Genomic DNA, 201,864 nt, shown 5'->3' on the forward strand with positions numbered 1-201,864 from the left:
AAAAAAAGTGAAATGAATTTTCCTTAAAGACACTTAGAAAAAAAAGTACCTCCTCCCCCCACTTTTTTTTTTAACTTGAAATCTGCCGGCCAGGCAGGGTTTTTGAGGTTAATCTGCTTCTGTTTATCCTCGGTTGCAGCCACTACGGTTCTTCCCTGACACTAGGGAGAAACATCCCTTCTAGAAGGCACCTCTGATACACAGGGGCCGGGCCTTCAGGGAAACCCACCCAAAGCAGAAGCAGAAAGCCTGCGCAACCAACAGCGCGTGGTAACCATCGTAAATAAATTAACCGGGCACAAAAACACAGAAGGCCCCAGTGGTCCCGGTGGTGTGGCCGGCTCTTCGGGAGGGACCAGGCCCTGGGGGGGAGGGGCGCGGGAGCGAACAACACATTTTTTGGTCGTGAGAAACTGGACTCACCATCCGCGCCCTGCACACTCAATCCATTTAGACTTTCTCGTGAATCTTTTCCACTTTCACAAACAACCTATCCAGGTCATTCCTCAGGTCCTCTAGCAAACTTCTGGCTGACTCCAAGTTGTTCTCGTTGGTCTCAATCTTCACTGAGTACGCGACCAAACTGTCCACGGCAGTCCTGAGCATTTTCAAGTCCGACTCCACCTGGCCCACGGAGGCTCTGAGGTTGTCCAGAGAGGAGAGTCTGTCCAGCAGGTCCTGGGGGGGCGCGGCGGCGTCGCGGCTGAGCAGTGTGCGGACCTGCTCCTGCACCTTCTGCAGCGCCTCCACGGCGCCGGGAAGCTCGGCCACGCGACGCTTCAGTTCGTCCACGTCTCCGACCAGGGAGAGCTGGGCCTCACCGAGGCCGCGCACCCTGGCCGCCAGGCCGCCGGCGTCGGCGTCAGCGTCTGCGTCGGGGGCGGGGCCCAGGCCGGCCACGCGCTCCTGCAGGTCCGCCAGGTGCCGCGCCTGCTCCTCGCTCTGCGAGCGCAGCGCCTCCAGCGTCTCACGATGGTGCTCCCAGGCCGCCCGCGCCGCCTGCACCCCATCTTCCACGCTCTGCAGCCTTGAGTCCAAGCCCTGGCTCTCCTTCTGAAGCGTTTCGAAGGCCTCGGAGGGTCTGAAGACCCCGTCTTCTTCCGGCCTGAGGGCTGCGGCCTTCAGCTGGCCGAGCTCCTCCTCGAGTCTCCGGATCTCCTCGGGGAGGCGCGCGGCCGACTCCTCCGCCCGGAGGACCTTGTCCATGAGCGCCTGCAGGGTGTCGTGCTCCGAATCAGCCGCTTCCTTGAACCTCTGCTGCTCCTGTTTGAGGCTCACCAGCTCTTTGACCTCCGTGTAGACATCAGACTCCATGGTCTGGACTGTGCTTCTCAGGGCCTCAATGTCCTTCTCTTTGGACTTCACCGAGGTTTGTATTTCCTTCACCGCTTCCTTCAAGGCTTTCAAATCCTGCTTGTATCCCTCCGAGTCTTCCAGAGAGGCGACCTTGGCCTTCACGTCATTTATTTCCTTCTGGCTCCTCTTCTGGACCTCGGTGAAGATGGCAATGTTGTCATTGATGGACTTGGTGAGCTCGGTCAGCCTTTCCTCCACCGTGTTCTCCAGGGACGTGAAGTCCCGCTCCCGAGCGTCCTTGACCACGTGGATCCCATCCGAGAGGTCTTTGAGGATCTCATTCTGGAGTTTTTGTAGAACTTCACTGATGCGGTTGATCTCGCTCTCTCCTTGCTTCACGGCTTTCTCTGTGAGATCTTGTTTATGTTGGGAGCTTCTCACGAAGGACTCAAAAGTCCCGAACGTGGCTTGCAGAGACTGCACCTGTAACCAAAATCCAGATGTCAACCACGGAGAAGGGCTGATGGGTTTTATGCAATTCAGCTGTATTTCTTTTCGTTTGCCCAGCTTACAGGTCCCTCCTCCTCCAGAACAGTACCATAATTTTTCCTTTAGGGAATCATCCTTGCACACAGCCCATGTGGTTTGGGGGACCAACCCCAAGGCCGGCTCCAAGTGCTCCAGGCCTGACCAATCAATGCTTTCCGTCCACCCACTTCCCCACCCGCTCCTGGAACCCGTGGATGGGCATGTGGCCTAAACCAGACCAACAAATCGATTCCAAAACTTCTCTTAAAACTATTGGGAAAGGAAACCTCTTTCTACTGGGATTGCTAGCTATAGGATGAGGGAAGCCTGGAACAGCTCAGACCAGCACATGACCAACGCCTGCCTTCAAAGCCAGCCAGCACAGAGGTAAGCAGAACTAAGAGATGGCAAGGTCAAGTTCTGAAGACACAATTTAAATCCCTGGATACAGCTATACTGAAGGAACCTACTCTGGAACTTTTATGTTCGAGCCAATAAATTCTTTCCCTTCCTCCATCTCTGTTTATGCCAGTTTAAGCTGAATTTTTAGCTCTTGCAACTGAAAGAGTCTCAAGTTTTCATAGAAACAAAGTTGAGGCACATAGGAGACACTGGGCAGGGAGGCAAGAGACAAGGTTCAGGTCTGTGCTCACCACCCGTAGCTGTACGGCCCTGAACAAATCATTGTCCTCACCTGAAAATGTGATCAGTGGACCAGTGACCCTTAGCATTTTCAGGCTTTGTGAACACATTATGATCCTATTTGCCACTACACCTTCATTCTAAATAAATTCTACCCTAAACAGGGGCTGAGCTGGGAACCACCCCCAGGAGCAGGTTTAATGTACTGAGAGGCTGAGTATGATGATTAATGGCCTGGGCTTCATCCTGATGTGGCACATGGTACCACCTAAAATGCTTTCTTGCCAAAAAAAAAAAAAGAGAGAGAGAGAGAAGAAAAAAGAATCCAAATCTGTCAAGTTTCTAGCTCTAACCACCAATTCACAGAAAACATACAAGAGTGAAACATGCCATGAGGATACAGTCAAATCCACAATGTAGAAAATTCTGCAGGACAAAAATAATCAGGATCTTCAACAAATAAATGGCATATTTAAAGGAGGAAATATAAGAAACTATTACAGATTAAAAGAAACAAGAGATTTCTCAATTAAATGTAATGTGTGGACTTATATGGATCCTGCTTCAAACAAACCAACTGTAAAAGAGACATTTTTGAGAAAGGGAAATCTGATTTTGGACTGGGTATTAGGTGATAATCAAGAATTACTGTTAACTTGTTAGGTGTAATATACTGTGTTTTGCCAAAAGAAACAAGCAAAGGAGAGGAAAAGGAAAGACCGGAAAGGAACTCTTCATTTGTTAGAAATAAATCCCAGAATACTTTGGGTCAACTAATGTGTCAGTCAAAATTAAAAATAGATCACTATCCACGGGGTCTACCAGGGCAACAAGGGCCCTTCAGAGGGTCTAGAATTGAACTGACAATATTTTCTGAAGCCCTGAACCCACTTGTGCCCACTGAGTCTTCCAGGGAAGGACAGGCCAGCTTCTCTGCCCATGCTTAAGCCATACAGCAGACCTGGGCCATTTCCAAATACCGAGAGCATCAGAGCATCTGAGAACAAGACAACCAGGTGTGCACCCAACACGGTGGTGTAGAGTGCTTCAGACCCATACTGCTCCACCTCCAGCCCAAAAAGAGCACAACAAAATGGGAGGAGGAAGGGCTGGTGAGGGGATGAAATTAAAATAGCAAAAAATTGATAATTATTGAAAATAGTGTTCCCTATATTGATCTCTTCTTTTGTTTATGCTTGAACATTTCCATGATGGACAGCTAAAAAAATAAAGTAGCATGGGTTCTGGAACCAGACTGCCCATGTTCAAATCCTAGCTTGGACACTTCCTATCTGTGAGATCTTGGGCAAGTTATTTAGCGTATCTGTGCCTTGGTTTCCTCACCCACAGGATGGAAACAGAGAGTACTGTACCTAAGTCATAGGCCTGTCCTGTGAGGATTAAGTGAGCTTAATCCACTTTACATATTAATATGTAAAGTGCTTAAATTGTGCCTAACACATAATGATCAATAAACAGTAACTGTCACCTTCATTATCATTTAATCTTTCTTCTGGAGTAGCTCAGAAGTCTGGAGATTCCTAGCCCACCCTTGGCCCAATGCCAAAGGGCAAATGCTACAGGTATGTGAACAGGACCCCAGGCTCTAGTTCCAGCACCACCAATAACCAGCTCTGTGAGCACAAGTAAGTCACACTCATATTCCAAGTCCCGAGCTCCTCATCTATTAACAAATAGGTTTCTAAAGTCCTTTCTGGCTTCCACTGGTCTGTGATTTTAAGAGAGATTAGAATAAGATTCTCAAGGACTCCAGAATACTAGACGATTTCCCTGCTTAACCAAATATAACCTAGAGCTCACCTCTGAAATTAGGTTATTCAATCACAGAACCTGCCTGTTCTGAGCACAGCATTCAGAACAAAGGTGTGAACAGGTAGGCACACTACCTGCAACATGGCAGGTGTTCATCACTGTTTTCTGAATGAATCAAAGAATGAACGCATTTACAGAGAAAGGCCTGATGAAGACGGAGCTGGTCCATTTCCCCCAACCCCTGACTGTCACTCCTAACCTGGGCTGGCTCTTTACAAATGGCTAGGAAGGGAACTAGATCAGAAATTATGGATGAAACCAAACAAATCAACCCGTGACACTGAAAAGAGCACAAGAAGTGTCTCCCTATGATGGTGTTGTGAGCTGTTCACCTTCACATGCAAAGACCTCATTATAATCAATATGCAGGGGACTTCCCTGGTGGCGCAGCGGATAAGACTCCACGCTCCCAATGCAGGGGGATCCCTGGCCAGGGAACTAGATCCCACAGGCAGGCCACAACTAAGGAGCCGGCAAGCCACAACTAAGGAGCCGGCGAGCCACAACTAAGGAGCCCACCTGCCGCAACTAAGGAGCCCACGAGCCGCAACTAACACCCAGCGCAAGCAAATAAATATTAAAAAATAATAATAATCAATATGCAGTGGATACATGTTTCCCCAACATATGGGGGATACCCACTAAGTGGTGGAAAAGATGCCAGAGCAAAGTAACGCTAAGACAGGTTCCCTGTCATCAAGGAGCTCACAGCAGGGGGCAGGAGAAGAGAACAGTGGTGGCTCACATTCAACAGGACACTTGATGTATACCAGTGATTATGCAGAGCACTTCAGAGACATCATCCCAATCCACCCTGATAATAATCTCATGAGTTGGTAGCTCCTGTTAATCCCCATTTTACAAAGCAGGAGCCTGGGAAGTGGTAGAGCTGAGCATCAAAATCCAAGAATGTGTGACTTTAGAACCTGCGCTCTTAGCCTCCAGTGATACGCTCAGGCAGAAGCATGTCCAAAGTGCACTGAGTGCCTGGAGGAGATGCTGCTTCAGCCTCAAGCCTTGACTCCTAGCCCAGAGTCAAGATGAGAAAACAAAGAAATACGGCCAGAGAACTCAATCGTCCACAAACAGCTTTTAGTCTCATTAAACTGTCCCCACCAGGCCTAAGCCTACTCCTATACTCTACGCCACCCTGGATCTGCCAGAGAAACCCAGGCCCTTCAGAGGGCCTAGAGCTGAACTACCAACATTTTCTGAAGCCCTGCACCCACGTGTGCCTGCTGAATCTTCAGGGTAAGAACAGACCAGCCTCTTGGCCCATTCAGCAGACCTGGGCCGTGTCCCAATACCAAGAGCATCTGAGAACAAGAGAGACCAGGTGGGCATCCAAAAGGGCAGTGGAGTAGCATGTTTCAGAGTCACACTGCTCTGACTCCAGCCCCATCTCCACCGCTGAGGGTCTGCACGTCCCTGAATGAGTAACACAACCGCTCCAGGCTCAGCTGGCCCATCTACGAAATGGCGCTAACGCCTCAGAGGGTGGCTGGGAATGCCTGGCCCACAGTGAAGACTAATTATGAACAAAATAATACAGTAAGAATATGTCCCTGTGAAGAAGCAAACCCCAGCCCCCAACAAAACTCACAGAGAGGGCTGTGAGAGGCTCAAACTTAGGTTGTCAGAGGGCCCATCCATCACTACTCACTCCTCAATGCAGAATAACATTTCCTGGCCACCCCGGAGGTGCAGAGGGAAGTGACCACACGCTGTGGAAGATCCTGTGTGCCAAACGCCCCCGTTCTGGGCATGTTCTGAGTTCCAAGTCAATGAAGTAAGCATTAATTGAACACCTACTAGGTAGCAGGCAAGGCATGGGAAAGATAGCACAATGAACAGGCGACTGGTTAGGAGTGTTCTCGGAGTTCACTGCGGTTTGAGTCCTAGCCCTGCCACCTGCTAGGTGCGTAACCACGCAGAGTTCCTTAGCCACCTTGTGCTCACTTTCCTCATCTGTGAAAGGGGGATCATAACAGTCCGTACCTGTTGGGCTTGTGACAGTCAAAAGAGAATGAGTGCACAGTAAATATGAGGCATTAATTATTAGCTTGATTACACCACTAAATTAAAAGAAAGGTCATGATTTCAATCGTTTACAGCCAGGTGGACTCTTAAAAATCTGGACAGAGCCCTCCCCTTAACGTGGACATGGGAAAACTGAGTCTCCAAAAGGAAAGGAATCTGTACAAAGCTGTGATGGAGGAGGGGTGAGAACCCGCAAGGAGAATAAGGGAGGGGCAGGGAAGAAGCAGAGAGAATAAAGTTCAATTTCTTCCACCTCAGTTCAAGACCTCCACCATCTTGGCCTCGACCTCCGCCTCCCCCTCACAGCTTCCTACAGGTTCCTCTGCTACAGGCAGGGTAGCCACGTGCTGTGCCCCAAACAAAGCTGTCTGTTCCTCACTCCTCTCAACAGTTATCCATTACCACCTAGATCTAGACTGGCACTACCCTGGCCACCAGGATACGGGCCTGGGCAAACTCCACCCTCTCTCTCTTCTGAACTCGCACAGCAGTTACCCTCAACTGAAACCTACCTGTGTGCTGCTTCACAAATAGGATTTGTCTTTTGCACCTTCGCACCCTCCGCAGGGCCTACGAGGAGCCATATGACCATCAGACTTCACCAAATATTATGATTGATTGGTAAGTGGGTGGATCGAAGAGAGGAAACTGAGAGGCTAGTGATTATACTCCAGCAGTATGTCTACTTTTTAAGAATGATTTGACATTCAGGATAGGCAAAGCAGCACTGCCTACTTAATTCCCTTCGAAAAGTCACCTCCCTTGGCCTGCAGCATGGAGTGAGATGACTCACTCCAGTTGCTCTGCCAGTCTTAAGAGGAAATTCCTAGTCCTGCATATTCCACACAAGTCGATAGAAACTTGGCAGGGCAGGCAGCATGCTGGGAAAAGAAGGCAGCAGTTCCGGGCTCAGAAGTGGTGGCGGGATTTTTTGTTTCGATCATGCAACCAACTTTCATTGAGCAATGACATTAGGGGAGGACGCAGGAATAACGCTGAGGGAGCTGCACTTGGTGTAGGAGGGAAACAGAAAGGGTGGAACCTAAGCAACTTCATGTTGAAAGGGAGGTCCATCCATACCTGAAATAGGCCCCTGTGGACCCTGCACTCCGCAGTGGCCTAGACACTGTTATGCAGTCTGCCACTCAAGAGCTGGGGTCTTTATCAATTCACTTAACCTTTAAACCTCAATTTTCTGGTCTGGAAAATGGAGTCAAAACTGCCAGTCGTCCCTCTCAGGGTTGCTATGAGAATTAGATAATAAGTGAGTAAGCCCTCTAAACGCCATATAAATGTGGTATTATTCACCAGTATGACCTAGTATTTTTGGCCTTTCCTTTCCTCTAAAGCTGAAATATGCTACTTCCAAGGCCCACATAGGTACACTGGTCCAATAAAGGGCAAGGAGCCTAAAGAGATGAGCTATTTCATTAGAACTACACAAATGAGTAAGACTACTAGCTTTTCTTTCCCCAGGCTCCAGGTCTATTAAAATCTGGCTCAGATGTCTCCCACTGGGAGAGCAGAGGTGCGGCCTTGCCCGAGGCTTCCAGGGATGCGCTGGCTTCCCTTCCAACCTCCTCTTAGACAACTCTGCCCATTCAGCGATTCCTAATCCAAAAAGAATGGGCTTCCCAGAGCCTGCCGGCTTCCTTACAGGTCACCGCTAATGTCCTGTGACAGGCCCTTGGCCCACCCTCCCGAGCCGGCCAGACCATCCTCGAAGCGGTCCATCCCTCGGGGCCGATTCCTCCGCGGCCATTAACAAAGAGGGTCTGGGGACTGCTTCGGAACTAGGGGGCCGGGGCGGGGGCACCCCGGGCCGCTGGCGGGCCTAGGCTGGAGGGCACGAGGGGGCCCGGCCGTGGGTGCGTGGGCAAGACGCCGGGCGCACGGGGTTTGGGGGGCCGGGGTACCCACCTTCTGCTCGACGCCCTGCAAGCCCTGACCCAGCTCCTCCCTCTGCCGGGAGAAGTCCTGGTGGCTTCGCCGGACCTGCTGGACCTCCTCCAGGACGTGGTGGACACACCAGCCCGAGAAGGCGGCCGCCGCCACCAGGGCGAGGTAGAAGAGAAAGTTGAGCACCCGGCCGAGCCTGCGCGAGCAGGACGCGGAGGACGAGGCGGCGGCGGCGGCGGCAGCGGCGGAGGACTTGCCGCCGCGGTGGCCGCCCTTGCCGTGCGCCTGGTTCTGCGGATGCTGCGGCGGGTGCTGCTGCGGGTGCGGCGCGGGCGGCGGCGGCGGCGGGTGCTGCTGCGGCGCCGGCGGCGGCTTCTTCGCCACGTCATCCGCGCCGCCCGACGGGTGGGCGCCCTTCTCCGAGGGGCTCGCGGCGCCGTGGCCGCCCTTGGAGCCCCTTTGTTTGGCCGAGGGCATGGCGGGCGCGGCGGCGAGTGAAGCCGCGGGCTGCGAGGCGAGCGAGCGGGGCGCGCGGCCCAGGAAACTTCCTCGGGTTCCCCCGGGGCTGGGCGAGCGGCACGAGGGCGCTGCTGGCGTCGGAGCGGCAGGGAGAGAGAGAGAGAGAGAGAGAGCGAGCGGGCGGGCGAGGAAGGAGGCCGGACGAGCGAGGAAGGAGGAGGGGGGCCTGCCTGCGCCGCCGCCGCCGCCGCCGCCGCGGCGCCGACCCCGCCTCCCGGGAAGGGAGGCCGGCAGAGCAGAGCCGGGAGCGCCTGCCACGCACGCTGGGGCCGGCGGGCGGCCCCTCCCCCTGCCGCCACGACCCCAAAGAGGGAGGGCCGAGCGGGGGGCGGCTCCGCAGGGTCTAGGGGGCTGGACCAAGTCTGGGGGAAGGGGGCGGTCGAGGGAAAGGTGGCGGCCTAGCGGGGTGTACGGGAGCCGGGGTGGCCGAAGGGAGAGGGACGGCCCAGCAGGGTCCGGGGGTCGGGGGTTGGGGATTCGGCGGAGGGGAGGGTAGTGGCCGAGCGGGGTCTACTGGGGCCCGGGGAGGGCGGGGAGGGGCGAGGATGGCGTCCCAGCCGGGTCACCGGAGGTCGGAGCAGGCGGCTGAGGTGGGAGGGGGCAGGAGGCAGCCGAGGTGAGGAGCGACCGGGCTGGGTCAACGGAGGCGGGAACCGGCGCCGAGTGGCCGAAGAGAGTGGGCGGAGGACTGGCTCGACTGGGACCGGGACTGGCGACTGAGCTGAGGCCACGGGGGCCCCGGGGATAGGCGGCCGAGATGGGGGTGGCTAGGCGGGTCGGAGAGCGGAGAGCGGGGGAAGACCCGGTGCAGGGGGCCACGTGGGAACCCCGCTCCTTTCTGGACCTGTGCGGAGAGAGGAAATGAAGGGGGGCGCCCCAGGAGCCCTGCCCCTTGGAGTGGGAGCAAAGGGGCGGGAACACAACCCCCCATTCCTTTCTGCTGGGAGTTGGGGAAATCCCCACCCCCATCCCACCCTCCAAGCTTCCGCTGGTTGGACCTTGTCCCTTTCCTGGGGTTTGAAGGCGGAGGCAGAAAGGGCTTTCTGAAAACCAGTTGGCTCCAGGGGCATGTTTAAGGGAAGTTAGCAAAGATTCTCGGTCTGCGTGAAGACTGTTCAAGAGAAGACTTGAGCGGCCCACTTAGCCCAGCCAGTCCGCCGTCGACGCTGTTGACCTTTTTCTGAAGGCCTTTCAGCTCAGTTTTCTCTTTGGGGGCCCACGCTCTGGCCTCAGCCCCTACCACGGACAGGCTCTGGGCTGCGCGCTGGGAAACCAGCAGCGGCTGCAATGAGAGGGAGGCAGATCAGGGTCACCCCTACTTTGGTAGAAGGAGATAGAATAATGCCGGCTCTGTGCTTAGCAACTTACATATATATTCTCCAGACCTCACTGATAGCTTCTAAGGTAGGAATTATTTTACCCACTTTATAGGAAGGAAACTGAGGCTGAGCCCCGCCCCAACTGATTGGCTCAAGGTCTCACCCACCGTGATATGAACCTTGGTCTGCTCCTTTCAGAGCCCTGTGCCCTTTAATGGGCCCCAGAGAAATTAAGCAATTTGCCCACTCTCAATAAGGCTAGTTAGTGCTGTGGCAGGGACAGAGCTCCACTCTACAAGCTACTTCACCCCTGAACCTGGTGTCTGTGTGTGCCTGTGCGTTAGGAACCCCGTTTCTTCTGCCTGGAAACTTCTCCCAATTCCTTCTTTTTAAAAAAAATATTCCCGGGGTTCCCTGGTGGCGCAGTGGTTAAGAATCCGCCTGCCAATGCAGGGGACACGGGTTCGAGCCCTGGTCCGGGAAGATCCCACATGCCAAGGAGCTACTAAGCCCGTGCGCCACAACTACTGAGCCTGCGCTCTAGAGCCCGTGCTCCGCAACAAGAGAAGCCACCGCACTGAGAAACCCACTCGCGGTAACGAAGACCCACTGCAGCCAAAAATAAAATATAAATAAATATATATATTTTTAAAAAATCACTCGTGAATGAATGAACACATGTGCCTGCCCTCAAGGGGCCTGCATTACATTTGGAGAAATGTGCAAAAACATTTCGAAGACTAAATTGTGTAGTTGAGAATATAAATGTAAAGGGAACTTGGAAAGCAAACCACTGGGCAGCACGTGGGGAAGTCTTCTGAGGCGGAAAGTTCTTGAGCAAAGCCTTGAAGAATGGACTTGCATAGGAGGAGCAGGGGGATATTTCTGTGGCGGAAATGGGGTGAGCCCAGGACACCTGTCTGACACGAAGGGTGTGAGCTGCGATTAGGAAAGAGAGAGTTGAGCTGGGTGGAGAGGGTCCAGATGGCAGAGGTTCACAGAAGCCAGCCAGGCAGGCGGAAGAGTCGCTATTCGTGTGGGAGGCCAGAGTAGATTATAGCAGGTTCTGGACTAGAAATATAATCATTTGCCCCAGACAGAGAGGAATGTTCCCACTCCTGCTAAATACCAGGAGCTCTTGTAGAAAATGCATAGCTCTGACCTAGAAGGGGGGAAAGGAGATGGCAGAGGAAATCAGAAAACTAACTCATCATGAAGCTGCTAGAAGAGCCTTGTTTAAAACCTTCGGCTAGGGCTTCCCTGGTGGTGCAGTGGTTGAGAATCCACCTGCCAGTACAGGGGACACGGGTTCGAGCCCTGGTCCCGGAAGATCCCACATGCCACAGAGCAACTAAGCCCGTGCACCACAAGTACTGAGCCTGCACTCTAGAGCCTGTGAGCCACAACTACTGAAGCCCGCGAGCCTACAACCCGTGCTTCGCAACAAGAGAAGCCACTGGAATGAGAAGCCCACGCACAGCAACGAAGAGTAGAACCCCGCCCACCGCAACTAGAGAAAGCCTTTGCACGGCAACAAAGACCCAGCGCAGCCAAAAATAAATAAATAAAAATTAAAAAAAAAACAATTTCAGCTGAATTCAGATTGTGTTTCAAAATATCTAGTGCAAAAAAAGTAACCATCCTCCTTCAAGCAGTCATCCGTGTTAGGGCAGAGGTAGTGATAACTTGCAAAGCGGCTTTGGGGGCCCAGACAAGCTCTGGCCTGGGAGGCAGGTGCCCTGCTTTTTACCCTTAGTTCTGGCACCAAACTAACTCTGTGACCTTGAGAAGTGTACTTAACCTCCTCTCTGGATTTCAAGGTCACCACTTCTGTATCTCTAAAGGCCTTTCTTATTATTAATCTATTTCTTAGAGAAAATAGTCATCTGATTATTATGAGAAATAATTAAATTTTTAAAAGTTGATTCAGAACATAGGCCAGATATAAGAATGACAGGTTTCTCAACTTCCTGCCTCTACTGAGCCCTGGAAGAATGAAGGGAGGGGGGAACGCACTGTGACTATCATCAGTGTTTCCCTCTTGCCCTTTTCCTTTGGGAGCTAGTGAAATATAATGGTTAAGACACAGGCTCTGGGATAGACTGACACGTTCAAATTCACCTCCATGACTGACTGGGGAATGTGACCTCTCTGAACCTCTGTGTCTTCATCTGTGAGATGGGGGTAATAAAACATACTTCACCTGGTTGTTGTGAGGGTTAAATGAGAGACACCATATGATACTGGGCCCATAGCAGGGCTCAGTGAATAAAGGGTAGTTAATACAATTTTCAGAGTCACTGAAAGTCTAGCTGTACAGAGCTTCTATGTCTAGATTTCAACGATTTTCTTTCATCATTATTTCTTGGAGCTCCCAGCACCATATGCGGCTTATAGACCACAGGCTTTATGTGTTTAACTTGAAAAAGCAGCACTGTTTCCCCCTGGAGTGCGGTTCCACTGTGGTGTTCGGCTACACCCAGAGAAGGAGGTTGGTAAGTAGTCGTGGAAACGCACCTTCTAGGGCAGGAAGGCTCCAACGGTCCTTCTTGGAGATTACCATTCTTCTACCCCATTTTCTGAGTCAGCACAACAAGCATTTAGAGGAAGTTCCCTTCTTTTCCTCCTGATTTCTTCTCTTCTATCCCTTTTCCATTTCATCCTCCCTAAAGTGTGTTCGATGGTCAGGAATGCAGGTGGAAAAGAGAAGGAGCCAGAGACATCTCTTCCTTTCCCCCAGCTTATGCAAAGATGCTTCTGAACACCCTTGAACTACATGAATCTTAAACTACATGGAGCTTTGTAAGCCTGCAGCCCTCTTGGTTTTCTGCATTTCAGTTAGAAGGTCTAAATAGAAAGCCCCTATTACTTCAATTGCTTCTTCTCTGTTCCAGGTTAACAAGACCCCCAGAGGCCAAGGCATGAGCCCAAATGCCCCACAAACAGGGCCTGTGTTAGCCTCAACGGTTCCCAGTCCCAGGAGTCCCCCCGCTCCAAACCCTGAGCTCCATGCAGTAGGGGAATTCTTTCTTGGAACTCCCAGCACCATACGAGGCTTCACCTCACTCACTGAGCCCCAGTCTTTATGGCAGAAAACCATAGTCCCTACCTTACAGAGGCAATGTGAATACTCACTTGATTTTCTCCTCCACTCATAGTCTTCCTCATCCCAGCACATGCCAAGAACATCTGTCCAGTTGCTCAGGAATCATCCTCAACTCCTCTCCTTCTCTCACCCATCCCCCCCACACCCAATACACTATGTTAGCATATCTTGTTGACTTTACCTTCAAAATATATCCAGCATCTCTGACTTCTTGCAACCTGCACCATTATCCCACAGATCCAAGTCACCAGCCAACTCACACTTGAGTTATTGAAATAATTTCATACTGGCCTCCCTGCTTAAGCACTTGCTGCTGCGCTGTGGTCTTTTTTCAATACAAAAACCAGAGCAATCCCTGAAAATATGTCAGATCATGTCACACCTCTTTCCAAAACCCTCCAATGACTTTTCAAGACAGTCGGAGTCAAAGGCAGTTTCTACAATGACCTCCATGGTCCCCGTGTCCTGGCTCCCTACTGCCTCTCTGAACCCATCCCTTCTTACTTGCCCCCTTGGTCACTGCCATCCAGCCACACTGGCCTCCCATTGCTCCTCAATATGCCAGGTATGTCCCTACCTTGGGGGCCTTGGTCATTTTGTCCCCTGTGCCCAGTGAACTTTACCCCCAGGTATCCATGAGGTGGTGTTCTTCACTTCCTCAATTCAAATGTCACCTCTAGGCAGGCTTTTCCCTGACCATCTTATATAAAATAACAACTGCCCAACCTGAGACACTGTCAATCCCTCTTTTCCTGATTTTTTTCCTCTGACCTACTATATATTTGCTTATTTAATTATTACTGCCTGTTTCTTCTCATTAGACTGTAAGTTCCCTGATTGGGAACTTTATTTAGCTCACTCTTGTATCCCCAGTACCTAGAACAATGTCTGGCACATAGTAGGAGCTCAATGAATATGATGAATCTCGCATTATTTAAAATTTATCTACGTAGGGCCTTCTCTTTCATGAGATAACCACAGTGTCTTATGAAAGGAAGGACAGTGGAGGGGAGGAACCCAGTGAGAAATGACCTCCTAGAACTTCGATATCAAGATGATGATGATGATGATGATGATGATGATGATGGCAACAATGATGGGGAAGGAGATGACAAAGAGAGGATGACTGCTAACACTGCGAGGCTGTAGGGGAACTGCAGTATCACAGTCAGCTGACATTTACTGCTCACTCACTCCAGGCACTATGCCAGGAGTTTCACATGCTTTACCTCCTTCCATGCTCAGTGAGTCTTTGATGTAGGCACCACAGTGGTACTGATCCAGTTTACCGATGAGGGGGAACCACTCTTACACAAGGTGACACATCTTGAGAATGGTGGGAGTCAGGCTAGAATCCAGGCGATTGATCCTGGAGCTCATACCCTCAACCAACACATGAATGTGTAGACCAATAAGAAGACAAAGCCTAGTATGATGAGGTAATTTGTCCACGGCTAGCCAGCCTTCTGATGAAATCCAGACTCTTAATAAGCACCATGAATCTCAGACCGGGAAGGACAGGGGAGGGCTGTATCTCAACCTGACACTGGCGATTTACCTCCACAACTGTTTCTTCTCACCATGCTGCTGATGGACCTATTGTTCACCCCTCAGGAGTGCTGTAGGAAAAAAAGAATTATGAGAACCACTGCCTTAGCATGGCATAAAAAAATCCTTCATAATCTGGCCCCTGCTTCTCTCTCTCTAGCCTCATGTCTTCCTCAAATCTCTTCCTACCCTATGTTTAGCCAGGCTCAACTTTCCTATTGTTGCCCCAATTTGCCATATTCTCTCAAGAACTCAGCTTCCTTGACCCTTTTCCTGTCCCACCCCCGGTCTGGATAAGATGTCCCTCCCTGGTACTATCCCAGCTCCCAGATGGGTCATAGCACTTACTATGATGTACTATAATTGCCTGTTTGCTTACTGTCATTCACACTGAATCTTTCAGGGAAGAGACTGTCATCTGTTCCTTTTTCTCATGCCTAGTGCCAGGCAGTTTGCCTGGATTGAGGAGGTGCTCAGTCCACAGTGGATTGTTCATTGAATGGATACAACACTGTGTGACTTAGAATGCCAGACTTCTGATTCTCAGCATTCCCCCTTTCAGGGTACCCACTCTTTAGTGGGTGGGGGTGTTGGGAAAGTCCCAAAGTTTTGAAAGTTTAGAAGTGGGTACTATGTGGACATGCAATGTCTTGTGATAGGTTCAGATAATTTGTTAATTTAACCCAAAAACCAGAAGAGGTGTGTGGAGATGATGGATTCCTCAGTGAATGGAATGGAGAGGTAGCTGCAAAAACTGTGCTCTTCAGAGACCATTTTCATCCTGCCCCTGCCTTGCTCAAGAATCTCCCAAGTCTCCTTATTAGAGTCAAACCACAATGGCCAGGAGTGTGTTGGGGGGATGGGGCTGTGAGAACTAAGCCTCCCCACTCACCAAGGATTCTACTCAACCTGCCTCTCCCTGACCTACAGCCGCCTGCAAGCCTTCACGCTTTGTTCCAGCTCTTCTCTCCAGCCCTTCCGCCTGGAAGTCCCAACTGCCTCCTTCTCTAGGAAAATCTAGTCCGTGACCACCTCCTCCCACCACCCCAGTCAGTCCCTCCATCATGTAGGTTGTTCAGAATGAGGAAGGGTGGTAAGGATACAGATTGGGTTTGATGCTATCTGGTTGTGTCGCTCTGGAAGGTTGTTTAACTTCTCTAGTCCTCATTTATTGTGTAGGATGAATACTTCACAGGATTCATGGGAAGTAATGAGTATGAAGAAGACCATTATAACTGTAAGTTACATGTACATAATTATCACTAATGTGTGCCAACTAGATAAATCCAGTCCCTCTATAATTCAGAGCCTATCTGTGTATTTTCAGCTAGAAAAAAAAAAATAGCATCCGTAAGCTGTGGCTAATAGTACCAATGGCCTAAGGTTGTGGTGAGGTTTCAGGGAAATAATATCAGTAAAGCACCCAGCATGCACTATTTCAGCAGAATGGAGATTACTTTGTGATTAGTGTGATATCTTATCCCCACTAGGCCATGGACCTCTAGAGGGCAAAGACTTTGCCTCATCCACTGCATTATCTTTAGTGCTTATTGTTGTGTGGATAATTGACACTAAGAAAGCATTTCATGTGATTCATGCATTGGGCAAATTTGAGCATCTGACCTAGGCAAGGAGGCCAGAGCAGTGAACAAAGCCATCCAAAGTCCCTGCCCTCATGGAGCTTTCATGCCAGCAAGGGAGACCAGACAAATAACACATTAATAACTATAGCATGCTGGATAGTACTAAGTGCTAAAGGCAAAAAGTGTAGTGAGGAAAGGGGAGCAGGATGGCCATGGGATTGGGAGGGGGGTTGCAACTTTAGATTAGGTGGTCAGGGAGGTCCCACTGAGAAGGTGACATTTGAGTCAAGACCTGAAGGAAGCGAGGGGGCCAGCCATGCAAACACCGGGAAGAAGAGTCTTCCAAGTAGAGAAAAGAGTGAATGCAAAGTCCCTGAGATGAATCTGGGGAGCAGAGAGGAGGCCAGTGTAGCTGGAGCAAGTGACTAGTTCAGTCAACAAGTATTTATGGAGCTCCCAATTTTTTTTTTTTTTGGCAGTACGCAGGCCTCTCACTGCTGCGGCCTCTCCCGTTGCGGAGCACAGGCTCCGGACGCACAGGCTCAGCGGCCATGGCTCACGGGCCCAGCCGCTCCATGGCACGTGGGATCTTCCCGGACCGGGGCACGAACCCGTGTCCCCTGCATCGGCAGGCAGACTCTCAACCACTGCGCCACCAGGGAAGCCCGAGCCCCTACTATTTATTGAATAAATGAATACATGAGCACAATGCCTGGGACGTGGTCAGCTCTCAGCATGTGTTGCTGTTATTATCATCACTGTCATCATCACTCTTATCTCTAGGTCACTCCCACCACCACCCAGGACCCAGCCCTCGACCTGGCACCTAGTAAGAGCTCAGTGAACTGAATCTCACTATGTCCCTAACCATTAACACCTGGTTATCCCTTGAAGTTTAGCTTCATTGGAGATATTGTTTCCCGACAGCTGACGTTTCGCTCTGAAAATCCTTAGGTTTTAAAGTAATACCAGAATTGTATGTAAGTGCAGTATTGTATCACTTGGGTTGAATTCCTCAACCTTCAAAAAGGTAGACAGGGCAGTCTACAGTTCAGATTCTGTGACTTCTGATTAGTCCTGGGCCTCTTCGTTTTATAGGGACAAACAGCAACTGTCTGGGCTCTGGGCCCAGCATCCCCATCAGATTTGGGATATCACCTGGAACTCAGTGGCCAGAATGAGCAGCCTGTTGTCCGCAACTCAGATTAGCCTCTGAAAAGGTTTCTGCCTAAAAGGGGGTGGATGAGAGTGAGGGAACTAGGAGTTCACCAGGAAACTTTCAAACACAGCGACGATCCTCACGGTGATTTGGGAGGCTTGTCCAGTGATGTGGAAATGATGTAGAAGAGCTTAAGAGTCACTAATGAACAAACGAACTCCTCTCTGAGTCTCTGCCAGCTGGGAGATTTCAAATCACTTAAGAAGGAGACTTCCCGCCTGCCGATGCAGGGGACACGAGTTTGTGCCCCGGTCTGGGAAGATCCCACATGCCGCGGAGCGGCTTGGCCCGTGAGCCATGGCCGCTGAGCCTGCACGTCCGGAGCCTTTGCTCCGCAACGGGAGAGGGCACAGCAGTGAGAGACCCGCTTACCGCAAAAAATAAAATAAAATAAAATAAAGGAGACTTCTTGGTGAGGTAGGATAATCTCGTACTTTTCTCACAGCCAGGAAGTCAGTATTACTAATTTAAGCCCCTGTTGCTTCAATAAGCCTAGGTCCCCTTGTTCTCTCTTCAACTGAAAAAAATACCACCCCTCTCTTGGTCTATTTCTCTGACGTCCAATGAAGGCGAAGCAGACCTCTAATTATAGGAAGCTGGCAATTCAGTGCAACGTCAGTCTTAATGCTTCATCCCTTCTGCAGCTCAAGCCCCTCCAGGGACTTCCAAGACCCCTGTTCTAAAGTGGACTGTGACCAGGGGGCAGAAGGGCCCTTCTTTTGCTGTCCCAATGTTTTCTCTTATTGTTCCCAAGCACACCCACCCCGTAGGCAGCTGACCTCTTTCTCTCTCCTCTCTGGTACCACACAAGATCCTGCCTTCTAGAATGAATGAATTCATTCCTCATCTCCACCCAAGAAAATGCAGTTCTTCCAAGAAGAGAGCACTGGCTTTAGAGCAAAGAAGACATTCTCATTTTAAAGAAAACTAAGACTGGGGCCCAGAATGTTTTAGCGATTGGCCTAAAGTCACACAGCTCGTCCCTATAAAGAGTCAGGGTTTGAACCACGTGTGTCTTATTCCAAACCCCTCTCCCTTTCCACCAGTCCCCACTGCCTCTTGGATGAATGACCTCCAAGGAATACTGATTAGCACCCAATCCCAAAATAAATATTTGGTGTCAATTTGAAATGCAGGGAAGCATGGAAAACTGGTTTAAATGAGTACTATGTAGAGAACAGAAGTGATATCAAACAGAAGTGATATCAATAAATATTTGTCAAACCACTGAATGAATATCAATGAAATGAAGTTAAGGCAGGTGGATCTTCTGAGAAGGAATGGCGTTTTCCATCCTCGAGAAAGGAGCTTCTTTGCACTGTAAACAGGTCTGCCTGAGAAGTTTTCTTTAAATGACTACGCCTGTGTTATTTTCACAACAGCTGTCCTTGGTTTACAGGCTAAGCTGCCCAGGAGCTGGGATTATCTGTGCCACTGAGTAGAGGTGGCCTGCAGTGGAGCCAGATTTTGCCTTTGCCTAGTTTATGAAGGCAAGGCCTTGGTAAAGTTCAAAGCATCTCTCCATTTCTCTAAGGGAGAAGGGCTCCTTTCCTAAAAGGTACAGCCTCTCTGAAGGTTTCTGAAATCTCTGGGATCAAAGGACGACCTGGACCTCTTTCCGTTTCTCATCCTGACATGTATTTGCATGTTTTCTCTGGAAATGTCTTGCATCAGTTCATCCTGAAGCAGCCCTGCGCGAGCCGAAGATTCATTCAAGAGGAAGAAGGGAGAATTGATTAATGTGTCAGGTGCCGAGCCAGGCATTTTATACCTAATTTCCCATTGAATCATCACAACCCTATTAGGTAAATGTTATTAAGTCTGTTTAGGGCAAAAAAATAAGAAGACTCAGTGCGGACAAACGATCTGCCCAGATAACAAAGTCTGCAAGTGGCAAAAATAGGATTGAAGCCTACATCTGCCTGAGTCCAAAGTCCACCCCGCTCTTTCTACTTCTTCCCCAGAGGCTTCCTGGACGTGCAACTGAATTCAGCTTGGCATTGACAGCTCTCTCGATCAGCTACCTACTTATCCAGTTAGCTTTATTCTCCACAGTTTTCTACATCATCAGTGCCCAGGGAGTTTTTAAAAACTAGACGAACCCCGACCACATATCAAAACTGCTAATGGCTGGCACCTTGATCTTGGACTTCTCAGCCTCCAGAACAGTGAGGAATTTCTGTTTACAAGACACCCAGATTATGGTATTCTGTTCTAGCAGCCTGAGTGGACTAAGGCACTCTTCATATTCTTCCTCAATTTTCACAAAGAGAAAACATTTATTATTTGAAGGGAGATTTACTCCAAGTGTGCAGACGTATATTAAGATGTGGTTACGAGGCAGAAGACTTGACTTTCTTCATGTCCTGGGCAAAAAAGCTACTCATTTCCTACTGTATCAGCTTGTTCCCAAAGAACAGCCTTGCAACCTGCAAGATTCAAGATTTCCATACAAATACCTAGATTCAGAAAATCTCCCTATTGTTCACACATACTTGAGAGTTGCAATATTAAGCATGAAAGTTATATGTAAATGGTAATCATGTTTGTCACTGTAAAATAAGAGTGGGGATTTGCATGATTTGCTATATCGGATGTACAATGGAGGCAAAATCTTTGGGCAATGCATCTTTTTAAAATAAATTTATTTATTTTTGGCTGTGTTGGGTCTTTCTCTAGTTGCAGCAAGCGTGGGCTACTCTTCATTGCGGTGGGCTGGCTTCTCATCACGATGGCTTCTCTTGTTGTGGAGCATGGGCTCTAGGTGTGCGGGCTTCAGTAGTTGTGGCACACAGGCTCAATAGCTGTGGCTCACGGGCTCTAGAGTGCAGGCTCAGTAGTTGTGGTGCATGGGCTTAGTTGCTCCGTGACATGTGGGATTTTCCAGAACCAGGGCTCGAACTTGTGTCACCTGCATTGGCAGGCGGATTCTTTCTTTTCTTTTAAATTAATTAATTAATTAATTAATTAATTTATTTATTTATTTATAGCTGTGTTGGGTCTTTGTTGCAGTGCGCGGGCTTCTCACTGCGGTGGCTTCTCTTGTTGTGGAGCACGGGCTCTAGGCGTGCGGGCTTCAGGAGTTGCAGAGCACGGGCTCTAGGTGCATGGGCTTCGGTATTGGTGGCACACAGGCTCAGTAGTTGTGGCGCACGGGCTTAGTTGCTCCTTGGCATGTGGGATCTTCCCGGACCAGGGCTTGAAACTGTGTCCCCTGCATTGGCAGGCAGATTCTTAACCATTGTGCCACCAGGGAAGTCCCTGGGCGATGCATTTTTAATTAACACAGTTGAAAAGAAAGAAGCCGACCTGTTGAAGGTTAGTAAGAAATTATTTTTTTTAATGTTTCCACTTCTTATCTTCTAAAAAATAATCCAAAAAAATACCCCATAAAGCTGCTAAGGACCAAGGCATGAGTACTTCTTTAAATCTTCACAGGCAATAGGTATGTCCATCCCTGGTTAAGAATCACTACAACATATGGACCCTTTATTCCAGACAAACCCCCATTAGTGCCTTATATTTCTTCCCTTCCTCACCATTTCCCATGCAAGTTCCCTAAACTGAGCAATTCCAGTTGTCCTTCAACAACCCCTACGTCACCTCTCCATCAATCACAATTCTGTCTGTCATTTTTACAAATCAGTCAAGAAGACTTCAGTAAGTGTTAAATGTTTGGGAAAAAATGACCAATTTTGATGCTCAGATCACCCATACACTGTGACAAGCTACAAATGAATTAAATCATTAAATACAAAAGTTTCAACTTTAGGCAAATAGAAAATAAAGTGAATCATATCTTAAGATTTTGGTGAGGAAATGGAATTTAAACATGGAAGAAAAAGGTTTTATTAAAAGGGGAGAGTGGATCAGATTTAACTACACGAATACATAAGACTACTATATTAAAGAATAAGGAAAAAATATAGGAAAAATATTTGTTGTAAATATGGCAAGCAAATGTTAGTATATTATTATCTAAAAAGGTCATACAAATAGGGTAAGTGCTCTGAAGACTGGAACCCTATCTTGTTTGCTATTGTATTTCCTAAATCTATAGATGCTTGCCCTACAATAACGGATCAGTAAATATTGGTCGAATGAAGAGATTTTTTTAGAAACCTTAAAACCCCAGGAGATAAGTGAGAAAGACATGAGAATAATTCACAAAAGAAATACGATTACTCAACACATAGGAGCATATTGCTAACCTCACTTGCGATATAAGAAATAAAAGTATTTAAAATACTAATGGGTTACTATTTTTGCCTATGAAATTAGCTGAGATTTTTTTTTAAACCAAGGCAGGCTCCTTCATGCTGTCATTGATTCGGCTGCTTTGGAGGCTAGTAGAAACGGGGTCCAGGTTCTAATGGTATTGAGATGATCACTTTAACGGGAATCATTGGTTGTATCTGACCTCAACCCTCCATCCCCCTCTTCTGATAGACCCTACGATGCTCAGGCAGTGCACCTACCTTCTGAGTCAAGGGGAAAGGACAAGATTAAGGGCTGCTTGACCCTTTGCTGGGACTTGCACACCAGCGCTGGCTGGGAGAGAAGCCCTTCCTTTTCTCTGCTTGTGATTCAGTGAAGATGTGACTCTGGAAGCCGCCAGCAGTCATGTCTGTTGAAGCATGCCGAGAGTATATCTGTAGTAGAAAAAAACCCAAAGATTGGTTTGCAGAAAGAATCCGATTGGCACTAGATTCCCTGGTTCCCATCATTCCTGAGGTCATTTCTGTGTCCTTGCCCTCCCCACATGTTGTTGACATGAGCCAATCAACCCCCTCCCTTAGTGTACACCAGAGTGGGCTCCTTCTGGCTTGCAAGAGCCTATTGTTAAATGTTTAGGAATTTTGCGAACAGGTTGTTAAACAGTTAGAACTTGAAACCAGCCCTGTTAGAAGTATTTACTCTATAGCCACAGGGGAGTTTCCAGCCCATGGAAATCTGCAAACACTGCAAATCAGGATTTTTTTTTTTTTTTCTGGAGAGGCAGTTGTTAAACATTTACCAGCACACCACTCTCTGTAAGCTACCTGAGCTGGATTTCTCTAGCAATCCAGAGAACTTCGGGCAATGCAGCCAGAGATGCTGACAGCACCCAAATCCCACCTGAAACTTTTATTATCCCCAGTTTACAAATAAAGAAACCACCCCAGGCAGTCCCCAAAGGAGGCAAAACCCCAAGGGGGAGTTTTATTTTTAGCTGGGCTTTAGGATCTGCACCTCAGAGCAGAACTCTGATGCATGACTGTTTAACAAGGTCACAGCTAGACACCTAAGGGGGCAGCCTTCTCCCCTGACCTGAATTCTGGGTCAGCCATTTGCAAGGAAAGGTGATACAATGCACATCCATCAGTGCTGGGTGAGATGGAACCACAGAGAAAGAGCTCTCAAGAAAATGTGCGTTTGCCTCTGAGCCTGGCAGGGAGCCCTGGCAGGACCAGGGTGGGCCCCAGGCCTGCTTGACATATGAGAGTTTTGAGAGCAAACGAAATTCCCTGGCATCCTTCGGGAGTTCATGCTCTGGGTCACCTGTTCTCTCAGACTGCATTCAACAGATCGGCAGGAAAAAGAGAAACTGTACCCATCTCCAGACTTTGTTCTGCCTGGTGATTCTGCCCACTGGCAAAGATGACCCAATGAGTGCCTGGGCATCTGGTTAATCACTTCCCTCCTCTTCCACCTCCTCTTGGAAAAGAGGCAAAAAAGAGGGCTGTAAGGAAAGAACCTGGAGATAGGAACCCCTTCTCCAAATGCCCTCAGAATTCTCTTGACAAGTAGGAACATTAAAACTAGTCATACCTTCTACAGCAGGGATTTCATTTCTAGAAATCATTTCTAAAGAAACAATACAAAAAAACAGAAAAGGTTTGTGCACAGACTTGTTTATTATTGAGTTTTTTTTTTTTTTTTTTTTCTTTTTGCGGTATGCGGGCCTCTCACTGTTGTGGCCTCTCCCGTTGCGGAGCACAGGCTCCGGACGCGCAGGCCCAGCGGCCATGGCTCACGGGCCCAGCCGCTCCGCGGCATATGGGATCCTCCCAGACCGGGGCACGAACCCGCATCCCCTGCATCGGCAGGTGGACTCTCAACCACTGCGCCACCAGGGAGGCCCTGAAGAGATTATAATAAGATGAAAAAAATTCTTATGTTAACTAAATAAAAATTAGGGTTTAAATTTTATATTTGGAATGACTGGCAATATAAAAAGAAAAGAAAAAAGCTATCTAAACTATGTATTAATTGAAAACTGGAAAGGCATACTCCAAAATGTTAACTGTAGTTTTCTCCTTTGGGTGGTGGAACTATTGATGGTTTTCAGTTCTTCTTTCCTCTGTATTTTCCAAATTGCATTCAATAAATGTACATAAAAATGGATACCATATATTGAGTATTACTGAGTATTTACCTTGTGCCAGGCCCTATGCTAAGTACTTTTCATAGATTATTTTATTTAAATCTCCCAGCAAGCCTATGAGGTGGGTACTTTTAGTGTCTCCAGTTTACAAACTGAGGCTCAGAGAGCTTAAGTAACTTGCCCACAGTCACACAGCTGATAGCCAGGATTTAGAGCCTGGCCTGTTTGATTTCAGAACCAAAGCTCACTATGCACCCCACCTGCCCCAGTAAGAGAAGAAAATAGATAAATACTTTATATATAACCATATATATAAAGTAAGCTTCTTTTAAGCAGTAGATCCGCCCTTCAAGGCTAATCCAAGGCCCACCTCTTTTGTGAGAACTTCTGTTCCTGTCCCTAACTCTGGCACTGACGTTTGCTCCCTTCTTTGACTCTTACATTGCTGGCTATCTTTTCTTCTCACTCTTATTCTTTCCTTCTTTTCTTCCTCTCCTCCCTTTTGCATCCTAGATGTCGCCTGCAGTGTCTCTGCACCATAAGGTAAAATGAGTTAGATGCTCCCAAATTCATGTCCTAAGGGAAGTTTAAAAGCCTTACCCAAATATATGTGTTCTAAAAAAAAAAAAAAGTGGTTCTGACGAACCTAGGGGCAGGACAGAAATAAAGACACAGACGTAGAGAATGGACTTGAGGACATGGGGAGGGGGAAGTATAAGCTGGGATGAAGTGAGAGAGTGGCATGGACATATATACACTATCAAATGTAAAATAGATAGGTAGTGGGAAGCAGCCCCATAGCACAGGGAGATCAGCTTGGTGCTTTGTGACCACCTAGAGGGGTGGGATAGGGAGGGTGGGAGGGAGATGCAAGAGGGAGGGGATATGGGGATATATGTATACGTATAGCTGATTCACTTTGTTATAAAGCAGAAACTAACACAACAATGTAAAGCAATTATACTCCAATAAAGATGTTAGGGAAAAAAAAGAAAAAAAAATCTTTACCCAAGATTTCAGCAAATTCCCCGGGAGCCTCCTTTCTTAAGATTATTTTCTTAAGACTGTTTCTGCCTCTAACTTCTGACTCCATTGAACTAGTTCATTCAGGAAATGGTCTCACCTTTCTGTCCCTGACCCAGATGGAAACTCAGCTCCTTCCTCGGTTTCTATAGAAAACCTACTCTACCAGGTGATCTGAACATGTAGACTTTATCAAAGGCATTGGAGGGCGAGGAGAGGTTTACACAGCTGAAACTCAAACAACTTCAATGGGAATACTTTTCCTGTGAAAACAAAACAAAACAAAACACAACCCTCTGGCTCCCAGGCCCTGGAGAGAATATATTATTTATTGGCTGCTTTGCTCTCTGACTATCTTATTGGCTCATCCCCCCCTGCCTCCCTCCCTCCCTCCCATTGCCCTCCTGTCCCGCCCACACCTCACAGCCAGCCCTAACTCTCTCTCCAGAATGCACAGAACACGCAAGCCCCAACCCCCAGACTCAGCTCCTGACCCTTCCAGGTGCCCAACTGAACAAAAGGACCTTTCATCGAAGCCGAATCCACTCCTTACAAGGCAGTTGTAGTGGTGACTTCTTCTGTTACTCTTAAATATGTAAATATAATTGAGAACGTGCTTTGTGCCAGATGTTGGAGATATACAAAACTGGAAAAATACACAAGCAACAGTTCTAAGAATTTAATCATTAAGTTCCTTAGAACTCACAGCTTATGGAACAAGTAATCCCCATACCAGGTCATTGGTGCTATAACAAAGATGGGGGCAAAGTGCCGTGGGACTTGAGAGGATGGAGCAGCCTGTAGATTGGGGCCCCTTAGAGATTCAAGGCTGAGACCCCCAGGAGTCTTGACTTCTGAGTTCCTTTCTCAAGCCATGGTTTCAGCTGGTGTTCCTCATGTTTCTCTTCTAAAAGCTTCTCTTTGGCTGTGGCTGCCAAGGTTCTTTCCATTGTATTACACAATATACAGCATTTATGACTGACAATCACCCCAATTTGAAACGCGCAGAACATTAGCTCTGCACTAGCGCCGTACCACCCTACAGGGTACCGTGAACGTCTGCAAGTCTATTTGGTGGGTTGAGCAACAGAGGATATTGAGGGTTCTCCAAGGAAGTCAACGTGTGCTAAGATACTCAATAAAGTCCATTTTCAACCTAAGTTTCCTGTTTTCGCTCCCCCGCTTTCAAAACCAAGCGCAAACCAGAGCTCTTTTGTCAGGTTCTTTCCAAATACATGGGGGCGAGGGAGGGCTGGTGAACTCTGTTATCACAAAGGATGTTGCCTGTCTTGACACTGGTTTCAACAGTTCCTTTACAAAACACTGTGACTGTGCTTTATTTAGTTTTAGCTTGAATTTTGAGCATGGAACCATTGGTTGTCAAGACACTCAAGCTGCTTGTCTTAGAAGTTCTAATATTTGTGAAACACGTTACATGCTAGTTATTGTGTTAAATATAATATCAAATTTAATCCTTAAAATGAGCCTATGGGGTGAAGGATATGTCAGATTTAAAAAAATTAAAATAAAAAAGAAAGAAAACCGAAGCTCTGAGAATTTGCCCCAAATCACACAGCTGATAAGTAGAAGAGCTGGAGTTTGAAGCCAGGTTCATTTGAGTCTAAACCCAGGATATCTCTCAAATGCAATAATCTAGTGAAATAAAAATATTGGTTTTGAGGTCATTTCCTAGTAATTTGAGATTGGAAACCAAATATTTTACCTTTTAAGGATATAATCAGGATTTGCCTTCAGTATCATCATATACTACTATTAAGTTTGAAGTGCAGATTGTAATTATTATTGTACTCTGGATTGAGATGTTTTAAATTCATTTTATTATAAAAGAGATATACGGTTGCTATAAAATTTTTAAACGTTATGAAATATAAAGCGAAATAGAAATGTCAATAGCCCACAAAAATTTGAATAGACACTTCACCAAAGAAGAGCTACAGATGGCAAATAAGTATAGAAAAACACACATCATTAATCATTAAAGAAATGAAATTTTAAACCACCCATTAGAAGAGCTAAAAGTCTTAAAAGTCTGGTCCTGCCAAATGCTGGCAAAGATATAGAGAAACTAGAACACTCATACAGGGCTGTTGGGATGTAAAATGGTACAACCACTTTGAAAAACCAAATTTGCAGTTTCTTAAAAAGTTAAACATACACCTAACATACGATCTAGCTATTCCATTCCTAGGTATTTACAAAAGAGAAATGAAAGCACATGCAAGTACAAAGAGTGGTCCATGAATGCTCATAGGAGCTTTATTTGTAATATCCCCAAACTATTTTTTTTTAACAAATAATTTTTTTAAATTAATTTATTTTTATTTTTGCTGCCTTGGGTCTTTGTTGCTGCACGCGGGCTTTTCTCTAGTTGCGGCGAGCGGGAGCCACTCTTCTTTGCGGTTCACAGGCTTCTCATTGGGTGGCTTCTCTTGTTGCACAGCACGGGCTCTAGGCGCACGGGCTTCAGTAGTTGTGGCACTCGGGCTCAGTAGTTGTGGCGCACAGGCTTAGTTGCTCCTTGGCATGTGGGATCTTCCTGGACCAGGGCTCGAACCCGTGTCCCCTGAACTGGCAGGAGGATTCTTAACCACTGCGCCACCAGGGAAGTCTCTCCCCAAACTATTAACACTCCAAATGTCAATCAGATGAATGGATAAACAAATTGTGGTACAACCATACAAGGTAATGCTATTTAGCAATTAAAAGGAATTCATTACTGATACACTTAACAATATGGATGAATCTTAAATTAATTTCATTAAATGAAAGAAGCAAGACCAAAAAATAAGACATATTGTCTGATTCCATTTATGTAAAATTCTAGAAAATTGAAACCTTTAGTGACAGAAAGCAGGATTAGTGGTTGCCTGGAGATGGGGTCGGGGCAGGGTGGGATGGTAGAGAGGGAATACCAACAGGTGTGAGGAAACTTTTGAGGGTGATGGATATGTTCACTATTGTGATTGTGGTAACAGTTTCATAGGGGTTCATATAGGTCAGATTTTATCAAATTGTACACTTTAAATACATGCAGCTTATTGTATGCCAGTTACACCTCAATAAAACTGTTAGACACACACTGTGAGTAAGCCCAAAACCCTCTCTTGGGGCTTCCCTGGTGGCGCAGTTGTTGAGAGTCCCCCTGCTGACGCAGGGGACGTGGGTTCATGCCCCGGTCCGGGAGGATCCCGCATGCCGCGGAGCGGCTGGGCCCGTGGGCCATGGCCGCTGGGCCTGCGAGTCCAGAGCCTGTGCTCCGCAACGGGAGAGGCCACAACAGTGAGAGGCCCGCGTACTGCAAAAAAAAAAACAACAAAAAAAACCTCTCTTGAATTTACCACTGATACCAATTTTATGATCATCTTTCTGGACATTTGCACAACAGGGATCATATTATACACTATGCTAACAACTTGCTTTTTTCACTTGTATATTTTTTATGTGGTACACACAAATCCACCTCATTCCTCTAAATGGCTTACTGGTAGTCCAGTGCGTGAATGTTTTGTGATACTTAACATATCCTCCATTTGAGGACATTTAAGTGACTTCCAGTCTTTTCTGGAGAATTTTTTAAATCAGTACCATTCTTTTCTGAGTTATGGGCACCTGACTTAGAAGCTTCCTGCCGGCGAAAACAACCCCTTGCTGGTGCTTTCTCCTCTTCTTTGCCAGCAACCAAGCTGTTCTGGCTTACTTACTCCACCTGGTGGGCAGTGTGGGAAACCGCCAAAGATTTGTTATTTTTTCTGTGTGAGTGGGTCTTCTTGACACCAATTTGCCCTTGTCAAATCCATCTTGTCCCTGGATACCAGAGTGATGTTTCTAAACATAAATCTGATCCTCTCACTCTCCTGATGAAAACTCATCACCTAAAATAAACACAGAGCCCCTTACCAGAACATACAAAGTATTAATACTCTGCCCTTGCCCGGCTCTCCAGCCTCAATTTTGGTAACTCCCTTCCCGGCACTTTGTACTCCAGAAATACATAACCAGTTATAATTCTCTAAACACACAGTGCTGCTTCATACAGCCACATCTTTGTATCTGCTATTTGCCCTCCCTGGAGTGTCACTCTGCCCTCTCCTATTCCATGTTTTCCTAGTAAACTCCTATTCAGCCTTCACAACCCTACTGAAGAGTACCCTCCTCTCTGCAATGGGGTTTGGTTTTCAGTTTACAGTCTTGTCCACTTGGAGGCTACAAGGAAATTATCCTAGCAAATGGAGAGTTTCCTGACTTTTTCCCTATTTCCTCAGGAGAGAAATTGTGGAGTCATCATGACTCTCCTTTTGCCTCATTTGGGATCCAAAGGAAGATATTTCATCCTTTTACTCATTCACTCAGCAAATATTTATTTGTTTCACTGTTTCAGGCACCAATATAGGCACGTAGGATACATAAGTGAACGAAACAATGAACCCTGCAGTAATGGAGGTTAATTCTACTGGAGAAAGAAAAACAACACTAATAAACATAAGTAAGCACATTTTTTAGTATGCTAGAAGATGTTAGGGAAAAAAGAAAAAGTCAAGCAGATCAGAGGGTTCTGTCTATAAAGATATGCATATCAAAATGTACAAGCAAACAGAATATTGCTGCTGTGGGAGATGATTTCCCCTCTGTTTAAGCCAGTTTGAATTGGATTTCTGTTCCTCAAAGCCAAAAGCATCTGAACTAAACCAAGGCACCCGCCTTGGCATGCCTTCCTTAAGAGCAATGGTTGCCATCCACTAGTTCCATCTGTTCCTTTGACAAGGAAAAATTAATTACAAGGAGATGCCATAGTCTCAGATTCCATTTGGGGATTTTCCTGAGGGCCTTTGATGGCACTATGTTCTTACTCATGTACCATTCCATTATTTCCATCCCAGGTAATCTCCTTCTCACTGTCAGACATGGAATTAAGACAGCTTCACCTCAAAGGGAACTCCCAGGTCAGGATTCCAAAGGAGCATAGCCAACTGCTATTCATAGGCATGATCTGTGCAAGGGACAAGGCCACCAGCACAACCCCAGGACAACCAGCATCATCTCCAGCCTGAATCACAACCGCAGCCTCCCAACAGTTCTCCCTGCTTCCTTCTTGCTCTGGTAGGCTGTTACCTTCACTCAGTCAGGGTGACTCTTTTAAAACATCTATCACATCCTGTCCCTTCTCTCCAACCGCCTTTCATCACTTACAGGCCTTGTGTGATCTGGCCCTGGGTTACTTCCAACCTCCCACCCCCAACCTCTTCCCCACCACATTCCAGCCACCCTTGCTTCCTAGCTGTTTTTTTTAAGTATGTCAATGTGCTCCCACCCTCTTTGCACTTTTTCCCTAGCATCTCTTTTTTCTCCATTTTCCATAGGATTAAAAAAAAAGTAGATTGGTGAGTCTAACAAAGAAAAAACAACCAAATAATGTGGGATGTAGCCATTTGCCCTTGCTTTTAAAGTCTGCACACATTCCTATTTCTCACCTCTGTGCCTTTGGTCATGCTGTCTTCTTATTCAGAACACTGACTCCCTTTCTTCTTCCAGCTAACGCACTAACTCACCCATCAAGACAGCCTTAGGGCAGCTCGTTCATTCATTCACATTCACAAAATATTTATGAGGAAACAAACAATGCACCAGATACTACACCAGGCACTGGAGAGACAGCCATGAAGAATGATGCAGCCCTTACCTGCATGGGGTCCAAATGGAAGGAGGAGATTTAATAGGATATTTAATGAGACAGCGATGGTATCCGTTTCATCTGCAGCCACAAGAAAGTGGCCGACAACTACTCCCCTGTCTCTAAGAGAGATGTCAGACTACTCAGATAGGACTTACAAATGAGGCTGTCAAAAACAAGTTTTGTGACCGGTGGCTCCTCATCCACACAAAGGTAGGGAGGGCTAGACTTAGAGAGTCCAGGAGAGACACAGCACATAAATAGGGAAGTCATGGAAGGGGACGAGGGTACCTGTGGAAGAGATGTGGGCAGGTCGAGAGCAAGAGGGACAAGTCATCTAAAGGGCTCATCAGGGGAAGAAGAACCTGCAAAGACTGGGAAGGAATAGACAGAGAGGTGGGAGAGTCTGATGCACAGAAACAAAGCAAAGAATGTGCTTGAAGATGGGGAGAGTGTTTAAACTGTGACATTTACTATACAGAGGTCAAGTAGCTTGAGGACTGAGAATTCACCATTGGACTTGGCACATGGAGGTTTTCCAGGAACCTCCCCCACAATTCTCAGACTAGCCTAAATGCACTTCTTCTGTGCTCCCTTGGCATCCCGGGTGCTTTTTACTGACCACTTTTTTTTTTTTTTTTTTGCGGTATGTGGGCCTCTCACTGTTGTGGCCTCTCCCGTTGTGGAACACAGGCTCCTGACACGCAGGCTCAGCGGCCATGGCTCACGGGCCCAGCCGCTCTGCAGCATGTGGGATCTACCCAGACCGGGGCACGAACCCGTGTCCCCTGCATTGGCAGGCGGACTCTCAACCACTGCACCACCAGGGAAGCCCCCGGGTGCTTTTTAAAAACCATACTCCCGGGCTTCCCTGGTGGCGCAGTGGTTGAGAGTCCACCTGCCGATGCAGGGGACACGGGTTCATGCCCCGGTCTGGGAAGATCCCACATGCCGCGGAGCGGCTGGGCCCGTGAGCCATGGCCACCGAGCCTGCACATCCGGAGCCTGTGCGCCTCAACGGGAGAGGCCACAGCAGTGAGAGGCCCGCATACCGCAAAAAAAAAAAAAAAAAACGTACTCCCTTGAAATTATCTGTGTTATTCTCTCCCATCAGACTATAACTATTTAAATTTAAATTAGTTAAAAGGAAATAAAATTCAACATTGTGTTCCTCAGTTGCACTAGCCACATTTTAAGTTCTCGATAGCCACCCGTGGCTTGAGCACACTGAGATTATAGAATAGTTCCATCATTGCTGAAAGTTCTATTGGACAGCGTTGCTCCAATCTCGGTCACTGACCACAACAGTAGCATTTCCGAAGTATCACATCAAGTGACATTCTTAGGTCACTACTTCCCATCTTCCTTCTTCCTCCAGTGTCCCCATCCTAAGGGATATTCATTCCACAGAACCTCAAGCCCCTTGACTTTATCCGCAGAGCTGAGCCTCAGACTTCAGCTGGGGCACCCATGGAGGGGCTTAACATATCCCTTCCAGCCTCATTGTCTCCCTCTAGCACACAACCCCACCCCAATTTTCATAGCCTTAACAGGGAGCCCCTAGCAAAGGAGAAATGTAACCTGTAGGGTCTCAGCCTCAGCCTTTCCATGCATTACAAATCAGAGCACAGAAGGTGGGTTAGGGGTGAGAGTCAATCATTTAACAACTGGCTGACACCCTAACAAACCTTCCCTGACCCATTCTCCCATCCACCTCCCCCATCATGTTCAGTCCCCTTTCTGGGCATTATTTTTTCCATAGATAATTGATACCTAAAGCCATGGTACATATTTGTGATTTGTTATCCACCTTCCTTCCTAAATTGTAAGCACTTGGAGGCCTGGGCCCTTCCTTGACTATCTTGTATCTCGAATGCCTAGGATAGAGCTTGACACATGGTAATTGCTCTATAAAAGCATGCTCTATATTTATCATATGTTATGTAAATGCTATATGTGATGTATGTTACCATTAAAAATTATATTTAATAAAGGTATATAATACAGCTACATTTTTATATAGTTTATATATATTTATTACACGTTATATAATAAATGAAATGTTATACATTTATTTTATATATTGTATATATAATAAATGAAGGTATATATAATTATAATATATTATTATATATGTATATTATGCATTGATTATATTAATATACTTTTAAATTTTATATATATATATATATATATATATATATATATATATATATGTATATACTAAATGAAGTTAAAGCCAACTGTTCCAAATCTAAATAACAGCTTACTTCTCACTCTCATAAAGTCCAAATGGAATTTCCCGACTGGCAGGCATCCAGAGACCCAGGTTCCTTCCATCCTATGACTTCTATCTTCTAGGGGAGAGTGGTATCTAAGGGCCATCCTGGAAAGGGGCACCAATCCCTCCCCTCCCCTTCCATTGGCCAGAACTCGGTCACATGTTAACATCTAACCTCTGGGAGGCAGGCACCAGAAGGAAAAGGAAACACAGGTATGAGTGGCTAGCCAATCTCGGCACATATTCACATATACATACATTTCATTTTATTTTCATGGGATTTCCAAGTAGTTGGGCATTATTCTTCTCATTTTATAGATAAGATTGTTCAGACTCTGTAAGGTTAAAGTGCTTGCCTAAAATTATATAGCTAATAGGTGGTAAGGCTGGAATTCAAAACTAGATTCATTTTAATAAACCCACCTTCTTTTATGCTAATTTAATTTTTGCTAATTTCTCCCACTCCAGCTACTATCCCCCAAAGAAAAGGCTTACATTGTTATGTGTCTTCATAAATAGCTTTAGAATGGTTTGAAACACTGGTTGATCAAACACCAATTTTCACAAAGTTCTGGGTAGTCCTAAGTGATCTTTAAACTTTCTTGGCTTGCCTGGGGCTTATTTCAGCTTATCCTAGGTCCAGAAAATCTACATAGATTTTCCTCAAGAACCTCTCTGGTCAGCTCCCATGCAGTTCTGATCTTATTTAGAGAGATAGCGAGATATGTTTCCAATGTAAACAGAGATAGGGGAACGTATTTCCTTCCTAATTTCACAGCTAGCTCCCTAATCCCTCTGACTACCTTGTATATTTCCTGGTTTTCAATCAAAGCAAAAAGGAAAAGGGGAAAAAAAGTTATATTTAAAGTTGTCAGAGTTATTTCTCTTCCCTTCTCCGCTCTGCTCTGGGTTCTTGGGGACTACATTTCCCAGCCTCCTTTGCCAACTGGCTTCAGGGTTTGGCACTGGAGGGAGACAGGAGGGTAGGAAGAGGGGAGACGCACCCACTCCTGTCCCTCCTCCTCCCCTCTTCCACCCTCCACCTTTAGAAAGCCTCTCCAGCAAGGCTTATCTCCTCTATGGTTTCACCTCCTACTCCTCATTCCCTCCTTCTCTGGCCTCACTTCCCACTGGACAGTCCTGACACCCAGGCTCTGCTTTTGTCCTTTTATTCCTTTAGCACTAGGGATGGAAGTAGCTTTCCACTGATTCTATTATCTGGATTGTTTCACCAGCCCGTAACAGAACTTTTAGCTCTTCCTTCCTGTCTATAACTTCTTCTCCCGATTGAATTCCCTCTATTTAACTATATGGAACAGACTCTTGTTTTCCTGAATGGATCCTGAGTTATTGACCTAATGGGTAGAGAATAGTAATATTCACATTGATATGTCAATACTGGCTACTCTGTCAGGCTCATTCATTAGCTAAGTAAATGGCTCCTGTACCACCAACTTGATGGATTCAAATTTGTTCCTTGGCAGAATTTTAAATTATCACATGTCACAGATCTTTAAGTCACTTAGGAAACTGTTGCCCAGTTGAAACTATAAATATTAAATCAGTATATAACAAGAGTATAATAATAGTAGCTATAGTTTATTGATCCATACAATGTACGTGGCAATCTGCTCAACTTCTTATATACATTATTTCTGAATTCTCTGACGACCTATGGGGTATTTGTTCTAGTCAACATTCTTAGTGGCGAATTATAGACACCTACTTTGAATAGATATACTAGAATGCTCTTGGGTAGTTCATGGAATTAACAGGAAGGCTGGAGATCCAGGCTTGGGAAAGAACAAAAGGAAGTCAGGCATAGCTATCTTGTCACAGGGGTGATCTGCTTAGGACTCCATGCATTGGGACACCACCACTGCAGGCTCTGTGAATCATCCCTACCTGCCCGTGGTGGGCAGCATCTAATAGGTATGCTTAGGTCCCATGCCCGTGGCCCAGTGAGGGTCTGGGAAGAATGTCTTCTCTTCTTTCAGCTTCGGTAGTAAAGTATTAATGGGATTACCATATTACCCCCTTTTTGGCTTCTATAGTAAATAGTAATAATGGGAATACCATTTGGGAAGCTGGACCACCAAAATGACAAATGGCCCCCACAATATCACTATCCATATTTTATACCTATGAAGATAAAGCATATGTATCGATATAATGAGTGACACATATGAGCCCTCTGGTATGTGTGAATCCAAAACATTCCCTCTTTCCACCAGAATACATTTGTTCTTTATATACAGGTAGTTGGTACCTGAATTGATTTTCTCTTTGAAAATTTTGATCTACATATATTTGTAAAATTTTAAAAATCATTTTTAATTTACAAGTGTAATCACAATAGCCTTCTATTAAATAAAGAAATCAGCTTGAGCATTAAAATTCATTTGACCACAATTATGTTGTACCCAGATTTTCAGGATTTGCTGATTATGTAGTTAGAGGTATACTCTTAACATGAACAATCCCTATCAGGGAATTGGCCAGCAACACCTTGCTGTTTACTTGCTTCTTTACTCGAGATTTTCTTAGCAGGATTTACTTTTTTTTCTTTTTCTGACTGCTTCATATATACATATGAGAGATGCATGGACAGCTTCATATTTTAAGAGAGTTGGCACCGTTTCATTCTCCTCGCTACCTGGAAGGCACAGCCACCCCAGTACCTGGTCCAAGCACCCTTCTAGAGTAATGCAATGTGACTATAAATACTTTGGGCACTTAGTTGATACAGTGCTCGTATGCTTGTTGGCATGTTGTTATGGAAATTAAATAATAATGCCAATAGGTAATACTTCGCATGTGACTGTGTGTGCGCGTGTGTGTGTGTGTGTGTGTGTGTAGAAAAGCCACGAAATGAGCTGTGTTTTCTATTCTTTTTTTTTTTTACATCTTTATTGGAGTATAATTTCTTAACAATGGTGTGTTAGTTTCTGCTTTATAACAAATTTAATCAGTTATACATATACATATGTTCCCATATACCCTCCCTCTTGCGTCTCCCTCCCACCCTCCCTATCCCACCCCTCCAGGCGGTCACAAAGCACCAAGCTGATCTCCCTGTGCTATGCGGCTGCTTCCCACTAGCTATCTACCTTACGTTTGGTAGTGTATATATGTCCATGCCTCTCTTTCGCTTTGTCACAGCTTACCCTTCCCCCTCCCCATATCCTCAAGTCCATTCTCTAGTAGGTCTGTGTCTTTTTTTTTTTTTTTTAGTTTCTGCTTTATAACAAAGTGAATCAGTCATACATATACATCTGTTCCCACATCCCTTCCCTCCTGCGTCTCCCTCCCTCCCACCCTCCCCATCCCACCCCTCCAGGCGGTCACAAAGCATGAGCCGATCTCCCTGTGCTATGCGGCTGCTTCCCACTATCTATCTACCTTACGTTTGGTACTGTATATATGTCCATGCCTCTCTTTCGCTTTGTCACAGCTTACCCTTCCCCCTCCCCATGTCCTCAAGTCCATTCTCAAGTAGGTCTGTGTCTTTATTCCTGTTTTACCCCTAGGTTCTTCATGACATTTTTTTTTCTTAAATTCCATATATATGTGTTAGCATACGGTATTTGTCTTTCTCTTTCTGACTTACTTCACTCTGTATGACAGACTCTAGGTCTATCCACCTCATTACAAATAGCTCAGTTTTGTTTCTTTTTATGGCTGAGTAATATTCCATTGTATATATGTGCCACATCTTCTTTATCCATTCATCCGATGATGGACACTTAGGTTGTTTCCATCTCTGGGCTATTGTAAATAGGGCTGCTATGAACATTTTGGTACATGACTCTTTTTGAATTATGGTTTTCTCAGGGTATATGCCCAGTAGTGGGATTGCTGGGTAGTTCTATTTGTAGTTTTTTAAGGAACCTCCATACTGTTCCATACTTGACCAGCCAATTCAGTGAGTCACTCAATATCCCTTTGCTCAGTCATAAACCCTGTAATACCTTCTACTAGAAGCCCCTGGAACTTAAGTAAAAACTATTGTACAGACACCTGAATGTTCGGGGCTCTCAATTTTTTATCCTCAAAAAGTAATATAATTACTTAAGCCCCATACCACTTTGGTTTATCATCAAAGGAAAGAAATCCTTAGAGGTTGCAGGTGGGGCAAAACATGTTTTTAAAATGAAAGGTAACTCCATGCACCTTGACTGTCTAAGAATTGGGCTTGAAGGGAACAACTTAAAAAGTAAAGATGAGTATTCCACCACCCCAGCATAAATAATTTTGACATACCTTAGTGAAGGGCCTTTTGCAAATCTATTCCTTTCCAGAGTTTACATAAAAAGCTCCTTTCCTTATCATGACTTAAAAAAAATATGAATACAAAGGAGATGGGAAAACTATTGAGTAGTGTTAATAGCCCTCCATCACTAAGACATATTGAGGAGGACATTCAATGATAAGAGTAGTATCATTGTGAGGTCATGTGAAATTACATTAATAATGTATGAATGAATACATCCTCACTGTAAAAATAACAAGCCATTTGTATGTATATAGAATAAAGGAGGAACATCTCCCAACTTGCCTCCTTTACAGTTGGGAGGCTAACTTTTTAGTCCATTTCTATGCATGGCATGTATACAAAATACATACATGTGCTCTCTAGTGCCAGCTCTCTCTCAAGCATAAATGGTATCACCGCACAGTGATTGCTCTATAATTCATGTTTTTATGTTGAACGTTTTATGTTTTTATGTATCTGAAGAGTCACATTTCTTAATCTTTTCCTTTATGTCTTCTGGGTTTTGCCTTTAATTTTAGAAGCTCTTCCCCCACCCCGCTGGGTGTTCCAATTGATTTTTAAATTGAGGGCCGAAATCTTCATCCATGGTTGAATGAAGGACTATGAAGACATTTAGAAAACAACTGCCTGCTGGCCCAGAGGTGGGGTAGAGAGCATGGCTGTCTTGGCTGAGCTCTGAGCCATCATCTCTTTGGCCTCTCGTAGGTGTTCCTTTGAGCCTCATCTCTCCTTGGCCCCTCCCACTTCCTGCCCAGAGCTGTCCTCATTGCTAGCCCTCGCTCTCTTTTCTGGCTTTCCAAGGGACAACAGTGGTTCCCAGGTAAGTGGAGGGGGCCCATGGAGGGTGAAGGGGGGTACTAATTAAGAATGGTTTTTTTTTTAGTATGGTAGGTGTGAGGCAATTGGAATGAGAAATAATCTCCAAGTTTACACCAATTCAGTTGGGTAGAGTCAGGGGAAAAACTGGTTTTGGTGAGTTGGAAACTTGATCAAGAATCAACATTTTGATTCTCTCTCAGAACTGGTAAATGATCTAAATCTGCCTTATATTCAAGACCAAAAGAAAAAAAAAGAGACAAATCTGCCAAGAAGGTGTGGATAAATTTTGAACATTTAGTGACGGATCATCTTGTTCATATATTAGCCAAATTATTTTTCTTCCTTCTACTTTCTATTGCCCTTCCCCCCCCCCCTTTATTGCTTTTTAGTCCTTCCTAGCACGTTAAGATGGACAGGGGAGAGAAAAAGAGATGGGATTCCATTTAATCAATTTTTCTACTTACAGTGGAGTCATATATTATGTGAGGGGTTAGGTTCTAAAGAGAGATCATAAGGTCAAAATCATGTGCAATCAAAGTTATCCTTGAAACTTCCTTAAGTGGACCATAAGACCTTGGAAACACCTTTTTTCTTTTCTTTTCTTTTCTTGGCTGTTCAGCTCTCAGGATCTTAGTTTCCCTACCAGGGATTGAACCCCGGCCCTGGCAGTGAAAGCGCCGAGTCCTAACCACTGGACCACCAGGGGATTCCTGGAAACATATATGTTTCTTCACCTGAGCACTAGATAAAGTAATTGACTTGTATTCGAGGACAGATAAAGGGAAAATAAGCACCTTAAACACTAGACTCATATTCTGTGTGGTGAGATCAGAACCAGCGACATGATTTTCGAGGTCTTGTGCAAAATGAAAATGCAGAGCTTCTTGTTTAAAAAATATTGAGAATTTCAAGTTGGAAGCATCAGAGCATTAAACCTAGTATGGGGCTCTTCCAAGGTCAGGGTCTTGAGCCACTGCATGCTCACGAAACCAGCCTTGGATAAGAAGTTTGGAACATAAATGAGAAGCTTGGAAACTGAGATCAACTCAGGAAAGCGAAGCCTCACAACTCCCACAGAGAGAAGAAGGGGTTAAAATCATTGGCAGAGTTCCAGTTATGCTGCTGTGCGCCACACTCCCCATCCCATCTCTGTCTAGTTGAATTTGCATTACGCTAGATCAGCACAAGATGCAGCCCTGCTATAAAAGTTAAATGGCTGAGAGGTTGAAAATCCATATTAAAATTACATTTTGGGATTTTCTGATTTATACAAGGCTTCACTGTAATTTAAAACTCAGGTTTAAGATGTGTCAAAAGAAAAGTAGTATTTACATTTCTTTACCAAGCAAAAATTTTGATCTGTCCTTTGTCATTTGCCAAAGGTAACAGATCAAATTTAATCTATTGTGTAATTTAAACAAACTGCATTACCATGAGTTCTCTAAGTGATTCAAAACAGAAAAGTTAGAAAAATTAGGTGTGATGTCTTCTTCAAATAAAAAGCTAATTATTTTACTTACTAAAGAGGTTGCCTTTTCAGACAGTTGTTTTGGAAGGTCATGAACATAATCTAAGCAAGGAGGACTTTATTCTATGACGGCCTGAGCTCTCTGAGTAAGAATATGATACAAGGCTCTTTTTTTTAAGGAAACTACCAATATTTTACAGTGCTGTATTTCTTCAAAGTGATTTTATATACAAGCCAGGCTAAGGATAATTAGTCAGGTAATTGGCCAAAAGGTTACCAGATAGCAAGTTATTTAACGTTGATGTAATAGAAGATTGTTTTTCCAAGAGACTTTTTCTCCTTAGCATGGGTCTCTGGTTTTACCCTACCTCTTCTGCCTCAAGGTTCTCACCCCAGCATAGGCTGAAACTTGATTCATCTGCTTTGACAAAAATTGCTTCCTCGTGACTTTGAGAGTTACATATTTGAGCTTTAAAATAAGTGCCGTGCCCAGGGTCAGGCAGCTGGTGACCCAGGTAGACTGGACAACTCTCCTGATTCATGCTTACCTGCTTCACGTTATGTAATATGGCAAAACAATACTTAAGCTCCTGCAAAGCTAACAAAGGAAGCAAAGCTGCAATGTGTCATTGTCACAGTGTCCAGAAGTTTGGGGGATATTTTTAGTTAATCTTTCTATTGTGGAATCTTTGGGGTGGTGATGGCAGTTGTGTGGTGGTTGTTATTTGGCAAGAATTGAAATTAGAGGCTTCTGTCAACCTGACTTCTGATTCCAACAAACGGTATAAACAAGGTTCATAGGAAAGAACCTGGGTGGCAATGGCATTTTTTCTTTAATCTCTTGATTTGTAACAAGTTGTGTATTTTAGGAGAAGGGAGGAGAGAGTGGCATAAGGAGACACAAGTGCTACAAATTTATACGGATCACCAGCTAAGGTTGTTCAGAGTGATTTGCCAAATAGTTTCAACAACACTGATTGAGTGCTTACTGTGTACAGCTCTAAGCACTGCTTTATCTCATTTCATCCTCACAAAAACCCAATGAGACAGTTATCATGTTTCACCATTGACCAAGATCTCATAGTAGTATGAGCCCATGTTGTGACGCTGAATGATTCCATCTAGGTTAACTGGCTTTCTGCCCTCCTTTAAAATGTTGCTTGTCTGGTTCTTTTTCTATAACCAATTTTGCCTTCACAATCCAGACATGATTTCAGCACTAAATGGAAGTACTTGAGCCTATACAAAAGTCACTTACATTCTTGCATGAAACTGTCTCTCAAATAACACCAATGTACACCTGACAGAAGATACAGTGGCTTTCGTGTGTGCGGTTGGGGGAAGGGTGTTTCTGTACACTCTGAAGCACACCCACAGCAGAGCCGAACAGTAGGCCTGACCGCACCGAGCTCCCTGGGACTGCTTATTTACATTAACCACTGTCGAAACACTTCTCCGGGAGATCGATGCTGAAGAACCCTAGGGGAAGTAAGATGCTTTATCTTTTGCGTGCACACGAAGTTTACGTCTTCAGAGAGCCTGGGTGGGTGTGACTCCCAGGAGTTAATCGTCCTGTCCAGCCATATGCAAATCTGGACTCCTGCTTCTGTGGAGGTGCAGACACAAACATAGGTTGCTGACGTGCGTGGGAATGTACTTGCCCGTTTGTGGGTTGGGTTGTCTCAGTTTAGACCGTGTGATAGTGGGCACTTAACTTGGATCGCCCAGTCTAGATGAGGGGTGTTCGGGCTGTAAAAGTTCCACGCGCGGCCGGGGACCTAGCAGCATTGCTTACGGTGGTGCGCCCCGGGAGTCCGGGGTCGGGGGGGTCAATCCAGCGCTCCACAAGCACCTCCGCCCGTGGCTCCGCCCTGTCCCCAGAATCCCCGTTCCGCCCCCAGAATCCCCGCTCCGCCCCGTCCCCAGCGTCCCGACAGGCCCCGCCTCCAACACCGAGAGCTGGGGATGGCACCGCTGCCCTAGTTCCGTAAACACTTCTCTCCCCGCCCCTAGCAGTCCCCGGACCGCACCACTCTCAGCCCACGGGGGGGGGGGAACCGTTCCCTCTCGCACCCAGAACACACCCAATCCGAGCTCACCTTGGACTCTTTCATCCGAAGATGAGGGAAATGTCCTGTATTAGGTCAGATCTGTCAGAGCTCGGACATCGAAGCTGAAGTGCCCTAGATTTCCCCTTCTCCCCGATGCCGTCTTCCCCCCTCTCTCCGGTTACGTGATGGCCACGCCGTGGCTGCCTCTCTAGAGTCCCTCCCGGCCCTTTAAATGCCGCGTGGGGGTGGAGGGGGGGCCGGGGAGTCTGAGGGTTGCTGGACTCGTGGGCTTCTGAGGAGTTTGTTCCGTGCTGGGCGAGTGAACACCCAGAGACGCCTGAACAGGGCTCACTCAGTCGCCTTTCTTCTCCGCCTGTCGCCGCGCCGGAGCCGGTGCGTACCATCCCGGGGGAGGGGGTCGTGGGCTCTGAGGCGATGGGCCCGGGCCGGCGGAGAGGGACACGTCGCCCCCGGGCAGCCCGAGGGTCTCCCCCACCCCACCTCGGAGCGCCGTCCTGGGACCCGGGGGCAGGGGCGGTAAAGGCCCGCTCCTTGCTCCCCCAACCCGCCACATCACCTTGTTTGACCTCGAACCGCCGTTCCCGCGTGGGAGCGGGCCACGGTGGATGTTGGAGCGGCCGCGGGCTTCGGGCCCTGGAGGCGCCAGGGTCGGGGCCGCATGGCCTCTGCTTACATCCCCCTGGGTCCGTGCCAGCGACCGCGCCGCGAGCGGCTTCCCACCATCGGGGCTCCAGGAGGGGGCATCCTGTCGCCTGCAACCCCTGGCCCGGGTGGGCGAACTGAGTCGCTGTCGGGGCCGGGCGGGGCCCCAAGTGTGTGTTTGGGGTTTGTTGCCCGGGTTTCCTCGGTGCTCGGCTCGGCCTCCGCCGTCCCCTCCCCCAAGGGTTTGTTTTGACAGGAAACGTGCTGCTGGAGGGGAGGGGCGCCCAGAGGACGTGGGCGAGGGGTGTGCAGATGCGTCCCCACGACGGTACCCTCAGTTGCGGGGAAGAGGCGGGACATGCCCACCAGGCCCGGGCTCGAACCCCTGGGGCGGTCAGGGATGGCTTGTGCTTCCCAAGGCTGCTACTCTGTGTGGCGCCACTTCGGGTCACAGCGATGATTTGAGGTGGAACGTGGACGAACGTGGTTAAGTGTTTTCGTTAGTATTAAGAAAAACTGTTCCCTTAAGCCGAGCGACTTCACAATGATATAAAGTTTCCTTACAAACTAAGTGTATCTAAACGCAAAAATCTAGTTCAGATAAAGAGAAGTGTTTGATAGAGCACAGGTGAGGATGGAAATGTGGAAACAGGCGTGAAGAGTGGCCCTCAAGTGACTAAAGTTTATGCTGCCTTCGATGGTTATCCTGTTACTTTCACCTTGAAGAAACTAGACAAGCTGTCCTTGTCCCCAGTCGGCCCCTCGGCCCCCAAGGTCCCCTTGGTCCCGTGGGTCTCCAGCCCAGTCAGACACCTTGCTCTGTCCCACCTGCCAAACTTAATGAGGTTATGACAGTGGTTCCCACTGCAGGAAGCGCTCTGCCTGCCTTTTCCTCTTGCCTCCAGAGATTTCATCTATCACCCTGGCAGCCCGTGGAGTTTGCCTGACTTGAAGTGGCCCAGAGCTGAAGATACCCAGTCGTGTGTGGAAGCAGCTTCAATGCCATTTTGTGGAGGGTTGAGGGCCCAGAGGGGGAAACAGGTACTAAAACAGGCCAACCAGGGCTGGGAGAAGAAGTGTTTTCAAGTGTGAAAAGTGCCTAGAAATCCTTCTCCCTGACGTTGTAATGTTATGTGTGGCGTGAACATCTGCTTTTTTAGACAATGACTGGCTTTGTTGGCTTTTATCTAGCTCTTTGTTGGCTCTAATTTGATGAAGACCAGTATTCTGTAGCTGAATGGAGCAGGCACCTACCTCTCTGCCCTGTGGTTTTTGCTTTGCTGCGTGTGAATAACTTTTTAAGCGCTGCTGCTGTTTAGGACTGGTTCTAAAGGAGCACTTTGCAGAAGATGAAGATTTTTCCATATCATCTGCAGTGTTTTTTTCAGAGCCCAGTCCTACTCCTCTGACTCCCTGCCTTTTACTACAAATATATGAATGCTTGTCCTTGCAGCTGACCTTGATCTGGTCTTGAAGAATGATACCCCGCTAGATATTTCTTGAAATTTTCTCCTTTCATGACTTAACCTTAATTGAATGGGTTCCATTCTTCAGAGCCCTGCTGGATAATCTGAATAATTCACTTCAAAATGCTTTTGACTCATGCTAGCTATAAGCAATTAACCCTTTTGATAATATTTGGGTTTTAAGGAGGGATTTTGCAGTGCATAAAGAATGGCTCCCTGATAGAGGATTTTCGGTCACTCTAGTGGGGTGGTTGAGAGTAATTTTGGTCAATGGACTCTTTCAGTGATGCCCTTCACGGTATAGCACTTAAGCAGACACCCCGGGGGTAAGGTCAGCTTGTTACCACATGTGCAAGTGTCCACATGGTAGTGCGTAGATCAATGGCAGAGTGGGAGAGGAAAGAGTGAGCAGTTCACCAAATTTTCTGCAGCCATCCTAGAGCGGTAAAGAGCACAGGCTTTAAGGATCCACTGCCTGGATTAGAGTTGTGCCTCTGCCGCTGCTGTGAACCCTCGAGCACATAACTTAACCTCTCTGAGCCTCAGGTTCTTATCTATAAAACAGGGATAATGATGATACCTTAGCTAACAAGGTTATGATGAAGATTCAAGAAGATAAAACATTTTAAGCACTTATGGGGGCTGAGTCATAGTAAGTATTCAATAACTGTTAACTCCAATTGTTATTATTTGCTATCAGTTAGCATTAGGAGGTTGGGAAGGTACAATGTAAAAGTTTCTCTAAGCTCTGGGACTGTGAGTCTTTGCTAATTTGCACTGGGAATTGGAGAAGGGAGACGTAGCTTCTTCCCACAAGGAGCTTAAAATTTAGTGGCGAGGCAGATTTGCAGAAAACAACTATCGTACTTCAGATGACTGCATAATGGGCATATGAGCAGTGTGAGTGAGGCAGAGGAGAAGGGCGGCCCAAGTTGCCTTTTGAATAGAACGTGGCTTAATTTGTTCATCAGTGATGCTCACTGAGCTCCTTCTCTATCCCATGCAGTGTTCTGAGCTCTAAAATGACGAATTTAAATGGAATTAGTGGAGATATTAAGGAAGGTCACTTTGAAGTTGTAACATTTGCTTTCAAATCTGAATGACAACAAGGCTCCAACCACACAGAGATCAGGGAGAAGAACATCCCATTGGAAGAGAAAAGCAGGTACAAGTGCTCCAAAGGAGAAAGTTTGGCATGTCTCAGGAGCCCAAAGAAGGCCTTGTGTCCAGAACATGAAGGATTAGGGAGAGAGTGGTAACAGAATGAAGTGGGCAGAGGCCAGATCACAGAGGGGTTATAAACCACTGCCAAGAGACTTCTTAAGAAAAGGAAACCCACCTGGAGAAGAACGCTTAAAAAGGATGATTCTTTTTGCCTTTTCAGAAGGGCTCTGGACGATTACCTGTTTTATTCACTAGGCACTGTTTAAGAAGGACATTGGGATGGGGTTGACTGTCTAGAAGAGCTTCTGTAATAGAGTAGATCTAAGCTATTGTAGTGGTGCGGGCAATGAAGATCTGAAAACTACAGGAGACTGGGCTGTTCTGAATTAGACTTGAACTTTTGGTTCAGTACTTCTTCTCTCTTAACCTTTTGCTTGGAAATAATTTCAAACTTACAGAAAAAGTTGCAAGAACAGTACAAAGAACTCCCTATTGTCTACCTTTTACTCATATTCACCTATTAACCTTTTGCTCCATAGGCTTTATTGTTTTGTCTTTTTCTCTCTAGTTGCAGAGAAAGTTGCTTATATCCCCGGCCTTTTTTCCTACACTACTGTGGCCTCTCCCATTGCGGAGCACAGGCTCCGGACGCGCAGGCTCAGCGGCCATGGCTCACGGGCCCAGCTGCTCTGCGGCATGTGGGATCTTCCCAGACCGGGGCACGAACCCGTGTCCCCTGCATCGGCAGGCAGACTTTCAACCACTGCGCCACGAGGGAAGCCCTAATAGTGTTCTTTATAGCATTATTTTCTTTGGTACAGGATGCAATCTAGGATCATTTATTGCATTCGGTTGTCAAGTCCTCTTTCATCTGGAACATATCCTCAACCTTTCCTTGTTTTTTATGACATTGACATTTTTTTAAATTCATGACTTCCTCTAATAAGAATAAAATAATAATTGATATCTGTCGAGCACCTAGTAGGAGTTTAAGTACTTGACATAGACTGTTTCAATTAATCTTCACAACAATTCTACAAGGTAGATAATAGTATTGTCCCCAGTTCATAACTGGTAAGTTCCCTGTCTCCAGTCAGTAAATATCACGAGTCAAGATCAAGGAACCAGTCCATCTGGCTCCAGAGCCAGTGTTCTTACTGCTTCGGTGACATGTGCATTGTCACTGGTGGATCTGTGCAATCCTGAACCAGTGCAGGATCATTTGCAGATAGAGTTTGCTGCAGAACGGAAATAAGGAAGTAGAGTCGGTAATCTGGGTGCAGCCTGGGGATCACTGGCAAATTAAAAACTGATCTCTGCTCCATATGTGCTGGAACACAGGACTAGCCCCTTCAGGTCTCTGTACCTGTTCCCTCCTCTCTAAAATGTCAGTGGTCATACTGCCGTTCATTCAACAATAAGTATTCAAGTGCCGGCTGCCTCCCAGTCATTGACCTTGGAAGGAATGACATAATATTGCCTTTCTTATTATAAAATGTGGGACAGTACAATGAAAAATGTGATTATTCTCTTTGAATAGTGACTCACTGGAGTGTTGGAGGCTTTGTTCTGGCGTTATCTTCTCTCTTCACATTGACTTCACATTTGGCCAGTGAGTAAATCTTCCCAGTTAGGATGAGAAGTGGTGTTCCTGGAAAGTTGTTTGGTTTGTTTGTGAGTTGCAATGGTGAAGGTTAAGTAAATCTAGGTTTGTCAGTATGAGAAACATTACCTTTCTTAAAGAAACAACCTGTTTTCGTTATCACTATTCTAAGAGAGAATCCAAAATAGCTTTAAAAACAGTCTAATTACCGTCAGTGTCTTTGAGTCAAGTAGCTTTGTCCCCAGATGACCTGTATGGAAACCTGAGACCAAGAAAGGTAAGAGCAAGTGTGAAGGAACTTGCAGAAAACTGTTTACACCATGATGGGCCATTTGCTTTTGATTTTTGTATTTCAAACAAATGCAAGAATTCTGTCCTAGGTTAAATGCCAGTCTTTGTTATCTATAGGGTAACATGCTTTTATCATCGTGGAATAGAACTGTTCTTCCCTCTAGAGTTTTTAATGACTGAAATGATGATAATAACAACTATTAAAGCAAATAATACTAACAGTAGCAAACGTCTGTATCCTGTTTACTCTGTGTCAGACACTGTTCCAAGCACTCTACATAGATTGACTGAATGAAATCTCACACCAACCCTGTGAGTTAGGTATTATTAATATGAGGACACAGGCGATTTCTTGATAGAGTAATAGTGTGCATTTTGGCCTCAAAGAAAAGTTTCTGCTTGGATCCACTAAAACCCAGATGTAATGTGGAGGCTTAACTAAACAAGAGTTTCTAAACATTTTGATGCTTTTACATTTTCTGTTATATCCCCTATGCCAGAAACTCTACCTCCAGTGAATTGTTGGAAGAAAGCGTAGTTGCATGTTATTAAGTATGTCTGCCATGAGCACATTTAATTTCTCAGAGCTTCTAGTAATGCCTCATGGAACTCTGGGTTTATAGCATGTTAGCAATTCCTCACTAAAAGGCACCTGGTAGCTGGCCCAGCCCCCTCAGAAAAATGAGGTGAAGAGAGCAGACTCGATGTGGATAAAGTCATGCAGCAAATCAACAACAGACCCAGGCCTTACACCCAGGACTTCTACCTCCTAACCTAGAGCTTCTTATTTTTTTTAATCTTTGTACTTAGCTGCCTTGTTAAACACAGTTAAGAAACCTATGAAGTGTGCTGTTCAGCTGGAGTAGAAAAATGAAATGGATAGTTATAGCTATTAACCCAGTTCATAAATTCCAATGGATGGAAGCTCTTATTCACTCTTACTTGGCAAAATAGCCAAAGCGAAGAGAAATTGAGGGCAGAGCATCACAGCACAGTTGTTACAGTTGAATGAATGAAAGAAATAATAAAATGGAAACAGAGTTTAAGATATTCTAGTAAGAGTGTGACAGGACCAGGGAATGTTGAGTCTTAAGCCTCATAAAGCAGGTTGAGGTGGTAGGTACTCGGCTCCAGGCCTTGAACTTTGACAGCAGCAGGGCCTGTAAATGTGAAGTGAGAATCAGTTTGCAAATGTTCTGGCTGCAGCTGTACCAGATGGGATTCAGTGATTCCCATTCAGCTAACACCAAATGAATATTTGTCCCATACTCGACACTGATGATGGTGGACGAGACACAGTTCCTGCCTATTAAGGAGAGTCGGAAGTAGCCACAGGAGGAAAATAGCTACAAGTGCTATTGTGCAGATACAAGAAATGTGCTTCAGGTGTACAAAGAAGAGTGCCCTTAGCTCTGGCCATGGCGTAGAGGGAAGGCTTCCTGGAGAAGCTAGCATTTTCGAGAAATGCCATCAGTGAGAAGTAAAATGTTGGCGAAGAGAGAAGGCTAGAGGGAAGGGTAAGCGCACCAGTTGGGATCTGGGGTTCGGTGGAATTGAAAGGGTTGGAGCAGACCCCTTTCTTCTGTCCTCTATCCTCACCCCCACCTGTTCCCCTTCCAGCAGACGGGAGTTAACGCTCAAGGAGAATCTCGTTTGCCTGGGGTAAAGAAGGTGAGTTCACTGCCGAGGATGCCAGGGGTCGGCCCTCAGTCTATGTCCGAGATGGTTGGCTTCTGGGCTTTAGGAGAAGGCGAGTGTGTCTACTGGGGAGCTTCCTGGCAGCTGACGTCCCCACTCCCTGCCCTTCGGTTTGCAGAGGCAGCCTCCAAGTTGGTGGTTTTCTGTTTGCGAAAGTGGTAGGCTGAGCACGGGTGCATTTCTACAAGTGGCGGGACTGAAGAGGTTGTTTAGGTGAGGCCAGGGGCAAGTGCCCTTGGCTTTTGACCTTTAGTAAGTCCCTCTCAGGCCCATCCATTTCTCTGTCATCACCCGAAGGATAAAGAACAGCACTGTTTCTCTCAGCAAAGGCTCCATCCCCCTACCTTGGTCCCAACCCTGCCTCTCCTTTCTCGTGCTTCCTCAGCAGCGCCTTGGTTTCCCTTTCCTTGTCCTCTAGCATCTGGCACACACAATTTTAGGTAACTGGACTTGAGAGCCATGAGAGGATGGCCCTGTGTATTTTGTTCACTGTTACTTTTCCCAGTGCCTGGTGCACAGTAGGCACTTAATACACGTGAAAGGAATCATTGAAGAAACTGCAGGCATTTCCAGGCATTCCATGGGTAGTTGTGGTTTCCCATTCTGATAGCTTTAAAAGCTCTGAGTATCTCATTGCTGGCTCAGGTTTAAAGAAACTCAGTGAACCCTTACTATCGTTACCATCCGTTCAGGATTTGAGGTGCCTTTCTCCTCGGGCCCAGGTTTCCCCTCAGTGTCAGCTATCACTGCACTCATATCAGGGCCAGCTTCCTCACAGGCCTGGCTGAGGATCCTGGGATCAGGCCTGAGCGTCCTGGGAACCCAGGATCTCCCTTCCAGGGGCTGAGTGGGCCCAACTGCCCTGCCGTTCCCTGGGAAGCAATCTGATGTCCCAGAAACAGCCGTGGATATAGAGTCCAGGGACTGGTTTTATGGCACAGTAGGTCTCCTAGTGTCTGTTTTCCCCCCAACCTGTGAATCAGGATCTTTTGTGCCTGTTTGTTCCTTGGATGGCAGTGGGTACTGTCTAAAGCACAAACCAAATATCAGGCCTTACTCTTCATAGCGTGACAGTTCATGGGAAAATGGAGGAGAAAAACCTATATACTTGCCAGCCAGAAATTTTAATTAGTCTTCCTCTTTCCCTAGGAGGCTCACAGACAACTAAAAAGGCTGATTTCAAAAATATTTTATTTAAAACAAAGACAGAGGAACAATAATAATAGCAAACATTTGAATGCTGTGCTCAGCACTTTAATAAGGTTAATCCTATTTCATCTTCAAGCAACCCTATGAGGTTAGTCTTTCAGCCCAGCTTGACTCATGATGTAGGGAGTTAAGTGACTTCTCCAAGGTCACATATCAAAAGACAGAACAAGCTTCAAACCCAGAGCCCCACACTCTCACTCTTACCCTCCCACGCTTTAGCAACCCCAGGAGGAGGAGTGTGTGCTCTGCGCATTGTTTTTTGAGGATGCTTTATTGCTGGGGGCTGCTCCACGTTCACACCAAGTAGGCCCTGTGTGAGCTCACACCTTGGCTGTGGAATCCCTTTCTGGAAGGCAGTCTTGCAGGCCTAGTGATAGCCTGGCCCGGGTGCCATGGGAGGAAGGAGGTCATCTTCCGGGGGCCTTTCCAGTGCTGTGACACATGCGACACGGCTGTCTACATTGAATGAAGCACCAGCACCATTGGGGGGAGTACCGCAGAACGTTGACACAGGGTCTGTTTGTCTGTGCAGGTGCTGTCTCTTTACCCACACTCCAGAGACACAAAATGCCCTTCAATGGTGAGAAGCAGTGTGTGGGCGAGGACCAGCCGAGCGATTCAGACTCTTCCCGGTTTTCCGAAAGCATGGCTTCACTCAGTGACTATGAGTGCTCCAGGCAGAGCTTTACAAGCGACTCTTCTAGCAAATCCAGCTCTCCTGCTTGTAAGCCAATGGGGAGTGGAGGTGGTTCTAGACACGCATGTTGGATTTTAAAACTTGGAAATGAATGAGAGCAAAGTACTAACTTTTCCCTTCTAGATGTACTGTAATGGCACTGCCAGGGCCCTGCAGCTGTCTTGTACACACTCTCAGCAATAAATTGCCACTGACGTTTACAATCTGCCCATTTTTATTTTCATCACTGTCTTTGATCTGCTTTGGTTTGGCTATAAATCAGGTCTCCCAACCCCACCTGTCTTCTCTCTCAATTAGCAGAAAGCTACTCCTTCTTGAGATCATTTTTTGAGCCACATTCAAGGGTAAATTCAAATCAGTCCTTTCTTGTTTACATGGAACGAAACTTGCCCCAACTCAAGGGTCAGGCAGGAAGTGAAATAATCTAAAGGGTTTCCTACTGATTTCAAAAACTGTTGTGCAAATCACCCCAGAAAAGTGCCCACGAGGAGAATTACTGCACTAGGAGTACGAGAAGGAATGAAAAGAGTGCCATGGTGAAGGGAGATGTCTTTTTCCCTTTTTGTGTGTGGAAGCTAGAAATGTGTGAAGCCATGTGTTTGTCTTTTTTTTTTTTTTTAGCTTTTTAATTGACATTTTGTATGGGAAATATAACTCCTTAAGCTGCCCAAGCAAATGCAGAGATAAGCAACTAGCATTTAATATGATCAAATACCCACTTCAGAAAAAGTTTGTTCATTTGTATTTATTTATTTATTTTTTAACATCCTTATTGGAGTATAATTGCATTACAATGGTGTGTTAGTTTCTGCTTTATAACAAAGGGAATCAGTTATACATATACATATGTCACCATATCTCTTCCCTCTTGCATCTCCCTCCCTCCCACCCTCCCTATCCCACCCCTCTAGGTGGTCACAAAGCACCGAGCTGATCTCCCTGTGTTATGCGGCTGCTTCCCACTAGCTATCTATTTTACGTTTGGTAGTGTATATATGTCCATGCCACTCTCTCACTTTGTCCCAGCTTACCCTTTCCCCTCCCAGTGTCCTCAAGTCCATTCTCTAGTAGGTCTGCATCTTTATAACTGTCTTGCCCCTAGGTTCTTCATGACCATTTTTTTTTTTAGATTCCATATATATGTGTTAGCATATGGTATTTGTTTTTCTCTTTCTGACTTACTTCACGCTGTATGACAGACTATAGGTCCATCCATCTCACTACAAATAACTCAATTTTGTTTCTTTTTATGGCTGAGTAATATTCCATTGTATATATGTGCCATATCTTCTTTATCCATTCATCTGTCGTGTATTTATTCTAAATTAGTACGTTCTCATTTTAAAAAATGGAAAGGTAGATAAGTAGAAAGAAAAGAAATTATCGCCTATAATGTCACCCAAAGATGACAGGTGATAGTGCTTTGTCATATCTTCATACTGCACATAGACATACATATGTATATGTATGTGGACTTTTTTCACTTACTATTATAACTAAAACATTTACTCATGATAATGTTTTTTTAAAACATTTTTATGACTGCTTACTACTTTACCAAGTGAAAGTACCATCAATTTATTTAACCTCTGATTTAGCATTGGGCATTTAGTTCATTTCCTTTTTTTTTTTTTGTTATTACAAATAGTGCTTTATGAACATCGTGGTGCATAAAGCCTTTCTAGGAATTCCTTTGGATATAATTGGATTGCTGGACCAAAGGATACAGACATTTTTAAGGAGAATCTTAATGGGAAAGAGAATTGGCAAAAGAATTTATTAGCAGCCCCCCAGCTTTCAGTGCTTTTTCTCACTCTTTATTACTATACATGGAGTTGATGTCTCCAGCAGGGTACCTAGGTGTCCTGAAGAAGGGTTTTACTAATTGTATATCAGCATTCCTTCCTCCTCCTCTTCTTCCTCTTCCATCTCCACCTTCTCCACTACCTCCTCCTCTTCTTACTTCTAAAATTATTTTAAGGACTTCCCTGGCAGTCCAGCGGTTAAGGCTCCGCGCTTCCAATGCAGGGGGTGCAGGTTCGATCCCTGGTCTGGGAATTAAGATCTTATATGTCGTGTGGCGCAGCCAAAAATTTTTTTTTAAATAAATTATTTTAGGTAGCAAAGTATTGCCAGTCAGGATTGTTGTTTGAGCTAATGATTTTTAATTAACAGAAGCCGAGAGTTCCAACAATGATTTCAAAAAGACATGACTTGTTAGAATAATTTTTTGAATAATCTTTACAGATAACTAAAATAATTCTTTACCCACTATTTCCTACTGAGACGTAGATTATCAGCTTATCAGCTTTATTTTATTTTAATTATCTACATTTATTGAGTTCTTACCATGTTCTTTACTTAAATTATCTTATTTAGTCACCTCAGGACAGTCCTACGAGGAGGTAAGTTATGCTTCAGCGAAGTCAAATGACAACTACCAATTAGCAAAACCTAGAATTGTGCTATACGGCATATACTTTTCAAAATTATAGTTTTAAAAAATCAGTTCATTTTGAGTCTGCTTAAATTAATGGGAGTTATGAATTACAGAATAAAAAGTAGTCATCAATTTCCGATAGAGTACATGTAATAAATGCAGATATCAATATTCGCTAAAAAATGAGGTGATTTAATTTTTAAAAAGAACTTATAATAGCCTATATTAATAAAATTTTCTCAGAAACATTTGACAATTTATTTTCTTTCTTTTTTTTTCAAAGTTGTAAAGAATAGTTTTATTGCTTTGCCATGCAAAGGAGCCACAGAGGGCTAATGCTCTCAAAACTGAGTGTCCTGACCTGGAGGGGGTAGTGAGGAGTTTTATAGTAATGGTTCAAAGAGGAGGGCATGATCAGCTCATGGGCTTTCTTCTGATTGGCTGGTGGTGAGGTATGTGGGAGTCAGCATCATCAACCTTCTGGTTCCAACTGGTCCTGGGTCTGAGTGTTGTGGCAGCCTATAGTTAACTTCTCCCACCTGGCGGGGGTTTCAGTATCTGGTTTCAGGACTTAATGAAGCTCAGGTTCTTGTGTCTCATGGCAGAAAGAATTCAGTGAGAGACAAAGTGATAGGTAAGAAGTGGATTTATTTAGAGAGAAACACACTCCACAGACAGAGCGTGGGCCATCTCAGAAGGCGAGGGCGGGCGACAACTTATTTTCAATACAGTAACTGAAGCTATCAAAGGAGTTCTTAAATTTTTGGAGCCTTAAGTATTAAGCGGGGGAACTGATCTATTTTGGTATATATTCTTCTTACTGAAAATATATGTTGGAGTAACTTAAACCCTGTGTGCATCAGGAGGCTTCATTGGAGGACAACTCCTCTTCTAGAGCATTAACTGGTTTTTGTCTTCCTTTCAGCAACAAGCCCTCCCAGGGTAGTAACATTTGATGAAGTGATGGCTGCAGCAAGGAACTTATCAAACATGACTCTAGCTCACGAGATTGCTGTAAATGAGAGCTTTCAATTAAAACAAGATGCCCTCCCTGAGAACAGGTAACCTGGAGGCATGTGTTGTGCATAACCTGTGCTGCAGACTGTGTGTGTGTGTGTGTGTGTGTGTGTACTGCAAACACAGATTTTCACACTGATTCCTGGACAGTCTTGTGTAATATCCACTGGGAGTTAACAGTATTTAGTTCTCTAACAAGGTCTTATAGTTGTTTTTAAAACCACTCCTCTAGGGTATATGTTACTCATAATCTTTAGAATTCAGCTTATATGTCTCTTCCTGAAGGAAGCTTTTCCTGACATTCCTGAGCTCACTAGACTACATTAAATCCCCTTCTAAAGACTCCTATAGCCCCTTCTATCTCCCTCTTGCTAAGATGTTTTATAATTTGAGGTTCAAAGTCTGTCTTTCCCACTTGACCAAAAGCCCCGTTAACGGAGAAACTATGTCTATATTGTTGCTCTGTCCTTATTGCCTAGCAGAGTGCGTGACATGTAGCACCTGCTCAAGAAATATTTGCAGCCTGACTTATTAAAAACTAATATTCAGGTTGTGAAAGATAAATAAAGGCAGCTGAGCTGCCAAAGCGGTAAGAGGTGATCCAAAAGCCTCTGGAGGGAGGAATCACAGCTGCATAGGCACCCCTGGTTAACCTCATGCCCAAGGGATCTCTAGTTAGAGCCATGCCCTTATATCCTACCTCAGTCTTTCTGGTTTTAGTGGCTCACAGGTCCCCTGGGACAAAGAGGAGAAAAGTCTTGCAGGCATTACTGCAGGTAAATCACCTTTAGAGGCAAAACTGGCTCCTGGATAATGGCACTGAATCTTAAAACTCCCAGTACCTTTCATAAATTGGGAGGCATTCTCTCTGTCAATTAAGACAACATATAATATTTGATTCCATTCAGAACATTTTTTGTTTTAAAGCAGGAAAATAGTAAACACAATAATTTTCCTTCTTTAAGATATGGATCATAGTCCTCCTCCTGGGGATGTTGTTTATAATAATCACTAATACTTTTTAGGATTACTGGCCAAAGTAGGTTTATCTGTTTGGCTTTCTATGGTGACTGCATTTCACCATGATCCTTTATATCAGCTGTGCTGCTTACACCCCCAGGCCAGGCCACCATCATCTCTGACCTGGACTCTTTGTGTCCTAACTAGTTGCCCAGTCTCTATCCTTAGCTCCCGCATCATCCATCCTCCACATCCACAGATAGCCACAGTGATCTTTCTAATGGGTAAATCAGATTAGATCATGTCTTTGCTTAAAACCCTTCAATGGTTCTATTACACTTAGAATAAAAATTCAAACACTTTAGTATGACGAGCAAGGCCCCCCTTCACTGACCATGTCTCTTCCTCCTTTTCCTCCTGCTTGCTGTGCTTCAGCCACACTGAAGCTTCCTTGCTGATCCTGGAGTACACCAGCTTGATCCTGTCCCAGGGACTTGGACTTTCTTCCTTCTTTTTTAATGTTTTTCCCATAGATCTTCACCAGCTGCTTTCTCTTCCCCATTTGGGTTTCAGGTTTAAGGTCGCTTACTGTCTTAGAGAAGCTTTCTTCAGCCACCCCGCCAGATCGGCACCTCGTCATCACTGTGGACCACATTGTCTTCCTCTTCCTTCCTTGTGGCTCTGAAATTGTCTTACTCCCTTTCAGTGTGTTTTTTGTTTCTGTCTCTGCTAACATGTAAGCTTTTTGAGAGCAGAGGCTTTCTTTTCACTACACCCAAGCACGTGAAACAGGGCCTACCACATATTGAATTTTGAATAAACATTTATTGACTAATAAAAATGAATATTTGAAGTTAAAATAAGTATGTTTTACGAAGTATAGAAAAGACAAATTGGGAGTGTTTGTGCTTTAAATTCAAAGGTTGCAAATACAGGCTGAATGAAGGCCCTTTAGGATCAGACAGACCCCGGGGTTTGAATCCTGGCTCTGCTGTGACCATATCTGAGCCTCGCATTCTCCACAACACTCACTCTAAATGCATGCTCCTGGGCATATAAGTGCCTTGCATGTAAGTACTTTGATACTATGGAAGATACGAATTCCCCTTCTCTTCATTTTCTGCCACGGCTAGAAAATGTGAGCAAGGGAAACAACACGTAGAGTTGGGACACATTACCTTTGTTTAAAAGTGAAATAGCGTATCATTAGCTGCTGATTTTTCAGATGACCCTCCACAATGACCAAGTCGTTACATTTTTTCTTTTTTTAATCAAAGCATAAGCGTTCATTATTTGTGACAAATAAGGAGACAGGGTGATAGCTCTCAAAGCACTGTCTCTTGTTACTCTTTAAAATATGGCTGCCTCTCATATTTTACCAAGTGGGGGGAAACACTTGGTAAAATAAGTCAGATTTCTGATACCAGGTAGGAATGCTTGTAAATGATTTGACTGATTTCATCTCCACCCCTTCCTCCCTACCTCTTCCACTCCCCAAAATTAAAAAGCTTGTAGCCTTTGGGAAAACTTAAACTCCAACATCCCTCAAGGAGCTATAAAGTGGTTTTAGCTCACTCCTGGTTGGTGCATTCAAGCCAAGTACATGAGGCTTGTAAAGTTCAGAACAAAAGTCTGTCCCAGCAATGTTTGTCTTTCTAATTATTCTGTAATTGCTCAAGAGAGTCTCAAACGTTGGAAATGGCATTTATGTTGAATAAATCTATTCAGGCAACTAGAATAAGTTTTCACACTTAAAGTGGCTGAGTAGAATATAGTATTTGCAGTTACAGAAACAGTTTTAACTCATACTCCTCAGAAAGCTAATTTTCACTTCTCATAGCATTATTGTATATTTAGCTATTTGTACTTTAAAAGAAAAATTAGGAGATATGCTTAACTATCAAATTATTAATTCATTCACCATGCATTCAGTGAACCCTCAGTAAATGACAAGTCCTATGCTAAGTACAGTGGCAGGTACCTAGAAGAAGTGGCCTCTACCTGAGAGAGGTGTATAGCCCTGTGTGGGATAGAGACTTGCAGGCAATTACAGTTCAGGGAAATATGCGCTTTTCTAAAAGCTGTTGCAAAATGGTGTAGGAGTTCATAGGGATGTGTTTTATTTATTTATTTATTTATTTAAATATTTATTTATTTATTTTTATGGCTGCGTCAGGTCTTAGTTGTGGCACGCAGGATCTTCGTTGAGGCATGCAGGATCTTTTGTTGCGGTGCACGGGCTTCTCTTTAGTTGTGGCGGGTGGGCTCTGTAGTTTGTGGCTCACGGGCTCTAGTTGAGGCACGCAAGCTCAGTAGCTGTGGCGTGTGGGCTGAGCTACCCCGTGGCCTGTGGCATCTTAGTTCCCAGACCAGGGATTGAACCTGCATCCCCTGCACTGGAAGGTGGATTCTTTGCCATTGGATCACCAGAGAAGTCCCTGTGTGTTTTAACATACACCTATTTTAGGGCATTGACATACAGGGTAAAGCAAGGTGGCCACCTACTCTATTGTTAGCTTTTCCTAGGAAGGCTCCTATTTCAGCAGTTTTGGTCTGGCCAACTTTAAATGGGACATCTAAGCTGAAGCTGGCAGGCAATCAAATGCATGTCTCCATGGGCCAATCTGTTCTGTTCCATGCCATGAAACTTCAGCTGTTAAGGAAAGAGCAATTTTGCCATCTCATCCCCAAAATCTAGACCAAGTCTAAAAGTCTGTGTAGAAGAGTAGCTAGGTAAATTATGGTATCTCCTTAGGACAAAATTTTATGAGCATATCAAAAACTATCAGGAGGAAGCATTTAAAAAATCTAGGGGAGACACTTAAGACAGAATATTAAATGAAATAATATTGTACAGACTCTGTATTAAAACAATTATAGTAAAACAATGCATTCATTGAACATATGTCAAAAGATTAATAATAGGATTATGAGCAATTTTTATTCTCTGTTTTTCTACATTTTCTAAGATTTCTACAATGAGCATCTTTCTTTTAATCAGGAAAAATAGTGCTTATTTTAAAAAACAATCCACTTCATTCCTGTAGCTTGGCTGGTAGAGTGAGGCACATTGTCCACCAGGCCTTCTGGGACGTCTTGGAATCAGAACTGAACGCTGAGCCCCCTGAGTATGAACACGCCATCAAACTGTTTGAAGAAATCAGAGAGGCAAGTTGATGTTGTCTGTATTAATTAGTAATTTTCCCCCCAAAGGCTGTTTTCATGTCCTGCAGAGAGTATTGGAGACTCTTTTGAAACACTGAGCCAGTTCAGTCACCAGAGGGTTTTTTCCTGCACCTCCTGGAATGGGGTGCAGGCTGGGAAAACAGGGCAGCGGCAGGAACTCAAGCCAATGCTTAGCATGTAGGGCAGTGGCTTTGGTGCTTCAGAGCACAGAGCCTGAGTTAGATGGACCTACTTTAGTGACAGGCTCTCTCTTCTTAAGTCTGTCTCCGGCGTAGTTGTGAGAATTAAATCAGATGACAGTCATAGCTAACTTTTACAAGACACTTGCTCTGGGCCAAGCACTAGATTATTCATCTATCCTTACCCTAATGCTGTGAGGCAGTTATGCCTGTTATTATATAAAGAAACCAAGTTTCCTGTCTCATCCAAGGTCATGCAGCTTTGAGGGGTGGAAGGGATTTGAACTGAGGCACTCCGGCTCAGATCTTGTTCTCCTAACCACGTGCTGTGTCTATAAGTACAGTGTCTGCTGTGTAGTGAATACACAGTATAGGTTGCTCATATAATATGTAATATTTCACATGTAAATATATTATACTAATAGAGCCCATGGGGATGTTTCTATTTGCCCTTCTTTAAAGGGTTCTTTTGGAGCCATGATCTGCAGCTTGTCTTTGCACGGTTTCTCTGTAAACTTTTTGAAGTTCTTTCAATAGTATTGCTTCCTTGCCAGTTGTTTTCATTCCGATAGTGTTAGTAACTTCCCATGGGAGGGGAGGGGAGGCTTTCATTCAGAAGACAGAGCTTTCTTTTTAGAGGCAGGACCCTGGAGTGCTCCTCTGATCCACCACTCGATGCAAACTTCTGTGGCATCCGGGGCATTAAAATATGGACAGAGAGCTTGGTCATCTAGACATTGAAATTAGAAATGACAACCTTTATTCATGTAAGGATGCTGTTAATTTTTCTTTCCTTTCCCTGTATAGGTTCTTCTCTCTTTTCTGACTCCTGGTGGCAACCGGCTTCGCAACCAGATCTGTGAAGTTTTGGACACAGACCTCATTAGGCAGCAGGCTGAGCACAGTGCTGTCGACATCCAAGGCCTGGCCAACTACGTCATCAGTACGATGGGAAAGCTGTGCGCTCCTGTGCGAGATGATGATATCAGAGAGTTAAAGGCTACCTGCAACATCGTGGACGTGCTGAGGTCAGTGATTCTGCTGCTTGCATTTTCTTAGAGTACCTTTGAGTTCATTCAGAAGGGAGGTGTGGGAATTGAGGAACACAGAATAAGGGTTCCTCCTCCCCCAAAGGAACCCTTGACCCTAGGAAGAAACCACCTAAGCAAGGGACAAGTCAATCATTTATTGTGTGCATGGAGTTTTCACACTGAGTGACCCAACAAGGTTGTTAGTTGGCATTGCTGGGCCCTAGAGGTGCAGTGATGAAAAAGGCAGATGCAATCTCTGATTACAGTCTAATGGGGAGACAGCTCTTGAACAAGGAATTAAAGTTGTGATAAGTGCTATGAAAAGGGAAGTAGAGGGGATTAATGGAGCCTCCAGCAGGGGAACCTAACCTAGTTAAGGATCCAGGAAGGCTTCTTCATTAGTTAGGGTATTGCTAGCTGCTATGACATGTAAACCCTGAGTTCTCAGTGATTTAACCAATAAACGTTTGTTTCTCACTCATGTCAGAGTCCGAGTCAGGGATTCTTGGTCAGGCAGCCTTCCATGTATCATTCAGGGACCCAGGCTCCTTCTCTCCTTGGCTCCACCCTCGCCCAGCTCCTTGGAGTCCTTTACATTCAGCTGGTGAATGGGAAAGAGATCATGAGGAAGGCATATCCAGTGTTTAACCACCTAGGCCCAGAAGCAATGCATTACATTGGCTATACCTAGTCCCATGGTACCACCTACATTGAAGGTGGCCTGGGAAATGTGGCTGCTGTCTGGGAACACATTTCCCAGCCACAAAGCCACACTGCAGGAAGGCAACGTGGACCTTTGGTGGTCATCTAGCTACCTCTGCCACAGCTTCCCTCAGGAAGTGATGTGTACAGTAAGATCGTAAGACTCTAATCTGGCTGTGTAGACAGCAATTTCTTTGTGATCCCAGAGGAGAGAGGAGTCTGCAGTACTTTTTGCCATTGAGGGGAATTCTTCTCCTTTTTTTGTGAATACAGCCACACTGAGAATTAAGTTTCACGTGATAGTATAGGAAAGGGAAGGGGAAAGGAAGCTGGTTTGCATATAAGGGGTTACTTACTTTATGACTCTGGGAAAGTTGACAACCTCTCAGAGTCACACTTTCCCCATCTGTAAAATAGGCTGTAAGTATCCTTAGAGTTGCACTCAGCTCTGGCAGATTGAGATTCTCCAGTTGTAGAATCCTTGCTTTGAAGGATTGTCTGTGGTGTTCATCTTCCTCATGTATTGAGCACCTACTGGTTGTCACTCTCCCCTGCATTTTGCGTTCATTATCTCATTGACTCTCACAACATCCCTCCAAGGTTGATCTTGTCCCTTTCTTTCACAGATGAAGAAACTAAGGCTCAGAGAGTTTGAGTAACTTGTTCCTGGCCACAGAGCTGGTCAGTTGTAAAGCTGCAATTGAATACAGGGCTGCCTAACTCTAAAATGCAGTGTTTTTCCCCCTGTGCTTTACTGCCCTGTCCTTTCTTTCCTTTTCTTTTTCTTCTTTCCTTAGGAACAGAAACAATGTACACTATGTTCAGACTTCATAAAATTTCAAATGAAAATTCCTTCTTGAATCTTTTTTGTCTCATTGTTAAGACTCATTGTTTATGCTTGTTAGTGTCTATCAGTTTATGGCTGAATGTAATGGATCAGCTGGAGGTATATTTGCTGAAGCAAATACTCTTGAGATCTCTGGAAGAATACATTTGGAATGCATGTATAATGCCTTTTGTGAAAAGTGACCTTGTCAAAGTGATTGGAATTTTAAAACCTTTTGTGGATGTTTATATTTTCCAGCCTATAAAATTAGTAATAGTTAATGAATTTCAGATTGATTTCTTAATCACCTCTCTAACTATTTTAACTCTAAAATTTTTAGACAAATATTTCATGTCCTGGACCTCATGAAAATGGACATGGTCAATTTTACAATTAGGAGTCTGAGACCACATCTTCAACGCCAGTTGGTAGATTATGAGAGAACCAAGTTCCAAGAAATTTTAGAAGAAACTCCGAGTAAGTACAATATAAGTGTGTATATATATTGCAGTTGGGTGAAAATATGCTATTTTTATTTTTGACATCTTAAATAGTATCACTAAAGACTTTTGGCATTTCTGTTCAACATTTTTTTAATTTCTAAAATTGACCTCATAAACTTATAGCTGTTGACTCTGACCCAGGAACTATGCTAAGCACTATTCACTTTTTTTGTTTTTTTGTTTTTTTGTTTTTTTTTGGCCGCATTGGGTCTTCGTTGTGGTGCGCAGGCTTCTCACTGCGGTGGCTTCTCTTGTTGCGGAGCATGAGCTCTAGGTGCGTGGGCTTCAGTAGTTGTGGCATGCAGGCTCAGTAGTTGTGGTGCACGAGCTTAGTTGCTCTGCGGCATGTGGGATCTTCCCGGACCAGGACTCGAACCCATGTCCCCTGCACTGGCAGGCAGATTCTTAACCACTGCTCCAACCAGGGAAGCCCTTCATACATTTAAAAAAAACAAACAAACATTTATTAAGTACCTCCTGTGTCCCAGACACACCTTGGGTGCTATGGATAGAACAAAACAGAATAAAGCTGCTGCCCCCAAGGAGCTGACCTTCTAGTAGGCATGACAAACAAAAAACATGTATTGTCGGATGTATTAAGTGCTATGAAGAAAAATAGGATAAAGGGACAGACAGTAATGGGACAGGAGTGAGGGTAGGGGGTGTTTTTTTAGATGTGGTGGACTGGGAAGGCCTCTCTAATAAGTAACTATTTGAGCGGAGTTTACAAAGGAATGAGGAAGGGTCATAGGAAGATGTGAGAGAAGAACATTCCAGCTAGAGAGAACTGCACATACAAAGGCCCTGCAGCAGGAACTTGCTTGTGAATCGGACAAACACAAGGCAGACTGTGTGGCTGGAGTGAAGTAGGCAGGAGAGAGTGGTAGCAGATGAGGCCAAGAGGTAGGCAAAGGCAGGTCACAAAGAGCCTTGTTAGCAAGTGAGAGTAATTTAGATTTCATTCCAAGTGTGATGGGAAGTCACTGGAGCATTTGAGCAGGGGAGCAACATCTGATTTTGATTTTTTTAGGTGTACGCTGGCTCCTGGGTAGAGAACAGATTGTACAGGAGCAAGAAGGGAAACGGGTACCAATGAGGTGGTATCGCAGATGGTGGACTGGTCCAGGTTGTAGTGGTGGAAGTAGTGAGAAGAGGTCAGGTTCTGGTTGTATTTTGAAAATGGAGTAACAAGTTTTGCTGAAAGTTGGATGAGAGAAAAAAGAGGGTTGAGGGTGACTCTAAGCAACTGGGTGAAAAGTGATGCCTGTTAGAGAGATGGGAGAGACCGGGGAAAGAAGGGTGGGAGATGGTATGGAGTCAGCATTCAGTTTTAGATGTGTGAACCTTGAGATCTCGTTTGACATCAACATGAAGATGCCAGGAGGCGTTTAGATATGAGACTAGAGTTCAGAGGAATGGTGGGCACTGGGGATATACATCTGGGAATCATCAATATCTTCATGGTGGATAAAGCCATGGAACTGGATAGTAGCTAACATGTATAGAATGCTTACCACATTCTAAGCACTTTACCTGTTTTAACTGATTTAATCTTTACCAAAACTTGAGGAAATTACTCCCCATTTTATGGATGTGGAAACTGAGGCATAGAGAGGTTAAATCACTTCCCTCCACAACACAACCTGTGAATTACAGAGCTGGGACTCACCCCAAGCAGTTTGACTCCACACTCTTATCCACTCCATGCTCTTATCCACAGTATTACACTGGATGAGTTTACCTAGGGAGTGAGTGTAGATACTGAATGGGCCTGACCTGGGACCTCTAGAGCATCTAGAGCTTGAGAAGAGGAAAAGGATCCAGCAACAGAGACTGTGAAAGGGTAGTCAGAGAGGTGAAGACAGCCAGGAGAGGGTGGTGTCCGTCCTGTAAGACAAGCGAAGAAAGTGTTTGAAGAAGGAAAACATCAGCTGCGACAAGTGCTGCTAAATGGTCAAAAAAGATGAAGGCCAAGGCTTGACCATTGGATATGACCGTGTGAGGATCCTTGGTAACCGTGATGGGAGCAGTTTCAGTGGACTAGTGGGCATTAAAACTGGACTGGAAGAGACGTCAAGAAAGAATGGGAGTAGAGGAAGTGTTACCTCATGGAATCCTCACAATTACTCAGTGAGAGAGGTACTGTTATTCCCTTTGTTTCACAGGTGAGGAAGCTGAGTTGCCAGATGTTGGACAGCTGGCAAGAGGCTGGTTAACTGGTTCCCTCATTGGCAAACCCTTGACAGCAGCCTCTGGGCTTTGGTTAACCACAGTCTAAGGCTGGGTTAGGTGATGCACCCACCCCACCCTACCCCTCGTGCACTGAGCTTTTCTGTCACGCTAGTCAATATGATAGCCTCATGTAAACAAAGCCAAACAGATGCCACTTTAAAAGGGGCTCCAGCAGGCTGGAGCCTGTCCAGGGAAGAGGGCATGGACCATGGAGGGTGACAGGAGGAACAATCAGTGAAGCTGGGCCCATTCTGCTTGATAACAGGGAGACTCGGGTGGGCCATGAGCACTGCCTTCCCTGTCGATAGTGATTCAGGGCTTTGGTTAAGCTCTGTAGGGCAGAATAGGACCCATGGGAGGGAAGCAGCAGACAGCCAGTTTTGGCCTTCCTAGCAGCTGGAGCTGCTGTTTTAACTTTGGAATGGGCCTCTCTATTACTGATAGTAGCCCATGCTAGCTAACATTTTGTTTGAGCACTTATTGTGTGCCAAGTCCTTACTATGTGCCAAACACCATACGTTTATTAGCTCATTCAAGCTTCACAAGTCACCCTATGAGGCTGGTACTGTTATCACCTACTGTTTATAAAAGAAGAAACTGAGGTTAAGGTATTTACCCTAGGTGACTGCTGGTAAGTGGTAAAGCCTGGATAACCCAGCTATGTCTCTGCCCCAAAGTGTGTGCATTCAACCACTATGCAAAACTGACTCTCTCCAGACAATATATTGGCTATCTTGGGGGGATTTGCAGAGGGAGCTCTAGCATCAAGTGACAGATATGACTAGATGACTTCTAAGGATACTTCTACAACAAAAATTCTGTGACTTCAGAGCTATATTGTTTTGGCTTCAAAGGCAGAGAGGGATTATGGGACATAGAACCCTACATAGAACCTGGATCTGAAACCTGAACTATGATAACCACATTCTTAGCAGCATTTTCTTGAGATTCATTGGTTGGTTTCATTTGTGTGCCTGTGTATGTGTATATACACATGTGTGCAAATGTCTCCATGTCTTGAGTCAAGATAGCCTGTAATCTTGAACAGATTCCTTACTGTAGGGTTGAACTACAGTTTCATTCATCTCAAATGATTTGTTTCTCTCCTTAAACCCCAGGCTTAGTGACTTACATTTCATTTGCACCTTTCACATTGACTTGGATGTTTCCAGAGACTTAAGAATAGAATAAATCCAGCTGTGAAAGTAGGTCATTGTTGCCCAGATCTAAATATGTCCCCAGAGAAATCAAGAGTCCAGGAAGCAGAGTGTATGTCAACTATTAATTATATCCTCAAGTCACTCTGCCAAAAGTCGGCCACTGTGCCCTAGTATCAAAATAAGAGTCTTACAGTATTGCACAGAAGGACAAAAGTGTTGGATTTTTGTGAGTACATGATTTTTATAAAATAATTATTCAGAAAACTAATACAGAGAAGTACTCTGGGTTTCTTAGTTGACTCCCCCCAAAATTGTATTTTGCCGACAGAGAGATTTTATATAATTGCCCTGTTAAAATATACCCAAGAAAGCCTTAGGCAGTGATTGGGTGAATGTATTAAATGTCAACAAAGTAACCACATTAGATCCAACAACTAAATTATCTGTAGAAAGAATGGCACATTACCCCTGGGGGGCCAGACCCCAAGTAATTTTTCAGATACTCAGAAAGAAAAGGTTGTATTTATTTAGATAATCTCTTGTATCTGATAAAATGTTCTCAGGAACTTCATTTCATGTGATTCAGAAATCCTTATGGGACATAAATGTGTTTCAGAAATATATAAAACTGCATTATGATTGTCTTTGCCTGGCACCCAAGGCATCCAGGAAATATTTATGAAACATTTTAGAGATGAGCAAGCTGATGCTCAGCAACGATCTGCCCAAAGACAGAGCCGCACAGCTGAGAAGTAGCGGAGCTGGGACTGGAAGCCAGGTCTCTCATGGCCAAGTCAGGAGTAAATCAAGCTGCTGCTTTGGCTCCTTTCTTTGGATTTTTCAATTCTGTGTTATATCAGCTGGGGTATATCGCAGGCAACAGAAACTAACTGGCTGATTTAGCAGAAAAGGAAGTGAATGGAAGGAGTGGGGCAGTTTACAGAAAAGCGAAAACACCTGAGTCTGCGCAAGGCCAGAAACCGGCAGGGCATCAGGAATCTGGGGAGGAAGACACAAGGGAAAGTTCCGAGCTCCATCCTCAGATGGTTAATGTGCACTTCAACATGGGCCATCCTTGAACGTTGTGGTCATCATTCAGAGTCCTAGGAAGGAGTCTGATGGGCACATGACTCAGTGAGGCCAACCCCTGGTCAGGGAGGTTGCCTGGTCATGGGACCTCTAATTGATGTTCACAAAAAGAAAGCATGGAGTGAGGGAAAATGATTTCTCAAAATCAGTACCAGAAAAAAAGGGAAGGTGAGGTGTTGCTCGGCATAAACGAGTGGATGTCATGGATAAGAGAACTACATTCTTCTAACTGAAAATTGGGGTATTTGCTCTGAGTATTTTCCAGAATATTGAAAATAGAGGCCATCTAAAGCTTTGGGCAACATCAGGGACTCCCATCCATGTCTTCTGCACCATTCTCCTAGTTTATTGAATGGTGCCTGTTCAGAATTGTACAGACCAAGAGCTAGCCTGGCCATCCCCCAAGTCCAGGATGCAGAGTCATTGCCTTTTTAAGGGTCACTCAGATTTCATGCTTAGGTACCATATTAGAAGTCGGTAGAGATGGGAATTGTATTCCTTGATGAATCCATACAGGGATACCCTTGATGCATTCATCTCAGAAAGCTCAAATACTAAACTCATTCATACCAAACTGGCAGAGTTCACAGAGCATTCCCTGGACTGAATTCTCTGAAGCACTAAATAGCACAATCAATGGCTTTTATGTAATGTAAATATTTACATGTGCGTTTTGTGTTGATAAAGCTTTATGTGACTTTATCACATAGATTGATTGCTAGGTTTTTGCCTTAGACTCAGTGACTTAGTTGGCCAACCCATATCTTTTTAAAAAAACTTTATTGAAGCATTCAATACATACAATAAAAACACGCCAACTCTAAGTGTATAGTTTTGTGAGTTTTGACTGAAGAATATGCCCATGTAACCACCACTAGAAACAAGAAATAAAGCATTTCTGTCACTCCAAAAAGAATCCTCAGGCCCCTTGCAACCAACCTCCCCCCATGGAGGTAAAACTGATATAATTTTTATCAATGTAGATTAGTTTTGCTTCTTTTAGAGCGTCATATTAAATGGAATCATACTGTGTGTTCACTTTTCTGTCTAGCTTCTTTCACTCAACATAAGGTTTTTGCTATTCATCCATATTGTTGTGAGTATCCATAGTTTATATTATTGAAAGTTATCCTATTATATTGTAATCCTATATGATTACACACCTCATTTATCCATTTACCTGTTGATGGACATCTGTGTTGTTTCTGGTTTTAGGCTACTATGAATAAAGCTTCTGTGAACATTTGTGTACCAGTCTTTGTGTGGGCATGTGTTTTCATTTTCTTGGATAAACACCTAGGAGTGGAATGGCTGAGTCATATGGTAAATATATGGTTAATTTTAGAAAAAGTGGCCAATTATTTTCCAATGTAGTTGTGCCATTTTATACTCACCATCAGTGTATGAGAGTTCCAACTGCTTTACATTTTCACCAACACTAGGTATTATCAGTCTTTTAAATTTTACCCTATATATATTTATACAGAATGTGAAAGTATCTCATGTGGTTTTAATATACATTTTCCTGATGACTAATGATGTTTAGCATCTTTTTATATGCTAAATGGACATTTATTTATCTTCTTACGTGAAGTGTCCAAATCTTTTGCCCATTTTTAAATTGGGTTGTCTTATTATTGATTTGAAGAGCTATTTATATATTATGGAAGCAAGTCCCTTGTCAGATTTTTGTGTTGTGAAACTTTTTTCCCATCTGTGGCTTGCATTTTTCATTCTCTTAGCCCTATCCTTTGAAAAGAATAAGTTTTTTATTTTGATGAAGTGCAAATAATAAAATTTTCTTCTGTGGTTTGTGCATTTAGTGAATTGTTTACAAAATCTTTGTATATCTTAAGGTCATGAAGATTTTTTTGGTATGTTCTAGAAGTTTTAGACTTTTAGGCTTATGAATCATTTCAAGGCAATATATTTCAAGGTTCAAAATTTTCCATTCATATATCCAGTTCTAGAACTGTTTGTTGAAAAAGACTGTCTTTTCTCCTTTGAATTGCTTTGGCATTTTTGTTGAAAATCAATTGGCCATACATTTGTGATTCTATTTCTGAACTCTTTATTCTTTTTTTAAATTGAGACATAATTTACATACCATAAAATTAAATTTTAGAAGTGTATATAATTCAGTGTTTTTTAGTATTTTCACAATGTTATGCAACCATCACCAGTACTTAATTCCATAAGATTTTCATGCTTCCAGAATAAACCCCAAACTCATTAGCAGTATCTCCTCATTCCTCCCTTCCCTTAGCCCTTGACAACCACAGTTCTACTTTCTGTCTCTATGGATTTCACGGTTCAGGACATTTCATATAAATGGAATCATATAATATGTAGCTTTTCATATCTGGTTTCTTCCACTTAGTATTGTGTTTTAAAGATTTACCCATGTTGTAGCACATATCAATACTTCATTCCTTTTTATTAGACTCTCTAGTCTTTTCCATTGATCTATATTTCTACTCTTAGCTAATACCACACTATCCTGGTTACTGAGGCTAAGTCTTGAAGTCAGATAGTGTTAGTCTTCCAACTTCATTCTTTTTCAAAATGTTTTGCCTATTTTAGGTCCTAAAAATGCATATGGAATTTATGCAATTCCATATGCATTTTTTAATTAGTTTATCTCGTTCTGCAAAAAAGCCAGCTGGGCTAGTGATTGGAATTATGTTGAATTGACATCTTAATAATGTTGAGTCTACTGATCTGTGAACTCAATATCTCTACTTAAATCTTTAATTTATTTCAGCAATATTGTTTTAGTTTTGGTGTACTGGTCTTGTAATTTTTTTAAAATTTATTTAATTAATTTATTTTTGGCTGCATTGGATCTTCGTTGCTGCACGCGGGGTTTCTCTACTTGCAGTGAGTGGGGGCTACTCTTCGTTGTGGTGTGCAGGGTTCGCATTGCAGTGGCTTTTCTTGTTGCGTGCAGAGCATGGGCTCTAGGTGCACGGACTTCAGTAGTTGTGGCATGCGGGCTTAGTAGTTGTGGCCACAGGCTCTAGAGCACAGGCTTAGTAGTTGTGGCACACGGGCTTAGTTGCTCCACGGCATGTGGGATCTTCCCAGACCAGGGATCGAACCTGTGTCCCCTGCATTGGCAGGCATATTCTTAACCACTGCGCCACCAGGGAAGCTACTATTTTGTTAAATTTAATCTCATTTTATGTTCTTCTGGTGTTATAAATGCTATTTTATAAAACTTTTTGTTTTCTAGCATATAGAAATATAATTGATTTTTGAGGATCGACTTTGCATCCTGAGACCTTGCTAAATTAACTTATTAATTCTAATAGCTTTTTGGAGTATTCCTTAGGTTTTTCTATAGTATATACAATCATGTTGCCTTTTATTTCTTTGGATTATCTTATTGCACTGACTGGGACCTCCAATCAAATGTTGAATAGAAGTCATGAGAAAGGGCATCCTTGCTTTTCTAGCAGAAGAATGTTTATTGTTTGACCATTAAGTATGATGTTAGCCGCAGCTTCTCATAGATGTCATTTTTGGGGGTTAAGGAAGTTTTCTTCTATTTCTAGTTTGTTGAGAATTTTTTTTTTTTTTTGAGGTACCCAGGCCTCTCACTGTTGTGGCCTCTCCCGTTGTGGAGCACAGGCTCCGGACGCACAGGCTCAGCAGCTATGGCTCACGGGCCTAGCCGCTCTGCGGCATGTGAGATCTTCCCGGACCAGGGCACGAACCCGTGTCCCCTGCATCAGCAGGCAGACTGTCAACCACTGTGCCACCAGGGAAGCCCTGTTGAGAATTTTTATCTAAATAGGTCACATATTAAATTTGTTCACATGCTTTTTCTACATTTACTCAATTGGTCATATTTTTCTTCCCCTTGATTGTGTTAATGTGGCAAATTACAGTGACTGATTTTTTTTCTAGTATTAAACCAAGCTTGCAATCCTGAGATGTTTATCCAATCACTTGGCCCTGGTATATTATCTTTATCTTATTGCCTTTCTAATGCTTCCTTAAGGATTTTTACATCTGTATTTATGAATGATGTCCCCCTGTAATTTTCTTTTCTTATAATGCCATTGCTTGGTTTTGGTGTCAGAGCAAAGCTGCCCTCATAAGATAAATTAGGAAGTGTTCCCTCCTCTGCTTTCTGAAAGAGTTAAAACACCCTGTGTCTTCTAGTTTGATTTGCATGCACAGTGTGTATTAGTAAACATTTTACTGCATGACAGTTGAAGGGAAGGATATCTTCAGGCATATAGGACCAAATCAATTTGTCAGTCTAAAGGAGACTATTTTTTTTTTTTTTTTGCAGTACGCGGGGCTCTCACTGTTGTGGCCTCTCCCGCTGAGGAGCACAGGCTCCGGACGCGCAGGCTCAGCGGCCATGGCTCACGGGCCCAGCCGCTCCGCCGCATATGGGATCCTCCCGGACCAGGGCACGAGCCCACGTCCCCTGCATCAGCAGGTGGACTCTCAACCACTGCGCCACCAGGGAAGCCCAGGAGACTATTTGAGTCAGTACTTAAGCCCATGGTTACCTCCAGAGATGGTGAATTAAATAGCAAACCTCCTGCGTCTCTCATGCCAGGTATAGAGAGCAGAGGCTTTTTGAGAACCTACTAAGTGACAAGTACCACTGGAAAAACGTTTGATTAGTTTCCAACGCAAAGGGGTCTGCCAAGACAAGGCCAGATATCTCACACACCTATCAGGTTGTGCTATGAGCTAAGTCAAGGGAAAGCTATATAAAAAATAAACGTCATAGGCTTGGACTCTCAAGGAGTCTCATTTTCATATCACTAGTAATATTAAAGGCACATGAACTATTTAATAATTTTTTTTAATAATAGAGAAGCTGTTTTTCAGGTCAGCTATTTAAGAGAAATGACAGCCAGATAAAAAATTCAAAGGCAGATGTGCCTCAAGAAGGCAGTGATAGGGCTTCCCTGGTGGCACAGTGGTTAAGAATCCGCCTGCCAGTGCAGGGGACATGGGTTCAAGCCCTGGTCCAGGAAGATCCCACATGCCACTGAGCATCTAAGCCCGTGCACCTGGAGCCCGTGCTCTGCAACAAGAGAAGCCACTGCAATGAGAAGCCCGTGCACCGCAACGAAGAGTAGCCCCCGCTCACCAACTAGAGAAAGCCCGTGCGCAGCAATGAAGACCCAATGCAGCCAAAAATAATAAATAAATTAATAAATAAATTTATATAAAAAACAAAAAGAAGGCAGTGATAAGTATGGGTCCATACAATCAAGAAAGGCTTCCCACAGGAAGAGGCTGGACCACTAAGGACTGGCAGGATATGGACTGAGAGAACCAGAGATAGTTTCAGCGGGGTTAGGCCAAGCCTTCCTGGCAGGAAACAGGAACATATATTGGTGGGGAAGTGCTCTTGGGCCTCCACTGCCCCTGAGAAATTCTTAGGTAAATGCACCTGTAAAACCATTGCCTATTGTTCTGTTTCTCTCTCCTGGTAGATACGGAGGTTTTTGAGTATAGGGACTATGTTTACTCATCTTTGAATTCTCTGCACTTGGTATAGTATCTGGTGTATAGTAGGTGCTCAGTTGTCATTGAAGAAATGAATGGAGAGGCTCTTTTCCATATGAAAAACCGAGGGTACCAGTGCCTCATAGGGTTGACCTCGATTTTGGAGCCACATAGAACAGTCAGTGTACTAGGTTGTAGGAGTGAAATCTCAGCGGATCCCTTAGAGAAAAGCCCATGTTTTCCCCTAAACTCATGCTCTTTCTGCTTTACCAGTTGTACTCAATTCTGGCTACATATTAGGATCACCTAGGGTGTTTAAACACAGATGCCTGAGCCCCATCTCAGACTGATTAAATCAAAATCTCCAAGAGCCAGTGCCCAAGATCACATTTCTTCCGTTTTAAAGTTCCCCAGGTGATTCTACAATCAGCCAGGATTGAGAACCTCTATGCTACACTGTTGCTTTTGTTTGAGATAAAGAAATGGGCTTTTAAATCTGTCAGCTGTAAATGATTAAGCTTGCAGCATAAATGCTTATTACTACCATATTGTAATTATATCCATGATGGTTTCCACTGTTTCTGTTGGGTACCTTTTAAATAAAAGACTGCAAGTCTTTTATATCTTTATAAACAGAACTGGGAAAACCAAGAACAACATTTGCCAACTGAGGAGAAACAAAGTTGTGAAATTCTGGGGGTGGTGTTGCTTAAGTGTGGCAAAGGGAGCTGCTCATAAATTACCCCTGTTTTCAGGGTGACTATTTATTTTGTTCTCTGGGTCTTTTTAAAAAATCTGCACCTGTGTTCAGTCTGCATTTTTAAGCAATCGCCACCTTATAAATTCTACCAAATACATAATTTTATAAGAAATGTGGTATAAAAAGCAATTTATTTCTAGGGGGAAACCTTAGAACTGGGTCTGAAGTAAAATAAAGTGTGCACACCAGCATGCTGGGAAAGGCATAGCTCTATTCAGACACTCCGAGGAGGGGTCTGGAACCCAAAAATGTTTAATTAATCATCAATGCCTTTAATCTAAATACCTTCTCTGCACAAGACTCAAGGTCATGTGTGAGCTGGCCTGTCTATCCATCTGATGCCATCTGCTACCACTCTCTCTGCCGCCTAGTTCTTTATAGACCAGCAGTACAGATTTGCTTGTAGCATCCAAATTACCATATTTTCTCACTATTCCGGGTCTTTGTGTGGGCTCTTCTTCTAGCCTGGAGTGACAGCTCTTTCCTCTGTTTGTCTTGTATCCTGAAGTGTCACTTATGGAGTTCTTCCTCTTACAGTCTGTCCTGGACAGCCTCTCCTCCCTCCACTCCTGCTGTGTCTTCTAGTATTCAATGTATTCTGCTGTAATTGTGAGCTTACAGGTCTGTCTGCCCATCTGGACTCTAAGCTGAGCTCCTTGAGGGCCATGGCTGTCTTGTCATTCATGCCCAGCACCTAACCTGACATCTGTCATGTAGAATGCACAAATGAAGGAATCCATCAGCTGTAGGACAAATATGTGGCCTTTGCACTTGCAGGTGCTCTTGATCAAACTACAGAATGGATAAAAGAATCTGTACATGAAGAATTACTTTCTCTTTCTGAGACTGCTTTAACTCCTGGGGCCAAAAACAGCTCCAAGACAAGCCTGAGCCCTACATTGGTGCTAAATAATAGTTATTTGAAATTGTTACAGTGGGATTATCAGAAAAAAGAATTACCAGAGGTGAGTGATTTTTTTTTTCCTTCACTCAAGTTTTCCAGTATTCTAATTCTTAAGTTCAAACTGTGAATCAGCTAGTCTGTCTGTGTTGCATGTGATTTAATAACTTTACTGAAATCAGATAAAAATGGGAGTTTGGATGTAACATTGCTTATTTTACAAGTTCATGGTATTGAGCTTCCCTTACTATTTTTACATTTTAAATAAACCTGCTAGACACTCATGACAGATGGAGCACGTCTTCAGGAACTGACAGAAAAGCTGAATCAACTGAAAATGATTGCCTGCCTGTCCCTAATCACCAACAACATGGTGGGTGCTATGACAGAAGGCCTACCTGAGCTTGCAATCAGGCTAAAAAAGATTTCAGCTGTTCTACTTGAAGGCATGAACAAAGAGTAAGTTCCAAGCATTTTTATCTGCTCTGCCTTGTATTCAGGGTCTGCATGTGTTTCAGAGAATGTGAATAACCTTGACATCTGGATGTGATATTCAGGACTGTGCTTTAAGAGAAGCTTAGCTCACACCTTCTTCTTTTAGAATTTCTTTTAATATCACTGAAGGCTTAGATGTCCCATCATAGGAAAGGAGAGGTCTTTTCCATAACAAGTGCCAGGGTGAGTATAGTGTTTCCACTTAGGATGGGTGTGTGCAAAAGCTCTTCTTTGACAGTGTTGCGGAAAAAAACAACAAAACGCAGAAATCCACCATGCTCAGTGTTTAGAACGCCCTATCAAAGAGGCTTTCTGATTCAATTGTTCCAACTCCATAGGTTTTCTGCCATGAAATGTTTACCAGCTTCACTGACTCAGCCTCTGTGAAATCTTCAGAGTGGTGACATCTCTGTCCTTCAGAGATGCTCTGCAAGTCCAGTGAAAGTTTTGTTTTTGCCAAATTCATTTCCCAGCATCAAACCTTCATTGAATACTAGAATACCATTTCAATTTTGCATTTAGATCATCCTATTGGGAATCCTGTCCAAGTTAGAAAATTCCTAGTCTTAGCCAATGGCCAGATGTTTCCATGGGTCTCATATGGGTCAGCTCCTCTTGCTGGTTCCCCTTTCAGGTGTTTTCAGGGACTTTATTCCTCTCTTTGAAGGGAGATACACCCAACCTCCCATCCTCCTGCCCATTACTTAGCACATAAATGACTTGATAAAATCCTAGAATATTAAAAGCCAAAAGAAGCCCAAGTGGTTATAGCATCCAAAGTTCTCATTTTGACCTGAAGCTCAGAGAGAGAATACGATTTGTCTTGGGGTGCACACCAAGAAAAGGACAAGCCAAGGCCTGAACCCTGGCCTATGTCAAGGCCCTGCCCTTCCTACTGATCTGGTGCTAACTTGCCAGGCTCTTTTATTTCACATCCCAGGACCCAAGACCTATAATAAAAAGAAACCTGCTCTGGCTCTGGTTTTGAAATAGATCTTATCTTAGCATTTTCCCACACTGGGTAACCATTATTTTCCAGGACTTCTAATTTATTAAGCCTTTAGTGAACCCCCAGTACTGCTTAAGTATTAATGTAAAGCACATAGCAAAATGGTTACTAAGAGGACAGGCTTTGGGGTCAGACAAACCAGGGTTTAAATCCTAGCTATGCTACTAACTTGTTATGTACCATTGAATAAGATCCTGAATCACTCTGAGTCTCACCTCCTCATTTGTAAGAAGGGAATAATTGTACCTACCTTAGAGTTAATGGAAGCTTAAGATGACTCGTGTGAAGCACTTAGGGCAGGTGTCTGGCACACGGTAAGTGCTTGATAAACGTTAGCTTTTAATAACTACTTAGTTGTTAAGTCATCATCTTTATAGTTGTTCTGCCTATCTGATTATATTTTTGTTTTGTCTAATTCCCCCCACCCCATCCCCCCATCTCTTATCCTTTAATTCCCATTTTTCACAAAGTTGTCTTAAAGACCCTTTCTGACTAGTGAGCGGCAATTTTCCATCATCATTCCCCAATAGTGTGGATCCAACAAACGCTGTTTCTAATTACACCTTTTTCCTTACCTGTTGAATAACCCACCACTTTTTACAATTTACTTTTTACAATTTTCTGGACTGTATATATTTGGGATTACTGATCAGTTACTTGAAAGTAACAATGTGAAGGAGTTTCTTGCCTTTCATCATGGTAGGTCAAGAGTTTTAGGTAACTTGTCTTTATGGTATTGGCTTCTGAATATCTTCATTTCTTGTTTTTGATTGGTGTTAGAGATTTACTGCTCAGGCATGGATAAAGGAATTGATCGTACCTCATTTTCCAAGCACATTAAAAAAAAAATCTATGAATGAATCCACTCAGACCAGAGGGTTTATTTTAAGAAGTAAATAGGTTACTTTTTAAAGAACCTACTCTTTCCCTTTCTGATAGCCCTGCCTGAAGATGGGGTTGCAGACTTACCTTCAGGGACCACATTTTTCTGTCTGTGCTTTCCTATTTAAACGTTACCCACAGAATTGAGTGGTTTTAAGCATTTACAAATCTGCTACATATAAAGGATGGTTGGGAGGAGTTACTATTTTCTAAGCTTATTCTAATAGAGGTAAGTATTGTCTGTATAGGGGAAAATTGGCAGACATTTGAAATAAGTTGGTATATTTTTAAAACAACAACGACAACAAAAACCTTGCTAAATAAAAACTATCCCTGATGGGATTTTTGTTTCATGTTTTGTAGGACCTTTAACTTGAAGGAAGTCCTAAATTCTATCGGTGTTCAGACTTGTGTTGAGGTAAACAAGACCCTGATGGAGAGAGGTTTACCTGCTCTTAATGCTGAAGTTCAAGCTAATCTTGTAGGTCAATTCTCAAGCATCGAAGAGGAGGACAATCCTATCTGGTCCTTGATTGGTGAGTCTTCATGTTTTTATTGGCTTCTGCTTCTATTCCAATTTGCTTTACCATGCTGGTTTTGGCTAATGTTAAATGTCGGTCAAAGTTTAGTCTTAAACAGATTACCTGCTTCTTTTGGTGAGTGAATAAATATTGAAAATATGAAGAAAGCATTAATATTTTCGAAGGTTTGGGACTCATTGCTGCTTCTGTGTATATATGTAGCAGAGTGGGGGGATGTTTCAGAGCCTTCTACCTTACTACCCAGCCGATAGGTTTTTATGAAGAAAATAACATCATGCTGCTAGTAATATTAAATTCCTCGATCAATAGAGCAATCCAGACCAGCTGGCAGTATGTTCACAGAAAGTAGACACGGGCTCTGCTGGGAGCTAACCTGTGTGAGCTGAGGCCCCTGTGTTGGTCAGGCTTAGAGAGACAAAGACTTGAAAAGACCCTGGAACTGAGAGGTATAGTGGGTAGACTTTTTTTGTACTTGATTGCTAAGAAAATGAATATCTTAAGGTCAAGTTGTATTGGTGAGTTGGGGAGAATGTATCAGTTAGGACTTTTTCTATTGCTTGTGACAGAGAACCTAAGCTTCTAAAGTGGCTTAAGCAAAAAGGGAATGTATTTGCTCATATAACAGAAAAGAGCAGGGTGGGATTGGCTTCTGGTACAGCTTAATCAGAGCTTAAACTATGTCCTGGGCGCTGGTTTCCCCACTTTGGTCCCTCAGCACTGCCTTCCTCTGGGCTGGCTGTCTCCGCGGATAGTCTCTTCCCAACATAACAAGATGACTTCAGCTCCAGCCTACATCTTTCTGTGTTTAAGTCAAGCCAAAAAAAAAAAAAAAAAAGGAGTCAGTTTCCCTCCCCTCTTAGCTCAGACAGTGACCCCAGAATTGAGTCTCATTGACTCCAGACGGTGGTCACGTCCCATTGTTGACTCAGTCATGGTGGCCAGAGGGGAAGAAACTTAAACTTGAGATGTGTTCAATTCCTGGTGAGTCAGCTTTACCTGTAACACCTGGTCTGAAACTAGGGAAGAGATTGTTTTCCCCCAAACAAGATCAGGGTGCTGTGGCCTTAAGAAGGGAAGAGGGTGATGTGGGACACAAAGCAAGTGTCTACTGCAGAGGGTGAGGAATGGACCAGACAGAGGAAAGAGTGTGGCATTCGAATATACTAACATTCCAGGACTAATCTGCAAGCTTTCAAAGTACAGCACTGACTTCCCTAAGAATACAAGTACTTGTTATTATTTAGTTGAGGCTCTTAAATAGTTTCTCTCATTCTTATCCCTGGGGACACGGGATGCTGGAGATCTAGGCCACCCAGGCCACTTAATAGCTCTAGGCTTCAACCCCACCCCCAAGAAAAGAGCTGTCCGGTGTGCAGCATGTGGGCTGCTGAGGGGTGACGGGTGAAAACAGTAACACACACAGCATAGCAGCTGCCTGTGGCTGAGCCCTTCCCTGCGTAACCTTCACTGCTGACATGCATCTCATGGCCTGTAGTCTCCAGCTGAACGCTAACACCTGGAAGACGGTGTTCCCCGGAGAAAGAGGGGCAGGCTGTCTGCGGTCTCTGCCACGTACCAAGAGACCCCCCACTAGTGCACAGGCCTCATGAGGACGGGGCGCTTATTTGCTCACTGCCATTTCCCTATACCATGCTGGGCCCAGAGATGACCTTTAATAAATATCTGTGGAATGGGTGAATGCATGGAGACTTAGAGCAGTTAAGTAACGCTCACCTGAGGTCGCATAACTAGCAGGTTGCAGAGTATGGCTTCTTCCTGAGCCTCGCTGACTCATATTCTTAACTGCTCTAATGGGCACTACAGTCAAAGCTGGAGCCCTGCCGCTCATTGGCAGGGTGGCCAGAGCATTGGGTGTCCTCCATGCCCTTGCTTTAGATCAGGGAAGTACTTGCAGTGTCAAGGGAGAGGGAAGCTGGGGTCCAGGAGATGCCCCACCCCGAGGTGGCCTCTTAAAATCCAGTCAAGCAACTTTTTTCCACCCAGCTCTCCCCAGTCCAAGTTTCCTGTTCTTTTGCAAGCTGGAAGTATTTTGTAACCTCATTCAAAGTATTGTTGCCTAGCAACTTGAATGACTCACTTGAGCGTCCCTCCCTGGGCTCTGGAAGCCAAGGGCACGTCTTTGGCAGGGGCTCCGTTTGGCTGCTCCTAAATGGACAGACGCTTCTGTCACCTTAGTCTTGGCCTAAAAACTGACTCATCCACAGAGGAGATAGAACCACTTGTCAGCATAATAACAGTTTTGAAAAAGTTTCATTCTTTAAACAGCCTTGTGAAAAGTGTTTGGACCATATCTGTGATGAAAATAGACCCGGCTTCTGAGAGTCGAGCAGTCAGCCTAACGGGGAATTTAGTAGACAGTTTCCTCTTATTTCTCTGCCTGCAGAGGAGCTGGAATACATTAAGCACTTAGAGGGATCCCTGGGACAGAAGGGCTCCAATTTACCCCTGGCTTTCCTCCCCTGTAGTTCATGGTACCCACAGTCTGCCTTCTTTTGTTCTTAGTTGATGTGCTGTTTCTTTACAATGGAATTACAACTCCCACTGTGTTCTTAGCCATTAAAAGAGGTAATTAGAGAGGGAGTTTTCCTTCAAACCATTTTTTTTCAAATATATACCAAAACCATGTAAAAATGATTTATGGATTACCTGCTGTGTAAATTATTTGCATGCTAATAGCCACCTACATTTTTAAAAAGTAAATTTCAATTATACAAGTGATACATCCATGAATAATTTCCTCTTGTGGACAAATTATGGATAAGGCCCAAGTCATCTTTGACTGCCTTCTCCAGCCCCCATTCCTCTCTGGCTCCCATTGCTTTCAGTTTGGGGTTTATCTTTATAGACCTTTTTCATTCCAATCTCACTTTAATTCAAGCAGCATTTATGATGTGCCTGCCACATGCCAGACCAGGGATATCATAAGACAAAAAAATAGCCCTAACCCTTAGAAAGCCCACTGTCTAAGAAGGGAGAGATAAATTCTCAAGTAACAGTAATACGGGGTGATAGTGTAACAGTTGCGGAAAAGCCACAGAAAGGAGGTGACTTTAGCATCAGCATTGAAGTATGCTCTCAACTTGGGCAGAGATGAGGTGAGGTGGAAAGGCATTCTAGTAAGAGGAAACAATTTGGGCTAAGATATGGACATGGAACACTGGGGACTTTGAGTTCTAGGTCAGGTCTGGCTGAAACGTGTGATTTTTGGGAGAAGTGTTTAGAGATAAGTTTCAGCAATATAGTTATCTGTATTCGACGGAGTGTATTTTCCTTAGTAAACTTCCTTATTTGTGAGATTTCTGTTTCCAAAGCCAGAGAACATCCTTGGAGCAGCATGGGCTGGGGCATGTCAGGCTTGTCCAGTACCATTTGTCCCATACTGCTGCAGCTTCACTTATTTATGCATTTGCGTGCTTTTGTGAAGTCGTCTCAAATGCAGATACATTGAGGCACTGAAGCAGGAAGAATGGAGAAGGTGGCAGTGCCAGTTGAGGTGGCCCTTCCTTAGTGACTCCAGATTGTTGCCCACATGGGGGGTGATCATATAATTTATTTTCCACCCCAGGACACTTTTGAGAGTGCTCTTTTTAATTATGCCAGGACAGCAGGTGTCAACTTTAACTGTCCTGTGAAAACTCGGATGTGTGTTCACCCTTGCCATGGAGCGGTTTGGGCCCCCAAGTTTGCCAGATCTGTAGATTTTTCAAGAAGAACCAAAAATTTGATTTTCTATGTGAAATCCCCTCATTTTAAATGACTTCTATTTTTAAAAAACACTACGTGGACCAAACTGGCAGTGCCAGTTTACAAACTCAGCTTTAAGATACATAACTAAAATTATGGACGTTGAGTTTTTGTAAAAGATTCCCCACCCCACCCTGAAAATGCTATGCATGTTTTGTTAGCTAGCTATTACTGCATAACAAATCACCCCAAAACTCCATCTGTCATTGCTTACAAGTCTGTGGGGCAACCGGGTAGTTCTTTTGGTCTTGCTGGACGCACGCGTGCATTTGTGGTCAGCTGTGGCTTGGGTGAGTAGCTCTGCTGGTCTTGCCTGGGCTCTCTCAGGTGCTTGGGAGTTGGTTGGCTACAGGTTGGTCTAGGATGGCCTAAGATAGAATAACTAGGCTTCCCTCAACATGGTCCCTCATCAAGCCCAGGCTTGTTTACATGGTGGTGGTAGGCAGAGAGAGTGGGTTCAAACCATGCCTCTTGAACACGGAACTCACATACCAGCACTTCTGCCACATTCTGCATTGGCCAAAGCAAGTCGTAAGGCCATCCCTGCTCCAAGGCATGGGGAAACAGACTCCAGTCTTTGATGGGAAGAGCTGCAAGGCTGCTTTGGAAAGGGCATGAATATAGGGAGAGGTCAAGAACTGAGAATGTTGCCGCAATCCACCTACCACAATTACTGTTCTCATTTTTCAAAATCATGTGCTTTAATAATGGGACAGATAAAGATGCCTTCTTTTTCCCCAGAAAAGCGAATCCAGCTATACATGAAAAGCCTACTTTGTCTGCCAAACCCTCAAAAATGCACGCCTGCCGTGCCAGGAGGCCTCACTGTCGTTCAGCAGGAGCTAGAGGTGTTAGGCACGCAATATGCAAACATTGTGAATCTCAACAAACAAGTGTATGGACCATTTTATGCAAATATACTTCGAAAGCTGCTCTTCAGTGAGGAAGCCACGGGGAAGGCGGAAGCTTCATCGTCTACTAACTAAAGAGGAACTGACATTGGATAAGAGACTGGAAGCCCAGCACTTAGGTACCCAGTCTGTTTCCATCAGTGGCATTTCAGATGCGGCACGTTCTCAGTCCTGTCTGTGGCACAGCGTTAGCCCGAATCTGTATAATCCAGTAATATTAGCATTGCAAAGACATGCACGTCGTAATGACCCTGTTTGTGCATCATCTACAAGTCCAAAAGCGACGTTTTTAATGAACAGAAAGCAAGTTGTAATTAATTATATTACCTATATAATACTTGTAAATGTTTTCTTAAGCATATATATCTGGCTTATTCATTCAACCCATAAGGAGTTGTATTTCACATCAAATCTAATGATTTTTTTAACTTTGGTACAGCTGCTTAAAAGGTTGAAAGTTGTGAACATAACCAAGGGGATTGATGTTCTGAATAAATGATGTAAAGTAAGGGATAATCGTATTTTAAATGTACAATTAAATTTTATTAATGTGTAATAGAAGCTTACGTAGTAAGTCCTCAAATTCTACAAATATACCAAATCACATTTTGTGATACCAATTGTCAGTATTTGTTTAGAATTTCAATGTATTAAATACATTTTAAAGCTACATACAAATTTTAGATAAAACCTCCCTTGTTCATTTAGTGAAAATAGAGACAAACACCTTCTAAAATTTTATTCTAGAGGGTGGATTCTTCTCACTTATCCTGCTCTCTGAGGGAAACAGTTTTTGCACACATCTCTTCGTGAATGTCCCTGCATTTCTCAGGCCACTGATAAGGTTTATATAAGATTTTAATATTTTTACATAAGGCAGGAGTGGTTTGAATTGTTTTACTTGTAAGAAGAAGAAAAATTGATAAAACGAGATCCCCATTCTCAGTGAAATTCATGTCTGAAAAAGAAATAGTTGAACTTTGGAATTTTTAACCATATAATGTGCTAGCAAATGCCTTCTGCGCTGATTAAATTCTTACCTGCTGTGACCAAGATGCTCTACTAAGTATCATCATCATTTGCCATTCTTATGCATTAAATTAAACTTTGCCAAGCTGGCACTGGTTGTCAGGATTCTAGAGAAACCTGCATACTGTCCTGGAATTACATACTTCTTCCGAAGTGTTAAGTGAAGCACTACCTTTTGGACGGACTCAGCCTGGAAAGTGCTTTATTTGCATGAAATGCATTTTGATTGTTTGGTTTTCTGAGGATTCATTGAACCTTAGTAATTTGATGGGGAAGAGTGGGTAGGAAGTAAAAAATAATGCTCCTTTCTTCCTCACCTCCTCTTCCTCACCACGACCTTCACCATTATGATGCTACCTAATTATTTGATAAAGTTCTAGGAAATGATTGTGTGAGTAAATTATCTCCGGTCTTTACATTTTGGAGGGATCTGCCAGAATTTGAGGAAATTTTGAAAGCCAGTTGTTTTTCTCACATGACCAGTACATAAATCAGCCATTCTGTCCATTTGAGCAGCTGTGTATAAATGGAATTTTACTGAAGAGCACATCATTGGTCTCACCCATTGTTTCCCTCTTCCTGTATTTCCATTCTGCCTGTTTCCTATGCTTAGAAACCATAAGGTGCTGTAGATTTTTGTTTTCATTTTCTCTTAAGTTGAAGTAGTTTTCAACTGTGTTCACTTTGGGACCTGGACAGCAGGGAGGGTGTGACATAGAAATGTAATGTGTAGCATAACTTTTTGTTGCTTTCTGAGGTGAACTGTATATTTAACCAGAAGACCAGGTGATACACTTTTATATTATCAGATTGGAATCCGTCTGGTATTCTTATATACTTGATTATACTGAGTTGCCAGCAGGAAAACAATGTGCAAACATTTTTTTTAAATGAAGGGCATTCTGCCTTTTTTTTTTAAGTGACAAAGTAAATCTCAATGTCTGAAGTCTGGATTTAGGCAACTACATTTATTAGGATTTTAAAATCCTATCCCTTAGCGTGTTGTTTACTTGGTTTTTACTGAAATGTTTACTTCTACTTTTGAGAATTTTCTTAACATGGTCTTGTTTTGTAATGTCAATTTTATTAAACACCATACACACACTTTCATTCTTCTTCTGCTAAAACATGTATTGTGTGCACTAGTTAAATTTTGAAACATTAAAAATTATTTCAAGATAGCTGGTGTCTCTTTGTTTTCTGAACCACCTTTGGGTAACTCAGGGCTGGAATACTGCACAGTCTTTATTGCAGTTGTTTTAGAAGGATTCTTCTGCTGATCATCAGAGCCTCACAGACAACAGGTCATGTTCATTCGTTCATTCAGTCAACAAATAGCTATTGAGCATCTATGGTGTGCCAAGAAGTATCCTAGATCTTTGATACACAGATGACTAGACAGACACTGTCCTGAAGAAGTTTGTAACCTAGTAAGAAGGACAAACTTGTGAACAATTGCAATAAAGTGTAATTCGGGCAATAAAACACATACACGTGGTGTTAGAGGAAATACTGCCAGACTGTGTTTCGTGGAGGTCACCCCTGAGCATGAAGGGTAGGCAGGAACTTGCCAAGAAAGGGAAAGGCACAAGAGGCCAAGTGCACAGTGGGTACGATGGTGTGGAGAAACGGTAAGCCAAGGGTCCAGCCTATAGAAGAGGGGAAGTGATGAGAGGGGAAACAAGCAAGGTAAAAGGCTTCTGGGATGTCATGCTCAGAAGGGAGGGTTTTGTCCTGAAAGAGATAACCATTGAATCTTTTGAAACAGGAGAAGGTTACAAGCAATTTATGTTTTGGAAGGATTGCCCTGGCAAAGAACACTTGCTGTTGGTGCTAGAATATTCTGTGTTGTGTGAGTATGTGTATACACACTCACACATGAACACATGGCACAAGAGTCCATGTAGAAATGGACTCTAGCTAACAGAAGCAGAAAGAGAGTTTATTGGAGAGGTTTAAGTACCTCATGGAATCTGTTTTACTTGGGGAATTAAGCTTGGAAGATGGGAAGAACCAAGGCACTGCAAGCGTAGGACCTCAGCCAAGCTGGATTCAGAGACTGGTTTCTCAATTGTCCTTGCTGCTTTGCCTCATTTGCTCAAGATTTAAAGTCTCAGATATCAACATTCAGTTGGAAGAATCTCTGTCAAGGGCCCAGGCTCTAATTTGCAGGGGATGGAACAAGACAGTAGCTGACCCTTAGACTCCTGTGTTCCCACCAAGGTCACCCAACTAGGGATTTCTTCCAAATAGGAAGGAGCAGAAAGAGAAAAATCCACTATCATGTGCACTCATGAGGTCTTTAAAACTTGAATGGGAGAAATGTGTGAAGAGGTCCCCCAATCCAGTATCACCTCTAAGAATGACACGAAAAGATGATTCCAGGAAGGGCATAGTCACTGAAGTCAACCTTTATTGGTGTGTGTAGATGAACTGCTGAGCAAAGCCTCAGCATAACCTTATTTCTCAAATTGTAGTTCAAAGTTTAGGGAAGGTTGGTGTGTGTGTCGAGGACCCTACTCCATTCAGCCACTTAGAGACTCAACTTCCATCCATCTTGAACTCAGTAGTCCCCGAAACCTTCAGCATCTCCTTAATCACTCAGAAGATAAGGGAAAGAAAAGGATCACCCACTTCTACTCATGGTACATTGGCCAGAACTAACTAGATCGTTAGTTGATGACTAGATGGCTAGATGGTCATCTGGCCCCATCTAACTGCAAAGGAGTCAGGACGAGGTGCCCAGGAGAAAAGGCGGGCGTGGGTGTTGGGTATTGGTAACCATTAGCAACAGTCTCCATCTCAGATCCCTCCAGTTTCCTTGAATAAGCCCTATGAATCATCTTTTTATGAAAATAAGTTTATTTTTTAAATGAACAACAGAACTTACTGGGTCCTTGCGTTAATGAAGTGCTGGGCATTGCCTAGTAGACCATGCAGGAATTACCTGATTACACCCCCCGCCCCTACTTTGGCCATGTCACAGGGCATGCAGGATCTTAGTTCCCCTACCGGGGATCGAATCCGAGAACCCTGCATTGGAAGCGCAACGTCCTAACCACTGGACCACCAGGGAAATCCCATGAAAATAAGTTTAAGGTCACGTGTCTGCTCTGATCTTTTAGTATTAGCTCCCAGAGCACTGTGTTGAGAGGATTTTGAAGCTAAATCCAGGACAAGCCATGGGCGTGGGGAGTGCCATCTTTTGTGCAACATATTTTTTTCACTTGAATCCTTCTTAAAACTAAAATTCAGCCTGTTCTACCTCTGAGGATATTAGGTTCCAACATTTTCCACTCATTTTTCAGTAAAAGTAGCACGGGACTGAGAGTCACAGGACCTGAGTTTGAATTCACTTCTGCTTCATAGCTATATGACCTCAAGCCAATCTTTTAGTCTCCCTGAATATCCATTTCCTAACCTACCTGACTGCCTTGCAGAACTATTGTGAGAATCAAATGAGATAATGTATTTGTAATTGTCTACAAACTCTAAAGCATAATGTGGACGAATACATTACAATAGCTCATTTATTTGTCCTAAATCTCTTTCACACTTCAAGAGGTTTTAGTATTTTGAGAAGTGATGATTGAGTACTGAAGTACATAAGACCAAAAATTGTCAAATCATATCACAACCGTGGTTCATTAAGCCCAATATTGTCATTGGCAGAGAAATTCAAGGGTACATAGAAGGCTGCAGTTATTGTCCTTGCTGTCAACTTCAAAGGATAGTGACACACCCAACATGTTCTAATTTCATTTAGTAAATCAGATATGACTTTATCCTCCATGATTTAATCTAACCTTTTAGAACGTACATTTGTACTAGCAACTTGTACCCTCTTGTTCTCTGTTTTTCAAGTGAAGCTATATCTTTTCATGTCTAAGCTTGGTATGTTAGCCTTGTTCAGCTTTCAAGGCAAAGGGACCTAGGGATTTATCGCAAGGCTTTATGAAGAAGAAAGGAAACCTAGTAATCTGTCCCAGCAGCTGCACTTGCCGGCATAGTAGAGAAACTGAATATAATTTTTTTCTTTCAGAATGTAGTAAAATAATTACTTACCATATGGCCTAAGCACTTTGATCTCATATAACTGCACAACCCGCTACAAGGCAGGCTCTATTTTTTTTTTTTTAATTTTTTGGCTGCGTTGGGTCTTCATTGCTGCGCGTGAGCTTTCTCTAGTTGCAGCGAGTGGGGAGCGCGGGCTTCTCATTGCGGTGGCTTCTCTTGTTGCGGAGCACAGGCTCTAGGCGCGTGGGTTTCAGTAGCTGTGGCTCACAGGCTCTGGAGCAGAGACTCAGTAGTTGTGGTGCACGGGCTTAGTTGCTCCGTGGCACGTGGGATCTTCCCAGACCAGGGATCGAACCCGTGTCCCCTGCACTGGCAGGCAGATTCTTAACCACTGCGCCACCAGGGAAGTCCCTGTAAGTTCACTTTAAATTAGGGATACCAATCTTTTCTCTTCTGCCAACTTGTATTTCTTGAAAACCATTCATGGTGATTTTTAACCATCTGTTCAGAAAATTTTAAAATTTCCATGGGATCATAAAACTATGGCTAGAATTATATTATCCAATCTATGAATATTTTCCTTTATGATTTCTGACTATATTGCTATCCTTGAAGGTGGCCACAGCTCAATGTTATGGATTTATTCACTTTATATTTTCTTCTAAGGTTTCGTTAACATTTAAATATTTAATCCGTACAGGATTTACTTAGATGTATTTTTTTTCTAAATGGCTAATCAGCAGCTCCAACATCATTTTTTTAAAATTTTTTGCCTTATAATAAATTTAATCAGTTATACATATACATGTTTCCATATCCCCTCCCTTTTGTCCAACATCATTTTTTGGGTAAGCCATCTTCCCCTGCTGATTTAAAATGTCATCTTTTCATACTAAATTTCTGCTGGAATTTACTCCTGGATCTTCTGTCTAGCCCTTTTAGAATATAACAGTATCTTAATTACTGTCCTGTTATGCTCTTCTTTCTAGGTAAGTTAACTCCTCCTCACGTTGTGGTCATTTTAATGATTGTATAATAGGCCATCACACGCATGTACCTTAATTTATTAACCAATCCCCTCCTACTAGTCATTTGGTTAATTTCCTATTTTTTTCCATACTATACAATGTGTAGTTTGGAGCTAAATTAAATGAATTCTATGCCTCGGTGGCTCAAGTTGTGCAAATTATCCATTTACCGTTTTCTTTGAATTATTTTTAAAACGACAATACGCGTTGTTGGTCTTGATTGTGGGATAACTGACAAAATCTGTCCGCTGGGGTTTAAGATTACCCAGGCGAGACTTCCGAGCGACACCAGGGGGCGCAGTTTCCAAGCTCCGCCTCAGCCACATCCGGGTTCAACCGCAGGTTCTGACTGAGAGCAGGCGGAACCTTTCTTCCGCGCCTCCAATTAAGTTGCGCGGCGGGGACTATTTAGACCACCGCGCACCGCTCTCCATGGGTACAGTCGTTTGTCTGGCGCAGCGAAGGCGCGCGTGAGGGTTCTGTTTGCTCCTTCCTTCGTCGTGAACAGCATGGACGTGCTTGCGGAGGAGTTTGGGAACTTGACCCCGGAGCAGCTGGCTGCGCCGATCCCGACTGTAGAGGTGAGGGCAGGGCACGCGTGGAACGGAAGAGAGGCTGACATGCGTCCCCGGGAGGCGTTGCCCCGAGAGCTCTGGCCGCGGAGGGGGGCGGGCCGCGTCTTCCACGCATGCTCAGGACTTGCGCGCGTGCTCGGGGCTCCGCGCGCGAGTCCTCTCCAGAGCCGGCCACCGCTTGTGCGTGCAAGGGTAAAGCTGAGGGGAGATGTAGGCCGCCGCGCAGACTCAGCGGCTCCGCTCACGGCTCGGGTTGGACGCATTCCAGTGTTTGTGTGTTGTCAGGGGAGGACTGACTCTCGCCCACCTTGGGGGGACGTATTGCATCTTTGACGGCTTATAAGGGATGAGGAGGTCCAGGGAGCTTAGGCCACTTTGGTGAGGTCCCACAGCTGGCTGTGGTGGGAAAACCAGATCGTCTGAATCCCAGGCTAGTAATTTCTCCTTTTCACCGGGAACTCAAGTTTGGGCTGCAGGAGTATTTTAAACGCCGAGAAAATTCACTCCAAATTTTGCCTAGGTGTTTTCGGGGGAGTAGCCCCGTAGCTTTCATCAGATTCTCAGAAGTTAAGGATAACTGCCCTACAGTGAGCTGCCTAATGAAGTTCAGATGTTGACGTAATTTTATTTTCTGGAAAGGTACATATAACTTCTCTGGGCCTCAAAATCTTAGTTGGCATGGGATGGGAAGTGGAGAAATAGTCAAGGGAGAGATTCAGGTAGAGGGAACAGGACACTGGAAGCCTGGAGGCAAGACCATGTGTTTTTAAGGAATTAAAACAAATCCAGTAGTACTGGAGTGAAGAAAAGTAGAGGAGAGATCAAGGGCGACAGATAAGGGTCCTGATTATGAAAGGTTTTGTTAGACATCTAAAGGAGGCCTGGGATGCCATTGACAAGTTTAAGGAGGAGAATGGCCGACAGGATCAGTAAATCTATTTCTTTAATAATTATTCGGCAAATAAAGGAATTACAATCAGTCTGTTAGATTCAATCTGTGAGTGCCTGCAATACACTGCTGATCTTCATTGGACAATACTGGATTTTTAACTTTTTTTTTATATTGGAGTATAGTTGATCTGAATTTTTAGCTCTTGAACAGCTATTTAAGAGCCAGCATTTACTGACCACGTATGTGCCAGCTCTGTTCAAGCCTAACGAGCATTATGTTATTTAATCATCTGAAGCAAGTAATATTTTTGCCCCATTTTTTTGCCAATGAAGATTTTTAAGGCCCAGAGAGGTTAAGTAACTCACCCAGTTTCAGAAGGCTGTTAAATGGCTGATCTGTATTTTGGACCCTGGCAGTCAGACTCCAGAGCCCTCATCCTTAACTGCTGACTGGACTGCTTCTCCAGAGAGCTGAAGGAATAAGCCTAAAGGATTTCTGTTTCTTGTCTGAATTTGCACAGCTGTGAAAGGACCAGTACTACATTTCCAGTCTTCTGATTTAGGAATAACAGTTCCTTTTCCTGGTCCTCTGCATCTAATCCACCGTCCCATCTTAAGGGCCCCCAACTACAAAATTTACTCAATTCTGAAACTTCATTTCTTCTGTTCTCCAAGTCTGAACCACTGTCATCTCTTATTTCCTAGGCTCCTGACTTGTCCCATTCCAACAGTCTGTTCTCTGCTCTGTAGCCAGAGCCATCAGTTTAAACAGGCAGATATGATCACGTTGCTCCCTTGGTTAAAATTCTGCAGTCTGCCCATTGCTCTCAGGGCAAAATCTAAAGTCCTTACCATATTTATATGAGTCCTTTTCTCATTCTGGCCACTGCTTACTTCTCTAACCTGTTTCTTCTCCCCACCCCCCACCCCCACCCCAGATCTCCTCAAGATCTTTCTACTCTCCTCATATAGTCTTCTCTGATCTTTCTCGCATTCTTCTTTGTAGATTTACATACAGTAAGATGCATGAGTACTAAGTGTTCATTTGACAGTTATGTATACCCAAATGACTAGCACCCCATACAAGATATAGAACATTTTCAGCATCCCACAAAGTTCCCTTTTCAGTTTGTGCCCTACCACACCTTTTGATTTCTATCATCATAGATGAGTTTTGCCAGACTCAACTTCTTTTTTTTTTGTTTTTAAGATTTGACTTTTTTTAGAGTAGTTTCAGGTTCACAGCAAAATTGAGAGGAAGGTATAGAGATTTTCTACATACCCCCTGCCCCCACCTACCTTTTTTCTTGAAAAAAGTTTTTACTTTTTCCAGGTTGTCTGCCTCCCCCTCAGGCCATTCCTCAGTCTTCTTTGCTAGATGTGCTTTCTGCTCCTCATCTCTAAATGTTGGAGTGTTTTTGATCTCACTTCATGGAACTCTTCTCCACCTATATACTCTGTAGGTGATTTCATCTGTTGCACGGCTTTAACTACTGTCCATTTGCTGACCTCTCCCTGATTCAGATCTCCAGTCCACTCTCTTCCCAAGTTCCAGACCTATATTGTTGTCCATTTGGCATCTCCAAATAGACAAATGGATATCTCAGACTTAACATGCCCCCAACCAAACTCCTGATGACCCCTGCACACCTAAACCTGCTGCTCTGACAGCATCCAGAAATCCAGCATCCTCCTCATCTCCAGAAATGGCAACTCTAAGGTGTCAGTCTCAACTCCTCTTTCTCTCAGAGTCTCCATCTAATCTACTGTCAAGTCCTGTTGGCTCTAACGTCACATTGAGTTTCCTAGCCAACAGTTTCTCACCACCCATATTGTTATCAGCCTGGAGTATTGCAGTGAACGCCTAAATGATCTCCCTCCTTCTAACCTTGCCTGTTCTCACCCCAGCAGCTAGAGTGATCCAGTTAAAATGAGTCACATCATCTTGTCACTCTTTTGCTCAAAACCTTCCAATGCTTCTCCTGTTACTCAAAGTAAAAAAGTTTACAGTTCTTGGGAAGTCTTACATGATCCTGGAGCCCTTACTCAGAAGCTGTGTATTCTTACTTCAGACTCAGTTCTAACCGTTTTTCAGATTTCCCATTAACAGATTAGATACCATTCATGAAGAGTCTTATCATGGTAGGCTGTTTACGACCTCAGGAAGGTGTGAAGAGCAGGCCTAAGAACTCAAGAAGTGTGGCAGTTTGCAGCCATTTAAAGTAGGAGATGGACACCATGTGATATCCTTCTGCAGCCTGAGCTCTGACCAGGCACTAGTTGAGAAAAAATAGGGGGGAGAAAGAACTCCCTTTGGGTTGAGAGACCAAGCTTCCACACCAGACTCTCTGAAACTTACTCACCCTTCCTCAAACTGGCAAACCCTGCTTACTCAGGAAGTGTCCTGAGAATAAAATAAAGATAAAGAGTGCTTGGAATCTTGAGTCACCAAGAAGAGATTAAAGTATATTCTATTTAAGAAATTTGTGGTTTTTATATACTTGTGTGTGTACATGTTTGTATACATGTACATACACAGCGCATATATGATTTCCATAAAAGTGGTTGCAATGTAAAAATTGTTCTTTTTGTTTTCATTTACTTTCTTTTGCTTACTGTGATGAAGTGAGTCATATTGGGTACATTAAAATAACTTCTCATGAAAATATTGTGATTGCTAGCACAGAGTTCTGATACTTATATTGTTCTGATTCACAGGAAAAATGGCGGCTGCTTCCAGCATTTTTAAAGGTAATTAATATTTACTAATAATTAGTTGGTTTTCCAATGCAGAGTGAAGAAATAAGCCTTTTTTAAAATTAATTTTTCTTCACCAACATTTTTTGATTTTGTACAACTGTGTGCTTTTCTAGGTTTTAGAAATACAAGAAATTATAAGGCAGTATCCCTGTCTATAAAATACTAGTTAGGGGATTGCTAATCTAATTTTAGAGATAGCAAGTAGTATACATGGTAGCATGGCCTATGAATAATACAAACCAAAGTGCTGTTGGCAAGAGTGATGCCACAAGTGGTCAGAGAGGGCCTCCCAAACGAGGTGAGATGTAAGCCACATCTTAAGAGGAAAGGAATGAACTGAGCTGAAAGGTAGGATGCAGGGAGCATGGCTTGATAAAAGTGCTCGAGAGGAGCCTCCACGAGGTCTGTAGGAAACAGAGTCCAGTCTGCTTGGCTGGAACGGGTGAGTGGCTAGACAGAGGAACTACAGATTATAAGGTTCCTATTATTATTGAATTTCAATTTTAAAGCGCTTATGCTGAGTAGTAGCAGGTTCCACAATGATAGACCACTTGACACACAGTGGGATGGTTATAGTCAAAAAAAGAAAGACAGTAGCAAGTGTTGATGAGGATGTGCAGCAGTCAGAACCCTAACGCTCTACTGATGGGAATGTAAAATGTTGCAGCCGCTTTGGAAAACAGCCTGGCAGTTCATCAAATGGTTAAACATAGTTACCGTCTGATCCTGCGATTCTACTCCTAGGTATTTACTCAAGATAAATGAAAACATATGTCTGTGCAAAAACTTGTACACAGATGTTCATAGCAGCATTATTTATAATAGCCAAAAAGTGTAAACAACTCACATGAACACCAGCTAATGGATGGATAAATAAAATATGGTATATCCATACAACAGAATATTATTTGGCAATAAAAAGAAATCAAGTGCTGACGTATGCTACAACATGGATGAATCTTGGAAGCATCTCGCTAAGTGAAAGAATGAAGACTTGAAAAATGAGTAGAGTTTTGTCCAACTTAGTTTTCTGTTAATAGGCAGAGGGGAGAGTGCTGGGAGATGAAGCTGGGAAGCTATCAGGGCCAGATTTCTGACCAGATTATATGGTTAAGGAATTTGATGTGAAGGATTTTGGCTTTTCTTCTAACAGCAATAGGAAGCTCTTGAAGAAGTTTTAGGTAACCAAAAATGAAATAAAATGATAGTAAGGTCAAGGGAAGTTTTTTTGTTGTTGTTGTTTTTAATTATGACTTTTTTTCTTTTTCAAAGGGAACTATATATATATAGTTCCTACATATATAGAACTATATATGTATATACACATATGCATAAGCAGAGGAGAAGGGGTAGGATTTTTTTTTTTTTTTTTTTGTGGTACACGGGCCTCCCACTGCTGTGGCCTCTCCCGTTGTGGAGCACAGGCTCCGGACGCGCAGGCTCAGCGGCCATGGCTCACGGGCCCAGCCGCTCCGCGGCATGTGGGATCTTCCCGGACCGGGGCACGAACCCGTGTCCCCTGCATCGGCAGGCAGACTCTCAACCACTGTGCCACCAGGGAAGCCCGTGGGTAGGATTTATGATTCAAAAGAGAGGAGACAGTTTGTGGTATGTGGTCCAAGAAGAGGTTGTCTACTACCTATTGGCATTTCCCATTGGCACTTGCCGTCTGCCTCTACAAGGATTCGATCATGTGCTGCTGCAGCTGCTGACTTTCAACACCCCCTGAAAGGAGCTCAGGGTGGAGAGCGGAAATGAGCCACTGTGTGCTCTGGGAAAAACTGGCAGAACAGGTCTTCAGATAGTTATATATATATATTTTAAATTTTATTTTATTTATTTTTATTTTTGGCTGCGTTGGGTCTTCGTTGCCGTGCATGGGCTTTCTCTAGTTGTGGTGAACAGGGGGCTACTCTCTGTTGCGGTGCACGGGCTTCTCACTGTGGTGTCTTCTCTTGTTGCAGAGCGTGGGCTCTAGGCACACGGGCTTCAGTAGTTGTGGCTCACGGGCGTAGTTCCTCCGCGGCATGTGGGATCTTCCCGGACCAGGGCTCGAACCCGTGTCCTCTGCCTTGGCAGGCATATTCTTAACTACTGCGCCACCAGGGAAGCCCGCTAGTTAGATATTTTCAGAAGCCAATTTTATGAGCCCAATTCTTGCATCTCCTCGTATCTAGAAAAGCACTAAAATCCTTCACGGTGACGTGTGTGCCTCGTGACTAGCAGTAACCTTCACGAAAGTAGCAGAAACCTTCTGTAAAAAATATGTGCTTGATTGCATGTACTCCCCCTTCACCAAAATCACATATATCCTGACCTGACCCCCTGCGTCTTTGGAGAAGTTTCTCAGAGCTTTCTGGGATGCTATCTCCCGGCCGCAGTCCTCATTTTGCCCCCAAATAAAACTTAACTTGCAACTCTCATGTTGTGCATTTTTTTAACTCAACGGTTACTATGGCAACCGTGAAGGTACTCGAACCTTCAATCTTCTGAACTGTCGACTAGAATATTAGCGCTTAGATGGCAGGTGCCAATGGAAAACGCCACTTTGTAGTTGACAAGGTAGAGAACTTAACAGAGACATGAGACTACAGCTGTTTCATTCATTTAAAGTTGGGGTTCTCTTTTACTCAGACCACCTTGAAATATATTTGTCCAAGAACAAAAAGGTAAAGATTTTTAATATGTAACTGAAGACAGGAACTTGAAGCTTGTGAGGCTGCGGTGCGGTGGGCAGGTAGAATCAAGACTTGGAATGTTAGGCTGGGGTGACAGCAGTGAGGAGAGTCTCATGTAAGTCCCTCTTGTTTTGCACAAGTACCAAATGGGGTGTGCTGGACTTAATAGCATTCTTCTGTGAACATAAAAATTACCTTTTGAGTTTTAGTTGATCAGCCTGTAATGTGACCTTGTTTTTTAATAGCCATGGTAAAAGATCCAGAATGAGGGAGGTACGTAGTAGCCCCACTGTCCACTGGTCAGACTGTGGAGGATTGTCAGTGAGTTCAGGACATCCATGTGATGACGAAGTGGAGCCCACTCAGGAGCGGTTCGTGGGCTGCTGAAGGGTCTGGAAGGCATGCCTGCGAGAAATAGTGGAAGTGCCTGTTCAGCCTGGAAGTGAGAACATGAAAGAGAGATGTGATCACTAAACAGACTGTGGTAGAGCAGACATTTTCTCCAGAAAAGGCAGTTAAGCCCAAGGGGTGGAAACTGGGGGAAGGCAGCCTGCGGATCATTATAAGGGTGAATTTTTCCCCTAACAATCAGGACTATTTCATAATAGGATGGCTGCTTTGTAAGCCAGTGAGATCCTGAATAAGGAGGTGGAATTAAAGCAAAGGCCCTGTGATTATCTGTCTGTTGAGAGTGTTCTAGAAGTGTTGAACTAATTGTGTTTGAAGATTAATGTAAAAAGATGAACATATTACAGTCCTTTAAATCCTAAGACTGGATTCTATGTGTTTATCGTTTCAGTGTTTTTTTATAGCGCTTTGTGCAGCCATACTGACTTCTGAGATGAAAGGAAGTCACTGCCAGCTGATCGATCTTAGGTCCCTGATGTTCACTCTGCTTCCAATTTTAAATGCAATTATTTTTGGTTTTCTTAATAGAGATCCTTGTTTTTTCCCTTCATTCTTCTAAAAGTGATATGGAAGACAGATATAAAACTGCTTACATAGGAGCAAGACAAGAAAGAAAATAGACATTGTTTGGGGGTTGAAGAGATGATGCTCAACTGCTGTATTTTTTCTTGGATTTTTTTTGTAAATTCAAAGCATGTAGGGAAAATCTGCCTTATTTGTTAGCTCATGGGGAGTCATTAGGTATATTCAGGTACTCATATCTTGAATTCCAAAGGTCAGATTGTTTCTCAGGGAGGAAAATTTGAGGGTGTTCTAGTAAGATGGAGGAGAGATGGAGTGAGGACACAGAAATGTAAAGCTTTGCTAAGTAAAATTCATGGATTTTTTTTCTCACTTTGGTTTTGAGGAAAATTTATGTATCAGGTGAGATCCATTGTGTAATCTGCTATTTTGTTGCTAACCTACTTTTTACTTTTTATCTGTTTAGGTGAAAGGCCTTGTGAAACAGCATATAGATTCATTTAACTATTTCATTAATGTAGAGGTAAGCATCAGATCTTGGAAAAGGATATGGTTAAGAATTAACTGGAAGCCAGAGTCTTTCCTCATGTTACTCTTTCCCCTGCAGATAAAGAAAATAATGAAAGCCAATGAAAAGGTTACGAGTGATGCTGACCCCATGTGGTACTTAAAGTAAGGAATCAACTACTCTTAGTTTGCTATTTTGTTTATGTCTAACATTTTTTTATAGTGAATGTAGTTGCTGTCAAAACTCTTTTAACATAATTCTCCTTTTATCTGTTTGATAGGAAGATATTTATTAATTTTCAATTGGTAAGCTAAGGATAACAAGTAGTTATGAGTGAAAAGTTACTGAAACTATTAGGTTTAAACTTTTTTAAAAACAATTTTAGAGGAAAATTACAAAAAGAGGACAAGGAGTTCCCATGTTACACTTCACCCAGTTTATACTAATATTCACATCTTATGTAGCCATAGCATAATTAGCACAACTAGGAAATTAGCACCGATACAATACTGTTGACTAATCTACAAATCTTAGTTATCCCACTAATGTCCTTTGTCTGGTCCAGGATTCAATCCAGGACCTGCATTATGTTCAGACGTCATATGTCTCCTTCATCCTCTCCAATCTATGCCAGTTCCTCAAGCTCTCTTGGTCTTTCATGACCTTGACACTTTTGAAGAATTCTGGTCAGTCGTTTTGTAGAAAGTCCTTGATTCGGGTTTGTGCGGTATTTGCTCGTGGCTACATTGGGTTATGCCTTTTTGGCCAGAATACCACAGAAGCAATGCTTCGTGTCATTCTCACTGTACCATATCAGGGGGTACAGATGTCAGTATATTTAACGGCTGGTGATTTTAACTTTGTTCACTTGATTAAGATGGTATCTTCGAGGTTTCTCCACTATAAAGTTACTAATTTTTCCTTTAGTAATTAATCACTGTCTTATAAGGTGATCCTTCGAGACTATGCAAATATCTTATTTCTCATTGCACTTTACCCACTGCCTTTAGCATGCATTGATGATCGTTGCAGCAGTTACCTACAACAGTAACTGCTGTGGTGTTTACCTATTGGCAAGTCTCTATTTCCATCATTCTTTCTACATTAATATTAGAATTCTACTGTGAGGAAGAGCTTTTTCTTCCCCTCATTTACTCTCTATCTGTAATTTTATTTATATCAATATGAACTCATGGGTGTTTATTTTATTCTATACATCATAATCCAGTACTGTCATTGTTTTATTTCTCAAATGGTCCCAGATTTGGCCATAGGGAGATTCATCAAGTTGACTGCTACATCCTTTTAACATGCTCCTGTGAACTTTCGAGCACTCCTCTACTTTCTGGTACCATGAGATGTGGTTCATCTAGTGCTTTTCCTGTCCCAGCCTGGAATCAATCATTTCTCCAAGGAGCTTTAGTCTCTTTTATTGGAGAGTAGTGTTTAGACACCAAGATATGGGTACTAAAGTCTCAGTAGACAGAGCTATATTTACTTATTTATTCAATCCTAGGATATACAGAAAGTAGTTTCAGAATTGTTAATTCATCACTCTGTGAGAATAAAATTTACTGATATTTGTATACTGCTTTTCTGTCCTTGCTGTATCCAATCAAAATACTGTTTTCTAAAGTTACTCAGGTTAGTTATTTTCTTTCTTGCCTTTTCAGTGCCGTTATATTATTCATTTGTAGTGCAGTCAGGTTTGTATTCCATTTGGGGTATGTGAGACATTATTTGGTTGTAAGAGTTAGACCTATAGAAAAAAGTCTACTCAGAAAATTGTCCCTCCCCTTCCAGTTCTTCCCACCCTGTTCCCAGTGCTCCCTGTAGGTAACCAGTCTCATTAGTTTCTGCTTTCTTCTTCCTGTTTCTTTTGCACAAATGAGTGCATATATTTTTTCCTCTTATTATCCTTTCTTATGAGAATGGTGGCGTACTATAGCTACTCTTTTGCATTTGCTTTTTTCCTTAAGTATCATTTGTAGGGAGCTATAGTTTCAATATTTTTGTAAAGAGATTTACAGTATTTTTTTTTAAAGGTAACTTGATAGCATTTTCTCTCCTTTGTAAACTGTGTGTTCTATGACTTTAAGATCTCCAATTATAATTTTTTAATTTGTCATCCTCTGCAAGATAAGCATTTGTCAAAGGGCAATCTTGTATTCGGGAGGAAAATAGCTTGATTGTTTATATGTTCTTTGAAGAACTGTAATTGGTTCTGGAATAACTTGCTTTTCAGATATCTTAATATCTATGTCGGGCTTCCTGATGTTGAAGAAAGCTTCAATGTAACTAGACCAGTGTCCCCTCATGAGGTAATTATCAACCTTAATTTAATTGGATTTGTTTGGTTTAACTGGAAGAGTCAGTGCCCTTAAAATATATTCTTAAAAACTGATTTAAAAATGGGGAAAAATCTCTTATGAGACAAGATAACCAAAATAAATAAGCACCCGTATAATACCATACTATATTAGGAAAGAGTTTTGTATTAGTTGGTTTATCATTTAATCCTAGTTAACTTGCCCTGTTAGGTCACTGTGTCTTTCTTATGTCCTGTTTCTGAGTTTTTTCATGGTCTCCCCACCCCCCATCCTTGCTGACCACTGGTGTCTGGTGCGGTGTGCTGTTCCTGCAGGGGTTTCTCGCTTAGTGCGTATTTTGAGGGTCAGCAGGCCTTGCGTTTGCAGAGGAACTGAGGACAAGGAACTCACGGTCTAGCAGAAGAGGCAGAGGAGAAGAAAATGTAAATGCCGGGGTTTTAAAAGAGCTACAGACAACAGCTTTTAGACCAGGCCTGTTTATTGGCTTTTAACGGATTCTAGATTTCACTTCAAATTCTTCTACTTAGTGTCCATAATTGGGCATTGATTCAGGAAGGAAAATGATTTTTGTAGATTTTCCTGGTTTGTATTAATGTAAAGCTAAAATAGCAATTAGGGAACATAGCACAGGAATCTTTAGTAAAGAACAAGTAAGGTTTTAGAGTGCTATGGTTGTTTTCTAAGCAAGGTGAAACAGGAAGTGTGATCAAGTAACCAGATATTTTATATCGGTAATTTTGGTATTAATCACCGAGTATTGATTGAGCATTTATTTTGTGCTGCAAAATTGGGAGATACAAAAGAAATAAGACATAATATCTTTGCTCAAGTTCATACTGTTGTGGATTAAAATAACAAAACAAATGAAACAGAGACACCAGGGTTTGCAGCCTAGACGGTAGGTAAGGCGAATATGTGACGTTGGATTGAACAGGGAGGAGTGAGGACTGGATGTTGGAAACTGTGTGCCCCGATTTGGCTTTCCCCACCTCCATTTTCCATCTGGCTAGGACTTTCCAATTTTTCAAGAACTAAACAGCCAATTAACAATTTCCAAGTCACCTTCTAAACCAGCATATGGGTTCAGAGAAGGGAGAAGACGAAGAATTCGAAGTAGTTCAAGAAGGCTGAAGCCACAATTGCCATTATAATAATTATTCCTGATGTTGAAGAAAACACATGGGTATTACTGCAATTAGAGAAAGAGGGTGCAAAGATTTCTTGGAGGGATATTGACTCTTAGAGAGATGGGGAGCGTGGGAGAGCAGGTGGGTGGGCAGTCATGGGACCCACAGCAGGACTTGGGGTGCAGGTACTGCAGGCTCTACCCACACAGCCCTTTTCCTTTTGATAAGAGAGAGTTCGAGGGGGACAGAGGGGGCCCCAGAGGTAGTTTGGGACCCCATGTTTACCACTTCTGTCAAATTTCATTTCCATTTGAAGGGATGAGTTTGTTAAGACCCATGAATGTCTGCCTATCATGGGTGTTACATTAGTTTTATTAACAAAAATGAGATAATATTTATATAGTACTCTGTACCAGGCACCATTCTAAAAATATATACTCATACTCTTGGGAATTAAAATTATTCACATTCCCGTTTTACGTATGAGGAGACTGAGATGCAGAAAGGTTATTTAAAACTTAATTGGTAGAGCCAGGATTTGAGCACAGAAAATAGAGTCCACACTCTGATCACCATGCCACCCTACCTTTGGTCAGGCCTGCAGGAGGCTTGATATAATTAAATATAAGGTAATATACTGGTCAATAATAGGACTATATAATATTTTTAAATCCTAGGCACTGTTAGGCTAGAAAAAGTTTGTATCTGTCTTTGGTGCAGTAAAAGCCAGAGAGAGGATTCAGCATCATGAATTGCATCGTTGAGGTTGAGAGAAATTCTCTTTTTGAGACTGCAAGGCACCTGATGACCATCAATATAATGGAGAAGTCATCGGAAGATTTTCATGGGGTTCCCTGATCATGGCCCAGGCAAGGGCTTCTCTTAGTGAGTCATCACCACGTGAAAGTAAAGCGCACACCAACAATTTCTAAAGTTCTGCAAGTGACTCAGAAATTGTTAGAATGATGCGTTGAGTGATTCATGCTCTGACATATCCCTTGGAAAGGAATTTTGTGATATAGTTTAGTTTGTTTGGAGAATAAAAGGAAATATAGTTTAATTCTTTTAGTTTGTGCGTGTACATACTTTAGTTATTATACTGGTTGTTAACTATTTTGAATAAGCCAGCCACATTGATGACTTTCCAAGGACCCAGTTTGCAAGGGATGATCTAACGGCTTCAAAGGTATGGGACAGACTGGTGATGGCATCAGATCAGTGAGAAGAAAATCAGTACCAGATTTATTGTTCCATTTCTGGGCTGGCAGGGGTGGGGAAGCTGTGGCAATGTCTAGATCCATGGCTGGCATCATCCCCTCATGGAGAAGGTAAGCTTGTAACTCCCAGTGCCCTTAAGGCAGCACAGGGGGCAGCTGTGTTCCATGGAGGGATCAGAGTCCAGCATGGGCCACGCTTCTACTCGAGAAGAGCTCTTTGAGGCTGCCAGGATCCTTTCTTTTCCAGAGAGGAGGAGCCGTGATTGTCTGATTCTCTTTCAGTGCCGGTTGCGGGACATGACGTACTCTGCCCCCATCACAGTGGATATTGAATATACCCGAGGCAGCCAGAGGATCATCCGCAACGCCTTACCCATTGGCAGGTGAGGACTGACACTTCCTGGAGCCTCGCTGCCAGCATTGCGGCCCTGTGAGGTGACCTCGAGCAAGTACTAATGCTCTTGCCCTATTTCCTCATCTGAAAAATGGGGGAGATGGAGCCTACTTCATGGGGTTATTTTATGGGTCCAGTGAGTCAGCACATGTAAAGCACTTGGAGCAGCGTCCTTCACGTTGTTGTGGTTGTTATATTTAAACTGTGAAACCTTTTCCATAAAGTTAAGGAAATTGCTTCCATTTCCTCCTGTAACTCCAGGCTGTTAGGGAAACATTGGGTAAGATAGCATTTCACTGAATGCTCCTGGGCTGGTCTTCTTGGTGGATTCTTACATATTTTGAGTTTTCCTGGAAGAATGAGCGTTTATAGCAGTATTTAAGGCAGAAATTATTTATTTGCCCAGAGCAAGTTTGGAAATAATAGATAGCATCAGCTAGCATTTTTGCTGCCTGCTTTTCCTAATTAGGGAAATATATTGATTCTCCTGTAGAAATGGACAAAATCCACAATATTTAATAATGAGTTTAATAATGATGTTGAACTTTAAACTTAGTGCAAATAATTACCGCTCAAGTGTTGCCCCCCTTCAAAAGTGCTAAGAGTTTAATAAACATCCATTTGTTCATTAAATATGCACCAGCTAACTGTCATTGTCTGCACTCTGCTGGGTCCTCAGGTAAGTAGAAGACACTTAAGACATCGCTTGTTTGGCTACATTCTCCTCATTCTTCACTTAGGAAAAGAAGTAGGGATATTAAAATGTTAATCTTTGTCTTAGCACGACTGTTTATCAGTGTTAAGATCAGAGCTTCTCTCTTTCTTGTAAATGGACCATACTTGTGTCCAGTTAAATCTTGGACTGTTGCTAAATGATTATCCAGTTTGAGTATTGTGAAAGAAAGGCAGGAGATACTGGAGCAAACCAGAAATACATTTAAGGTTTAGATCCTGGGTTAAAGAGGGGCAGGGAAGGATGGGCATGTAACTGGTATTTGTTGAATACCTACCAGGTGCCAGGTCCTGTGATAGGTGATTTCATTTGTTAGGCCTGCATTCCGAAAAACGACCTCTGTTAATTAGACTGCTTATATGTACCATGTACTACCATAATTGGAAACATCTCATTTAATTATTTTTTTGAACTAAAACGTTTTTAGTTTAATCCAAATAATATTTATACTTGGTAGCAAATCAAATAGTACATAAGAACATTTGATACAAAACAGGAGTCTTCCTCCCTACCCTTCCTCATCCCTAGTCCCATTCCTGACCTTGTAACCAGTTCTGTTATTTCTTCTGGTTATTAACATCCATAACTTTAAATGCTATGCTTATACCTTTTTTTCTTGCTACCTCAATTTTAGACAACTATTTTTTGACTACTAACATAGAAGGTGTGGATTGGTTTATCTGTATCATTCACTTTCCTTCTCCCTTCCTCTTCCAACTTTGTTTCTTATTTTTAATTCTTCAATTCTTCTTTTGGTTACTCTGGTAATTTTAATATTCTTTAAAAAAATTTTAATATTCTTATATATTAGTCAGTGTCTTTTTTCTTTATTTAAATATCAAAATGAGGACTTTTTTTTTCTGGGTGTTTTTTTTTTTTTCCTGGCCATGCCTCGAGGCATGGGATCTTAGTTCCCCAACCAGGGGGAACTAAGGGATTGAACCCACACCCCCTGCAGTGGAAGTACGGAATCTTAACCACTGGACCACCAGAGAAGTCCCTAAAATGAGGATATTTCTATCCCTACCTTCCCATTATGATTTCTTTTTTAACCTATGAGTTACTTAGAAGACTGTTTTTAAATTTGCAAATTGGTGCTTTACATCAAGTTTTGGAACTTTGTGGAGACCTGTTTCTTTTCATACATGTTTCATGTGTGTTTGGAAGCAAGGGGTATTCTCCAGTTGTTGTGTCACTGTCTATCTTTTTCTTTTCGATCAAGCTTGTTAATTGTGTTGTTTAGATATTATGTGTCTTCACTGATTTTTTGATTGGTTTTAATAAGTACTAGGAGAAATGTGTTAAAATCTCCCACTACGATGATGGATTTGTCCGTTTTTCCTTATGTTTTTGTGTGTTTTTGCTTTTTGAAGTTATGATATTAGGTACATGGAAGTTTTGAATTGTTAGGTCTTCCTGGTGAATTGAACCTTTTGTTATTGAATATTAGGCATTTATCTTTATCTCTTGTAATATTGTTTTGCCTTAAAATTTATTTTGTCTGCTCTTATTATAGCCACATCTGCTTTCTCTTGGTTATTTTTCTGGCGTATCATTTTTTTTATCCTTTTCTTTTTATCTTTATGTCCTTACGTTTTAGGTATGTTTGAAATAAACTGCATATGGCTAGATTTAAAAAAAATTATCTGAGAATGTAGTTCACTTATATTTATTATATGTTACAGATATATGTGGATATACTTCTGTCAACTTATTTTGCATTTTTAATCTGTCCAGCTTTTCATTTCAGTTTTTTCTCTTTTTGCCTTTAGGGTTCATGGATGTTTTTTTTCCCTACTCTCTCCCAGCTGATTTGAAAGTCATGTACAGTAGTTCTGGTTGCTTATGCTTATCTTAGAAATTTTGAATTGCGTATTTTACAAAGTTTGAAAATAATATGTTTATTCCTATGGAAAGGTCATGGACCTTAGACAGCTTTAACTTGGATCAAATCAACCCTCCTGATATACATGCTTTTGTTATGCATTTTAGTTCTAGCTTGTTTTGTCTTTTTTAACCCATATATTAGAAATTATTATTATCATAGAGCTAATATTTGTTTTTACTTACCCACATTATTTACCATTTTCTTTGTTCACTATACATTTTTGCATGTCAGACTTTCTTCAACATTTGTTTTTCATCTTCCTGAAATATCTTTTAGAAAATCTTTTTTTTTTTTTTTTTTGGCTGTACTGCACAGCTTGTGGGATCTTAGTTCCCTGACCAGGGATTGAACCCACACCCTCGGTAGTGAAAGTGCAGGGTCCTAACCACTGGACCGCCAGGGAATTACCTAGAAATTCTTTTAGTGAGGGTTCATTAGTAGTAACTTCTTTGTTTTTGTCTGAAAATATCTTTGTATCGACTTCATTCTGAATGGTGACTTAACAGAATACACAAATCTAGGTTGACAGTCACTGGCTTATCACTGCCCTATCGTCTGTTAATTGCATGTGTGAAGTTATCTGTCCATCCAGCTATCGTTCTCTTCTTTTAAAGGCAGGTTACCTGCCATTACCTCTGGCTTGGTTTTAAATCTTCTCTTTGTCTTTGATGTTTTGCATCTTGATTATGATGTGGCTTTCTTTTTATTTATTCTGAATAGATATTGTGTAGTTTATGCTTTCATACATTTTTTAGAAGTTCACAGCCATTGTTTCTTTGAATAGGACTTCTCACACATTCTGTGTATTCTCGCTGTGTAGAAATCTGATTAGACATACATGAGGCCTTCTCACTCTCTCCTTCCAGGACTCTGAAACCCTCATATCTTTATCTCTGTCTCTAAAATACATTCTTAATAATTTCTTCAGATCTCTTTTTCCGTTCAGTAATTCTGCCTTCAGCAGCATCAAATCTACTATTCAGCCTACTCCTAGATTTTTAAGTTAATGCTTACATTTCTCATTTCTAGAAGTTTTGCTTAGTTCTTTTTCAAAATTACCTGGTTAGTTTTGATAGTCCCTTGTTCCTTACACTTTGATTCATTGTGCTGTTTCTACCTAAGGGGAGTCACTTTGTTTACCACAACTGAAGTGTTGCCATTTGTGACTTTCGTTCAGGCTTGTCTGCAAAGTTTAAGTAAACCACACATTTGAGTTTTTGTTACCTGTACCAGAAGAGCAGTGTGCCTGAGGAAATACTTCATTTCACTTGTCTCTTTCATGCAATACCATCCCTCCGCCTTTCCTAGCATGTCAAACAGGAATGCAGACCCCTTGGTGATGTGTGCAGTGCCCAGTATGTATTCTTTTCAGCTTTTTTACCAGTGACAACCTGTATGTGACATTTTCTTTTGTTTTATTTTAAACAGAATGCCCATAATGCTACGTAGTTCAAACTGTGTTCTTACAGGAAAAACACCAGCAGAATTTGCCAAACTGAATGAATGTCCTTTAGATCCAGGTATGTGTGATTTCTTGGATTTGTGCCCCCTTCCTTTTTCTTTTTTTTTCTTTTGCTTTTGTTTTGCTCTTGCTGTTGTTTTACCACTTTTCCTCAAAAACAATACCAGCCTTTCTGCTTTATAGTCAACTTGGGTAAAACTTTGCAAAACATTGAGAAATTTGGTTCCAAATTTATTCTATTAGTCTGTATTTTTAAAAGATATACCGTTTCCTCTTTTATTTCAAATTTAAAACTTTAATACCCCAAGTTCTGATTTATTGCTGTGGTTTATCAGGCTTTCCTTTGTCTCTTTACTCGGTGGTTTCTTTTGGTATGCTTAAAAATTCAAGAGTAATCTCACAAAGTTCCTTGTCTACCTCATCTGAAAAGTCACAAGTAGCTCACTTCAGGCTGTTTTAAATGCCGTATAGGGGCAAAAAATGAAGGTCTGTTTAAATTTTTTTTTTTTTTTTTTTTTTTTTTTTTGCTGTACGCGGGCCTCTCACTGCTGCGGCCTCTCCCGTTGCGGAGCACAGGCTCCGGACACACAGGCTCCGCGGCCATGGCTCGCGGGCCCAGCCGCTCCGCGGCATGTGGGATCTTCCGGGATCGGGGCACGAACCCGTGTCCCCCGCATCGGCAGGCGGACTCTCAACCACTGCGCCACCAGGGAAGCCCTGTTTAAATTTTTTAAGGTTATATTTTTGTACTTATTTCTAGGCAGTATTTTTTTTTAAGTTTCAAGCTTAGCACTTAACAGAAAGTTCTTTTAATTTCTTAATTCATGTTTCACATTAATTTAGTTTATAGTTGCTCTAATCTAATTCCTTTAAATTTGCATTGATGTAGAATCCCAGAAGGTTTTGGAAAGAGGTTAACAAAGAACATGACTTTATTAGAAACAGGATTTTGCATAAGTCAAATATATTGCCTTGTTTTTGCTTATATCCTGAAGGTAAAATGAAGTCTCACTTTATCCTGTTCTGAATTGTGTGCAAAAGTACGTCATAATGTTTTACGAGTTTTATTGAATATCAAATATTATTTTGGAAACCTAATCTTAATCTGCCATTGTCAATGATTTGTTAGAAAACTAAGAGCAAATTTTAGCTTATATTGAAGATGATCAGTTAATTCTGTGCTTATAAAATCTGAAGACTAATTTATTTAACATTTTTTTCATTCACCTCTCATATATGTCAGCTGCTGGTGATCCATAGACCAATAAGATACGTCCCTTGTCTTCAAGATTATCATCTTGTGGTTCATTTGTATATAATAGTGTGCTGAGACTATTACCAATTTGTAAAACAATATTGACAAACCCCTTCGAACTGAGTGATGGCCAGCACCGTGAGGTGATGGAAGAGTGATCAGGAGATCACTGCCATTACTAAATCACACTGTTGGAAGAATAGCTGGTGACACCTTTCTTGTTTCCCTTGGGCAGGGGGCTACTTCATTGTTAAAGGAGTAGAAAAAGTTATTCTTATCCAAGAGCAGCTGTCTAAGAACAGGATCATCGTGGAGGCTGACAGAAAAGGGGCCGTGGGTGCTTCAGTCACCAGGTATGGATAGCAGGGACAATGTTCTTAAGAAATATTGATCATTCCATTAGTGTCAGATGATTATCGTTCAATATGGAGGTAGCCAGTTATTTCTCTCCAATAACAGGCAGTGTAATAGTTAAACTATCTGCATTCAATTAATTGTGTAAGTCTGTAAGCATAGAGTATTGATTTAAAATTTCCAGTGATGAAAGTGTGAGACATTGCTCAAAAGGCCATTTGTTATTTTCAAGTTGAACTTTACGTAATCTATAGCATTAAAGGAACTTTTAAAAAAGAAATTTAAAAAAACACTCTTTAGTTTCTCATGTGCCTTTTCAGTCTTTCACCATTTTACATATGTATTCTTACTCTGATATAATCAGAGACTATTTTATACTTAATGAATTGTATGTCATGTACTTAACATTGTATTGTTAGACCAACCTCCTTCATAGTGTACTCATTTTTCTACAACAGTATCCCTTATATCACTCCTGTAACTTCTTTTCTCTGATTTATTATTATGTAATTTGAAATTTGGATGTTAATGAGTTCTGGAAATAATAAAATGTGGCATAGTTAAAATGTCAGTATGCAATAGAGTTTCTCTTCTGACAACCTACAGTGAACTGCTTGGCTTAGAGTTTCTGCATTTTTCTTTCTGGTGGAGAGGCAGCTAACAATAGTGCCCATTTATTGAGCAGTTACTAGGAGCCAGGCAGTGTACTAGGTGCTTTATATATATTTAATTGTCACCTCAGCCCTCCAAGATAAGTGCTGTTATTTCCATCTGAGTAACAGGCCTTGAGCACAAGGTGACATCGATCATGAGGAAGCCAGCATTTGAATCCAGATCTAATAATTCTGCAACCCACATCTTCCTGTTGTATGCAGCTTTTAAAGCCAGGGCAATCAGGATTTGAATCCCACAGTTGTTTACTAGCTATGAGCTAGTTGGGGGAGTAGTTACTTAGCTTCTCTAAGCCTTGGTTTCCTTATATGTGATTTGGGGGCAACACTTCGAAATAAGTGTTCGTATGTAGGAAATTAGAGCTAGTGTAAGTAGAGTGAGTAACAGTGCACACAGCATGTAGTGGGTGATCAGTATGTGTTATTATTGTGGTTGATTAAAGCTTGGAAATGTTTTTAAATCCACTAGGAAAATTACAGCTAACAGAGATCTATAGAAGGAGATTCCTTAGTTTCTTTTGGCTTCACTGTATACCAAGATTGTAGGTATATTTTATTGGATTATTAGTTTAAAAACTCATAGTATTTATTCATTTCCATGTAGTTTTCCCATTATAGTGTAGGCTCATTTTGAAGTTTTTCATTTCAAATGTATAAAATTGATCAGAAATATATCCCACACTACATTAAAGCAATCCAGGTGGAATCAAAGTGAAGTAGGTCAAAATGAATTGGTGGTTGTCACTCATTCACACACAAAATTCCACCATAATCTCAAAGCTAAAGAAACAATTCTAGTGTTTTAAAATGTTGATGGAAGTGGTGGTGGAGACAGGAGAGGAGTTGTGTAAAAAGACACCTATTTGGAAGGAAGGACCTTATTGATTGTTGTTGATGAGTTGAATCTTATTGATTGGTGGTCATTTGCTACTGCATGTTAACTAGCTTGGAACTAAGTGGGGATGTAGTTTAACCAACTTGTGTTTCCTTACAGCTCTACCCATGAGAAAAAAAGCAGAACCAATATGGCTGTGAAACAAGGACGATTTTATTTGAGGCATAATACTTTGTCAGAAGATATACCCATTGTCATCATATTTAAGGTGAGGCTGCAGGTATCTACTGAAAATTATAAAGAACTCTTTTTATGGTTTATTTTCATATGTAATTAGAAATTTGGAGCATAAGGAGTTCTAAGAATAAAAAGATTTGTGGCATAGAGAAGCTGTCAGTATTTAAAATTGAAAGCTAATAAGACTGGGGTTCAGGTACTTTTAAAAGTAGTGATCTATTTTGTTTTTTTTAATAGATACATGGTGAAGAATTCCAAAGGTACAAAAGGGTATATAGTGATTAGTAAGCCTCCCACCCACCTGTACCTAACCACAGTTATCCTACCAAAGGATACCACTGCTACTGGTTACTTGTGCATCTCTCTAGAGATAGTCTGTGCATATACAGCACATGAGTATGTAGTAGGTTTCTTTTCTGTTTTTTTTACTTACATACATTGCACACTATTTTGCACTTAGCTTGTTTTCTTTTCTGTAACTTACATCTTGGAGATACTGTTATATTAGTGCATACAGACCTACCATGTTCTTTTTATTTAAAATAAATAAATTTATGTATGTATGTATGTATGGCTGTGTTGGGTCTTTGATGCTGCACGCAAGCTCTCTCTAGTTGTGGCGAGCGGGGGCTACTCTTCATTGCAGTGTGCGGGCTTCTCATTGTGGTGGCTTCTCTTGTTGCAGAGCACGGGCTCTAGGCATGCGGGCTTCAGTAGTGCCACAACTACTTGTTGCAGAGCACAAGCTCTAGGCACGTGGGCTCAGTAGTTGTGGCTCGCGGGCCCTATAGTGCAGGCTCAGTAGTTGTGGCGGACAGGCTTAGTTGCTCCATGGCATGTGGGATCTTCCCGGACCAGGGCTCAAACCCATGTCTCCTGCATTGGCAGGGGGATTCTTAACCACTGCGCCACCAGGGAAGCCCTACCATGTTCTTGTTAACAAAGGGTTCCATTTATGAGTGTACCATAATTTATTTAACTATTCCCTTATCAGTGGACATATACAACTCTTGCTATTACAGAGCTGCTGTAATATTTTATACAGGGCAAGGATATCTGTAGGCTAAGCTCCTAGCAGTGGAATTTTCTAGGTCAGAGAGTATGGACCAAGTTTTTTGTTCTTTTTTATGGACTTCAGGATTCTGGTGAATTTCTTCATAAACACGAATCTTTAAAGCTGATTTATCTTGTTTGTGAATTGTCGACTTAGAACCCAAAAGACATTTTCCCATAGAAATAATGTTTAAATGGTATAGTCTTCTCAGATAATTCTCAGATAATAGTGGCCCATTTAGCCTGCTCTGCGACTTAAATATTATACATATTCTATGAATGGTTATTTGTAGTACTAGTCATTAATCAAACAGAAAAATAGTCAGCATTATGTGATACAGTTGATGCTCAGTAATTGCAGATTCTGTATTTGGCAGTTCTCCTACTTGCTAAAATTTATTTGTAACCCCCAAATCATCACGTGTGGTGATTTTACCGTTATTCACAGACACGTGCAGGGACAGAGCAGCGAAAAATTCGAGTCACCAAACGCGTAATTCCCAGCTGAGATCAATCATGGGGATACCCTGCCTTCTCATTTCAGCTCTCGTACTACAAACAAATGCCCTTTTTGTAGTCTATTTAGTGCCATGTTTTTCAAATTTTTGTACTTTTTGTAAGCGATCTTGTCGTTTAAAATGGGCCCAGGCATGGTGCTGACGTGCTGTGTAGTGTTTCTAATCACAAGAACGCTGCAGTGTGCCTTACGGGGGAAAACGTGTGTGTTAGATAAGCTTCATTCAGGAATGAGTTACAGTGCTGCTGAACGCAATCGCAATGTTAATGAGTCAACGATGATGTATATTAAATAAGGTGTCTTTAAACAGAACACACATAAAACAAGGTTCTGTATTGATCAGTTGAAGAAAGTGTAACCAGAGGCTCACAAGAATCTAACTATGCATTTCTCCTGGGAACAATGTTTCACTGTTCACTAATTCAGTGTTTGCAGCAACTTTGTAGAACATGAGGTATATGGGTATAAAATGAATCTTGACAACTAGATTGATTGAAATAAAGAGCTCAGGTTATTCGAGGAATTACTGAAAGATACTGGGTAATTCAGATAATTTTAGAGGTTGATAAGCCACCAGTTGTTCATAGGTATTGAATGGATATTGACAAGTCAGGTTCATTAACTCAGGACATATCCATATTCTAAAAGTAATTACAAGAAGGAGCTTGTAGGAAATTTTTTTAATGCTTAGTATAGCTTAATGTGCTTTTGAGTTCTCTAAGTGAGATGATGCCATTTATTTTCTTTTTAGGATGATGATGATGATCGTAATAGCAGTACCATTATACTGGGGGGGCCAGAGAGAATTCTTAAATTTACTTTTTTATTACCTTTCTTCAAAGTTTATATTTTTTGTAATTATAATTTTTGTAAAAGGCAAAGTAATTTTGTCTTTTTTTATAGGGATCCCACAGTGCTCAGTGCAGTATCTTGTGTACATAGTGGGATCTAGTGGATAAAGAAAATTTTATCTATGTAAAATTATGTCTCCAGCAGAGGGCAGTATGTTACCATGCATCAGAAGGACTTTTATGGATGGTTTCAATGCTTGAAGGTGCATAGGACTGCTTTCCTTAGACCAGACATTATAAATTAATTATAATGCAGATAATCTTATATCACTCATGGAAAATGGATCACTAGACACATGCATGCCTTAAAACCAGAAAATCTTTATTAAATACTTTTTTTGACTAGTTGACAAAAGTTTGATAAGACAGTTTCTTCTGTCAAATTTGTTTAATATTATGTTGTAAATGTATACATATATTTATAGCTGACTTATTAAATCCTTTTTAGAATGGGGCTATAAATGAACTGTGTGCATTTTTATGTAGCCAGTAGTTGAGATTTCAAACTTCTCCCTTTCTGATTATAAAATAGTCCTTGCATTGTAAAAATTCAGAAAGCCACTAAAAAGTATAAGTACTTTTTTGGATATATTTTTTTCAAGACCTTTTTTCCTTTGCTTTTGTAATATACACATTGATTTTATTTTATTTTTTTCATTTAACAATGAATTGTGACTAGCTTTCCTCATCTATTAATAAAATCCACATCATTATTTTTAGTAGGTGTTGTATTATAGAATGCGTGTATGTGGTAAAATCTATTAAGCAAATTCCTATAGTGTGACATTTACGCGTCGTTTTTTTCCCCTAAGTTTTCACTCTTATACACAACTCTGGGGGTCCTTGTACATACGTGTTTGTGCATGTTGCTGATTATTTTGTGAGACTTAATTCCTGGGCGTGGGATTATATATATTTTTAGAAACTTGGTGCATGTCATTAAATTTTTCTCCCGAAACATATTCATTACATTTTAATCAGCAGTATATATGAATTAAAATAAATATTTAGAAATTTTCAGATCAAATAAATTAATTAAATTCATTGGTCACACATAGTCACTTTTTTTGGTCTCCCACAATAGGGATGTTTTAATAAACTTGTTTGAGAACCACTATTGAGACTTTCCCATCTGGGAGGGAGCATAGAATATTGATATCTTAGAATCAGACTGATCTAGGTTTATTTCCAGCCTCTCCACCTATTAGCTATGTGTCCTTGGGCAGATTTCCCAGTCTTCCTGAGTCTTGGATAACTATATCTAGTTTGTTATCCAAGTGAGCATTTCACCTAAGGGGGTTGTTTGAAGAGCAAATGAGATAATATATATTTCGAGCAGTAGACTGCGTAGAAAGACAATGCTATTTCTTTTTACTGAGTTCTTACACATTTAATATCAGAAGCCCCGGAAAATAAAGTAGGATACGAGAAAAGTCACATCATTTCTCTTTTTGTGTTGTGTGGCCCTAACACAGACCTTGACAGTCATTAGGACTTGATGGTTGTTGATTGTAGCCAACAATTGGCTAAAAGTGACAGAAGCAGCAGGGCTTCCAGACTCCATGCTGAGTCTGAATATGATGGATAAAGCTTTTAAGGCCTAGATCAGCCTTATTAATGGACTTGAATCACTACAGACGTTCTCCTGCCCATGAATCCTCCCTACTTTACATTTGTATCCCTCGGTATTCAACAGTTGCACTATGATGGCATCTGTAGTCTGAAAATTTTTATGGGAGAGAGGACAAATATCAAGGGTGTTGGGCACTGTATTATATTGAAATTTTTGATCTTTAAAGAGAAAAAAATTACAAAGTTAAAGTGGGCCATCACAGTTATTTTATTATCTGCTAGGACTGCTTTTGGTTGTCAGAAGTCAACCTAAAATGATAGGTTGACTTCTGTCTACTTTAAAGAAAAATTAGTGATTTCTGAATGTTAGATATTTTAACAACTTACCCATTTCCCTTCTTCACGTAATATATGTCAACATGTCACTGTTAGCTTACATATCATTCTCTTCTCATTAGTATTCTTCTTTCTGTCTCTAAAAATCACACTTTTAGTCACACTTAGTGGATATCCAAGGAGAAGACTTCCTGCCACTTTTTAAAGAGCACCTCCCCTTATTTTTGTTCTTATTGCTGATTGCCAGACTGGGTGACCTTCTGCAGAAACATATTATCTCTGCTATTTTTTCGTATGGTTATCGAATAGCATTCACTTTTTTTTTTTTACATCTTTATTGGAGTATAATTGTTTTACAATGGTGTGTTAGTTTCTGCTTTATAACGAAGTGAATCAGTTATACATATACATATGTTCCCATATCTCCTCCCTCTTGTGTCTCCCTCCCTCCCAGCCTCCCTATCCCACCCCTCAAGGTGGTCACAAAGCACCAAGCTGATCTCCCTGTTGCTATGCGGCTGCTTCCCACTAGCTATCTACCTTACGTTTGGTAGTGTATATATGTCCATGCCACTCTCTCACTTTGTCACAGCTTACCCTTCCCCCTCCCCATATCCTCAAGTCCATTCTCTAGTAGGTCTGTGTCTTTATTCCTGTCTTACACCTAGGTTCTTCATGACATTTTTTTTCCTTAGATTCCATATATATGTGTTAGCATACGGTATTTGTCTTTCTCTTTCTGACTTACTTCACTCTGTATGACAGACTCTAGGTCCATCCACCTCACTACAGATAACTCAATTTCGTTTCATTTTATGGCTGAGTAATATTCCATTGTATGTATGTGCCACATCTTCTTTATCCATTCATCTGATGATGGACACTTAGGTTGTTTCCATCTCCTGGCTATTGTAAATAGAGCTGCAATGAACATTTTGGTACATGACTGTTTTTGAATTATGGTTTTCTCAGGGTATATGCCCAGTAGTGCGATTGCTGGGTAGTTCTATTTGTAGTTTTTTAAGGAACCTCCATACTGTTCTCCATGGTGGCTGTACCACTTCACATTCCCACCAGCAGTGCAAGAGTGTTCCCTTTTCTCCACACCCTCTCCAGCATTCACTTTTGACTTATTAGTTAGGTGAAATGATTTCAGATATCTGGAGTACAAAGAGTTCCATATAAAGCTAGTTTTCAGATGTCTGAATTATGTCTGTAACGCAAAATGGTTGGGCATTTTGCTGTCATTTACATAGCAATATGTCATTTATTTGTAGCTGTGACTTCCAAAGGCTAAATAGTCATAAAGTCAGTTCCATCTTTGGATCTGGAGCACAGTTGATGATAACCTGACTGAGTTATCACCCTGTATTTCAGTGATCTGTTATAGGAAGAGTTTAGGCCTTTTAGAGCAGAGCTTTGCCACTGATCATTCTTTATGCACATATGGTGTCATTTACCATGTGCTTGGCGTATCTTTGCTTCATAGCTTAGAAATATCTGGTAGGCCTAGATTCACGTTAGGCCACTCGAGAGTTTTGTGCAATTATAAAATTACTACCTAGGTCAGCATCAGGACGACTTGAAGTGGCAATCCATATGTCAAATAAGGAAGGACTTTTTCATTATTAAACACCAAAAGAGGCAATCAAGTCTTTTTTACTTGGAGATTACTGAACTAAACAGTATTAAGGTAATACAGGTGACATTCAGATGATTTAGATGTTAACTTCCCTAAAGAAAGGGGGCTCAACCAGAAAGCCACTGCCATTTCAACTCTAGGATTCTATTTATGTTTTAGTGAGACTTTTTCCTGCTGCTTGGTTTGCCATCTGTCCTGTATAGCAGCAGTCCCCAACCTTTTTGGCACCAGGGACCAGTTTCGTGGAAGACAGTTTTTTCCATGGATGGGGCGGCAGTGGGGATGGTCCAAGCGGTAATGTGAGCGATGGGGAGCGGCAGATGAAGCTTCGCTCGCTTGCCTGCCACTCACCTCCTGCTGTGCGGCTCGGTTCCTAACAGGCCAAGACCGGTACCAGTCCACAGCCTGGGAGTTGGGGACCCCTGCTGTATAGGTCTCTTTTTAGTGTTCGGGCTTTCCTCTGAGAAGGGAGGTGCATTAGTTACAAAGTTTCACATCAAAGGTTTTAGAAAAGGTGACTGCAAACTATTGCCTTAGTACTGTTTTTTTAAAAAATGTTTTGGTTCCGTTGAAACCCATATAACATTATTTTGAGAGATTGACAAGTAAAAGTTAACCTATATTCTATTTAGCTTTTCACAGAGAAATATTCTCATCTGATGTTTCTGAGTGGCTACTTGGCAGACCAAGGAGGAAGTGCAGATGGTTCTACTTATACGCCATCACCATTGGAGTAGCTGCAACTCAGTGTGTTTGGTCAAAGGATAATCCATTTTTTTGTTTTTTGTTTTCACTTGTTTAAAAATTAGAACTGATAATTTTTTAGGATTGCTTTCTTCTTTAATCCATGAAAGACTAAATGTCTTAATGAATTTGTGTAATTTTTGGAGTTGGTGTCTAATGTCCATTTGAATAAGTGCATCATATCAGAGATTAAGAAAACATGAAAATTAACATACAAAAAAGAGACCTGTATCCTTAGAACTTCTTTACTTGTTCACTAAACAAAACTTTTTTTGAACAAAACAAGTTATACACTTAAAATATATATTTTTTAAGTTTAGTAGATTTAATTCCCAAAGTTGGTCTGTTAGTTATCTGTGGTGAATAACAAATTACAGCAGAGTCTCTGTTGGTGAGGGGTTAGGGCATTGCTTGGCTGAGTGCTTCTGGCTCAGGGTCTTTCATGAGTCTAGGTGTCAGCCAGGGCTACAGTGGTCTGAAGGCTGGATTGAAGCTGGAGGGTGGCTCACCCTCAGGGTAAGAACCTTTGCTTCTCACCACTGGACCTTCCATGGATGCTTGAGTGTCTCCATGACATGGCTGCTGGCTGCCACAAGGGAGCCAGCAGGAAGCGGCAGTGCCTTCCATGACCGAGGCTCCAGAGCCATGCAGTCGTTTCCACCTTTTCTGTATAAATGAGTCATTAAGTTTAGCCCACACTCAAGGGGAGGAGAATTAGTCTTTACCTTTTGAAGAGAGTGTCAAAGAGTTCGTGAACATTTTCAAAACCATCACAGTTGGCCTGAAAGGGACATAGCATCTATTTAACTGCCCCTGAAAGCTTCAAAACTTTAAATAAGCTTACATCTGATCCTAAGGTATCCAAATCGAAGTTTAAGATACAGACTACTAAAATTCAAATGTAGAGTTGTAGAATGTTGAACTGGAAGGGGCCTGGTTGTGCCCTGTCGTGACAAAAGAAGAAACTGGGGTGGAGGAGGTGACGTGTAATAGTGGTTGTCAGGCCTGTTGTTGACATTCTCTCTTGGCTTTGGAGAGGTTCCCTTTCTGTTGTACTCAGGTTCATGTTCTCCATGTTCTGCATCGGACTCAAAATTCCTTTTTCCTTCTCTCTCTCTTGTGTGTGGAGAACTGAGAACTAGATCATTAAAGTTTAACTAGACAAGTACCCCCGGTTCTCTTTTCTCTGTGCAGCTAAAGGAAGAATTTTAATGCAAACATAACTTTCCCCTTCACTCCTCTGCCAAGAGAGGTTTAGTGAGATTATGCTGTATTTCTTGATACGGCAGAATGCCAGGCAAATGTGTGAAGGAGTAAGCCTTAGTACCATATGGAATCTACAAAGACCTGCGTTGCCGGCTGCCACCTTGAAACACTTAAAGATAAGTGGGTTTCTTAAACCTAAGTGTGTTCTTGGTTTTATAAAAATCTCTTTAAAAACCTGTATCAAGTAGAGCTTGATATCTCTAGAATAGTGAAGTAAAACATCCGTTAAGAAAAATTCTTTTAGCCTGAAGGTGCACGATTTGACAGTTCTCAGAGAAATTAATCTTGTGGCAAAACTAATTGGGGTTCTGTTTATTTTCAGCCATACATATTTTCTGATTTACTGCTCTTTGCCTGTTTTGTATTGTTTCGTTTTGTTTTTTTCAGTTTGCCTTTGTAACTGTGACCAGTGTCTCCACTATACCTCCCTACTTCCTTTCTCATGATGAAAATCATAGGATACTTTAAATTATAGAAGACTGTACACATACAAAAAGTGCTTGAGAATGTTTGTTTTCCTCTTCCTAATCAAAATTTCTGTTTCAGGTTCTTCTGCAGCTTGGGCTATGGCTGCCAATGCCAGATGGCACCATTTCTGAGAAAAGAGCTAGCTTTTGCTTAGAAGTAATACCCACAAACAATGCCAAATTAGCATAAGCAAATGTCAGTGAGTTAACACAAAGCCAGCACTCATTCTATCTTTTCTTTCCTTCCTAGGCCATGGGTGTTGAGAGTGACCAGGAAATCGTGCAGATGATTGGAACGGAGGAGCACGTGATGGCTGCATTTGGGCCCAGTTTGGAAGAGTGCCAGAAAGCTCAGATTTTCACACAGATGCAGGTGTGTCTTTTCATGTTGTCCTTTGCTACGAAAGGGAATTGGAGATTTAATGCTCCTCATTGATAAAGCATCAGATGCAGTGACTTTTAAGGGTATAGGTTTGGGGAGGATATTGGGGAGATGGGAGGAGTGGTAGAGAAGCTTCTTTGACTCATTATTTGAGGGACTGGAGGAAGGAGTTTGCCTAGACAAATTATCAGCCTTTGGTGTGTAACTTAGAAGCAGGGGGGCCAAGAGGCTTTTGTTCTGATAGAATAGCAAGTACTCTTCTTTTCCTTATTTGCCTAAGTGATACAGGTTTTTAAACTACAGCAACTCTAGTGTAGAAGGTTTTTTTTTCATGTGTTTCTCTTTAATATTCCTTTTTATTCCCTACTTCCAGTTGCCTTCAGCATCCAGTTGTATGTGGTCTGTATCCCTTTTCCTGAATTCCCAGTGTGTCCAGCAAGAAACACCCAGGTTTAGAACCCCTTTACCACCACAGAGCCGTCGTTGACCTGCCTTGGGCACTACCAGTTGGAACCTGTGGATTGTAGGACAAGACTCAAAGATGAAGTTAGGGAACTGTATATATAAACAAAATAATTACAATTCCCTTTCTGTGTGACAGGGAGCCCTAATTGCCATACTTAGGATTTTTAGTTACACATTTGTAAAGTGCTTTCCTAAGTGTAAATCAATAGTGACATTCCTCATAGTCATCCTGGGAGGTAGGAATTCCTTACTGTAGAAGCACAATGGACAATTATATATCCATCCATATATTGTCTGTTCTGTGGGTTGCTTACAAGGTATAAATTCCATGCTGCTTTTTTCTTGTCACCCAGAATGTTATTAGAGATAGTATCTTATATCTGTTAGTATGTGTTCTGAAAAGTCAAACCAGTCTTGATATTTTCATAGACTGAGCCAAACATTTAGGAAGGTTGATTGTCATATGTAAGTACATATAATTCAAAAGCACAAATCAGTAGGGATTATTCTTATCACTGCCTTCTTTTTCTGTAGTTAATTTACAGTCAACTCTATCAGGCAGGCAGCATCAGGAAAAGTTGTTTGGATTTAGGAGATTCTAATTTTGCTCTTCATTGAAAGTGAAATATTTAGTGAATATGCATTTTTGTTATAAACTGAAATTACGTTGTCCAAAGGCTCCAAGAACGTGAAGAGGAAATGTTAAGCAACACCGAGGAATTGGCTCAATTTTGGAAGACGCACTCTATGCTTTAAAGCTGTATAATGCCTTGGAAGAACGATTTACCTTAATGCTACCCCCGTGGATTCAGTGAGATCCATTATTCATTTATTACAAACATCATTGTTGGTCAGATAACCTTTTCACTGTAAAGCTATTTGAGCAGGGGCTAAACAGTGGGTTGGAAAAACATTCATTTATTTCTCTTAAATAGGTACTGACAGAAAATTTTAGCTAACGGAGCTAGAAAAGTTCAGTTAAAAGATGAGGAGAGGGCCTCCCTGGTGGCGCAGTGGTTGAGAGTCCGCCTGCCGATGCAGGGGATACGGGTTTGTGCCCCGGTCCGGGAGGATCCCATGTGCCGCGGAGCAGCTGGGCCTGTGAGCCATGGCCACTGAGCCTGCGCATCCGGAGCCTGTGCTCCGCAGCGGGAGAGGCCACAGCAGTGAGAGGCCCGCGTACCGCAAAAAAAAAAAAAAAAAAAAAAAAGATGAGGAGAATGTGCAGTTATTTAACTTAAGAAAGACAAATGTTCCTAACGTGAGAAAGACAAACAGGAAGTAGAAGTTTGAGATGGCTTGTTCTCTGAATGCTGGATTAAAGCAAAGATTAATTATTTGCAACTGATGAAAGGTAACAGAGGCACGGGTAATCCAAAATGGTTGATAAATTGAACATATGAGTTACGGTAACATGAATATTTTATGTTATTCTAATCGAAAATGTAGCAAGTACACTTTACCTTACGTAATAGAACTTTTGACGACATGGCACTTTAGTGGATTGCTTAAAATCTGTGTTTTGTTTTGTCTTTAATGCTTCCCTTTTCAGTGATTCCTCCACTTCTGCTCACAAAGCCTTTTTGCTGTTACATTGGTCATGGATGTTTTACATTTTCATTGCCAGGGGCTCTGATAAATAGAGAAGAAATTAGTTATTACCTTTTTGGGAGGATAGGATGCACTAGGGGTGTCATCGTGGCCTGTTTATGAACAGATTGGGCTCTTACCCTAACCCTCACACTGTGAACCCCTGGCAACTTTATTAGGTATTCTAGGGAAAAGGTGGCTTTCTGCTACATCAGAAAGAATACCAGGCTCCCCTGTGTTCCTCTGTTTCTTCCTCAAAGAAGTGAAGAATCTATAGCCTCTTTCCCAAGGGAACTAGAAGACCAAAATTTAATGAAGACAGCTCAGTTTAGGGAAAACTGAAGTGCCTATCTATTCGTGGTTCCCACCAACTGCTGACTTGCCTCAGTTAGTTACTTACTTACTACTTACTTCTAGGTTACCCACAGCTTGTGTTTTAAAGGTCTTAAGTTTATTTTACACTCTAAATGACCTTTTTTTTAACCAGGGGAGATTCCTAGATTTGATGTCCAGTCTTAACAGAGGAGTTCCATTTAGTTCTAGGCACTATTTTAGTCATTAGGAATCGAGGAAAAAGACGACATATCATCTAGTAAGAGAGCCATACAGGTAAATAGACAATTAAAATATAGTGTGATCTGAACATGAATGGAAGTACTCAATTCTTTATATATAAGGAATTAAAATAACACAGAGAAAGGAGTGTGGTTAGGAGAGGCTTCAAAGAGGAAGTGATACCTGATCTAGGTTTTGCAGCATGGAGAAGAAATTTCCCAGGCAGGTAAATGGGGACAGGAATTCCAGGATAAAGAATCATCCCTTTCTTCTAACTGAAAACCAGTTTAAAAAAAAAAAAAGCATTCATTGCTTTTACAAAATAATAACCACATTATCCTCTTCTTTTCAAACTTTTTTTTATGGAAAAATTTCAACATGTGCAAAGTATACGGAATAGTATTATGAACCCCGTGTGCCTATCACCCAGCTTCAACAATTAAAAACACTTTGCCATTCTTGTTTCATCTAAATCTCTACCTCCTCCTCACCTATTACTTGATTAGTTTTTAATATTTCTTTTTTTTAGGTAAAATGTATATACACTGATAAGTACAAATCTTAATTGTATAATTTTTATAAGATATAGAATACTTCCATTACCCCGGAAAGTTCCCTCATGCCCCTCCTAGTTAGTTTTCACCTCTGTTATCTTCTTCCCCCACTGATCTTATTTTTCCACCATAGATTAGTTTTGCCTGTTCTAGAATTTTATATATGGAATTATGCAGTGTATACTTCTTGGTGTCCAGCTTTGTTTGTGGAGTGTATTGTCTTAGATTCAGCCAAGTTGTTCCTCTTTATGTCATCTATCCATGTGGTCTGTTCCTTTTTATTGCTTTTTTGTTTTCTGTGTGTTTTTTCTGTCTTTTTTTTTTTTTTTTTTTTTTTAATTTGGCCACACTGCGCAGCTTGCAGGTTCTTAGTTCCCCGACTAGGGATTGAACCTGCACCCCTGCAGTGAAAGCATGGAGTCTTAACCACTGGACCACCAGGGAATTCCCATGTTCCTTTTTATTGCTGAGTAGTGTTCCATTGTTTGAATATACCACAATTTGTTATCTTTTCCTGTTGATGGACGTTTGGTTTGTTTCACTCTTTTCCTGTTATGAATAAAACTGCCGTAAACGTTTGTGTACAAGACTCTGCCTGAACAGTTTGGCATTTCTCTCAGATAAATACCTAGGTGTAGAATTGCTGGATCAAAAAGCGGTTGTGTATGTAACTTTTATAAAGTTGGAACTGCCAGGTCTTTTTCCAAAGTGATGGTACCATTTTGCAGTCCCCCCAGCTGTGTCTGAGAGTTCTGATTGCTTCACATCCTCACCAACATTCAGTGTTGTCAGTCTTTTTTAACTTTAGCTGTTCTAGTGGGTGTTTGGTGGTATCTCATTGTGGTTTTAATCATGCATTTTCCAGATGACAAAGGATGTTGAACACTTTTTCATGTGCTTATCGACTTCCTTTGTGAGGTGTCTGTCCAAATCTTTCGCTCGTTTTCCTTATTGAATTGCCTTTTTATTATTGAATTTCAGAGTCCTCTTTAAAAAATATAAATATAAAAAAATAAAATTAAAATTTAAAAAAATATATACATATATCCTGGATATAAATCCCTTGTCAGGTTTATGTATTGCAGGCATTTTCTCCCAGCCCATTACTTCCCTATTCATTATCTTAACTGTGATGAGCAGTTTTTAATTTTGATAAAATCTGATTATCAATAGGGTGTTTTTATTTGTTTTTTTATGGTTATTGATTTCCATTTAAAGAAATCTTTGCCTACCCCAAGAGCAGTAACATATTCTATGTTTTATTCTGGAAGCATTATGGTTTTACTTCTTATGTTTATGTCTAAAATCCATCTTAAACTAATTTTCTATTTGGTGTGAAATAAGGGTCAAGGTTAATTTTTTACTTTATGGGTATTTAGTTGTTTTGACATCATTTATTGAAAAGACTTTCCTTCGCCCATTGAATTGCTTTGGCACTTTTGTCAAAATTCAATTGACCATAAAAGTTGGTTTATTTCCACACTTGTTATTCTCTTCCATTGATCCATTTGTCCTTACCCTCGCATCACACTGTCTTGATTACTATAGCTTTATAGTTGAAATCACGTAATGTAAATCCTCTGACTTCTTCAGGATTGTTTCGGCTATTCTTTTTCATTTCCATATATATTTTGGAATCAATCAATTTTTGTTTTTTAGAAAGCCTGCCAGGAGTATAATTAGCAATTATGATATATCTCTTGGTCAGTTTGGAGAGAATTTTAACAGTAAGCCATCTTAACACTATTATATGTTCCAGTCCATGAAAATGGCATAACCCTCAATTTATTTAGGTTTTGTTTTCTTTCAGCAATGCTTTGTTGATTTCAGGATAGAGGTCATACATGGTGTAATTCCTTCTTGAGGGGAAAAACTACTACCCCAAAGCGTTAACTATAGACTGTGGTCCTCTGTGGGAGGAAGATTGATGGCTGATACATCTATCTCCTCTGTATTTTCTAAATTTCCTACAATGATCATGTATCAATTTTATAGTAAGAAAACAAATTATAAAATAAAAAGGGAACCAGTATATTAAATAGCATGTAAATGCTGCTTTGTCATTGATTTATGACAAATGTTGATTTTTGACTAGGACCAATTCAGCTTTCTCTATAAGCAGGATCCTTGTCTGTTTTGCTTATAGTGTCATGTATGGGTAGTTTAACAAATTCTCTCTGATGATGTCATTCAAACATTATTATAAATATATTCTGTTTTTTACAGGCATTAAAATACATAGGGAACAAAGTAAGAAGGCAAAGGATGTGGGGAGGTGGACCAAAGAAAACCAAAATAGAAGAAGCAAGAGAGCTCCTGGCTTCTACCATTCTGACGCATGTACCAGTGAGTAACCCCTTTGCAACTGAATAATGATCATTGTGGGGTCCATGCATTTCTGTTAAAGAATTCTGAATACAAGTTTACATTAATTAAAGTATAGCTCCTTAAGAAAAGAGAGAATCCTAAAGAGGACTCTCCAGTGGACTGCCCTGGAAATAATCTTCCATTATCAATAGTTTATTTGTACTTAGAGAATGTTAACTGTATTGTATCATCATCATGTTTACTCTCTCTTGGTTCTTATTTCAATCCAAAATTACAGTTTTTTTATATTCATGTATATAGCAGCACTGCTATTAGATTTCTCCTTTTGAAGGACAGGGATGGTGTTGTAGATATTTTTAAATAACTTAAAGCAAGCTTACAGTGCCTTGCTCATATGGATACTTTTTTTAAATTGTGGTAAAATATACATAACATAAAATTTACCTTTTTAAAAAAAAATTTTTTTTATTTATGTATTTATTTTTGGCTGTGTTGGGTCTTCGTTGCTGCGTGTGGGCTTCCTCTAGTTGTGGCGAGCAGGGGCTACTTTTCATTGTGGTGCACGGGCTTCTCATTGTCGTGGCTTCTGTTGTTGTGGAGCACAAGCTCTAGGCGCATGGGCTTCAGTAGTTGTGGCACACGGGCTCAGTAGTTGTGGCTCATGGGCTCTAGAGCGCAGGCTCAGTAGTTATGGCACACAGGCTGGGATCTTCCTGGACCAGGGCTCAAACCCGTGTCCCCTGCATTACGAGGTGGATTCTTAACCACTGCGCCACCAGGGAAGTCCCAAAAATTTACCATTTTTATATGTACATCTCTGAGGCATTAGGTACATTCTCAATGTTATGTTACCATCACTGCCATAGATACTTATTAAAATATTGGATGGGCTTATCTCCTAGACCTTATTAAAATATTGGATGGGCTATCTCCTAGACCTATTTATTGCTTGAATTTTAGAGTTCACATTGTCCAGCCTCCTTCACTTACAGTGAAGATGCTCAGGTCTGGCAAAGCTAGATGATTTACCTTTTCATCCAGCTGGTTAGTTGTCAGAGAGAGAGAGAGAGAGCTAGAATCCCCTCTTCTGACCCTTAATATTTATTTTTTTAAATTAACTTATTATTAAACAGAGATCAGCCAAGTTGGCAAGAGTCATTCTTCCCCCACTCCCATTTAATATATATGCTACTCTTTCTAAGTTATAAAATTATTTGTTAGTCAGACTATCTTGTTAACCAAATAGTCCGGTTTTTGATGAATTAGCATGTGTATTATACATGATGATCTAATTCAGGGATTGCAGACTCTACATTCAGGGGCTGATTATATATAAAGGAAAGTTGAAGGAACTGCAGAAGTGAACAGTGACCACCTAAACTGAATCTTAATGATTATTTTCTTATTTTGAAACACGTTATTAGCCAAATAATATGGGTCTCTGATTCTGCCCTTTGGCTGCCACTCATTTATGTTTATCCTTGATCTAATTCAAAGAATTAGAAAACTCTTAATGTTAAAGCTGTGTCTGAACTGAATTTTAGGTGATTAGAAAAACAGTTTAAAACTCAAAATAGCAAAAATGAGTAGTGGAAACAACAAGGGCTTTAGAGCCAGAGAGACAAGGGTTCAAACTGGGTTTCTTAACTTCCTAGCTGATTTACTTTGGGCAAATCTTCACTTTTCTAAGCTTCAGTTTTCTCATCTGAAAAATGAAACTAATACCACTGTGCCAATTCAGTGATAGGGTGCACATAAAGCTCCATGGTTTGCTGGCTCCCAGACATGGCCATCACGTCTCCATTGGGGCCTCACTTAGCTTTGTACAACAGCTGAGGAGACCTTTTGGTTAAAGACCCTTAGCTGATAGAATGCTGGCTATACCGAAATTTATTTATGTAAATTGATAAAGCTGAACATTGGTACTTTTGTGTGGTTGCAGTGGGCCTAAGCTACCGTTTTTATAGTTTTGTTAGGGCTTCCCTGGTGACGCAGTGGTTAAGAATCCACCTCGTAACACAGGGGACACGGGTTCGAGCCCTGGTCCAGGAAAATCCCACATGCTGTGGAGCAGCTAAGCCCGTGAGCCACAACTACTGAACCAGCGTGCTACAACTACTGAAGCCCGCGTGCCTAGAGCCTGTGCTCCGCAACAAGAGAAGCCACCGCGATGAGAAGCCTGTGCACTGCAATGAAGAGCAGCCCCTGCTCACCGCAACTAGAGAAAGCCCGCGCACAGCAACGAAGACCCAATGCAGCCAAAAATAAATAAATAAAATAAATAAATTCTTTTAAAAAAGAAGTTTTGTTATATATGATCCAGTGAGAAGTCAGAATAGATAAACCAAGAAAAGACCTTCATTTTCCAGAATGGTTTAGGACAATATTTACCTAAGAATACTGTTAGAGGTGATTTTAGATGATATAAGGACATTTTTCTTTAAATAATTATGTACTTGTTAGAAAAAATACAACTAGCACATTAAATCCATTTCTGTGGTATTTAGGATTTTATGGTATTATTGTATAGATGAAGCTTACTTAAAAATTAGTTGTTTAAAGTTGACAAAAAATATTAAATAATTAGTACTTTAAGTGTTACAGAGATATGACAGTAATCATGGTGGTGGTACTTGAATGACTAAAATGTAGAAAGCACTGGTTCAGATGTATCTACATAGAGGGAGAGAGATGGGCAGGATGCTCAGCAGTCCCTGCACTTGTACTTGAGGCTTTGGCTCCGAAGCCCAGCCTCTCAGTTCCTTGGAAGTGAGAGTTTTTCAGACTACGTAGTAGAGTCAGCATCACCTGGGAACTTGCCAGAAGTTCTTGGACTCTACCATAGACATACTGAGCCAGACACTCTGGGAGTGGGGCCCAGCAGTCTGTTCTAACAGGCCCTGCAATAATTATGATGCACACTAAAATTTGGAAACCACTGCTCTAAGGGTTTCCCCAAGATGCCTAAGACCTCTTTTTCCTCCAAGGTAATATTAAAAGGACTCCAGAGTTTTGGCGATAACAATTCTGTTTCAGTGTTCCAAGCTCATTTGGTAGGTCTTTTTTCTCTCCCTCTTTCAGATAGTTCACAAAGGGATAATGGAACTATTATTGGCATTCTACCAAAAAGTGATGTCAGCTACTAGATTAAAGGATTCCCACTCTCTATATCAGTAGGAAAAATGGGCTCAGTATTAACTTATTTTTTCAATTTAGACCTAAGGTTTACTTTTCAGCATATAGTAGTTTAAAAAGTGGGGAACGGCAAAATGAGTTAATGTTCAAGTGCCTTTTAAAGTGCAGTGGGGCATCTGCTGTAAATATCCATGTTTATTTCTACTTATAAATGTCTTGGGAGAGTCTCCCACTATTTATGCAAAATAAACACGTGATACGGACTTTGTTAAAAGTTGAAAATTTGGTTAATGAAAATTTGCTTCATTTTTTTCATTAACAAAATAAGTAAATACAACTAGAAGAGTTACATGTTCAATGTAACTCACCACATTAAAATCAGAAAAAAAAATAAATTAGATGTATCTGAATGGAGGACCATACAGTTTGTAAATACCAACTGAGAATGTAAATTACTTATAGCTACTCAAAGACTGGGTTCTTCTGCTCAGTGTTGTGGTAATTGGTGTTAGGGTTGTAGGGCTTTTTGGTTTGTTTGTTTGTTTGAGGATGGACCAGAGACTTTTCTTTTTGAAGATCTAGATTTATTCCAGCCTTTCTTATTGATGTAATTGTTTTGTGGGTACAAGATGACAAAATAGCTTTTAGGGCTGCTTTTTCTCTTACCACATTCCAAAATTAACACATTTCTTTTAACACATTCTAAAGTTCTCAGTAATAGAAAGGGGATAAATTGACCTAATGAAGACGTGAAACTTCCTTTGAAGGAGGATGAACTTTTGGAAACATATACAGAGTTTCTAACATCCTATATCATTTAGTGTAATTCCTTAGCAGCAGCAGAAAAACGTGTGAAGGAGACCAGTTGCTGTTCTTTAATCTGTCGTAGTGATAAACTTAATAGGATACCATTGGGATCTTACTCAATGATTAAGGAAAGTAAAACAGAAATTTTATAATATGAATTTTCTATAGATAAGCCTATAAAATGTTCCTTAGAATTGGCAGAAGCTTAGTCCATACTCTCAGAACTCATCGTTTAGGTTGTAGAGAGAGAATTTACCTAGTTACCTAAGGTTTTTGTCTCCCCAAACAAACCAGTGCAATGATTTAACCAGTTCTGATTTAACTTACTGATTGGGCGAGATTTGTTTATGTAGATTTCAGTTGTAGAAGAGAAGATTGAATAGAACATTTGCAGCAAATTTATTCATCAGTCTGTTGATTCATTCCGTAGATATTTGGTGAGTCCTGACAATATACCATTCCTGTTATTTATTGCTGCATAACAAACATTTCCAAAATTTAATGGCTTGAGATAACTGTTTATTGCTCTCTCTCATGGTTCTCTGGTTTGACTGGGCTCAGTGGTGGGGAAGGAGGTTCTCAGTTTGGGTCTCATGAAGTTGCAGACAGATAGCAGCTGAGGATGGAGTCATCCAAAGGCTCGACTGGGGTGGACATCCAAGATGCGTCTTCACTCATATCTCTGGCTCCTCATTGCTTTTCCAAGTGGCCCTTTTCTCCCCAACAAAGTGTTCTAGACTTCTCACATGGTACTTCAGGACTTTAAGAAAAAGGAAGTGGAAACTTCTAGTTTACAGGCCAACCCAAAGGGGGTGATGGACTCCACCTCTTAATGAAGGAATGGCATAAAACATATAGGGAGGGAAGGAGTTGATGGTGGTCATCTTTGAAGAAAAGCTACCACAGGTATTGAGTACAAAGATGAAAAGTCATCATCTCAGCTCTCAGGAAGTTTATAGACTAGTTGAATTTCTTTGAATAGGGAGAATCAAAACAATTCATTATTTTCTTACTTAAATATGATAACATTGACTGTTTTCTTGAGGCACCTTAAATTTTAATGTGCATTGTCTCAAAAATTTTCTCTGATTTCTGAATTACAGGTTAAAGAATTCAATTTTCGAGCCAAATGTATCTATACTGCAGTGATGGTGCGAAGAGTAATTCTGGCCCAAGGAGATAATAAAGTTGACGACAGAGATTATTATGGTAACAAGCGATTGGAGTTGGCAGGACAGGTGATTTAATTATTTTATGTCAGGAATCTTATTTTATTTTCCTCAATAAAAATTAATTTAGTGTTCATTTTAGATAGGAGGAAGAGATGGTTGAATGGAATATAGGTTTTGTGTATTTGGAGTATAAACATTCACACATGACTTACTATCTCTGACTTAACAATTGCTATGAAAACTCTTAGTTCTTTAAATATGTTAATAGTGTTACCTATATTATATCTTTTTTTGAGATGTTTACCCTCATTCTGTTTAATGTAGGACGTGATGTATGGCTTTAAGTAGTATCATTTATTCAGTTAACAAATATTTATTAAACTCCTATCGTGTGCCAGGCATAGTTCTAGAAACTGGTATACAGGGAAAATAAGACAGACAAAGGTCCCTTTTCTCTTAGTCCATATAGTCTAGTGAGAGAGATAGACGATAGACAATAAACAAGTAAACAATCCCCTAACTTTTTTGGTGATGTAGTAGAAGTAGGTTAGTGAGGACATCTTTTATCTCATTTTCAGTCTTAGCCTGATAAATTTTATCTTATTTTGAGAGTATGTATCCCCTTCAACTGGGTAACAGGTGTCTAAAACTTTGAAACTTCATGTTTCAGCATTTAAATCAGAAATTCCCTTTAAATCAAACAGCTAGAATATAGACCTGGCTGCTTTTGATATTTTCTCTCTGTTTTATTTATTTATTTATTTAGTTGGTTGGTTGGTTGTTGGTTGCACTGGGTCTCAGTTGTGGTGGGTCTTAGTTGCGGCAGGCAGGCTCCTTACTTGTGGCTCCAGGGCTCTTTAGTTGCAGTTTGCCAGCTCCTTAGTTGCAGCACGTGGGCTCCTTGTTTGCAGCAGGCGGATTCCTTACTTGTGGCATGCAAACTCTTAGTTGCGGCATGCGTGTGAGATCTAGTTCCTTGACCAGGGATTGAACCCAGGCCCTCTGCATTGGGAGTGCAGAGTCTTATCCACTGTGCCACCAGGGAAGTCCCTACCTTTGGTTTTAAAAAAGTGTCTTGGTGTGGTGGTCTCTGTTAATATCCTACTTAGGGTTCACTAAGTTCTTAAGTCTGTAAATTTATGTCTAACCAAATTTGAGACATTTTTAGTCTTTATTTCTTCAAATGTCTTTTTTGTACTATTCTCTCTTCTCCTTCTGACCCAGATTATATTGTTAGACCCTTTGGTATTAAGGCTCTTGATTTTTTTTCAGTTTTACTCTCTTCTTCAGATTGGATAATTTCTGTTGATCTATTTTCAGGTTCCCTTACTTTTTCTTATGTTATCTCTAATATGCTATTACACTCATCCAGTTAATTTTTTAGTTTAGGTATTGTATTTTTCAGTTGTAGAAATTTCATTTGGGTATTTTTTCTCTACTGAGATTTCTTGTTTGTTCATTCATCACAACCATAGTTTCATTTACACCCTTGAACTTTAACAGCTGTTTTAGAATCCTGGTCTAATTCCAACATATCAATCATCTCCGGATCAATCTCTTGATTAAATTTTCTCTTGAGTATGGGTCATGTTCTCCTTTTTCTTCATGTGTGTAACAATCTTGGATTGTATCCTGATGGACATTGTGGATGATGAATGGTAGAGACTTGGGATTCTGTTTTATTCTTCTGAAGAATGTTTGTTTTTTGTTTGATTTAAGGCATTTAACTTGGCTGTAAACCTCTGAATCCTGTCTCCTTGCAGCAAACAGCTGAAACATTCTGTATAGTTCTTTCAACCATAGCTGGACTGTAAGATGTTCCTTCCCCCATTCTTGTGGTTATTTGTCTTACCAATTTAAGCAAGTATTTTTAATTTTTAAAGAACAATGTTATGATTAAAAAATAATGTAACAGTAAACATTATAAAACAGCAGATATTAAAACTAATAATACACAGTAAAAATGTTTTTAAAACATAACATATTAGCACAGTAAAAAGACTTTCAAACAATTACAAGAAAGTTTACAGTGAAAATGAGTCTTTCTCCCACTCTGACCCCCCCACACTTTCACCTGACCCAGTTCTCAGTTCCTCCCCCCAGTAATGTTCACTTTTCTCGTCATCTCTATCCTTCCAGAGATACCCTATGCATATACAAATATCTTTATTAACTGGCTTTTTAAAGTTTTACTGTTGGAAACTCATGGCTTGTGGACATTCAGGCCTGTGTGAATTTATGCTAAGTTTTCTGGCCTCATTTGGGGTCCTTTGTCAAGGGCAAGTTTGGAGTCAGGCTTTGCAGTTTTAGGAGAAATCACATAAAGGAACATTTTGTCCTCATTAGTATGAAACGTATATTCAAAGCAGTATGTCTGCTTACTTAGTGGGGATTTAATCATTAAATGTGTGTGTTGCCACAGAAATTGACATATGCCTGCTTTTGTGTATGTGCTTTTTAGTTACGAAAATTTTCATGCATATAGGACTATATATAACACGTATGTGTGTTTGTGTATTAAAACTCAATAAAGCAGGTATTCACATGTCCCAACTCAAGAGTGAACACAGCATTAGTATGTTTGGATCTTTTTATGTGCTTTCTCTGATTCTCACCTGCCCCTCCCATCTGTCTGTTCTGGAGGCTCTGGCCAGGTGCCTGCCTATTTACCTGGTGCAAAGCCATCCCAACACATTCCTGAGCATTTACTGTGAGATTCGGTGAAGCACAGGTCCATTTCCCAGGAGCATCCCTCAGCAGGCCTGAGCTTCATGTGTGAGTTTCAAGATTTTTAAAGCATGAAGTCTTACTCAGAATCCCAATATTGAAACAGATAAAAGTTGAGCCTCTCTGGTTGAGGTGGGGTATAAGGGCTTCTTTCTCTGCCTGTTTCCCCTTCCCCTGAAACTCCTCTGTGAAGTTCATAAACACAGTCTTATTGCTCTACAGAACCAGGTGTAGACTCTTTTTTTTTTTGGCCGCGAGGCATGTGGGATCTTAGCTCCCCGACCAGTGATCGATCCCACACCCCCTGCACTGGAAGGTGAAGTCTTAACCACTGGACCGCCAGGGAAGTCCCCAGGTGTAGACTGTTTAGCAGGCTTGTCAGGGTCCTTGATGATCTTGCCCCTGTGCACCTTTCCAGCCTCATCTCATGCTAAAGTGAGCCACTCCTTCCCAAACACAGTGTGATGCTCTTTCATCCTTTGAGTTATGTCTTCTGCCTAAGTTGCCCCTCCCTTATCTCCTCTTCTCCTTCCCCATCATGAGGAGCTCCTACGCATTCATCATTCTTTGAATCACCCTCTTTGAAACCACCTGTGAACCCCAGGAGTAGTTAGTAGCTCAGTCGTTTAGGTCTTTATTTGCATGCTGAATTACTGTACAATTCTCTACCTGCTCACTTCTTTCCCCCTTTAGACTGTAAACTCATTGAGGGCAGGAACCACTTACATTCATATTCATCTCTCTGTCCCCAGATAAAGTACTAGACACCGGAGATACAATAGTGAATGAGACTTGATGGGGCACCTGCTCTCAACAGTGTACATTTTGGTAGAGGAGACAAACAAGGAACAAGTAAACAGTAAATAAATGTGATATTAGATGGTCATAAGTGTTTAAGGCAAACCAAAAACAGACTAATTAATATTAGAGTGAGAGTTGGGATGTTGGTTGGGGGAAGGGGTGTTAACTTTATTCTGGATGGTCAGGAAAGACCTCTTTGAAAAAGTGATATATTTTAAGCCGAGCCCTCAGACATTCCAGCTGAGACTTGAGTGAGGAGAAGCCAGTCTCACGCAACCTCAGGAACTGCATTCCATCAAGAGACCCGCACAAGCAACATACATCCCCAGGCAGCGCCTGTATTGGAGGAACTGGAAAAGGACCATTGTGGCTGGAGTGTGAGGTTTAGGGGTGGTGAGAGAGGACACTGTAGAACTAGCATCGTAAGCCACGGGAAGAGTTTGGGATTTAATTTCGCATGCAGTGGAAAACCACGAGAGAGTCATAATCGGGGAAGTGACACCATCTGATTTTCAGTTTAAGAGATCTGATTTGGAGGACTTCCCTGGTGGCACAGTGGTTGAGAGTCTGCCTGCCGATGCAGGGGACACGGGTTCGTGCCCCGATCTGGGAGGATCCCACATGCCGCGGAGAGGCTGGGCCCGTGAGCCATGGCCGCTGGGCCTGCGCATCCGGAGCCTGTGCTCCGCAGCGGGAGAGGCCACAACAGTGAGAAGCCTGCGTACGGCCAAAAAAAAAGAGATCTGATTTGGAGATGAACAGACCAGGAATGGACCAGTTAGGAGACTCTGCAGTATTCCAGATGACAGTGATGGTGGCTGGAATGATAACAGCAGATATTAATTACCACATCTAAAATGTAAAAAACTGGAATTGAAAAATAAGAGCAGTTTTAGGTTTTGAGAAAAAATTAATGCCTGGAATACTTGGGAAGTTCTGTTTGGTTAACGGCTAATGCCAACAGGTGGGTTTTTGGCCACCTTCAGATTGACCACTGTTCAGGGGATTGTGCGAATCCCCACCACCAACAATTCCAATTTTTACAGTTTTTTATTTGGAAAAGAAATTATGCTGTTAAATGAGTCCTTTAAAAAAAATGTTGGGTGTTTGGAGGACTAAGGAATGGAGTTGAGAGGGGAGAGGAGAGACTGTCCTGTTGCTTAAAAAATTAGAATTAAAAAGAGGGTTCCCATGTGCAAGAAAACATTGCTTTATAAACAATGTAAAGACATAAAAGACATTGTGTTGGCAAAACTGTGTAAAAACAATATCTGCTAATTTCACACCCCGTGGGATGAGGGAGTATAAATGTGCTTCAGCTTTAGATAACAGAGCTGTATCCACTGGCCAAGCGGGTTCACAGAGCTTTCCCTTAGTCTCACTGCCACCAGAGGGCTGGCCGGCCAGCCGCCAATAGAGGTGTTAGCAAAACCTACTGATTTCAGGCTTAATCTTTTCACCTACCTTTTCTTTTTCAGTAATGTGTTCATTATTTGCTGAGCATTAGTCTATTCTTCGTCTGCAAATTTTTTTGTTTCTAATGCAGCTTGCTTTGTATGGATGAGATATGGAACGGCACCAAAATCCGGCACCCTGGAAAGCCAGGGATTTCCACCCTGTGACAAAAGAATGCCGTCTTGACTTCAGAGATTGCCTAATCCCAGCTGTTCTGATAATGTAATTAAGGCTGCCTAATGTCTTTAATTTTGCAACCAGCTTGTGTGAAAAGGAGAATTTGGCACTCTGAAGGCTTAAACACTAAATAGCAATCTCAAGACGCCTAATTAGAATTCTCTGACATTAAGCTAATTGGTGAAACTGTATTTCAGCAGCTTAACTTCTTTATTAATTTTTTTTAGCATTTTCATTGAAAATCAATTGATGAGCTGTCAGCATTTTTTCTTAAATATAATTTGCTCTTTAGTGCTCCTGTCTTAGGCAGGCTGAAAGGCCTCATGCTAGCAATGAAAGGTATTGAATATTATCACCAGCATTCCATCCCTTTTAATCATTTTACTCTTGACCTAAATAATGTGGCTTATTGTGTGACTTGGCCTTATAGCTTCTCACTGCTCTGTGAACTGGAGAACGTTATTTCTCTTACGTTGAAATTTTAAGGGTGGAGAAATTTATTAATGAGGCATTAGTTTTGTTGAGTGTGCTCTTACATTTTACTTGTTTAGTACCGGGGCATTTCCTTGTGTTTGAATCAGGGGGCTACAACAAATTCAGCTAGGATCCAAAAAAACTTTGTCATAATTTGAGACACAAAAGTCTAAGTGTAAGGAACTAATTAAAATAGAGCTGAGCTTTTGTGGTTTAGGTTAAGGGCATTTGCTTCTGTTGAGGATGCTTATTCAAGTTCCTTTTGCCAGTTTACACAGGAAGTTGCTGAAATGGGCTTCTCCATCCCTCTCCTCCCCTGCACCTGCTTCCATTCCCATATTCTTTCTTCCATGAAGGAAACTGCTGGGTCTGAGTGGAAGATAGGATTAAGCTCTCAGAGGAGGAAGTTTTCTTTTTAGAACACTTCTGACATGGTAAATCAAGTTCAGGATCCTAGCTTTCCCATCTGCAAAGTTGATTTTAGTAGGAAAGATGAAGGACTTGTCTACCTTAAGGGGGAAGAGTGTTAAGTAACATTCCACTTAGGAAATGCTTTCTTCAGCAGTGGCTGGAGGAGACTCACTGGTTTTAATGTCTTCATTTTGAGTCAGAAAACTACCAGTGGGTTATAAGCATTCAAGAATAGTGTGAAATTTGGAAAATCTTTAGCTTACAAGATTTCACTGAACTTCAGAATTCCTGTTTAATTGTATAATGGGTGCATATATAATGTCCCCCAATATTACATTACTGTTTGGTTAGGTAGCTTAGATTACAAATATATCCTACTTTTTTCTTCCTCTATAAAGGAAAAAAAAACTAATATAATTAATTTTGCAGGGGAATTTAAGTCGTTGTAATAATATATTTAATTATTGAAGAAGTATGCCTGCTATTTATTTGTCATAAGCCACTTATTTAGTTTTGCAAATTGTATATAAATGGTGTTCTGGTTATATCTGTTTCTGCATTGCATGGCTTAAGACAATCACCATTTTGTTGTATCTCACAATTTTGTGGGTCAGGAGTTCAGGCAGGATTTGGCTGTGTGATTCTTCTGTTTCACATGGAGCTCGGTTGGTAGTTGTTCTGCTGGAGGTGGTGGGGTGTCTGGAAGGCTGGGCTAAGCTCAGTCTTGACCATTCCAGTGCTGTGGCATCAGAGTGGCTCAGGACTCCAAGTGAGTTTCACATGCACAAGAGAATCTGCGTGGCCTTAATGATCTGGTCTTAAAAGTCACAGCTTCACTTACTTTACTTTATTGAAAAAAAACTTTATTGAAAAAAGCAGTCACAACCCACACCTGATTTGGGGCAGTAAGGGACATGGGCCACACCTTTCAATGTGTAGTTCAGGGGTCAGCCAGAGAGTTGGGCAAAATTTATATACATAATCTTGGGGTTTTCTCCCAAGATTAAGTTGGTAGTGGATTTGAGGGTGTTGATTTTATTTGTGGTTCTCTCCTTTCTGTGAATTTACTCTCACTTTCCAGCTACCGTGGTGGCTCCGATCTTTTCCCTCTGGTCCTTCAATCCAGTAAAACTGTGGGTCTCTCTCCGAGTTTTAGCTTCGAATGTAGCTTGGACCCTTTTTGTTAATGTGTCCTTCCCTTAGTTGAAAAGCCTTAAAAACAGAAATGCACTTTCGATAAGTGTCAACTTTCCTCCAGTTTCTGCCTGCTTTTACTCTCCAGTGCCTTCAAATAGTTTCAGTATTTTGTCCAGCCCTTATAATTTTTATGAGCAGATGAATCCATCTGATAGGAGCTACTCCATCAATTCTGGAGACAGAACCATCCTAGTCTATTTTTATGACTTTATGATTTGTTTTCCATGGTTACTATGGTTTAATATCATTTATTATATAATTTTTAACATAAAAAGTATAAATAAAATGTCACATATGTAAGCTATGAAGGGGACAAATGAAATCAACACCCTCAAATCCACTACCAACTTAAGTAATTCTTAATAATTGACCATTAATTACCATTTCATTTACTTATATATTTCTTCCTTACTCTGTCTTCTCTTTTCCCCACTATCCTGAATTTGAGTACTTATTATTTTTTTTATTGCATCATTTATTTAAAAATTTTAAAGTAGTTTATTACAATATAAGTTTCACTTTTTTTATTGAAGTATAGTTGATTTACAATGTTGTGTTTCAGATGTACAGCAGAGTGATTCAGTTATATATATGTTTGTGTGTTTGTATGTATGTAGATTTATATTCTTTTTCAGATTCTTTTCCATTATAGGTTATTACAAGATACTGAATATAGTTCCTTGTGCTATATAGTAGGTCCTTGTTTATCTGTTTTATATAGTGTAGTATGTATCTGTTAATCCTACGCTCCTAATTTATCCTCTTCCCCCACCCTTTTCCTTTTTGGTAACCATAAGTTTGTTTTCTATGTCTGTGAGTCTATTTCTGTTTTGTAAATAAGTTCATTTATATCATTTTTTAGATTCCACATAAAAGTGATATCATAAGATATTTATCTTTCTCTGTCTGACTTACTTCACTTAGTATGATAATCACTGGGTCCAACCATGTTGCTTCGAATGGCATTATTTCATTCTTTTTTATGGCTGAGTAATATTCCATTGTATATATCTACCACATCTTCTTTATCCATTTATCTGTCAATGGACATTTAGGTTGCTTCCATGTCTTGGCTGTTGTAAATAGTGCAGCAGTGAACATTGGGGTGCATGTATCTTTTCAAATTATAGTTTTCTCAGGATATAGGCCCAGGAGTGAGATTGCTGGATCATGTGGTAAGTCTATTTTTAGTTTTTTAAGGAACCTCCATCCTGTTCTCCATAGTGGCTCTACAAATTTACATTCCCACCAACAGTGTAGGAGGGTTCCCTTTTCTCCACACCCTCTCCAACATTTGTTATTTGTAGACTTTTTAATGATGGCCATTCTGACTGGTGTGAGGTGGTACCTCATTGTAATTTTGATTTGCATTTCTCTAATAGTTAGCAATGTTGAGCATTTTTTCATGTGCCTGTTGGCCATCTGTATGTCTTCTTTGGAGAAATGTCTATTTAGATCTTCTGCCCATTTTTTGATTGAGTTGTTTGTTTTTTTGATATTGAGCTGTATGAGCTCTTTGTCTGTTTTGGAAATAGAGCTCTTGTTGGTCACATTGTTTGCAATATTTTCTCCCATTCTGTAGGTTGTCTTTTCATTTTGCTGATGGTTTCCTTTGCCGTGCAAAAGCTTTTAAATTTAACTAGGTTCAATTTATTTATTTTTGTTTTTATTTCCATTACTCTAGGAGATGGATCCAAAAAAAAAATTGCTGTGATTTATGTCAAAGAGTGTTCTGCCTATATTTTCCTCTAGGATCCAGTCTTACATTTAGGTCTTTAATCCATTTTGAGTTTTTTTTTTTTTAATATATAGTGTTAGAGAATGTTTTATTTATTTTTTAAATTAATTTTTATTAGAGTTAGTTGATTTACAATGTTGTGTTCGTTTCTGCTGTACAGCAAAGTGAATCAGTTATACATGTACATATATTCACTCTTTTTTAGATTCTATTGCCATGTAGGTCATTACAGAGTATTGAGTAGAGTTTCCTGTGCTATGCAGTAGGTTCTTATTAGTTGTCTCTTTTTTTTTTTTAATTTTTATTGGGGTACAATTGATTTACAATGTTGTGTTAGTTTCAATCTCTTTTATATATAGTAGTGTGTGTATGTCAATCCCAGTCTCCCAGTTTATCCCTCTCCACAACCCTTTCCCCTTAGTAACCATAAGTTTGTTTTCTACATCTGTGACTCTATTTCTGTTTTGTAAATAGGTTAATTTATACCATTTTTTTAGATTCCACATATGTCATACTGAGTGAGGTAAGTCAAAGACAAATATCATATGATATTACTTACATGTAGAATGTTTTAATTTTATTCTTTTACATGTAGCTGTCCAGTTTTCCCAGCACCACTTAATGAAAAGACTGTCTTTTCTCCATTGTGTATTCTTGCCTCCTTTGTCATAGATTAGTTGACCATAAGTTCGTGGGTTTATTTCTGGGCTTTCTATCCTGTTCCATTGATCTATGTGTCTGTTTTTGTGCCAGTACCATACTGTTTTGATTCCTGTAGCTTTGTAGTATAGTCTGAAGTCAGGGAGCGTGATTCCTCCAGCTCTGTTCTTCTTTCTCAAGATTGTTTTGGCTATCTGGGGTCTTTTGTGTTTCCATACAAGTTTTAAAATTATTTGTCCTAGGTCTGTGAAAAATGCCATTGGTAATTTGATAGGGATTGCATTGAATCTACAGATTGCCTTGGGTAGTATGGTCATTTTAACAATATTTGATTCTTCCAATCCAAGAACTTGGAATTATTTTTGAGTTTTTGAGCTTTATAAAAATAGATTCATATCATATATGTTCTTCTGCAACTTTTTTCTTCATTTAACATTGTTTTAAAGATTCATCTATATTGTTTCATGCCACTGTATTTCACTTTCATTTTTGTATTCAATTGTGTAAAGATATGATACATATGATAAATATCCCTTTATCCATCCTACTTATCAAGACCTTTGTATGACTTCCCTTTTTTAAAAAAAAAGAACATTTTTATTCATATCTTCTGGTGCCTACATGACAGAGTTTCTACAAATAGGATTACCCAGTCATGGGATCAAGTTAAATCTTCAACTTGACTGGAGAGTGTCAAACTAGTTTCCCAAGTATTTGAACACTGCACTGTACATAAGTCCTGATGGTCTCCATCCTATGACTTAGTGTTGAAATTAAACATTTTTGTCTCATCTAGTGGGTGCACAGTACCATCTCCTGGTGGGCTTAATTTGCATTTCCTTCATTACTAATGAGGTTAAGCCTCTTTTTCATATGCTTATTGACCATTCCTGTTTTTTCTTAAATGTCTTTTGGGTTGTTTTTATTTTCCTTATTGGTTTTAAGATTTTTTTGGTGTTCTTTGGATCCAGTTTTTTGTCAGTTACATGTGTTGCTGGTATCTTCTCCCAGTCTGGATTTTTTTTTTTTTTTTATTTATGGTATCTCTTAATTCTAGAAGTTTGTAATTTTAATTTGTCAACCCTTTCTTCTTTTTAATAGTTAGTACTCTTTATATTTTAAACTTATGCCTTTGGTATTTGTTCTTTAGTCTATCTGGAATGGATTTTTAGGTATGGAATGAAGTAAGGAATGCAGTTTCATTTGTTTCTGAAATGAATAACTGGTTGTCCTAGCACCATTTGTTTGTAGTCTTTCATTTACTTACTGATCTGAAATGCCATATCTGTCATATGACAAATTTTAATATATGTGTTGTTTGTTTCTGGACTTTTTTTTCTGTACACTGGTCAGTTTATCTATATGTTAATCAGTCCATTTGCCTTCTTTTTCAGGATTTTCTTGGCTATTTTAGGGTCTTAGCTTTTCCAGATAAATTTTAGAGTTAGCCTCAATTTTCATTAAAAACCTGGGGATTTTGATTAGAGTTGCAGTGGAATTGTAGATCAATTTGGGGAAAATTAGTAATCTTTTTTTTTTTTTTTTTTTTTTTTTTTTTTTTTTTTTTTTTGCTGTACGCGGGCCTCTCACTGCTGTGGCCTCTCCCGTTGCGGAGCACAGGCTCCGGACACACAGGCTCCGCGGCCATGGCTCGCGGGCCCAGCCGCTCTGCGGCATGTGGGATCTTCCGGGATCGGGGCACGAACCCGTGTCCCCTGCATCGGCAGGCGGACTCTCAACCACTGCGCCACCGGGGAAGCCCGAAAATTAGTAATCTTAAAATGGTCTTCTCATCCAGAATATTTTCTTCATTTATTTAGGTCACTGGTCAATGAAATCTCAGTCTGGGAATGACTGGTCTAAATTAAAAATCTGTGAATGCAGGGATTGTCATCTTTGCTCTTATTCCCAACACCAAGCATAGTGATAAGCACATATATCAATAAAAGTACATGTTTATCAAGTTGAATTTTAAAATATATTTTTTTCAGTTTTAAGCAGATTCTCCATCTTTTTTTAAACAAAGTTTAATAAGGACCTAAACCTTAGTAAATAAGCTAGTAATGCATTTTGAAAGTTCACCATATACTTTTTTTTCCTTTAGCTTTTATCTCTTCTTTTTGAAGATTTGTTCAAAAAATTTAATTCTGAAATGAAGAAAATTGCAGATCAGGTGATTCCTAAGCAAAGAGCAGCCCAGTTTGATGTCGTGAAACACATGCGTCAGGACCAGATTACCAATGGCATGGTGAATGCCATTTCAACCGTAAGTCTTCGGTCATTTGGGTAGAGTTTTGTAACTTATTTGTAAATCTGTTCAGTGGGAAATTTAAAGTACTGATACTTTGAGAATCTAGGTGAAAAAAATATATATATATTTAAGTCATAAATTTTCTACTTTGAAAGATAGTCTACAGTTTAAATCAGTAGGAATTTTACTACTATATGACTTCATTGCCAAATTAGAGTTCCTGTTATATGAGGCAATAAGAAAATAGATATACTTTTACATAAAGGAAAAATCTTTTTAGCCGTTAATAACCATTCTTTCAAGGGATACTTTTCCCCATTTTCTTCTGTCATAAACTGATATATTACAAGTAGGTTTATTAATGACAACGTTTGTCCAAAACAGTACAAAATGTTTCATTTCATTGTAGGTTTATATTCCTCAAAGAGCTATCAGCTGTTCTCACGTGAGTGATGAATTCAGGCCTTACCAGCTGCTGTGTGTTCAGGGCCTCCGGCTGTTCATAAAGGGTTATCAGATAGGTTTTTGCTCCCTTTCTTAAAGCGTAACATCTATAGGTCTATCTGATAAAGTCTTGTTCACGTTTTGTATGCCAGACATAAAATTAGTTTTATGGATGGGATTTGGTCCCAACAAAAGAATAATATAGTGTAGCACGTGGGCTCCCTTAACAATGAAAGAATTAGTGGTCAACTTGCTGCCCTCCTTGACTTGAGAAATTTGCAGTGGGTCTGTTTGAGCAGCCCTCTCTGTGACAGCTCCATCTAGACCTGAGGGGAGCCTGGCCTTTGTGCCTCTTTAGGCCCCTCACACTCCTGTGGCCCAAACTTGTCTGGAAGTAGATTCCTGAATATTTGAAGAGAAGTCTCCAAAGAGCACTTGACACACTTCTGTTAGAATGACCTTTCTTTGCTTTTGACCCATGATTTTCAGGTCAGAATAGCTGTTTTGAGTAGTTGTTTTGCCCCTAAGTGATACCACTTTACGTCTGGGAGCAGACTGCTTATTAGGAAAATCAGTAGTAGGCCTTGTCACAGGTGAACCCCAATCTGTAGACAACCAGAAAAAGATCAACTTCTAAAATTGTGATTGTTGTCATATGTAGACTATTTTCAACAAATAAATTTTCTCAGAGGAGCAGTTGTAGACCCTTTGTCTGTTTCTCCTCTCCGTTTTTAAAACTCCTGAAAAATATTGGAACAGATTATCTTGCTGAACATCTCGGCTTCACTCCCCATCTACTTCCTATTTGCCAGCAGCTGCTGTCTTAGTTGAATTCTGCGCTGAATATTTATTTCTTTATTTATCTTCCTTGTGGTCATAAGTCAGTTTACTAGGTTCATTCTCATTCAAAGAATAAAAGGAGTTAACTGAACAAGCAATATAAGAAGTTAACTTGTGGGATCAGTGTGTTTGCTCCATTTCTTTGCTTTGTAATACATCGAGTTTCTTCCTAGGTTTTAGCTTTTTTCCACTCTATCAAAAACTCAAGTTTCTGAAGTGATAGATCTTCACTGAAATAATGCTTAAACTTTAATTTGTGAGGAGCTCCCCTGACGTCAGATATTTAAATTCGAACAGATAAGTTTTTCTACTGTGAGGGGTTTTAATCTGGGATCCGTGAGTCCTTCCTTGAAATTGAAGGCAAATTTTGTGTTTGTGGTCCTATGTGCATTTTTCTCGAGAATAGTCATAGCTTTCATCAGATTATCAAAAAAATGAAGAACCACTGTTTAGCAGATGTAATTTTTTCCCTTTGAATCAGAAAGATCATTGAATCAATCACTTTTTGACATTTTGTTTTCTACTTTGCTTTTTCTCTGCATACTATTTTCTATTAATTCACGTTACCATGAGTTGAAAACTTAATGATTCCTAACCTTAATCTTGAATTATCCTTGAGAATATTTAATGTGTACAATTAATACCACTATAAAATAATATATTTAATATATTTCAGTACTTTTAAAGCATAGGAGATAAGGTAAATTTAATGTTTAAAATTTATTTCATATGAATCTATTTTAAGATTGACATGGTAGCCAAAGAAGGTATATAATATTTATTAATATAAATATATGTGCAACTTTTAGCCTTGATTAAGAAGCCTATAATTATTCATTTTCCCTGATAACTGCTATTAGAGTCTTTTTTCTATTGCTATATTTTCCTCTCATTAAAACTAATTTTGGAAGACATCCAGATAATGGCACATTGCAACATGAAATTATCTCTTTGAGCTTCAAGCTAGTTTTACCTTAAATGTGTGTAGAAACTGCTAGTGTTCTATTAGTTAGCTTATTGCTTCCAGTGGAAATCTTTGGTTGAACTGTCTTGTTCAGAATATAATTAGTTCTTCAGAAAATACCCACTCTGATGTGATAATGTTGATACGTTGAAGCATTCCGAGGTGGCTGCTAGATATAGGTAATATTCATTAAATTCCTAGAAAACCCCGGTGAGTAACTTGGCTAAATTTTAATTGCGACATTTCGATTTCTGAATATATATCATGGCTCTAATTTCACAAACAAGCAGTTCCTATGCTGAGCCTCTCCGAGTGGCTGCAGAGTATCAGGCCACATGGATGGATCGGGGTAGTCTCATGTCTTTCCTCTCCCTTCAGGGAAATTGGTCTCTGAAGAGGTTTAAAATGGATCGCCAGGGTGTGACTCAGGTGCTCTCTCGCTTGTCATATATATCCGCACTGGGCATGATGACAAGAATCTCTTCCCAGTTTGAAAAAACAAGAAAAGTGAGTGGTCCTCGATCCCTCCAGCCGTCTCAGTGGGGAATGCTCTGCCCTTCGGACACTCCTGAAGGAGAGGTAAGGTCCCCAAGGAGTCTCTGCTGTGTCAGAGGCCATGCCTGTTGGTGATGCTCTGCTGCTTCTCCCGTTCCCTCAGGCTGTATCCTTTTTGGGGTCAGCCACGTATCTGGCAGAGAAATGTTGATGCAGCCATCAGAATGTCATCAGTATCATTCCCAAACAGTACCTACAGAAGTCTTTGATTTATTATCTCACCTAAATAGAAATATTGTCCAAATTTTCTTGCTTGCTTTAGTTTATCCCAAGAGTCAAACCAGGCAATGAAGAGGGGATAAGAATATGAAGGAAAATTAAGAGACCCATCACCTTTGCTCACAAGGAGCTCTTTTTAAGCAACTCCTTATTTTCTGTGGCTGTACTTAGAGGACGTCAGAGTCACAGTTGCAGCCAACTAGGAGCACACAGTCTAAGACCTAAGTTGGATTCCAACTCACTTATATAGGAAACATAAGCAGTTACCTGAACACTAAACCAAGGAGTTTAAATTGGTTTACATCTATAGCACCCACTATTTCCTGTTTTGTGGCCCTTTCTACTTCATGTTAACCACTGTTGGTTTCACTTGATTTTATGCCTTCTAAATTGTAAAATTCTGGATGAAGGAACCATGTTAGGTTCACCATTGTATCCCAAGCTCCTAGCCCAGAGCCTCATTCAAACTAAAGGCCCCATAAATATATGCTGAGTGAATAAATAAGTTAAATATGACAGGTAAAAGATATATGTTCCAAAGTGTAGGAATTAGTTATGACTTGGGAGAGGTGAAAAATACAAGTCCATACAGGGTTATAATTTTTAGAAATTATCATTCTTCTCCTGATTTATCTTAAACCATATGGAAATTCACATGAAAATTGTGCAGCTTGTCAAATTTGCATAACTTATACATCTTGAGTTTTGGAACACTAAATTTCCCAGAGATTGCTTCAGCTAATCTAGATGAAGTACCTGTTTTGTGCATCACTACAGCAGATGGTTTCCAAGATTGAAGATGTAATCTTTACATGTCACATGTGTCTCAAGTGTTTTTGTTTTTTTTCTTAATTTGCCGTATTTCGTCCTTGTTTATATGTTTGCTTTAGATTTTTTCCCTCTGGTTGTATAGAAGTTTAAGAATATTTTTTTCATTTCCTTCTTACTTTGAAATAATTTCAGACATACAAAAAAAGTTGCAAAAATAGTGGAAAGAATTTCCATGATCCTTCACCTAGATTCCCCAAATGTGACATCTTATGTAACTATAGCAGTTATCAACCTCATAGCCCCAGTTATCAACTTTCATAACCCTAGTTATGAAATTAACACTAATAACGGTATTGTAATCTGTAGACCTGATTCAGATTTTGCCAGTTGCCCCACTGTCTTTTTTTGATCCAGGATTGCTCTCAGTTGTTGAGTCTCCTTAGCCTCTTAATCTGGAGCGGTTCTTCACTCTTTGTCTTTTATGACCAAGAAGCTTGGAGAGTACCGGCCAGTTATTTTGCAGACTCTTTCTCATTTCAGGCCAGCAGTTTTATATTTTTATGTATTCACAATTATCAGTGTTTTCCTTTACTATTTTTATACAATGTCATCTTAATGACTATGGTGTTCTGTTGTCAGGGAATAGCAATTTAGGTAATTGGTTTCTTTGGGGAGGGGACATTTATAATGCCATCATTATTTCCAGTTCAAATAGTACTGTGCTGAGCATGTCTGTGGCTAAATCTACGTTTATATCCTTGCTTTCTAGTTCAGGATAAATTCCTCTGGGATAAGGGGTAGGTATATCCTTAAGGCTTTGTATGAATCTCCAAAGTGTTCCCTACGAGGCTGTACTTCTTTGCCTTGTCACCAGTGGAGTGGTGAGCTATTTTCAGACACAAACTGTACTTTGTGTTACTCATGTTCATTCTTAGAAATGACTGTCTTTTGTTTATTAGGCATGTGGTTTGGTTAAAAACTTGGCCCTTATGACGCACATCACAACTGATATGGAAGATGGACCCATTGTTAAATTAGCCAGTAACCTGGGAGTAGAAGATGTGAATTTATTATGTGGGGAAGAGCTGTCTTACCCAAATGTGTTTCTTGTCTTTCTTAATGGTGAGTATATTATGGAGACATGTTGATCCAAAACAGTCTGTGGGGAGGGGGAGGGAATCGACTATTATCCATGTATATAGAGCACAAATATACTTTAATTCTGCAGTCAAATTCTCTGCCACTGAGCTGTACCCCCTGAGTATACTTTAATTCTGGACCCAGGTTGACTTTAATTGAAAGGTAGAAAAAATGGTAACAGAAACAGTTATTCCATTGGCTGAGTGATCCAGGTTCTGAGAAAATACAGCTATCAGAGCTAAAGGGTAATGGTGCAGAGACCATTTGCTTTCTACCCTTTGACAGCTGGCAGCGTATCCACAGTGGAATGAGGCTCAATATGGTATCTTTAAGTTCAAGTTAAATATGTGAGACGTTCTGCAGAAATAATCAGATCGGCCCTTATAGTGAGACGACTTGTATTCAGCCACTGAGTGAGTGATTGTCAGCAGCCTCTGACGAGAGGGTCCCTTTCCTTCAGCTTCTGCTCCAGTTGCTTCTCTCATACCCCTTCCTACCCACTTCAGAGTCCTCCAGAGATGCTGCAGCAGGTGTGGCTTGGTGGCCTGGGTGCCTGTCCCCTCATAGGTGTGCTGCATGTGCTCGTCCTGGCCTCAGCCCCCATGCTCTTCTCCCCCTTCTTCCTGCTCTGGGAGGCCTTCACCATTTCCCGCGTGGGCTGGTGAGAAGGAAAACAGGGCTGTTGGCTGCCTGCCTCGCTCAGTGAATTCTGGCAGCTAACGCTGAGTGAGTCCTTACTCTGGGTACTCACCCAGTACCTCTAAATCCTCACAATAACCCTGGGAGCCAAAAGCCATTTTCCTCATTTCTCAGGTGATGACAACAAAACAGGTTTAAAAATAGCAGTTACTAGGTGCTATGTCCAGTTCTAAGTGCTTTCCATGAGATCAGCTCATTTAATCCTCACATCGACCCTGTAGAAGTGGTAGAGCCAGTGTTCAGACCCAGGGGTCTGGACCCCGAGTTCATGTCCCTGCACGGTGCTGACAGACGAGGAGACTGAGGCTGACTTCACCAGTGTTATGCAGCCAGGGTGTGGTAGGCCTGGCCCTGGACTCCGGTCCCCACGCCGGGCTGCCCTTGACCACTCCACTCTGCTGCTCCCTCCAGCCTTGTGGACTGGTTGCAGGCTTAATAACGTACTTCCAAATGACTGCTAAGTGCTGCTTATTGTTTTTATTGAGTAGATATTTTGAATCCCATTAGATTTATTTTTTATTTCGGTCTTGAATATTCTTACTTCTTTCTGCTTAGGTAACATCCTGGGTGTCATTCGAGACCACAAGAAGCTGGTGAATACATTTCGACTGATGCGAAGAGCAGGATATATCAATGAATTTGTTTCCATCTCAACGAATCTGACAGATCGGTGTGTCTATATTTCCTCTGATGGAGGAAGGCTGTGCAGGTAGATGTGGCTAGAAAGAGTTGTTAAGATCTCTTTATGTTTGCTTTTGAAAGAAATGGACTTGTTTTTATTTTTGAAGCTGCTTTAACCTCTTTCATTGTTAAGATAAATTTAATTCACTTAGCAAACACCTCATGAATATGCATACTGGCTACTGGGGATTCAAAGATTAATGGGAGTCAGTCTCTGCCCTCAGAGAACTCAGTCCGCTGGGAAAGGCAGAAATAATTAGTAATAACAGCCAACTCTGCGAGTAATAAGTGCTAGCCATTATTTATTATCTTAATAGATGTATTATGTGTAAGGCTTTAACTACATTCAACGCTATAAGGTTGGATTATTATTTTCATTTAACAAATGAGGTACTGGGGTTTAGTGAGACTAAGTAAATTACCCAAAGCCAGATAGTGGTGGAGTCTGTTTTTCACCCAGAAGTCCTTAGAATTCATTTGACTCCAACAGTCCTGACTTTACCCACTATATTCTGTTGTTATGAACTGACCTTTAAAGGATGAGTAGGATTGCTTTAAAGGATAAAGGAGGAAAGGAGAAAGGCTAAGGAATAGCAAGAATAAGAAACACAGAAGCATGAAGAGATACCATAACATTAGATCTGGTAGAGAAGTAGGTGCCTTATATTCATTCCGCACATATTTAGGGCCTATTTTGTACAGGTGCTGTGTCGGAGGTGGCTTTATGAAGATGAACATGACATGGTATCTGGTCCTTTGGGGACAGGCAGGGACTTCAGCTGAGGATGTCACCTTGTTTCATAGGCCTTCACTTGATTCACCAAAGTCTTTCTTTGTGGACCTCAGGTAGTGTGAGGGCACAAGTCAGTGAGCTGGCAGCGGTTAGAGTGGTGGCAAGAGCTTGGACGTCTGCCCAGCGGGGAGAGTGGACTGCCAGTGTCTGGGTCTGTCTGGCATCCTTGTTTCCTTCCAGTTACCCTCCTCATTCTCCTTTGAGGATTGCCCTTCCCCACTGGCAGTCTTCTTGGGACGGTCAGTCAGGTGCTCTCTCCTGCTCAGCCAAAGGTCAGGCGGCTGACCCAAGCCAGGCCAGTCAGACTGTCTCTTCAGAGAGTTTGAATCCCAAAGAGAATAGCTCAAGGGCAGAAGTGGTTGGAACAGATTCATCCTGGCACCGATGCATACAAGAGACTGCTCATTACCCCTGCCTTTCTGGATCCTTGGGACTGTTCTAGCTCCTTTTCTTTCTGAGGCTGAGCATTGCACCTTTTTTCTTTGATTCTTATCCTTCTAGTAAATTCTTAGCCTTTTGGTAAATTCCTTAAATTTTTCTTCTTATTTTTTTAGTAAATTCCATCTTTGCTTAAATCTGCCAGAGTTGGTTCCTATTCTTTGCAACCAAAGAGCCCTAACTGATGCTATACCTGTGTTTGAATCCTAGTGTTCCACTTACTGACTTGTGTGACTCTGAGTTTATTACTTAAGTCTCTGGGCCTTGATTTCCTCAGCTGTAAATATGTAAATAACAATGCCTCCCTAGGATTGATATAAGGTCTGGTAAGTGCCTTGTAGGGTACCAGGCAAAACACTGGATGCTTATTTATAGCTATTAAGGGTGGGGAAAACACTGACATTTTCCAGCTTACTCTTCTTTAGGATTTTTCTTTTTCATTACATCCCATATAATCTGGCATAGCCTAAAAGAAAACTGGTTCTTTTTTTTTTAGAAGTGATTGTATAACGACACAACATAGATCTGGCAGGAAGAATTAGTAGAATTCATTGAGTAAACTGAAAGGTAACTGAGGTGGCCAAGTGTGGTCCCCTCCCTCTCCTACCCCTGCTCTGCCATCACTTCTCAGCCTCTTAAGCTGAGCTAAACTGCAGCCCCGAATGAGGGAGGCTGCAGGGTCTCTGCTTCCCTGCCAAGGGGCAGCCAGGACTTTGAGGCAGTGTTGAGTCCCATGAAGAGTTCACCCTGTTCACTTTCCAGCAGCTTGTACCCCCTTTTGTTATTGTGCTGCTCCTCTTCTTAACTTTAAAAGTGCTCATTAGTCCTCAAATAGTTATTTGGACTTGAGGGTGGCGCGCACGAGTGTCTGCTGGTTACTTACTCCTCTCTGTAAGAGCTGCTTGTCCAAATAGCAACAGCCCTTGACGTTTCGTGCCGCGTGCCATCCTTTGTGTCGGGTGTTTCCTCGTGGTGGCGAAGCCCTCAGAGGCAAATCACCACTGACAGTTACAGGTTAATCTACCAGAACGTGTGGACCAAAGCTCTCTACCTTACGCCCATTACATCACTAAAAATCCCAAAGTGAAAAAGCTACATTCCCTGCAAACTCATACCAACTCTTTGGTTGTGTGTAGCTTTAAGTACCCTGCTAGAGTAGCCCAGGGATGTTTATCCTAAAGCAAACCACTCTAGACAGCTGGTAGTCATCAGACCTTCACTACAAAATGCCATTGTTTTCCTTGGTGATGGTTCTCTGCCTGCTGACCTCTCCATATTCCCAGTATGAAATCAGGAGATGCTTTTGGTATGATGGATGCATTTAAAAAAATATGATGATTAAAAAAATATGATATTAAAGGTATTAAAGGTTTTGTTTTGTTTTTCTAGACTTTATTGAGTATCATTTCATACTGCTTTCTCATTCAGAACCAAATATTTCCAAAGATACTTGGAGAAAGGACTGTGTGTTCATACATGTATATGTGCACACATGAGCTGGTGTGTGCGTGTGCGCGTGTGTGTGTGTGTGTATGTGAGAAAGAGAAAATAGGCCCCTGTGCACTCACCTTGTAAAAAATACCTGGTGTCCTCAAGCACTCCAGAAATAAGTTTGATCATATCTACCGCTTCCCTCATTTCACTATAGTACACTTACTGATTTAATTCTTTTGTTGAACTACTGTAAATCTGTTTTTTTTTTTTTTTCTGTTTTTCTATTCCAGACCCTATATAATTGTTAAGAAACAGAAGGCTGCAGTCACAAATAAGCATATGGAAGAGCTGGCTCAGGGGTACAGGTAAATAGGCAAAAGCAAAAGTCCTCAGTCTCCTTAATACTCATTTATATGATCTAAACAGAAGTAATATTATTTGATCTGAGCTTTTAAGAAAAGTATTACATATTTTCATTTTTAGTCTCTTAATTCCTCTCTACCCGCTATATCAACCTGTTAAAAACCTGTTCTTTTCTATGTGAACTTGCTTGAACATTGTAAAATATTTATCAATTTAGATCATGAGGATTACAGAGTCTTGGTGTAAATTAGCACACTCTTCAGTGTTTCTAGGGCGAGAAGGATATGTTGATGTAGACATCTGACGTACTGTGGGTCTCTCATCATATGGGGTTTTTAAAGTCATAGAAGGTATTTTTTAGAAGTGGGATCAGATTGACAAGAGTCACAGATGTTTTACTGTTTCTATTTTGGTGATTTGTGATACCTCTATGATCTAAGAATAACGTGTTTCAAATATCCCAATGTATTGATACTTTTTGGGAGAGAAAGATGCTTTGGGCCTAAATGAAAGCATGTATCTTCCACTGTTGCGTATAAAATACTGCAGTAAAATGCTTTTTAACAATATCCATTTCACCAATATTTTCCCAGGAATTTTGAAGATTTCTTGCATGAGAGTCTGGTTGAATATCTAGATGTGAATGAAGAAAATGACTGTAACATTGCACTCTATGAACATACGATTAATAAGTAAGTAACAACCATAATTAAAACCTGTTCTGGGCTTCCCTGGTGGTGCAATGGTTGAGAGTCCGCCTGCCGATGCAGGGGATATGGGTTCGTGCCCCGGTCCGGGAAGATCCCACATGCCGTGGAGCGGCTGGGCCCGTGAGCCATGGCCACTGCAATGGGAGAGGCCACAACAGTGAGAGGCCCGCGTACAGCAAAAAAAAAAAAAAAAAAAACTGTTCTAATGATAGACACTACCTTCTTTTTTCATTTCATCTTCAATTCTATTGTGTATTCTTAGTAGGAACTGTTAGAAGTATACTGTTTTATAAGGAAGCATAACCCATAGTTTATCCCAGGAGTATCACAAAACTGCTAACGAATCATCTTTAGATTTAATTATCCTTCCTTTTCATTTTACACTCACTGTACATTTCTTAAAAGGAATTGCTTCTCTGATTTTAATATTCAATTACTGCCAAAATTAAACTAATGAATGAGGCTACATAATGGTGTATTTATCTGTTCCAGGGTTGATTTTGTCAGTGGATGTCTGAATTCCTGTTGTCAATGCAGGAATTCCCTACCTTGTATGTTGTAAAGATATCTCTAAACTTATGTGCGATATAGACATGAAATGGTGATATGTTCACAGTGTTTCTTTTAGAACAGTGATATTTTTAGAAACATCTTTGATCCATTTGGAATACATTATAGGACATTTATATAACTTGCTGTCTGATGCACGTGGCTGAGGTACCACTTACCTGAAATTACAATTTTTGCAATTATGCTATTAAATGGTTAGGGAGTTTAATACCGCCACCTGATAACTATTTATGTCTTCAGTCAGGAAAGTAGTTTTGATGAGATATACTACTTTTTTTTTCTCTTACTGTAATTTAATAAATAATGCTTTTCAGGAGAATTGTTATTCCTTAAAGGTATGAATCTCTCAAAGTACTATTTTTATACCCCTCGTTTAAAAATTGACTGGAGAATTATATAGTAACCCCACAAATAACGATTCCATCCTGGTTACTCAAGCCAGAAACCTCAGTTTCAGCTTTGACTCCTCTTCCCCTCTACACCCACATCTAATCTCTTAACATACCATGTGGACTTTCAAAGTATACCCGGAATCTGAGCTCTTTTCACCACCTCCGCCTACTGCCCTCCTGCAGGCCACTGCCATTGCTTGTCTGGATCCTTGCAAAAGGCTTCTGACTAGTTTTGCACTTGTTCCCATATAGTCTGTTCTTCATAGATCAGAATGGTCTCGTCACTTCTCTTCTCAAACCACGCCCCCAGCCCCACCCCACCCAGTGGCTTTCCATCTCCCTCTGAAGTCCTTACAGAGGCCTTCAGGTTCCTACAAGGAAGCTATGGCTGCAGCGTCATCTCCTCCCTCTCCCCTCTCACTGTGTTTTAACCACACTGGCCTCTTCTTCATGCTCCTGCCCCAGCCCCTCTGCCCTGGCTGTGCCCTCCACCTGGAACGCTGTCACCTATCTGCATGGCTCACTCCTTCACATCCTCCAGGTCTTCACTCAGGTACCACCTTCTCAGCGAGTTTCCCTGACCACCCTATTTAAAGTAGAAATCCCTCCTCTGACCACCCCTCTTAGCTGCTTTATTTTTCTAGTGCTTAAATCTTAAAATCTGTAAAACGTGTATTTTATTGATGCATCTGTGTATTGTCTATCTCCCGCCACTAGAAGCTTCATGAAGGCAGGGATTTTTCTCTGTTTTGTTCACTGCCATAAAGGAATATAACTATCAGTATCACCCAATCACCATGCTATCCCATACATCAAATTAATTTATTTTAAAAATAAGAAAAAATTGGTATTAATTCATACTTATGACATTTGTTAAAATGTAGAAATGCATAAAGTAATTCCCCATCCTGCCAAACTCCACCCTCCAGAAGTAACCAGTGCAAATGGTTTAATATGTACTCTTCTAGATTTTTTTCTAAGTGAAGGCAAACATACATACATTTTGCAATTATTTTTCAGTGTCTTGATTTTTTAACTTAATGTAATTAACATTATCAAATCCTGGATATTTTTCCACATTAATGTATGTATATATATATTTATATATATATATATAATTTTAATTGCTTTTTATTACATTGTCTGACTACATATAGATAACTTATTTAATTGTTCCCCTATTGATGACTATTTAGGCTGTTTCCAGTTTTTTCACTATTGCAAGCAAAAGGTCACTTAGTCTTAATTTGAGCTAAATTTAAGGCCCTTATGCATAGTGAACAGGAAGTCTCCTATTTCCTGTTCAGGATAGAAACTTAGGGTGGTTATAATTTTGAATAATAATATTCCTCTCTGTTTTGTAAAATTCGAATCCAGACTTTTACAAAGTTTGCACTTTCAATAATTATTAGATAGTAAGATAGTATATGATCTTATGTATGTTGTTGTCATGAAAAAAGAAGAAACTTCGATCTTTACCTTCTTCATTTTCAGCTTACCCCAATCTTTACATTGGAAAAAGTAGTTTTAATTTGCATTGGTCAAATTGGCAATATATAAACAGAACAGTACATTTTAAACAAACTGTTTTATTCTAGGCTATAAAATGTCACTATAAGCTGTTTCTCTGTAAAAAACAGAAACAAAGAAAACAAAACCTAGAGCCCCTTCCCTCTCTGCTGACAAAGGCCTAAAGTGACTGAGAGGATTGAGGTTCTGTGAGGTCATAAGGTCAGAATTATATTCTTCAAACCAAGAACTACATGGAAAGCATCCTCTCTAACCAAACGAGGGACACAATTCAATACATGTGTAATGAAAAGCAAATAGATGGATAACTGGATAAGTGGGAGATCTTTTGCCATGTACATTGCAACTAATTTTCCATGATGTGTTGGGTTATCTTGGAAATCACTTCTCTTCAGAAGTACTGTAGTGCTTGCTTCGGCAGCACATATACTAAAATTGGAACGATTCAGAGAATATTAGCATGGCCCCTGTGCAAGGATGACGTGCAAATTCGTGAAGCGTTCCATATTTTTAAAAGATGAACATAAGACAGATAATTATTAATCTATTTCAATTTCACCACTCACATAAAAAAGAAGAAACATCTTCTTTGGAAAATTATGAAATAGTAAATAAGAACATCTCATTATATACCTATGAAGTATTATGTTGATATATAATGTATATTTAAATTGTAATACAAATGTAAGAGATGTTATGGTAAATCAGATCCTCTCAATTTGTTGATTTCAGTGGAATTTGTTACAATTATTTTGTATTTCAATTTGACTGTCAAGAATAAAAAAAAAGGTAGGGTCATTTGGCTGAGAGATAAAAAAAGAAGTACTGTAAACTGTTGAAATTACGATTAAAGTTATGCTTCAGAAACACTTGAGGAAGGGACAGAAGGTCATTGGAGACCACAGATCCTGGATGTGAGATCTGTTCCTTTCAGCAGGACCTAAAGACAGTCTGACTGCCCTTTCCCCTTCAGATAGCTGAGTTGCTTTATCATTTAGCCCAAACTGAGTTTTCTGCAAAAACATATTACGAAAGTAACCAAGATTCTAACATCTACTAGGTCAAGTCTTACTTTGTGTCCCGTATCTATAAAAACATGATGCAAGTCACCGTATAACTTTAAGTTTTCCAGTAGCCACATTACAGAAGTAAAAAGAAACAGATGAAATTAATTTTAATAATTTTATTTAACCCAATATATTTGAAAGATTATCATATCAACATGTAGTCAATATAAAAATATTGAGATATTTTACCTTTTTTTCCTACTAAGTCTTCAAAATCTGGTGTGCACTTACACTGCATCTCAATTTGGATGCTCAATTTTCATTGGAAATACTTTTTTAAAAAAAATTTATTTTATTTATTATTTATTTTTGGCTGCGTTGGGTCTTCATTGCTGCGTGCAGGCTTTCTCTAGTTGCGGTGAGCGGGGGCTACTCTTCATTGCGGTGCGTGGGCTTCAGTAGTTGTGGCTCGCAGGCTCCAGAGCACAGGCTCAGTAGTTGTGGCACACAGGCTTAGTTGCTCCGCGGCATGTGGGATCTTCCCCGACCAGGGCTTGAACCCGTGTCCCCTGCATTGGCAGGCGGATTCTTAACCACTGCGCCACCAGGGCAGTCCCTCATTGGAAATACTTGATCTGATTTCATAACATTTACAGTTGAAAAAGTAGAGTAATACATGTAAGTGGTTACAAACATAACTAAAAGGTTTTAAATAACTGAACTGAGCTATTTCAATTTAAATTTGAGCTTTAAAATGTAAGATAATTAAAATTAAGTAAAATTAAAAATTCAGTTTCTCAGCCATTCTAGTCTAACTTTTCAAGTGCTCAATAGCCACATTTAGCTAGTGGTTACAGAATTGGTCCCCATAGGTCTATAGTAACTATTCTTAAAGGGGATATATTCCTCTCTCTAAAATGGTAATACAACTTTCTCATTGATATACGTTGGAAAAGTGGGGAAAAGCAGGCCACTCATCCATATAGATATATTAAAAAAAAATTATTTTTAAGACATTTTATTGAAGTACAGTTGATTTACACTGTTGTGCCATGTAGGTATTTTTGATACTGTATTTCTGTGTGCTTAATATAGTAATTTCTTTAAATGAGTTATTATTAGTTAGTATGTAATGATGTTTTATTTTTTATATAGGCATTCCATATTGTCTCCTATCTCTTATATTTCTATAAATAATAAAAGTTTCATTCTTTAGTTTCACTGAAAAAAATAATTTGCTTTGTTATATTTTTATTTAAGTATGTTTTTCTTCTGTCATTTTTACTAGCATCAAATTTTATTGTTATGAGGTTTTATTATTATATTGATATAAATGTATGTGTTTTATGTATACATTTTTGTATGTATTTATGTAAACTTAAATTTTAAGTTTAGTCCTCAGGGACCTAGATAGTAATATTTTTTATACCCTTTAAGAGATATTTATTTGAATACTTGGTGCCTAAGATGTCTGATTCTTAATTAACTTGATAGAGATACCACCCACTTGGAGATTGAACCCTTCACTCTTCTTGGTGTTTGTGCTGGCCTGATCCCATACCCTCATCACAACCAGTCCCCAAGAAACACATATCAGTGTGCCATGGGGAAACAAGCCATGGGTAAGAGTTCCTCCTTGAACTTGGTTCTAAATACTTGGATAAATACTTATGTCTTTATTCTTTTTTTTTTTAACAGCTCTTTATTGGAGTATAATTGCTTCACAATACTGTGTTATTCTTACTTCACTAGTGTTGCATGTTGGGCCAGGTCAGGCGTTGCTAACACCTGAGTGTTACCAAACTCAGGAGGTTGTCTCTGGAATTCTGCAGTGCTTGTAGGTGCCCCTGTCATGTCTAAAACTTAAACAAAAATGGAGAAAACCTCTCTGAACTTGTCCTCTTGACCAAACAAAGGGATATATAATAACTATCACAGAATTACAAGGGGGTAAATATAAAGAGAAAAGCCCTATATAAATGTAAGTTGTTAAGCAGGAGAGATGGATGAAAGAGCAGGAAAACTCGAGGTTAAGGGAGGAGAGCAAAAGACACTAGAGATAAAGATGCACAGTGTGTATTAGAATGTACTTAGTAATTGTCTGGGTGACAGTCATTGAACCCATTATATCCACGCAATTGCTCCTATAGCTCCTGAAACACTCAGTATGTGTCACGCCATTTTCTGAGTTCATTTTCCTTTCTTCTTTCTATTTTTCTTCCCTTTCATTCATTTATCTATTAATTAATTTATCATCCGTAACATTTATTGAGCATCAATAATAAACCAGTCATTAAGGCTGGAACCTTAAAATATAAAAATAACACAGAGCCCTGCCCTCAGTGAGTTCACAGTCTAGCAGGAGAGGCCAACAAATAGAACAGTAATTCAATATAGTCTGATAAATGCCGTAGTAGATGATAGCCAGAATCTAAGGGACTAAGCAGAAAGAACACCTAAGTTTAGAGAGTGGGTTGTTTCTGAAGACTAGAACTGAACTGAGCCTTGAAAGATACTGAGTATTTCTCACAGGTATGGAAACGTAAGCAAGCAGTGTGTGGGTCGTTTTGTATAGTATACGCTGTAGTATGGACATAGGAGCGTGGTGGAGAGATGCCATATGTTGGGGAGTTTGAGTTTTGTCTTGAAGAGGATACAGAGAGGATACTAGCAAAAAAAGTTTTGCTTATAAGCTTTTTTTTGAAATGTTTTTAAAACTCATTTAAATCCTAATAAGTTTAGTAGGTTTTATTTTCATATATGTCTATGATATCAATATGACTTGTCATATCTGATTTAAAGTATGATACAAGGAGGTTCATAAAGAAACTGTAAAAAGGTTTCTGCATTGCATTTGGGTAATAACCAGAGTGCAGTTAGCTGCTCAGTTACTTACAATTAGCTGCAGTTGACCATAGCTTGACAATTAAGTCATTATGTTTCTCCTACGGATAAAGAGTATGTATTTCCTTTCGAGTTTTTATATTGCCCTTTGGTTGGCAACAAAGACATAAGAAGCATGTTGTCCTGCTACCATTTACCTGAATGATGTAATGCCTGGACAGTTCAGAATAATTCCCAGTGGGAAAATCTAAACAGCGGCTCATCAATTTAGCCTTTCCCATTCATACTCAGCAGCAGTGTAGGCTGATTTCCCGCTTGTGCTTCTGACTTGCTAACAAGTTGAAATATACAGTACTGAATCCTGTGTGTCATGAAAGGGCTATCACTTCTATTGGGTTTACCAAACCATTTTGTTTCATGATGTGAATCCCAGCTGAAACAATACACCTTTTGTGTAGAACTTTCAGCAGAATTAACGGAAGACTAATCACTTCATTGCTAATGCCGCTCTTTAGTGTGTTTGAAGATTGAAACAGAAAGAGCTGCATCTATCTCCACTTGGCAAATCTTTTTTTTTTTAAATAAAGAAGTGATTGAACGAAAGAAATAATATTTTTATTTTTGTAACTCCTCTTCCTACCAAAAAAAAAAAAAGCCTTTTATTTTGTAGCCATGAGTGTCTGAAACGTTCGGCTAGTTACCACACACAGTTAAGCAGGATCAGTGTGTACAGAAAGCCAATTCAGTGTCTGTAGAGTTCTTTTGTAGTTTTCTGTGTGAAGGTTTTTTTTCTCGTTTTGTTTTGAGTGTCATTTGCAATTCATTGTCTGTGTTTTCTGAGGTTGGTGTATTCAGCTGCTCTGACCCTGGGTCCTGCACATTTAGCTCCTTGGATACAATCCTCTGACGTGACTGCTGACGCTAGGAAGACAAAAGCACTGAATATCTTAAGTAATAAAAAAAAAGCCTTTGTTACTGTTTGTTATTATAAAACACCTGACTGGAAAGAAAAGCCATGAGATTAAAGTATATTTAAAGTTTGCACATGAGAAGGCCACCTTGCTCTTTGGACACTGTAGTAGCTGCGGAAGTATTGAGTGAGGTCTATAGGAAAAGTCGCAAAAGGAAAGAGGCCAGCAGAGGGAGAGACCCAGAACAGAGACCCGGGTCTGAAGAACAGAGATCCAGAACAGAGACCTGGCTCTTTGAGTTGGACTTCTCGGAGTCATTTTAATTCCTTGCTGTCTTGACAGCTGATAACTAAAAGTCACACTATCCCATTTTAAATATTAGCCATGCTGAAGACTATATACATCTCAGAGATTCTGTGTGGATTTTCTAACATAATATTTTGGTTGCTGTTCATCTGTTAGTCCATGTGGAAAGTGAAAGACAAGATCCCAGAATTAATTTGCTAAATATTCTTACCAACCTGGAAGTTTACTATATACCTTTTACTACCAGTCCCTCCCATTCAACAGAGTGAAAAAATAAGAGAAAGTCATTTTCTGTCACTACGAAGGAGACCAAGACAGCACAAACCACAGAGACTGAGAGCCTTACCTTGTACATAAGAGAGGGCTGACTTGGTTGCAACATGAAACACCAGCAGAGGGTGTTTCTTAAATCTGAGGCTCTTTAAATTATTCATAAAGTTCAAGTTTCTGCACAGCGTCCTACTGTGCTACTGGGAAACAGCTCCCTTCCATGGATATGGCTCTGTTTGTTGTGACGTGGTTCAGAGCAAGCAGTCAGGTAGACGTGTGTGGAAATGGCAAGGTCTCCAGGTCACTCAGTGCTGCAAGTGAAGGCTGTGTGATGGGGCTGCATTGTATGTTCTCTCCCTGGCACCAGATGCCAAGTTCACATGAGTCACACTTTCATATCCTGCCCATTTTATTAGTTGGCAATCCTCTAGTGGAACACTTTCTCCTCTTTAAAAGGATCTTTTAGTCACTATCAGCTCGGTTAATGAATATGCATCACATAACTCCTCCAGCCCCCGCTCCTTCTCACCACCCCTTCCTCCTTCAACTCCAAATTGCTGGGACTGTTTTGTTTTTTGTTTTTTTAAAGTCAGGAGCTAATGCAACTTCTGTTTTGGTTTTTGTTTTCAATAGAGTCTCTTCTTAAGTGGGTAGTTCCTTCTCTTGTATCCCCCACTTTACAGTAGGATGGGATGTACTAGAAATAGGCTGGAGAATTTTAAAGTATTAAAAACACACAATATACAAAGATCCTCATAAAATATTGTTTCATTCTACATCTCCTCTTCTTCCACTTGCTGTTTGAATTTTTTTTTAGACTATTTATTTTTTTATCCATTTGGGGATACGAAATGAAAAGGTGTCTTGACCAAATTATCCCTGGCAATTCTTTTTTAGAATTCTGTTGGTTAAAAAAAAATAAGATCATTGTAACTATTTTAGATGTAAGCTTATGTGAAAGTTCCTGAGACTAGAATGTTAATAATGAGCACTTAAAATTGAGGTAAAATTGAAGTTCAGTATGTCGGGTTAGAGTTGGAGGTCGAATGGGTGGTATTGCAGGGTGATGGGTGTATATTTTCATTACTAATATTGTTAATATTAGTCATAATGAATGCTTCCACTTAGTGAATACCCAACTGATTTACGTACATTTCTTTTAAATCATCTTAATAATCCTGTCAACTATAATACATACCTTTTTTGTTTCTGACAAGGAAACTGAATTCCAGTTTGGTTGAGAAACTTATAAGTAGTTACATTATATCTTTTATACCATGACATTTATAAAACTTACTAAAATTTTTCTCCACTGAAACTAACTTCTTTCCTCACTTTTTCCAGTTCGCTGTGGATCATGATGAAGGTACCTTCCCTGCTAGACCATAGACTATAAGTTCCTTGAGGACAGGGACTATGTCTTATTTATTACTATATCCCTTGGGCCTAGCCTAGTGCCAGTTTAGTAGGTACTTAATAAATGTTTCAACAACGAATAAATCTCTGAGCACATTAAAATTGTTAAGAAATCAGATGCAGATTTTTGAAAACAATCTTTGAAATGAAGAACTAAGTTGGAAGACATACAACCTGGTATTTAGACTTACCCTAAAACCACAGTAATGATACTGACATAAGGGTAGACATATAGATCAATGGCACAGAATCCAGAAATAGACCCACACATTTATGGGCAATTGATTTTTGATGAATATATCAGGGCAATTTAGAGGAAAGGAAAATCTTTTCAACAAAATAAAATGTCTCAGTATCTATATAGAAAAAAAGGAACATGAGCTTCTACCTCATACCATACAAAAAGTTAATACAGAATGAATCACAGCCCTAAATGTAAGAGCTAAAACTGTAAAACTTATAGAAGGAAACTTAAGCAAAAATCCTTGTGCACTCAGATCACCTAATATTTCTTAGATAGAACACAAAAAGCACAAACTATAAAAAAGGAAAAAATTAATAAATTGGACTTTCTCAAAATTAAACTTTTTCTCTTTGAAAGATACTGTTCAGTATATGAAAGACACCGTTAAGCCACAGAATGGGAGAAGGTATTTGCAATACATATATCTGATAGAGGATTTGTATCCAGTGTATATACAAAGAACTCTTCAATAATAAGACAACCCAAGTAAAACGGAAAAAAAAACCTCAGGCACTTCACAAAGGAATAACCAATAAGCTTATGAAAATATGTTCAACGTTATTAGTCATCAGGTAAATGTAAATTTCTGTGAGATATGACTGCACACTCATTAGAACGACTCAAATGAAAAAGACTGACGTTCTAAGTGTTTGTAAGGATGTGGAGCAGCCAGAATGCTCACACACTGATGAAAATGTGAAACAGTAAAATCACTTTGGGAAATTCTTAAGTTGTTTCTGAAAGTTAACCATACCCTCAGCAAACAACGCAGAAGCGTCACTCCTATGTATTTATTCAAGAGAAATGAATATACAAAGACTTGTGCTTGAATGTTCATAGCAACTTTGTTCACAGTAGCCCCAAACGGGAAACATCCCAAATACCCATCAACAGTTGAATGGATAAACAAAACGTATATTCATATGATGGAATAATACTTAGCAATAAAAAGGAATGAACTCTGTTACACACAGCCATGTGGATGCATCCCAGAATCATGCTACATGAAAGAAGCAGCACAAGAGTGTACATACTGTATGATTCCATTTATATAAAGTTCTAGAAAATGCAAATTGATCTATACTGATAAACAGATCCTTGGTTGCCTGGGGCCAGGGACAGAGGGAGGGACCTTTTGGGAGTATTGGAAATGTTCTGGATCTTGACTCTGGTGGTTTCACAGATGCATATATCTGTCAGAGCTTATCAACTTATACACTTTAAATGGGTGAAATTTATTGTAATTCAATAATATTGATTAAATAAAAAGAAATTGGGCAAAGGAGGATGGAAAAAATAGTTAAATGTATAAAACTTCATTTTATATTTCTCAGTATACATTTTCTAAACTATGTGCATCCTTACTTTTTTTCATCTCACTTTAAAATAATAAGCTTCTTCACTGTTTTAACGTACATTTACATACCTTGTTATGCCAACTTGTGACTCCTTAAGAAAGTTTTGATCAGGAAAATAAGACTTTATAGGAAAGATTATGTCCTGGGTAGTAAGAAAATGAAATCATTGGAGCTTATAGTTATACCAAAATAGGACAGTAGAAGGAGAATTCAGCTTATAGATATATTCTTGTTGTGTTAGTTATTATATGTATGCAGTGCCCTTAAGAAAGCTGAAAATACTAATAGAGGCATCCCAGTTTGAGCATGTGCTTCACCGCAGGCTAGTGTTATAATGTAATTTCTACATGACATTTTCTCAAAAAAGCTTGCTTATTGGTAAAAATAACAAGTCATTCATAATTTTTATAAAAATTGTGGTGTGTGGTGGCATTTGGAAGTTTTATAATTTAGAAGTCGTAGTTTATAAATCACGTTTTAACCTACACACCCGTTGTCAGTGCTGCTAAAGGTGTGTATATATGTATACGCCTACAACTTCTTTAAAAAGTCTTTAAAGAAAAATTTCTGATGAGATCATAAGCACCAAACTTTTGCTAAACCATTTTGCTGTTCATCTATTCGATGGTCAGTTGCAGTGCCCAAGAATTATGTTCTGGGCCTGGTAGCACAATTTATAGCAGGATCCCATCTCTTTCACCATTGTTTAGAGGTGTAGGCGGCTATGTTCCCTGCTGCATAATAATGCTCGTCTCAGGTTTCAGAAGACATGTTTGGCAGCCTAGTGGGACATTGCCTGAATCCTTGTCTCATTGGAGCTGAAATCTCAACATAAATTTGAAATGATTTCATGTAAAAGAACCAACTTAGTGAACAATCCAAGCAGCAACAGTTTTCTTTCTAAAACAGGAAGTGATCTATTAACAGGTATCCTGCCCAGTTTATTAGTTGGCACTAAAATAACATTAATTGGCAATTTATACTGTAAACTTGACAAAAATTTGATGAGGTTCAGTTTAGCTGTTGTTTTTCAGCTGACACTTGATAAATTTTCTAGAGATTTAAGCACAAATATGTATTCTCATAATTTCATTTACTTGACATTTATTGGGCATTGGTAGTGAGCCCAGCACTGTACCAGGTGCTCATTTCTTTAGAGCCCTACAGATTTCATTATTCCTTTCAATAGTAATCGTCAAGGAGTATTGTACCATACCATTTTTGCTGCCTGAATAGGTTATTTTCATCCCTGAATTGAAATCACCATTGATTTAATGACATAAGAGAAAAAGGTAAAGAAAATAAATACTGGGTTTTGGTATCTGCTCACATTAAAGCTTAACTCCATTAAATGGCACGTTAATGTCTTGGGGTGGGTGAGGGTTGTAGATGCGCCACTCAGGGCAGGAAAGAAGCGATACCTGGGAGAAGCCCACACTCAAGCTCAACAGTAGGACAAACATGAGTTTCCTGGTTTTTAAGGTCTCTGAGTAGGAGTGATTGTGTGTTCACAAGCTCAGGAGACTGAAAGCCTTTTTTCAGGCAGGTCTTTGAACCCTAATGCACCCCAATGGGGAAAAAGGAGAAGGGTAGGTAACATTCTGGTTTCACTTTCAGATGACAGTGATACCCCTCCAAGGTCCAATCAGGTGGAAAGGCTGATTGCTAAGGAGAGAAAAGCCTATCACTGATAGGACAGGGCCCTGGATTCCCTAGGGGAAGGGACCCCGCCTTTCCCCATTTTACCTCCAGTGCTGGGCACAGAGTAGGTGTTTATTAACTGCTTAATAAATGAATAGTTAAGCAAATCGATAAGTCTACTCTTTTCTGCTTTCACTCTCCTCTTCATCCTGTTCCCTCCCTTTTTTCCTGCTTTCTTTTCATTTAGAACGTTTGTAATTGTTGATTTCTTTTGATGAAATGTATCTGTTTGTCCTACTGTGTAAGCTTTTTGCCTCTCAGCACTGGGGGGTGTTCTCCAATTGCAATTGGAAATGTGCCTGGAACATAGGAGAACCAAATACAGAATTGTTGACTTACATGTGAAATTAACCAGTGGAGACTAAAACTCTTCAAATGGGATCAATTTTATAAATCCAAAAAGTTGAAATTATTTAGATTAGTACACCTTGAATGTGATTTTTCTTCTTTGTAGGATTTTTAACATAACTGAGAAAAATTGTTTTTAAAAGTTGTTAATCACTATGAGAGTATTGCTCTTTAAATATTTGACCTGAAGATTTTCTTCATTTTAATTAGTAAAATTAATGTGTTTATCTCTGTATTCATTTGTACCTAATTATTTGATATAATAGAAAGTTGCATTTCATTTTCTCCAATATCAATGAAGGTACCATTGGATACAACCAGCGGAACAGAATTGATACTCTCATGTATCTCCTGGCATATCCACAAAAACCCATGGTTAAAACAAAGACTATCGAGTTGATAGAATTTGAGAAACTGCCAGCTGGACAGAATGCGACAGTTGCTGTGATGAGTTATAGTGGCTATGATATAGAAGATGCTCTTGTTTTAAACAAGGCTTCCTTGGACAGAGGTAAGTGAATTTTCAAAGCTCTAACACCAAAGGTGTTTTGTGCAGATTTAGATACAGGCATGATCAATATGAAAGTCACTTGATGTCAAAATGGTAATGTCAGTTTCAAGTGATTTGAATTTTATAATATACAAACAGGAGGTGGTGATGTTTTGGTGTTAACATTTTTTAAATGAATATTATATAGAGGTATTAGTTAAATATTAATAAGGAATCTTTTTTTTTCCTTTAATTTATTGCTGACGAGACAATTAAGCAGAAAATGTGTAAGAACTTGTTTATTTCCTAGCAGGAATTACAATAAGTGAAATATGTTTTTTGAAAATAGTTATATATTCAACAACAAACCTGTTTGAGAGGCCAGTAGCAATACTTGTATGTAAAAGGCTATTTTTTTAATTGTATATCTCAACCCTATAATGCTGTACCTTTCTGTTAGCAAAATGATAAAAGTACACATACACAAACCCTGGCTCATTGTTTTTACGTTTTTCTTCCCCAGTTTTGACAGTTTACTTTTGCAGGTCCCCACTTGGTGGTTTGTTAGCCATCACCTGATCCTCGGTCTGACTTCTGTCTTCATCGTCTGTTTCTCTCCTTCCTCCCTGCGTCCCCACTCTGCCTTCCCCTTCACTCTTCCTAGTTGCTAGGCAGCCATAACAGTACTCCTAGACATGTGTCTTTGGCATTAATGTTGGCTGCACTTAATTTATGCCTCTTTTTTTCCTCCAAATGACAACAGCCATGCTTTAAAACTAGGTGTTTTCCTTTCTGATTAACTGGTTACATTTATGTGGAAACCTGAAGACTTTGTGATATCTGTCAGAAACTCCACAACACAATTTAATGATCTGAGTTTACTGTCCTCTTGCTTTTAAGCTCCCACCTGTAAATAAAATGTCCATTTACACTTAGAAGAAAACGCTTCTGATTTCATGCAGTTCAGATTCACACAGCACTCCAGCACGTTGCAGTTAATGGCCATTGTATGAAATTTCAAGATCATGTAATGTTTCCAAAGCAGCTGGCTCTCTGAGCCGAGTTTATTATGGCCATACACAATTTACCAGGAGCCATAATGACAAAGACCTTTCTCGAAGACACACAAATATCTTCATCTACTATCCAGTTGTAGAAATGTGTTGTTTCATCACATGGTCACCTTCATATTTAAAAAATTACATTAGAGCACTGAGATTTTATTTAGAAATCCACTCTTCCCTGATGGATTTTCTGACTCACATTCTTAGATTTCTTGAAAGAGTTCTGCTTTTGGTGGAGAATCATAAGCAAAGGATTTTATAGCCATGCATTTATTTCTTCAGTAATAGCTGGCATTTAATCTGGAGACTTTTTCCTGTTTAAGTGAACTCTGACATGGCTCAGTATATCCTCAGGAGACTAGAGGGAGAATCCAGTTTAAAACAACTGTTTGGCCAAAGGGGAAAAAAGAAATACAGCCATAGCATGTTAGGAAATGTTATTTAGTGCAGGATTGGCAGCTCTTTTGAACAACTGACGAATCTTTTTGTGGGATTCAGTGGTTGAGTTTTTTGCTCCCTCTAAAGGTTTTCTTCTGTTCATTTTGCTTACTTTTCTTAATGTTTAGATTGTTAATTGGTCCTAGAACTTTCCCCTCATCCACTAGATAAATGTGGTCTAAAAATGTAATCAAAGTAAACTCTAATCTTCAGGGCAGCGGTGAACTGTCTCTCCCATAAAAATTATTTGATTGCTCCTTTTTATTCTCTCTCCTCTCTGGAGAAAAATTAATGTTTTTGTTTGCTCGTTTGGGACTTCCTCTAAATGCCAAAATCAGCAAAAGGAAAACCTTCCAGAGAAGGTTAGCAGAAGTTATGCACCAAAATGATGTATGAGAAGAATGCTGGCTGATCAGTGAACTCGGTCTGTCTCAACTCAGCCACCACCTTGCTGGGTGACCTTGGCCACTTAATTTCTCTGCTACTCACTCATAGCACCTGTAGGATAGAGGGGTTAAGCCAGGTGATCTCTAAGGCCCTTTCCAGTTTTCATGTGCTATGGCTCTATGCTCTCAAAGAATCCCAGTGACATTCTTAGGTTTCTCTCACTTTCCTCCAACCTGACAAGGTATATTCCATGCTGGAAAATGGTTGTAGAGATTCTAGTGTTAATATGGTTAGTACGTAGAGATCCTGAGCCAGTTCTTCAAGTTACCAGATTGTTACATGGTTTGGCCAGTCTCAGATTATCTAAATGTAGAGCAGTTTTGGGGTGTTTTTTTGGCGGGGAAGGGAGGTAGAGTGTGGTGGGTTGTTGAATAACACAAATCTTGACCTCTCGTAGTTTCATATTACTTGTGGTTCTGAACCCATTTTGGTTTCATTTTAGGCTTTGGGCGTTGCCTTGTATATAAAAATGCTAAATGTACTTTGAAACGATATACCAATCAGACTTTTGATAAAGTGATGGGGCCGATGTTGGATGCTGCTACAAGGAAACCCATCTGGCGACATGAAATTTTAGATGCAGATGGTATTTGTTCTCCAGGTAAAAGCCTTTAAAAATTTTTTTAATGTATACATTTTTAAATTATGAAAGTTATTCAACAGTATTTCTAAATGTTTGGTATACAGGGCAAAAAAAAATAGCAACCTGTAAAACCCTATCCTAACTCAACCAGTGTGGTCACTTTTGATGAATTTCCTTCCAGTCTGTTTTTCTGTGCATACGTTTTTACATAACAGCAATCTATTCTAGTTATACTTTTCTACTTATTATTTTGAATAAAGCCACTTTAAGGAAATATTTAGAATAAGGTCGTGTCCCTGCATCTACACCAGTATTTCGTCATTTGTGCATTTAGCTTACAGACTGACTTCAGAATCCTCTTCCACTAAAAATTGTGACTCTGTTGTACTTACAAACCTGTGTTGTACTTACAAACCTGCCCCAATGAGTCTTGTAGGCTAGTGTGGGAGACTAAAGTTGATCAAAGGATCGCACACAAACTTAGGTCAAATTACAACCAGGTTAAGGAATCATATAAGGAGCTATGAGGCCATTTTATGGCAAGAGTCTTTGACCTAGTCAGGAAGGTCGAGGTAGCCTTCCCCGGGGAGGTGACTGGCAGCTGCAGGATAAGTGGAGTTAACCAGTGAAGTGGGAGCGGGTTGGGGGGAGGGGGGGCGGTGTCTAGGCGGGGGACGGGCTTGTGCAGGTATCCTGCAGCTCGCTCACTAAAGGACCCAGAGGAAGGCCAGTGTGCCTATGGGGATGGGGGGAGGGGCAGGGCGCAGTGTGGAGAAGAAAGTAGAAGGGAGCCAAGATAGAGGGGACCAATTGAGAGCTCTTGAGGCCACCAGGCGACAGGAGCCGCGGGGAGGTGGCGAGAAGGGGGGCTGGGTTGGAAAGGTGGGTGGGAGAGGAAGTCCATACAGCCCTGTCCTCGGATGCTGCCCAGGGGGTGAGTGCTGGGCGGTGATGCTGCATCCGCTGTGGTGCACCGAGCCACGTGGTACATGGCTTCCCCTCCCTCTTGCTGCCTTTGTACTCTTTTTTATTCTTTATTTTTTTTATTAGTTTCTGCTTTATAACAAAGTGAATCAGTCATACATATACATCTGTTCCCACATCCCTTCCCTCATGCATCTCCCTCCCTCCCACCCTCCCCATCCCACCCCTCCAGGCGGTCACAAAGCACCAAGCTGATCTCCCTGTGCTCTGCGGCTGCTTCCCACTATCTATCTACCTTACATTTGGTAGTGTATATATGTCCATGCCTCTCTTTCGCTTTGTCACAGCTTACCCTTCCCCCTCCCCGTATCCTCAAGTCCATTCTCAAGTAGGTCTGTGTCTTTATTCCCGTTTTACCCCTAGGATCTTCATGACATTTTTTTTTTTAATTCCGTATATATGTGTTAGCATACGGTATTTGTCTTTCTCTTTCTGACTTACTTCACTCTGTATGACAGACTCTAGGTCACATATATACAATGGAATATTACTCAGCCATAAAAAGAAACGAAACTGAGCTATTTGTAATGAGGTGGATAGACCTAGTGCCTTTGTACTCTTAAACCTGGTGCTGTGGCAGGGAAAATAAGTGCAGTGACAGTAGAGTAGTAGTTGGTCTTTGAGCTTACCATGAACAAGTACCAAGCAAAGGTGAGAATAACAGGAAAATCAAAGAAATATTTGTATTTTCTCGTTGTCCAGGTTAGGTTGGTCGTGACTTATTACTGGTTGAAATAACTAGTAAGTGGCCCAAACCTGTTCTAACACTCAAGGAGATATTTTAAATTGCTACCTACTGACATGAATTTTCTCACATTAATATGGTCCCCTAAATGAGTTTCTTAATTTTATACACAGTGTGATCTTAATCTATGGGTTTTTCAAATGGGCTTGCAAAATTACAGACAAGCTCTGTTGAGCTCTAGTTCTCACTGTGTGGACTCTTTTCTCCCATGTCTGGATTTCATGCACTAAGTCTAATCACATGGTTTTATGCACCAATAATCTTTGCGTTCCACACAGATGATAGTGATTTGTCTAACACCCTTCTCTCTTTCTTAGGTGAGAAAGTAGAAAACAAGCAAGTGCTTGTAAATAAGTCCATGCCCACAGTGACTCAGATTCCCTTGGAAGGAAGTAATGTGCCCCAGCAGCCGCAGTACAAAGATGTGCCCATCACGTATGTATTGGAAATACATTGAAAGGTTTTTAAAAAGAAGGAGTAGGGGAAATTGGAAGTTAGCTCCTTTTGGCTGGTGACTCCCAGATAGACATCTGCCCAGTTTCAGCTCCATACCAGCACCTGGACAGCAGGGGCCCCAAACGCAGATCCAAACCATCTTTCTCCCCTCGCCTACCCCAGCCTCAGACATGCTTCTTCTGGGTCCCTCCCTTGGTGAGTGGCACTGCCATCCTGACTCCTTTCCATTACAAACCTTAATTCGGTAAATCTGTAAGTTCTGTCTCCTTAGCAGTTCTCTTATCCACCGATGACAGCTGTAGCTGTCTGAGTTTGGCCCTCCTCTCCTGCCGGACTCGTAGTTATTGGTGACCACTTATCCGCCTCCAGTCTTGTACCTCCCCACATCTCTCAGGCTCTCTCTGTTAGTGCCAGAGTAACTTTTTCCCCTGAATTACTCATCTGTTCATGTTACTCTATTGAGCAACTAGAATAAAACTTGAGTAGATTGAGTAAAACTCTCAGTGACAGTGTTGCCTGTAGGATAAAGGCCAAATGAAATAGTAATACATACACGACTGTCCATGACTCTTGGCATATGTCTCTAGCCTTACCCTTTTGCACATTGGCCCCCATATTTCCAGTAAATTGACTCTTATTCTCCAAATGTTCCATCTGACTTCAGTGCATTTACTCATGCTGCTCCCTCTGCCTGGAATTTCATTCCCCCTGGTCAGGACTCAGCTCTAGGGTCCCCTCCTCTGGGAAGCAGTCCTTGATAGCCTGCCCCCACTGCTACCACTGTCATCCCCAGCCCCTGGTAGGACTGACTGTCATCTCCCTCGGGCCTTTCCTCTTCCCCATACCACTGGTAACCTTCTTGCACTTACCTTTCTCTCTTCCTTTATTGGTTGTGTGTTTCTTTGGGGCAGGAACCATGTCTACTTAATCTTTTTATGTCCAGAGCCTACAAGGATCTGACACAGAGTAGACTCTGAATAATGGTATGAAAAACAGATAAGAGGTGAAGTGTGTGAAAAAAAATTCACGATGGGAGAGCTGAGTAGATAGAAGTAATATTTAAAAAGTGGTTAATAATTTGGAGTTGAGTAACAGCTTCCAGCTCAAAATCCCAGGTCTGCTCTGTATGAGGCATGTGTCCTGGACAAGTGCTTAACCTCTCTTAGCATCGGTCTTCCTATAAGTTTTCCTTATTCCTTACTTCCTGTAAAGGAATAACAATGTGTGAATAGTATGTGTGGTGAAGATTAAACTGCATTATGCTTGCCTCATAATAAATGTTAGCCATTTTAAACTAGGACTGTACAAGGGAAATTGTCACATTTGAATTTGTTATTGAAAAATGAAAGTCATTTTTTCAGAGCCCAAAATGGGAATGTCAAAATATTCTGTGATAGGTATTACGTGAAATATGGCCAGGGTGATAGGTTCACAAAGGGCAGTTTGAAAACTCTGCTTTAGTGACTTCCTCTTAATATTAGCTACAAAGGGGCAACGGATTCATATATTGAAAAAGTGATGATATCTTCGAATGCCGAAGATGCTTTTCTGATCAAAATGCTGCTGAGACAGACAAGGCGTCCAGAAATTGGAGACAAATTCAGCAGTCGTCATGGGCAGAAAGGTAAGTTGTTTCATTTCTCAACTTTTTTATAAAACTATAGTAGTGTATTTATTAACCACTTTATATAAGAACTTTATAACTCTGCTCATTAGAAAAATTTAGTATGTTTGAAAAGTTATTACTGTGTTATCAGAAGTATTCTTGTTTTATTTCTCAGATTAACCTGTTTATATTTTAATGGAATTTTAAAATATACCATAGTTTTGCTTCACTGTGCTATTTATTTCATTCTACAACTGCTTGAGCCAAAATTGTAATTATAAATACATTCTAGATGATGTACCTACTAAAGTACAAGTGGCTGTTCAGAAATAAATAGTAATACCTATTTTTTATGAAAGTTATATATTTAAAATACTGTATGTTCTGTTGGGGCATAGTATCATAGGATGTCAGCACCACAAGATAATCTGCCCCTTGATTTAACCGATGAGGAAGTTCACACTCCGCTTGGTAAGCAGCCAGTCAAGGCTGCCCAGCTAGTCACTGAGCTGGTGTTAGGACCCTGATCTCCCGCCTCCAGTGCAATGCTGTGCCCCCCGCATAGTGATCCTTCTCCTAGACGCTGCTTCTCCATCTCATCCCACTGGCGAGCCTCACTCTTTCCATTGATGGTTAATGCTGGGTTTTCATTCATTTTTTGTTTTGTTTTGTTTTGTTTTGTTTTTTATCTTCAAGAAATGTGTGCACTGTGTCACTATTGATTAACTCATTATCAGTAAGGTCTCTTTTAGTCAGTATATACCTAGTATTTAAGTTTGTCCTGGGGTTTAAATTTTTTATCTGTCTGCCGCTTACTAGTTTTAAGAACAGCAACAGCAGCTAACACTTTCGTAGCACTAACTGTGTGTGTGGCAGTGTCTTCAGCACATTTTATTTCCTAACTCATTTGTTTTTTACACAATCCCAGGAGGTAGGTGCTGTTATGATCTGCATTTTATAGATGAGGAAGCAGAGGCACAGAAAGCCGCTTGCCCAAGGTCCCCAGTTGGTGGCAGAACTCGTTTCTAAACCCTAGCAGCCTGGCTTCAGAGTCCATGCTCTTTTTTTTTTTTTTTTGCGGTACGCGGGCCTCTCACTGCTGTGGCCCCTCCCGTTGCGGAGCACAGGCTCTGGACGTGCAGGCTCAGCAGCCGTGGCTCACGGGCGCAGCCGCTCCACGGCATGTGGGATCTTCCCGGACCGGGACATGAACCCGTGTCCCCTGCACTGGCAGGCGGACTCTCAACCACTGTGCCACCAGGGAAGCCCCCATGCTCTTAACTAACTACTATGCTATCCTGACTGTTAGGCAGTTAGGATTGTGCCCGACACATAGTAAGTGCTCAAGAAGTGAGAGCAGTGATCATTAATATTGGCTGTTATTCATTCACTCTTTAACTTTGAACCTCACCTTTGCTTATAAATTGCTGGTATGGTATCTTCCTGTTATTAATTGATTGGTTTGAGGATAATTATACATTGTATTCTTGATGATTTTGACTGTTTATTTGCCAAGCAGGTGTATCAGATATTACAATTTGTTTGGTCAAATGAATCTAGCCTTAGTGTCATTGCATCAATGAAACTGTTTCAGACTAAGATACTATTTCATCAGAAGCATTTGTTAGTTCAGTTAACAGACACAAGATTATTTCAGCCTATCAGTATTTTCTAAGAAAGAATTGGTTCCCTCTATAAATGTGAATTTGACACCTCTACTTCATACAGTTTCCTAAGATGCTAATTCTTAACTTTTGAGTGTTTTTTTTTTTTTTTTTTTTTTTTTTTCCTTTTTGCTGTATGCGGGCCTCTCACTGTTGTGGCCTCTCCCGTTGCGGAGCACAGGCTCCGGATGCGCAGGCCCAGCGGCCATGGCTCACGGGCCCAGCCGCTCCGCGGCATATGGGATCCTCCCAGACCGGGGCACGAACCCGTATCCCCTGCATCGGCAGGCGGACTCTCAACCACTGCGCCACCAGGGAGGCCCCTTTTGAGTGTTTTTAAACATACCTTGATGTTCTCATAGTTTCCACTGCTTACTAGTGAAGGTCAAATTCTCTATGTTGAGACTTTCTCCTCCTCTCTTTGTCTTGACAATTTCTGAGATACAGTCCTGAGTCTTTCTGGGGTAGCCATGGCCTTGTTAACAGCCTCTATTTTACTTGACTTACTAGACAAGAGCAAAGCTTGATACTTCCCTTGTAAAATGTTGGCACTGGAAGCTTTACAAGAATGCACACTATAAGAGGACATCTCCACTCTGAATCAGTTTGCAAACTTGAAGCCCAGATCCTTGTGCGTTACTCCATCAGAGTATTGTGTAAAGAGTTGAAGGCTGGAGTACATTTCAGTGATTATCCACTGTGTTCTCACTCCACTAAACTTCTTGAGGACAGGGACCGTGTCTTTATATTCTCATAAGAGCCTTTCACATAGTAGATACTTAGTAGGTAGTTGCTAACGGTTGAATATATGAATGAATTGAAGGTAGGGGGAAAGTGAAAAGGAACAGATTCCCCACTCTTGTTGGATTGATTTTACCCAGGTTTTAATCTGTATATTATATATGAGTGTATATATGTTACAGTATAATCAATGTGCTACTTTTGAAAATGAAAACCACACTTGATTAGTACGTTCCTGTGAATGCAGACCGCTAGGTAAAATGTCAACAGGTCTTTGTGCTGTGGCATTTTTGCAAACAATTAATATGATATGGATAATGTTCATTGATAGAAGTGGTCTCCAACTTGCAGTGATCTGGAACGTAGCAGATTTTAAAGGTCTGTTCACTCTTAGGGGCCTTCGACTAGTACATCGCTATATGAAACTGAAAAAGGCCCTCCTGGGTCTGGATGGCCTTTCACTTGTAGTGAGGAGTTTATCTTGCTAGTTTGCCTTTTCCAGATGGCTTTTAATCCAAGGGTAAAACCTTCTGATTAGCCTAGATTCCCTTGATATTTCCTTCTCTTACAGCTTCATTAGATTTATTGAAAAGATTGGGGGGAAAAAAGCAAACAAACAAAAAAATAGGTAATGTAAGCTTTAACAGAGTAATGGGAGGAATGACATAGGACGCTTAACTGAACATAATTTTTATTTCCTTTAAGTATAATTTTTTTATTAAATAATAAATGCACATGGCTTAAAAAAGTCAAATAGTACAAAAAAGGGTGGCTTGTACTAAAAAACATAAGTCCTTGCCTTTCTTCCAATTCTGCTTCCTAGGAGCAATTTCGTCTCATCTTCATCTTTGTATTTCTAAATAATATTCTTAAGCAGCCCTATAAGAAATCACTTTCACTTAATTCCTCTGTATCAGGCCAGCCCCTCACCCCACCCTCTGCTGTAATTGCTACCTGTGGATCATGGGTCATTGTGGTGCAGTTTCTCGGGTAAGTTTTGGGGTAAAAGGGTAGTTTCTTGGCTGTATGGGGTGGAGAATAGAAACTCGGGTTCTGATGATTTCTTAAACACACATATATTTCTACAGATGTTTATTAAGTATCTCCTAAGTCTGGTACTATTCTAGGCCCTGGTGATAAGTAGTGAACAAAACAGACAAAATCCCAGCCCTTGTGGGGCCTACATTCTTGTGGGCAAGAGAGAGAATGTTAAGTGCTGAGAAGAAAAGGAAAAAAAAGATAGGGGAGCAGAATTGGAAGCATGTGGGGCAGGAGTGGGTAGTCCTGAAGTTTTAAGTAAAGTGGTCGAGGAGCAGCACCTCTTTGAAAAGATGACTTTGAGGAAAGCCCTGAGAGCAGTAAGGGAGCAGACCCTCTCAGGTGGAAGCGCAGTGGAGGGAAAAGGAAGGTCGGAGGCTGCAGCCAGCCTGGAGTGCTCGAGGCCCGGCCGCGAGGCCAGTGTGGCCGGAGCAGAGGGAGTCCGAGGTGAGGCCTCGATGGTCACGCTGTGAACTTCGGCTTTTACTCTGAGGGAGAGGGACGCCCCTGGAGGGGCCTGAGCAGATGAGAAATGTGATAGGGCGAGTGAACGAGCAGTGATACCAGTTAAAAGGCTGTTTTAAGAGCCCAGGTGGTGAGTGGGAAAAGCCTGGTGGTGGGGGAAGTGGTGAGAAGGGATCAGTCCAGACACATTTTTAACGCAGAGCCCACTGGAATTGCTGATGGATGGGGGGGCCTTTGAGTCGGTCCTGCTGCTCTCAGCCCCACACCTCATCCCCCTTTTGCCAGCACTTTGTGGCTATTTCCTGAGCCTTCCCTGGAGTGGCGGTGAGGGCTGAGTCAGTTCACTTCCTCGTGCCTCTGCTGCAGGTACTTAGGTGTATTTTTCTCCTTCTTTCAAGTCACTTACTGTTCTTTCCTCTATTCATCAGCTTTCAAAATTCTCTCTTGTCCATTCTTTTTCCTTATAGGTTTATACCTTAATTCTGTCAACTCTCCTGTTGGTGAGGTTTGGAGAAGGAGTAGAGATAAACATGTGTTTCATCTGCCCTGTTTACTGGAAATCCATATGTCCATTATTCGAGAATTTTCAACACAAGAATGCTTAGTGTGCCTGGTTTTTTTTCTCTGCAATTTATAGAACTGAAGTTAAAATTATTTTCATAAAAGGTGAGGAGGGTTTTTAGAGCACCAACCTTTTGTCTGCTGACCAGAGCCTTGCCTCCAAGGTACCTTGTTTTGGTTTTGTTTTTTTTTTTTTTTTTTGGTTGTTCTAATCATTTCTAAGATTTAAAACTAAGTTAAAAATGTTTAAAGTTCACACACTCAGAATTATGACATAAATGCTAACAATTATCAGAAGAGTGTTAACCACATTTTGTCAACTCTTAATTATCTGAGAATAGCTTATCTTTTCCCTGGATTATTATTGTAACTAAGGTCTACCATTTTGATCCTTTCCTTGAATGTCACCCATCTGAAGTCAGAGGCATGACAGTAGCAGAAGCCTATTTTTTCAAGTTCTTTTCATTTATATATAAATTGTAAAGATTCAAAAATAGCTTTAAAATATTTGGATATGTTGTTAAATATCAGAATACCTTGTTTGCTAACTTTAAGTATATTTTACATTTATCGAGGATAGGAAACGTGCCCTACTAATTTATTTAACCACCCCCAAGCCCCCATCACAGCACTTTGCATATTATATGGTATTCACTCAATGTGTCTGTGGAATAATTAAATATCTTAAATGTACAGCTATAACAAGACAAAATCTTCCCTCCCCAAATTACTATAACTTATTCTTCCTAGTAAATATCAGAAATGGAATGTCTCATCTTTATCCAGACTGGTACCAGGGCTTTCATCACCCTAGACTTATAGCTCCCCAGTCCTAACTGGCCAACTGGCCACACAAGCCCATTGAAGCTTTTCCAACCAAAATAGCTAAATGCACATGCCACCCATATGTGCGCCCTGGGCTTCAGTGAGAATCTGCCTTGACAGCCCAAAGAAATCCACTTGGTCATATTTAAGTCACTGCCATGGGCTCAAAACCGTGTTGGGCTCTCTAGGAGGTAGAAAGGAAACTCAACCCTTGGCTAATGCCCCTAAGGAGTTGGCAAAAAGATGAATACAAAGGATTACATATAGTTAAATATTAAACTGTATGGTGAAGACCATTCATGAGAGAGAAGTTGAGAGCTTATTGTAGATAGGGACAAAATCTCAGAGTTTAAAAAGACCTTTTAGAAGTCTAGTCCAAATCCATCTTCCCCAGTATAAGAATTTCTTTTAGATTATTTTTGGCAGATGGTTTTCCACTTTGCACATGAGCTGTGGAGGGGGGGCCCTTGCTGCTTTCTGAGGCAGCCGTTCTGTGGTGGCACCGTTCAGATGGTTATATTGAGCCTGAGTGCGCTTTCCTGTAATGTATACCCATTAGCCCTGCCCTGCCTTGTGGGCTTTCTGAACGGTCACATTTCCCCTTTTCTTCATGGCCACCTCTGTTCCGCATTCAAAGAAAACCTTCAGGTTGAGAAAAAGTATAGCAAAGAGGTAGAGGTCCTGAGCGCTAAGTGAGCAATTTTATCCCTTTGAAATGGAGACGGTTTCCTAGGAGTTGTTACTGGGATTAAACAAAATGATGTGTGTAAAGCAGGGAGCACAGCGCCTGGAGCACCGCCAGCAGTCAGTAAAGGTAACTGCTGGTAGGTCCGTCCCCTGTCTTCTCTTGCAGTCTGGGCAGGAAAGGAAGGCAGGCTGGGTGGGGTTTGGACTTGGAAGGCTGTGATGAAGATTTTTTTTCCTGTGAAAGAAAAAATGGGGAGCAACAGTAAAGAGCAAATCAGTGCAACGTGTTGACCTACAGGAATAAAGAGAGCCAAGGAGAGGAAGGAGGCCACAGTGACTGGTTTTAAGCCTGGAAATGAGGGCACTGATCACAAAGCAACTCTGTGTCTTGTTGAACTTGAGATGATGCAAGATCATCTCAAGTGCTTATATTATTAATTAATTGATCCATTTCTGGAGCTTTCACTATGTACCAGGCACTGTTCTAGATACTGGGAATACAGTGGTAAATATTGACAGGGTCTCTGCTTTCCTGGGGTTTGTGTTTTCTTAGGGAAGGAAACAGATGGAAAAGAAGTAAATAAAAACACAAACACAATAATTTAAGATAGTGATAAGTGCTGCAGATGAAGGCTGATGTGAAAGAGTGACTGGTTTGCAGGGAGAGGGGGTGTACTGTGGATTGATGGTCAGGGATGGCCTCTTGCACAAAGCGACATTTGAGCTGAGACCTGGAGGACGAAAAGGAGCCAGAGAAGCAAGGGTCTGGGAGAGTGAAGTTCAACAGCCCCGAGGTATCAGTGAGCTTGGCATAGTCAGGGAATAGACATAAGGCCAGTCTGGCCAGGCATGTGCATGAGGAGGAACATCGTTTGAGATAATGAGAGAAAAAGGATGGGGCACATACTACAGGGTCTTGTGGCCAAAGGAAAGGAGTTTGGACTTCATACTAAATATGTTGGGAACCAATAGGCCTGTTGAGTGGTGAGTGTAAGCAAAGGAGTGACAAGATCTAATTACTATTTTAAGAAATCACCCTGGATTCCATATGGAGATCAGCCTGGAGGGGAACAGAGAGGGAAGCAGGGAGACTGTGGCAGTGGTCCAGGGAGGAGAGGACGGTGGCTTGGACAGGGGCAGTAGCAGTGGAAAATTGGAGAGAAGTGATGGATTCTGGATATGTTCTGGAATTAGAGCCAACAGGACTTGCTGATGGCAGAGATGTTGGAGAAGGAAAAGACAGGAACTGAGGGTGAGTTCTCTGGCCTGAGCAACTGGAAGGGCTATTTACCAAGAAGGGGAGGACTGGGGAAGGAATGGTTTTTTTGGAGTTAGGCAAGGGCAGGGGTTGAGATTTTGGCCCTCAGGTTCAAGATGCCCATTAGAGTCCAAGTGAAGAGGTTGAGTAGGCATTTGGATATAGAGTCGGGAGCTCCAGGGAGAGGTTAGGACTAGAGATAAAATTCGGGAGTCACCTACATTTATAGTATTTACCTTTTGTGTATTAATAGTTTATAAGCATTTTCATCTATATTCCATCCTTTAACCTTTATAATTCTAGTTGGTATTGTTATTTCTACTATACAGAATAGGAGATTGAGAGTGAGAGTTGTGAGTAGCTTGCTTGCCTACTACAGCCTAGTGTTGGCAGAGTCAGGGTTCAAATCCAGATTTCTGATTCCAAGTGCGTTGCTCATTCTGTTAATTCCAGTTGAGGTGTTTCTTTTCTCTTTTGATATCCCATTACCACTCTGCCCCCAGGGTTGCCATATTTCCTGAGATTTCCCCTTGGAAAAGACACAACCTTTCCTTGGGACAGAATTCTAATATTTCTTAATGTTATATTTAGTATTAGTAATTTAAATATTAATTCTAATATTTCCTTAAGGAGACACAAAATTCCCTTTCTTCCTGGATAAGCAGCTTCACATAGCACTCCTCTGCCACCACTCCAGGGGAAGCACTATTCTCACATACCTTGTTTTAGAAATGTCTGCCAAATCCCCATATTAAGATATACTCCTACACAGAGCTGTGTTTTCAGGTATTCCTGTCTTTCTAAAATCACCTCATTGTAAAACACTGTCCCCACTCCCTTCTTTAATTGGTCCTCTGGTCAGGCTTGGTAGCTTTGGTTAAAATCCCAAATCTATCAAGAATTTGAGCATATATAAGAGGAAGTAAATTTTTGAGTTCTCCACTTCTCCCATTCTCCTGATTCATCTGGCTAGATGTGATAGTTAGAGCCAGAAGAGGAGGGGTACTTGAGGGGAGTGGCTTGGCCAGTGCTGGCGGGGAGCTGATTTGGAATATTCACATGCAGCAGGCACAGCTGGCGGCAACTATATGGAGCCGTGCAGCCCAGCCCTCAGTGTGGGACCCAAAGATGAGCTGGATGAGGCCTGAAAGAGTTGGATGCCAGCAAGTAAAAATGTGAATGAAATGGAGAATAGTCCACGATGTCGGCTGGGCTACTGTGGTTGTCATGAAATGAGCTGATGAAAATTTCATGTGTCTCACCGTGACTCCTACAGTGATTTCTTTCTGTTTTGGTCTAGATATACACCAGTGTAAGTGCAGTAGTTAGTTGAACTTAGTGTTTACTCTTGAAATATAGAATTGTTTGGAAATTACATATATATATATATATATATATATATATATAGGTAACATCTCCTGAAAGCTGACACACGTGTGTTCTCTATGAGAAAATATAAAGATTGTTCTGATGTAGGTCATCTTTATGCCCATCTCTTTTTGCCCCTTCCATTTAGAGCATTGAATTTGTTATTCTCAGTGTTTAGAAAGCGATGTGGCCCTGCAGATGGCCTGATTTTTGTCTTTTGTTAAAAGTTTACTTTGACAAAGCTGTTATTAGGAATTCTTCTTGTATATGCATACTACGTAGATGGCATTTCTGTACCTAATGCCTCTTAAAATATCCTCTCTAACAATTAAAGGAGACTTGAAAATTTAGTTTCACGGAACGTGAGTGTCTCTCCTGCTCAAGCCTGTTCACTTCAAAGGTGGTAGGATAATTAGTAGCTAAATGAAATAAATGTGAAGAGGAAGCTAAACATCGGTAGCTATGTGTTCTACGTTATAAAAGCTCAGCAAGAAGATTGAAGAGGCCGCAATAAGTGGGTGACCTGGGGCAAGAGAGTCAGTACTAAGTAGTTGGGAATCAGCATCAGTGCTGTATAATAAGCAAAGCTTGAATGTAATCGATCAGACAGAGAAGCCCCACTGGAGAAGTGAAAGTGTTTGATCAGTAGCTGTTAAAAATGTGACAGACCCAGTAAACAGCATCACTTTCTGTGACCTGGGTAATGGAGGAGGACCAAGCAGAGAGAGCCAAGCGTGGAGGAAGGAGAAAGTATTCCATAAGGAAGAGGCTTCAGCCTGAAAAGCAGGTAATATCCATTCACAGCACACTTTTTAGATAAGGGAATTCCAACATAGTTTTCCAATGAGAAATACAAAGAATTTTAATGAAGTACATTCGTCCTTTGGGTCTTTGTGAGGTCCGTTGCGCATCTCATCAGTAAATGCGCAGTGAATCAGCTCCCCCTCAAAGGAGCTGGCCTTTGGTCAAGAGTCTCGAGAACAGTTCATCCTTTAGTAGTATGCAAAATATTGGAAAAGGTGAGATGATTTAGTAATAACCTGTGCACCAAAGTTATGAAATTGTTGTGTGTTTGTTTACCAAGGAAGGAAAGTTTAGTTTTGTTTTAAATTCGGGTGGCGGTGGGAAAATATTAGAACCCCAAAATCTTGATCTCCTTTCCCAAGTGTTCTAGACTTCCAGGTACTTCAGAGTGAAGCCATGACTTACATAATAGATGCATAATGATGCTCCACAGGGGAAAAGAGAGCAGAGATGGGTCTGGAATGTTCTTCATGTTTTCTCTTCACATTCTTCCTTGATCAGCGTTATAGATAGAGTTAAAGATAGGAAGACACATTCACATAGAATGCTGATTGGAGTCATGTTTGGAACTAGAATTCTCATTAAAATCAAAATAAGTTATGTAAGCCTCTTGAACTTTGGCATAAGTTCTATATGAAGGGAGCTCATCAAAGGCAAACACTTTTATCTAGAGCCTTGCTTTCTATGATGGTTAGAGCATTTATTAGAAGGGTGAGCAGATTTCCTGCTCAGTTGGGTTTTTTGTTTGTTTGTTTTATTTTTTAATCCTTTAACAAAAATTATCTGTCAGCCTAAGGAATTCCCCAAGTCAAATTTCATTTCATTGCTCAGGAAACCAAATTATTATATTTCCAGATTTCCTCTTACTTTTGCTGCCATTCACAATGAGGGAGGAAAAAGTGGACTCCTTTGATGTAGGGGGAAAAAAGGCAAATATATCACTTCTCTGAAAGAACATTTCTCAGTCTCTCATGTGAAAAAGGATTAGCACCTCCAACAAAGGTCCTGTAGATCACAGAATCGGCAGCAATACCAAACAGTATTCCAAAGGAGAGGAAAAACTGTATTTGAGCAAGAGTGTTTGTCCTGGCAAACAGAAGCTTTTTAATAACTGCAAATCTGAGATAATGGTATACACTCCTCAGTATCGCCCCCTAAATCCTCAGACAGCTAGTTTAAGTGCAGTGAAGTCAAACTTTGTTTTAAAATAGAAATATAGTCTTACTAAATGCAGTTTTTTCACAGTATCAGTTCATAAGGATTATGCATTTATGGATAACATTGTTTGGAAGGTTCGTCTTTGGCCCTCTCTTGTTCAACAGAAGTTTCATTATAAGGTCACTTGCCTCCATTTTGCATTAATAAAAGTTATTCAGCAACCTGTTAAATTAATTTATTAAGATATTAACTGAATGTTTATTAGAAGAAAAAAAAGTGTACCCTGACTTTCCAACACATTAAAGACTCTTTATACAGTAGGTATGAAGAGGCTGTGGGAAGTAAGAAAATATTAATTTGTGTGTGGCAGAAAAGCCAAGAGGAAAGTTTGTTTGTTAAACAGGGCTGGGCAAAAACTTTGCCTTTTCCAGACCTTCACTTGTTATTTCCATTCTCTATATTATGTTCTCTAAAATTGAGAGAATGAAAAGACTCTGATTAAAGTAATAATAATAACACCTTGTACTCATGTAGCACTTGAGACTGTCTAAAATCCCCTCTGCTAGTCTGAAGCTTCAAAGTCTGGATGTCTTTGGCTCCCTACTTTGCTTGATCCTGCTTGAATGAAAGACTCCAAGTGGGAGGGGAGAAGGGGGCCGATGGAGCTAACAGTGTGAGCCCCAAGATAAGGTATATGATGCCAGACAATCCTTCAGAGTTTTGTTCCAAAAAGAAGTTCTGGCAGCTCTTACTTTAATGTTTGAAATCAAGATGATTTTGTCCACATAGACACCTCGAGAAGATTTTATTTAATTTAGTTTTTTAAGAACAAATTTTGGTCTTCGGTAGCTAGCCAGTAACCCTCTGACCTTTCAGTAAATATCCAAGTAAAGCTTTGAAATTAGGGTGTTTAGTGTTTTATGGCCCAGAATAAAAATCTCCAATTCTGTTTCCAAATAGTGTAGCCTCAACACATTTTATTAAGCTCTTGACACATTCAGCCATGTGTATTTTGTAAAGTTCCTATGGTTATTGTTTTACAATAGCTGCTTCCAGAAGCATTGTAAGGGTTTCAATTAATCAGCCCTTTGTGTGCTTCAGACTATGCAAATTTATCACATCAAACCATTCAACTGCTCATGGGAAAGCCGTGTAAAAACTGTATTGTCTTCTAGCGCCTCCTCTCATTTAGAGTGATGTTTTAATAAGAAAGCTAATCAAGTTTTCTTATGCATTATTTATCTGTTAACATGTAAGGAAGAGCCGAATTAAAATTATGTCAACCGGGATATGGCAAGTGATGTGATAGATCTGGAAGCGATTCAACAACAGAACAAAGCTAATATGATTCAACAGTTTTTGTCTCCTCCCCTCCCCCTTGGGATTATTTAAGGTGGTGGTGTGAGAATAAAAGAAGGTTAATTCAATAACTGGAAAGGGGGAAAGGAGGAAAGGAGTAACCACCTGTGTTAGCCGTCACGTTTCGATTTAGAGATTTACATTTCTGAATATGTAAAGGCTTATCGAGATGCATTTGTTCAAAGTAGAAACATTTCTTATTTAACACGAACAGTCGAACTTGAAAGCATTCCTCCTGCTTCTTCGGCCCTGTTTACCACCATATTCATCAGCAGCAAGCTACTCTGCCCTGGAAATCCGCAGCCCAGGTCCTGTGAAGTTCTGAAGTTGTTAGGAGACACCATCCTGATCGTGTGAAATGATCTGAACAGCCCGGCGGAGTGAGCTGCTTTTCGGTCTCTTCAGCCACAGTTAGTGCAACTGCATCTGCCCCTTCCATTCATTCAGTTGGTCTCCTTTGCGTTGCTAGTTTGCTTCCTGCTGAGAGTAATTAGGTTTCTTATATAATAATAATTCCTTGTATTTAGATGCCGCCTTTCTCTGAGGACCTTAAAGTACCTCTCAGACATTAGCTCATCTGTTCTTCTAACACAATTGCCTCATGAGATAGGTGCTAATTATTCCCATTCCAAAGACCAAACAGCTAAGGCTCACCAGAAAGTGGTGCTTTATCCCGAAGGTAACGATATCAGTTGAACAGCACAGAGACAAATTAAGGTCACCCAATTCCAGGATGTCCCACCCTACACAGGTCTGAGCGTCCAAGGGGTGATGAGCCCGTTATAGATCACGTCCCCCCGGCCCCCATTTATGAACCTCATTAATACCAGGCATTAATACAGTGATCACTCCTTCACCAAACACCAACCCTCTTCTTGCACTAGGACTGATAGAGAAGCATCGGAACATCATTTCACCTTTGCTTAGTGACAGAGTGTTAAACTGCAGAAACGAAAAGTCTCGTCTAACGTACTCACAGAAAGTAAAAGTAGGCAGTTTAGAGTCTGATTAGTGTTATTTCAGCAGGACATACTGCCTGATTTGCTCTGCATCTCTTAGAGCATTAGAACGTGGTAAGCTGAACTATCCAGGTGTTTTCATAGTCAGTATTCAGTTAGGCTCCTCTGCGTGGGACACCTCTCTGAGTGGACTCAAGTCCCTGAACCTCTTCGTATCCCCCGCCTCCGTCACAGCATTTGTCACGCAGCTTATTAACTGAGGGCATCGAGGGAAATGATTCTCTTTTCTCACTCAGAAAAGGAAGAGTGAAAATATATATCAACCTGAGAGTGATAAATTTAATCCAAAAGTGGTTACATAGAAGGTAGACTTGCTAAATAAAAATTTTTTAAATTAAAAAGTGAAGCAGAGTGTGATCCTAAGGGGAGACCTGGCTATCAACAAAAGAGAAAACCCTTTGCTAGCTGGTTCTCAACACGTTAAAGTCACACCAAAAACAGATCTCAGATTAAAGATGTTATTACAGTTGTCTTTTGCCAGTTGTTACTTGCTTTCCTGTCTTTATATGGTAATGTAATGCTTTAGTTTTCTTATCTTTTTTCTCACGTTCTTACCTTTTTTTTTTTTTTTTTTCCTATTTGGATTGAGATGGATCCATTACACTAAGACTAGTTTTTAAAAAAGTCCACAAATGATTTTTGAACAAGTGAGTTGCTGTTTACAATTAGAAATACTTTCTAAGAGTGATTTATCAGATTAACTGGACTTTTGCTGGTATTCTTAAAATGATTTACGTGTTCTGCGAGGCCACAGAAATAGAAATAACAAATTGGTGTAAGAGCCGTAGGGGCCGTGACACAGAGAACCGTGGCAGTGCATCCCCAGATTTGCCTTTCCTGTGTGGCTTGGTGGTGAGATTTGTGGCTTCCTGAGACTCCCTAAATTCTTTACCTTTACAACTTGAAATTAAGATTGACGGTGATGGAGTAATATTTTATTGACTGGGTATCTGTAGAACCTTTCTGCTCCAACTTTCTGTGTTCCAGTTTTTCCTTATTGTCTGTTTTCATTTGTTAAAAGTTCAGTAGTGTAATCTGTGGTCTAATTCCCATTTGGCCCCTATGAGGGCATTAAGTGTTCCCGGGCCTGTTAAACTGGTGTATTTGCAATTCACTGCCAGGAGGTTGTGCTATAAACAATGGAGTCGAGACAGCAGCATGAGCCGGGGGATGAAATTTTATTTTAAAATCTGAAATGCTGTGTAAGCATGGAAGGTATGAATCAGTCATTGTCTCACAACAGCTTCCATTAGATATGGTTTATTTGTAGTCCGTCCCCTTTTCAAGGATCCAGGGGAGTGTTAACACACTGAAGCGTACTGCATATCATTTACATCTTTAAACCAGTGTTAAAGGAAAGTAACTATAACTTTTAAGAGTTCTAAATATTGGAAGAGATTTTTATGCCTCTGTCCCTGGAGAAACCAGAGTTTTAATTTTTCATTTGAAAAATAAGAAAAAAACCTTCCTCCTTTAATTAAGGATTTGAATAATTCTGAAACAGAAATACCTTTAAAAAAAGAAAGAGAAGTCTGGTTCTAAGATTGAGAACTCTCTTCCCCCCACCAAGTGAATTCAGTAAAATACAAACTTTAAAAAATCATTTGTCTAATTTGAGATTCGAGATCATCAAATTCTGTCTAAATATTTTGTTTTAACTCCTAAGCTCATTATGGTTTCTTTGTGTTAACTTGTATTAAAATCTGTCAGCTATGACTGGTCTCATAAGCACAGTCAGCGGACCAGAATAAGTTAATTATTTACTTGTGTCACTAGTGCTCTTCATCTAATGAAATGCACAGCTGTGTTAGATCTGCAGTTGGATGTGTAGCTTCCATTGTTCCACAAGTCAGCAGAGGGTAGAAGCCGCAATGATGGAGAGCCCTCAGTTCTTTCTGCTGTTCTGGCTTTCTGTGTCGATTTCATGGATCTTTTATCATTCACTTTCACACAAAACAAACAACACAGGCCTGTCTGCTATGGGAACCATCTTGGCATATAAAAGGGTTTTCAGAGCCTAAAGTAATTTTAAGTTAGCTAAGATTTAATTTTTGGCTTACAGGTGCCCTTGATTCAGATGTGGCCAAAGCCATTCCTATAAGGGCATGAAAAAATCTGTAAGTGACTTATATAACCAATGTATTTTTAAACTGCAATGTCAGAAAAGGGCTGATAAGAAAATAACTTCCTAAGAAAGGAATCTCTATACCAAATATTAATCAGATTTCAAGCAGAGTTATTGGAGATTCAGATTTCAGGGGAGGCAGCATTGCTTTCATTTTAATAACAAAATGAAGTTAAATTTGCTTGATTAAACTTGTCAACTAAGACTGAGAATACAAAATGCAAATCATCCCACTCCTTACCCTCCCCCAATATGAGTATGTCCTGCTTCCGCAGTGGGTTTCTGTACCTCCTGCACCTCACTCCCACCTTCTGTTGTCGGGGATGAACAGGCAGCTTCCTCTTGAGCAGACGCCAGCATCCCCCTGTGAACTGCTGCTGAAGGGGTGCCGAGGCTTTTCTTCAGTTTTGTTTTTAAGGGATGTAGCTGGACCTTCCACCTCCTCACCAGCCAAAGTGACATTCTCACCCAAGCACGTCCCCGGGACTGGCCTCTTTAGGAATTGCTGTTTTTAACATTTTGTTCACTGCTAAACAATGTTGTTGTCGGTTGCACCTAGATTTACAGTTTGATGTCTTTCAGAGTAGATTTCCCAGTAGCGCTAGTGTTTTGTCAGATAATTTCAGTGTGGACAAGATGGATTTTTGGAGGGGAGAAAGGAGGGTCACAGACTCTGCTTGATTTAAATTCTAACACATTGTAGCTGAATTTGAAATAAAGTGAACTGAATGTTTCTGGGCTTAATGTAGGAAAGCATGTGTTCTTTATAATAAACAATACAATTTCAACCAAAAAGGCATGCTCTAGAATTCAACTTCATAAACCGAATTACCATATTGTTCGTAGCCACTGGAAATCTGAACATGGATAACCGATGTTAAATAGGCAGATGGCACTCTTTTTCTTTAGACTTCAGGTCTTGGTGATTATAACATGCACAAAAATTTTATTTTAAAATAGTTTGAGTAATTATGTAGAAATCAAACTGAGGAAAGAAACATTTCTTTGAGAACAGTTTCTTTTCAATAGGTGCAGATGGTTGATAACTTTGTATACAAAGGAAAAGAAATTTCATGTTAAGAAATATAAAAGCATTTTTTTCTTGGTCCAATGCCATTGTACACTAGCTTTCTAATTTTGAATTAGGTAGCTTGTGGTGAACAATCTAAATTGTACCCGTATAGTCGTTCTACCAAGAAAGAAATCAGAGGAATTTAAAACTATTTAAGCAATAAGATCCCTTACAGGTTAGAATAATATTTAGGGAGTAATAAAGTACAACTAATTTAAGAGACCATCAGTAGAGTGGAGAGAGTTGGTGGGGTTTTGTTTTGTTTTCATTCTTAGAATTTCATTTCTAATTCCAGCCTTCCAAGAGTAATTTGGCATTTAATTTTCTTGTTCAACTCTACAACTTCAATCAGAGGTCACTTTTCTAGCGTGCCGTAAGCTATAGGAATTGCAGTTCCCTAGGGCAGCTTAGGCTCGGCCAGGGGAGCCCTGGCAGAAACCAGCCCACCAGCCAGGGCTCGGCAGCTAGTAGGTAGACCTGTCAGCACATCAGCCACTCACAAGGACTCCTTGTCCCAGGTTTTAAAACCACAGTCTAAACACATCCCTTGCCCAGTCAGTTCTGGTGGCCAGAGAACTCGCGTTCCTGTGCTGTGGGTACGTTAGGTAGCAGATCACAGACTGGCTGACAAGGAGCGAGATTGCCGCTGACTTGCAGCGTCAGGAACGACGACGGGGCTGGGGCGTGGGGAAGCCACTGCTCTCCCCTGTCTGGGGCAGGAGAGGCCGGGCAGACGGCCTGACGGCACGTTGGGTGTCATGCCAGAAGGCCGACCCGCAGGCTGCAGTGCCTTTCTGCAAGGACAGTCGTTTTTGAACTGTTTGTGTAGCAGGATTGTTGAAAGTTGCTTTTATTACTCTTAATGGAGACCACGGAGAAGGTTTGAGAGCAGTGGAAATAGAGATGGCAGCGGGGAGACCCCAGGTAAGTACTGTGCTCTTCCTTTCTGCCGGTCGGCTCTACGTGGCATGAAATCCTCTCTCCCTCAGGTGTTTGTGGCTTGATCGTCCCTCAGGAGGACATGCCATTTTGTGATTCTGGCATCTGCCCGGACATCATAATGAACCCCCATGGCTTCCCATCTCGAATGACGGTCAGTACGGGTTTTTTTTTTTTTTTTTTTTTGGTTTTTCTGTTTTAAGAAGGAATGTTATCTTTAAAAAAAAATAAATTTATTTATTAATTTATTTTTAGCTGCGTTGGGTCTTTGTTGCGGCACACGGGCTTCTCATTGCGGTGGCCTCTCGTTGCGGAGCACGGGCTCTAGGCGCACGGGCTTCAGCAGTCGTGGCACACGGGCTCAGTAGTTGTGGCTCGCAGGCTCTAGAGCGCAGGCTCAGCAGCCACAGTGCACAGGCTTAGTTGCTCCGCGGCACGTGGGATCCTCCGGGACCGGGGCTCGAACCCGTGTCCCCTGCATTGGCAGGAGGACTCCTGGCCACTGCGCCACCAGGGAAGCCCAGTTAGTACGGTTTTCAGAGGTGCTGCCTTTAAGGAAAAAGGCAGGCAGTTGGTTTGTAGTGAGCGGAGGAGTTGGGGCCCTGAAACTGATTTTCAGAAAGGGCCCTTTTACCTCTTGCCAAATAAATAGGTCCCTAGACCCTGACAGTGGGGGCTAATCTCCTCTACAGAGGGGGTGTGGAGAGGTCTGGGCTTCCCTTCGAGAGCAGTCTTCTGAGTGATGAACTCACCCCTCAACAGAAGAACCCCATGTATCAATGTATCTCCCTTTCTGTGGTTACCATTTTGTCATCCTGGCTCTGACACTTACCAGCTGTGGGACTTCAAAGTTGCTTAACCCCTCTGTTCCCTCAGATGTAAGCTGAGGGAGGTAATAGTACCTATCCCATCGGGGTCTTGGAGGCGTAAACTTAGGTCACAGTAAGAGAGGATAAATATTTGCTACTACTGATTTATCACTCTTATTAATAGTATTAGTCTTATAATCTTTTGGAAGAAATAGGCCAGAGCTAAATAAACAGACAGAATTCCTAAACCACAAGAAGGTACTCACTTAATTTGTTCTCATCCCACAGGTGGGAAAGTTAATAGAGCTGTTGGCGGGCAAGGCCGGCGTGTTAGACGGCAGATTCCACTACGGCACCGCGTTTGGAGGCAGTAAAGTGAAGGATGTGTGTGAGGACCTCGTTCGCCACGGTTATAACTACTTGGGGAAAGACTATGTTACATCTGGCATCACAGGGTGAGTATGTGTTTAGATGTCATAAAGGAAGATTACGATTTTATTAAAGTAAAAGGATAAAAGTAAAAATATGATAAGGCATAAGAGCCCTTAAGATATACGGCTTTACTCCTTTAAGAAATCTGATACAAGAAAATCCAGGTTTATGGTGGACGTGGCAGCTAAGCTATGGTGGTAGTGATTTTGCGGTATGTGTATATCACATCAACACGTTGTACACCTTACATGTTGTTATTTGTCAATTATATCTCAGTGAAACTGGGGGAGGGGAGAAAAGAAAGTCCAAATTTAGAAAACTAATAAACTAAGGAGTGCTCTTTTGCCGATAAGGCTCCCATTTAAAAAGTAGAAAGATCTTACTTACCAAAATAGGATTTCTCCACAGCTTTTAAAGAACACATCAATTGTCTATAATACAAAATCTCTTAACTGTTGGCCTTTCTCTGCACTACTATGATGAATATCAGATACTTAGTGCTCTGACAGATAGCCTGAGGCCTAACATTTGCCCGTTCATTCACCAATGATGTGTTAAACACCTAACATGTGCTAGGTACTAAGTATGTAACAGTGAACAAAATAGACGTGGTCCCTGACCTATTGGGCTGACCACTGAGATTCGTTACTAGACATTAAAAAATAAGACAAAAGGTAACTTCTCAGCAGGGCCTACCCTGACTACTTACTTTAAAACCACAACTCAGTGTTGCCCATTTCCTGCTGTATTTTTCTCTGTGGCATTCATCATTATCAAGTAATGTAATAATACCATATAATATCATCATCTGTCTCTCCAATGGGAATGTAACCTACATGAGAGCAGGGCTTGTCTCTTTTGTTTACTGTTTTATTTCCAGTGTCTAGCACAGGGCCTGACATACAGCAGGCACTCCATAAATGTTTGTTGAATAAAGGAATGAAAACAAATCAATACAAGTACAAATAGCTCTCACCAAAATGAAAGCAAAGAATAGGTTAGAAGACCCCTGTGAGGAGGTGGCTATTTCAGTGGAGATACGAAGGCTGAGAAGAGACATTTGGAGAGTGTTTCACGCAGGGGAGAAGCGTGTTGAACACCTGACAAGGGGCAGAGCTTGGGAAGTTCAGGGAAGTGGAAGAGGCAGCGTCTGCAGCCTGAGGGGAGGCTGGAAAGCAGCCTGAAGGGAGACACAGCAGAGCGCTGGGTCTTCCTGGTTCCCTGGAGAAACAGATGTCCCTGAGGTTACCCTGAATGATCAGGTTTTCAAACTTGACTCACACATGGTTTTAAAGGATCAAATCAGTTGCTTAAATTAAGACCCACTTACATATTTTATGCCAGATAAAACTCTGGGACATAGCATTTATGCCCCTCTTCTGAGGTTTCAAACTGCTTGAGCACAAGTGAAACTCAGCGTGGAAGCATGTGTGAGAACACAGAGTTTGATGTTAGTGCTGCAAATAGACTATCCAGTTATGATGAAAATGGCCAAAATCTGTATCTGTTAAAAATATTGCCTGCTTTCTCAAATGACCTATCTAGACTGTAATAATGTGGATTTCTTTAGTTGAGGTGTTCTAGGAAATCGCATTACAGGAAAAGAGTGATGGTCCATTTCAAAAATGATTCAGTGAAGTAACTAAGGTCCATTTCAAAAAAACAGTTATCACTGCTAAACTGATCATTTTAGTCTTTGCTTCTCATCCAGAAATAATGCAGTAGTTGACCAGAAAGTATGCAAAACCAGTGAATCAATTTGGTGGCCCTTCTGAACATAATTTTACTGGAAGGTTTGGATGGGTTGTGCTCTGCTTCCTATGGACAGCTGTAGGCTCTGTCTTCACCACCTTCCCCAGTGCCCCCAGCCAATAAGTGGTTTCATTTCTTTGCCATTCATCTCAGTTGCAAAGTTTGAGAAACACTACTTTAGCTTGTTAGTTGAAAGTTTCATAAAGGGCTTACAAACATATTCACCCACCAGCTTTCATCCCTTGTCACATTTTCGAGCATAGCTAGGAGGAAAAATTGCATATGGCTTTATTCAGTTAATGATAGAATGGCATTAGGTGACAGAGTTCTAGAAATTCTACTGTGAGCAGCCATACAGTGGAGGAATTAGAATCATTTATTATTAAAGCTGGAAAGAACCTTAGTCTGGCCCCCTTGTTGTACAACTAAGAAAACTGAGATAAAGAGGTCTTTATCTCAGGGACTTTATGCAGGGACTTCCCTGGAGGCACAGTGGTTAAGAATCTGCCTGCCAATGCAGGGGACATGGGTTCAAGCCCTGGTCTGGGAAGATCCCACATGCCTTGGAGCAGCCAAGCCCGTGCGCCACAACTACTGAGCCTGTGCTCTAGAGCCTGCAAGCCACAACTACTGAGCCCAGGCACCGCAACTACTGAAACCCGTGCACCTTGAGCCCATGCTCCGCAACAAGAGAAGCCACTGCAATGAGAAGCCCGTGCACCACAATGAAGAGTAGTAGCCCCCACTCGCTGCAACTAGAGAAAGCCCACGCGCATCAACGAAGACCCAACGCAGCCAAAGATAAATAAATTAAAAAAAATAAATTTATATTTAAAAAAAAGCTTTCTTTCCACTGTCAAAGCACTTAAATATTCACTCTCTTTTAAAACTCTTACTACAGATTTTCTAAAGGCTCATGAGTCAGCTCTGTGACAGACGTTTACTGAGTATCTGTTGTGTGCCAGGCAGGGTTATTAGTGCAGGGGCCACAGCGACAAGGAGATGAAGTGCTTATTCTGCGGCGTTTACTTCTGGGGGAAACAGGCAATAATTAGAGAAATAACAAATGTGTACTTTAATAGCAAACGGTGACAAGTGCTCTGAAGAACATAAAACCAAGGTGAGAGTTGAGACTGCACTGGCACTGTGATGCTGGGGTGGGAGGAAGGCGCCTCTAGAGAATGTGATTGGGGCGCACCTCTTGGAGGAGGTGAAGGGTTTGGCAGGGCCATGTGAATACCTGGTGGAAGAATGTTTCAGGCAGAGCTGACAGTAAGCGCAAAGGTCCTGGGGCAGACGGGCTTGCTACATTTGACGAACAATGAAGAGGCCAGTGCTGCTGGAGTAGAATGAGCGGTGAGGAAGCAAATGAGTCAGGTGGACAGGAGCCAGGTTGTGTTAAACCTTGTGGCCGTGACACAATATTTGTGTGACGCAGAGTCTGAATGTATTGGGAAACCATTGGGAATTTAGAGCAGAAAAATGACCTGCTATGATTTATGATTTAGAAGGAATCACTCTGGCTTGTTGTGTGAAGAATAGATTGTTGCGGGAGAAGAGTGGAAGCAAGGAGTCCAACTGGAGTATTGTCTGCAGTAGTCCAGGCAAGAAAGGGTGGTGGCCTGACGAGGGTGGCAGCAGTGAAGGAGGGACTGTCTTGTTCACACTGTTTCACAACCTGTTTAAATTTTTTTTCACTATTTTTTTAATTGAATGAACGATTCTTTAAATTCTATGGTACTTTACAGTTTTCAAAAGTTTCACACATGATTTCATATAATCCCATAATAACCCTTTTCTCCTACCCCTATATTGCCCCTCCCCCTTCCCTTTCCCCACTGGTAACCACTAGTTTGTTCTCTATATCTGTGAGTCTCCTTCTTTTTTGTTTTATTCACTAATTTGTTGTATTTTTTAGATTCCACATTAAGTGATATCATACAGTGTTTGTCTTTGTCTGACTTATTTCACTTAGCATAATGCCCTCCAAGTCCATCCATGTTGCTGCAGATGGCAAAATTTCATTCTCTTTTATGGCTGAGTAGCATTCCATTGTGTGTGTGTGTGTGTGTGTGCGTGTGTGTATATATATATATACATATATATATACACATATATATACACACGCACACACACATACACCACATATCCATTCATCTGTTGATGGACGCTTAGATTGCTTCCATACCTTGGCAATTGTAAATAATTTTAAAATTTGTATGGAAACACAAAAGACCCCAAATAGCCAAAAAAATCTTGAGAAAGAAGAACAGAGCTGGAGGAATCATGCTCCCTGACCTCAGCCTATACTACAAAGCTGCCATAATCAAAACATTATGGTACCGGCACAAAAATAGACACACAGATCAATGGAACAGGATAGAAAGCCCAGAAATAAATCTACACACTTATGGTTAATTAATCTATGACAGAGGAGGCAAGAATATACAGTGGAGAAAAGACAGTCTGTTCAGTAAGTGGTGCTGGGGAAGCTGGATAGCTACATAAAAAAGAATGAAATTAGAACATTCTTTAACACATACAAAAATAAACTCAGTGGATCAAAGACTTAAATGTAAGACTGGATACTATAAAACTTCTAGAGGAAACATAGGCAAAACACTCTTTGACATAAATTGCAGCAATATTTTTTTGAATTCATCTTCTAAAGCAAACAAAAGCAAAAATAAACAAATGGGACCTAATTAAACTGAAAAGCTTTTGCACATCAAAAGAAACCATCAACAAAACAAAAAGAAAACCTACTGAATGGGAGAAGATATTTGCAAATGATATGACCAATAAGGGGTTAATATCCAAAACATAAAAACAACTCATACAACTCAACATCAAAAAAAGCAAAAACCCAATTTAAAAATGGACAGAAGAACTGAATAGACATTTCTCCAAAGAGCACATGCAGATGGCCACCAGGCACATGAAAAGATGCTCAACATCGCTAATCATTAGGGAAATGCAAATCAAACTACAGTGAGAATCACCTCACACCTGTCAGAATGGCTGTCATCAAAAAGAACACAAATAACAAATGTTGGCGAGGATGTAGAGAAAAGAGAACCCTCATACACTGTTGGTGGGAATGTAAGTTGGTGCAGCCACTGTGGAAAACAGTACGGAGGTTTCTCGGAAAACTAAAGATAGAATTACCATATGACCCAGCAATTCCACTCCTGGGTATATATCCAAAAAAAACAAAACTAATTCGAAAATATACTGCACCCCAATGTTCATAAATTTTTATTTCTTAATTGAACAATGCATCTTTTATTGCATCCATGGTACTTATATATTTTCAGTTCTAGCATATTTGTTCACTGCAGACTGAAAATCACTCTCTTCCATTCATTCAGTCATAAACTTGTTCATAAATAAGGGCCTGCCAGTGATGAGTCCTAGAAAAGGCTGTCTCTTGTTAGCCCAAACTTAGTTTCTTAACCTAAAACTCTGACCTTTCTTGCAGTGAACCCTTGGAAGCATACATCTATTTTGGCCCCGTGTACTATCAGAAACTGAAACACATGGTGCTCGATAAGATGCATGCCCGGGCCCGGGGACCACGAGCTGTCCTTACCAGGTAAGAGAAAAGCATTTATAATGCGGTTAAGTCTACCTTGCATTTCTCGGATATAGCAATAGGCAGATGTCAAAATTTGGGGTGTTAGGCATCAAAAATCACATACGTCTGATTAAAATGAAAAAATAGCAACCAATTAAAAATCAATTCATAGGTGCAAGAGCAAGCCCACCATAGGTCTTGCCAGTAGTCTCCTCACAGATTCATTTGCATTTATGCACCAGTTTAAATATGGTCCTATTTTACAAGGTTCAAGTATAGGAATGTAGGTACACTTTACATGAACACATATCGATACACCTGAATGCTCCCATGTGTACACAGAAAACACATACATACATTATTTGGTAGCGAGGCCACAACTGTCATTTTTTAAAACTGTTACGGGAGCATAAGGCACCTGTACTTGCATGCTTATTAGAAGCAGCTCTGGGAGGTTAAGGTCCACATGTGCCCTTTCACCAGTGTGTCCTCAATTCCAGTGTGTTGATAAATGGGTACAGTTGTTGGGAAAGGGAATTATAAATACTAGGTTTCACATGTTCTTAGTACTACATCTTCCAGTTGGAGAAGCAGGGTCTAGGGCAGTGGTTCTCACCCAGGGGCGACTGTGCCTCCCAGGGGACATTGGATAATGTCTGAAGATATTTTGGGATGTCACAACTGGCGGGTGGTGAGGAAGCTACTGGCATCCAGTGGGTGGAGACCAGGGATGCAGCTGAACATCCTACAATGCACAGGTCAGTTCTCACCACGAGAGTGACCCGGCTCAATCTGGCAGTAGTGCCAAGGTTGCCAGAGAGGGTGGGCCCGAGGAGACATACAGACATGGATGTGAACTCATCTCCACCTTATACCACTTCCACCAGCCTTGGACACATCACTTAGCTCCTCTTGGCTTCAGTTCTTCCCGTATATGAAGCGGAGACAGTAATTCCCACTTTGCAGCGTGCTGGTGAATGTCAGATGTTTTAAAATAGAATGTATACAGTGCCAATTCATGGGAGAGACTCAACAAATATCCACTCCCCTGCTCACTCTGGCCTGGCACTGCAACTCTCCCCTGAATGCTGTCCCCTCCAGAACTTCCATTTCAGTTACAACATCCAAAAACTATTTCAGGGAATTCTCCGGTGGTTAGGACTCCGCGCTTCCACTGCCTAGGGCCTGGGTTCAATCCCTAGTCTGGGAACTAAGATCCCACAAACCGTGCGGCATGGCCAAAAAAAGCAACAAAACAACAAAAACAAAGAAAAACTATTCAGAGTAACATATTTCAAAATATGTTTCCTATTTTTTGCCTTGTTGTGTAAAAAACGTTGCTGCTTTACAATTACTTTTGGGTATTCCATATGAATCTGCCTGGAGTGTATTTGTAGTCTGATCTCAGTTGGTTAAAATCCAAGTTTTGGGTTCTGCCCACATGTGATCAGACCCCCTTCACTTGTCCAGTGACCACAGGTGTAGGGATGCCCCCGACTCCCACCCTAGATAAAAACATAGATATCGTGCTCAGTTATGAAGTGGCTACTATACTGTGTTTATTTAGACCTATTTGTAAGTTTTTCATAGGTACATTTTCTTTCAACAAATAATCTACGATTTGATTTCCCATTGTAACTTTCAACAACAGAAGGGAACATTTCAGCATGTGCTGGTGTACACTGTGTTTACCTTTTTAACTCTTTGGGAAACTGGAGGCAACAACAAAGATTAAAAATGCTATGGAATGAAGCAAACAAGAGGTTTATAGTCCACTCCTGCTCAGACTACCTCTAAGGACTGTCACTCCAAAATCAACCAGCCAGGGAACTCACTTTTTTCTTTTTCTCTTTCTTTTCTTTACTTTTTTTTTTTTTAATAATTTCTGTCATCAGTACCTAGGTGGGATCTAGGTGGGTTTGCCTGAGTTGTTTCAGAATCCCCTAATTTTACCTAGATCTCTGGGTCTTGGATTCCTAACCTTTTAAAGTATTCTCAAGCCCAGCAGATACATAAACCGCAGGGAGTCCATTCAGGGGGCTAATAGCTTCCCAGTTCTCATACAAGAAGGAACGACCTGAATGGGACACACAGAACTTTCCCAGTCTCTGGGGAACCTCCCATCTGGCTCAGGTACTCCATCCTTCCAGATGATTCCTGATCTATTCCAAGTTTTATAAAACTCTCTTTGCTTCTTTCCATGCTTAATTTATTTCTTAATAGTAAAGCTCTTCCCTGGAGCCCTGGCAATAACAACTGGGGACCCACGTTTCTTCCATAGTGCGTTCTGCTTAGTTTTTCTGCCTTTAAATAACAGAACTGAGACATCTTTGAAAGTACTCAAAAGACATTCTCCCCTGATTTGAGGACTGTACTGTGCTAATAATGATGAAAGTGATGGTAATAGTAATGCTAGACTGCTGTTTTATATGATTATATATTAATTTATTATTATATCCCAGAAGACTATGTAATTATTATTTCTATCTAATAATAATAATAGCAACCACTAGTGTTACATCTCTTCTCCTTTAAGCCTCTTTGGGATAGGTTGTCTAACATGCGTTTTACAAATGAGGCTGAGAGGCTGAGCAGCCTGCTTTGGGTCACTGTCTAAAAGCAGTTTGAATCCCGGTGAGCCCACTCTGAAGCCTTGTGCTCTTAGCTAGCATGCGACGCTGCCTCTTTGTTTGTTTAGTATAATAATAACACATTTGTCTAACTTGTTTGGAAGGCAACCTACTGAAGGTCGATCTCGTGATGGTGGTTTGCGTCTTGGAGAAATGGAACGTGACTGTTTAATCGGTTATGGAGCAAGTATGCTTTTACTGGAGAGACTGATGATTTCAAGTGATGCCTTTGAGGTTGATGTCTGTGGGCAGTGCGGACTTCTTGGGTACTCCGGCTGGTAAGTGGATACCACATGTCTCTCATACCACATCCCTTGCCTCTTAAATCACAGCTCAGAGTTTGGATCATGCCCACATATTCTCCAGCCTTCCCCATCCAGACATTCCTGGAATTGGGGATTCTGTATGTACATGCTTAGTTTGTCTGCCTAATAATGTTCTGCTGTCTACAGCCACTAGAGTTTAAGCTCCCAAGGAGACTTTGTTTTCTTTTTAATATTATCTTGAGTACCTTTTATAACACTATTTATCTGTAAAAATACTAGCAGATTCAGAATTACAGCATATTTTAACTAGCAGCCTTTAATAGAAGACTGTGTTGAATGCCCTCGTTTAACCTCAAACCCAAAGAACCAGGTATGTTGCCCCAGCTCTTGTAGCAAGTTGGTGACAGAGCCAGGACGTTGTCTGTACTCTCTCTGCTTTACACTTGGACTGTGAATTCCATGAAGACAGAGACCATGTCTGTCTCAGTCATTCACTCAACAAACATTTAGTAAGAATCTGCTAAGTCCAGACACTGTTCTAGGCCCCAGAAATACAGTGGGGAGTAAGACGGATGAATGGCTGCTCACAGGGAGCTTATCTTCTAGCTCATTCTAACTCCAGTCTGTCTTGTTTACCCCTGCTTCTCCAGCCTGTGACCTGGTTGATGCTAAATAAAATATAATTGCTTAGGATTGTCAATAGGTAAATTATGTAATTCACAAAATTTGTAATTTCTGTGTAGAGCTCAGTACACAAAGGCCAGCTTAAAAGATGTTACTACATATTTTTTTGTTCGTGTTTGTATAGTTAGAACACCTTTCCTCCTTGTAATGGTTCCACTCTACCACCAAAGGGCAGCTGCTCTGTTTAGGGTTAGTCATGATCCAGAGCCCCGAAGTACTCCTATAGGCAGAAGGGCTGGTAGTTCCCCAGTCTCTACTCAACTCTTCCATCAGAAATGAGGTCTAACAAGTATATAAGGCAGATGCTGCGGGGACAAGAAATAGCCTCAACTCCCTCATCAGCCCTCACCCACCAGCCTCAACTCCCTCATCAGCCCTCACCCACCCTCCCAGAGCCCCTTTTCCCTGGGCGGGGGTGGGGCATCCTCAGAAGGACAGGGTTAGGCCCAGATGAGCGTTCATTGCCAGAGTCTGAGGAATACAGAGACCACCTTTTTCCCATCGAGCTCCCCATCAAAGCCTCCTTCCAGAGAGAGCCCCAACTTTTTGCCGTCTTACGCTGCCAGTTTCTTGGCGAATGAAAGCAAATCAAGAGTCGGAATGAGTGAGCTTCTTAGAACACAGTATACACCTTGCTAGTTAAAATGACAAAACCCTTTAGCCAATTATTTTATGATTTTCTTGGTGTAGAAGAGTTAATGAGAAGAAATCATTGTCTGTTTCTTCTTGTCTGTGAAGAAATAGTTTCATTTTAAAAACTAACGCAAGAGGTGGCTATTTGCAGTCCGTTCCTTTCATAAGGTGGCAGGGATGAGGTGACATTATTCTAAGCATAAGCCTGGATGTTTCTTATATCAGGGACATGGAGCAGATGTTTCAATTCTGAGATGTCTTTTTGTCTTTTGAAATGCATATTGAGTTTGCATTTTATTGTCCTGGTTGTGTAACAACAGCAACAAAAAAGTATAATAGGAAGGTGCCTGGAACCTAGGTCTTAGGTCTTCAAAGTTGGCACAAGGATTTTTAAGTAATTTATTTTGAAAAGATGGTACAGAGGAGTCATTTTATTAAGAACAGGGATCATGAAACTTCAAAAAGAGTTTCCTTTGCTTCTCCATTCTCCTCACATTCCCTGCCATGCCCCCTAATGGAAGAAGAAAGAGAGAGAGAAAGGGAGAAAGAGAGAGTGAAAAAGAAAGGAAGCAGTAGACCAGCTTCCTTCATGCACTTTGAAAACCTTCCCCTCTATTCCTCTGAATACTCAGGGAAACTAACATAAACTGTCATTGATCCCAACGTTATTCTGTTAAATTCATATCTCCTTTCCTGCTTCGTTTCTGTCTCATTTAGAGATCATCTGATGGCAGTGCCTGATTTGGAAGCTCATGTGTTCAATGTATATTGCATTTGAAATCCTTTGAAAGAGGACTAAATCAGGTTACAGTGTTTAAGGGTCTTTACTGTCATGAAACAGACCTGGATATACCATATGTCTGATTTTGAGTGGCCTACTTATACCCTCGTTGCCAACAGAAAACAATCCTCATCCAGTCTGGTAGTCTAGCGGCCTGCTCGTGCTGCTTTCTGGCAGAGGAGCACAATGATGCTGTAATTTTCCCGTCGTTACCTGATCGTGGGTGATGGGTTGTGTGGGAGGGAGCACGGGCGTTTGTTGGAGGAAGTCGGTCTTTAATGAACAGCACAATGGAGGCTGAGTAATTAGAGCAGTTCAGAACCTTGAAACTGGCCTTTTGTCAGTGATTTGCACATTAGTAAGGCATTGCTATGGGGATGTTTACAGCCAGACTGTTGTTCTGCAGAAGACGTGGAGGGCATAAGTCACAAAAGAGAGGACAACTGCTGAGAGAAGAAAATCCCTATTAAGATAATTAGCTCGTAGAGGATATTTTACTGGACAGTCATTCCTCATGTGAAGCCACAGCCTCCTTCTTTTGCTGCTTTTCCCTAAAAAAATCAGTTTATTTTATTGTTGTTTGGGTCAAGTTTCTTTCTTTGGAAATCTTTCAGAAATAGGGTAAAAATTTTAATATTTTTCTTTATGTGTATATATATACGCATATGCATGTATGTATATACATGCATTGGAACATTTTAAATGATGGAGAAATATTTAATAATAGAGAAGATTAGTGGGCTTTCTGGATTATGAATCAGCACATATGGAAGTTTTAAGTGGATTGGCTTGACCTGAAGTCACCAGGTAATGTACTGGACAGGAGAATCAGCAAGAAGTTGCCCCAGTTAAATCCATTTCTCCAGTTTAATTAAAGCATGAACATGATTCCTGGATAAATTAGATCAACCCAGGCACATTAAAAACATAATTCTTAAACTATAATGCATTAAAGAGGTCTTTAGATAATCTTTTAGGAAAAAGTCATCCACCATGTTCCTGTTATTACTGTTGATGGAATCAAATCTCCACAGTGCTTGTCAAGGCCTCTGTAAGTCCCCTAGTGGGGACACGAGCACAGGTCCATCATGGCTCATCCCTTTTCCATACTCTTCTCCTCAAGAAGTTCATATCTCCATACTCACTCACCACCATATTCAAATTCTCAGCCTTAATGCTTTTCTTTTCTAAAATAATAAAGCTTTATTTTACTGATGGTGACAATGATCCCTGCTCTTTGTAAAATATTCAAAGTTATAAAAAATGTTAATGATACATATATAAAGAAGAAATACAAACAGTCACACTAATTCCTGCCATCCACAGATGACCACTATTAACATTTTAGTGACTCTTTTGGGGACATCTCTGTTTGTCAGTAGTCCTGTACCCTTTTTTATTTTCAGTCATGAGCCCTTTTGAGATTCTGATAATAGTATAAAAGTAAAAATATGTACACCAAAATATCTTGTTACATATGATTTTGGGACTTCGTACATTTACTGAAACCCATCTGAGGACCTCCCCCCTTGTGATCACACTGTTTAGCAAACTGCTTTTTCTACTCCACAGTGTGTCCTGGACGCCTTTACATTTCACTAATGTGGGTCTACAGCATCATGTTTAATGGCTGCACAGGATTCTTCTGCATAAATGTCCTGTAATCACAGAACAAACTGCTTATTGGACACATGAGCCATCTCCTGCTTTATGCCGGAGTAGTATGCATATGCTACTATGCGTTATAAGTAGTGTGACCGTGAACATTCTTGTGCACATATTTTGCCACTTTCGTGATTACTCAGTGAAATAACGTGTGTCTACGTTTTTAACACACATTGCCTTACTGCCCTCCAGAAGGGCCTTTACCGTTCACTAAGGAGTCTCGCTCTAGTCCCCAGTCAGCACTGACTCTTCTAAGCCCTGGTTGCTGTTCCTCTTGCACTCATTTTGCCCCCTGTTGACTGGGATGACCTAGTTTTCTACATATTAAGTCTCAGGATTTTTACTGGAAACCTATTGTCCGACATGCCCCAGACCCTTGAGATATAGGGTAAGGTCCTATTTTGGTCTGAAACCTGAGAAAATAATTCACTTTCTCCCCAGGGACCCTTCTTTAGTTGTAGCTATTGACTAAGATCTAGGTTCAGTTCACTGGCTCTTCCTGAAGGAAAAGAAAATCCTAATTGGAAGAGCAGGCACAGTGGTCAGGAGCAGGTGCTGTTGTGAGGATTAAATGAGAATGTACGCACACGCACACAGGTTCCTTGGTTTTGCACAAGGGCCAGCGCGTTGTTCAGTGCAGTGGCTTCCAGGGCTAAGAGAAATAACCACGCTTGAAGAGTGCTGGAAAAATAGGTAGCATTTGATCGGATACCACCTTTCTATATGAAAGTCTTCTCTTTCCCATCACACTTAAAGCATTTCAGTGACAGAAATCAAATTGAGCATCTTGTCTAGAATAGTATAGAGTAGTAGGTGCTTTTCAAAGACATGGACATGGATTCAATCGGTTTGGAACTCTTTCAACAATAAAAAACGTCTAAATCTGAGTAACTTTCAGATGGTTCAGATTTCTGGGCCTCATTCAAAATAAATACATAGGCAGGTATTTTGCATTTTAAGGAGAAAGGTCTAGAAGTGTGGAAGTACTGATTAAAATTCCATGCTTTTAAAACTGGGGGAGTGATATTGTTTTGTTCTTTCTTGTGCTGCCTTGGATGCTTCTTTTTATTTTGGGGGCACATACATACATATTTGATAGTGTGACTGAACACTGAGGAATAGAAAACGAATGGACTTGATAGGATGGTCATGGAATTTTCAGAGCAAATCCTCACTTCCTGTGTGCAGGCCTCTACCTCTGAGTTGCTGTCCGTCTAACACAGCTGACTTGGGTTTCAGGTGCCATTTCTGCAAGTCGTCCTGCCACGTGTCCTCCCTGCGTATCCCGTACGCCTGCAAGCTGCTCTTCCAGGAGCTGCAGTCGATGAACATTATCCCCAGGTTGAAACTGTCCAAGTACAATGAGTAAGGATGGAAAAAACGGTTATTTAAAGAGAATAGTCGGTATGCTAAACACAGTGGAAAGCGGAAGGGTGGAAGGGATGAGGACCACTTCTGCTCCCGGGAATAATTCCTTTGAATGTTCTCTCTCTCTGCAAAAACAAACAAACAAACAACAACAACAACAACAAAACCCCACAAAATTGATGGAGAGGTTTTTTATACGTTAGGAGACTGGCTGAACAACCTCAATCAACGAGCCTCGGGCCACGGAGGAGGTGCCAACGACATGGACTGTAACAAAGTCTCTCATCCATGTACCGAATGTGATTCACAAGTGGACATGACCTAAAAGATAAATCAACTTTTATTTATGTTCTGGTATCTTGAAATTTACTCATGAGAAAGACCTTCCTCCTTAAAAAAAAAAATGTTTGGGGTTAAATAAAACTCAGATTCTTATGAAGCTGGAAGGACGTGAAGAATCTTTTTGAGTTGGTTGACTCGGCCTTTGTCCAGGAGGCTGCTCTGAGCAGTATCTGAAGGAAAGACAACTGCGGGAAGCTGGGAAAGCGAATGGTAAGAGGGTTGCGGTTCTTATCTTGTGCAGTGAGGAGATAAATTTTCCCAACAATTGAACCTTGTCTGTATGTACCCAACTTTTTAATTCTAACCTTGGTAAAGATAATAAATGTCTTCCTACCATCTTAAGCAAGTTTGCCAAGGATGTCACATTTTCTTAAGGACTGCTCCTCTTCTGAACCTCCGTGATCGTACCATACAATAGTATTTATTGAATATCTGAAAATAATTCCATGGATGCTCCATAAGTTTTCTGTCCTTTCCATTCCTGCCAGGCTGTTAGCTGTCCATTTTGTTTTTAATCTGACAGCCTTCTTCATCCAATTCTAGGTTGTTCTTAATTGCTGTGCCCTGAAGGCAAATAAATATTTGTGTTAGGGATTGTTTATAAAATAAGTCAGAAAAGCTTTGAGTAGTGGTCTAAGGCTGCACTCCCAGCATGTCACATTGAACATGTCCCACAGAATATTAATAGGTATCATACACCAACAGGAATCAAGGTCCAGTGTCAAATAAGGTTGAAAAACTGCATGTATCCCAGTTAAACATACCAAGGACTTTTTCAAAGCCTTTACCAAGCTACTGTGTGCTGGGACTCTTCAAAAGAGGGAGCCAGGCTAGTCACTGACTTGAGAACCCAACTTTGACAGTCTCACTCAGGTGTAAGAGTCCTCGAGGCTTCACAGGAGACGCTCCAGGGGAGTAAACCTTCCCCAGACATCTCCAGGTGTCTCCATTCCCTTCAGGGACTCAGGATTTCGAGGGCAGAGGAGTTTGAATGCCCAGATCTTCGGTTCTGTCGGTGGTTCCTTCCTTGCATCTGGCTTTGTCATTCTCAAAAGTGATGGTGCCTAAAGATGACTGAATTAGATTGAATGTGTATGTACTGCACTTTGTGGGCCATGTAAGGAGCTTTGTAGGGTGATTCTGACTATTTCCTGTTACGTGACAACTCCACTTACCAACTCTGCTGAAGACTCCGTCGCCCCGCCCTGTGAGGCGTGCCACGTCAGTGAACCCAGGGAGGGGCTGCCAGCACACGGCATGCTGAGGGGCACGGGGGTCATGTCACAGTGCTCGGTGCCTCGCTTGTATGAGGCTAGAAGGGGCAGGACATGACCTCTGCCCTAAGGAGCTCAGAACCCAGTGGAGGAGGCCAGGACATCAGCTAGGAACGCTGTCCCTCAGTCAGTGCTAAGGCTTAACCCCGGCAGTGCTAAGGGAACTCCGAGGGCAACTGATTAGCTGTGT

The 201,864-nt window shown here is 41.4% G+C and overlaps 3 protein-coding genes across 5 annotated transcripts; 2 read left to right on the top strand and 1 right to left on the bottom strand.

Annotated features, from left to right (window-relative positions):
• Positions 1–6: 6 nt before the first annotated feature.
• Positions 7–8,944, bottom strand: CKAP4 (cytoskeleton associated protein 4). The gene is made up of 2 exons (XM_082636345.1): positions 8,260–8,944; positions 7–1,779 (listed from the first exon to the last, which is right to left on the bottom strand). Exons 1-2 carry the CDS (start codon positions 8,713–8,715, stop codon positions 451–453), a joined length of 1,785 nt encoding a protein of 594 aa, XP_082492471.1. The 5' UTR covers positions 8,716–8,944; the 3' UTR covers positions 7–450.
• Positions 8,945–41,732: 32,788 nt separating this feature from the next.
• Positions 41,733–82,581, top strand: TCP11L2 (t-complex 11 like 2). 3 transcript variants are annotated; one of them, XM_082636880.1, is made up of 13 exons: positions 41,733–41,899; positions 43,075–43,210; positions 47,900–48,210; positions 48,314–48,364; positions 50,133–50,324; positions 53,663–53,798; positions 57,762–57,882; positions 58,887–59,107; positions 60,979–61,115; positions 72,644–72,831; positions 73,045–73,226; positions 75,517–75,689; positions 80,202–82,581. In XM_082636880.1, exons 5-13 carry the CDS (start codon positions 50,168–50,170, stop codon positions 80,444–80,446), a joined length of 1,560 nt encoding a protein of 519 aa, XP_082493006.1. In that variant the 5' UTR covers positions 41,733–41,899; positions 43,075–43,210; positions 47,900–48,210; positions 48,314–48,364; positions 50,133–50,167; the 3' UTR covers positions 80,447–82,581. The 3 variants fall into 3 exon arrangements, with proteins under 3 accessions (XP_082493006.1, XP_082493007.1, XP_082493008.1); XM_082636881.1 differs by lacking the exons at positions 43,075–43,210; positions 47,900–48,210; positions 48,314–48,364; XM_082636882.1 differs by lacking the exons at positions 41,733–41,899; positions 43,075–43,210; positions 47,900–48,210; positions 48,314–48,364 and adding an exon at positions 44,032–44,800.
• Positions 82,582–86,808: 4,227 nt separating this feature from the next.
• On the top strand, positions 86,809–200,742 carry POLR3B (RNA polymerase III subunit B). The gene is made up of 28 exons (XM_082635662.1): positions 86,809–87,026; positions 90,630–90,662; positions 94,746–94,802; positions 94,887–94,951; positions 97,033–97,108; positions 99,744–99,844; positions 103,905–103,996; positions 105,429–105,546; positions 107,213–107,321; positions 115,989–116,111; positions 121,511–121,630; positions 126,658–126,792; positions 138,471–138,632; positions 141,244–141,444; positions 143,370–143,532; positions 144,805–144,958; positions 147,886–147,960; positions 148,552–148,650; positions 153,662–153,789; positions 161,867–162,076; positions 164,447–164,605; positions 166,634–166,751; positions 168,254–168,396; positions 185,512–185,615; positions 186,559–186,725; positions 191,936–192,049; positions 194,766–194,939; positions 199,930–200,742. Exons 1-28 carry the CDS (start codon positions 86,955–86,957, stop codon positions 200,057–200,059), a joined length of 3,402 nt encoding a protein of 1,133 aa, XP_082491788.1. The 5' UTR covers positions 86,809–86,954; the 3' UTR covers positions 200,060–200,742.
• The last annotated feature ends 1,122 nt before the right edge of the window (positions 200,743–201,864 follow it).

Source organism: Mesoplodon mirus (genome assembly GCF_964341445.2).
Source record: "Mesoplodon mirus genome assembly, chromosome: 11".
Lineage (NCBI taxonomy): Eukaryota > Metazoa > Chordata > Mammalia > Artiodactyla > Ziphiidae > Mesoplodon > Mesoplodon mirus.

Bases quoted from the DNA above. Each gene is read 5' to 3' on its own strand.
- CKAP4 (XM_082636345.1), bottom strand. From the start codon at position 8,715: ATGCCCTCGGCCAAACAAAGGGGCTCCAAGGGCGGCCACGGCGCCGCG. The intron at 1,780-8,259 runs GTGGGTACCCCG...TTTTGGTTACAG, and splicing joins TGCAGGGCGTCGAGCAGAAG to GTGCAGTCTCTGCAAGCCAC.
- TCP11L2 (XM_082636880.1), top strand. From the start codon at position 50,168: ATGCCCTTCAATGGTGAGAAGCAGTGTGTGGGCGAGGACCAGCCGAGC. The intron at 72,832-73,044 runs GTGAGTGATTTT...TAAACCTGCTAG, and splicing joins AGAAAAAAGAATTACCAGAG to ACACTCATGACAGATGGAGC. The intron at 73,227-75,516 runs GTAAGTTCCAAG...CATGTTTTGTAG, and splicing joins CTTGAAGGCATGAACAAAGA to GACCTTTAACTTGAAGGAAG.
- POLR3B (XM_082635662.1), top strand. From the start codon at position 86,955: ATGGACGTGCTTGCGGAGGAGTTTGGGAACTTGACCCCGGAGCAGCTG. The intron at 94,952-97,032 runs GTAAGGAATCAA...CTTGCTTTTCAG, and splicing joins GACCCCATGTGGTACTTAAA to ATATCTTAATATCTATGTCG. The intron at 126,793-138,470 runs GTGATTTAATTA...TTTTTCCTTTAG, and splicing joins GATTGGAGTTGGCAGGACAG to CTTTTATCTCTTCTTTTTGA.